The following is a 251,370-nucleotide window of genomic DNA, read 5'->3' as shown; positions in this document are numbered from 1 at the left end:
ATAAATTGAATTTATGTATCATACAAAATAAACTGGATGATGAATTGTAAACAGGTTCACTGATGGATCATTCGTTAGATCCGAAAATATTCATTATTAAATTAAAACATTAGATCGATGGTTGAAGCTTCACCTATCACTTCCCCAGCTGTTTCTAATCAGTGACAAAAGATATATTTTTACCCGAATGTGAATCTCATGTATAAGTCGGTATATCTACGGCTCTGTAAATCTGAAGTGGCTGCCACAACGCTTAATTATCATTAAAAAGGTAGTAAACAATTTATCTTAATTGCATATTGCGTACATAGTAGTCTGAAAAATAAAAATTGAAAAAAATGGTCTCGACCAAATATCATTAAAAAAATTAAATAAATTTGAAAATGATTCTCATCGCTGTCATTGTCATCTAAAAAAGATTGGGTTCGTATGACTTGTTCTGGTATTCAACGGTTTTTTGGTCTCCAATTGGCTTACACAATCTTCCAATTGGCTTGTATACAATCCACAAAATAGGGTCTATGAGCTCAAGTGCGCAGCTACAAACTCATACTCCTTTCAAGTATTGCTACTAAGAGCTCTTCTTCACAAAGTTTCCTGCCATTATTTATTCTTTGTTTTCTTTTTTTGACGCATCGTATGAACAAATCTGGAATAAATATATGTACTGGTCAATCACTGATTCTTGCAGATATTCCACTACTTGATTCAGAAGCCTCCAGATTACAATGACGTCAGTTTCTCGATCAAATAAAGTTTAAAATACCAATTTTAAAAAAACGTTCCATATGATTCTTCTACGTAATTACTAGCTTCTGTCCTATTTTTATCTTTGCACGAACTGATGCTGCACTATCAAAATTTCAGTGAGGCATAGAAAAATTTTATACCATGTTTTGCTTATCTTTTTAATCGTTTAAGCTTCTCGTTCGTAGAGGAACGAGACAGACAATATAGTCTTATTATGTTACTATGTGTCATATAGAACGAAATAAATTGAAAAATGAATTTTATCTAAAGTAAAAGGAGTGGTTGAGATGACAGACAAGTAACAGATTTTAATTTTTCTCTAAATAAGCCGATATTAGTGTAGTTAAATCTGACACAATTAATAACAAATAACATTTAACAAAATAATGTTAATCTGTAACCTGCAATAAATAATTACTTTCTGATTTATAACAAACAAAATGCATTACATTCATTTAAAACAAGAATTCATGATTTCATTTTATAAACAAAAATATCTAACGGGTTTTCATTCGGCACGACGTACTAAAAAAATGATGGGAGGTTTTTTAATTCTTTTGGGGAAAAGGTTAACGTCGTATTTCAATCGGTAATATTTCATATTTTCTAATCGGTGAGATCTCCTTACGAATGATAAAAACTTCCATTTGATGGTTGGTTAAGTTAGGTGTGCTTTGATTTTGCTGAACTATTCAGTAAAGCGATTCATAAAATTAGTCCTATGACGTGACCGACAAAAATTTCCTATTTATAAAAATAGGAAATTTTTGTCGTTTTTTTTGTCATTTATTATAAGTATATTCTGACCGTCAGATTTATACTTATAATTTTCTCTATTGTAATAGAGAAAATTTGAAAACTAGAGAACGTGTACACAAATTAAGATTTAATTATATCAACCAAAAAGCGATTAAATAACTGGCTACAAAAAACAAATAAACGAAATAATGATCATCTCCGACTTAGGGAGAATAATGTCAGAGGAGTAATGAACTAAACGATAATAATGTTTGGCAATTTATTAGACTGGGCATGTATGCCTCAGAGTATATGCTGTTCTTGTGAGGGTCTATTTTTCAGTCACTCTGTAGTTAACTTTAATGTGGATAAAATTAAACAGAAATTGTTTAATTCCAGAATAGTTAAATAAAAGTAAACTAGAAAATTCAAAAATAATAAGATTCTAAATTACAATTTTCAATTAATATTAAATAATCAAATGTTTCACCAAATCTGTTACATATGCACATTTGTAATAGTGCCTATTGAGTTACAAATACACAGTTTTAAAAGTACATAACATTTTATTTCACTACTAACTTCTGATCCTTTTTCATATATATATTTTTTTATTGAATAATTATTTATTGTAAAGATTTGTTTATTATCACGGGTTAATAATTATTATTAATAAATCAATATATTTAAATTAAAAAAAATTTAAAAAAAGGAAAAAAAGGATATGCCTTCCCTTATAAGATTCAAATATATCATTAAAATTTCATTTAGTTATAACTCTGGAACCGATGAAAATAAGTATCACTTAGGATATATCGTTGAAAATCTCTCAACGGGGGCTTATTACTCTGCAGTAGTTGAGAAAAATTCCAAAATCCAAATTTTTTGGATTGGACGTTTTTGGACACTTTTGGTTCAGTCAATTGCAACAAAAGGATAGGTGCACAAACAAGAGCCCTTATTCCAAAATTTCAAAATACTACGGTTAATCGTTTTTGAGTTATGTGAGATAAATACGTACGCGAGATAAACGTACAGACGTCACGCCGAAACTAGTCAAAATGGATTCAGGGTAATGAATATTTCTGTTGAAATCTGAATTTTTTTGCGATGACAATAATTCCTTTACTTTGTACAAGGAAGTAAAAATTAAAAATTACACCTATTGAAATATGACGTCAATTGATGAAATATTAAAATGAAAAATTAATTAAATAATGAAAAAATAAGTTATACTTTATTTGTGGTTTTTATTTAGGTTTATAATATATATTTATATATGTGTGTGTGTGTGTGTGTGTGTGTGTGTGTGTGTGTGTGTGTGTGTGTGTGTGTGTGTGTATGTGTGTGTGTGTGTGTGTGTGTGTGTGTGTGTGTGTGTGTGTGTGTGTGTGTGTGTGTGTGTGTGTGTGTGTGTGTGTGTGTGTGTGTGTGTGTGTGTGTGTGTGTGTGTGTAAAATAATTCATATTTTTATATTCTCGTATATAATTTTTAACTTTTATGTTTTGATTTTAAATGTAAAAAAATATTTAATTTTAATTTCAATTTTTAAATTTAAATTATTGATTTTTATAATTTGTATTTAACAAAAATATATTTTTAACATATATATATATATTAACAAAGTTTTTATTGTGTTTGCAAAACAGAGAGAAAAATTTATTATGCCTGATAATGTTTATGTGTAATACGTAATTTAACATGAACAATTAAAAAAAATGCATTACAACTGACGATGGGAGAAATTCGCAAAAACGTTTTTGTACGTATGATAAAATAAGGTAAGTGTCATCCTACTTTATTTATTGTTCAGTACTTAGGTTGATCAAGTTCTTCAAATCTACATACTAGTACAGAGGGATATGTACTTAAATATGTGCTTAAAATAAATGACTTTTGAAAAATCATTATAAAAGAAAATTATTTTTTTTTTATATATATTTGATGTAAAGTACTTCATAAATTATTATGAAGTACTTATTTCATTAATAAATATTTCATTAATATTAAATTTTTTTTATTTGTTCTAAAATAATTCTTCTTACTTAAAGTTCTTAAAATTACTTATAAAGTGGTTCATATTTCATAGAATTTATAATTGATAATTGAATAAACAAATCATTATTTAATATATTAGATTTCTATAACCTGTGACTACTTTTGCTGTAGCGTTTTGCTGGCAAGTTGAAATTGTAAGCAGCTTTTATTGTTTCATCAATCTTTTAATATTAATATAGTCAAAATAAATTTACTGTTACAATTCATGTAATTTTAATAACTTCCAAAATACCTTCCTAGAGTTCGACATAAATCAGAACATTCAAATTAGGCTTTATGTATATACTGACAGAAGAGAACACAATCGACATTTGACGTACCAGATAACTCTGATTTGTGGTAGTGTTGTTATAGTATTTTTTGCTTTAACCCAATAAATGATAAAACTCTACTGATTAGTTTGAAAGTATATTTACTTGTTTACCTACAATTGTATATGTTCATTTACCAATAATTCAAATTTACCAATAATATTAACAATTCTTTGAAAAATAATTTTTTCTAATGTTTGTTATTACTATTAATTGGAAAATAAGAATACTGAATATAAATATTTTTCTATGAATTCTTTAAAATTTTGACTCGGTGTTGTGGTTTTCAACTTCAATAGCGCTACGAGAAAATTTTAATTGTTACTTAGTTGAGTTTAGTATTATTTTATTTTATATAAATAAATTTTTACTTCCTTGTACGAAGTAAACCTCGTACAAGGAAGTAAAAATGGCCCCGCTAGATGGCGCTAGGGTTGAGATATTTGGAAAAATTGCATTTATGGCCCGATTTGGCTCATTTCAGAATATACATTAGTTACGTGAAAATAAATATTTATGCCAAAAATGGACCAGCTAGGTGGCACCGGTGTCCAGATATTTACGAAACAAACAAACAGACTTTCTTCTTCTATATATTTAAAACGCCATGTTCGTATTTGTTTCCACTATAGAACAAAAAACAACTGGAGCGATTTACCCGCGGGTTTTTGCAACATTTTCCGTGTTGTCCGGAGAAGATTTAGAGCTGTTGAAATCCTGTTGAAAGTTTTTTTTTGGGGTGGGCGAAAACGCCTGTGCGTTATCATAGCCCGGAATTTTCTTTAACAAAAAGGTTAAATAATCCTAAAATAATAAAACTTATAAGGTTTAAATTAATATAAATCATACAATAAAAATTTATTAAAACAAAAGTCAAAAAAGTGAAATAAAACTCAATACTAATATCGCAGACAGAGTCTTTAAAATATAAAATTTAAAATAATAGAAAAAATAAACTATATAAAACTTACCTAGGTCCGATAGGTTGTGCAAAATGCTCCCTTCTCGGATAATAAAATTAAAGACATAGAACCAAAAAAATCAAAATTGAAAGTAAAGGAAAAAATGGTCAAAAACTCATCTAGCATAAAAATATATATGATAATATTACATTTTTTGCAGTAACCTGGTACTACGCAAAAACACGGATGTTTCTGGGTAGATTAAATTTACGACGTTGTTGAAAGTTAGAGGTATTTTGAAGAGGTTAGAGGTTTTTTGAGTCGAGTGTGGATATTCAAGCCGAGTGGTTGTGCTATTCTAGCTCTGCGATAATTACCGTTTTGATCGGTTTTTTGACTTTCTTTACTGGACACGTAGTGAAGTTTTATAGGCAAAAGGATAGATACTGGACACGTACGTAATATTTCAGGAGTTTTGGTTCACGGATTATATTGTTTTTTAGTTATAGTGATATTCGCCTATAAGAGACTGTGTATAAAGTAGAAGTTAGTGAAAGAAATATTCTAAGTCGAATAGACACGGATAAACAAGTCTTCTACGTCACAGGATGAAGTTGTAAACAAGTGTAAGTAGCCAAGTGACTTACTAACCAAATTTTATTTTTTTTTTAGTTTTTAGTAGGGGTGCTTCCTTTCCATTACCTCCTTCCGAATCAGTTTAATCTCAAAATCCCACCGAATCTACCCTATCCGGGTCCTTTTCCTCCTGTTGACCCCCAACCCCCATAAAATTTTAGATTGATACATTTTACCTGCCCCCATCCCACCTCAATTTTTTGGGATTATACATTTTCCCGACTCTTTAAAAAAACCCGGACCACCCCGGTACCTTCGAACCCCCCTTGTGAGGTGTCAAATAACTCGGGATTTAGCGTAGAGTACGTTTTGATTATTAATAAAAACCAGGTTAATTGTAAACCAGAAAGATAACCATGGAGGAACGAGTTATGTTCCCGGGAGAGTGCAGGATCTCCGGCGACTCCACCAGCTGGCGTTTTCAGGCTTCCCTCGACTGGATTAAAACAAAGGCTTGTCGCAGATGTGATTGGTAAGAATAGGGTATTGCAAGTGTCGTCGTCAGATGAGGAAGGAGCCCTGCAGGTTAGTAAGGAAGGAGTTGACCAACAGACTTGGTATTACGCTGTTGGCCCTAAGGTAACATACCGGATCGGAGTTGACCAAGCATATATCCCAACATGAGCGGGAGCTCGATGAAATACACAAAGATTTGAAGCACCTCATAGAAAGTTCTGCTCCCCTGAGAGTGAAATATAAGCCACGCAGACGGAACCGGCGAAAGATCAAGATATTAGTGGACTACCTGCAAGCGAGTTGAGTTATGAGGCATTGATGGAAAATTCCCTCGCGACGATGGCCGATTGACTATTTAAATAGAGTAACCCGGTTCGAGGATCACTCGGAGATTGGTTGTGACATCTGCCACTTTGTAAACCTTTCTCGAGATGGGCAAGGTTCGGCCAGATATAAGCCGGGCGAGATAGTTCGTGACGCTTCGACGTTGATGGGAGAGGACTCGGATTCTCCGCGACAGTGCAGATATAAAACCTATTATAACCTGCCCGATGGTGATAGGGAGTCTCTGAGTAAGATTTTAAAGTCACTCAGCCGTGTATTGGGGAAGTCTAAGAATTCGGTTTTCGTTTTGATTGGCGAACTATTTGGAGTATTCGCAGAAAGTTATTGATGTATTTGTATAGGAATTGTGAGGAACCTTTTTCAGTGGTCATCCCTGTACAGACACGAGAAAGATCAAATCCAAGGTCTGCCTCTGCTAGGCGGTGCACACCACCATTAGTGTAAAGTCGGGTGGTTGTGTTGTGAGCTTATGGTAGGTCCTACGCGGACCTACTCAAGACCATGAAGTCCGCCGTCACGCAGGATGAAGCGGCTTAAGTACTGTCGTAACGTAACGGCAGGAATGAGGAGTTACAAGTACGTATTAAAGACGCAGAGAATGCGAAACAATTTACAGCTGTTCTACGTGTCAAGGCAGCCGACCTACAAGTAGACCTGTGGACACGCGGAGATAGGAAGGCTGTCGTCCACATCAAAGATATATGTAAACACAAGTGAAGAAGTTAGAGAGGCTGTAGCATAAATGATCGGTGTTAATGACGAGATTTGCATCACTTCGTTAAGGAAGGCACTTGGTGAACCAGAATGTCACAATTGTAACGATGTACAGGGCTGCCAATATCTTCATTAAGAATCGAATACGTATAGAATGAGTCCATTGTCGGGTCTACACACGAGAAAAGAGTAACAGGTGTTATCGTTGCTAGACTGATTGCATTGAGGTGCAGTCCTGTCGGGGGCCCGACAGGACTGAGCTTTGTTACAATTGTGGCCGAAAAGGACACCAGTTAAGAGAGTTTCGAGAGCCGAAATTATGTCTAGACTGTGGGAGTAGAGATCACCGCACAGGAGCCGTGACGTGCGGCCCTTCTCGCATTGCTTAGGATAATATTATCCTACGCAAAATGCAATGGTTACTATAATGGTAGTGAAAATGGAGGATAAAATCAGTGACAGAGAAGCAGGAACTACAACAACTAAGACGTCCTGAACAACGATGGAGAGGCCGATGAAGAGGCAGCTCTCAATTATGTTAATTATAGCTCTTCACTCAATTATGTCATTAAACAGGATGCGACTGAAAAATGGCGTGATATTTGCGGAGACTTAGATGAAGACCCATGGGATGGGATCAAACAGCCATGAACCGTTTTAGTAGACGATTGCCCATCCTCATAGAGGAGCACTCGATCGAACAAATTACCAAACTTTTTTCCTGTGCTATTAATGGTGATACTCATGTAATAGCACAGGTACATGTGTTTACTGATTGCGAGGTAAAACGCTTTTCATAAGAAGAGGTGTCCAAGGCTATGGCCAAATAGAACAACAAGAAGGGTCCCGGTCCACATGGCATCCCGGCGGCAGTTTAAAAAAATTTAATGATGAAAGTACCATGGGAAATGACAGATGCACTGAACTACGGTCTTGAGAATAAATGCTTCCCGGGTTGTTGGAAGGAATCGCGCATAGTCTTCCTCCCCAAGCAAGCTACAGAAGGTCAAAATGTCAGTATCACCCATTATGACTTATTAACAATGTCAGCAAATCAGTTGAAAGGATGCTGGCGTCATGCATAGTACTAGACCGGATATTATTCTAAAAAGAATTAATATACTTAATAAGACTAACCCCGTCAAAATTTTGATATTATTTTATTATTCACGTTTCATGCATTACGATGAGATGTAAAAAGTTAGAGGATGAAAGACGACTCCTGCTAAAGCCAATCAGGGCTAGGAACAGGGGGTGGTTGTGTGGCGATGAAAGCGTTACAAGGCGTTACAAGGGTGTCTTCCCCTGTGGGGTTGGTGAAAATAGCTGTTTTTATATTATTTTTTTAATGTTAGCTGCAAGTGTTTTAAAATAAAATAAAAAATACAACAGTACTCTCTTATATAAGTATTTATCATTTAATCACTCTTTTATATATTTTTTGTACAGAGTAATGATCTTGTCACCATTTTCAATGCATCATATATGATACATCATGCAGTGAAAGTTCTTACAGTAAATTCTTGAAAAATATTAACCAACTGAAATATGTTATTCATTTCAGGCAGTTGATTATATAAATCTATTAGATGATGAACAAGATTGTTGTGTCTAGTGATGATTTGGTATAATTTTTGTAAATGCCTTAAAATAGCTAAGATGAGTTAGGGACATTATTAGGTCATGATAACGATGATGAAGTATTTGAAGATATGCCTGATGAAGTTTGGTTTCAAAAAATCGATCATCTAAATTTAGCTATGCAACAAAAGCAAGAAATAAATGATATTATTACTGTTGATACAGCGCCTCATTCAACCAAAAAACTTAACTCTGGTTTGGTACTTAAATATTCCAAAATGTTCAAAAAATGAAAAAACAAAAGCCAAAAGAAAAAATTGATTTCTTCAGTTTTGTTTTTTGATACCGATCTATTGAATTTTATCTGTGAACAAATTTTTCTTGTATTTTTTTCAGAAAGATACAAATAAACCTACCTGAAAACTCTTATCAAAAATTTCATAGAATCATTTTGATGTCACCTGAAAGGAATATTAGGAATAGTGGCATCCGTTATTAGAAATGAGTTAGTGAAATAGACTACAGGCGAAAATTCATGTGAATGTATCTGTTTGCTTTTGCTTTTTAATGACAATAACAAAAACTTACCTCATGATGATCCTGCCGGAGATTAGCTGTTCAAGTTACATCCAGTCACTGAACACTTAAATGAAAACTTTTCATTTGTTCCAATGAAAGTTCATCTGAAGACAAACAAGTTTGCGCCATTAAAGTGAACCATTCATTGCGACAATATAATCCTTGCAAACCTAAAAAAGGGGTTATAAATGGTATGTGCTTCTGACTGTTAAGGATACGGTTATAAGTTTGAAATTTACTTAGGGTAAGAAGAAAACTTGTGATGAAGAGGAAGATATTGAATATCTATAATAATCTTATAATCCATAAGAAAAAGAAAGAAATCTGCTAGTAACTGTCCATACCGATGGGATTTAATGACCATTGGCTTGTATTTCAGGAGGCAAGATATAGGTGTAGAAATATGGAATGCCCATTAACAAATTTTGTGTGAAGAATGCTGCATAATGAAAAAAAGAAACTGTTTGTAGAATATTATAAAAAATGAAAAAATATATATAATCAATCATTAATTTACTGCCAGTATTTAATAATAATTTTTTTTATAAAAGTTGTGTATACTTATTATAAAGAAATCTTTTTTCCTTAATAAATTATAATTTTCTTTACAAAAAAAGTTACAGTTTTGAAGATATGAGTATGACTAGTATTTTATTATTTATAAAAATGAAAATATTATCTATAAAAAATCTATTTGGGATTATCTTTTGTAACTTTTCCGTTACACAATTTCCTTTTTTTACTTAAATGTTTGTCATGTTTAAAATTAGAGTTAGAATATTATTTTTGTGTTTTACACATGGCACCTTATGGCATGAATGTATCAAATATGAGTTAAATTTTATTTCCTAGTTTTTAAAGAGTAAACAACAAACAGAATATTTTAGTTATTTTCCCTTCATTACCACCACCAAGAACATGATATATATTTTAACTATTTAGATAAATTCATGCAATTAAGGGTTAAGTTTTTGATTCCCTTTTATGCTTCAGGTTAACAATTGCAGTGGATTTATCCTCTTCAGAACTACTTATTTAAATGTTGTCCTCTACTAGGGAGAGCCTTCATTGTGAACAATAATGAAAAACAATATAAGGATTTTAACTCTCCTTCTGAAAGACTTTCTTTTTTAACATATGTAAATATTACACATTATTCAGTCATCATGCACCAGTAAAGCAAGATAAAAGAAAACTGATACGATCAAAAAATTTTGGAAAACTTAGAAAATTATTTTTTTTAAATTCTAGAAAAGAATATTAATTTTAGGAGACTTTAACCGTGATTAGGTTAGGATTAGACCTAAATTGAGACAAGGAGATTTTAAAACTATTTTGGTTTAGTAAAATAATTGAAAAATATCCCACCCGTAAAAGAACAGAGAGAGATTAATAGAAATTTCTAAGAACTTTAAAACTAATTCCACCTTCTAACGAAAACTTTAAAAAAATGTAATTATTTGGAAAAGCCCAAATCTAAATTAAAGAGAATTTCAAATTGACTGTGTTGCAATAAAGAAAAAAATTATAAATCAGAAATGTTAAAATCCAGAGGAAAAAATTTTGACTGATCATCTTTCAAAAATTTAATTAACCTGAACCCTGAAAAACATGAAAAAAAAACTTTTAAAAATAAAATAATTAAATTCAACAAAGAAATAATTCAAAAATATCAACATGAAATTAAAACTTGTAAAAAAGCAAATGAATTGTCTGAATTAGAATAACTAATTAAACTTTGAAAACTTGGAAAAAATGAAAGTCAGCTAAAATAGAAATATAGTAGGAAATATTTTATATCTTAAAGAAAAGTAACGGTGTAAACCTTAAATAATGGTTAAAGAAGTTAAAAATAACACCAGGGACTTTTACAAGCCCTCTAATATCAAAGTAAAAGGATAACAACCTCAAAACTTATTCTTTAAAAAATAAAACAGAAAATTATGCTTAATTAACAAAGAAAATTGTCGAAATCTAGAAATTATTTTGAAGAACCCAGAAAAAAATTAAAATTTATCTGCCAAAGGAAAAATTCCAAACTCTAATCACTCTTTAAAAAGAAATTAAAATATAAAAGAACAAAGGAATAATAAAGAATTTGAATCACTTTTTAAAATTTATAAAAACAGAAAAAACCAAACAATATTCTACAAATAATCTGCAGACATTGTTATTTACAACAGAAAATCAGAATCACCTATAAAAAAATTTTACATATCTGTAATTCTGTATCTATAGTAGTTACTTCTATCTATGAACATTATCCAGTAGAATGTCCGAAGTCTTCATTCCCAGATTAAGGATGTTAGGGTAATTATAAGTGCACAAAAACCTTTAGTGATATGCTTCCAGGAAACGCATCTTCTACTACAAGATGCAGTAACTGTCAGAGGCTATTTCTGTGAGAGGTACGACTGTCTCGTTGATAGTCAAGAGAGTGGCGAGGATGCTATCTTCATGTAGGACAGGGTATCGGCTACAAGGATACCACAGCTACTCACATCCCCTGAATTGCCGTAGAGATCTCTGTCCCATTTAAATTACACATTTGCAATTTATACCCCTCACCAATCTTCGAGTTTTATGAACATAACATACAAAATCTCCTCGACCAAATACCACCTCCATAGTTAATATTAGGAGACACTTTAATGCCCATTATATTTCACGGGGCTCAACAGTCTGTTCCCCTCAAGGAAGTATCATAAACAGAATGAGATAGGACTTGGATCTCTGTTTACTGAATGATGGTTATCCATGTTTATGTTGTCATTGACTGGTACTTTTTCCAACATTGATCTCTCCTTATGCTCGAAAAGTTTACTGCCTCATATTAACAGCTCTACATGTAACAACTTATATGCCAGTGACCAAAAACCAATCACCATTGCTTTTGGGTTGGCTACGCAGTGAACAAAAGATACCATGGAGATGTATTGTTGAAATAGCAAATTGGAACAGTTACCATGAAACCTTCCCAATACAATATGACAATAGTTCTGATGCCCTGCATCAACTTTTCTCTTTTACCTCCCTGGTACTTGAGAATGCTAGTAGATTCATCCACAAACATACATCAGGAAATCCAAGGCGTCTCTCCATTTACTGCTGGAATGATGTTTGCCAAAATGCGATTAAGAAACAGTGGCAGGTTCTGTGTAAATTTAACCATAGACCTACAAATTTATATTAACAAACCAATTTATATTGTAGCGCTAGAATGGAATGTCATTGTGTATTCATACAAACCAAGAGAAAGTCATAGAGTTATTACATAAACACCATCTCACGCCCTACTCCTATGTCTGCTGTGTGGAGAAAACATTGTGCAGATTGTGGATCCCACAAACAGTCTATCCTCGGCCTTATTTATGAAGAAGAACTCCTTATGTCATTTACTGCAGTTGCAACTAACCTAGCTGCTTGTTTTTGTTCGGTGTCCATAACATCATCAAACACTAATGAATTTCAGAAATATAAGATACAAATGGAAAAAATACTGTTAAAAATTAGTGATTCATTAGGAGAATTAAATACTCCTTTTACATTCAACGAGTATTTACATTTAAACACTCATGTGATACCTCCCCTAGACCTGTTAACAACTGTCTCAATATGCTTACAAACCATCCCAATTCGGCCCTTCATCACCTACTTTGTATATATAATGATTTGTTCTCCACGCAATTCTTCCCACCCATCTGGTCTAGAAGCAGTTGTCGTACCAGTCCTTAAACGTGGCAGATACAAAGCATGCTCCTCAAGAGTACCTACCTATTTCTTTGATGAGAATTTTGTGCAAACTGATGGAGAGAATTGTGAACCGAAAGCTCAGCTGGTATTAGAGAAGCACACTCTGATATCTCCACAACAATATGGTTTCTGCCAAGGATGATCTTCAACTGATCATCTGATATCACTACAACAGCTACTCAAAATGTCTTTCTGTTCTACAAGCAACTTGTCATTGTTTTCTTTGACATCGAAATGGCATATGACACAGTCCGATGACGTATTCTAAATAACCTTAAAGAATGGGAAGTCATGGGTGATATGCTTGCCTTTATTAAGGGTTTGCTAAATGACCATTCATTCTGAGTTCATGTTGGAGATTTTGTGTCTAGTAGCGTCACCTTGCAGAATGGAGTACCTCAAAGAAGTGTATTTGCCACTCTGTTTACTATTGCCATCAACAGTATTACTAAATGTCTGCAACCACCTGTTTCATGTTCTCTTATTTGATGGTAAGTTTGTAGTTAATACCAAGACTCGTTCAACAATTACATCTGACAGACTACTACAGATTACTAAATTTCACCTTGAAACAAAATCACAAAAAAAGGCTTCACGTTCTCACTGGAGAAAACAAAATGTGTAGTCTTTTCACGTCAACAAAACCATTTCACTTCACATGTCCTGCTTAATGGAGAGTCAATTGCTATCTCTCCTAACGTTAAATTTCTATGTTTACTTTCAACAGTCATTTTACGTGGGACAAACACATTAACAGTTAAAAGCAAGATGGTTAAAAATTCTAGATATGCTATGATTTCTTAGCAACACCAACTACGAAGCTGATCATGTATGTTACATTTTTATTACACTTTAGTCCGATCCCGATTAGATTATGGTTGTATCGTTTACTCTTCAGCGCATCGTACAATGCTTAAAATGCTGGATTAAAGCCTTTTGCAAGCTTACTTGTTGATTGTGGTGAGCCATCACTTTGGGATAGGCGGGACCAGCTACTAGCATCTTAGTCTATCTTAAAGGGCAACCAAATCATCCAGTTCTTAAAGGAGTTAACCCTCATTTCCTTTCATTTATTTAGATGAAAATGTCGTCACATCCTTATCTGTAGCGATTCGGCAGTACTCTCTAAGCTTTAGAGGATTTATATTCCAAACATCCTATTGTCACCGAAATAGATAATACAATCACTGACTTAAATTGTCACAACACACAGATGAATTTCTACTGGATCCCTAGGCATGTGGGAATCCTAGATAACAAACTTGCGGCTAAATGCTACTAAAGATGCATGTAGCCAACCGTCTTCCTCCACTCGAGTTGCAACTACAGATTTCATCAATTCCATAAAAAATATACTTCGAAGAAGGTAGCAATATAACTGGACCGCTACAGCATGTAATAAACTCCAGTACATAAAAAACACAGCGTTACCATGGAACTCTTCATGCAGGAAAACTTGCCGAGAGGAAGTGATCCTGTGTAGATTGCGATTAGAACATACCAAAGCTACTCACACACACCTGATGTCAGCGGAAAGTACACCACTGTGCTACCGATGCAACTGCCGCTTGACTGTTCACCTCATCCTTGTGGACTGCATATGCTATGCAGCCTTACGTCACAAATTTAAGTTGCTGAGGGACATATGGCGCGTCCTAGGAAATGACAAGAATGTACTAGACTGGGAATTATTCTAAAAATAATTAATATACTTGATAAGATTTAACCCATCAAAATTTTGATTTTACTTTTAATTCACGTTTCATGCATTATCCTAGTTCTTGCGTTCCTTTTACTGTTTCAATTGTATTCCTATTATTATTTTAGTTTTCATCATAGTTTTGACTCTATTTTGCTAATATTTTAACATTCGAAAAGAAGCCTCTTATTATTTTAACCCGGATGATGATAACATGAAAACATTTTTCGCTGAAAAAAAAGAAAAATACTATATTTAATATTAAATAAATTGTATTTTTCATTCTTGTTTTCAGATAGTAAACAATAACATTTTTTTCTTATTTTAAAAGGGTTAAAATTTGAGCTTATTGCATCAGAGTATAAAAACAGAATTACAGACAAGGAAGATTGGTATTATTAAATATGTTAATTACTTTTATTTAAGGTGAAAATAAGTAATAAACATAAATGAACAATTATTTAATTCAATAAATTTAACAATAAGCATGTTATAATATTCAAATTGACACATTATAATCAAAACTAACTAGTTTATAACTCAGTTTTAACTAATACATTCTTTGATGTTATTTTATCCCGCCATCCCAAATTCTTCCAGAAGTTGTTTCTTTCTTTATAAAGCCCATTTTCCATTCTTGTTTTGCCGTATTCAATATGATAATAGTTCATGTGCTTTATTGACAATTCATCCCATCTATTGTCCTTTGAGTTTGGAGTTGGATTTCTGGAAAAAAGTACATCATACATTATAGTCTGTTGTAGAGGAGTGTTATGGCACCTGCAATACCGCTATCAGCTGCAGTACTGACCGTTATAACCTTAATTACCATGGTTTTTATTCCTTAATTTGTTTATTGGTTACTGTTACAAAATATTGTTTTAAAAATAAATATGTAAATTAGTTTTCTAGTTTAAAATATCTCTTGTCGGTTTACTTTTTGCTGAATATATATATATATTTTTTTTTAATTAGTTACATCGACATTATTTGCTGAAAAATTGCGATTGGTTGTAAAAATTTACTTAATACACAAACACACACATACACGTGCGTGCACGTACACTTACATACATTATTATAATACATATATATATATTATTAATTCCAGCATTTCCAAATTTGAACTGGTATTATGAAAGTCGTTTATTCAATTTCACTCTTATGCATATTTTATTTTGAAGTACTTTTTCATAGAAAATAAAGTACTTGTTCATAAGGATGAAATTCATAAGTTTATTAAAAATCAGTATTTTTTATTTTATTTTATGAGACATTAATAATCATTCATTTATCCTACAGAATAAACAGTGAAAAAGCGATATAGCAGAGCCATAACACTTATTGTGAAATTATGATAAAAAATATTAACAGTAACTGTTAAATTAAGAAGTCTTGCCAACAGTTTTTTGATGATAATAAATGCTTGATTTAAATAGTAAACTCTAGTAGAAAGTATTTTAACCAGCAAGCTAGTTCTTCATGAATGTTAAATTACCTCAAATAATAATTTAAGTAACTAAATCTTACAAATAATTATATTACAAGTGTTATAGAAAAAGAACATACTGATTAAAATCTGTTGTAATATTTACCCATATTTAGCAAAATTTGTCCACATTCTAACCATTTCTTCTGACATTCTTTTATCATTCCCTTCCAGCATTTTCTTTTCTATTATGGGAGGAAACTCGAATGAGAATAAAAAGGTATGATCTTCTCCATGAGACACACCTACAGAATCATTAATTATAATTATAATAAACAAAACATCGTTTAAATAAGAATTTTTATTTTTACATAATAGTTTGTGCTTGATTCTCTCATACACATAACCGAACTTAATTTGTTTCATATTTACCTTTACAGTGAAATTTAAAAATGTTATCATACTGTGGGTCATATAACAATCATTATCAACCAACCTTAAGGATTATGTTTAAATTAACTGTTGTCGACTTACTTTCTACCAACTATATATATATATATTTAATTAGAGATATCTTTAATCTTTGCCGGAAAATTGCGATTCGGTACATAAACCTCGCTTGATATCACCCCTCCCGGTACAAAGGATTTTTAGAAGCAATGGTAAAATATTTAAAAAAATTTCAGTATCCCTCATGTTCAACTACTATTTACTATGGTTCAAATAACATTCTGTTAATATTTTAAACTATGCGCCAAATTAAAAACTATCAAATAATATTAATAACTAATGAGCCTATATGATTAATAAACTTACATTCTCCAAATTTTTCCTCTCTTGTACCCGAACTTGTATATTAAAACCCATTTCAATAAATAAGTAAAAACTATTTCCAGTCCGCTAGGCATTTAATGAACGGTTTGGGTAATTTTTTCGTTCTGCTCGGAATGACCGTAAGATATGGCATTACGCGTCATCAGACACCAAACTTGAATCTTCTCTGAGAAATCCTTATTTATTACTTAATTGAGGAACTTTCCGAGGTTACAACTCGGAGGAAAATCACTTTGAAGGTCTGTCAATTCTTTAAGACATACTGCGAACCAATCCGAACAGAATAAAGAAATGTAGTCTGATCCGTCCAGTAGAATGTTTGGAAGTATTGGAAATAGGTTTTAAGTACGCATTTAACCTATAAGAAAGAGAAAAAGAAACCGATTTGGGGTGAAATCTGATGTAAATAGAGTAGATTTTTAGCGAATTTTTTTTTTTTAATGTATAGCATTACTTTGTAATAAAAACGCTGTAGAGCAGCAAGGGGCCACTTATTTAATATTAATAAAGTAAATGATTCTCACAGCTGGAATACACAATACCTTCTTGCTAATTATTGCATCTATTGAGCTCCTATCTGGTGTAAAACATGACCCTTTATTCCTAATCAATTAAATTTCTCTTCCTGGCCATAATAAACTGATTGATATTTTTCAAGAATTTATACCCTCAAAACAATTCTTTTTTTTGGTCAACCAATATTGCATGTCTTTCAAGATTGCATTATTGCCTTTTTTTTAAATCCCTTCAAATATTTCAAGATATCTGCAATTTGGTTTGATATTCTTGCAAAAAAGTCGCACAATGAAAAAAAACCAAAACAAAAAAAGATTTTACAATCTTTATGAGAGGTAAAGATTATACTAGCCACGTTGTACGATTAGATTTTTAGTATAGAATTAACATGTCTGCTCCATCAGGTCACCGCCGATGTACACTCTGCAACTATATTCTTCCTTCTCGGACCAATATACATTGTAATTCGTTGACACCGTCTCCGATAAATAATTTCCTAAAAACTAGACTTCCTTAATCCCACACTACACAAGTCCTGTTTCTTCATCCCGAGTAAAGGTTTTTCGATTAACTACCAGCCGATCATACAATATTTTTTTAGAAATAAATAACCTATTGTTTCTTCGTATAATATGAGAGAATTGTTTCTCATTTCTGTCTTTTATGGGAAAGTCACTAAAATCCTTTCAGTCTATTCGCGTTTTTAATGATAAATTTCACATCACGATGCTCATGAATACGAGCAACGTTATTGCGTGTAATACCTATCTAAGGTATGAGCCCAGTTAATTGACATATGTGTATGAAAACCCAAATAGTGTATGCAAAAGTTGTTAACCTTAAGCAAGCTAAATCTGAAAACATCTCATTGCTTCTCCTGTGTCTTATCATTTTGATATACGCTTCATAATTAATTTATTTGTCTGTTTCAAATGTTTGATTTCCTCCTTATTTTTTTTTTGTTTACCTCTATTACACCATTTACAACACTCATTGAACGCTTTACATCATCTTTATATTGTCAACATAGCCAGTTTATTTTAACTTATAAGTCATCAAACTGTTTTTTTCTTTTTTTAAATCAAAAAAATCCTTACTAATATCACCATTTAAATTAATTGTTTCAGATGATTTTTCAATGTATATTTAAACTTCTATAAATTACAAACTATACTTCCTACAGCCTAAATATCAAAATTTGTAATAAACAAGATACAGAGCAGCTTCTTGTTCAAAATCAGGCTTATGTTATTTTTAAGTATTTTTTACTAACTATTAAGAGTTATAATGTAGCAGTCAAAAGAATTTGCGAAACAACTAGTTTTCCTTATAATCTCTTTCTAAAATTCAACTACATATATTCTACTCCAAAAATAATTTTTAGTAAAATACTTATCAGTTTATTAGAAATACAGCTTACTTGGTTCATAATAGACTGAATGTTGGTAATTTGTTTTTCATTTTATTGAAGTTTGGCATTAGTTAAAAATTCCTGTGGATACAGTGTACATAATGCATACATTTTTCTTCATAGAAAAGGAAACATTTATTTGTTGCTTTATACTACCTCTCTCATTCTACTTCATGGCTCTAATGAAATCTGCAGTGAAAGTAAGTGTAGACAGTGTTACTTTTTTAAGAATAACAATGTTGATTACAAAGCCAGTTCCACTGGGAACAGAATGTGAAGGTTATTGTTGGTTTAGGGTTCAGTATCACCTGTATTTTAGCGGACTTGACAAGTTAGTATGCAGTTCTGCACTCAGCTCAGTGAAGAATGCAATAGTAAATCTTTATTCTTCACTTTCATTAGTTTTGCCTAGTATGATGTACATGTTATTATTTACAATGGTAAAATTTCCATGATTATCTTCTGTCACATGATAGCCATATACAATCATTATGATGCGACTCCCTATAAACATAACATAAATACTAAATATAACAGTTTTAATTTCAACAATATTATTAATACAAATATGCAATAGTTAGATATGATTCTTTTGGGACCCAGAATGTGCGGACATATCAGTGACTATATCTGCAAACAGAGCAGCACAAAAAACAAATGTAAAGTTGTTAGTTTTCAAAATTATTATTAGAGATTGTAAAAACCCATTTCAGATAAATAAATTAATCTTGTTCTTCCACTTACTTTCAAAACCAATTATTACATATAACCACCCCACAGCAAAATATGAGCTTTCTAATAAATTTTACTTCACTTGAAATACATCATGTGCCTATAAATCTTCATTACTATAGCATTTCTTAGTTTATTTTAATTATATACTCGTAAGTTTTAATAATAAATTAGTGAATTTATAGAACTAAAAGTTGTAAAAAATACTGTAGTGAAGTTTGGGCACATGGTGTATATCAGTTGATGTAAAATTTATGAGAAAGCTCATATTTTGCTGTGGGGTGGTTAGATGTAATATAAAAATTTCAGTATGTTATCATTTCACCAGGGGCCAGTGTAAAATGGCACATTTTACACTGGCCTTTTTTCTTTATTTCAAGCTCTAGAATCATTTTTTAAATTATTTCTCTATCCTTCTAAATCACTCTATATTTTACTAAAAACAATGAAATGGATGAAATGATAGGTAAAAATCAACCTGTTATTCACGAACAACATGTTGAATAAAATATAGAAGAAAACCAAAAATTAATCAAATGACAGAAAAACATCTCATATACATAAACCAGCAGTCATAAAGAATTGGCAACAATATCAGGAAAAATTCTTTCAACACAAAAAATAAATAATAAACAAGATCGCACAGCAAACTAAATGAAACATATTAAAAAAAAAAATGAACTTGAAATTCACAGATTAAGTTGTCATGATCACTCTAAATATTCCATCAGGCAGACAGGATGTATACTCATCCAAAGCTAAATGTATATATTATAAGATAACAACAATAAATAATAAGACAATAATAAGAAACAACATTTGTAAATCACCTTGTAAAATCAGGATTCACAACCAAGATTCACATGCAAATTTTTACACATACCACATAAAAACCAAAACCTTATTACACATGAACAATTTTATATTTATAAAATCTGCATAATTTAATAATCTCTTGTAATATATTTATTTTCTGGGGTTCATTTAAAAATAATCATATCCAAAATTGAATGAAAAAAACCAAATATATTTTTCTATATACTTAATGAAATTCCTAATTTTTTTATGATGTGTACTGTTTGTAACTAGTATTCCATAGAATAAGGTGTTGATAATTAACTTTAAAAGGCCTTTGTTTTTTTTTATTCAAAAACAAATTATTTATAGTTTTTAATTATTTTGAAGTCTAATTAGATTTTGTCAAACACTATAAAAACATAAAATACTATTTTTGGCAAACTAGCATGTTACGATTGCTATAATTCAAAATATTATATTAGATATGTATTAGAAAAGTAAAAAAATATCAAAAAAAAACAAAAAAAAATTACCTAATCTAGAAAATTCACCAGCTAATATATCAGCTATTGTCCCATTCCCTTTGTGTGCAAACATGTAAAAATAAGCTGTTCCTTCATGGTTTTCAACTGCAGATGAAGCACATTGAACAAATAAAGAGTCCCCATACATCTGAAAGAAAATATTTTTGTAATATAAAAAGTATAAGAACTAGTCAATTATATTCATTAACTAAATCTTTCTCCATTTCTTGTTATTATATATTTCTAAGTGCATCCATCAATTACATTTAATTTTAATTAAATTATCATTTTGTGAATGTTACTCAATCACGCAACTGGTAGTTATAATGGCTGCTAATGTTTTCACATATTATTATAGTTATCCATTAGAACATATTAATGCTTCACATTTTGGGACTGAAGTTTCACCACATAGATGATCACGATATAAGAAACAGTTGATCTGATTTAATCAAATACGTGGGCAGTCATGGAATGTAATGAAGTAAAACAAGAACAGAAACAAAAATATACTATTAACAAGGCTGTGGCAGTACCAGTTTTGATATTTGAAGGAAACCATGGATAAAAAAACATAAAAATTCCATCCAAATTTCAAAAAGAGATTTTTAAGATCAAACGATGTATTTGTTTTGGTCAACTTTTTTTTACTTGATGAGATAATTCATCACATAAGCTCGCTTGTGCATGAAAATATAAAAATAGAAATTTTGCAGCATGTGAAAAATGCCATACCTGATGTGGATTCGAACCTGGTACCTCTTGATTAAAGGCCAAGAAGATACTATCACAGACAGAGGTTTGCAGAAACTTATTAATGAAGATATAAGGAGAGATTTGGTTATACTTTCAATAGTCACAGGACAGATATTCACATTATTAAATGTACCGTCTAACCAGAAACTTTAACTTTCAACAAATGAAGTTAAAACAAAAGGTAAAATACTGAGCTGGTAAAAACTTCTAATCTACAGTTAGAACAAGAAAGTTTTTTTATAGTTTCCTATATAATGGAAATATTTAATATTAACAATTCATAACATTTTGATTTACGAGAATATTATATTCTTTTATATTTCAGTTTCTGTAATAACAAATTACCTAAAAAATATTTAAATAATCTGAAATATTTCTCAATTAATCTGTTTAAAATACGTTAAAATATTTCTTTTTTCAGGAAAAATATTAACTGTTTATGAGTTTTTAAACAGTATTAAATAAACCAAAATATTTTGATATTTTAACATACATTACCTTAAACCTTGCTAGCAAATGCTGGAACGGTTAATCTTAGTAATTTATGGAATGCCATCCCCACTACTCCTCATATGATCTGTAAAATTTATAATTATAATTTTTTTCTTGTCTAAATAAAATGTTTATTTATTCAGAATCCAAAAGATGTTCTGGATAATAAGTTCCAGAAGTTCTTTTCCAAAAAAACTTGGAAAGATATTTCAATGTATTTACTCACTTTAGAAATTGAATTGTTTTTTAATCAGTTTCTAATAAATAAATAATTTTAAAGAATATTTTCTCATTTTAATTGAAAGTAATTTTAACATGAAAATTAAAAATAATACAATCACAAGCATTTCTATTCTATAATTTTTTTATTATTTTAAGTTTTTTACTTACATCCATAAATGGTTTGATATTTTCTATTGTGATTAATTTATTAATATCTCCAAAATAAAACTTTCTGATTTTGTTTGTAATTTCATCAGGATTATTTGTTGATTTATCATAAAACAGTGCTACTGGTAATAATTCGTTTAAACGTGCATTCAGTTCTACTATATTTTCTTTTATCCCTAGTACTGAAATAAAACAAAAAAAAATTCAGTTAAGTATATTTGCTCTTATATTCATAATAAATAAATTCATTAAAAAAGTTTGATTGCAATATTTTAGAATGGTTGTTCTTGGGATTAGGGTTTACCAATCCAAAGTTGCCTTTTATGATACTCTAATTATATTTTTCTTTTATTAGCAGAATTCACCATAAACAGTTTATTTCAGTTTTTCAGTATAGTTTAAAATTTGTTTCCAAACTATTTGTTTTTTTCTGTTTATCTATTTACTCTTAATTTATTTTTATTTATTCTTCCACATCATGTCATTCTGAAACTATCCTCAGATAGTTTTAGACCTACTCTTTTGATTTAAAATATCACTTGTTTTCTAAAAATTGTGAAACAATCATTGTCAAGATCAATGATTGTGAAACAGAGCACATTGATGTGGCTGAAATCATTTCAGCTTGGTTTTTTTCTTAAACACCTTGGGATAAAGATGTTGCTTATGCAAAAAGTTAAGTGTATCATCTGTTTGATCTTTTTAATAGTAAGAAAATTAAGATTTGCTAATTGCAATTTCACACTTAATTACCAGGAAGTCTAACGTCATAAAAATGTATTTATTTCAATGAATTTTCTGAAAAGTATTAACAAATTCTCTGAAAATATTACCCTCTGTTGCAATTACCTTAAAATTTTATGATTACTGCCTATTTTTGTTTAAAATGATTATTATTATTATTTTGTATTATTCAATAAAATAATAATAATAATCATAAATTGAGTGGGATGACCTTGAACCATGTATGAACTTGAAGGTTTTAGAGGCAGTCGACATAAGCAGTGTTCACTTTTACTCTTTTAATTAGAAAGTATTTATAAAAGAACATATGTAGAAATAGTGTCTAGTATCAAATTCAGTCAATGTATTAATCCCAAATCCTTTGAAATTGAAAAAATTGCCAAGTCAATAATTGAAACTCTTGCAAGAGACATATATTGTTGTGTTACATGTGCTAGTTTTTGAATGGCATAAATGATAAATGCTTTAAGAGTTCTAAATTGGAGGTTGATGATAAGATTAAAAAAGAGTTGGGCTCAAAAAAAGAAAGGAACCAGAAATGCCATTGGGCTGCTAAAAATGGTTGGAGAGAGACATTTAGATAGAGGAAGAGAAATGAATCTATTTTATAGATAGCAACAGCAACACAAATAAATAAGAATATGACTGACTGGATTGGTCTAGGTCAAGGTGTTAAACAAGGATGCTGCCTCTTACCGACACTGTTCAACATTTACATTTTACCTATGAGAAATAAATTGTAGAAGAAAGAGAAGATGAAATAAGTGTAGAACAAAAAATAAGGTGCATAACTTTGCTGATGATATGGTAATTCTATCTGATCACACACACACACACGTGTTTCAAAGATTGTTAACAACCTTCAAGCATAGAATGAAAGAGTATGGAATGAAAATAAATAACGGAAAAACTAAAGAAATGAAAGTAAACAATAAAAAGGCTTTGTTGCTAAGTAAGAATAATGGAAGAACAATAAAGAGGATTTATAGATAAAGCAAAAATATTCGGAAGGAAGAATAGAAAAAAAAAATGAGCAAAGGAAAGTTTCAGTAAGAAGAGGGAATTACTACATAGTAAAATTCTGGAATTAAGAGTTAAGGAAGAGGTTGTCAAATGTTATGAACGGAGTATGTTTTTGTAGGGAATTGAAGCATGAACAATTAGGAAGAGGGAAGGGGTGGATTGAGGTTTATGAGATGTGGATATGGAAAAGGATAGAGAAAGAAGATGGATGAATAAATCCTGAGGAAATAATAATCACAATTACAGAAGAAAGAGTACTGACAAGGGAATTACTCAAAATAAAAGAAAACTGGTTAGATCACATAGTTAGAAGAAGTGGAGTCTGCTTTGGGAGTATCAGTAAAAAGAGAAATAAGAAGGATGTAGTTAGTGTATGAGGTGAAGATTAGAAATAACAAGGGAATGAAAGAAAAGGCTTGAGATAGAAATAGAGGGACAGAGGTGGTTTAAGGGACCTGCCCCCAGACAGAACACCAGACAACGATGATGGTGACAAATGCTTTCCTGAAAGTTGAGAAAAGGCTGAAAATGAGAAAAAAACAACCACATCAAAAAGGTGGTTGCACAACAAATGTTACTTGATCAGTTGGACATGAACAAATTCTGCACCAAGTACATCCGAAAAAACTTGAATAAGGAAAAAACTTTCAGAAAAAAATGTTTGTAAAATTATGAAATGACTAACAATGAAACCAGACTTGCAGGAGAAGATACTCATATTTGATAAAATTTGGACTTTCTATTACAATCCAGAAACAAAGAAACACTACCTCACATGAAAGAAGAAACAATGTTCAAAACTACACTGAATGCAAAGATGAACATTTTTTTTATGCAAATAGCATGGTAATGGTTGAATAGTAAAAGATTGCATCTTAAATGCTCTTGCCAAGGTGGAAAGCACCGACTGTAAATAAGTTTTGGCAGTATTTATTAAGACAGAAGCAGCATTTTTTCCTTGTGTTGAAGTTCTGTGCTCTATGAGTTGGAATACCGCAATGTGTTCCAACTCATGTACTCATGTACCACAACCCTGCAGACCTTGGTACATGAATTTGTCTAACCATACGGCTATTAAGCCGTATGTGCATATGGCATACGGCCTTAAGCATGCGAAACTAGTTGTGAAAAAATCCGTCACCAAGGGAAACCCGCAGGGTCCCATTCTCAGTCCCTTGCTGTTGAACCTGATATTCGACAGATTTCTGGGATTGACATTCCCGGAAAAGGTTACAGCTCAGGCTTTTGCCAGTGACTGTCTCCTGTTAGTTCGTGGTAATTCATGACCACAGCTAGAAGACCGAGCATAAGTGGCTTTGTCAACTACAGAGGGCTTAATGGACATGAAAAATTTAAAGATTTCTATGCCCAAGATGAAGTGTATGCTTCTCAAAGGTGCAGACAAATTATCGTACAGTCTTAACCCCCATATTAAGTATGAAGGTTGTGTAATCAGCTGACTTAGAGTTCATAAGTTCCTAGGTGTTTTGTTTGATGTGAATTTGCTGCTTAGCAACCACATAAATAGCAGGGGATGCTGTGTATGTGATGTACAAGCTTAGGAGAATTGCTCAGAAGGATTACGGGTTGTCGAGCCGTCATTTATACAAGTGTACCGAGGTGTCTTCAGAAGTATGACCTCTTATACTGCGTCCGTTTGAGCACATAGGTTCAAAAGAAATCAAGCACTTATTCAAAATTTAAGGAGTGCCCAGAGCAGAGCATTAATTGTATGCACTGGTGTGTTGAAAACAACCTCCTACGAGGCTACCACCACCTAGGTAAAGGCTCTCCCAATCAATTTAGTAGTGAAAGTTCGAGTGGCCATGTGAAAATTGTGAAAAAGTATGGAGGCTGAGGTATTTGGGATGTGGTTTCAAGCTGGGCCGCAGTATCAGAGCAGAACAAGGATCACAATGCTCCACTACTAAATTTCAACAGTTGCCCATCTCCTGCCTGCAGAGGAAGCTTTACACCCTTGCAATAGAAGCATGGCAGCTGGAATGACACACCACAATTAAGGGAAGATTCTTGTATAAGTTTATACAGATTCTAGGGAGATGGTATGCCTCGAGCTTGTTTTTAAGGGCAGTGGGAGCCCAAGTGCTCTCCAACCACGTGAATTTGAACCAGTATTTATTTTGGTTCCACCTGGCAGTTGATGACCTGTGCATCTGCAATTGATGCACAGGTCATCGTTTCAGTTGAACGAAGACATGATGTTTGACTGCCCAGCTCTTGGGGGGTGCCAGAACTCAGGCCACCCTGGAACTTAGAGATCAAAGAGAAAATTGGCCACTCATAAACAGCTAGTAAATGAGATGTGAGCGGCATTGTCGGACCGTGTGGGAGTTCCTTGATGACGTTGCTTTGTTCAACCAGCATCAGAAGTTTAAGGGACATAAGATTCCTATGGCTTGTTGTAGGAAGCTACCCTCGAGAAATGACTTGCCATCGGTCAAATATAGCTCCAAGCGCTATAATATGGTGGGCAGATACTTGCTGGCATTCAATGACTTAGGCGTGGCAGTTAATTGCTGTCCTTGATGGAATAAATTTTAATTTATTGACAAGTCATATATTTTATGTATAGTATGTAGACAGGGTGCACCCCGACCCATTTTAGAAATATATGAGCAGTGGGACATGCAGGTGATTGGTGTAGGGCACCATGCTTATTCCGTTCACACAGTTAGGTAAGCTCTAGGATTTTGGTAGCTTACCAAGATTCTAGAGCCAAGACAATCTTGGTAGCTTACCAAGACAATTAGAGCTTGGTAAGCTCTAATTAGGATATTGGTAGCTAAACTGTTTTGAGACTCAGTAGGCACTTGTGGGACGAACATTGGCTCTTATACTTTATGGCGACCAAATAGGGTGGGGTGGGAGAAATGTCAGAGAAATCAATCTGCCTTTGACCTCTCTAGCACAAATCCTGTGAAGAAGCAACCTGCAAATAAACTATACATTTCATTTGAGGTTATACTGCTTCTTTGCAGAATGAGCTCAATCACAGTTTATCAGTCTTTCTCAACCTCAGACATTATTTTTAATGCCATAGTGTTAATTATACATCTGAAACAATAAATTGATAATGTAAGAAAGCATTCAAACCCATTTAAAAGTAATTATACACAGTTTGATAAAAGTAAAATAAAAACAACAGACAAAAAATTGTCATAAATTTCATTGAAATCGTATACTACAAAATATTTTTTATTTCTATAATGTTTAATTTTTTTTTCTTTCCAAAGTGTAAATTTATATTTTCATTATATATGAAGTGTTAAATTACAGAAAATTGATCATTTTTATGTATTTAGAAAAAGTTTTAAAATTACGATAATATGTTTCAAATACCTGCTACCATCCCAACACCTTCATCTTTTGTGACTCCTATCATCATTGGAATGCTTGATTTTGCAGTTAAAGGACTTTCAGTCATAAAGGCATCTTTAACTTCTTTTGGCTCCACAACAGGTACATGTGATACCATTGGTATCATTCTCCATATCTAGAAAATATAAGCAATGACTTCTGAGAAAATGATATAATTTCATTGGAAAGATATAAGAAATTAAGCCAGAGTAATAACAATAACTCATAGTGTCGCTTGAAGTAACAGATAATTTATGAGTACTATCTACTTGCACTCACAGCATTATTGATGTTACGAGTAATGTTATAATCAGATTATTAGATGTAACTTCAGAGACACTGTGTCAGTTTCATACCTCAACTTTTTAAATTCATAAATATCACTAACATATTTTAAATAAATTATATTTATAAATTTAATTAAAACATTAATTAATTTGCAACAACTATTTTGAGTAATGTAAAAAATTATGATTAAATTTTTTAATAACATATGTGCTCTGTTTGGTTATACAACCTCCTCTCATTCCATAGAAATACTTAAAAACAGAAAACCCTCTTTAAAATGAACCATGTAAAGAGTACAAATGAAAAATGTTAAAATGTTAAAATTATTCTCTTTTAAATTAACAGAAGATTAATTAAATTTAAAAGAATCAACAGAATATTTAAAGATCAACAGAAGATTAGTTTTATAATTATGTTTAACTTTATATTATGAAATATTATTATTTAGATTGATTCTTATGGTATAATGAAGTCTATTGAAATCTGGTTCAGATTTCCTGAGTGAAGCCCCATATGCTGCTGCATCCTTGTTCATGTAAAAAGTGTACCTGCAGCTTGTTACATCCATGGATCACCAGGCCAGGATGTGTAGTTGATTAGATCGTAGCATTAGCCACTTTGTTTCTTGCTTAATTTACAATCTCTCAAAAATCTTACTGTAACAAATAAGTTAAAAAAAGAATAACACTGCCCAACAATGAAATGTTTCAGGCTCAAAAATAGCTTATACTGTCGTATTTCCATCTGCTGAATTCAAAAATCACCATATAATGACTAATTAGCTCTTGCTTTGGAGGCACAATACATGTCACTTTTTAGCCGATCTACATTTTTATTTTGGGTGAAATTTTGTATTTGGAGTTGTCACACCTGTTAAATGACAAAACAAAATGTTCTCCAGCTTTTTGTAGTCTATAAAAATGATTGCTGTTGCTGTTACTGTCAGTTTCATATTGTTTGTGTTGTAATTAGTGCAGAATTTCTGGTTTTCAAGTGCTTCTGAAGTGAAAAATTTATTATATCAAAATGCCATGAAAATGTGAAAATTCAGTGAATAATCTTTGTTACATTTGTGGTGAAATAGCATTTTCATCACTGAAATGCAATCTGACACCTCTTGTGAATACTGCCAGTCAGCATTATTTTGGTATGAAGGTAGGCCCAGTATAAGTCATGGGCTCCACATATATGTTGCAACTCATGTTCAGTTGTACTACGAGAATGACTGAAAAATTAAAAAAAAAACCATCTGTGGCTTTTTCTGTGGATACGGTTTGGCAGGAGCCTTTAAACCATAAAAATAATGCTATTTCTGCTTACAAATTTCAACTTACAAATGCAGAATTGTCAATGAATAAAATAGGAACTGTTAAGTACACCAATCTTCCATCTGCTATTCAATCTATTCCACATTCAAATAGTTTACCAGTTCCTACTCCACCTGAAAATTATGTACTTGAAATAGAAAATGATGACAGTGTGGAAGAACAAAAACCCAACAAGCCTTTCGCATCCCATGACTGCTTTTTACGAAAAAGATGGTAAACCGTACAAACTGAGTCAAGCAGAATTGAATAATCTCATTCGAGACATTTATTTGTTGAAGGAAAAGACAGAACTTCTAGGGTCAAGATTTCAGCACTGGAATCTTCTCCAACATGATGTCAGGGTCTCACAGTACAGACGTCATCATAGGGATTTGCTTTCTTTTTTTGAGAAGAAAAACAATATTGTTGTTTGCTGCGACGCTAATGGCTTGATGAGATGTTTGAGTCTGAATCATGATCTAACTAATTGAAGGCTATTCATAGACTCCTACAAGTTTAGTTTAAAAGCTGTATTACTTCACAACAGTAACCATCTTCCTTCTATTCCGGTTGGTCATGGAATTCAGACTTATATTCCTGAATTTTTAATTTTAATGTCATGACATGTTCATCAAAAACTAGTTTTTTAATGATACATAAGTTTGCATTTAGCCATTTTGATTTTCCCTATAGGAAGTTACGAAACAAGTTCCTACAACAAATCATTATTTTAAAGTAATATTTTATTATTTTTCTTCACTTCTCTGACTAATACAGTGGATTATTTATTATTATAATGGTAAGATTAGATGGATGAAATGAACAAATGTTAAATACTTAAAAGTTATAGCTATGAACAGAAAAGAAAGAAACATTACCTCAAATTTATCTATTGCTTGTGTTAATTTGTCTGCAGACACTTTTCTTAAGCATTCAACCAAAAGATTAGATGGTTCAGTTGGGCAATTTACAAAAGATGCTAATTTTTTTGTGTTATTTGCTACTGCTCCAGGTATAAATGTTGACCATGGACAATGTGCTGTTCCACTCATCGGTATTGCACGGTGAAATAAACCTATTTATGAAACAAAAGTTTAAATTCCATATTCTTTCAATTAAAATATCTAAAAAACACTTAACATTCAAGTCATAAGAATGTCAGTTTGAAGCAAAAAATGCATAAAATTGAATAATATTTTTATTCTTTTTACATAGTCATATGAAAAATAATCATGACTTAATTCCTTAGTCGTTTTTTTTATTTATCATAATTGTATTTGCATATAGATGTGGTTAGATTAGATGTGAAACTAAGACATGTAATGCTGAAATTACTTGATCAATTAGGATCATTTGATAATAATCAGGCCCTTTCCGTCTCAAAATCTTCATAGCTATTTTTTGAAATTTAAATAAAGTTATTTACATAACAAACAATAAATCTACTGTTAAAGCAAACAGTGGTTATCTTTCTACACTTGAATCACTTTATTGCAATTCATCAACTGATTGTGAACTTTTGTATAATTTGCAATGTATACTTTGATTATGAATTGGTCTACATTGAACTTTCAGAATTTTTTTCTGTCTGTACACCAATACAATACTTAAAAAAATCTTAACCTTAGTAATTTAAAATATGATATAGTTCATATTTATTATTAAAAAAGTAATAGGACTAAAATAACCATTTATTTTTCTTCATCTAGAACAAAATAATAAATATTTTTGATAAAAGAGAATAATGAATTCATCAAACTAAATCATCTTTTTCCTTCTTCAGTTGGAACAATCATTGCTCATGTACTTAACTCGTACATATACTTAAAAAGTCCTATTCCAGGATAAACATAATAATCATTAGATGAACTTCTGAAAATATGCACACATTGATTGGTATTTGGAATAAAAATTTTTTACAACACCAATGTAAACATGTACATCAGTATTTCATTAACAGGTTTTAGTTAGTCATCGATTTCTTACAAATAAAGAAAAATAAATTTTTCACAACTAAAAATTCTGTATTGTTTACCTTTTGCAAGAGGTGATAATGTTAAATAATGTACACATGCTCCACCTGCACTTCCACCAAATATTGTTACACTTTCAGGATTGCCACCATAAGAAGCAATGTTTTGTTGAACCCACTTCAAAGCTAATACTAGATCTTTCATACCATAATTTCCAGACATTACTACATCTTCAGTACTTGCAAATCCTACATTACAAAACATAATTTTTAAAAAATTATCTAAAGTACTTACATCTTTTCAATAAATTACAGGAAATAACAACGGTATTAATAATAACAAATAATAAAACAAGCAATAGTAATACAATGAATGAAACAAAAATATATGTACAATATGAAATAAACCATAGCTACCCAAATGTTGTGTAAATATTTATCATTTTCATACGTAATTGTCACTACATGCTCCAAATATTTATTCATAACACAGGTCAACAAAAAAAAAATAATAATTTGAAACTGAGATAAAAGTAGGTGATGTAGAATGTATTTTTTATGCTGAATCTTAAAATGAAATCAGTTTTTCTTCATCATCTTCAGATTTTTAGTTATGACTAATTAAAAATATTGAGAAACTTCTTAAATAATAGAATACAAAAATAGTAATAATTACAATTAAAATTCCTACCTTTAATTTGTAGACATTTATATTTATCTTAATTTCTTTTTTCTTATTCTCCTTTTGTGCTCAGTGAAGTCTTCTCTTTTTATCATCCAGTAGTACGCAATCTTCATACTTTCATCTTCATCTGCCTTGATAATGTTGTTCCATTTGCAATATAACTTGGTTGGAATCTTTATCCTTTTTCATCACTGATGTCACACAAGTTTAAGGGGAAAAAGTTCAAATGAGAATATAAAAAAGGAATTTTTAATGACATTCTGCCACCTAAATTTTTGTAGTTCACTAAGAGTTCATTTATTAGCTGATCATGGTTTTCAGTTTTTTTGTTTCCAAGAAAGCCAGTAATGACATCTTTGAATGACTTCCATGCTGCTAGTTCTTTAGTATTCAGTTTGCAGTCCAATATATTTTCATGAATTAATTTTTTTATTTGTGCCACAATGAATATTCCCTCTTTTAATTTGACTTAAGCTTAGCTAAATATTTAAAGCCGCTCTTTCTTTATTTAATGTTTTTATAAAATTCTTCATCAGGCCTAGTTTTATGTGTAGAAGTGGTAAAATAATACGATAATACAAGGGCTATTGTCAACATTTTCTTTTCCCGGAGTAAACTGATTTCTTTTTGGCCAGTTTTGAATGGCATAGTGTTTATCTGTATCCCAACAATAACTCAAACACATATTTTGTAAAACCACTCCGGAAACCTTCGCTTGGACTAGTGGTGAACTCATCATTGCAAATCAGCTGATTTCAAAGTCGAGAGTTCTAAGGTTCAAATCCTAGTAAAGGTTTATCCTAGTAAACTTAGTAAAGGTTTATCCTAGTAAACTTTTATGTGGATTTGAATACTAGATCATGGGTACCAATGTTCTTTGGAGGTTGGTTTCAATTAACCACCCATCTAAGGAATGGTCAACCTGAGACTGTACAAGACTTACACTTCATTTACATTTAAACATATCACCCTCATTCATCCTCTGAAGTAACATCTTATGGTTATTCTGGAGGCTAAACAGAAAAAAATAAAAGAGAGAATCAAAAGAAGCCGTATCACTTTCAGGAGGTTAGCAATGATTCACCATGAGTGTTCATCATACTTAATGTCTTTTATAATATTTAACATAGTTTCATATGTTTCTTTCATTTCTACAGGATGTGCTACCAGTATAGAAGAAAAATTATTAGAGTTTGCAACAACACTGCCTTTGAGCTTCTTTTTGATGAGTCTATAAATAAACGCCAATCATGAATAACATATCAATTCCAGTTCAGACATTAGCCCTCTAACACCATGACAGGAACTAATTAAACCATCTCTTCTAAAGTAATCTCCTCTAAAGTATTTCAATAAATTTTCGTTTTGACTTCATATACTGAAATTTTAGTATCCTTGTTTAATAAATTCCATTCTTTAAGACATGAAACTAGGAGTTCTGCATGTTGTTTCAACAAATACAAGTTACAAATTAGATTGCTCAGTTCTGCTTGTGTGATGAGGTGATGTTCAATATTTGATTCTTCTGAAACGTAATTAATATCTATTGAAGTTAAAGATTCATCAGTTGAGCCTTCTGGAAATCAGACATTTTTTTCCAAGAAGTTGGAGCAATCGGAATCAAAAAATCAAAATTATGAAGTGCTGGTCTCATAGCTGAATGAATATTTGGGTATGCAAATATGGTTTGAATTGAAACCAGTAACATTTATTAAGCAAAAATAGCAGTCATCATAATGGTTAGTAGACTCTTGCAAAATCATAGGTACGCTAAGAGGCAAATGCACTTTTATTCCTTTTTACCACTGGATTAGTTTAACGTAGCACTTGATGCATGCACCATGAGGAATTATTTTGTTCTCCCAAGGAACAATCAAAATAAAATTTGTAACCAGTTTTCAGCAGATTTTATAGTTTTCATTGAATTTCTGTGGTGAATTCTCCGCAAACATAACAAAGAATATTTGGAGAATTTTTACAAGCCCAATTTTTTATTCATTGTAAAATTCAAAATATTTTAATGAATGAAGAAAGTAAATTGAAATATTATAGAAATAATGCGAGTAAATATTATTTATAAGTATAAAGTGTTTTATGTTTGTATTTCACTTTATAAATACAAAGTGAAATACAAACAATAGTCAGTATAAATATATTAATGGACTTCAATACATATATATATATTTACAGAATCTTTCACAAAGAAACAGTAATCATTTTAGGATTTGTTCTACAAGTGAAAATAGAGAAAAAACTCATATAAATACACATACAGAAACCCTTCATTTTCAAGTTATACCTTGCAAAACTTTTTATCCTGGTTTCTGCATTAAAGAGTAAAATGAATTTTTGGAATTAAAATTAAGGTCTAAAATTGATGGTTTCATTTGGTTTGTGAACTGTAAAATTCAATAAATCATGTTCCAGAACTGACTGTATGTTTAAAATTGTTTGTGTGTGAAAAAATTATTGTAAAACATAAAAATTGTCATCAAAAAATAATTTTTTTTTTTAGGTTTGACACACATTGTTAAACTGTTGTAAGTAAAATTGAGTAGCCGCTTTTAATGTATCAGTCATATTTCACACCATAATATTGTTTGTTTCACTCCATATTTTACTTCATAAAATTGTTTCATCATGGAATGCAATAAAACACAACAAAACACACACACACACACACACAACTTAACAAATCTTGATGTTCAATAAAATAATACCAAAAGTTGTTCTGTCATAAAAATTTTTTACAAAGTTTATGGTATCACTTATGAATGAATCTTTATAATATGTGTATGGTAAATCCACTACCACAACTTAAGAACATGGCAAGTCATAGAGTCAGCTAGATTAAATCAGCAAGAGTTGATTTCATACTTAAGAAAATTTCATCACACTGTATTATTCAATACTTGAATCAATTACATGTCTATACATGTATAGCTTGACATGAAATGACATCATTCGAATTTTATGTATTAAATAAAGGTTTACAGCATCAATCAAAATATAAATCAGATATGAGTAAGCAAACATATAAACTTACTAACTTATTTGTATTGTTTGTTCCACAAATGATGGAACAAATAAATTTAAGTGGTTGTAACTTAAGAACGTTACTGGCATCCTACTAGTGCCAACAGAGAAACAAATGCCAAACATGGCATTTGTACTCTTATGAAAAGTATGGTAGTTAATTTAAACATTTATCTGCATAAAGGTTATATATATAAGCTTAATATTATATCTTTCTTATATTCATTTCAAACTTTTATCAAAATTATAAGCATGAAATTAACAGTCTGACGTTAAACAATTTTTACTAAATTGTGTGTCATTATTGGAGGATAATAACATAAGTTTTTAGTTTGTAAAAATCAGGTTATTTGGATTCTTTGGTGGGAATAAACAATGGGTTACTTAAAATATGAAAATTGGTAGTAGGTATTAGTATGGGTATAAGCATCTAGCTGTACTGCAATAGATGTGTGTTGTAAATGGATGAAAACAAAGGGGTGGGAGACTATTCTAAGTACTGCATGACAAGCTAAAAACTGTTGAAGCACTTGTAATCAAGCTACCTATGCCTCTGTACAAAGTTAAGAGAAAAATGATAAATAAACGATTTCTGTGTGCGATTTTACTTTTTATTTCATAATAATATTTGTTATAATTACCATCTGCATGCATTTACCTTTCTGAGGAAAATCCAAAACTGAATTGTTTAAATCTAATATGATTGATTTTAATAGATACAGCCAGAGTTAAATTGTAATCATTGTTTAGTATCTCTTTATGAGTTGTCAATCCTTCAGAAGAACAAACAATAATAATAAACAGATGCAAGTTACTATGTTGTCCAGGTCTCACTGTTGGTATTAGTTTTATGGAATAATTGATTTAAAATAAATAATTTATAAAAATTTTTAATAAGGTATTATTTTAACTGTTTGTATAATTACATATTATTAAAAAATTTGTACCAAGAGGTCCAACTCTGTAGTTGCTAGCGACAAGAACTATATCTTTATTGTCAAGTAATAAATCAGGACCATACATGTTTGAATTAGATGAACCCAAAACAAACGCTCCACCATGTACATAAAACATAACAGGATACTTCTTTGGAACTGATGTCTAAAACAAAAATTAATGCAGAACCATATTTATAAATATACCAGTAATAAATATGATGTTTCTAAATTATGTTATATGATTACAACTACAATCATGAAATTAAATTTCTCGTTCATTACTGGATAAAATTGAAATAGATTGATTACATGTGAAATTGTATGAATTATTTGCATGTGATTCTTTAGGGCCGCCCGTTTATATTCAAATACTATGTTTCAACTGTTTATGCCATTTGCCATAAAGCAGATGGTAATTTTATTATCTTAATCAGATATATAGAATGATATATCATTATGTTTTTATTTTAAGCTTAGGATACGTTAAAGGTTTTTTCATTTTAAGATGTTTTTTAATTGTTTTTAAACATGTTTTTATTTTTAATTATGAATTTCCTCACTGAATCCTCACCTGAATCCTCACAGAAAAAATCAACAACCATTTAGCCAGAAATAATATATTAACGGAGAAATCGTCAGCAGAGGAATGGCGTTTGGATTACAAACATGCAACACCCAAAGAATTGAGAAAGGCCACTATGAAAGCTTGAAAAGAATTACGTTGCCTATGGAACTATTATAAGGTATTACTTCAGGGGATGAATGAGGATGATATGTTTAAATGTAATGAAATCTAAGTTTTGTACAGTCTCAGGTCGACTGTTCCTGAGATGTGTGGTTAATTGAAATCCAACCACCAAAGAACAGCGTTATCCACGATCTAGTATTCAAATCCATATAAAAGTAACTGCCTTTACTAGGATTTGAACCTTAGAACTTTGAAAGCAGCTGATTTGCAATGACGAGTTAACCACTAGACTAAGTTAGTGGGCTATTTACTATTGGTTCTAGGAGTTAACATACATAGTATAAATATAGTAAGAGTTATAAATAAATATAGTAAGGAATAGTTTTTCAGTAGGTTCCATGAAACCAATGAGTGTTTCCAAGAGGATTTTCAGGTAGCTGATAATTTTGCATGAACTCTTATCAATCCTATGGTGGAATACAATCATCACTATAATCACACATAATTTTGTAAAGCCTGAAATCAACGTCACTTGCAAACCGTGGAACATCTTTAGGGATCAGTTAAGTTGCGTAATAAGAAGACCCACCAGGTTGGTCTAATGTTGAGAGTTCCAACGTTCAAATCCTAGTAAAGCCAGTTACTTTTATACAGATTTGAATACTGGATCGTGGATTCCAGTGTTCTTTGGTGGTTTGGTTTCAATTAACCACACAACTCAAGAATGGTTGACCTGAGACTGTACAAGACTACACTTCACTTAGACTGTTACACTTCACTTAGTCACTTAGACTCATACATATCATCCTCTGCAGTAATACCTGATGGTAATTCCCAGAGGCTAAACAGAAAAAAAAAAGTTGTGTAATAAGCTCTGAGGAACAGCTTGCTATCACTTATAGTTATTTAGCAGAATTCATGTTTTGTCAGATAACTTCACCAGGCACAATTTTCAATAAAATTCGGAAAAGAACTGTGGAAACTTTTGTTGCTAATGATTAACATTTTAAGAAGATCTTTCAGAAATATATTAATACTTATTGTTGGTTTTTTGAGGGAGGGGATCGGAATAACTAGCTTGAGGTATTAACATCTTATTTATCCTAATACATTTGGTTTCTGGTTAAATGAAAATGATTTTCTTCGTAAAAACACATAAATGAATATGATATATATCTATATATATATATATATATTAATAGAGCAACCCAAGTACAGAACAATTGAAATAGGATGACTTAACTTATTTCATTACATAACAGAAGTGCCTTTGCAAATTTGATTCGCATCATCAGCTGCATACATTATACATGTATGTAATATATAAATAATTTTAAAAAAATTTTTAAATTATAATCCCAGGAAGAGATAAAAACATAAAATATAAAAAATTGTTTAAAATTACAAAGAGCTGCATACATTATACATATACGTAATATATATATATATATAATTTAAAAAAATTTTTAAATTACCATATAAAAAAGATCAGTTAATTAAAATTAACCAAGTCAAAATTAAAATGTAAAAATGTAATTGAAACAATGATAAAATAAATAATTAAAAATTAAAACTTTTAAAATAAAAACAAAACTTAAGCAAAGCAGTCATGTGCTAGCCATTTCACTGATTTTAATTTACTCAGTAAAGTAAATTCATATTACTACACAATATTTTTTAACCCTAAATATTTTTACAGCTAGATATTTTTAGATCCCAGGTAGTTTCATAATGATAAAAACTAGTGAAAATACAAACACTAGAACCTTGCAGAGATATTTCACTACTAAGAAATTGGTTCCAGAATAACTACTCCTTGAAGACTCCTACTAAATTACTGGACAGAAAGGGAAAGTCATTTGATTTATCTAGTTATTCATTTACATTCAAAATAAATGATATTAATAACATATATTACTTACATCTGGTGTAAATACGTTCAAATATAAGCAGTCTTCTGATCCAATAATAGAGGTCGGTGTTTGATCTGAAGGATAACTCTCATCTACTTTAAATGGTGTTTCTTTCAGTAAATCTAGCAAATTCTCTAACGATTTCTGAACACATTCATTGCCATCTTTTGAAGCATTCCAAACTCCATTCCACTTCCCAAATGGTACAGGACTCTGTTCAAAAGTAAATTATGGCAAGGTTATTGAATATTGCTTATGTATTTAATACTAACTGTAGGAATGGACACAGAGGGTTAATAAATGTCCAAAAGTCTTACAATTCAAAAGAAAATAATAATTCGTGACTAAATATCTAATTTTTAGCTTAATTATTTTGAATTTGTATCATATTAATGTTATTATAGTATTCAAAATCCAAAACATTATAGATTTAGACGTTTTTAGAAGTAGTTTTTAACAAATTAGAAGTTGGTCATAAAAAACATTCTTTAATAATATAACAGGTGTTCCAAAATTAAGGCGCGATAAATTGTACGCATTTCATTCAGAAGAGCGAATGACGGTCATTAAAATTCAATGCAAGAGAAAATGTTTTTCTGAGGCGGAATACAAATTAAGTAGAATTTTCAGTAGGAGAAACGCTTCAGATGAAACAACTGTGAAAAGCCAAGCTGAACAATCTGAAGAAATAGTTTCAGTTGGAGACTACAAAAAAGAGAACAGGCTGATCTCATACCGGCCGTTCAGCCGAAAAAATTGCTACTGTGAGCGACAGTGTGGCGGAGTGTTCCAAAATCTCACTGCACCTAAATATTTGCAGTCACTGCAACTAAATATTTCAAAAAGTACAATACAGTGGAAAAGATCTCAGCAAAATAACTGTATTCATATACATTAAAGATTCAGCTGACCAAGTAACTGAAGCCAGCCGTCCATTTGAAACCAGACATTTTACGATTGGGTGTTGAAGAATCAACAAGTGGACAAAGATTTTGCAAATAAATTATCTTTAGCGACGAGATCATTTCCTCCTGAATGTATATGTCAACAAGCAAAATTGTCATATTAGGATAAAAAAAAAATCCTCTCTGACATCCCAAACCAGAGGTTACACAAAAAAATTATATTGCTGCATATAAAGTTAAAATACGATAAATAGTTCATTCATTCCACTCCAACTGCCACGGGCGTCCTAATATCGTTAATTTCCAGCAAACCACTACGCTCTGGAATACACTACAGCTGCAGTTTTTTTTTTTTTTGACAAATAATAATTATTTTTGTCTATGTACGGTACTCATTCGACACATATCATATGATTTTATATACCATTAGCATGTACGCATAATGATATAAAACCATTATTAACGGTAAAATGAATGTTAATTGTAAAAATATAAAGTTGGTTTTGTAAAAACAAAACTTGTCCAGTTCCAAATTTAAATGCCGCAGTCGGTAGGACCCTTCAAATTGTATCAGCACGTTTGATATCAATTTTGATTTTCAAGTATTTAATGAAGGGAACTGAATAATTAGGATTCCTTTGAAATAATTAATGAATATAATTAACTTCTTTGTATTCAAACCATTTACAAGATGAACTACATAAACAACACTGCAAGGAATCAACGGATAACTTTGTCAATTTCAATAGTTTATGAAGTGCAACAAATCTGAAAAGTTAATGAATATAATTCTTAAATGAAGAGAAGTTATCGGACACTTCAGAAAATTATTGAACATAATTTTTGGGTTCGAGACTACGAAGAAGAATGCATCCAAACACCGTTCGTGAGCGCATATCATCTATCGCTGTATCTAGTCTAGTTTTTCAGTTTGATTGTTTTCAGAATGATTGTTTAATTTTTATCGTTTTAACAAAGATTAAAGCACCAGTTTTAAAATCAAGAAGAGGTAGTAATGTTCATGAATGGAATGACGTAAAATAAATTTTATTAAACAATCATTTAAACGAAGCGTTGAGAGCGTCGCTAAGGATTTCCAATTTCAAAAAGATAAATTTAATTTTGCAAATAATAATAGTAGTTATAGTAACGTGAAGAACATCGCTACTGCCAAAAATCAAAATAATTTTAAATTCAACCAAAAATAAACGCTGCAGTATCCTAACCTTAACCCTAATCACTACAAGAACTATATTCCCGAAAATTTAAATTTCCCAGCTAGACAACAATTCAATTATCCGCAACCAAATTATTAACAATCACCTCCTTTCCGTAACCCCAATAAAAACCGAAAATCCCAATCCAAAATGCTACAAGAAATCCGTATGAGAATCACAACCCAAATTACCGCAATACCTCCAAATAAACGATCAAAAATATATCAGGTGACAGGAAACAAAATTAAAGACGTATATGATAACCAATCAGACCCGTTTATTTAACAGATTAGATTATTTTGAATTCCAAAATGAAATTAGTATTGAAGATACAGACTATGAAGTAGACGAGTTTTATTTACAAACTGAAGTTAGCTTTGGAGAATTTGAAACCGATAATTTTTATTATAATTTACAAGACGTAGATAATCTTAGTTTAAAAAATAAAGAAATTAGATGATTTTAGTTTAAAAAATAAATATAATATAGAAAATGCATGGAATGTAAAAATAGTAAGTGATGATGACTTAAACGAAGAATATGATACTATGTTAGGTGAATTAAGTTTAGATGACTATGATGATAATTTTGTTACCGATAATTTTTTAGAGGATACAAGCCTCGGAATAAATCAATAAATAAAGATTTAATTGAAATAGATGAACCTAATCTAAGATTATTAAAATTAATGCACGGTCCCGAAACAATATATAATTACATTCAAAATTCTGTTAATTATAATAATAATTTGTCAGTGTATAATAATAATTATAAAAATAAAATAATCGTAAAAGAAAAAATAGCGCTGGTGGAAAAACTAAACTTAATTTTTGTGATGATAATATTAAAAATAATATAAAGCAGGATAACGTAATAAATAAATAAACGTAATAAATAAAGCAGGATAATAATTTAATAAATGAAAATGTAGAATTAAAATTAAAAGATTCTAAAGCAAATAATGAAATTACATATAATATAATAGCAAATGCAATATGCAGTATTAAAATTCCTGTTGAAAATATTGAAGACCGCGTAAACGTATTACGATACAGAAATCTGAATGGACTTTTAATACATACATCTACATATGAAGGTAGTATTTGAATAAATGAAGATATTAATGAAAAAATTACAGAAGATATTAGTTTTAAGTTGCCAAATACTAATGATATTAATATTAAAAATAATAATGATACTGATAATGAAAATAATGATATTATTGATGAAATGATTAAATGTAATAAGAGTATTAGTGAAAATAAGTTGTCGAATATAAATAATAGTAAACATGCTAAAAGTAGCAAGTCGTCGAAAAACAAGAAAACCGATAAAAATAGAAGTAAGAAATACAGTAAGGTTATTAATAAAAATAAGTTGCCGACAAACAGGAAAAATACCAATAATAATAAAGGAAAAATTAAAATTAATAATAATAAAACAGGTGAAGACAACATTATTTTTAAGAATGATAGTTATAAATATAGTAGTTGTAATATAATTTGTAAAATGAAAAAGGATATATTAGATATTAGGACCAAGTAAAAGGATTGGAAGAAGCGGAAGAAATAATCGTAAATATATTCTCGGATATAGGACACCGCTATGAAGAAAAAAATAATTTTGACTATGTATTAGAGAAAATTAAAATTTATAGGATGACTACTGATTGCATTGGTTTGAAGTTAGGTATTAAGAATATCATTGATAATTATTTTACTGTAATAAATGCGTAGAATAACTAAGATAATATTATTTAAATAAATATTGAGAAATTATGGCCAATTATTGAAACTTAACTGGCACATTATTTATAATAATCATTGAATTTAATGTTAGAATTATGAAATATATGCATATTATGAAGAATTAATACTAATTATTTGATTTAGTTAATGTTTAAATATTATTAAGATATTATTGTATACATGCTACGAAGAATTTTTGCCGAGTATTAATTGATGTTTAAATATTAGTTAAGAAGAATGTTTTAAAAATTTAGAATTTTAAGGAAGATTAAATATTATTAAAACACATTAGAGGTCCTTTAACTAGCAAAAAGGTTGAACTTAGAATGGAGTTCCATGGTGATTAGACATGTTTCTTTCAACTCCGTGCTAGTGTTCGTTTTTACGTTCTTTCAGTTTACTGTGCTAGTTTTTGTTTGTTATTATTTTTTGTTGGATTGGTTTGAGTTCACTTTTTTGCTTTTGTTCCCCGTTATTATTGTTTATTAATTTAATTAAACTTTATTTACATCTGAGTTGTTTACCATAGCAACGTAGGTTAACAGTGACTATCTCTGTTTCTGTTCTTTATATTTTGTTATGGTGGGTGTTGTTTATTATTTATTTATATTTATATTAATTATAGATTATATTATACGTGTGTGTCTGTATATATATATATATATATATATATACACACGCACACAGTATAATATAAATGATATATATATAATACATTTTCTGGCGTTTTACGTCTACTTTAGTCGATAAAACTCTATATTTACATAGTTTGTTTACAACAACTGTTTGTTACTTCTTTACTGTTGGCGTTGGAAGATTATCCTGTTCGTTTCTTCTGATGTCCTATTTCGAAGATCCGAAAAGTGAAGAGGACTGCCGTCCGGTTTCGAGGGGAACGGGGAGGCCGGTGTGAGATTGTAGACCTCGCAAATGTTCGTCTGATGACTCTGAATCTGGTCTCTCAGTGCGAGGCACTGATTCACCTTCTAGGAAGGGTCACCGCTCGAGCTCGTTGAAGGTAGTATCGGAGGATACCAGTCGGAAGACGCATTTTAAGAGGAAGGAAGATAGGGTTGCTCAGTTGAAAACCCGCCGGATTGCCGCAGCGGAGTACGTTGGTTCAGACTCTTCTTCGGGGGATGACAGTCCCGATCTCACGGACCGTTGTATGGTTCAAACGGAAGAGTGTTTTGTGGTGGAAGGCAAATCTAGCCTTAAGCGACAGAAATCGCTGTCTCCGCCGACAACGTCCTCGCCTGCCGTCTAACGGAGATCGTGTTCAGATGATGGTAGTTCTATGACTTTGACTGCTGAGTCGTGGTGATTATGGTCTTGATCTCCAGAACTGTGGGGCTTAGGAGACGTGCCCGGAGCTGCTGACCACGGGATTTGCAACTGTCCTGGAAGATCTATGTTCCCGAGCTGAGCTGTTGGATTCTCTCGTCAAACCGTGTTCTGAGGTTAAGCAGGATGTTAAGTCGACGTCTGCGGCCCTGGTTGGCTTAGTACAGCGGGTTAGGCTGATTATTTCAACCGGTTGGCTGAATGAACTACCTCGAAAGACCCGAGCGATCGCACAGACAGAGGGGTCTGAGAATCAGAGGTTATGTAGCGGTTGTAGAGTGGGAATAAGGCCAGGGTCTGATAAGGCCACCCAGACACTCAAAAGAATCGGATCTGACGATATAATCAGGAAACTGGAGGAGGGCATTGATGACGACGACGTTCCGATACTTGTTGCCAAACACTGGAGTGAGGAAGTTTTCAAGATTGTAAAAATGGCTAATACTTCATTCACAGACAAGGAAGGACGAGACCTTGTGTTAATACATGATTTGCGACCAATTTCAGCTAAACAGACGAGTAGAGCATACCGGATGGCACCAAGTGTCAGGAGATTGGAGGACAAGTCTGAGATTAAGAGTGGACTATTACTGGTTGACAGTCGTGGGGCCAAGGATGTATTCGGTGGTGAGGAGATAGATGTGGAGGTACTATCTATACGATAGTAGTGAACTGAGAGGATGTAGACGGGAAGATAGCCGACTGCTTCAGGAGCATCAAGAAACTATGAGTTATGGGAGTGAAAGCTCCTTTTGTGTCCTCGGTTGGTAGAGAGACTATTGATTTTGAGCTTAGCTGTAGCAAAGGCACGGATTAGGATGAGCTGAGTATTCAGAGTGGGAGTGGGAACTGGTATAATTAAGGAAGTAAATGCAGGGGGTGCAGAAGTATATTGGTGGACTCCCGAACTCGCCGAATTGAGAAGAAGATGTGTGATGAGTAGGCGCTGAATCAAGAGAACGCAGAGGCGGGGTGAGAACATCGAAGAGGAGCTCGGAATGTTAAGATTTGCTAGACGGAACTTTCGTGGAGCAATTCCTGCGTTCAAAAAACCCAAGGGGCAGCAATTGTGTGATGCTGTGGAAGTTGATCACTGGGATGACGCCTATCGTATCGTCACAAAAAAGTTTGGAAGACGGCTGCCACTCCTCACCGAAGATGAGCTGAGGAAAAGCATTGATGAACTGTTTTCGAAAGGAATAGAGTTTCAAAGGGAGGAGATTGTGGTGGAATCAATGGTCTCTTACTCGCTGCAGGACCTAAGTGAGGCGGCTAAGTTGATTAAAGGCGGCAAGACTCCTGGGCCGGATGGAATCCCCCGGAGGTAGTAAAAATTGTGGCCCAGACGGTGCCTGATGTGGTATTGCGTGCAATGAATATGATGTTGGAGATGGAATGGATACCTGAACGGTGAAGGGGTGCAAGGTTAGTGATGTTAAGGAAGAATGGTGGTCCTACGGGGCTCAGATATCATTTCGACCATTTTGTTTATTGAATTGCTTCGCGAAGTTATTTGAAAGACACGTTCTTCGAAGACTAAACGATGACGTAGAGATGGCAGAGGGACTTCATGAGGACCAATTTGGTTTTTGGCCCGGACGCTCGGCGATTGATGCGATAGGGCCAGTGATGAATATTATTCAATCAGCTACACAAGGAACACGGAAGACGATAGAGATAGCAACGGTCATGATGTTAGATATACGTAATGCGTTTAATGAACTGCCATGGGAAGTTATATTTCGTGAACTCGAAGCCAGACGAATCCCGGCATACCTGCGAAGTGTGTTGCAAGAATATTTTAAGGACAGATTCGTGGTGGGCAGGTCGGAAGGTGGTGAAACGAAATTTTCGGTGGAGAGGGGTGTCCCTCAGGGTTCGGTGTTGGATCCGGTCTTGTGGAGCATTGCTTTCGATAATGTTCTAAGGCATCACTACCAGGCGGGCGTCACCCCGGTGGCGTTTTCCGATGATTTGGCACTTGTGATTGTGCGCAAAACAGAAGAGGAACTAATGGCGGCCGGTGAAGAAGCGGCTAACATGGTTAAGAGGTGGCTAATAGTTCATGGTCTACGGCTCGCTGAAGATAAAGTGAAAGTGGTTGATATGGCTGGAAAACGCAGACCGCATCCATTGCATTTTAGAGTGCGACACACGATCGTCCACCCTAGTCCAGCCGCGAAGTATTTAGGCGTGTGGCTGGACAAGAACCGATCCTTTAATATACATGTTGAGGAGGCGGCGAGAAAGGACGAAAATGTGGTGAAGGCGCTCAGCAACATGATGAGGAATAAGGGCGGTCCTCAGATTGGTAAGACGAAACTGTTGGCCAGTGTGCACTCTTCGGTGGTGTTATATGGAGTTGCTGTGTGGCTGGAAGTGTTGTCGTGGGCCAGGAATGTGAGGCGTTTTGTTATGCAACACCGTAGGCTAAATATACGTATTATCGCAGGGTATCGTACGATCAGCGCCGAGGCGGCATCGGTTGTAGCTGGAATACCGCCCATAGACTTACAAGCGCAAATGAGAGCTTCAATAGTGAATGGACGGGACAGAAAGGAAGCAACTGACGGTCTTTAAATGGCTTGGCGGGACAGATGGCGAGATTCAGACAAAGGAAGGTGGACCTATAGGCTCAAAAGCGATGTCAGGAACTGGGTGGAGCGAAAGCATGCATGGTAACAAGGCTACGAATTCCTCAGTTCCTGTCTGGACATGGATGTTTTCGGGACTATCTCTACAGGATGGGCAGAAACCATACAAGTCGCTGTAACGATTGCTGCGGACTGGATTCAGTAGAGCACGTGGTGTGTTTTTGCCGCAACTTAAAATTAGTGCTCGGGGATCAGGGTGTGGAGGGGGCCAACAATATAATCGAGATGATGCTCAGCAACAGCAACAAATGGGGATGTATCTTGACTACGATCACATCAATAATAGAAGGGAAAGCGAATGAAGGGAGGCGACGACAGGCTGAACAGATGCGGATCTATGACGGGTGAACATGGGAGGCCAGCTTCTGGGGGTGGGCGGCGGGGGCTCCTCGGAGTCGTCGCTTGTCGATTAACCCCAGGGGACGCCTTCCGGTCATACGGATTCGGATAGTAGAGTGCCTGGGAAATCATGTAGGGACTGTACATACCATATGGCTTAGATCCGGCCCCTGCATGATAGGGGAGGAAGTTTTTTAGCGGGTGAGAGCCCCGCATTGCCATCAGTTCGAGCCTGACTGCAGCTGGCAGAGCTTTTTCCTCCCCCTACGGAAAGAGAACTAATTATAAATAATAAAAAGAGAACTAATAATAAACTAGCACAAATAATATTAAAATATATTAAACACAACATATGATAAACATTAAACACAAATTTATTATTAAATATTTTACTAATTATATCTTCTAAATGTAATTTTAATCATCAGTTATGTTATCCTTTCCTAAATTCAAAGCGCTAGTTAATTATTTTTGTAACTTGGTTCCTTTTTTTAATTTTGGATGCCCCTGTCAGATTGTTCCAATAAATTTCTATATCGGAAAATTGGTTCTTCAGATAAAAAAATATCTTTAGATAGTTCAAAACATTTAGATAATCAAAAATATTTAATATATCTTCCTAATTAGCCTTGAACATTTAATATTACACAATTCACAACATTTAAAACATTTAAGCATTTGTATATCCTGCTAGTCTATTTATCCTTGACCCTGACCAGTTCAATATAATCTACAATCATTACATCTGTTTTTCTTCATTTAAAAATAAATTAATTGATATGTAAAGCTTCCTTTTAAATAAACAAAATATTTTTTTCACAAAAAATAATGTATAATATTTTAAGCAATCCTCATAGCAATACATCTTCATAATAATATTTTAATATCAAAACATATTTAAATAATTCGTATAATTCATATTGTAAATCATTTTTAAAATAATTCATTCAGAAACATATCTTCAAATAAAATGATGTTGAATATGTAACTGATAGTAGTATCTTTTTATTACACGTTAGTCATTCTGTATTAAAATATTTTCTAACATATTTATTTTATTAAAAAGTGTAACAAATTATTCCATAATTTTATAAATATTCATCAGTTACTACTCTGTAAACTTATTACTTTTAATTTAATAATTATATATATATCATTCATGATTTTATTATTATTTTATAATTATAACATTCGTTCGCCAATTAACTCAAAAGTATATTTCAAAAGTATTTTCTCCCTTATAACATAATTAATTCTTCTAGAATAAAAATATTTATTACATTTTAGTAATATCTTTAAATTACACCTTTCGTGTCCCAGTTAAATCCTTTTAATTATAATATGATTTTTTCCATATTAAAACACAATATATATTTTAATATAATTTCTTCAGCCCATGTACGGTACGCTTTCGATTCACCTGGTACTATTTTATAAATCATTAGCATGTACGGATAATGATGTAAAACTATTTAAGTCCATATTAAATAGTTAACAATTAATTATTAACAGGTAAATGAATATTACTTGTATAAAAATAATATTCTTTTTTTTTAAAACAGAACTTGCTGAGTTCGAAACTTAATATATTCGAATATATGTTCGAAGCTTTCATATCCGTAATGCACTCGTAATATACGTAATGTACACTTGATTTACTCTTATTCAGCATACGTTATGAGCATATCTTAAATAAAACAGACCGAAGAAAAAATGCAATAAATTGTTAATTCTTCTCCATTCATAAACATAAGTAAACGGAACAAAAATATTTTGACCTTTCAATTGCAAAATAAAAAAAAATAGCAGCATATAAAAATAAATAAAACATATTTATATTAAAATCGAATACATAACATTTTAAAGGCTGCATTTAGACCTACGTATACATGAATAGATTTGTTTAATCATAATTTACGGACTAAATTCACTGAAAAAATATATTTCTGATTAAATGCAATTTTTTTTTGTAGCTATCTTGCTTTTACTAATTAATAATTACTTATGCGCAGCAGTTAAGAACAATAAATAAAAATGGATTTTATTTTATCACGTGTTGCATGTTGAAATAAAGTTTCCATCTAACAATTACTTTACAGAATTTTATTAGAGTAGATACGAAGAATGATTACTACAATGTCGGAACGATTATTCAGTTTGTTGAGTCGTCGACAGCAATTTATATATCACGATTAGTGATATCCTTACAGATTGTATCACTTACATCACTAAAACTCTTGTGACGTTTTCCTCCGGTCTCCGGAAGGAATACCGAATATACACGCCGACTATTCTATCGAGACATTACTCCTGGTAATCTAAACTGAACGATAATTTATCCGATTTTTGTCCAATATTTCATTTTTAATTTACGAATGATTGATGATTACCTGATTTATTATTACAATTAAATCTTAAATGATGATTATCATGTTAATAATTAATTCCTCGTGACAAAATTTTAACCAAAATTACAGAAGATAATTATTGAACAAGAACAATAAAAATAATTATAATAAAAATAAAAAGCACAATTTAACACTATAGCCCACTCAATTGAACAAGATTTTATATCAATTCACAACAACGATAACTATAACGTACTAACGAAAACATACGCACGCTCATCCTGTATCATGTTTTGTGAACCCAACCGGATTAAAAACCTGTAGCATCTTTACTAAACAAACTACTTAAAATCACTCGTTATATTACGTTTGGAATATAGAACGTTAAAAATGTTTTTACCTAGTGAATGAGGTAGAATTTTAATTTTTACAGTAATTAAGCATTATGTCTATATTTACTTAAGAAGAAAAGAAGTCTCACCTTGAATCTCAGGTCTCCGATCGGTGGCCTTGCAAAAGGTATTCCGAGGAACGCTTGAATTTCGTTGCCATTTACTGTTTTCTTAATTATACCTTGAATATCACCTTGAGGTGTTGAAATTATCTCTGCAATCACAATTTTTAATGATAATAAACTTAATATTATGACTTTTAGACTACTTGAGTTACTGCTACATTTTGACGAGTACATTGTTAAGCTGCAAGCTCGTAACTACACACTAATTTCACATCGTTGAGTCTCTTATATTTATACTGATATAACATGAGTGGTGGAGAGATAGTATAACAAAAAATGTTAATAATTGTTTTCTTTCTTCTTCTTCTTTTTATTATTTTGTTGATAATAGAATTTCCAAGAATACTTCTAATTACAAGGTTTGTCACCTATGAATAATATTACTTTATTTCATTGTTAGAATTGATCTTCAAAATTCATGGAATCGGAATCTATTAATTCGATTATTATTTTTTAATCATTAAATCCATAATATGAAATCGGCAAAAACTATTTATATGTAACAATATACTACATTTTTTAACTGTTGTTATACTTTAAGTTGGATAAATAAGTGTATAGTAGATAATTCTTATATTACACCCGACTTCCAGCTTGAATCTTCTCTAATGGGATGCGTTTTTACGAAATTCTGATAAAGCTTTGCTGAAGTTTAAACCAATCCCATAGTAATCGCCTTTCTTTCAATAAATTGAATTTATGTATCATACAAAATAAACTGGATGACGAATTGTAAACAGGTTCACTGATGGATCATTCGTTAGATCCGAAAATATTCATTATTAAATTAAAACATTAGATCGTTGGTTGAAGCTTCACCTATCACTTCCCCAGCTGTTTCTAATCAGTTACAAAAGATATATTTTTACCCGAATGTGAATCTCATGTATAAGTCGGTATATCTACGGCTCTGTAAATCTGAAGTGGCTGCCACAACGCTTAATTATCATTAAAAAGGTAGTAAACAATTTATCTTAATTGCATATTGCGTACATAGTAGTTTGAAAAATAAAAATTGAAAAAAATTGTCTCGACCAAATATCATTAAAAAAATTAAATAAATTTGAAAATGATTCTCATCGCTGTCATTATCATCTAAAAAAGATTGGGTTCGTATGACTTGTTCTGGTATTCAACGGTTTTTTGGTCTCCAATTGGCTTACACAATCTTCCAATTGGCTTGTATACAATCCACAAAAAAGGGTCTATGAGCTCAAGTGCGCAGCTACCAACTCATACTCCTTTCAAGTATTGCTACTAAGAGCTCTTCTTCACAAAGTTTCCTGCCATTATTTAATCTTTGTTTTCTTTTTTTGACGCATCGTATGAACAAATCTGGAATAAATATATGTACTGGTCAATCACTGATTCTTGCAGATATTCCACTACTTGATTCAGAAGCCTCCAGATTACAATGACGTCAGTTTCTCGATCAAATAAAGTTTAAAATACCAATTTTAAAAAAACGTTCCATATGATTTACTAGCTTTTGTCCTATTTTTATCTTTGCACGAACTGATGCTGCACTTTCAAAATTTCAATGAGGCATAGAAATATTTTATACCATTTTTTTGCTTATCTTTTTAATCGTTTAAGCTTCTCGTTCGTAGAGGAACGAGACTAAGACAATATAGTCTTATTATGTTACTATGTGCCTTATGGAACGAAATAAATTGAAAAATGAATTTTATCTAAAGTAAAAGGAGGAGTGGTTGAGATTACAGACAAGTAACAGATTTTAATTTTTCTCTAAATAAGCCGATATTAGTGTAGTTAAATCTGACACGATTAATAACAAATAACATTTAACAAAATAATGTTAATCTGTAACCTGCAATAAATAATTACTTTCTGATTTATAACAAACAAAATGCATTACATTCATTTAAAACAAGAATTCATGATTTCATTTTATAAACAAAAATATCTAACGGGTTTTCATTCGGCACGACGTACTAAAAAAATGATGGGAGGTTTTTTAATTCTTTGGGGAAAATGTTAACGTCGTATTTCCATCGGTAAAATTTCATATTTTCTAATCGGTGAGATCTCCTTACGAATGATAAAAACTTCCATTTGATGGTTGGTTAAGTTAGGTGTGCTTTGATTTTGCTGAACTATTCAGTATAGCGATTCATCAAATTAGTCCTATGACGTGACCGACAAAAATTTCCTATTTATAAAAATAGGAAATTTTTGTCGTTTTTTTTGTCATTTATTATAAGTATATTCTGACCGTCAGATTTATACTTCTAATTTTCTCTATTGTAAGAGAGAACATTTGAAAACTAGAGAACGTGTACACAAATTAAGATTTAATTATATCAACCAAAAAGCGATTAAATAACTGGCTACAAAAAACAAATAAACGAAATAATGATCATCTCCGACTTAGGGAGAATAATGTCAGAGGAGTAATGAACTAAACGATAATAATGTTTTGCAATTTATTAGACTGGGCATGTATGCCTCAGAGTATATGCTGTTCTTGTGAGGGTCTATTTTTCAGTCACTCAGGCTCTATTTTTCAGTTAACTTTAATGTGGATAAAATTAAACAGAAATTCCAGAATAGTTAAATAAAAGTAAGCTAGAAAATTCAAAAATAATAAGATTTAAATTACAATTTTCAATTAATATTAAATAATCAAATGTTTCACCAAATCTGTTACATTTGCACATTTGTAATAGTGCCTATTGAATTACAAATACACAGTTTTAAAAGTACATAAAATTTTATTTCACTACTAACTTCTGATTCTTTTTCATATATATATTTTTTTATTGAATAATTATTTATTGTAAAGATATTTTTATTATCACGGGTTAATTATTATTATTAATAAATCAATATATTTAAATTGAAAAAAAATTTAAAAAAAGGAAGAAAAAGATATGCCTTCCCTTATAAGATTCAAATATATCATTAATTAAAATTTCATTTAGTTATAACTCTGGAACCGATGAAAATAAGTATCACTTAGGATATATCGTTGAAAATCTCTCAACGAGGGCTTATTACTCTGCAGTAGTTGAGAAAAATTCCAAAATCCAAATTTTTTGGATTGGACTTTTTTGGACACTTTAGGTTCAGTCAATTGCAACAAAAGGATAGGTGCACAAACAAGAGTCCTAATTCCAAAATTTCAAAATACTACGGTTAATCGTTTTTGAGTTATGTGAGATAAATACGTACGCGAGATAAACGTACAGTCGTCACGCCGAAACTAGTCAAAATGGATTCAGGGATGGACAGAATGGATATTTCTGTTGAAATCTGAAATTTTTTGCGGTGACAATATTTCCTTTACTTCGTACAAGGAAGTAAAAATTAAAAATTACACCTATTGAAATATGACGTCAATTGATGAAATATTAAAATGAAAAATTAATTAAATAATGAATAAATAAGTTATACTTTATTTGTGGTTTTTATTTAGGTTTAATGTGTGTGTGTGTGTGTGTGTAAAATAATCCATATTTTTATATTCTGGTATATAATTTTTAACTTTAAATTTTTGATTTTAAATGTAAAAAAATAAATATTGGCATATAAAATAAAATATTACTCTCAAAAAGAGCTACCGGTAGGCCGACCTGCCATGCCAGTATATAGCTGGTAGGCGGGAAGGCCTATTTGAGTATAAGACACTCCCCTGGATGGGGTATTACCAACAAGTCGGTCCGGCCCAGGGGAGCTGAGAGAAAAAAAATGGGAAAAAAAGTACGTATTAAAGAGGCGGAGAATGCGAAACAATTTACAGCTGTTCTACGAGTCAAGGCAGCCGACCTACAAGTAGACCTGAAGACACGCGAAGATAGGAAGGCTGTCGTCTACATCAAAGACAGCGCTGTAAACACAAGTGAACAAGAAGTCAGAGAGGCTGTAGCAAATATCATCGGTGTTAATGACGAGATTTGCATCACTTCGGTAAGGAAGGCATTTGGTAAAACAGAATGTCACAATTTTAACGGCGTACAGGGCTACCAATATCTTGATTAAGAATCGAATACGTATAAAGTGGGTCCATTGTCGGGCCTACACACGAGAAGGGAGTAAAAGGTGTTATCGTTGCTGCAGTGATGGCACAGGAGTGGCGAATGTCGGGTGCCCGACAGGACTGAGGGTTGTTACAATTGTGGCGGAAAAGGATACCAGATAAAAGAAAGTCGAGAGCCGAAATTATGTATAGGCTGTGGGAGTAGAGATCAGCGCACCGGAGGCGCGACTGCGGCACTACTCGCAATGCTTAGGATTGCGTTGGATAAATTATCCAACGCAAGTCTCAGTATAGTCTCTCACAATCTGGTGGGAGAGTTGGCTGGAGGTCTCTGTGTAGATTTTTTAATTACTAATGAGCCGAATAGACAGCAAGCCGAATAGACTTGCTGCCGAATACTGCAGCAAGGAGCGATTGGTGTACCGATGTGTGGGGCGACGTAGCGGTACAGAACGTCAGTGGCATGTTTGGATTCCTGCTTTTTCTTAGAGGTCCAGGACTGATTGTCCTCGAGTTGTTGAATGCAGTACTCATTGGTGTTTACATCAGCCCAAATTGTAACTTAGTCGAGTTCGAAGAACATATGACGAAGTTACACAAAGTCACAGTAAGGTAGCCTAAAAAGTCATCCTGATGGGTGATGTGAATTGCAAGTCAGTCGTTACAGGCAGCCGATATACCAATCGACGAGGCAAGTTACTAGCAGACCTAATTCAAATGGCAGAGATGTTTTATATCAATGACCACACGCCCGCTTACGAGGCAAGAGGCCATGTTTCTGTGCTGGATCTGAAACAATGCTTGATGGGGGCTGGTACCATAATAGTTGTCACTGGAGAGTCTTAACTGAGGAGACCGCAAGCGACCACTTGGCTACGCTTTTGGAGAAAGACGTATTGTTTCATACGGCCAATACCCAGAGACTCACTAGATTGACACAAACGCAGGTGGCTATAATGGTCGCGAAAATGGAGGACAAAATCAGTGATGGCAGATCACTCACGCCAGATGTTCTCCAAGAACTGATAATCCAGGAGATATCTCAAATACCGAGCAGACATAAGAATCTAAACATGCATACAGGTGGTCTGACAGCATCGCGACGAAGAGACAGGAACTGCAACGACTAAGACGTCCTAAACAACGTCTTAAGATAACCGGGAGAGAGGCCTATGAAGAGGCAGTGCTCAGTTATGTGAATTATAGGCGTTCAGTCAATTATGTCCTTAAGCAGGCCAACACTGAAAAATGGCGTGAGCTTTGCGGAGACTTAGATGTAGGCCCGTGGGGTGGACTTATCAAATATCTATGAAGCGTTTCGATAGACGATTGCCCATCCTCACGGAGGAGCAAGCGAGCGAACAGATTACCAAACTTTTTTTCTGTGCTATTAACGATATTACTGATGTTATTGATTGCAAAGTAAAACGCTTCTCATAAGAAGAGGTGTCTAAGGCTTTAGCCAGATTTAACAAGAAGAAGGGCCCCGTTCCGGATGGCACACCGGCGGCGGTTTTAAAGGGTTTAATGTTAAAAGTATCATGGGAAATGACAGATGTACTGAACTACGGTCTTGAGATGCTTCCCGGGAAACATTTGGAAGGAATTGCGCCTTGTCTTCCTCCCCAAACATGATAGAGAAGGCGAAGATGTCGAGTATCGCCCATTATGTTTTATTTACAATGTCGGCAAATCAGTCGAAAGGATGCTGGTGTCCCGCATAGTACTAGACCGGATATTATTCTAAAAAGAATTAATATACTGAATAAGATTAACGGCTTCAAATTTTGATATTATTTTATTATTCACGTTTCATGCATTATCCTAATTGTTGCGTTCCTTTTACTGTTTCAAGTTTATTCCTATTAATATCTTAGTTTTCATCAAAGTTTTAACTCTAGTTGCTATATTTAAACATCCAAGAAGAAGCCTCTTATTATTTTATCGGGTGATGATAACGCGAAAACGTGTTTCGCTGAAAAAAAAAGAAAAATACTATATTTAATATTAAATAAATTGTATTTTTCATTCTTGTTTTCAAATAGTAAACAATAACTTTTTTCCTTATTTTAAAAGGGTTTAAATTTGAGCTTATGGCATCATAGTATAAAAATAGCATTAGAGACATGGAAGACTGGTATTATTAAATATGTTAATTGCTTTTATTTAAATTTAAAATTACTAATAAACATAAATTAACAATTATTGAATTTTTATTAATCAAAATAATAAGCATGTTACATAATATTCAAATTGATACTCAATAATCAACAAGATAACAAGATTATCACTCAGTTTTAACTAATACATTCTTTGATGTTATTTTATCTCTCCATCCCAGATTCTTCCAGAAGTTGTTTCTTTCTTTAAAAACCCCATTTTCCATTCTTGTTTTGCCGTATTCAATATGATATTGAATATCATATTGGGAATATCATAAATGGGAATTCATCCCATTTATTGTCCGTTAAGTTTGAAATTGGATTTCTGGAAAAAAGTACATCATACATAATACTCTATTGTAGAGGAATGTACCTGCAGTACCACTATAAGCTGCCGATACTAACCCTTCTAACCTTAAAGACCATGGTTTTTAGTCCTTAATTAGTTTACTGGTTAATGTTACTAAATATTATTTTAGAAATAAATATCAAAATTAGCTTTCTAGTTTAAAATAGCTCTTGTCCTTTTACTTTTTGCTGAATATACATATATATTTTTTTAATTAGTTACATCGACATTATTTGCCGAAAAATTGCGATTCGCTGTAAAAACTTACTTAATACACAAACACACACATACACGTGCGTGCACGTACGCATACATACATTGTTATTATATATATATTATTAATTTCAGCATTTCCAAATATGAACTGGTATTATGAGATTCATTTATCCACTTTCACTGTTATGTATATTTTATTAAATAGTAATCTTGAAGAGTGTTTTTCATAGAAAATATAGTACTTGTTCATAACGATGAAATTCTTTAAGTTTATTATTAACATTTTTTTTTTTTTTTTTTAATTTTAAGAGATATCAATACTCATTCATATGTCCCACAGAATAAGCAGTGAATAACGGATATAGCAGAGCCATCACACTTATTTCGAAATTATGATAAAAAAATAGTAACAGTAACGGTTAAATTAAGAAGTCTTGCCAACAGTTTTTTGATGATAATGAATGCTTAATTTTAATAGTAAACTCTAGTAGAAAGTATTTTAACCAGCAAGCCAGTTCTTCATGAATGTTAAATTACCTTAAATAATAATTTAAGTAACTAAATCTTACAAATAATTATATTACAAGTGTCATAGAAAAAGAACATACTGATTAAAATCTGTTGTAATATTTACCCATATTTAGCAAAATTTGTCCACATTCTAACCATTTCTTCTGACATTCTTTAATCATTCCCTTCCAGCATTTTCTTTTCTGTTATGGAAGTTAACTTAAATGGGAATAAAAAGGTATTATCTTCTGCATAAGACACACCTACATTTTATTACTAAATTCTATGTCAGAGATAACCCTGACAGTTTTCAGAATGATTGTTTAATTTTTATCGTTTTAACAAAGATTAAAGCACCAGTTTTAAAATCAATAAGAGGTAGTAATGTTCATGAATGGAACGACATAAAACAAATTTTATTAAACAATCATTGAAACGAAGCGTTAAGTGCGTCGCTAAGGATTTCTAATTTAAAGTAAATTAATTTAATTTTGCAAATAATAATAGTAGTAATAGTAACGTTAAAAACATCGCTACTGCTAAAAATCCAAATAATTTTAAATTCAACCAAAAACAAATGCCGCAATATGCTAACCAATATCCAAATTACTACCAGAACTATATTCCCGAAATTAATTTTCCAGTTAGACAACAATTCAATTACACGCAACCTAATTATTAACAATGACCCACTTTCCGCAACCCCCAAAAAACCGAAAATCCCAATCCAAAATACAATAAGAAACTCGTATGAAAATCACAACCCAAATTTCCGCAATACCTCCGAATAAACGATTAATAATATATTAGATGACAGGAAACCAAATTAAAGATGTATATGATAACCAATTAAATTTATTTATTAGCAGATTTATTATTAACCATATTTATTTATTAACCAAATTAATTTATTTATTTAACAGATTAGATTATTTTGAATTCTAAAACGAAATTAGTATTGAAGATACAGGTTATGAATTAGACAATTTCTATTTACAAAATGAAGTTAGCTTTGAAGAATTTGAAACCGATAATTTTTATTATAATTTGGAAAATGAAAATAATGTATCGTATGAAGAATCGAAAGCAATGAATTATGTATAGATGAAGAGTCAGATGTGGAATTTGAAACCGATAATTTTTATTGTAATTTAGAAGACGTAGATGATCTTAGTTTAAAAAATAAATATAGTATAGAAAATACATGGACTGTAAGAATAATAAGTGATGATGAATTAGACGAAGAATATGATCCTATGTTCGGTGAATTTAGTTTAGATGACTATGATAATTTTGACACCGATAATTATTTAGAGGATACAAGCCTCAGAAGAAATCAATAAATACAGTTTTAATTGAAATAGATGAACGTAATCTAAGATTATTAAAATTAATTAATGCACTGTCCCAAAACAAAAGATAATTACATTCAAAATTTTGTTAATTATAGTTATAATTTGCCAATGTATAATAATTATAAAAATAAAAATAATCGTCGAATCATAATTTTTGTAACAATAATATTAAAAATTATAAAAAAAAGGATAATGTAAATAATAATGTAATAAATGAGAATGTAGAATTAAAATTAAATGATACTAAAGCAAATGCAACGTGTAATATTAAAATTCCTACTGAAAACATTAAAAACGGCGTAGGCGTATTAGGATACCGGAATCTGAATGGACTTGTAATACAGAGATGTTCGGTAGAGGTCAAGGACGGCGAGGTCTACTGTTTATTAACAAATCCCACGTCAGAAGACAAGAAATTAAAAAAAAAAAAAAAAAATTATGTTAAGCCAATAACTAATATTAATAGTGCTCAATTACAGAGTATTAAAATGAAATACAAACTAATTTTAGTAAGCTGACAAAAATTAGTGATGGAATGAAGAAATAAATAAGGAAAAAATGATTAAAAATTTTATTGAAATTAATAATCAAGGAAATATTGGAGATAGTGATATAATTTGCCAAATAAAAAGGATTGTGTTATAGGAAATAGCAATACTAATGCTGATAATGTTAATAGTAAGATATGTGTAAATAGCGAAAATATGTTGCCATTGTAAGATAATGAAATCGATAATAATAAGAAATATGAAGATAACAATTATATGTTGCCAAATATTGATGGTAGTGTAAATAATGAATGCGTATTACCAAATATTAATGTTGTTGATGAGAATAATTGTAGCAAGAAGAAATGTTAGAATGATAATAATATGTTGCCGAAAGTAAGTGAAGTCAGTAAGGATATTATCGATGAGAATAATGATAATAATAATTATTATAAATAATAATAATTTGTTATTTGAGTTGTTTGTTAATAAAACAACTCGGATTAATAGAACTGTTTATTGTTATGAGTAGCAGAGACTAGCTTACCACTGAGTAATTACTGTTCCTTTCTTTTTGTATGATTATACTGATAAGACAAAAAAAAATATTTTAATGTTTCTCTAAGTGTGATACCATTTCTTGAATTGTTTTTTTGCGTACATTATAGAACTGTAAATACAATTTCTCTACCACCCTTAATTTTAAATAAATTACACTTCAAAAAAAATTAAGGGAAAATATAGTTAAAATCTGTAAAATTTATAATTTAGCATGGCTATACCTGTTTGAATGATTTCGCTGATGTTTTTCTTTTATAAATAGCTTCAGGCACATCTGAATTAATGTCCAACAGTAATCGCCTAGTATGTTAGTATTCCAATTCCCTTTACAGCAGCTTTCCATCACCAAAATGTCTTTGTGGAAACATTCAGTGTTCATCACTTACGCCTCCAAGGTTGTCCAGGAAAAAATCCAGATGCGAGTGGAGGATATGTATTTTCAAAGACATATTACATCCATAGCTCTGTATGAAGTAAGCTGATTAACAATATCATGGTAATTGTTGGATTTTTATTTGCCGAGAAAATTTTTGCAAACATCTTTAAATGAAGTCCAAGCTGCACTTTCTACATTATTTAACATCGAGTTAAATACGAGGGTTATTTTTTTTTCAAGGTCCGATCGGTCACGAAATTAAAACCACAGTGAAAATAAAAAATTTTTTATTTGTAACAAGTACTTACATAGTTACGCTATTTCTCTACATAGTCGCCACTCCGATTTAGACATTTGTCGTAGCGTGGTACCAACTTTCCAATACCCTCGTCATAGAACGGAGCCGCCTGTGTTTTCAGCCATGTTTCTACACTGGTCTGCAGCTCGATGTCAGTGCCAAAATGTTGTCATCCTAGCCAGCGTTTCATGTGAGCAAACAGGTGAAAATCAAATAAAGCCAAGTCTGGGCTGTATGGTGGGTGATCAAACACTTCCCAACGAAAATACTGCAGGAGCTTCTTTGTTACAGCTGCAGTGTGTAGCCGAGCTTTATCATGGAGAAAGAAAATGCCTAATGACAACATTCCTCTCTGCTTATTCTGAATTGCCCTTCGTAGACGTTGAAGAGTCACGCAGTATGAGGCTGTAGTGATGGTCATGCCATGTTCCATGATTTCCACCAAGAGAACTGCATACCGGTCCCAGAACACAGTAGCCAAACGCTTTCTGTTGGAGAAGGTTCGCTTGAACCTCTTTGGTTTACTGGGAGAATGAGAATGCATCCACTCTTTGGGTTGTTCTTTTCTTTCTTCAGTTTCAATATGGACCCATGTCTCGTCCCCTGTGACAATTTTGTTCAAAAAATCTTCTCCTTCATTGTGGTAGCGCTGGAGAAACGTTAGGGAGGCGTCCATTCTCATTGTTTTGTGATGGTCGGACAGCATCTTGGAAACCCATCTCGCACACAGTTTGCGGTACTGAACCTCTCTCACAATGGTTTAGAGAGCTGATCTTGAAATTTCAGGAAACGAATCACTCAATACGGAAATTGTGAACCGACGATTTTCTCGAATTGCCTCATTCACTCGCTCAACGAGATCATCGGTTGACACTCGCTTCCTTCCCTGACCGCTGCATCATAAACATCTGTACACCCTGCTCTAGAGTTCCTGCACCATTGTCGCATTTTGCTGTTACTCATTGAACTTTCACCGTACACATTACTTATTGGTCGATGAATTTCAGCTGCATTACAACCCTCAGCCTGAAGAAATCGAATTACTGCACGCACTTCACACTTAGCGGGAGATGCTATTGTTGTAGACATGTTTACGTACTAGCTGTATGTTCAGAACTAAACAAAGTGACGCGGCATGATTGAAGGCTATACTAGAGACGCTGCGCAACACATATGCGCAAAGGTTCAACCGATTTTATTTTGCGACCGATCGGACCTTGAAAAAAAAATAACCCTCGTACATCTTTGACCAACTCTGTTATTTGAGACAAAAAAAACAAATATTCCTACTTTAATTTTTCCTTCACTTACATTCAGAAATTTCTGCCTGATGTACAAAAATTCATAACTATCCTTCTTCATTGCTTTTACAAAATTTTTCATTAGTCCTAGCTTGATATGGAAAGGGGGTAAAAATATCTTTTTGGGTTCAACTAAGGGTTCATGAATAATATTTTTCCCATTTGGAGTTACGTTGTTTCGTTTCTTCCACTCTTTGGTAACATAATGTTTATCCCTGGTGCAGCTGTCCCATTCACAAAGAAAACACATGGACTTTATATACCCTAACTGCATGCCTAACAAAATAGCTAACTTTCAAATCACCACATATGTTGCAGCTATGTTTTTTATAATTTATTTTTTCAAGAATGTCTTTCAAATTAATGCCATAAGCGATTGGTAATGAAGGATATTTGTTACATTGGGTAGTAGAATCACTTTTAAACTACACTTAGACAAATCTATGAAAAGGTGCCCCAGTCCTCAGGTTTATTTAGTTGTCATGTGTAACATAAGCTTACCAATATTTGTGCAATAAATCAAATTATTTTCATCAATAAAGTACTGAGAGATTCTTTTTGTCGGCTTCAAAAGCCCAAAATTTTTGTATTTTTTTAAAGTAAATTCCAAGCTTACAGTCTTGATCCAAACAGTTCAGCTTGATTTTTTGATAATATTAAATCCCTAATCAAGTCATTTAATTCACCTTGTGATATAAGATGTGGCTTATTGAAAGATAATTCAAAATCAAAATCATTCTTGTCTTCTTCAGTACTGCCCGATTCTTCATTGCTGCTTTCAAAACATACATTCACAGGTGGCTCAGGAACTGGATTAAGTTCACTGTGAGGTATAGGCCTGATTGCATATTGCAATGAAGTATATTTTACTATATGTTTAGATTTTTTTGAAATTCCAGACACACTTGTTAAATGAAAGTAACAATCAGCTACATAATCCTTTGGTTCACGTCAAACCATAGGTACACCAAATGGCAAAGTCTTTTGTGTAACTTTCAGCCATCCTCTTAAATATACAGAACAATTAGTGCATAGTAAATGGGGACCTCACGTCTTATCCTGATCACCAATTTTACACTGAAAATACAGATATACTTTTTTAATTAAAGGTGTAATGTTTTTTCTATTTGATTTTACGGTAAACACACCACATACATAACAAAAGGCATCCACATCATTTACGCAATTGTGAGGCATTATAATACTGCAGTGTTAACAAACAAGACTGCGCAAAGTTATACTTAAATCCAGGGCTTAATACAAACAACAAAGCTCTATTATCAGCTACATGTTTTGACCTGCACAAACATGATTAATCTGGTCAATGAAGGCTTACTTTTCGGTATTAGATATGATGTTATAATATGTGACTATGATATGATTTAATTCTTTGTCAAGTATTATGTATTTATAGTTTACAAATTATGTTAAAAAAGTCAAACAATAAAAAATTAGCTAACAAAATACAATATATAAGGGCTTAAAATGCTAACTATACATTGAAAAAAGAAAAAAAAAATCCTTTAATTAAAATTTAAAAAATTTTCAAATATGGTGGGCGATAGAAAGAATCTGAGTTCATATTCATTTTCAGAATAAAGAAACAAATTAAAATCATGTACCGCATGTTAGGAAATAAAAATTATATTTATCAGTGTTCAAATAATTTGCGAATTATTAAACAATGTTTTCTCACCAGGTTACCCCATCATATTTGACAAAGATAAATATTTTTAATTATTTTATCTTTACAACCTTACCTGTTAAAACCAATATCAACACTCTTAGGATTTACAGCAAATTTATTCTAAGGACTCTAGAAAAACAAACAAAATAAATGAATTTCTGGCAGTGATATATTTTATTACAAAAAGATATAAAATAGTAATACAAAATAGTTTAAACAATATAAAATATTTTTGCTCTTATATATTAATTTACAAATATATTTGCACTCTCACAAAATTAGAGAAAACAGCCAAAAAGATAACAGAAACACAACTTTGCAAGCCATTCATTTCAATGTATCACGAGCACATTTAAATTTGCATCACAATTTGTAATTATTATTATATGAATATTATGAAATATTTATGCCATTTACAGAAATTCATGTATACATTTATTTAAATTCATGTATACATTTATTTGTTTATGTGCCATAAACTTTGTGGCCGTAAGTGACAAGGACAAGAAATGTCACGTGTGAAAACATCTAACCATTCTTGGAATGGCAAGTTAGGTTTTAACTGAGCCTGTGTACATTGAATACAGTGTACCAATATCAGCAATCCAATCTCACCAAAAACAGTTGATATTTAGCCCTGTAATTGATACTGTCACTAAAGCAACAACTATAAATACCACTGTTTCAAAGTAAAACAGAGTTAAAATAAAGTTTTATTTTACTCCAACTATTGTGCCTTATATTTCACGTGCTTTATCTGATACAGCCATAAAAATAACTGCAACTGGAAGTACAAAACAAGAATTAATATATCCCTTAATGTCAGAAACTACACATTGTACATGTTGGATCTACGAAGAGGGGAAATGTTTGTAACACAAAATTTATATAGACAAGATTTATATTTACTAAACATTACAAAATCTTCTCAAAACAAAATACTGTAATTAGTTTTCATTCTGTCGACTACATAACATGAATCTTGGCTGTTTGGCTGTTTCTCTAAAACCACTTGGGCATGTCAATTAGTCAATAAAAATTGATATTTTTTTATATATTATCAACACCCAATTCAAAACATAATAAAGAAATGTAAGCATTAACAAAACAGTAGTGACAATAGTCATCATTTTACAGAACAAACATGATGAAGTTTAAAAGAATTAAAGACTAAATTTAACAAAGTTCAACTGGATATCTTTTTAATAAATACAGCACTAAAGAATTACATAAAACTAATTACATTTGCAAAATTGTAATATGTTTGATCTGTCTAACGAATGTCATGTCATATGATTTTGTAATAACTTTTAACCCTTTATAGGTCCGTGGCACCTATTTGTACCACCAGATATTACAGGTCACAGTGCATACAGAATGATATATAAATTGACTCTTATTGTTCACATATGCTCTTTGGAACAATCACATTTTAATTTTCCAACTACTATGGTTTCTAGATCGCTTGTTGACTTAAAAGCGATACGCCACTGTATCAGTGGTCTGCCGATGGATGAATACATGCATTTTGTGGGAGTGTTTTATTTTTGATTGTACGTTTGCAATATCTTCTATTTTAACAATATAAGTTAATAGATGATAGGAAAATATTTTCATTATTATGTATTACTTTTTAAGGATTTCAAGAAACTATTTTAATTATGGATGAATGTATTATCAGATAACCTATAAATGAAGTATTGTTTACACGTTTTTTTAAATGCAATTTACAGAACCTACTAACAATTTGAGTATAGTGAATTAGGTCCAAAGCATCCTTGAATATTCTAGTTTGAAATGATATAAAGAAATATTTGGAGTTTTTTGTCAACAAGATGTTATAAAACTGAAATCATGAAACTGCACAAAACTTAGGTTATGTTACTTCCTTTTTGACAATAAAATCAGTGCTTCTCCTTTTTGAGATTACTGAAAGAATTTATCGAAACTTAATAAACCTAACATATAATGTAATATTCTTTTTTAATTTGAGGTTTAAAATTTATCATACTAAATTATATGCATAAATTAAATCATTGCATGATGCATGTAGGCATTCAAAAAATTATACCTCTGTTCTGTTCTTATTGTAAGCAGAATGTTACTAGCATCTGTATATGCTAAAAAAATCTATTTTACTTTAATATACAAAAATTCAAAATGTAATTTTGTGAAATATGAAATCATAAATCTATTACAAATAATCTATCTACTTTTTAATGAATTTTTGAAGCTGACCTCTTTTCTAAGTAGCCTGTTTATTATTTTGAAAGTGAATATATTTATTTCTTATTTTAAGATTTTGGACATAAATTGTTTTTATTTGTATTGTCATTATTTTCAACTAAATGGGGTTTCTTTGTCTGAATTTAAGATAAGGCGACAAGCTTCCCTAAAAGTATTAACGATGACGACATACTGTTATACATAACAGAAAAAATGAATGAAAATTCTAATGCAGACGATAACTTTCCTATCAATATATCTGTGGATGGTTTTTCTAATGAGTTGGACGAAGTGTAACAGTCATTTGTTGAAGAGTCTATTGCTGAAGGTGATGTGATTGATCAGTTGGTTAAAATGTGATCATAATCAACATTATCATTGAAGATGATGCTGGTAATGAAGACCTTCATTGGATTAAAGTTGGGTAAGTACCTCAATAGTTTTTTAACTTTAAGTGTAACAAACCATTTGGAATCAAGGAAAATGTTGAAGTCGACCTTCATAGTCCACTAAAAGTTTTTTCATTAATTATGACATTGCCATTTTTGGCTTACATTGTCAATCAGTCTAATCTACATGCAAATAAAAATAACAACTCAGATTGTCAGTTGAAGAACTAAAGGCTTTCATTTCAGTATATGCCTTTACTAGAGTGCAGACATGAACTTTTACAACTGTAGAACAGCAAATTTATGCCAGTAAAAAGATTTTTTTAAATTTTACGTTTCATTCATCTAAATGATTATTGCAAACTGCCTAATAAAAATCATCCAGATTACAGAACATATAAATTTAAGCTGTTTCAGAACCATCTCAATGCCATCTTCAAAATATTTTTTATCCCTCTAGAAACCTATCAGTTGATGAATCAATGATGAAGTTTAAGGGAAGAAGCTTCTTGAAACAATACATGCCAATGAACCCAATAAAAAGGGCATTCAAGATGTGGGTTATAGCCTGCGTCACAACTGGTTATTGCTTGGAAATGTACATGTACGAGGGTAAAGACACCAATTCTGTTGAAACTTCACTCAGTGAGCGAGTGATTATGAAGTTGATGGCAAACACATTTGAGAGGATAAGTTACTACCTCTTCTTTGGCAATTTCTTTTCAAATACTGAACTGATTAAACGATTATTACAAAAAAGTTAAAATGGGCAAAATGGACTTTGCTAGAAGTGGGGACATTGCCCAATTCAATGTGCCTACATTGGCACATTCTAGCAATGGGGACAACTGCTAGAATGGTCTCCATTGCTAAAATTGGGAACCATTTCTAGCATTGATCCCCATTTACAAATGAGGACTGTTTCAAAATGGTAAGACAGAGGAAGAAAATGTGTGTTTGTTATTAGCACAATGCTGAAGAGCAAACTCAAGTGTTTCATACAAACAAATAGGGAGTACGAGAAACAGTCAACTGCCCTGCAAACAAGATTATAATAGATATACGGGTGGAGTTGATCACTTTGACCAGCTTCACCATGCTTATAATGTAAATTGGAAATCTCGGCGATGGTGGATGAAGTTATTTCATTACTTTATTCATACATCAAATGTAAATTCATTTTTTTTGTTAAGTATGTGGCAAAAGCGGCTCAGCCAAAGAGCAAACACTTCACACATTTAAAATTTTGGTCCCGTTTGGCAGATGAATTGATTGGAGATTTCTGTATTCAGATGAAACCTGGACAAACAACTCAAAGTGGAAGAGGGAGTAAGAGAGATCATCCTGATGGGCGGGCCACACTTCCAAATGTTATAAAGTTGACTAATGTTGGTGAACACTTGCCAGCAACTGGAACAAGATGCGCATATTGCAGCACAGTAAAGGAAATAATGTGTTTAAGAATAATGTGTCAGCTTCAAAGTAGGGTTATGTATAGAATGTTTCATTCCACTTCAGGCATCATAAATTAGTGGTTTTCATATTTTATTTATGTATGTTTTTGATATTTTATTTTATATGTTTTATTTATATTTATTATTTTATATTTTTTAATAATATTTTTATGGATAAGAGAGATTTGGATTAGCAATTCTCTTGTTCTTATTTTATTTTTAAAATAAAAAAAGAATGTTACAAAAACTGACTAAAAATTTATATGGTATACATTTGTACCACTGCCCACATGGTAAGTGCACTGACCGTGAATGGTCCTTGGTACACATATGTACCAAGGCCTAACTGCCACAGATTAGGTAATTTTTGTCCAATTATGATATTTTGATGGAAGTACATTATTTAATGCCTAAGTCCACCAGCCAACTAAAAAAAAAAAAATTTTTTTAGGCCCCAGAGTTGTGCCCTATAAAGGGTTAACAGAAACAAAACATTATACAATATCAGTAGTTGATAAGTCAAAAAACACTAACCTCTAATCAGATATGTAAATATTAAAATAATATCATTAACAAATAACAATAAAAAGTTATTATTAGGTAATGTAAAGGAAGCTCCAGTGTAGTCCAATATTATTAACAAAATTAATTTAAAGACAAAAGTTGTTGAGTTATTTTACAATATAACATTATCCAATTATTATAAAATATATTATCTAATATTAGCTACCATTCAAATACATAAAAATAAATATAATAAAAAAATTATAATTAATCAAATAACTGTATTTACAATAACATCACAGAGAAACTGTTTGCAAAAGTATATATAAAAATGGGATTGTGTCCCATTTTGTAATGAAGTAAAGTGGAAAAGGGTCTCATAATTTGGTCAGATATATTATTGTTTAATTAAAAACAAAAAAAAGTAACATAAAATCTAAAAACGAGATCCTTATCATATTAATCTGTAAAAAAAAAAAATATAAGTATATAGTCAGATGATAATGGTCATGGGGATGACTCCATCACAACACCAGAAAAAGTACAAATTTCAAATTTTCCTCCACTGAGAAAAATTATTAAAATTTTTGTCACTTATACTACATTTAAAGTATATATAAAATCAGAGAATATTTAGAAAATATAGTGGGAAAAATATTGTAAACTGTCAATCAAAATGATGAAGTTTAAATTGTTAAAAGCCTTATTATTTAGTAACCTATTGTGTAAATGTGATATATATTTTTTTTTAAATTACAATATGTTAGCCTTAATAAAAGCTTTAGTATGAAATAATATTACATATACTCTAATAAAATTTGTTTTTAACAATTAAGTTTTAAATACTGGATGGACCATATAAAACCGATCTCAGCTATCTGACACATACTGTGTCAGAAGATGGTCTGTTTGTTGTGCATGCGTATTAATTGAAGGTCATTGACTTACTCATAAACCTTCAGCCATTCTCTCCCATTCAGTGAGTGTACTGTTTGGCTTTATAGTGTATTTTTCTGAGCATCATGTTTTCATTGTGAAAGAATATGTTCGCACAACTTCAATAAATTTGGTTTATGAAAGGTTTCAAGGGACATTTCCTATCACTAATGTTTCTGCAAAATCAACGATTTCAATTTTTAGTAAAAAAGTGGCAAATAACTGGCTGGCTCTGTTACCAATGCAAACAGAAAGAAACAATCAACTATTCGAACTCCACTAGTTGTTGCTGATATAGCAAATCATACTGGAAGGAGTCCTCACAAGTTAACAAGACGATTAACCCAACAAACAGGAGTTTCTTGAATATAGCGTCACTGTATAATTCATGGTTTACCATGAAATAATAAGCCTATTGTGTGAACGTTGTGCATGAATTAAAACAACTTGATAGGGATAAATGAGTAAATTACACCAGTGGCACTTACAGAATACTAGCTTAGGATTCCTTGATCCTTTTCTCTTCATTTCAACAGATGAAGCATGGTTCTATTTACCAGCCTACATTAATTCACAGAATATGCAACACTGGGGAACACAAAACCTAAATGAAACCACTCCATGATTTAAAAATTTGTGTTAGGTGTGCAATTTCTGGAAGCCAGATCATCGAACCAATATTCTTTGAGGAGACTGTTAATACCAACATCTATTTATGACTGTATGAAGAATTTACGCGTAATTTTAGAATGATTTTAGAACAACTTTCTTATGGATACTTCCAACAAGACAGAGAAACTTGCCACACTTCTGATCAGCCTCTCACTCAAATCCACTAAAATTTCACAAAGGACAGAACAATTAGTAAGAACTTGTGGTTACCCTCATCTCCATGCGATTTTTAACTGTGGGCCTATCTGAAAGAAACGGATGTTGGAAGAATTGAAAGACAACATGACAAGAAATTGATAGGATTTCAGTTAGATTGCAGAAAGTTTTTCTGAACGTGATTTGCCGTGCTGAATTTTAGATAGCGGCTGGTGGTGAGCATTTTGAACAGACTTTAATAAAATTACATTGCAACATTGTAAAAATCTCTTTTTTCAAAAGCACTGTAATCAAGAATCAATAAATGTGTAATTTAATATTGCTTTTCATTTTAAAATTTTTATTTGCTGGGGTCGGTTTTATTTGTCCCATCCATACATTTAATAATTTACAGATATTAAAAATTACATAAACCTAGAAGTAAACCTGTAACTACAATATTTTTAGATTTATCTAAGCTTTTTGACCCTGTACATCATGATAAGCAATACAAAACAAAACATATTTATTTGTAAGAAAAAAAGTTGATTAAATAGATTATGTTAATGTGACAATAGTATGTAATACACACTATTATAAGAACACTTTGTTTTGTATGAATCTAACTGAAGCTACAGTAGGATAATTTTAGGTTAATTGAAATTGATGCAATCATTCTTGAAAACAGCATAGCTATTGATTCAAGAGTGAAAACTAGCATCATCTCTTCTAAGCTATGTGTGGAAATTTTTGGTTTCTTCACAGAATCAAATCCCACTGCACACTCATCAGCAATGCAAATCTAGTGAAATTCAACTCTAGGGAAACATCTACCTCTGTTAAAATATATTAAGGGACTAGTACCTTTTGTAACTAAGGTGATTTAAATGCAACACAGCCATACAAGAGTGAAAAGCAACAAATTAATAGATATTCGCTTTGTGAAAAAATAAACTCTCTCGCTTATTTGTTTTATTATTAATTAATTGATAATTTCAACAATTACCTAAAACTGTTGTCTATACTGATGAAGTAGTCATTTTTTCTTCATGAAAAGCTATTCTGAATAAATATTTAAGAACCATTTCTCTACTGCATATTGTTAGCCACACTTTTGATTATTTTAAGTGATGTATCTATTAGGGTCAATCAAGGTGTGCTGCAGGGCTCCTTTCTAGAATCTCTATTGTAGAATATAGTCTATGATGGGGTCCTCAGACTCGCATTCCCTGAAGATGTTTCTATAGCCTTTGCTAACAAATTGGTCCTGGCCAAGACTAAGCTGTTGATGATAGGCAGGGGCAACAAAGCTATCGAGCTAGTCACTGAGTGCCTGCTCAATAAAGGGATGGAACTGGCCCCGGAGAAAACCACAGTACTGGAAATGGCCAGAAAACAGAAACTAAGGCTTATTGTCTTTTGGGTGCAGGTGACTGTGCTTCCCGTTACTTCAGTGAAGTACCTTGGCAAGTAGCAGTCAAACCCCAAGGTGAATAGGCTTCTCAGCAATGAACACAATCCTAGGTCATCTAAACAGTGTATTTACTCAAGCATCAACTGTATAATGTTATATGGGGCTCCTGCATGGATAAGGACCCTCAACACTGAATATGCTAGGCTGACCCTGGAGCGGGTTCAGAGAAAGATGTCTCTGAGAATCTGTTCTGGGTATAGGACTGTACCATCAGAGGCAGTTCTTGTTATTGCCGGTATGCTGCCGATGGACCTGTTGGCCAGATTCAGGGATGGTTGCTGTCATGGGAAGGACCTTATCCTACGATATTCTTTTGAACCAGTGGCAAACAACAGTGGAGAGTAGATGAACATTTAAATTAATTAATCATGTCACGCCGTGGTCAGAAGGGGTTACGGGTATGTTGATTATTTAACCCAATTCCACTCAAGGCATTTCAAGTTGTATCTGTTTTAGTATGGGTGCAATGAAGACAACTTGTGCCTATACTGTAGTACCCTTGTTGATGTTAAGTATAGGCTTTTTTGGTTAACTTCGTGTGCGATAGGTGGACAGATTCAAGAGTGCAGTGTGTGGCAGTGACAGGCCCTCTTGACAAAACAATATTGTTGGTGTCATGCTCGATTCCACCAAAAAGTGGAACACTCTCTCTACAATGGTGAGGAGCATCATTGCAGGGAAAGTTGCAGAGGGGTAGGAGGCGCCTGCTCACGTACCGATGTAGGTGTGTTCGTCGATACCTGTAGGATTCCATTGAGTTCCTGCTGCCCCTTTCAGTCCAATTATCATCCTGTTCACGTCATGGCAATAAGCATTATTGTGGGATGGAGGGACAGTTTATGGTGGGGAAGGTGCATTCTTCCACGACCGGTCACAGATGGGCGTAGCTCCATTGATTCTTGACAAGTATCTCACAGTCTCCTTCTGGCTGTACAATTTGCACTGGAGATTGAGTTATGCTTTTTTGCAGGTTCAGTCTTCGCATGTTGCAGTGGGGGTGGGTTTTAATTGAGGAGAGTCTGACACTGTCATTCTGTGCAGGCAAACAGTGGCTGGTTGAGCTTTCCCCTCCTCAAATGAAAAAAATTGAAAAAGCTGTATCTAAATTTAAGTAACTTTTTCTTCATTTCTTAATTCACCACAAAAGGTAAATTATGGACATATAAAGGAAATATGCATACAAAAAAAAAAAGTAGCATGCCTGACCAAGTTTCGAACTATAAATCTACTGATAAAAGGTGAAGATGCTACCACTCTGGCATAGAGATTTGCAACTATTCAGATAGTTTGTTTTTGCATTTGTTCTAATATAATTATGAAAAAACAGAACAAGAAGGAATTTAGCAGATATTTAGGAATTTACATACTGTAATCTATGAAGAGATGGATGTTCCATATCTTAATTGTATGAAACTGAAACAATTAATCTTAATTTTTATCTAACTGAAAATACTATATAATTTATTAAAATAATACTGAAGATTTGTTCAAAGTTTACAAACTGTAGTATAGTAACATGGAAAAGACTATCAAATAATCTGATAAATTAAATAATTAGACTTCAAACAGGAATTCTTAAAATTACGTTCAATAGCAATTAAGAATGATCATTGAAGGCACTATTAATTTATCAAACGTGGTAATAATCCTGTTTATGATAGGTGTAACAGAGACAATTACAAATTAATCTGAAAAACAAATTCAGTATGATCCTCCTATAATGCAATTCAAAATAATGTGAATAAGGATAGAAGGATGTCCCCCAAAAAATGCTCAGACATAAAAAAATATTTATATTATTAGTTGAACATAAACCTGTTTAGTAACAAATTGGACAGAATATATAAATATGCTAATACATTTAGTTCTGTGAAATTAAACGTAGCTGTACTGTATAAACAGGAAGACAAAAATATAAAATAACAATATTAAAAATTTACGTTCACTTATCTTTTCCAGTGTCTTCAGATGTGTTGTGTTAATGTAATAATGTGTTCTAGTAAGGGAGGAATACATATATTACTTTATGGTATTTTGAATTCAAATCAGTAACTGCAGTACTGCATTTTCAGTTAAGGTATGTAAGAAAGTGCTTAAGAACTACAATTACCATAGTTTACTGTTCTGATAAAAAAATAATGAAAATTAAATCCAGCTATAAAAATGTAATAACTGTATAATACATACTCAGAATTGTATTTTTATTTTTCTGCATTTTATTTTATCCCATAATACTCTATTTTTAATTATAACATTCAGAAGTATATTTTAACATGTTATAATATTAATCATTGTTTTTGGGCATTGTTTTTTTTATAATTTCAAAAACTGCAATTCACCTGCAATGCAGATATAACAGTTGTTTCTAGATGGCCACATTAAAGCGGAGTTGTACAGTATTTATTAAATTCGCCTATTAAGTATATTACAGGTGGAAAAGAAAAATCACTAACCATTGAGAAGTTAAATTCATTTCATTCTGGGGTCCAGTATTTCGGTATCATGAATGTTGAATATCAGGAAATATGCAAATACTGATCTGGGGCAGCCATTTACTTCTGAGTTAATAAATAAATATACAATACTTATATTATCAGTGTAGTACTACAGAAAAAAGTATTCAATAAAATGTGTGCACTAAAAACTGCCTACAATTATAACCAGATAAGAACCTTTCTTTAAATACATTATTTTTTATCAAAATAGTTAGTTTAGCTATTTATAAGTTCATCACTATTTTAAAGCTTATTCTAGAATACCATATGGAATATTAGTTGTGAGCAAAATAACAATCATAACCAAGATTCAAGCTACAGCTTTCAAGATAAAAGGTTACAAAAATTATTAAAAAAAAAAGAAGAAAATAGTAAAGACCTCAAGTAACATTTGCTCTTTTTGTAGAAGCTAAATTTAATTAAACTGAATTAAATGGTTGAACATTACAATTTTCCTTTGTAAAAAATAACCACATTAAATATAAAAAAATACACTAACCCTTTATCTTTCATTCTTTTCTAAAAACATTATATTTTAATCTATGTTATAGTGTCTGCTGAGTGTTAAAATCAGCAGAAGTTACATATCAGCTATATATCTTTTCCTATATTTTACGTTACAGTAATTCTGTTTTAACCAAACTTATTTTTATTAAAACTTACTGAAGAAGTGACCAGCCAAACTTTGAATTAAAAAAAAAATAAATCTATTCTTTCTTTAATTAACAATTCTGTTATTGTATAACTTTTCCATTTCCTTTTCAAAAAGCATTACTAACTGAATTTAGAGTTAAAATAGTAAAACTGTCAAAAAACAAGTTAAACATTTGTGCACATTAACGGTTAATTTGTGCCCCTTAACAGTTAAGGGGTAATCAGAAAATTAGTTCCAATATCTAATCTGGTCAATATGTGCATACATATGGAATGTAATACATATAGAATACACATGTAAATAAAATGTAATGTATGTATGTTCGTACTGAAAGGAATGGAGTCCTTGGCAGAAGAAGAGCATAAGAAAATTATATGCATGCATCCCTCACTCATTTTATCCATTATAAAAAAAGTAATGAATTTTAGGAGTGAGGATGAAACATGGATGCTCCATTACTGATCTGATAGTCATTTACATGGAAAGTGATAAGAGTGAGATAATGATGTGAAGCATGAAGAGTGAAAATGGTTACATCAACAATTTCCTATTTTCACTTTGATTCATAAAATTTGAATTAAATAAGTGAATCAAATCAAAAGTGAGAGTAAATTGATAACAGGAAAATGTGTAAATACAGATTTTTCAAAAAGTGTAAATATTTCAATTAAATTATTAAAAACACAGGAGTTGAAAAACTTATTTTCTGATTTCCCTTTGTATTTCTAAGAATATTCACGTCTTAACTACGAAGAAAAATGTAAGTTACAATATAATATTATGATTGATTATAAAATGATATACCTTACTGTAATGATAGATATGAATATATATTAATATTATTTTCTATGTATCACATATAAATGGATGGAATAAATTTAAAGCTTAATGCAATATATTTATAAAAATGTATTCGAATAAGTTTCTTGAAAAAATACTTCAAATTAAAATTTTTTTTATTTGAAGAAATACATTCAGTATCTTCAAACAAAAAATCATTTTATAAATCATGCATACACATTTACAAGCACTCATTCTTAGAAATAAAAACAAAAACATACAAGCGCATGCATACACAATCACATACATACACACGTTTAATATTATAAAACTATGTAGAATAAATAACACAAAAAAATTAACAAACAAGAAATCTTGAGAGAGAAAGGTCAGTGTAGGCTACTGTTACACTCATATAGAGTATGTTATTTAGAGACTATATGCAGTAATAATTTACAAGACGATTATCAGCAGCTAACTCTTAAATAAATGAAGAACCTTTTATACTTTTTTTTTCAACACATGCATTTTCACACATTTCTACTTTATATATATATATATATATATAACATATGTACAAACATAAACAAATATAAACTTTCTTTTTTTATAAAAAATGATTGTCTAAAATTCTTATAATTAAAAATAAAAATGTATATATTGTGAAAAAAGAATAGCATATACACATCAAACCTGTTCTAACTTAAATTTAATTATAAGAATTATATGGGTTACTTATTTCAATTTTTAAAAAAACATTTTTTAATCTTTGTTAATTTTTTTTTATAAATAATGGCCAACAATATGATTATCCTACAATAAAAAATATAATTAATACAATTATAAAAATTTTAATTAACCACTACAAATTTACAATGATAAATAATAATAAATATTTAAGAATAAATTTTTTGTTCATAATAACAGCAATAATAAATAAGTAATGCTGTAATATTAAACAATTTTGATACTGCAAATACTTTGTTCAAGCAAATGGTATTACTCAATCAACTGATACATAAATTAATTAAAATCCCATTATTAATTTCACCAGAATTCCTGCAGGATTACAAAATTTTCTAATATTATTACTTATCTTGCAGCTCCTGTTAATAAAATTACAGTCGGTCAGTTTATGTATATCTAATTTAAAAACACTCTACCTAGGAAAAACCTTATGAATGGGTGAAAGGCAAGGGTAATGATAAAAAATGTTTATAAGACATACATAAACAGTACAGGAAAAAATCTTCCTCGCCAAGTCTCAATAAATACTCATTATATATTAAACTCTACTGTGTAAAAATTTATCTGCAAGAGAATAGAATTCAACAATTCCATCAAACTAAACCTGAGGATTGCTAGAAAAATTTAACCTTAGTTTTTTTCTAACCTTAATGCGATCATAGAAGATTAACATTTTATAAACTATGCTTAATTTTTTTGGTAAAACCTTTTTTTTAAGATGATAAATTCACAAAACAAGTTTAACTTATCAGTAGAAATACGGTATATTAATTTTTATAGCACAAGAAATAATACCAGACCTGACAGAATTTAAATCTAGAACAATCTTAATGAAATTCTGAGATGCAAACTCTCTGCAATAGAGGTTAGTAAATTCACATAAATGGTTCTATACACATAACCGGCAAATATACATATCTGAACTGTGCAATAAGGTAAATTAAAAAACTCCACATAAGAAGTGGACTAAATATAATTGTTACTGACAAATCTTTTCAACACAAAGTTAAACATTAAAATGATTTCAATATAATATTCCTACATGATGTAGTATCTTCACATTTTAGTTTAAATGTTATAATGCAATATAATACATTTATTATTAGTATATTACTGGTAGATGTTGTTCGATGTCCATAAGTCACTCTTTATTATTGTCAACCAAATAGCTTATATCTGGAAACCCTTTTCAAGAAGTATACATTAAGCTTACTATTTAAAAAGTTGCAGTTTATTACGGCACTTATTTAACACCTATAATATAATTAGCTTAGTATTTAAACAGCTATATGTACTGTCTATTAGTACAAAAGATGTTCCATACTCGTATCAAATAAAAAACCATAAAACAGTTAATTCACCACCAAATCAAACATAATGTAAGTTTCCTTGATAAAATGTCTACATTTCATTGTAATTTTTCTTCAATACATTACCTGAACAATTTATTACTTATTAACTTCTCTTCTGATAATTATCTGATGATTAATTTGTGTGAGCTAATATAATATGTATGAGTTAAATATGTCAAAATAATTTCTGAATTATTATAAATTTAATTACCATTGTAAAACAATTTTTTCAACATTATATTTTAGAATATTTTGTGATAACATTCAATTTTGTTTCAAAGTATAAATTTGATTAGAAAAAGTACAAAAGGTTCCTGGCTGATAGAAAAATAAGATGTATAAAAGAATGATCAAAAGAAAATTAATATTAAAATATTGAATCAGCAAGTATTTATCTGATACTAAAATACAACATGATATTTCAGTTAAACAAAATTCATATACAGTATCTGTAGATCGGACCTCATCAGAATTAATAATGGACCAAGAAAAACAAACCTATATGAATAAATGAAAACAGCTGAGTCAATGATTATTTTCTTCTACTAACTGAATATATAATACATCAAGAGTGCACTTGCACAGGCACTGTCAGCAAAGTACGAATGTGTTGAATACTAGATGTAATAAAATCAATAGTTATCTGTCAGCCTCATTACATTGGCGTAACACTTAAGATAGTAAATGAACATAATCCTTTAAAATGTAATACTGCATGCAAGATATTTCAGCCACAACACTGATTTAAAATAAATATTTATTCATTGATGACCCTCCTCTCTGAAGATTTCTTGTGCTGTATCCTAGAAACGATCCTTTGATACAGCTAAACCATCTGGATCAGCTAAATACTGGAGTTCTTGCAATTCCTGAAACTTCTCATGATCTCTAATATGAGCATAATTTGCTGACAGACACATCAAATAATGCACCTGTAAAACCAATCATGGTGATTTACTTTATAATACACAAACAATCTATATTTATAATACATATAAACACAATCTAAAATATAAATTTATCATTAATTTTCCCTATAACTATAAAGGGAGAAGAATAGTGACTAAATATATTAGTAGAGAGAATAAGACCTAAATTGAATTCTAAAAAACTGTTATGGTAATTTTAAGACTGCACCAAACAAGATCATGTCATACTGATTCTCTGGTTACTCTTTCTTTAAAAATGTAATACGTTATACATACAACAATGATAAAGTGAAACTACAAGAAGAGTAATTTAACAGAATTTCGAAATCAAACCATGTTTTTGGATCCTTAGATGGCCTTCACTTGTGAATTTTAATTAAAACTTGCCTAGTTTTAAATCTGTTATTAATAAAACTACACATTAATCATAACTAATTAAGCATAAGTAATTTGCCGTTTACTTTCAGTCTTTGGTTAGGGTAATCATTAAAATTCAATCTTGAATTTTAATTAAAACCTTTATAAATATAAAAATATTTTTAATACACTATTAAATATTTAGTTAAAAAAGTATATGTATATCTAATAACAGACTAGGAATAGCAAATTATTTAGAATGAGGCTTGGGAATGTAAAAGTTAACATAATTTGAAATGAAGACATTTTGAAATTTATCCAATAGCTAACCAGAATAAATTATCCTACTCATAAACTACCTGAAGGTTATTTATCTACATCTTTAGTTAAATTTGTAAATTCAATTTGGTATAATTTTTCAAGTATTATTATTATTATTATTATTACTATTTTTATAATTGTTACACTGTTTGCAATTTCAAGCATTTCTAAATTATTTTCAGTTTGTTATTTTGTGTGTGTTAAAAATCAAGTAACTGATTCATTCCAACATATGCAGGTGTCCAAAGAGAAATCTGGCACAATTAAGGAATATGTTCAACAAATCGAAATGAATGAAAAGTTTCAGATAGATATGTCTGAAAATGTTTTATTTTCCAGCTACACCTTTCAAAAGACTTTCCCCAAATTTTCTAAATAAAATATATTTATGAATTATTTCTGTGAATGCCAATTATGGGCCAAATTTATTTTATCAACAAAAACTAATTATTTTCCGAAGAAGTTTACAATTTAAACATAATATAATAAAAATATTATCAGACAAATAAAACTAATATAACAAAATAAACTAACAGAAGATACAGCTTGGATTGCTTCAACCCCCCAAAAAATTTATTAACATAATAAAATATTTCTTAATGAAAATAATTTTTTTTTTAAATTTGAAGAATTTTACAGAAAGTTTTAGATAGGAATAGTAAGCATCCTTTATTTGAAATCCTCCCTAATAGGGATTTTTCTTTCTATACCTGATCTACTGTGAATTTTTTCATAATGTTTTTAAAAATAAGAAACCAATTACAGAATATATGAAGATGTTAAAGTTTGTTTCATTTAATTTTTTTTTAATGTAACAACATAACTAGAGTAGGTAATAATTGTAACTGTTTTTACTACAAAATTTCATTTGCATTCAATGAATTTACCAAACAATTATAAGTACTAAATGAGCTACACAAACCACAATAAAGCATAAACAGTATTTGTTCACAATGTATTTCTAAGTACTAATTATAATGCAACCTGAAGACAGTAACTAAATTCTATTTCATTTATATAACATTTCCAATTCACATTTTCATTAATACTTTTAGAAATTTAATAGAATTTTATTACTTAATTAATTAATGTTTTTAATTAGTTTTAAAGTGTTTACATAATTATGTAATTATTGCTAAATTAAGTAATACTGGGGGTTATTATGGGCAAAGAAGCAACCAAAGAAAAGAACGTCATTTATAAAAATCACACAGGACCCAAAACTTTTCCTTGCAAAGTAGCTGTTTTTGTATACTTTCAAGCTGAATAATGCTTTAACCAAATTTGATTTGTATTTTTACCCTCTGCCTTTTGTACTGATAAGTAAGAGTTAAACCATGTTTTAGTAATTAACCTAATTCCACAATATTCCAATTTCTGAAGATACAGTTAATAGCACTACCAATGACTTACAAATACCAAGAAAAACTGATGGTTTATCTCTACCCTAGAGAATTACAAATCTCAAGTTGTAAAATTAAAAATAGCTGTTGAAAAGCAGTCATGTGTTTATGAAATCCATATTAATGTTCATAAAATATTTTTTTTTTAAATTAATTGTACTGTACCTTTACAAGATATGCTCCTTTAAAATATTTTACTTTTATTTCCTGAAACTTCTATTAGATTTCATCAATGTATAATGTCATTATAAAAGAAGTAATGTGATTTTTTTTTTTGAATGATTGATATATTCCTAATCTTTAAGTGTAGCAAATGTACAATACTGTCACGTGTTCGCGGCTCGATCAGGATATTGAGATGAAACATTTTAAATGTTTATATAATTAAAATTTATTGGTTTAAAAACATAAGTAAAACAAGACAAATCAATAATAATGACAATAGTAATAATAATAGTAAATGATAACAATAAAACAAATAATAAAAATAGCAATCACAACTACAACAATAATGGTAGTAATAGTAATAATATTAATAATAAACTGTAATTACATACAAAACAAAATTTAAAGTAATTGCCAGGATTTATTCACAGGTAGATAAATATGAAAACCAGAATTCAGTCCCATTGACAAATGACATTAGCATGACCTCTCATCTTAACACTTTTAACAATGCTAGTCTTGAATTAACAAGGTAAGACAAGTATAAAGTTCTTTCACTCAAATACCTTTGCTGTTCACAAATAAAACTACACTAATTTACGAATGAAATTTAGTACATTATCTCTTTCACTTATCTACCAGTAACTCACCGAACCATTTCTTGTTTTCATGTACTGTCCACACTGGACTTACTTGTGACGTCACCTTAATTGCGTTGAATGTGTATGCACTGACCTCTTCAAAGAATACTCACGCTTCAAACTCATATAATTACTCCTTGTTCAAAATTCTATCGTAGCACTCTCTCGCATACCGACACAGTAGATTCACATCATAATGTCTAGCTTAGACTGATTTCAACTGGTCTTCCCCAGAGTATTTATGCTCCTACCTTCTTTACCTGCCGGAAAGGACCCAACTTGAAGCATGAGAATGATCGACCAAGTCTTTTCATTCCCATGCATTCCTACCCCAGTCCGGTAACAATTCTCACAGAACAACATCTATTTAGGTAAGTCAGTGAGTAGTGTTAAAAAAGACGACTGTTAAATGGACCTGTTACCTTTATTAAAAGGGTTTCTTTTAGCCCCTTTCTGGATTCCTCCCATTATTATATTTTCTACTAATTTTTCTTAATTGGTAGGAATCCGTTACTCAGATCCATTACACTGGTCTTGTTGCAATACACATAAGACATAATACAAAAACATTTTCCTTAGCTACATGTAACCATATGTTGACTACAGAACACTTTTATGAAGACAACATGCAACATAGTATTTATGACAGGCTTAGCTCTACTCTCAGCTAAGCTCTGGTATATGCGTTGACTTTTAATTACGTTTTCTATGATGTTTTATTGTACAATATGAAAGCATTAAAGAAAATTTAACACATTAAAAACACCCATTTTGTAGGTAAGGAACTAGGAGTTTCTTGACTTTCTAGAAACTACAAGGAATTAGGAGTTTCCTGACTTTTCAAAGTCCATAAAAATATTTTGTTTGAAGTTATACAATTTATATAATACTAAAATTAAAATGTTTTTCTTTAAAACCAGTTACTTAAACTGAATATTAAATAGCTTCAACCTAAATTAATCTAACTTAAAAAGGTATTATCAGAGGTAAAAAAATGTCACACCTTATCTAAGCAATGAAAAATGTAATTTGAAATTATAAATAACCTGTAGCCTAAATTTACAACACAAATGTCTTCAATAAACTTATATAATGAAAACAAAAGAAAAATATTTATAAAAATATATATAAAATTTGTAGTTAAAACATCTAACATTTATTATATTGAAAACTTACAATTACTAGAAATCATATTTTCACAACAGGAGCTGATGAAGACTGACACATGTTTGAAAAATCATAGAATGCATATACATTACTAAACATGTTTGATGTGAATTGAAAAGATTCAATCAGTTATATGAGTATATACTGATATCAAATTATATCAGGAACAGGAAAAATTTATAACATATGGCAAATAGGTAGGTATCGTTCAAAACAACAAGATACAGTGTCCTATGTATTAAAGGATTAGTGCTAAAAGGATTAAAGGTTGTTGAAAGAGAATTATTTACATTAAAAACATTTTACAAAAATCAGAAAGATAATGGTATACATTTACTTAGATTTGATGGAAATTCCTTCTTCAACTAAGACTTTGATAATAAGCCTTTACATAAGTTTTTCTCTTAAATATGGCTTAATGAAGCCAAAGCCTTTTAAATTATTTCAACACTCCTTAACGAAGCACAGCTGAATATTTTTTTATTGTCCAAGTTACTTCTACTCTACTGCAGTCACTGGATTAAAAATCAATAACTCTTCATTAATCTTAATTTTTCTAATTATTTCATTTGCAAGGACATAATGTTTAATGTATATTTATCATAACCAATATAAAAATACAATTAAATTCAAACAAGAAAATGCATCTACATCAAGCCACATTAGTTGCTTCTTTTAGTTCTCCCAGTAGCCTCATTCACAAGGTTTTATGCCACTTTCTTCTTGTAACAAGTAATGATTCAATATAAGCTAAAATCAATATTAGTAACTAATCAGGGTAAATAACCAATGAGTATAAATCAGAGGAGTAAAGGAAACTAAGAAGCAAGTGAATTCAAGATGCTCTAACATCACATGGGATATGATGACTGTTGTTTGCAGTCTTCTCATCCTGCAGTAGGCACCAAGCAATGGGAAATGGGATTAATTCCAACTCTGGTCAGAGGAGTAAGAAGATAACCTCCCCAAATGTTTAGAGACTATAAAGTATTGTCTACTAGCTGATTTTATACAGGACTAATCTGAAAGTTCTAATTGAAAGGTGAATGAAGAAATTATAAATGGAATCAAATATTCTGAAAGCAGATTGTCTAATGGAAGAGAAAGCCCTTTAATTCAGACAAGAATACACTTTTCCATATATCATTACTGACATATCATATTTATTTTATTTAAATCACCATTTTAATATTTATTTAACTGGTCAATTTTGACCAGTTGTTCAATACCTACTTCATTAAAATCACTTCATTGTAGAGCCATTCCTGATTACAGGAACATCTAATGAACATTCATTAGATGTTGCTACTCTTTTTAAAGCAGTTTGAATACAACCTGAACAATCTATACCAAAAATCCATATTATTTAAGACTTGAAAGAGTAACCTAGTTGAAACAATCAAATGCAACACAGGTCACAAACTTCATTTATCTTCTACAACCCATTCACAACTTATTATTGTGTCTTAGAATTTATTTGACAAACCTTTCTTAAATCAATAAATTAAGATATATAACATAAAAAAAGTATAATTACCAGACTAAGTATTATAAGAAATGCAGCAGTAGTTGCCAGTATAAACATTATTTCTGCTTTTTCAACATAATCTTTGCAAAATAATTTTCTCTCATGAGGTTCACATACCATCATGTCCTCGACTCTTGTTCCAGCGGGAAAAATAAAATCTGAAAATACCATATAAAAATGTATATACAAAAAGGACCTCCAAAAAATTGGAATTGTGAGGAATAATGAGTTATATTTACAGTCACAAGTGCTTCTGTATAAAGTATGAAAATCCCCTTGAATTTAAATACATCTTTATGAGCAAATGGTCTCATTACACTAAACCACATTGTGGTTGTATTTCCTTTAGTGGAACCATTAACTCACTCACAATGGTACCATACTCAAATTTTCAAATCATTCAAATGAAATCATAACTCAGAGAAATGTGAAATCCATGAAGAATGTTTCCAATAAGATGGTGCAACTGCTTATACTGCTAGTGTACCATTACACTTTTTAACAACTACTTTGCAAAACGAGTCAACCTCCAGAGGGTGCAGTTAACCAGTTACCAGATTTAACTCTGCCTTTTTCTTGTGGAGAGCATTAAGGGAATGGTGTACAAGGTAATCCATATGTACTTGAGGATCTACAGTGTATTGATTAAACAAATCACACCAACTACTGTGAAAATTACTTCGCCTACATCCCAAAGTACACCTAGAGATGTCTGATCATACAAGGGATCCATTTTCAACATATGTAAAACCCATTACGACAAGGTATTTTACAACTTTTTTCATAATTTTCTGTTGCTGTATATTTATTTACTTAAGTAACTTTTTAAATTTTAACATGATGCAAATTTCAATAAAATTATTACTGCATTATTGAATTAAAAATTTACAGTGCATGGTTACTTTTCAGATACCAAATCTAAATCATTACTTTTACTAAAATATTTGCCATATGCCCAGAACTTGTTGACGACATGTAAATAAATTGCAATTAAAAGAATAATGCAATATTTTATGTCAAATTTTAACAATGTATGCCTTAAGTAATAATGTATTATGGACTATTATTTAATTTGAAAAAAAAAAACTTTATATAAAATATTAATAACAATAAACTTACCAAATTGTGTGAAGTCAATACATCGCTGATCATTCTGAACTCGTGGTGCAGAACATAACTGCCAGAATATTGTATAACACAGTGTAACAATAACGAGAAATACAAACATCATTAACCATGCTATCTGAAGTATATATGTTATACACATAAACTAAAAAAAAAAAAAAAGTAATGATTATAATATTTTTAAAAAAATTATATTATTTACCAGAATGTAAAAGCCCTTCTCCTACATTTATTTTGCAACCAAGATTTAATTGCCATTGAATAATAAAGTAACATCTTAACACTCTGGTGACAAGACTGCTAACAGTCTTAATATCACAGAAAAGTACCTGTAGACAGGCAATTGAACTTACATATTGCTGGCAGTATTTCCAACATCATTGTTTATTAATATTACTAACCATAAGTATGTTCTACAGTAGGCCTGTATGTTTGACCTGTATTGCCAAGAAAGATTTTCAGCCAAAAGTTTCCATAAAATTATATCTTTTCATGTAATAAGATTCTTGTCAACATGTGATGTACTGAAGAAATGGAAACAGAGAATGATGGAAGATAGTGAATGTACTTAAGTTACCTCCAGCACTCATTCCAACCTGCTGCATAACCACATAAAAAACCAACAATAAATTGGATGTAATCTTATTTAAGAAAACATAATATAGCAAATGGCAAATTGTTTAAAAGAGTTTTTGAATTATATGTAACTGATTCAAGAATTAAAAACAAGATAATAATTGGAACTTGGTATAGATTTATGCTAATTAGTAAAAAATTGAAAACAAATATTTATTTTTTGGTATTTACTGTCAAAATTATAAATAAGCACTCAACATGGTTTGAAAGAATTTTTCTTAGATATGACAAATGCAATATTAGTAATTGTATTGCAAACTATTTCATTAACAAAAGTCGCTCTCAAACTGAATTTATTTTTTAGGAGTTTATTTTTATTTTTAAATTTATAAATATAATATTTCCATACTTGAATGAATTATATGGGATCTTCATTTATTTCCAAAATATGCATATTACTTTGAATATTTCTAGTAATATAATGTTTATTATTTGTAATACTTAACTGATCAGTTACTAACAAAATTATTTTAATTAAATGAAATTTATTCAATAAAATTGAAGTAGGGTAATGGTTTACTGTACCTACCTACTTTTAATCTATTTTATCTTACTGTATAATTCTTTAAGAGAATAATGCACAAGAGGAAAGAGTTTTCAACAAACAGAAATGGATGATCAAAATAATAGACTAGTTCAAGTAGGCTCATTTTTAACAAATAAAAAAAAAACTCAATTATTAACATTTCAGTCAATTTTTCTCTTTGAAATGCTATATTACATCCACTCAAATAAAAGTTTTATTTCAAGGAAAATAGATCACCATTATGACATAAGAATTAGAACCAAACATAAAACTCTACATCACTGGCTGCAATTATTTGAAGAAAAAACCAAACTGTGAATAAAAGCCTACAATAAGGTTTTGAAAATCTTTTAAGGAAATCCCTGAAAATGATAATTTTTTTAAACTTTAAAAATCATTCTAGGTTAACACATACTATTCTACTGAAGAGTATAGGATAATTAATAATTGACTGACCAACCGAAAAAAAGATTTTTTATGAATGTATTTTTCAGTCATTCACGAGAGTGGTAATTGACTGTTTATCCACATTTTGGTTTTATTAAAATAAATAAAAAAATGTAAATTTATGAGCATATATATTATATATAATTCCTTACTGCAGGACTCAGTTTGTAAAATTCCACTAGTAACTTGTCCCAATTTTATGCAATATATATAACTTAAATGCACTGTTCTCTTTCACCTCTGGCAAATTCTCCCTTAATTTCTTTTTCTGTAAGTGTTACTGTTAAGTAAAAGAATATGCTTTCCATATGATGTAATTTTTCTTAAGGCCTATTCAGTAAGGATTTTTGTAATCCCAAAAGGAAAACTGTTATATTTTTATAAATGATAGTGAACATGTGCTTCAAAAAACATTTGAAATTATTCTTTCTGATTTTTTTTAATGTATATCAGTTTTAATTAACAGTTAAAATAAATTCATTTGCTCTATAACAACAGAGCAAAATATGGGGTTTTGCATACATATATATATATATATATATATATATATATATATATATATATATATATATATATATATATATATCTTTCCCATATATTATGAATATTTGGCTAGTTATAAATGAAAGGAACAGAATACTATGAAATACTTTTTATTAATATATTAAATGTTTATATATGCAGAAATGTAACATTAAATTCTCCCGGGGCTTTCTTGTGAAAATAATGGAAAAACCTCATATAAACATATGTCCTAAAATACTTTGTTTATATATATGTTATATTCGTTTATATATATCCTAAAATGCTTCCACCTACCCCAGTGAAATGAAGTCGTACTGAAACTTTTAGGATGTTAATAAGGGACAGAGTGAGATCTCTTTTGGGTTTTAACCCGAAAAATCGAATAAAATAGATCCCAGAACCATACATGCAGTAGTTTTTGAAAAATCTAGGGGTGAAATACAATAAAGTGGGGTAAAAAACTTTGTTTTTTATGTTTGACATACAATAAATTTGTTAAATGGTAAGAAACACAAAAACTTTTAAACAAAACGAAGAAAATTTAATTCTGAACAAAATTGTGTAAAATAAGTTGAGTAAAACAAAGAAAGGTCAGAAATATTTGAATTTTACTTAGAAACAGTACATTACTACATTTGTCAGAAAATTACAAGGCATATTCATAAAGTAAGGGCCATCGGCTTATATGAGGCATGTTTTCAAAGTACAGTTTTGAAATTAAATTAAACAAGTATAGTCTTCTTAACAACTTTATTTTTACATGAAAGCCTGTACTTTAATCTACTTTTCCACATAATTGCCACCAACATTAAGTCATTTGTATCATGCAACCAGCTATTGAACATCATCATCATAGAAGTCTGCCACCTGACTTAATAATCACTCAATAACATGGTCACAATTTTCGATAATTTAAGCGTTGTCACAATTTCATAGACAACACTTCTTGAAACTTCAGGAAACTCTTCAATAGCGAAGAAATCATAAACCATCTTTTCTCTCTCACTTTTTCATCAACTTTCTGCACCAAATCTTTAGTAATAACAGAAGGTCGTCCATTCCATTCCTCATCATGAGCACTCTGGCAGCCATCTTTAAAACCTCTAACCCATTTTTAAACCATTCCATCACTCATAATGTTTTCTCCATACACTTCACTGACCTGATGATGAATTTCAACTGCTTTCACGCCTTCAGCACTAAGAAAAAGAATCACACCACGTATTTCACAGTCAGCAGGATTCTTAATCAGTGGAGGCATTTTAAATACTCTCAAACATAAACACAGTTGAATATTTCTGTAATGGCGTCTCTGGCTCGCTGACATATGTGGGTACACAGTGCAAATGTGTGGAATGCTGACCACAGCGTAGCAGTGGTGGAATTTCAAAACGGTACTTACTTTAAAAACATGCCTCATATTCAAATATTAGTGGGTCTAAACACAGTTTCATGCATGCAGGGCCATCTATCAGCTACTTACAAAGCCACTGCAGTTGTTTTGATTCAGTAGTCATTTGCCTGCAGGTGAATGCTGATCGCAATGTCCACAACAATCATTTCTCCTGCCAATTGTGAAGTGGGTGCTGTGATTTGATTTTTGTGGGCAAAAGGATTTTCAGCTGCTGAAATTCATTGGGAGTTATGCCTAGCGTATGGACCTACAGTAATGAGTTAAGGAAAGGTTAGACAATGCTGTCGAGACTTTAAAAATGGCTGCGAAATGTGAATTGATGAAGAGCGGAGAGGCAGATCCAGTATTCAGACTGACGAAATCATTGAACAAGTGAACCGAAAACTGTGATGTAATCAGTGATTGGCGATTAGTGCTCTGATTGATGAATTTCTGCATGTTGGATGCTCCTCTATCAACACAATTGTCCCGTAAAAGCTCCGATGAATCACAAATTGTGTGCAAAGTGGGTACCAAGGTACCAAAAATGCTTACTAAACAACACAAAGAGCAAAGAATGTGCAGTGGACAAGCATTTTTGGACTGCTATTGGCAAGATGGAGATGATTTGTTTTCCCCAGATTGTTAAAGGTGATAAGACGATATCCTACATCAATGCAGAATCGAAACAACAGTCAATGCAGTGGCGCAATTCAAGTTTCCCAAAGCCAAAAAAGTTTAAGCTATCTCCGTACTCAAGGCAAACAATGTTGGCTACCGTTTTTTTGTGACAAAAAAGGCGACATTTTGGTTGATTTCATAGAACGTGGATCAACAATTACCTCTGATGTGTACTGAAAAACGCTCACCAAACTGGGACATGTGATCCAAAATCGATAAAATGGAAAATTGTTGTCTGGCATAATCTTCCTTCACAACAATATGCATCCTCACACCACTGCTTTAACCAAGAAGATTCAAGATTTTTGTTGAAAACCTTTTCACCATCCTCCACATAGTCCCAACCTTGCACCTAGCAACTACTTTCTCTTCATGCATTTGAAAAAATGGCTTGGTAGACAACGGTTTGTAAACTACAAGGAACTCAAGACTGCCATTGTCAACTGGTTCAATTCCCAGGTGGCAAACTTCTATGCAGAGGGGTTGAAGAAACTGGTGGCAGCATTACGAAAAGTGCTTAGAACTGAATGGTGATTATGTGGAAAAGTTAAACAGACATGTAGTAAACTAAAACTGTAAGTAAAAACCTTTTCTCACAAGTTAATTGTTTTTAATGACCAAATGACCCTTACTTTATGAATATGCCTTATACTTATTTAACCCTTTTTTTGTGATGTGAAAAATTTGAAAAAAAACAGAATTTACTGTTAAAATGTTAAAAAACTGGAAATTACACAATTGCAAAATAAAAGTAAATAAATAAAAATTATTTAGATAATAATTTTTTTTATTAATGACAGAAATACAATAAATTATTTGAAAGATTATTATTATAGTTGGCAATAAAATAACAGCAGCCCATTAACAATGCGCAATACTGCATTAGTGTGTAAATCATTCTGTAAGATAAATTAAGTATATAGGGTGAACTATGCTGTCATTAGCAAAGGTCTTCTGTGACTTTTAGTTTGAAGTTTTTTTATAAATGTGTAATATTTAAACATTTTTAAACACATACAAAACGTACATCAAACATGAAAAAGTTTTTTACCCTAAATTAGTGATTTTCATCCCAGATTTCTCAAAAACTACTGCAGAATCAGTTTTGGGACCTATTTTATTAGATTTTTCAGGTAAAAAATCACAAGAAATTACTAATTCTGTTCCTTTAGGAAAAAACTTTCTGTTGTATCGGATACTACTGAACCAAATTATTGGAAATTGGATAATAGAAAACAAAATTGAGCATCCCATTGTATCTATTACTACTGACAGCACTACGGATTTCTCACAATCAGATGATGAAAACTGAATTAAATTTATTATTACAGAAATTTAATCTAAGATTTAGTGAACTTTTACTGTTTGTGGACAATGGACAATTTCATAACTCTTAAAAAACTCAAATAAAATGACTCTTTATTTATTTAAATTTAAAATATATATATATATATATATATATATATATATATATATATATATATATTATTTTTTTTAAGTAATTTTAATTTTAAAAATAAAAAAAAAAATAAAATAATGATAAAGTAAGTTTTGATAATTGCTTTATATAAAATTATTTGTACTCAATTTTAATTTTAATTTTATTTTATGCCTTGACGTCATATTTTTATGTTTCTTGTGTTTCTTTTACATATATATTATTTACAGGAGATGCTTGTGAATCAGCTACCTGAACACTCATACACGTAGTCTGTCTATTTATTTGAACTCTATAAGCTAACAGAATAAGATATAGGTTATTATTACATTAGTGAATTTACTAAATTAAATAATTTTATTAATTGTAACTAAATTTCCCAGAATGCCCTTATTTCATAAAATGAGTATTCTCTCACTATCCTCACTACTTTCCTCAATCCTTTTCATTTCTAACATGTATTAAAAAAAACTGATCATCTAAAACATGTAAAGAAACTGTTAGTGAAATTCTTTTTTTTTTTAAAGTTTTATAATGTAAAGGTAATGAATATCCAAACTTGGAATTTGTAATACCAATTTAAAAAAGTAAGGTTGAAGAAAAATCTGCACTTTTAAAATAAATGAATGTACTCACCACAGCACAGGATATACGACCACTGACCCTTGCACGCCATGCACGATACACTTTATGTCGGGTAGCGCCTGTGGCTAAGCACCCAACAAATAATATCATTAGACCTAATGCTGCCATACTAGCAGCAATAATTACAAACACCATCTGAACTGGCTCCAACCTGCAAATAAGAATTCCAAACTAAATTAAATTTATATAGATTTTTAACACTAATCTGATTCATGTTTATGTATTAATATTCTAGATCATTTATAAAAACGTATATTTTATACTAATCAATAAAAAATAAACTAAAATAATTTAAAATCACAGAAAATATTTAACATAAGAAAGGGAGATCGCAAGACAAATAAAGTAGAGTAATAAGAATGCTTAATTTTAATGAATATTTCAATATATAAGAAGGTAATAACAGAAGATGAGATATGAAAGCACATAGGGTAATTAGAAGGGTGATTAGAGTATGATCCACAGTCCACACTGTTTGAAGAGAAAGTGGTATAGGAATTGCATTATTCTTAACATCTCATTGTAATAAATCAAAATTCATCATTTCATTTGAATAGTAGTTAAGTACTCTGAATTCTAAGAAAGCAAAGGCCTATTTCAGGAAATGAATTGACCTTCCCTTCATCTTACATTGATTTTTATCACATCTAACAGTGGGAAAAATTCAGTTAAATATCCTTTCCTTTATATCTATTGGGAGGCAACTGAAAACTCTGACTGTAGCTTTTCTCATAAAGCAAGGAAGAAGAAATATTTTATTAAGTATAATGAAGTCTCAATGCAAACTGTCCAATGATAAAAATGTCTCTCAATCGAAAAATTGCACTGGTCAAAATTGGGCATATCCAGTTTTCAAAAAATCTTGACAAACTGACCCCTAACAACCCCAGAAAACTTAAAAATGGCATCAAAACTTCTGCGACAAAATGTGCGTACATATGTATGTATGTTGGCGTGTAAATCGCCTTATATCTCCAGAACTACTCAACCAATTTTGACCAAAGTTGGTCAGATTATATCTATATATGGGCATTGAAGCTATTAAATTCTCAATTCAAAAGGTCAATGTGATGGGGAAGGTACAGGGGGGAAATGAAATTGGCCCCAGATTTTGCATAATTAACGTAATTTTTTTTTTTTTAATAATTTTATGAATATTAAAGTAAACATTTTTATAAAAAAACTTTTTGCTAAATTTTACCCCCACCCCTAAAAATGGTAGAAGGCAGTACAAGGGATGATTTTTGTTGCATTTTTTAAAAACATTTTTTGAACGAGTTTAAAAAAACATCTTTTACGTAAAAGTTTTTTTTGCTAAACTGTGTCCATACTCCAAAAAATAGTAATAATAGAAGGCAGTACAGTGGGTCTTTTTCATTGCAGTTTTTTCTATCTGCATCTGGTTGAATCTACAAATTTGTTCCACATCAAAGTGGGGTCTTAACCCAGCCACTCTCCCCTTACACACACCACATCCCACTAAGTGACCAGACTACTGTTGTAGTTATCTGCTGTGTTGTGATGTCACAGGTGAGCAGTAGAATTAAATAAATGAATAATATTTAAAACGTACAAATTTATTTAAAGTGGCCGCTAGTTCTTCCCCACCTGCACAAATGAAAAACGGTATGCATGCGCACTCTAGTTTGAATCACTGAATTAAATAAACAAAAATATTGTATTTAAATAAAATGATAAAATATTTTTAATTAAATTGGGTGTATAAGCCCAGCACATCAGAAGAAAGTTGTGTGATCGGAAGGTCCTACAACTGTATTGTCAGCTTCTTTTAAATCCTTATTTAAAGTTTAGATGCGAGATACTGAAACTAGTCAGGTGAAGTTAATTTTTCTTGTTTGCAGTTCAACAGTATTGAGGTGAAACTGATATAATAAAAAGGCATTTTCTAGCGCATTGTGAGTTGTAATATACTATTGATACAAGTATACCTAGCCACAATAAATACCCTAATCAATCATACACTGAAATTAATGACTTGAGCCAGAAAACAACACACTAGTTTTTATAAAATGTTACAAATTTGTTAACTCTCAATGCAGAGTAATCTACCCAATTAAGTTCGAGTGAATCCACACTATTTGCCCTCCAGGTTTTGAGAATTCAGGATCTCTATCAAAAATTAGGGGGAGGTCTTTCAGGAAATTTTGATTGAAACACCAGTGGTCCAACAGAGGGAGTTAAAGTTTGAAAAACACACCCATCTGAATTGGAAGTTTACTCCATTGCCCATTCACTTGATGATGTAATATTTCGTTCATAACTAAACACAATTTTTTTTCTTGACTGTTAACACAACAACTAACAAAAGTAGAATGATTATGATTAGTTAGTAATTAGTTATTTTTAGTATCCTCTGTATAAAGTCAAACAAAAGTTTGAGTTTATACAGAGGGAAGCTCGGTTTTTCAAACTAAGGAATTTTAACTTTGGCAGTCATCATACCACGTATCAGTATTTCCGTTTTAATAATAAAAATATGTTTAAACATTAAAATGTCTACCATACTGCCAAAAAATCAATAATAACAAAAAAAGCCACCAGCTGAGGGTTAAAACCATTAAGCAATTAGTAAGAGTGTTTACAACATTTTGCAACTTAGGAGTTTACTGCTTTGAAACATGTAGTTACCTAATAATCCCAAGCTATAGATGGTTTTAAAGAAAATGTTAAACTTTTTTTTTAGAGAAGGATTATTAGTTACTCCTTGAGAGTTAATAATAATCCTTCAATCTTCATTGGGCAACAATACTGAGGAATTGTGTTCATTTTAGTAGGAAACTGATGTATGTGTGTGTGTGTGTGTGCACACAACATGTTTTTTGTTTTTTTTTTTTTTTAATGAAAAGACCATTTCAACTTTGCTATCAATTTATTTTTTGGGAAACTGATTGTTCAGATTCATTTGTTTTCTTTGTCCTCCAGCTTAACGTAAACATTTCCTGTCATTTTCTTATTTCTTTTTATTTGTAAATAAAGCAGCTGTTCTTAATTATTGTTAGAATTAATTATATGAATTTACTTTCTTTTAAGATGTATTAGACATATTTAATATATATTTAAAATGTGAACTTAATTAAAATATTATAACTCATTGCAATGTTTAGTTAATGAAGTGTAAATTCTGAAAGTAAATAAAAGAAGTGATTTTAATAATTGGTTATCCAGCATTACTTAACGTATAAGTTTACACAACCAACGAATTGCTTCGTGGCTGAAATTTTTGTATAAGATAGCACAAGTTCAGCACATTTAATTGTATATGTAATCATCTGTTGGCAACAATAGTCTAGTTACACTCAAGTTAGCTGCTGTGCGTACCTAATTAAAGTGAGAGCTAAATTAAATAGTCTCATTAAGTGACACAGTTCAAGCAATAAATCTGTCTCACGAGGGAACACGAATTTATTACCAAAAGAATTTGCAATGTTTGTGGACCAAATGATACACATGAAGGTAAAAAATAGTACCATTTGTCTTGAAAAAGCAGGATGAATGTTCATGACAAAGAATGTAACAATCTATGATCAAAAAGTACAATTAAAAAATTCATGAAAATAGACTACAATTTCTTATTACCAATTTATCAAACATTTCCAGTTTTGTCTTTAGTGATTTATAAAATTTTAGCAAGAAAACTGCATAAAATGCTACACTAGTCGTATCCAAAAAAATTTCTCAGATGTGCACATAATGAAAAACATCTTGTGACAGTCTAACAAGTTTCTGAATCACTACTAAATAAAGGTAAACTAGTTAACTACATATGACTGGAGATGAAACTTGAATATTGTACACTTATTTTGAAGCAAAGCAGGAATTAGTGCAGTGGCAAGCATTCATCATTTCCAAGGCCCAAAAACTTTGAGCAAAAACATTCAGATAGGAAGCTTTTAGCCACTGTTTTTAGGACAACAAAAAGATATTGGTTATTAAGTTTCTTGATCAGACATATGTGCTATAAACAAAATGTAAATGCAAAGTACATACTATAAAACTTTTAAAAAATTTTGATGTGCAATTTAAAACATAACATGTGAGAGTTGCCCAATTGGTTTTTGTTTCTGCACAACAATGCTTGACTGTACAAATGCAATGTTTAGCACACTTAACAAATACCTAAAAAAAAAAGTTTCAAGAATTAAAGTGACTAGAGAGGGAAATCTGCAAACATCCATACAGTCCTCACCTAGTATCTAGTAATTATTAACCCTTTACTTCATTCAAAACAATGACTTGCATAATGCAGGTGTGAAAATGATGAGAAAATGACAAATGAAGTGATTACCTGGTTTAAAACAAGGGTAGGAAAATTTTTCAAAGATGGAATAGTAAAACTAGTATAACGATATGAAAAATGAGTTGCAATGAATGCTGGCCATGTGGAAAAATAATATTACATTTTAAAGTTTTTTCTACTTAGTTATTTTTGTTTTTATATCATAACAGATCTATCTTACTTTAAAATAAAAAAAATACATTTGTAGAATATATTTTACATTTTATTTAATCTGTCTTGCATAATATCATTTTAATATTAACTTTACTTAATATTTAAAATCTGATTTACATGAAGGCATAATGACAAGCACAAAGAGTACACTTCAATGTAGAGAACTGTATAAAATAGAAGTAAAAATAAGCAAATAAATAAAACTCAATAATTAAAAAAACACTGATATGAACTGTTGTTAAATACTTACCATGTTAACCTGAGATGAAATACTTCATCCAACATGAGGGTACTCAGTGTAGCACCACGATACATTGTGCCACAAAATATACCAACACCTGTAATGCACATAATTGTGGCCATCAAAGTGGCATAAGGCACGCGTGTCATGCAGTCATCACATGTGCTACCTGAACATAATATAAATATTTACATGTATGGTTTTAGGTTGCAAGGCTCATGTACTGTTCAACTAAAATAATTTTTCATTTAACACACAATTTTCTATATTTTTTAATGTTTGTCATCAGTGCAACAAAACTTTTACTATTTATTACTGAAACTGTACTATTATCTAATGACACATCTCAAAACACAATCTACAAAGCTCCGGAACGCAATCCCCAAATCAATCATCTCAAAACAAAAACAAATAAATAACTGTCATTAAATCTTAAATATCCGCCTGCTAATATGAAAGAACCAGCAGGAAGGGGCCGATGTCCAGGCTCTGTGATTAATAAGGGGATAAAATATCCCCTGATACTCTTGTGTTCTGTTCCATTCCATAATTTAATAAGAGTTTAAATCAACTCAATCCTATTATCAATAACTATATCTGTTAGGATCCCAACTATCTTATAGTGGTTACCAAATGATCTGTCACCAGTGTGCAGTAAATGGCAGTGACTTATTGTCAAGGTATATATTTCACACAGTCTTTTTAGTGTGTTTTGTTCTAGCATGGGTCTAATTGAAGAAGCTTTTATTTGGTTTATTAAAAACATATTTGTTCATATATTTTAATACAATTAATGCTTCTTAATACAAGTTAGATGGTAGTAAATATATGTCTACCAAACATGTATATATCTTACATAAACTTCATAATAATAAAAATTATGGTGTTAGTAATAATTATTAATAAAACTAATTAGAATTTTAACAGTAAATATAGATGTTTTTGAATATTTAAATGTTTTTTTTAGCACTACTAGTATAAATTGTATCATCTATAATGTGTTAGTACTACTTAAGTCAAATAGGGTATTTTTTTCACAATCAAAGAAAATTTAATTATCATCTACCATATAACATGCTTAAAATAAAATTAAAGCTACAAATATAAATTTGAACGCAGCATATTTAATAATAATATAACATAGATTTTCTTTATATTTTCAAAAAAAGGCATTCTATGCAGTTGACACCTACTTAGAAAAAACTTTGTAAAAAATACCCCAATTGATTACAAACTTTTTAAGTGTTTTAAGTAAAGTTTTTACGTGAATTTAAGAAAGTTTTTTAAGTAGAGCAAAATGAAAACAAAACACTGTTAATTTTCTTAAATAAAAAATAGTTGAAAGTTTTATTGTAGTTTTATTATTAAATAAAAACTGGATGCAGAACAATCTATTTTTCTATTTATCATAAACTAAATCATTGCATACTAATTTTCACACAAATACTGTTATAATTCATTACAAAACAATAAATTACACACATAAATAACACAAGTATACCTCAAAATGTAAATAAAATTTAATGTGCAGTATCATATAGAAATAAGTGCTGACAGAAAATGAATATTAAGAATAAAACAGGCAGTAGACACAAGTTCTGCAATTACAATGTTACTGTCATGGCTATACTGCTATCTGATTAACATTGCAAATGTGACATTTACATTAACATTATTAGGGTTAAAATAGTATTATTAGGGTTAATAGTAAATAGGGAACTGTCTTCTTATAGCACAATAATTATTTTACTTTAAAAACGTAATTTTTTTTCTACATTGCTTTTTATATTTTTTCAAAATTAATCACTAAAAAAATTAAATTATTATTAATCAAAACTAGATTTTGATGTGAATAGATCAAAAATGTTCTTTTATGTACGGGTTGGATAGTTCTTTGTTAGCATGTCTTGTATGTTTTGAATACTAGATCATGGATACTGGTGTTCTTTGGTGGTTGGGTTTCAATAACCACACATCTCAGGAACAGTCGAACTGAGACTGCACAAGACTACACTTCATTTACACTCATACATATCATCCTCATTCATCCTTTGAAGTATTACCTGAAAGGTAATTACCAGAGGCTAAACAGGAAAATGAAAGAAAGCATGTCTTCTATGATTAATGGAGTAAAACAATTAAACTGCAGTGATTACACTAAATATTAATAATTATGTTGGCAATTCAAAAGGAAAAAACACATATCAATCTTTTCGGCTGTTTCTCAATTAAAAATAATGGAGAGGAATCATTTAATATTTTGTCATACAGTTGGCAAACTAAGACGTCACACTGAACAAATTCAGATTAATGATTACTTTTAGTTTACACAACCAATGTTTCAACTACTACTTTTACAGTAATATTATCACTTCTACCTCACTCTTCAATCCTCTACTTAATCAGTAGTAGATAATACGTACTGGGGAAAACTTTGCTCCAGGTAATAACAACTATAGTAGAACTAAATAAATATCATTGAAATTAGTTTAACTATTTCTAAAAGAAGTGAAAAAAATAATATTCTTCATTAACATGAAGCATACCCAGAAATAAATGCCATCTGGTTATTAAAAAAGGAACACAACTGGAAAAACAATTATTTTATTACCTTTAAATTCTAAATACGAGAGGTGGCTATTAAATAACGAGATTAATGGTGTGAAATATTTTATTTTAAATTTATACATATTTAGTTATAATCCCCTTTAATATACAGCCTTCCTCTATCTCTACAACACTCCATGCGAATTTTCATTGTAATTGTAGTTTGAATTAGTTATAACATTTTCTTTATTATTTTAATGTGCATTTTAATTTCGTTTTCAGATGAAAAATGTACAATTAATGATCAATTTTAAAAAAAGACGATTAGTTATTAAACATATTTCTTCAATTAATAATGGAGTAAGTCACTGATACAAATGACAAGTGGAAATTACGTGCCTGGTTGGATCCTTTTTGTCATGTCACAGAGGACCCGACTAGGTGTACAGGCCTTTTTATATATATATACATATATGGTGCCACGTCAGGTGAATAAGGCGGATGATCTAACACTGGGATGTTATACTTGGCTAGAAACGTCTTGACAGAGAATGCAGTGTGAGCTGGTGTGTTGTCCTGATGAAGAACTCATGACTTGTTCTCCACAGTTTGGGTCTTTTTTCTTATTTTTTCTATGAGTTGAGCAAGGACCTCAAGGTATTAATGTTGATTAATAGTCTGACCTTCAGGAACCCAGTGAAAGTACACAAACCCATGAATATTGAAAAAACAATCATCACTTTGAATTTTGATTTGTTCATACCTTCCAATGCATGGTTTGATGCTTAGTTTCTGGATCATAAGTGAAAAACCAAGATTCATCATATGTTATCACTCTTTCCAAAAAGTCTGGGTCATTTTCAATGGTATTCAAAGTGTCAGAACAAAGATTTTCCTCAAGCTTATTTTTGTTCAACTGCTTATTTTAGGCACCACTTTCACACACACTTTTTTCATGTTAAAATTGTTATGTAAAATTTTCCTTACGCATTCTTTGTCAATTCTTACAGTCTCAGTAATCACACGAATAGTTAACCGACGGTCAGATCAGATCAGATTATCAATTTTTTTCAATATTTTCATCCATTTTTGACATGGAAGGGCGATTCGGGTGATCATCTTAAACATCTTCTCAGCCATCTTGAAACACTTAAACCACCCAAAAACCCATGCACATGATAAACATTCATTGCCATATACTCTTTTTTAATAAAGAATAGTTTCAGTAGCGATTTTTCCAAGTTTCATATAAAATTCTTTGCTCTAATAAAACAATTATCACATTTTTTCAGCAAAACAAAAAACATGTTATCCAAACGAAGGCCACGGCCAGACTAATATGTCTACAGAAACTGGAGTGGCAACAATCAAAAGAGAAAGCTTCACACACAGCTGTCAGTCGTGCAAATTTGGCTCATGCGCAGTTCTTCTGTAGCAGCATTAGTCTCGTTATTTAGTAGCCACACCTTGTAGGCTGACCTTAATTTATGATTCAATACAGTTGTAGTGTTAATTGAATTAGTGATCATATCTGGTAATAGTTTAAAGATATTATTCTGTTCACAAAATTCCACCACCTGCATATGAACCATATCTAAATATGAGGGTCATTCAAATATAATCCAAAATTTGTTTACATAGCTTTATTGATATTAAATAAAATTACAAATAAATTACCTTATTTTTCTATATTTAGTACTCCTTACCTTCATTCTGTTATCTCTAGTCTTGATAAATATATATAAAATAAAGAAACTACAGTGATCTTAGCAGAAATTATAATAGTAAATACTATCTTAACAACAATTTTTACCTAATTTTTCTGCATATTTTCCTTCAACAGAAATACATTTTCTCCACTGGATAGGTACATTCCTGTTCCCCTCATCAAAAGAAAAAAGATATGATGGATGTTCAAAAGGTGTCCAATGAATTTTAACAAGTTTATTGTGAGTCTGAGCTGCTATATGTGGTCGTGCTTTGTTGTGGAGAAGTAGTTTGTTGTGAATCGTTTGTTTCAGATCACAACAGTCCTGATGTCATCCCACAACTGGTAATAGTATGCTGCACTTACCACCCTTCATTCATGCTGGAAATTTATCAGCAGCATACCTTTTGAGTTTCAAAACACAGTTACCAGAACTTTTCCTGGTGACAAAAAAAACATTTCTTGACCTGGATTAGTGCCCCCTCCCCATTTTTCCTCCACTCCATACTTGTTCTCTTGCTTTCTAGGATGTACAGTTGGACCCAAGTTTCATCACACAATACAGTCCAAAAACACCTTTCCTTCTTTCTCAAAGTGAATCAGAAGTCGCCGACAGATGTTTCTGGGTATTTTTTTTCTGTGCTTCAGCGAGACGTGGAACCCACCTCGCTGACACTTGCTGCACCCAAGAATATCTAATAACACTGTATGCGCCCTCCCAACATTTATGCCCACCTCTGATACAATTGTGATGATTATGTAGCAGTCACCTTTACAAGGTCACAAATGTCACAAATGGCCTGAATGTTGTCATCATTGATGTTGGTCTGCAGATGACATTCATGACTATCATTCTGCACTGTATCACAGCCACTTTGAAATTTTTTGGCCCAATCAAACATTTGAGTTTTTGACAGGATAGCAACTCCAAACCATGTCTGAAGTCGGGTCAAAATTTCAGAGGATTTCACACCTTTATTGGCGAGAAATCAGATTATAATTCGTTGCACAACAGATGATGGTACCTCTTGCTCAGACATTCTGCTACTGATGTGGAAGTATAACCTGCAGGCTTGGATGGCCAGTTGGTCCGCTCCTCACATATCCAACTGCTCTTCCTCAGTCTATATGGCAAAAAATTGTAGTTTATATTTGAATGACCCTCATAATCTCCTTTCTCATTAGTGCTAAGAAATTTCTTGTATTGCATGATGGAAACTGCTCAATGGACTGTCAAAAACAAATTGTTCCAAGAAAAATGGGTCAAGCAGGTTATGCACTGCCATGCAGCAACATAATGCTGAAACTCAACTTTAAATCTGCTGGAACTTTAAGTCTTCTGCACCATAGATTTAAAAAAAAATTCATTTCCTTTCCTTGCATATTACTGCAAAACATTTATGACTGCTCCCATGAATTTTGCTTTATGAATATCTGTTAGCATTTTTGGTAACAATCAATAAAATAATTATATAGACTTCAAGTGTACTGTATTGTCACGCAATACGGACCTTGAAATGCCCAATAAGTGCAGACAATTTAAAAATTATTTATTTCCTCTTCAAAAATGTGCAGTAAATTTTCATTGATTACAGGTAAGTTAGAGAAGAAAATATTTGGTAAAAAGAAAAAAAATCACTCTGGATAAACAAAGATACAGCAAAATAAAAATAAAGAATATGAAAAAAGAATTAGAGGATAAAAATTTCAAGCATCACCAAACCTTAACTTGGCAGTGTATAAAATAATAATAAATGAGAAAAGAGGAACTGTAAATGGATTCGTAATGAAATTTTAACATCAGATATTAGGGAAATTAGCAATTCATATAATAAATATTTTCAAAGCAGCAAAATTAAGAAAGACAAGAGAAAATGAAGTACAACAAATATTCAAATTAAGATAAGAGCCAAATAAAATGTCACTCAAATTTTATTGAATAACTTAATGGAACTTAATAAAAAAAATTATTTAAAAGTATAAGTGACTCAGTTTCGAACTAATGTAATTATTCTTTCAAAGGTCTTTTGAAGACAGCTTATCAATAAATTCCTCAGTGGAGTTTCTGGCTACAGTGTTGTTAATTTTCTACACATCCAAAAAGGTTAGAAAAACTCATTTACTTATTTAACATATAGTTTTGGGCTACTTTATTGTGTTTTTAATGTTCACATTAGTGTACTGAGATCTTGGTCCTTGCATAATATATTTACCACTTTAATATTCTAGTTAATATCTTTGTATATAAATCATGCTTCTTCTACTGATTTACAAAGATTGATTCTATTGGCTGTAATGCTATTTAAATGTGCTCTTCATATCTATGGACAAATGTGCATCCAGTCTGTCTCACAGTCATCTAATGCAGTCACTATTCAATGTGTTCTGTTAAGAATATATATAATCTTGTATATTTAGTTTATCATTCTGAAAGTAACACAGTAACTTTTTTTATTAAACTTTGGATGTTTATTGCTTGATGTATGTTAGTTATGTATTTTCTAACAATAGTGTATTCTTGATTTTGTTCTGCATTTATGCAGCAAGTTCTTCAGTCTAATTATTGAGCAATAAATGTGTTGTTTACATATGTGGCAATGTAAAATATATAAGAACAATGTATGTTTATCCTGTATGGGTAGTTATTAGATATGTTGTAGATAAGCAACTATGTAACTAGATATGTAGTAGAAAAGTAACTATAACTGACATGCTTAGTTCCAGTTGACTTTCTATATATTATACAAAGGTACATATTCTGCACTGAAATGTAAATAAGGATGTCATTTATATGTATATGAGGAACATGCACCTCATGATTCCTTTATACAAGAATATAATGTCATTAACATAATGATGCCAACAAAATATGTATTTTCCCCCTAATGTGTATGTTGCAATCTGTTCAACTAGTAAACAATATCAACCCCCACCATTGCCCAATGAAATGAAGATTATATATATCATCCTCATCTCAATTTTGTTCTGTTATGATTTGTGTTCAGTTACATATTCAAAAGATATTTTTAATGCCTGAAACAGTATAATGGTTTCTTGAATAAGTATGTTGTAGAGATTGGCATATTAAAGGATACATAAATACACCCTCATCATGAGTCAACATACATTAAGTTGACTGGAATAATTACATTCTTAATAATTTGCCTTATGTTAAAGAACATAAATATAAAGGTGTACAAGCTATTTTTGACAGTTCAAAACCCAACATACTCTTGTTAGGTGCGACCTGATGGTTCACTTTGCGAATCAACCCCCCCCCCCCCTACCACCAACACACACTTGATATTAAGTCTAATTAGAGTATTTTGGTTATGCTTTTTATGTTGGTAATGAGAAAAAGGTGTATTTGTAATAGGGAAAATTTGTTAAGAATGTTTTATTGGAGATTTTCTTTTTGTAAAAGTTGTACAATTATATTTTAAGTTGATTATCCTGGGTTTGTTAATTTAATCTGTAATTTTATTGTGTAGTATCCTTATTTTGTTAACTTTAATAAGACAAGGTTAATATTTAATACCTTTGTCAAACAGTCTTAGGTTTTTCTGTAGTAAATGCAATGTTCATCCATTAATTGTACATATGTAAAAAAAATGTGCGAGTAATATATTTGTGTAAAACACTGAAAATATTCACTTGTACTTAATATAGGCAAGTTATTTCATTTATACATTGTATGGTTTTGTTTATTACGTATGTGTTTATTATATTTTTAAAATAATTTTCATCTTGTATAAATTAATAAGTTTTTAGTTATTCACACATGAAAGTATAATAAACTGAACAAATGCTTTTTAGGGTATCTTTCTTAAATAGTGTTTGATTATATGTTTTAGACAAAAATTCTTAAGTTCTTTGTGAAGCTGTTTTTTTAATAATCGTCTAGTAAGTGTGGATTTGAGGTTTTGTTTTATACTTGTGTAAAACTTTATGAGTAAATAGATTACTTAATTTTTTTACTGTTATACTTTAAAAGAACTGTTAATTGCTCTCTAGAGAGCTAGTTTAATTCAATAACCACCATGACATTTTAAAATTATTAAATATAAATTTTTTCCAAATTAATGGAAATTACTTTCTTCTAAGAAAAAACCTGCAACATACTAAAGAAAATTTATTACAGAAGAACGTTTTCAAGTAATATTTACATTATTTTGAAAGAGAGTCATATTAAATTTATATTTAAATATATAAGACTTACTTGGTTTATATCCATCTAAAGTGTATAAAGAATGCAATGAGCGTTCAGAATATCTTCCTACACTTAAACGAGAATTAAAATTTTGCCTATTCTTTAACAGTGAAGTAGATGCAGTTGTCATCTCCAAAGGTTTATCGTTATTACGACGTTCTTTTACACCTATCATCTTTTCTGTGACTGAGGTACGCTAATTAATGAGAAATATAGTCAAAATCCTTTAAAACAAATCTGTAACCTATCAATAAATAAAAAGGATATACATAAAATTGTACTTAGGTATATGTACGTAAAAATTTTCCCCACACTATACCCTTAACTATGAAAAGTACAACACTAGAATTTATTAATCTTTTTTTTTGATAAATCAGTTTACCTGGATTACGGTTACTCATAATATTACGTCATCGATAACAAGAAATAACTTACCCATTTTTAATTGGTGGAATCTATCAGTATGTCACAATTTTCCTTTATACACAAAACCTAACAAACGATTTCACTACACAGAATTAAATGAGATGAGAGGTAGCTACAAGTTCTAATTATTTTTAATCGTATATCAACGTGAAACAGAGTCAAATCTTTGGTATAAAATCATTTAAAATCGTAAAAAATGAAATAATTAAATTAAAATCGTAATCCGCCCATAACTCTCACTGACAGAACATCGTAATGCGAATGAACAACGCTAACAGGTAGTAAAACTTGACAGAAAAAAGTTACGTTGTAATAATTACATTATTTACGTAAATGTGTTCCTGACGTTTGTACTAACTAATTATTTTGTGTAAAGGACCAATATGAGACTATTTTAGACTGTATATTCTACAGTTTAATGGTATAATTTAATAATGTTAAAGTGGCCAATATTGTTATTTTATTTCACCAGTTGGTACATTCTCAGTAGTGAAAAACTGTTACCGTTGTTTTGATTCGCTTCATTGCTGTAGCTTAGTACGGAAATGTAATTTGCGATTCGTTTTGTGCTTATTTATGTTTAAATGTTGCAGCTTTTGTGACCAATTTGAGGGGTTTAATCTTCCAGGTGGTACATTGGTGTTTGATGTAAGTAAAATTTTAGTTTAATTGGCGACGCATGTATTTTAATTTAATCCAATGAAAATTTGATCGTTGATGCTAGGTCACTTTGTTTTCTGTTGCAAAGCTTTATTTTGATTGATTGTGAATGTATGGATGTTAATGATTTTTTTTGTGTTTTCTAAATTACTATTAACGATATTTAGCGTATGGAATTTGAATGAGGTAAAAGATAAGATAACTTAATTGACACTTGAATTGGCATATGAAACAGACGTCTCTCATAAGCAATTAAGTAGAACTGTCTCATACTTATTGTTCATAACAGCTAGCAACTAGCAGTGAACTGAATAACATTTTGTTACTAACCTGGATTATATTGAAATTTTTCTTAGTGTAAGAATGTGTTTGTTATGGGCTAGATATCAGTCCTTAGTGATTATGCTTTTATTGAATTTACTTTAAAAGTAGTAGTATAGGTATTATTAGCCTTTTTTTTCTTTTTTTGAAAATACGAACAAATAAATTTTTCTTTTAATGTACTTTAGATAGGTGAGTGAAGTTAACATTATGATAAACATAACTATAAAGTTATGTAATTCACTAGTAACCTACTTCCATAGATAAGAAAGGGTCATGGACATGATGGTAAACTACCTCCCTCTTCCTTATGTTTTATACCTTCATTACTGGTCCTGTGGGAGCAAGCCAGATGTTATTAAGTTCTCCATGGTAAAGATGACAGGATCTACAGATGTAGTGTGCTGTCTTTGTATGTTGTGGAGGTTATCTGGACTGTCTTGGGAATTCTTGTTTTCTGCCTGATGGCTGAAGCTAACAACAGATAAAACCAGGCCATGTATCCCCCTCTCAATAACCAATGGACAAGAAGTAAAACTTTTTCTTTTATCTGACCTACCTGTAAACCTCATTTGTAAATATACCTTTAATGTATAGAAACCTGCAATGGTTTTTTTAGATATATTTTTGTGAGACTCAGTACTTTTCATTGTTTGTTTATTGATTACTAAGGATAGTTATTGCTATTTGTAACAGTTTAAGATAATTATTAATAAATCATGAGTAGACTAGATCAATAACAAATAAAAATTTACCAATATTATATACTGTGTTAAATGATGGTAAATAATAAAACAGTGTTTATAACCGTTAAAACTAAAAGAAGTACCTTAAACAGGTTACTTTAGTTAATGTATTTTTAATTTTAAAAAATTAATATTACTCGATACTAATAACATTTGAATTGCCTGTCTTTTTTATTTAATTAAATTTATAAAAGCAAAGTGTTTATCATCACAAATAACATATACATAGGTTTTGGTATAGTTTTATTGTGTTTCTAATGTATCATTTTATGCAAAATTGAAAAATGAAATTAGAATTTTTCCATCACCTATGATAAGATTTTTGAAGTATTGCCTTTGCAGAATTGTATGGTTTTTTTAGGGTTAACTTATGTACACAAAAGAATATTTTATATGATTTCTAACAGGGTACAAATATAATGTTGTTATAAAGGGAATAGATGTATATGCATGATGATTCATCTACTTTAGGTTCTTACATGTCTCTGGCCTCTGTGGCACGACTGGTAGTATCAAGCCCTTTCATCTGGAGGTCCCAGGTTCAAATCCCAGTCTGTCAGACATGGCATATTCACATACCACAAAGATTTTCATTATATCTCATCCTCTGAAGCAATACATAACGATCCCTGAGGCCAAAAAAAAGGTTCACAGAACAATCTTCTAAGTAACTCAGTTAATACACTAACATTCTTTAAATGTTTGCTATGTATGTAGGTTCTGTTGTTTCATTATTTTGTGATTTGCAGTTACTGTGCCAAGAACGTGGTAAATGATGAGTGCTAATAACTTCTGTTACATGTGAATTTGACGTTTAAAGAATAACAACCAAGTTAATTTCCTCTTAAATAAATGTTATGTACTGTATTTAGCTTTAAAGTTGGGGATCAAGATATGAACTGAGCCCCTCATTTCTGTTGTTTGACCTGGTTTAAAAATCTGATGGACTGGGCTAGGGATAATTGGCTCTTGAGTTTTGTTGCACTGATGGAGTATGGCATGACCTTCAAATTACAAAGATTTGTTAGTAAATTACAAAGATAAAAGTAACAAATGGTAAATCCCACACAATGCAATACCTGAATTTACTGCCTACTAAAAGGTCAGTGCCTCATGGTGAGGACTTATCTATACTGCATCCTCCAACACAGAGCAAGATTATCCTATATTTGAAGCAGAATTTGCTTCCTGCGAACCTTATCTGATAACTCAAGGTGAGTTACACAACCTTGTTTGAAATTTAACCTTTTAAGCCTATCTTTTGGGGTATAGGCCGAAAGACTGGAATTTTCTATAATGACACTAGTGTGTTTCTTTTTTAATTGTCAGGAAGAGTTTTGAGATTTATATTCTGAAGAAAATAGAGTTATTACACTGCATCAATTTTTTTGCTGCCATAGTTTCGGTTAATAATTTTACAAAATAGAGACTGTTCATTGATTCCTGAAAAACTACTTTAAACGGCTATCCTTTTACACAATGACAATGAATTTCCTTCTGTGCAATTAGCTTATGCAACTAACATGAAAGAAATATATGACAATATGAAAATCCTCTTAGAAAAAATTCACTTTAAGAATTACTATTTTCTGTATGTTGTGATTTAATAGTTATTAATGATTTGCAGCTTGGCTACACTAAATGTTGTTGTTTTTTGTGTGAAAAGAACAGCAAGGATAAGCTAAACCATTATATCAGTGTTGTGCAAAATCTTTTAGGAAATCATAAATCCCCAACTACCATGACATAATAGGTGAATTATTACAGTCATACAAATATAGATGGGATGTAATATGTCCCTAAAAATTTATTTCTTGGATTCACACCTGAATTTCTTCCCCAAAATCTTGGTGCCATCAGTGATGAGCATGGGGAAACACTGCCACCAGCAAATCTCAGTCATGGAAAACAGGTGACAGTAGACTTGAGCACATTTGCAGATCATCCCTCTCAGAAACTGCCCCAGAAAAATCCTGTTTGTTTCAGATGGCAAACAAAAGGAAACCAATTCCTACCACATTTTAGGTAACGAAGTATATTGCATGCATGTAAAAAAATTTACATTTCTTTCAAAGTTTACTTACATAGCACAAAAAAACTGTGGATGATGGAAAAAAATTATTTACATATTGAATTGCATAGCTCAAACAATATCTACATATTTGAATTACATAATTATATTTACATACAGTGAAATGTAGGATGTTAAACGATACTCTGTCAGGATGACATATTTTGTTACTTTTGCCAAAAAAAATATTTAATTTTTGTATCTCATTGTAGTAGCTAATTATTCCCTTAAGAATATTTTTTGTCTTAATAAATAATAAATTTTATTTTTGTGTTAGTAGTAGTAGGCTGCAGTTTTATGCAGTACAAGGTGAATTTGATTCCCTCTCGCAAATGAATAATTTTGGAAATTATTCTAAAATTTAATCAGCATTAAGGATAAAAGGCCTTTTCTCAATGTATGTTAACTTTTTTTTTTTTTTTTTAATTGGCCTCAGAAAATGTAAAAATGTATACGAAAAAAAAAATTATATAAAACCTATGTATTTATTCCTGAACTTATCTTTAAATGTAAATGTAATTTTGAGGTGTTTAAACACATTCGTAATAAAATAATTTAAAATAACAATTTATGTATATTATTTTTTTGTGGTTTTTCTTTTTTTAACACTCAGTTTTGTTAATCAGAGTCATATTTGGGCAAATCATTTTTTCTAATTCACATTAGTTCTGTTACCTGAATTTGCTTGAATACTAATAACCATAATTACATAATGTATTTGGTGAACTTATTTTTTTATCCAAGATGGGCCCTCCATAATAACTCATACGTTAGATCATCTGTTACCTAAATTTCACTACCTAATTGTAATCAGTATAATAGAACAACAGTGTAACTATCTCAATATAGGCTTATTTCTTTGACAGTCTGACTGTCCCTTTTATAAGAAGGGTTTTGGATTCATATTCCAGTTCAGTACAGTTCTTTCTTTTAATTGAATGTTAACCTGTTGTAATTATTTAAGTTTATAAGTATGAGTGTATGACGTGGAGCTATAAAGTTTTTTGTTCTAACTTTTCCTGAAAACCTTGATAAGCTGTTGGTCAGACAGCAGAAGTGATTGCAACCGTAAAAGTAGAGATGATTTGTAGATTAAAACAGCTCACGCCTGAAACATATGTTGTTACACAACTCCACTTTGAAAATAAGTAAATATTTTTGCAAAAACTTAAGTGTACAAAGTTCAGTAGTGTAATTTCAAAAGCCAACAAGTAGTACACTTTAGACATTACTAAATGTTAAGATTTGTTTCACAAATAAAAATACTGCTTATTAAAAATTGGTATTATTTTGCAATACAATTCCTTATTATGTTTTATGATTTATTTTGACTTGTTCTTCCAAAATAAGAATAAATCAGTAAAAAATTAAGAGTTACTGTTTATATTTTTCATTGTTTTTAGTGTTAACAGTTTTGTATCTTATTTTTTCTATTGTAGCTTGATTAAGTTGTAAAATGTGATGGCCTCACCATTGGTTCTTCCTCCATTAGTAAAAGGAAAATTATACGGCTACTTGAAAGTAGTAATTGATGAAGTTGTATGGTGGAGAGAGCCTTCACTTACATTTAGCAGTAAGAGATGTAGCGATGTAGTATTGGTGAAAATGCAGTGGTGGGGAAGTAACAAGCCCCATTTGTTCAGGTAATAAAATTTTGAAAATGAATTTAATTATTTAAGTTATTATATCTTTTAGAGTTTATTCACAAATTAAATGATGTGCTTATTGTGAAGGGGTTTAAAGAATCATATTGAATGGGTGACCATTCAGATGGGATTTTATGAAACACCATTTGTAAACATCCGTTTTTAACATATTCATTGTAAGAATGTACTTTCATACCTTACCACCAACTGATATAAATGAAAAAATATTGGATTTTTCAAAGATAATAAATTCATACCTTATATAATCTTATGAGAAGACAGAAGCAAAAAAAACATGCTTCATATTTTCATTAAGAACATGAGTCTATCTATATTTTCTAGTAACCCGCTGCTTGTTTCTATTTACAGTTTCTTAGTTTCATTTAAAAAAAAAAAAACTGGGAGTGAACACTATCATGATAAATGGGAGGTAAGAATCAGCAAAATATTCATGTACTTTTGAATGTTTACTTATCATGTTGTAAATCTTCCTGAGATGTAAGAAGTTTCTTTTTCAACGATTTCTGGTGATTCTACTGATAGTTCTATGTAGTAGCACTGTCACTCTGGTTCTCTTTTTTTTTTTAAATACAGAAATTTTTTTTTTGTAAATTTTTAATTGGTAACTTATTGAAATAATAAATATCTTTATTGTGTACTCTTCCTGAAAATTGAGATTTATTGCATCCTATGTGCATAACGTGAAATGTATGGACATAAGATTTTTGTAAACTGTATTTTCTGTGAAATTGTTACATCTTTGGATCTTGTTTATATGTGTTAGCAAGTAGCAGAAAACTTTTAACCTCTACAATAAACCGAAGGCATTGATTATCTTATCAGTGAATTTATCTCGCTTGTTGAAATCAAAATTTTCATAGTTGTATATTTTCATTTATTTGAAGTTATTCTATTAATAAATAGTGCGTTTGGGTTTGCTTTTTATTTTATAATTTTTAAACTGCATTCACTATTGTTGATTTTTATGTAGTGAAAATTGTAAAAGGCAAAATATTAATATTTTAAATTAATGGATTGAAATTAAGATTTTATTTAATTAGTGTAACACTAATGATGAAGTGGTTATGTTAAATCCTGAATCTAATACAGCGACTAATACAAGCATTATAATTGAATCTGTGACAAGTAAAAATAGCAGCATTGAGTATAATTTGAGTAATGGCAATATTGGTAACTCTGTTCCGTGTTTAGCTGTTCACAGTAAATGTATGCTGGTAAATAATAAAATAGTTCAAATTGGTACTAAATCTAAAAATAGTTTAAAATAATTTACATAATTTTGAAATAAATTGTTTAATAGTTTAAAATAGTTTTAATTCTATAAATTGTTTTACAATCTAAATAGATTTCATTTATAATAAAATCAAGCTATATTGTGTTTTGCTCTGAAGCACCTTAATAAAATAAGTATGTCATTATTATTAAATATTTACTATGTAACAAATATTCTTGCACGAAGAATAATGTCATCTGTTAGAGCTGTCAGATGATTATCTGGTGCTCACAAGTATGAATCGCATAGACCTACCTATTTAGAAAATTAAATGTTAACTTAACCTGTGATTATGTTTGTGATGTGCAGTCTTTGCTGAAAATAATGGTCACTTATTCAGAAAAAAATAATATCCACATTTACCAAACAAGACAATGGAACTGATTTTGTATAACTGAACGCAATACTTCGGATTATAAGAAAGGGCCTTATTATGTTTCCATTGCCATTTTTAATAAACTCCTGAACCATTTGAAAGATCTTCCCGTAGATTTATTTGAAATACAATTAAAAGATTTTCTATTATGGAGACATGAATTGCATGATGAATTTTGAAATACTAATCAAAAACAAAAGAAAAAAAACATGATTTATGATTTATCTGTTCCCAGTTCAATGTGCACACACAAATTTGTCCTCAAAATAATTTTCACCATCGGCATCTGAATTGTGAATTATTTTGTAGTAATTTTTATATTTAATGTATTCATCTTAATAATGTTTATGTGTTTGTATTAATATAAATTACTATTGATATAAATTTTCATTAAGAAAATTAAATTAAAAATCTGATATTAAATCACATTTATTTTCTAATCTTATAATTTTTTTTAATATTTATAATTTATCTTATATTGACATGATCTGTATAATGTATTTTCATGTACCAGTCAGAATAAAGATTAATTTATTTATAAATTTAAATCTGTTGTACTAAAAATTATTTATAACTTAAGCTTAGGTTTCCCAATAATGATCACACTGAATTAGACTGTTTTATACATTTTTTGTATACTATTTTCTAGCTGTTTCAGATTAAACTAATATTTATGACAGTTAGTATTTTGAGGAAACCTTTTAATTTCCACCCTGATCCAGAAAATGTGTATGAAAAAATATACTTCTGATATTATGGCTACTTAAGAAATAGATATGGACACTATCATAAGACTTGAGCAGAACAGTATTTTTCTTCTGAATCATTTATTAATGGTATACCTAATTATAAATACATAATCTCTAAAAGAAAAATATCTTCTAAGAACCAAATAATTCCAATATATTAAAAATATTATAATTGATGCTGTTCAAATTAGAGAATCGTGAATTTAGTGCAAAACTTCTATTTACTTTAGTTTACCCTGATAGACATTTAGTTTTTGAAACCTTGGTTAGATTTAAGGGGTGGCTTTAGTGCAAGCAGTATATTCCAATAAAGCTATCCAAGTGAGAAATCAAATTATGCTTTTAACATGACAGTTCAACACATTACCTTTTACAAAATGAATTTTGCCAATCCAAAAAAAATTCTAAACAAAGCAATTGTAAGAACATATTTCCTTTCGTAGAAAGATGTACATAACTTGCAGAAAGGATTTTAGAATGAACAATTCATATTTTTCTGTGATAATTTTCTTAGTAACATTAATGTTTTTAAATTTCTAAGAGAGGTCTTGGGTTTGAATCCCGATCAGGCATGGTATTTTCACACACACTACAAATCATTCATCTCATCCTCTGAAGCAATGCCTAATGGTGGACCTGAAGGTTAAAAAAAAATTTCTAAGAGAGGAACAGTACAGTGAAGTAACAGTGTTTTCAAGTGAACTTAGAATTGTATTTTTAAAAGTGGGAAAAAGGAGAGTAACCAAAATTCTGATTGAAAAAGAACTCTGTTTTAAGTTAATGGCAGGGTACTGGAAGAATGAATGTTATCTGTTTATTTATTTATTTATTTTTTTTCAATGATGTATCAAAATAAAATAATATCTAAAAGAGAATTGGTTTTATGGTAGATTTAAAGTCAGATTAAAAAAAAAAAGTTTTGTGAATAAGTTTATAAATTCAATTGATCAATTTTATGTGATATCGTTATCACCACAGAAATTATTGAAACTGGCATGCACTACGGCACTTAATGATTGAAGCTGCTCTCATAAGTGATAGAATTTTTTTTAAAATAAATGGAAAAAGAAAAGTACATGCTATGTATAAAATATAAATTTACCCAGCTAGCTTACTTGAAGATTATATAATAGAACTACTGAAGCATTGAGGAAGGCTATCTGGTGTCTTAGAAATAAGATTGATATAGAGACACTTTGTTCAGTAATTTGAATATAAAGAGCATCAACCTTTCTGTATTGTTTTGCTTATTTTTACCTAATCAATGTAAATTGAGAGATAAATGTAAGAAATTTCACACATCTTACCTTTATTCAATCAGTCTACCCTACCATCTATCTTTCTTGTTTTGAAATCTTTCTAAACATATCTGTTAAAAAAATTGTTTACTACAATTGTTAGAAAATAAAATAATTTCTACTAAATAATATTTTTTTAAGCTCAAAAAACCAAACACTACAAAACCAATATATATATATATATATATATATTACATACACAGGTGATTCATGTTATCACTAGATGCTAAAGATTCATCCTGATTCCTGAGGCAGAGTGAAATAAAACCATACTGAATTTCTTTCAGGTCAAATCTTTGACCTGAAAAATTGAATAAAATAGGTTCCAGAACCATAATTTCAGTAGTTTTCATAATATCTGATGTAAAACAAAAAAATGTATTATCCAAAAATACATTAATAGCGAACTTAATACTAAGCCATCAACAAGGCCCTAGTTCCCTTTAAGGTTAAGATGTTAAAAAGATTAATTATTTCTTCACCCCCAAGGAGGGTGAAGTTATGAATTAAAGATATTCATTAAGAAAAAAATAGATTAATCCTTTTACTTCATTATTATATTTCTACCACCATGACAAAGACATAAATTATGAACTTTTTGTCATCAAAGGTGTGTGTACTCTAGTACTGTAGTTACTATTATTCTATCTTTTGTAATTTAGTTTATTTTTCAGTTCCTATAAAGCTGAATACTATAGTTATTATGTATTAACATTATTCCCACAACCATTAGGATAATGTACAGTGCAGGGGTCCAGGAGGTGGACCCCTCTGCGCAGATGGGAATGACAACTGAAGCAAGCTATGCGGTTGTCTAGGACACCAGTCCTCCAGGAAAATTGGAAATTGTGAGCAAAGTGAGCTCTACGGCCATGGGGGTACACCCGTTGGCCCAAGGAGTCCCTGAGTTGGCTCTGGGATTCAGCTGGCCTGACATGAGCCCCAAGGATATATTTAGAGCATGGCAGAAGGGTCATGTGATTTTTATATTTAACTAAGTTTTAGGATCTAAATTTGAATATTTATCTAATAGAAAATCCCCCCATTTTTTGTTTCAAAAACATGAAATTTTTATTCCTTTTTGTAGCATATTAACAGGAGAATTCTATTTTAAATAAAACTTAGTAAAGTGTAAAATTATACCTTTTAAAGATTTTTTAATTTTTTTTATCTCTAATCTCAAAGAATTCTTGAAATTTCATTAAAATTAATTACTCTTTCAATTAGATTCTTTTCACAGAAAATATTTTAGAATATTCTCTAAGTTCAACTGCAGCTTATACACTGTGTTTTTTTTATGACATTAAAGAGATGCAGATGTTAAACTACTTTTGTTACTTGAAAAAAACTGTCAGCATATATAAGAAATCATGACATGTCATAAGAAAATGGTAAAAATTAATTTTATTTTTTCAAATTGTCTGTTATCTGTAGATTTTTTCGATGAGAATTGATTTAATATATAACACCTGGTAGTTACAATTTGTTTTACATGTAACCATAACGTGGTTAAATTTTATTATGTATATTGTTTTGTTTTCAGGCCATCTGATGTAACACACCATGATTGCTCATTAGACTGTTCTGATTATTCTCAAAAAGGTTGTGGTTCTTGTAAGACATTTGAGATAAGAACAAATATAAAGTTATTTGAAAATTATTTAAAACATTGTGAAAATTTGTATTTATATGTAGGGGATGAAAAATCCAAAAGAGTTATTGGAACAGTGGTTATTCAAGAGATTTTTAAAATACTGTATGATGATATGCCTTACCACAGTCGGTATTATCCTATTTTAAATGAATTCAACAACAGAATTGGTGATCTACATGTTTGTTTTAATGTTAAATTAATTGATCAAAAAGAAAATCCGATAAAGATTGAAAAATTAGCATCTGATGAAATTAAGAATAGTAATTTAAAACTGTGTAAAAAACATCATAGTATGGTGTTTAAAAATAACTGTAAAACCACAAAAGATGTTAAAGAAGGTTACAGTTCTACAAATATTGCTAACGGAAATAATATTTCTGGTAAAAAATCTAAACATGGCACAGCTCACACAACAACTGGTAAATTACAGAACAGTATAGTAAATCAGACAGCCCTTAAAAATGTGAATTCAGTGATATTAGGTAGTGAGAGTCATACTGGAATTAAATGCCCACCAAACACTATGAGATCTGTTGATGGTGATGGTAAAATAGATCGCGATCATTTTTTGAACAGAGTGTTAACTGATGGTATAAAATTGAGGAATGCTATGCTACTATCCATTATTAAAGATGGTAAGCAAAATGATGCTATTAGTAACGATGGATTTAGTTACGCAGTTGATAAATTTACCAGAATACAATCCATTTCTGCCAGTAATCAGTCTATTGATGAATCAACAAAAGATTGCCCAATGGAGACTTTTCAGTCACCTCTGATGTCTACTTTAGAAGAATTGACGTTAACAGATTATTTATCTGGTATGTATTAAAGAGAATTTATTTGTTTTTTTCCTTGCATATTAACTAACTGTTTCAGTCAATATCATTGGCTTGCATGAGTTTTAAATCTTTGATGTGTGTGGTTTAGTGATATTCCACCAGTTTTCCAAATATTGTCAAAAACTAATAATGTGAGACTGAGAGTTCTATATGCCTTAAGAGTCATAATAGATTTTACAGTGATTGTAAATGTCAGATGTTAGTTTCTGTAGTTAAAAGTTATACTGATTCTAAAGATATGAATGAATTATAAGACCAAAGTTAAAGGGAAAAGTAATGTAAAAGATTTCACTTTTACCTAGAAAATTTATTTCATTACTACTTGTAGGTTATTTGTGACCAGGAAGTCAAGAAATTATTCACTTAATACAGTTGACACTACTTAACCCGCACAGTTTGTGATGGGCAGTGGAATTGCAGTGCTTCACTTAGTTCTTCTCATTCATGAAAGTAAACAATCCCAGTTCTTCCTGCTGTCTGTTGGGGAGAAATTCCTTTTAAGTCAAATTACAGGTAGGAAGAACTCAGTGTATCTTTTGTCTACTGTTTCCCTCTGGGGTCAGTAGTTGTGGTGATATTTTTTCCACAAAACTATATCAAAGGAAATTGTTGTGACCTTCATTATTACAAGTTCTGATATTATTACAATAGGTGTTATAGCCTCCTCTATGAATCATGAGACCATGCTGTTGGTGAGTGGGCTTGAGTGTCAGTGATACAGAGTAGCTGGACCGAAGGTGCAACCATATCGGAGAGGTATCTGTTGAGAGCCAGACTAAGGAATGATTCTGAAAGAGGGCAGCAGCTCTTTCAGTAGTTGTTAGGGGCGTGAGTCAGGACCACTTAAACAGCCATATCAACATCATTCAGTCCTCTAAGTACTGCGCAGCTGAAAGCAATGGAAAACTACAGCTGCTTTTTTTCCAAGTAAATGTGGCTCTCTGCATTTTCATATAGGAATGATGGAGGTGCCTTCCTTGGTAAAATATTCCGGAGGTAAACAAGTCCCCCGTTCGGATCTCCGGGTGGGGACTACTAAGGAGGGGGTCACCAGAAAATTAAAAAATAACATTCTACGAGTCGGAGCGTGGAATGTTAGAAGTTTAAAAAAGGTTGGTTTCTCTTTTTAAATTTTCCAATTGAAAAAGAGAAATGGATAAGATAAATGTGGATGTAGTAGGAATTAGTGAGGTTCGGTGGGAAGAGGAAGGCAAGTTTTGTTCAGGTGATTTTAGAATAATAAACTTGGCTTCAAATAATGGGCATGCAGGAGTAGGTTTCATAATGAACAAGAAGATAGGGAAGAAAGAGTAGAATATTTCAACATGCATAGCGATAGAATCATTGTAATAAGGATAAAATCAGAACCTAAACCGACAATGATTGTTAATATTTATATGCCTACAAGCGCCCATGATGATAATGAGGTAGAGTGTGTATACGAAGAGATTAATGAAGCAATTAAACACGTAAAAGGAGATAAAAATTTAATAATAGTTGGAGATTGGAATGCAAGCATTGGAAAAGGCAAGGAAGGAAATATAGTAGGTGAATATGGGCTGGGCAGAAGGAATGAAAGAGGGAACAGACTTATAGAGTTTTGCACAAAGTATAATTTAGTAATTGCCAACACCCAATTTAAAAATCATAATAGAAGAATATACACTTAAAAAGCCAGGCGATACTGCAAGGTATCAGATAGATTATATCATGTTTAAGCAAAAATTTAGGACTGCAAAACTTACCCTGGAGCAGACATTGATAGCGACCATAATGTGGTGATAATGAAATGTAGATTGGGGTTTAAAAACCTGAAGAAAAGGTGTCAGATGAATCGGTGGAATTTAGAGAAGCTTGTGGAAGAGGGGGTAAAGAAGATTTTTGAGGAGGACATCGCAAGAGATCTGAGTAAAAAAGATAAGGTAGAAAATGTAGAAGAAGAATGGGAGAATGTTAAAAAGGAGATTATTAAATCAGCAGAAGCGAACTTGGGCGGAACAAAGAGAACTGGTAGAAAACCTTGGGTTTCAGACAATATATTGCACCTGATGGATGAACGTAGAAAATATAAGAATGCTAGTGATGAAGAAAGTAAAAGGAACTATCGACAATCAAGACAGGAAGTGCAAACTAGCGAAAGAAGAGTGGATTAAAGGAAAGTGTTCAGAAGTGGAAAGAGAAATGAACATTGGTAAAATAGATGGAGCATACAGGAAAGTTAAGGAAAATTTTGGGGTACATAAATTAAAATCTAATAATGTGTTAAACAAAGATGGTACACCAATATATAATACGAAAGGTAAAGTCAATAGATGGGTGGAGTATATTGAAGAGTTATACGGAGGAAATGAATTAGAAAATGGTGTTATTGAGGAAGAAGAGGAAGTTGAGGAGGATGAAATGGGAGAAACAATACTGATATCTGAATTTAAGAGAGCATTTAAAGATTTAAATGGCAGAAAGGCTCCTGGAATAGACGGAATACCTGTAGAATTACTGTGCAGTACAAGTGAGGAAGCGATTGACAGATTATACAAGCTGGTGTGTAATATTTATGAAAAAGGGGAAGTTCCGTCAGACTTCAAAAAAAGTGTTATAGTCATGATACCAAAGAAAGCAGGGGCAGATAAATGTGAAGAATACAGAACAATTAGTTTAACTAGTCATCCATCAAAAATCTTAACTAGAATTTTATACAGAAGAATTGAGAGGAGAGTGGAAGAAGTGTTAGGAGAAGATCAATTTGGTTTCAGGATAAGTATAGGGACAAGGGAAGCAATTTTAGGCCTCAGATTAATAGTAGAAGGAAGATTAAAGAAAAACAAACCAACATACTTGGCGTTTATAGACCTAGAAAAGGCATTCGATAACGTAGACTGGAATAAAATGTTCAGCATTTAAAAAAAATTAGGGTTCAAATATAGAGATAGAAGAACAATTGCTAACATGTACAGGAACCAAACAGCAACAGTAATAATTGAAGAACATAAGAAAGAAGCCGTAATAAGAAAGGGAGTCCGACAAGGATGTTCCCTATCCCAGTTACTTTTTAATCTTTACGTGGAACTAGCAGTTAATGACGTTAAAGAACAATTTAGATTCGGAGTAACAGTACAAGGTGAAAAGATAAAGATGCTACAATTTGCTGATGATATAGTAATTCTAGCTTGGAGTAAAAAGGATTTAGAAGAAACAATGAATGGCATAGATCAAGTCCTACGCAAGAACTATCGCATAAAAATAAACAAGTACAAAACAAAGGTAATGAAATATTAGAAATAACAAAGATTGACCAATGAATGTGAAAATAGAAGGAGAAAAGATTATGGAGGTAGAAGAATTTTGTTATTTGGGAAGTAGAATTACTAAAGATGGACGAAGCAGGAGCGATATAAAATGCCGAATAGCACAAGCGAAATGAACCTTCAGTCAAAAATATAATTTGTTTACATCAAAAATTAATTTAAATGTCAGGAAAAAATTTTTGAAAGTATATGTTTGGAGTGTCGCTTTATATGGAAGTGAAGCTTGGACAATCGGAGTATCTGAGAAGAAAAGATTAGAAGCTTTCGAAATGTGGTGCTATAGGAGAATGTTAAAAATCAGATGGGTGGATAAAGTTACAAATGAAGAGGTATTGCGGCAAATAGATGAAGAAAAGAAGCATTTGGAAAAATATAGTTAAAAGAAGAGACAGACTTATAGGCCACATACTAAGGCATCCTGGAATAGTCACTTTAATATTGGAAGGACAGGTAGAAGGAAAAAATTGTGTAGGCAGGCCACGTTTGGAATATGTAAAAAAAATTGTTAGGGATGTAGGATGTAGGGGGTGTACTGAAATGAAACGACTAGCACTAGATAGGAAATCTTGGAGAGCTGCATCAAACCAGTCAAATGACTGAAGACAAAAAAAAAAATATGTTATAGATTAGTTTACTAATTGAATAACTACTACTTGCGATGTGTTAATTTCTAATACAGGGCAAAGTATCAAGATAATAATGTCACCTGAGTATCCTTCTGTGCATTAAGGAATACTGTACTATGTACTCCTTAATACATGGGTGATTTAATTTGATGAAGGTTGATTTTGAAGAACTGCAGCCTCTTCACCATGACATGAAATTTTACTTTTTAGGCTCAGATATTCTCTGAACTCTAAGGTAGCTAGACCTGATAAGATTCTAAACTATTTGTTGCTCTCTTCGTTCGGAAGAGAGCTTCCTTCGAATAAGGTATTTGAAGGAAGCTAAGGAAGAATAAGGTATTTTTTCTATAAGTTTTAAGAGTTTGTTGGGAGGTTTGATTATTCATCAACTCTAAATGGCCAGCAGTTTTATAATAAGGTCTCGAAAAAGAGGTGTTTTGATATGCCTCATATATAGAGACCCTGCCCAGTAAAGTTTTGGCAGAGAACTCTCATAGGAACCTTACCCTCTCTAATCAGAACAATAATCGCAGTCCCTATTCTGCTTCCCTTCAGCAAGGATGAAATGGAAAAAAATATAAGAAGAGATATTAAGTATACTTGTACAACCAGTCAACAAGTAAAATCAATATAGAACTTAAATAACTATAAACAGTTAAAAAAACATAATAAATAACACATCATATTCTACATTTTTTATTAAATATATACACAGAAAAAATATCTGTTTGACAGTTAGTTAATAATATAAAACAATGTATTTTAAAATATAAAAATTTTTATTTAGTTTTTAAAAAAAAAGAAAATACCTTAAAAGTTTGGACTATACCAAATCCTAAGTTATAGTTTAAAATCTCAATTAAGAATACTTGTTTTATGATATTTTCTGAGGAATGTTTATTTGCCCATTAACATTGTTTATTATTTCTTTGATTTTCTTTTTTTTTTCTTTCTTGTATGAAGTAAAGGAAGTATTGTGATCGTGAAAAATTTCAGATTTCAACAGAAATATCCATTTTGACTAGTTTTGGGGTGACGTTTGTGTATACATACATTTGTATGTATACATTATTATTTGTATATATGTATCTCGCATAACTCAAAAACGATCAGCTGTAGGATGTTGAAATTTTGGATTTAGGACTGTTGTAACATCTAGTTGTGCACCTCCCCTTTTGATTGCAAGCAACTTCACCAAAAAGGACCAAAATCCAAAAAAAATTGGATTTTGGGCTTTATCTTAACTGCACCAATAAGCCCTAATTGAGGGCTTTTCAAAAATATACCATACATGGTACTTATTTTCATTGGTTCCGGAGTTATAGTCAAATAAAATTTTTATTAATGATATATTTTGATATTAAAAGGGGAAGGCACATCAGTTCAAATTCAACTTAATTACCTTTTTTCAATAAAATTTTATGTACTTTTAAAAATGTATATATGTTATTTAATAGGCGTGCAAGGCAGTCGTGTGGTGTCCATATCATATTTTTTTATGTAATCTATGCATACATTTTCCATATTATGTATTTATGATATTGATTGTTTAACAGTTGAAATGGTCATATAGATTTCGATTTAAAGTAACATTATTTGTTAATAGTGGAATGTAATTGTGTTTTTTCCAATTTAATAAATGATCGAATAAACTTTAATAGAAAGTTAGCTCATAGAAATTTTTATACTTAATTTAATATTCCGTTCATTTTATATCATTAAATCTATAATTATTTACTATTATATGATGATTTATAAATTGTTTATTTATTTACGTAGGCTAATATTAACCTTCAGTTGGATGTCCAAACAAATCGGTTTCCATAGCACTATAGCACATGTATATTAGACATCAGCTAAGCTTAAATATACATAGATTATTAAATAAACATACATAGATTCAGTTGCCATTTTGTAACACTTGAGTAGTACCTGGTGAAATTTAGGGGTGATTGTTGTGGCTTCCACAACCTGCCATCATTTCTTTTTTGAAAGAAGGAACATCTCGAGCCAAGATCCACCATCCGTTTGTTTACAGAAACTCTAGTGTAGTTAAACTACACTAGAGTAGTTTATAAAAATAATATAATGTGTGATTGTTCTGTGCGATAATGGTGCTGTAAATTCAGGGAAAGGGAAACTAAAAAAAAATGATATCTTTTTATCTATGTAATATGATTGTCAAAATAAATACCCTACTCTAATTAACTTACATGTTACCTGTGATTTTAATCAGTTTTTTCTTTTCATTGATGTTAGGTAAGCCTATGTCTGCCAGAGAGGAAAAGTGTGCCTTGGAAACACTAAGGAGTATTTCTCCAACAGACAGTTTGATTGAAGCAGCTGTTACTGCTACCACTAATCATTGTGAGGGTGATAGTCATTTCCGTAAACAACATTTCAAAGAAAGTATTTTTGCTTTGGTTTTTTGTTTTTTTTTTTTTTGTTAGCATGTTCATTTAATTTAAGATAAACGTTATTTTATAATTTACTTCCATTTTTATAAAGTTAGAAATAAAAAAATACTCTTAAAACTAAGCACAGTACAATTATGCCGAAATTATTGACTGATTAGGTTATTTATCAGGATTAACGAGTTAATTTAATCATAAAGTTTCAGGTGATTATTTAAATGTAAACATGATGATCAACAGTATAAAAATGTTTGAAAGCAAAAATTATGTAATTAAATTGGTAGTCCAATCCCCCAAATAAAATTTCAGTCAAAATCTTAAAGAATTAAAAACTGGCTTACTTTCTGTATGTGTATTTTTTTTTTTTTTACTAGATAAATGTAAAAAAAATAATTGTAAAGCCTGGAAATTAAGCAATTTTAAAAATGGCTGGTTTTTCAGGACTAGTGCTATATCTGAAAAAAGGAAAATAAACATGTAAATAGTGGCTTTTCTAAATGAAAATGAAGGCCGTCCTACAGTAAAAAGGTATATTTTATCATTCCATAATTTTTTTTTTTTTTTTGAAATTGGAACTAAGTGGAATAAACATTGGCAGAAAAACAAAGCAGTTGTTTTTTATTGAAGAAATAATTTATTTTATAGATGCATTACATAAAACTTTAGGAGAAAGATAATATTACTGTACTCTCCTAATGAGATTTTTAGAGTACTTCTTAAATGATAAATTATAGCAAAGGGAACAAATTTATACTTGTATTTGCCATCTGCAGGAAATTTTATGAGAATAAAAATCAAGGTAATATTAAAGAAAAGCTTGGCTGTGATAAAGTACAAGGATATAAAATGGCATTATACTTAATTACTTGTGCTCTTACCCATCAACGGTTTTTATTTTGTTCAACAAATTAAGTAAATTTCATGGTTTTTCATTGTGTTTATTATGATGTAAATATGATAATGTTTCTTATGATCACAAATATGAACTTCACTTTGTCGGCTTGTAAATTTTTCATAGAATTACTATTCAGTTATTCAGAAATCATGGAAAAGATACTAATAGGTTACTGTATATTTTGGAACCTGTAATTTCTTTCTGATTACGAAATTAAATATAATACTTTATGAGTATATTACTTATTTGAAAATGAAATAAATTTAACCAGCAATTAATTAGAATAATTTAATTAAGTAAACATTTTAAAATGGTATCATAGTTCATAGCATTACATTCAAAACTGATTGTAATAATTTGGACATATAGGCTTAAGGAATCACAAGTTGGACATAGCTGGGGAATAAAAAATAAAATAATATTTTTATATTAATTTACTAAATAATTAAACGATCAATACTATCTTATTACTGTCCTTAACCAGTTTCGTGTGCAGTTTTCATAGAACTATCTTCAATGATAGGCCAACAAACCTCAATTTCTGAGCTTGACTCAGTTTTACTACCTGATGTCTCATCATCGTCCATCCCTATATTTATAATTATGCCTTCAATGGCATCTTCCATTAATGTGTCTGTTTTCCAGTAATAATCCAGACACTAGAGTACTTGATGAAATTGAATGTAATGTAATGTGAGACATATTGCAGTCTCAAATATATATTTTTTTTTAATTAGATTCCAAATAAATTTTATTGGGTTAAAATTTGGGTGGTAAGGTGGCAATGTAATCACTAATTGCTTTTTTTTAGTATTTCATCTAATTAATATTGTGGTTTTGGGCGGTGTAGTTTTACAGTTTCTAAAAGTTTTTTTTTTTTTGTTAGATCTGGGCTGTAATAATGTTATGTTTTTGGAACCGTTTTTGAATATTTTTTTTTCAATGAATTGGATGATAGATGTTTATATTTTTGTTTATTATGGTAAGGTGTGTTATGTATGATTAAAATACAATTTGTCGGTAATCCTGGGATAACTTGATTTTCAGTATACTTCAAAAAATGTTCGTTGTTCATTTCTTTATGATAACATTCTGTTTTACTTTTGGAATCTTACATTAAAATTCACGTCTTTTAAGTAACAACTGTTGCAATTTCCAATGAAAGAACAGATAATATTTGTTTTCTTTAGTAATAACATGTTTGCAAATTATATAATGCATATAACTATACACCTATTTTAAACTTTTAACCCATAATTCTATGACTCGTGCATCCCTGTTCATCATAATATCATTACTTAAACCAAAACAGTTGATGTAAGAAATTTATACTTTTTTTAGTATACATTTTCATCATGCTTGTTCTTTTAAAGTACATTGACTAAGAAAACAATTTATTACAAAACAACAGCAAAAGTTAAAATTCATTATTTATACAAAACTAGCCGTAATTAAGCAGAAGAAAACTGGTTTTTATAATTAAAAATTGAAATTAAAATGACATCAATTAATTCAATTCATTGGTGTAAATAAAGCCTGGTGTAAATAATATAATATTATGTAACACGATCATGATGTGTGTCTGCGTCCATACACACAGACAATAGTGTTTAAAACAGCAATCTAATCTCATGGGAGAAGTCACAATTACTTTACTAGAACCATTGGAATATGACTACACAGAAGTAGTTCATAAACTCTCCAAATATGCACTTCGCTTTATCAACTAGCAAGTCTTAAATCATCTGACATAGTGATTGAACTATTTTACAGAAGTATGGATTTTATTAATAATTTTTCTTATATTAATCTTATTCTACTGATACATGAATCATAAAGTGTTAATTATCAGAATACATTTTCATTTATTGTAACCATCACCAAAACTACAGTGTTTTCTTACTATAAAATATACATAACAGTAAGTAATGTTACATGAGAGTTGGCCCATCCAATGATGATACCTCCACAATAACAAACAGTAAAAGATTAGGATAACATAAACATCCATGTTGATAAACATACAGTAAAAGGTTGATAAATTTGATAACATACAAGGTGTAAGAATACCTTCTCCAATCTATTAACCAATGTGACCAACACATTCAGTTACACACAATGACTTTTATCACATAGGGAATAAACATAGGTAGATAAATGAACTAATGAAAACAGCATTAAACAGAAATAACGTAAACAATAATAAACAAAAATTGTTAAAAAATAATAATAAGAAATAGTACCAAAAAAAAAGCATGAAAATGGAGTATCTTCAACAACCATCACTTAGGTCCAGCACTTAAACCCTTTTCAATCGTTTAATGTTATCACTGTTGTCTAGAAAATTCAAAGCAAGGGAATTTACATGTCTGTTTAGTCTAACCACGTATTTAGAACTGAAAAAGTCAATCAAATCCCAAATATATAGGATCCCAGGTATTCATGTATTTCAAAATTTCTGACTTGCCAAGGTGGTTGGTCACTTTCCTCCATATCTTGTCCTGTGATTCTTGGATAATTTTAATATTGTTGTAATTACTTGTTAGTTGTAAATACCTTTCATTATTGAACAAATGCATCAAATAATGTGGATTGTCATTAAGTCGTTAGTATTATTAAAATAAATTTTTTAATTTTCTGCTTTACTCTATTAAGTGGAATTTTGTTGTACATAAATTCATTTTTAATTTACCTTAGTCTCCAAAGAATTGTTATATATTTTGTTTGAAAACATGAAAGAATTTCAATTTTAAGTTCTCGATATACCCGACTTTGAACTTTGTTCAAAAAAAAATTTCAACATTGACTTTCACAATCTTCCCAGGGACCATTTTTCAATCAACATACTTCTCACTGACAAATCGAGTTATTATGTTAATTTTATGCTATCCTATGTGAGGTGACAATCCAGATACGTTACTAAATTCCTTACATCCTGTGACTGGAGCAAACCTACGTTATTCAACAACAGAATAAACCCTCCTTTACAAAGAGTGAAAATAATATATACAGATTTATTCTCATTAGACTTATTGCAGCATATTATTGCAAATAAATATTTTAAATTGTTATTTTATTAAAAACATTTAAAAAGTCAGAAAATAACATAGTTTGTAAGTCCAATGTGTGAATGACTGTTTATATGGACTGCCCCAATATTTAACTAGATATCAGTTACTGTTACTGTACACTGACATTTTCCTAATTTTTTCTATATAAAAAATAACTGCTCAAAATTCTGAATTAATATTATATACTTTATACTTCTGGATAAAATAAAATTAATTATTAATGACAAAACATATTTTTGTGAAATATTCTAATCTCACAACAATCTTATCTGATGATATCTCTTTCGGTTATTTAGATTATTAACTTTAAAGATGACAGCATGTGGTGGAGCCACTGCCACTGTTTTGCTGCACCTGTCTCCAATTACTCAATAAAATTAATAAAACAAAAAAAAATTAAAACAAATTACAGACACCTCCTCGTGGTTTTGTTGGATAACGCTAAGAAATCATGTAAAATACATTTTTACCTAAAGGACAGATAACCAAATGGGTGTTCTTTTTATCTATATGCCAGTAACATTTTTGTATGCCCACATATCTGTAATTTTATTAAATGTGTTGAAGGTTAATATGTAATAAATTAATTTTCTTCTTAAACCTTTTTTGGTGAGATTTTTTAAAATTATAAATAAATATATGTTAAAATACCATCAAAATTTAACTACAACTAACATCTTTTAAATTTAATTTTCTAATACAAATGCGTTGTAATACATTATAACTAATTTTTCCTGATCACCTGTTTTAGTTTTTTCAGGCATTAATGATACTATATATTTGTGAATTAAAATTGGTAATCTACATTAAAATAGCTCTAAAAGCAGTATACTAGAATGTATAATAATAATAACAACAACAACCATTAGAGTCTGTCGGCTGGGTCAGATCCTTGTCATGTTGGGTCGATATACTGGGTTGGGTCCTCTCTTATGTCCTGGAGTCCATTTATCCAGTCCAGTCCAGGTCTAGTGAGTCATATCAGACAGGTAATATCAGGTAGATATAGATATATCTACCTATGTATTCCTAGTCAGGTTCTCTCCATCGTGTTGTGTGGGTTTCCACTGACATAGCCTTCAGAAAATAAACCACATTAAAACATAAAATGTAAATATTCTGTTATCAGTTTGTACAAAAAGTTTACCTTAATTTTTATTTCATATTACATATGTAAAAAAAGAAACGTATCAGATATAAGTAATGTTATTTTAACATTTTATACTGCTTATGTATTAGATTTAATAACATGCATATACATAAAAAATATTTTTATGGAAAATACATTTAATTATTAATTTATAATGTATAACCATCAGCTTATTCAATAAAATTATATATGTGCTTGGTTTAATAAAATAAAAGTTGTAATTGGTTGGATATGTGAAAACTAGAGAAGGGAACAAACAAAGTTATTACATTACCAGTTCTCAGATGGATATAGTTAGTTGAAAATAGGAATTACCTTTATATATACGAGGTGTGGCTAATGCTGCTACAGAAGAATTGCGCATGTGCCAAATTCATACGACCGACAGCTGTGTACCTATGGAAGCCCAGAGGTTTCTAAAAGAGATGGCAAGCTGTTTAGCCACCCCAAACATTTTAGTGGGGAGTGCATTAAACCTAGACACTGATACAATTACTCTCTGCATCATCTGGGTTAGTATCATCTAAAGCAGTTAACCCAGCATGCAAAGCAGTTAAGATGCTTTGTTGCTGGCAACAAAACATCTTTTTCTTCTGTTATCTATTGCAGAGAGTTGAAAGATTCCATTTCAGAGGCCTCAGACAGCCTAGAAAACTCTAATCAGAGGTGGAAGTCATCAGGAGGATGGAGAAAAGAAGTAAAAAAGTATGGCCTAAGGGTAAACCTAGGCAATAAATCATGTGAACGTAGTTAGTTTTATAAGTTTTTCTGACTAATTTCATGTAAGGATGAGTTTTTAATAATCATAGGACTTTAAAATCATTTTGATAGATTTGAAATTAAATGGAATATAAGTTTTTAAGTGACAAGAGGGCTTATACACCCTTTTCATCTTGTCTTCTGCAGTATTAATGCCCTATGACTTGTCTATTTCTGGATGATCTGTCTGACTAGTCACTAGTTATTTTACCAGGGAGAGAAAGAATTTATTTTTATTTTTTCCTTTTTTGTTTGGGAAAAATAGTAAATTATCACAGCAGTCGATGCCCTTAACCTTAGGAAAAAAGCTATGAGTATTTACTTACTATTTTGTAATATTTTACCATTCCTCTTATTAATAATTTTGTGGTCATCCCTTTTAATCCTTTTTAAATTTGGCAAATTATTCCCTATTATTTATATACAGTATATATCATAATTAAAATTTTTCTATGTAAAACAATCAGTGTTCTATATATAGAAGACTTCAGGCAAAGAACAGTCTAAGTCACATTTGACTCTTTTCTAGAAAACAGTGATTTTAGTAGAACAATATAATTGAACTTCCCTGAATGCATAATATTCAAACGTAAATTAACTTGTAAAATCATTAAAATTTAATAGATGGCAGCACTAACCCAATTTTTTTAAAAAATGGACTTAGATTCTTCTTTGCCTGAGGTTTTCGTATATTTTCTAACAATAAAATTGTAAATTAATGAAATTAAAAACCGAATTTTCAATGTACCTTATCTTAAAATATAAAATGTTGTAAAATACAGTATATAAAATATAATGTCACTATTTACTGCACTGTTATTTAGTATTTTTATGCCTGAGTTTATTTTCATTATATGTCTCCAAATTGTGTACTTACATCTTCTACTTTGAAACTTTTATAATGAATGTGAATGTTTATTTTTTATGCATAATATTTAAATGATTGCTGTGAAACAGAATATATAATAATTTTATTGTTTCTTTAATTTTTAACTTTGTATACTTTAAATTTTTTAATTATTTTTACTTACAGTGTACGGTTTTTTATTTGTGTTCACATTAAGTATTCACTTAAGAACTTGCTGTGGATAGTTACAGCTTTAGTTAATAATGTAGTCTAAATACTGAAAACTTTGAATTAGGTCAGTTACCAAAGAAGTTTTTTAAAATAAACATTTTAAAATGGTTATTTTTTTAAAAGAAAGATTGAAATTTGGATAAAGTTTTGTGGTTACTGTAAACATTTGTCTAGATAAAGTAGCATGAGTTCATAAAGATAGTAAAATGTGTTGAATGATCAGTGTAGTGGTTAGCATGCTGGCTTCTAAATCAGCTAGTCTTAGGTTTAATTCCTGGTAATATTTTTTCATCTATCATTTTATCCACCTTTTCTTTGTTTTAAAAGTATATACATTGCTTGTCTTAAATCATAGTACTAAAATAAATTAAAAATTAAAATGCAATAATAGCCTTTGGGGATTATTATTTAAATACTCAAGCGTGTTAATGTCTGTGTGGCTACTTTACTTTTTATAGTTTTAAAAAAAATATTAATAAGTATCTATAAAATATATGCTTGTCGGATAATCTGTTAGCTAGTTTTAGCCTTTTGTTTCTTTTGAACGTCATTAAGTGTGTATGTAATAATGCCGTTTTTGGATTTAATAACCATCATACCTGATAATTTTTCCAGCACTTCCTCAATACAAACTTTGAAACTTATTTTTTGAAATTGATATCAAATTCATACAGATTTTGTAATTGTATCCTGCATTCATAATTGCATAATCTGCATCTCGTGCACTTGTTACTCATTTAAAATTTGGTGCCAGTTTCAAAGATTATATTCAGGGTGCAATGGAAAAACCTTTTACTTTACAGTGCATTTGTTTTTAAAATTTATTTTAAGTTTTTTTTAAGTGTTAATTTACTCTTTATAGTTTTGTAACGTTATCAAAGCTGAAATATGTGCAGGTTTACAAAACAGGGTAGCTTGTAAGAGAAAAGTACACTCTTGTGAAACAAAACAAGATTTTTTTTTTCCATTGGTCTAATAGCAATGGAATGGAACCACTGCGAGCAGCTCACTTATTGTTTAAAAAAATAATCTTAAAAATGATCCAAAAAAATTATGAAAAAAAATCATCAAAATTGGCTTCAATTTTATACTTGAAAAGTTATGCAAACAGACAGAATAAAAAATATATATACACAAGTCAAATTGATAACCTCCTCCTACTTGAAGTCTGTAAAAATTACAGAAATTTTATTTCTACACGTCGATTATAATATTGCTAATTTAGAAAAAAAATAATAACTAGTAGAGGAGGTTTTGCCCATTAGCAATAATATAATTTTGGAATGGTACATAATAATGCATTGTATAGATCGCATCAGCAATGGGTATGTATGCTTCACCACATACAAAAGAAGAAATTGCTCTAGTTTTTGTCTGAACGGTGCAAGAGAATTGATAGTAAAATCTTCATAAGATTTTTGTTATCAGTAAATTATCATTAAAAATAGATATAATTTATTAAATACATGAAATAATATTAAAGTAAGTACATAGAGATGTTACATATAAAAATAAATCACAATTCAAAAGTGTTAATGAAAACAATTTGAGCACATTTATCTTCACGTTGATCGGAGATACAGAAAATTCAGGTCTTTTTTAAAAATGTTTAATTAATTGTTATCTAGTATTCATCAACAAGAATAATATTGTTTCTTTAAAAGAAAAACTTTTAAGTGTATTTTAAATAAATTGGTGGGAAGATCTTTTAAGTAGCAACAGAAGAATAATATAAGGATCTTTCTTGCAGCTGAACTATTGTGTTGGGTTACATGAAACCAATTCTGCTGTTTGGTTTGATAGAGGTGGATATTATTATTTTAAAAATAAGTGGTTATTGTTTTTAACAAAGGTTTCACATTCATACACACATGGATAAGTTTACTTTTTTAATTTAATAAATATCAGTTTAGGTGACTCATATTTATGTGTCAAATAATGATCAGACACATTTCTATTTTTGTATCTTGAAAACTCATTCGTTTTTTGAGAGAGCTCTATTAGATAATATTGTACTTCAGATGGGAAGAAATTATAACAAGCTTAGACTTTATTAAGATCCATCGTTGCATATGAAATTCATTTGATTAATGAAAGATAGAATTTTTGGTCTGTGGGCAACAGAAATATTGTCATTAATAGAAATTCTGTCCACATTGTTAGCACCACTACATCTGTCTAAGAAACAGTGCAGTAGTTTTACCCATATTTAAAGTTGAATAGTATAATTCATCCAATGAGTAATTTGTTGAATGATTAACATCAAATTTTCTAGCCCTTTTAAATAAATAATATCTTCTGATATAGATGCAACTTGATATCTTTGAAAAAGCTAACTATGAATAGTTAAGTATTTTTACGCAAATCATTAATAAATAATGAGTGGAAGAAACTGAGAATATTTCCCTATGGTACTGTATATATGTTGCATTTATATATATATATATTTAAAGATGAAATTTCAACTGCTTGTTTATGATTAGTTTGGCCTACATAAGGAAAGGGTAAAATAAAAAGTTAATGAGACTAAAAGATTGATGTGCAATAAGATTTTTTTCTGTTTATTTCAGGAACAGGAGAAAAATCCTGAACAAATTAAAATGGATGATAAAAGTAATCATGATCTTGATATTACTAAAAATCAACAACAGCAGATAAGGTGTGACGATTTAAATGATGGTATGTTTCATTAGAATGGTATATATCTCTGTCATTTAAACTTCTTAAATTATAAACTAAACCAAATTGAATCAATTCAGAGTTTAACTTTTTTTAGCATTTGTAGTTATTCTTGGGGTCAGGTTCAGCAACTGGTGCTGTTATTCTCATCCCTGTAATCAGCTAATTCTATTAATGGTTTTTTTTTTTTTATTAACGTTAACTGATGCATATTTAGAATTTAGATTATGGTCAAAAAGTGTCTTGGCTAGGAATTATTTCTGTTTATTTGTTTGATCATTATTGTTCATATTTTTAGTATCATTTCATATTAGTGTTGGTCATGTATGTGTTTAAAATCTGGTCCTTCTTTGAGTAGAATAAGGTTGTTGACAATGTTGGTGGATTTCTTTACATGCATCTATTAGGTGATTGCTAAATGTTGAATCTTGTAAAAGCTTTCAGGTGTTTATTATATCTTTATTTGAAGTAGCATCCTGTTTGATAAATATAGAACATTGTGCATTCAGAACAGTTCAATTTACATATATTATATAGGAACACTGTATTTGTGAGGTGATATTTGTATATCGTTTGTGTTTTGTTCTAAAGCCCACATTTTATCTATTTTTTTTTTTTATTAGTGGGGTATTTTTTTTAATGCTTCTTCTGCAGAATATTATAAGGCAGTGCTTTTCTTTTGTCTTTCTTGAATTCACTACATCTCAATTTTTTATTTCCCTTACTAATCTCATATAATACGTGAGCTAAGCTCGTCATGAAAATTTCCACAAGTTCTGTTTTATAGTTTCTCATACTATATCAAGTTATATTCTATAACTTGTTCTGTTATACTTCATACAGATATTCTTTATACTGTTTCTAAACACTTGATGCAACATGTATTAACTTTATATTTCAACAGGAAAACAAATAGTTTGTAAATGAATAAAGTAACAGTCTTAAATATGAGTATACTTTACTGCTTGGACACAACTTTCCTCTACAAATAAACGATCATATTTTTTTAAATATTAAAATATCATATTTGTGTGTATGCATGTATGTATATTTAAGTTGCAACGATAAATTTTTATCTTTTAAAAGACATTCTTAATTAGAAAAATAAGAGCAATTATTGACAAACTTTACAAGAATGATTGTATGTTCTAAGAAGACAAAAAAAGGCAAGCTGTTTAACAGACAATACTAAGTTTAAATGTGGTCTGTATCTTTTGATTTTCAATTTATTTATAGAAAAAATAATAAAAAAATTGAAAGAAGGAAATGAATGAACAGCAATTACCCCAGTAGAGAAAATTTAAATGTAAAAGTAACTTAAAAATTTTATTAAAGCTACTTTTATTGCATAAGGAATTATCAGTAAATACATTTTTAATACATTAAAGATTTTCCAAAGAAATATCAGTGCATGTAAAAGTGCTATCAGTGAAAAAAAAAAAACTAAAATATAATTGAAATACAATAAAACTTGTTTTTAGCATTACCATTCTTTTAGTAATGTTTTACTACAACAGTTTTTACCTGTACCATCAAAAATCTGAAATTACAATAATAAAATTTCATCAGAAGCAATTGAAGCATCTTATCATTATTTCTTATTCATGTGTCAGTTGATAATTTTCAGGATATTGTTCCATAAATCGGTAAGGCTGCTGCAAAAAAGTTTTCAAACAATCTCTGGTACTTGGTTCCTGAAACTATAGCTCTCTCTTTATTTGAAGGTAATATACCAACAGCAGTGTATATGGTGGCAAATATGGTTCAAATTATGCTGGAAGCCAATAAAGTTTTGAAGAGGAAGAAGAAAAATTCTAAAGAGATACATTTTGCACCAAAGTTATTTTTCTTCCTTTACAAACATTGAGTTTTTGTACAACTCCTTGTACAAAAACGTTCTGCACAACATTTTCCATTTGTACTGATTTCCTTAACAAAGATCCTTCTACGTGGAAGGATATCCTGATTATGAAAGTGGAATTAGGCTGCTGATTTAGGAAATAGCTTTTAGCAAAGTTACAGCGTATATTTAAAATTCCTCAGTAGCAGCTTCTCCTAACTTGTTATAAATGCACATCATAAACATCTCCCAACCAATTGTAGATAGACATCATAAATTTACCAACAATGATAACAACCTTGATATTCTATATGCACGCAAAAGCCCATACTAACACACTCGAATGTGAAGTAAATGAATACATAGTAACAATGTATTAATCCAATAGGCACAATTCACCAGCCTCTGTGGCATGAGTGGTAGTGTCTCGGCCTTTCATCCAGAGGTCCCGGGTTCGAATCCCAGTCAGGGCATGGCATTTTCACATGCTACTTGTCATTCATCTCATCCTCTGAAGCAATACCTAACAGTAGTCGCGGAGGTTAAAAAAAAAAAAGAAGTAGACAGTTCAAATCCAACATACTTTTTGGTGGAATTCTAATTATATATATATACCAAATATATTTATATATTTGATATTTATTTTTCTTAATTATTTCCTATAAAAAAACGATTATAAATAGCATCATCTGAAATACTATTTATGATTAAGTGTAAATATCATAGTTGTTCCTGTTATAATTACAAAATTATGTATAACTATTACTGATGATAATATTTTGGTATCTAATATCCAGGGATGTAAACTATTTATTGTTCCTTACGAGAATGACTTTTAACATTTGAAGTTATTGCTAAGTTAGAGTTACAATTGATTATGATGATAAGTAGTTAAGTGTTCTATACAATCTTAGGCTTCAAATTGTTACAAGAATAAAAAGTTACTATTGTCTTTTATTTATAATTATCTTTTTTAAGTTTCTAATTAAATTCTGTACTTTCATTATGGTTATACAGGTGTGTCTGGAGCTTCAAGTGAAAGTAAAGACTCTTTTGATAGTAAACATTTAATCAGTGGCCCAGTGATGTGTGATACAGGCAGTAACATTAACCCTATACAGTTGGTCAATTATACAGTGCCTGTTACCACCTCAACCATGCCAAATGATAATACTTCAGCATCATTTTCAAAAACATTACCTCACTGTAATGGTAAGTTAACTTACACTCTTATTTATTTATGACCTTTTTTTAGCCTACTGCATGCTAAAAATTACCAGTTGTTAGCCACAGATAAGAAATGAATTTTTGAGGCGTGTGAAAAATACCAAGTCTGACTGGAATTTGAACCCAGGTGTGTCAAATGAAAGGCAAAGTCATTACTATTCCACATTGGAGCCATTCATTTTTATCTTACACTATGATGTGACACCAAAAGTGGGAATAAAGGTATTGCTCCATTTAGATAAATCTTTCCAGAAAATAATGATGGGCCTAGTGATAGTATTTTAATTTATATCACATGTTTGAGTAATTAATACTTTACTCATTAAAACCTTCTCTTGAAGTAAATCTACATGAAAAATAGATTTTAATATATTTTAATTGAGTGAATGTGAAACTAGAATAATTTATTTATAAATACAGTAAAATTATGTTTTTAGTACTATCAGTTCTAATGAATTTTTCTTTCTTGTAATAAAAATTTTTGTTTGTCTTGCCAAAACCCGATAAGAATAATTTAAAAATTTAATTTCTTAATAACATCATTTCTCACATAATTACTTTTAACCCAATGATGAAAAGCCTTAATAGGTTTTTTGAAATTTCTCGATGACCTTATTGAATTTTTTGTTTCCAGAAAAGAAAAGTGAGAACTGATGTTGATACCTACTCACAAATTAAACTTCTGTATGGGTATGAATCATTTAATAACAATCAGCAATTAGCAGCAACAGTAATGCTTGTTACACAACATGTAGTCTGATTTAAGGTATATACTGCACATACAGTAACCACTTAGTTTTGCTGAATATATTTCATATTTATTGTTAATTGGACATTTACTCAAATAAATATTTGTAATTGTCATTGGCTGAAGGATGTTCGACCTACAAGTACATCTACAGTATATGTACCATCCATTCATAGACAGCTCAGAGATACAGAAAGCTTATTAAAACCTGAAAAACATGGTAAATCAAGACGACCAAGTTCAATATGTACACATGAATTTGAGGAGGGTGTGTTTGATGAAATATCTAACTATTTTGAAAAAAGTACTAGAAACGGCCTTGGAATTCAATGTTAGTAATGCTACAATTTGGAAGGTTTTGCATGAGTAACAACTCCATACCTGTTACTATCAGTGAGTACAAGCTATTTTACCTTGAGATTATACTCACCGTGTTCAGCTATGCCAATGGCTTATCCAAAAATTTACTAATCCAAATTTTTTGAATGGTATTTTCTTTACAATCGAAGCCAAATTTACAAGATCGTTCATTCTTAACACCCACAACACACACATGTGGTCAGTTGAAAACCCTCTTGCCATTTCAGAGAATGATTCTCTGAGTATCAGTTTTCTGTAAACGTATGGACTGGTATATTCTGGTTGACCATTTATTTGTCTGATTTTTTTTTACTTTTGAAACCATTTATTTGTCTGAATTTTTTACTTGAAACGATAAGTGTTGAAAGATAATTAATTTCTTGACAGTTGAACTTCCACTTTTACTCAAACATTTGCTACTAAACACATGCAAAAGAAATGTTGTTCAAACTGGATGGGGCTCCAGCTCATTACAGGTTGTAAGTTTGTGATCATCTAAATGAATCATATCCAAAAAGATAAATCGGTCAACCTTCAAGGTCACCCTATCTCAATCCTCTTTTTCTTATGGGACCACTTGAAGACAATTTATATGACCCCCACCCCCACAAGATACCATCTAAGAATTGCACACAGAAATTCTAAATGAGATTGAGGATTTGTCAGACACCTGGCATCTTTTAAAGAGTCCAGCAATCAATAAAAATAATACCTGGATACATGTATTTTGAATGAGGGCCATCATTTAGAACAACTGCTGTAGTTTCTTTTATTAATGTTCTATAATCTGAAACAATAATTTATTATTGTTAAACAAATTTTAATTGAAAAAAAAGTTTGTTTAATAGCCCGTGTCTGTTTGTTAAACGAAAAATGTGTAATGCAAATTATTTATCGGAATTAATATTTACAATATTATCAAACTGTTATAATTTATTACTTTATAACATTAATAAAGTTATTCCAGTTGAGATTGTGTTGAGTTGTGTAATTTTTTCGAGAAAAAATGAAAACTGGTTTTTTTAATTTAATGACTCAAAGAATTTTTTGCATAATATTGTTAATTATAAACTGATTTTAATAAATAAAGTGTTATTTTCTTTGTTATAAAATGCCCAACTTTTTTTTTATAAGTAATACCACATTTAAGTAAACCAGTGGTTGTAAAGATATTACAATTAAAAAGCTTATGTGGCTGCCATTTTAAAATATTTTGAGAGATCAGTTTCATTATTTTTAAGCAAGTAAACCTCTAGTTACCCTAGCAGTATATGAAATTTCAGCTCTATACAATTAACTATTTCTGAGAAGTAAATTTTTATGTTAAAAATAGCTTTGGTTAGCTGGTAAACTAAACTTTCCAGACATATGTTGATATAAAGGTTTTTTCTTTATTTTGATGCTGGGGACCATCTGAATTTAGGGAATGGTTTATATAAATACTTTGTATATGTATACATATTGATTCAGGAAGAAAGGGAAATAATTTTGAACTGATTCTATAGATTTAAATAAGGAAAAAAGTTCATACAAAGAGGTCAGAAAACACCTTATTATCAAGTTACAGCTAGTGAAAATTTTCACCCAGATTTCAATTACCCTGGTAAAATGAGGTCATACTGAAATTTTTAAGGCACTATATAAGGGTTAACTTGATGGTTCTTACCACTTGAAAACTCGACCTGAAAAACCTGGAAAAATCGATCAAAACAGGTTCCAGAACTTTATCTCTTGTAGTTTTTATATATCCAATAGAAAATGGAAAATTCATTGGCGAAATTTTTTTTTTATATTTGATGTGCAGTAACTTTGTTAAATGACTAATAAATGTTATTATCAAAACTTATAGAGAATTTAGTTCTGAGAAAATTTATGTAATAATGTTAATGAAAAAAAAAAAATCAACTTTAATTATTACAAATAAAACTTAACAAAAAATATTATGAGTTTGTAAAAATTAAAAACATTTGTTTTTAGTCCAATAAATTTATACTATTTTCCATTTCATCATCATGTACCAGTTGATGTTCAGATGAGACAGAAGCGCTGGTAAGTGTACCATTCTCATGATGATTATTAAAAATTCTACAAAATATTTTACAATTTGGAACTACTCATCCTGGATACCTACATTGGTACTCTTCCACCACAAAGCTGTACACAAAGATCATGTCTGCATGAGTGAAGAAAAGCGGCAGTTTTTAAAACAAAAAATTCAAAACGTAATTTCACTTTTTTAAATTCAGATTCAATTGAAAAAATGTAGGCACAGTTTAAAGTATAACAAATAGAAATATACTATGTAACTTGATTCTGAAAACTACTCAAACACAATCAAAATTATATCAAAACAATTAAACTATCTAATGTTTATTATAAAACGTAACCACAATTTTATGACAACAATGAGAAGTATTCAGATTAAATTCAATGCATACTATTAGGTTTAGCTAACCTAATTTTTTATACTAGAAACAGCTGTTATTATTTTTTTACAAATTCATAACCTTTTTTTTGTTTAGTTTTGTTCTGTTATATTTTTAATTAATTAAAAGATGATGGTTTTCTTTTTAATTTTTCATTGACTTTATTACTTTAATTTTCTCAGAATTAAATTCTCTACAAATTTTGATAATAACATTTAATGCATTTTTAGTCATTTAACAATGTTATTGTACTTGAAACCTAAAAAAAATGTTTTTCATTTAAAGTTTTCTGTTTTACATTGGATATCATGAATACTATGGGGATAAAGTTCTGGGACCTGTTTTATTTGATTTTTCAGGTCAAAGAACATTAGAAATCATCGATTAAATTTACCCCTCATATAAAGGCTTAACAATTTCACTGTAATCACATTTCACCAAGGAACTGAAATCTAGACAAAGTTTTTCATTGGCTGTACCTCGATAACAAAGTGTTTTTGAACATATGTTTGTATGAACCTTTTTCCTTATTTCATGCTGTAGAATCAGTTCTCAAATTATGTTCCTTTCCTAATGAATCACTCTATATACATGAATGATGAATTGTATTAATATGAAGCATTATTAATTCTTCCCTCTACAAAAATTACTATAGCAGTCATCATGCAAGAAAAAACTTGTTTAGAAAATAATAAAAATATTAAAAAAATGAGTTTCATATTGTATCTTCTTTTTTGTGTTATTCCTTAATCTATTTCAATAAAACCTACTGGAATTGCAATTCCTATAAAAATTATTTAAGCATGTTGTACGTAAAAAATACCCTGCTTTTATCTTAGAGCAGTTTCTACATTCCATCGCTTCAGTTATATATTATCAATAAATTTACTAAGTATATTTCAGAACACTGTTCTATCTGTTAAAAAAAAATTCAAAGTTTGTATTGGTTAGTTTTTATGTGGCTTATATGAATAGAAACCTCCTCCATAGGTTTTTAGGAAAGAGGTTAATTAGTTCACATAAGCATGAAGTGCAGTGCAGGCATTATAGGTATGTTGCTGGAGAGCAACTTTATTCTTATCACTTGTCTGACGCAACTTTATTCATCTCAAACAGCCAACAGTTTTTTCCACCATGTTGTTCATTTATGAAAGTTTGTTATTTTATATATGTGTGTTTTTCTTTAATGATGAATAACTCTGTTATCTATACTATTATAAAAAGAGGAATAGGGTTTTTGTTTATTAGGGATAAACAAACAACTACTCGTTCAATTGAAACCAAATTTTTATCCATGTTACTTGGCAAAACTGAGAAGGTTTTTAGATATATTTCATCTAAAAAAAAAATATAATAGTAATGATTTGCTGGTTGAAGCACAAACTGATGAATTGAATTAATGAACTGCGAACTGGGATTGAATTGAATGAATAATATTAAAAAAATAATAGAGTATAATTTACGTTAAGTAAAATAATCTTTATCTATACTATTATATAAAGAGGAAGAGGGTTTTTGTTTGTTCAGGATAAACAAAAAAATTATTTGATCAGTCGCAACCAAATTTTTACTTACGTTTCTTGGCTTAACTGAAAAGGTTTTTAGATATGAGAAAAATTTCTAAAAATTATGTATATACATATGTAGTAGTGGAGATTTGTTGGTTGAAGAACAAATTTTAATGATTTTGAACTGTGAGTTAGCTGGATTTCAAAAAAATGATTATGAATATCTAAAAACCAATTTCTATATTTTTTTGAAAATTCAAGTTTCAAGGGTTAAAATGGATTTTTGAATTTTTTGAAACCCTGTATTTTTTTTAATTTCTCGGCAACAAATTAAGAAATCATCCTGGTTCTTGGTGAGTGTAATCTTCATTTCAATAAACCAATTTCTAGATTTTTTAAATTCGACCTTGAAAGGGGATGAAGAAAGGTAAACAAATTTTGAACAGTGTTTGTAAATTTTCCCAATTCCAACTATAGTAAATGAGATGTTCAATAGGCTATGCTCTTCAGACAAATATTTAAATATTCTGGGTATTTTACTTTTGGTTATTTTAAGGAGTGCAAAGGTATATGGTGCTGTGGCTCAACCAACGTAGCCACTGTCACTGTTACTGTCTATGTGACTGACTGTCAGTCAGTCACCTGCATCCAGTTACTTACTAAAAAACATAAAATAAAAAGATTGACCACTCCCGGAAACGCAAGTAACCATATTGCGTGAGCAAAGCTGTGACGGGGAGTTAGTTATATATATAATATGAGAATATTATAAAATTTATTAATGTAGTTATGGAACATTGAAATTTAAATGTAAAAAAAAAAACAAGGTATACTGTATATGTACATTATGCTGCAGTTCCAATTGGCTTTCTTTAAATAAATTGAAATTGAAGAATAATCCAAATAATTCTTGTGCAGTTCTGCACAAGAAGACTGAATTCTCATCATTTTATTTTGTACGACTTTGTCACTGCACAGACAGTTCATCTGACTTCTTCATATCATAATGTAAGACATTCTGATGCAAGGATGTCAGTTAGTTTAACACCCAAGATAACTAGAACTGCCTCACATGAAATAGCCCTTTAGTCCTCCCCCCCCCCCCAACCTAAGTAAGTAAGAGAAGGTACTGTGCCCTCAGCAGAATATCATGATAGATTTTATATCTCATTCTGTTTGCCCAAACATGTGCTGCATAAAGTATAATTGTTTCATATACACCTTTATACAAACTTTTCATTGTTTTAAAATTTAAAACCCAGTCAGGGTGGGCCATGAATGCTGAAGAAGGCATCACATGCCTTCTTCAGCATTCATGCATCAAGGCATCACATGCCTTCTTAGTGACACTCTGAAAGTGCTTCTTGAATCTGAAATTCTCATCAAGGAGTACACCCAGATACTGTTGCAACAATACATAACGAATAGGATGACCAGTTATCAAAATACAGACATGCTGTGTAATGACCAAACGACCCTTCAACAGCATCATAGTGGTCTCTCAGGGCTAAATACCATTTTGTATTGATTACTCCACACCTCTAGTTCTCTACAAATGTAAGTTGCTCAGAATTCGACCTCATTCTGCGAGTCTCCTTTGACTTGCAGAAGCCCGTCATTGGCATAAGTGATGACACAACATTCATTGGCAACCTCAACCACATGAGAGAGTCAAACTCCACAACCCAAAGCAGAGGCAGAGGGCCCAGCACACTGCCTTGGGGATATCCCTTGGACAGCATCTTACTCATCTCAGTGTCACCATTGTGAAGCACTACATGTTGGTTTCAAAGGTAACTTTGTAACTCACAGTAGGATCCTTGTCACCACCTTTAAACAGAAGTTTAATCAGACCTCTTTTCCAACAAAGTAGAAAATAGCAAAAAGCATTCTATTTAGAACCTTCATTGTAGCACCTATACTTCACCCAATGAGCAAACCAGGAGTTAGACAATGAGTCCATCATTTCCAAGAACTGTAAAAGAGTAGTGCAAGAGCCTTACAAAACTGCAAACAACCTACTGCACCTCAGTGTCAACCATACCCAAATGAAAAGAAGTGATCTAATGCCTAACACACAGATTATACTGACACACCTTACTGGACCAAGAGAGCAGACAGAAGAATGTCTTTCTTTCATCAGATCAAGAGAGCAGACAGAAACGTGTCTTTCTTTTGTTTGAATCCTATGAAAATATAGGGTCCTGAAATCCCTATACTGGGAAGCGAGTTCCGCTCATCGCTCGGGGCCGTCACCCTCATGTTGAGAAGCTAGTCTAGGACGACTCATCAGACCGCTTCAGATGAGAAAAATAAAATCTTGTCCACCACAGAGCAATTCTCTCCTGACCAAAACTAAGTGAGATTATTCTGCAGCATCCACATAAACAAGAGAAAGCCTGTCTGCCAACTCATCCAAAACCATACCTCCTAACTCCAGCCCAAGACATTGAGTCTGGCCGATAATGTATCAACAAATTTTTGCCAGTCTGCCCTCCTGTGCAAGAAATGCCCCTGCTGAAGAGGAATATTACACTGGTACACCTCACCTAAGACATTCGCTATCTGAAATACAATCAAATGGTGATCACTGGAACAGTTATCATCTACTGTCCATCAACAAACAGTCCCAGGAATATTCCTTTCAACCATCACACCTTATATTTATGCCAGCAAACAACTTTCTACCATCCACCATTCCTGCGAAGGTTGACAACTCTCAAAACATTATAAACCTTGATATTGTGTTCTACAATGAACCTCTCCACCAACTCCCCTCTCTTATCCATCAAAGTATTGTGCCACTATAAAGACTTTAAATTAATCTCTGCACTGATTAGAGTAGGACAGCCACCAACAAGCCAGACAATCCTATTTCATTTCTCTTAATAATGCTCAACAGTGTCCCTAAATTGAAAATACGAACTTGCAACATACAGTTGCAGGTCCCGATTACCAGCTTCACAACAGCATGGTAAAAATCACAGAGCTGCTAAACAAAGACACAATCCAGATGTCTTCTGCTCAGAATAGTGGACATACTAGCAGGACCACACAGAAACTTCTTCCAGCCACTGAAACCTCGCAGATCACTCACCACAGCATAAGGATGCTGCAAAAAAACCACATTTAGATTCCTTTAAACCACAATCTCATCTAATTCAACTAGCGCAATGCAAGCACCCTGTGCATTCAACTGCCCAAAATTAACCATTCATTGAATTGAAGTGAATCTCAACAGCCCTCAAGTAAGACCCATAATCCTTATTATCCACAAAATGCTTCTGCTCTTTGCACAGCCTCTTCCAGTTGACACAAATCGATCCCTCATTCTTGGGGCAATCCTCACACTTGTGCCCTTTCTCTCCACTGTGACAGAAACTGGCAGAACTTCACCCTGTGCCCATAACAACAAAATTTCAAACAATGCTGATCATCTAATATTCCTTCACCCTACAAGATGAGAAGTCCATAAACAATCTGCTTTCAGAAACAGACATCTACAGAAAGCCAGATCCCACCTCCAACATTGCATGATAACACTCTGCCTCACGTTTACCTGTCTTAAACAGGAACCATCATTCACCCCAAAATGTCACCTTGTCCAAATCAGTATTTTGCTACCTGACCAGAGTCGTGAACTCATTGTCATAGAGATAATGATCCATGTCATAGACAATAATTCTTGGTCACCATTTATGTTTAGTATCAACCCTTACCTTAAACTCGGAGATAACCCTCACAGTCTCTTTGTTATCAGCATTGACAACCAATTCCCTCTTGGTTTCCTGTATATTTCTTATCTTCAGGCTGAACCCTTCTTTTAGAGCACAACCTGAAAATCATCTCTTATTTCCTTGGCCATTTTTGCCGAACCCCCAGGATTATTTAGTAAGATAACCTCTGGCTGGTTATCCTTCAAAACTTCACATAGCACTTCTGTTGAGGCTCCACAGGCCTCGAAACTACAGTAGGAAGTGTAACTGTTTCCTTCACAATCACCTCCTTTACTTCAATTGGCTTAGAAGTCAATGCCTAAAAACCCTGAGCCAGGGCAGAGAATGGTGCCTTAAATTCCTTTATCTTGGGACTATCCTACTTCTCATTGTAAGGGTCTGTTTTGTTTGCTTTTTTTGTGTAGTAGGTGGATGAGAGGTGTCGTCCAGTGTTCTGTTAATTCTTCTTTTATCCAGATGTTGAAAAGCTGTTTATGAAGGCTGATTTTTCCTAGCCTTCCTGCATGTTTCCAGATCTCTACAAAGGTCTGATCTTCCGCTGCTGTGTAATTTTCATCTTAACCAGTGCTCAGTAGACTTCTTTTATTGTGGGAGAGTTGATGTTTTCCGGTGGTGTTGTTATTGGGATGCTGGTGTCGAAGTTTAGAAGTTCTGTCCGTTCTTCACAATTTGGAAGTTTGTTGAAATATTTAGCTAGTAATTCCACGTTGTCTTTATTGTTTTCCACCAGTTTACCATTTCCATTCTTTATTAGTAGGGTTTGGGCATTCGTCTTTTTGGAGCTGATTTTTTTAAGATTTTGTAGTAGTTTCTTGACTGTGTTTTATTGAATTTGTTCATGAAGACATGGTCTCTTTGACATTCTTCTTTAGTGCAGTTAGGGTATTTCCAGATTTTGAGGTTTTCTCCTGAAATATGTAGATTTCAAGATTAAGTTGTATTTTTTGCAGAGATCAATGAGTCTCTGCCCAATTTCATTTGTCACTCACTTGTTTAGTTTCAGGTATAAAATCATTTTTGCTATTTGTCACTGTAACAAAACAGCTTATATCCATTATAAATATGAAAAAAATACAATTTATACAGCAGATAAAAACCAGTTATATAACTGGTTAATATAAATTGTTGCAGTTGTTGTATAACTATTTTACGGAGTTAGCACCTTAAAACTGAATTGTTAGACAAAACAAAGTTGTAACTCATATCATCTTATGAATGAAATGTAAAATACAAACATAGATTAAATTAAATTCTGTATTTATTGTAGCAAAAGTTTTTATATCTACCATATTTTTACAAAATATGTTTGTAGTTAGTACCTTACATCTCAGTTCACTTTTGTGCTCAAATGATAATATTGAGAGCCACCTGACATAAAACTAAGGTGAATTTTCACCTTCAGTTCAACAATTAGTGAGAGAATTTAATTCGTAAATTACATAATCTTCAAATAGCCAAAAAAAAAATTCAACTAGATGAATCTGGAGAACACTGAGGACACCAACTTCTGCTGACAACATATTCTTCTGTAAAAGCTTAATGAACACTAATTTCACACAAGTGAATTATTTGATGTGTTACATGTTGCTCATCTTATTTAAAAGACGCCATATTCTTTTTCACAATCTGCTAACTGAGGATAGAATTCCTTGAAAATTACACAATATTTTTTGTATTGACAGTCCATCAAAAAATTATTGGCCCCATTGTACAATTATCAGAAACAGCACACCATACACCAATTATTTCATCATGAAGTAGATGCCCAACCATCTAGTGAGGATTTTCAGTCATCCAGTACCTCTGCAGTGTGATTTAACATGCCCAATAAATGAAATCATCCCTCATCTGACATGAAATACAGTATCAGGTCTATCTGCCCATCAAAAATGTTTTCAAGAAACCAATCAAAATAATTAAGATGTTTTAGTTTGTCTATTCTCTAAAGCTATTACACAATATGGTTTCTGATTTAATTCACGAAGAATCGTATGGTAAGATGTGTATGTTACACCAATTGGTTGTGATAACTTGCATATACACTTTTTCAGACAGGCATAATTTTTTTCAATATGGTTGTGGCTCTGGATTTTTAACAAAAAGTTGCCTATTTCATTTTCTGTTTCAAATCTATCTTATATGGCATTTTTAACCAAATTGTGTGTGCTATTCTTTGCAAGGATAGTGGCATTCAGAAATTTTTTGTGAATATTTGACACATTTTTTTGGAAAGATCCAAAATGCTCTTAAGCTTCCACAGCAACACTTTCCTTCATCAAATAAGGAATTTTTTTAGACAAATTCAGCTGCAAAGACCAAAACTACACTTCACTGCAGCATAAACAACTTTAAACCAACAACAATAGGCAAAATTAGTAATCGTCCAACCTTTTTGATATGGTATTCTTGAACCAGCATGCTAATTAATAAACAGGAACAGAACAGCTGAGATCTACTGCTTCGCTAGACATCAGAGCTCAGTGCCTTTTCTCAACTCTAAATATACAATTACCTCCATTGCTTACTGGTGCTCCATGTTATTACCCTCCTTGGCATCCTTCTCTTGTTAATTACTGCTTTGATCTTTGTCAGTACAATAAAAAGAACACAAATCCAGTTATCTTGCAAAATTAATTTTATGGTATTATAAATAGCATGCATCCTGATATTACAGATTATACAGACGTCTCTAGGAAAATTAATTCTGTTTTTGTGGTTGGCAACAGAACATACATGTTTGGCCTTTCCAGCATCACCGGATGCTGGTGATGATGAACATCATCGAATGGACATTCAAAATTTAAAGATTTCTGTGCCCAAGACGAAGTTTATGCTTCTCAAGGGCAGACAAGTTATCGTACAGTCGAAACCCCCACATTAAGTATAAAAGCTGTGTAATCAGCCAAGTGAGAGTTCATAAGTACCTAGGTGTTTTGTTTGATGAGAAGTTGCTGTTTAGCAACTACATTAGGCAAGTAGCGGCTGTCTCAGTGATGCACAAAGTTAGGAGGATTGCTCGAGAGAACTATGGGTTGTCTGGCCGTCAAATGTTCCACCGTATTGGGAAAGGCTCTCCCAATAGATTTAGTGGTGAAAGTTCAAACAGCCATGTGGAGATTGCGAAGAGACCGAGGTATTTGGGATGCAGTTTTTGCTGGGCCAATATCGGAACAGAATGGTGATCATAATGCACCGGATCTAAATTTCGTTCAGTTGCCCATTTCCCGCCTGAGGAAGAGGCTGCAGACCTTCACGATAGAAGCATGGCAGCTGGAATGGAATACTACGACTAAGAGAAGATCCCTGTACAAGTTTATACAGGATCTGGGAGGATGGTATGCCTCAAGTTCGTTATTAAGGGCAAAGGCATTGCTTCTAACAATTTTGTCTGCTTCTTGAAGAGAGTAGTTCATGATGAGTGGCAAAGTGAGTGGGATGCTACCATGAACAATAAACTTCACCCAATTAAGATCAGTGTTTCACTGTGGAACTTCTCATGCAGAAATAACGTTTGGGAGGAGCTTATTATCTCCATTTTGCAAATAGGGTACACCAGGCTCACTCATGGATTTTTTTTTATTCAAACTGGTGCACCAGTCTGTGCTCACTGTGATTGCCAACTAAAAGTGCACCACATCCTTCTGGATTGTATCTGTTATGTGACATTGCATCACAAATTTAAACTAGAGGCTAACATGCAAACTGTTCTCGGAGTTAATGAAATGAAGTTATCTTATGTTTTAGGATCTATTAGGGCTGTCTGTTTATCTTCAAATATTTGAATGACTTTGTTCCATTATTTATGCCTCTTTCCGTAAAGCAGATGGAAAATTTTATTATTTTAATCTGATATATCTTTGGTTTTTATTTTAATCTTAGCGTACATTACCGTTTTTTTCATTTTAAGATGTATTTTAATTGTTTTTAAAGATTTTTTTGTTTTTAATTGTGAATTTTTAACATTTAGTTTTTTAAAACACATACCTCATGTTTGGGCGATGATAATGCTGAAGCGTTTTTTGCCCGGAGAAAACAAAAGAAAAAAGAATAGTAATATACTCAGTCAATAGTGGCACTAGTAGTAGTAGTAGTAGCAGCAGTAGTGTTAAAAATTACACTCAAATAACTGAGTTTGAGCTAAGTTTGATCGAGGATAATTATGCATCATGTGTACTAGTTTTTGATTGTTGTTAAAGGTTTAGTGAAAAACAGAAAGAGGTGAAATCACCAAAACTGAATGATTCAGTTGTAAAGGTGAAAGAAATCTCACAACTGTGAAATTGATGAAAAAAATCAACAAAGTTTTATTATCTTGTTTATCATAACATCAAAATGATCCCTTATAATGATAAAAATTGATTAAGAAACATTACTTAAATTTTGCATGAAATTCATGCAAAAATCCACAATTTCATCTGCATGAGATCATTTTTTTCTTGTAAATATATTTTGGGAACTTTATAATTAATTTTTTTGATTCTGAAAAATCATTAATATATTGAAAGAGATTGTTTTCAGTTCATAGAAGAGACGAGTAGAAAAATTCTAATTCTTCTAATGAGCAACTGCAACAGTGCTTCTAGAGTTGATAACCCAAAAGAAATATTGTATGGGAATGGGAAAAGAATATATTAAAAGGGATTAAATGTCAGAATGCAATAATTTAAAAAAATAAATTATACTATAAATTCTGATTAATTTAAAGTATGGCAAAGTTTATTTCAGACATTAAGAAAAACGACCATTAAAAATGAAAAATGAAAAGAAAAAACACCATTATGAATTATTTGTTAAAAAAGAGTAAACCTTTTCTAGAAAGACAGTGAAGAAAGCATTAAACAAAGAGATGGTTCAGGCTTTTCTGCTGGTTTGTTCAAAAGCAATCCCTTGATAAGAGAATTTCTGGAACAGTTCACATATTGAATCCAATTGTTTTTAATGGGAAACTAAATGAAGATGAAAATTTTAAAGCAAGTATGAAGTTACTTCAAAATTTTTCATGGAATTCAGCAACTTGAAATTGTAATGTATTAGTATTTGTATCAGATATACAGTAAAACAATATTTCAATTTTTATAAAATATTTTTATTTATTCATCTTTTTAATAGTTTTGATACCCATTAAACATTAGGATAATATATCCACTCCGCATGATAAACCTTTTTAATTTTCCAATTATAAGGATTCAGCCTTGCAAACGTCAGTTGAAATAATCACCATTTCATTTTAATAAAAAGCTCTAAATTGACAACAGTGCTCTATGTATGACAAGAATATGTCCAATGTGCATTTGGATATATGTGCTATTTTGTTGAAGAGTGAGAACTACATTTTGATGAAAATCAACAAGTGTGCCAAGAATTATTGCAACTGTTGTTTTTTAATTACTATATTTTTCCCTTAGAAGAAGAAGATATTACTAATGTGCCTAGAATGTGAAGAACATGAATTGCGATGGGTATATTTAGGGAGTGGTTTCTTAGAATATCAGAGTTCAGGTAATGGTCACACATCAAAGGGTATTCTATGAGAGGTTATCTCTAAAGTAAAGACCATTTCATTGTAAAAATTTATTCTGAACACTTTATAAATATTTTTTATTTCACTTAAGCTACACACCTTATAATACTTCTCTATATAATCACCACATGAATTAAGACATTTAGCGTAGCGATACAGTAGCTTCAGTATACCCTGTTCATATTCTTCTGCTGCCGGTCCATTTAGCCACCAATTAACATTTTTAAGTTTATGATCACCCACAAATTGCTTACCACTCAAAATTTTTTTTAATTTCTTAAACAAATGGTAATCAGAAGGAGCTAAGTCCAGGCAATATGGTGGGTGATAGTAAATTTCTCATCTAAATGTTCTTAGTAAATCACGTGTCAGACCCGCAACATGTGGATTTGCATTATCATGCATGCAGCAGGACGACACCATCAGTCAGCCACTCATGTCACTAATTTGGAATGGCATGCTGTAACTTACGTAGAGTTTCACAGTAGGCTTCTGGATTTTGTAATCATTAACGCGTGGCATGAAATCAATCAGCAATATGCCGGACCGATCCCAAAAGACTGTGGCCATCAGTTTGTGTACAAATGGCTGTGGCTTGACTTTGTTGGTCTGGTTGGTGATTGAGGATGGCGCCATTCACTTGACTGCTGTTTTCTCTGTGGCATGTAATATGAAATCCATGTTTCATCACCGGTAAAAATTGAATTGAGGAACTCAACATCTTTTTCTGTGTAATACATCAAAAATTCCAAAGCAGATCCCATTCGGATGTTTTTAAGATGTCTGGCACCCACCCAACATGCAAAAACCTTTCTGAAGCCTAAACGGTCATGAACAATGCGACCATGAACAGCTCTTGAAAGATCAGAAAAAAGAAGGGCCAGGTCGGCAATCATTGAACAACGATCTTTTCTGATTTCATCAACGCGTTTCAACAAGTTCTCAGTGATTATCGGGGGCCTCCCCAAGTGTTCTTCATCATGCACATTAATTCTGTTATTTCTAACCTTTTACACTATTTTCAGACTTTTCTTTCATTTATTACATTATCACCGTACACAGCGTATGAATTTCAGCCGGCTTAACGTTTTGATGGTTTAAAAAACATATGTATCCACATATTTCACAGTTGGCGGCAACATCGAATTTCCTATTTATTTTATAACATAATAACTCGCACATAATCAAAGATACTACAATGCGACAACTTACAAACAACAATGCAGTGTGTACATTACTAGCATGGACATGAACAACAGTTTCGCCAACCTTAATGAGAGAAATTTTCCAGCAGTCTTTACTGTAGAGATATCCCTCATATTTTGCTACTGACCAATATTTGATCTACATTTGTCATATTATACATTCTAAGATTGATTTTGAATGTCTGCTATGTTAAAATATTATTACTGTGATAAACATATATTTTATAACAAAAAAAAGTATCATTTCAATTATTCAAACGTATTAGAAATTGAATAAAGGATAATATTTTAACATTAATTAGAATAGAAGTTTCAAGGAGACTTAAGAGTAGGAGATGAATTATCTACTAATTAGAAAACAACCAAATTGGAATTATTCATAGTGTGCAGTCCTTATTGCATAACCCAGATTTTAGTATTAGTTGCACCTCATGTTTGTATATAAGTTTTTACTAATTGAAACTGATCTTTAACGTGTATTTGCAGATGTGTTGAATAAAATAATAAAGGATATTGACTGCTATAGATTGACAATAGAGAAACTTGTGTTGAATAATCATGGTATTAATAAAGTTAATTATATTGACTACCGATTTACAACAAAAAATAAGAAACACAAGCAAGTCAGTAATATTGGTACGTATCATTTGAGTATAGTTAGTATGAGTAAAAATTTAGTTATATTAAATAAAGAGGATGACTCATCATGTAACTTCCTAGGTTTTCATAAATACTCTTTTTTTTTTTTTTAATTTCTCTGTAATTTTTGTAAATTACAGATTTTGTTTTAGGTATTATCTAAGTTATTCAGGTTCAACTTGTAACAGTTGTGAACACACAATTGGGACTCATTTGAAAGGTCAATTTTTTATATAAATAAAGAAATGGTTTTAGATTATTTGGAACTCTTAATAAAGTGTTTCAAAACAACATAACCAAGCCCTGGGAAATAATTGTTCATGCAAAAATAAAAGTTCCCGTAAATAAACATTTGTAAACTCTGGTTTTAGTTTGTGTTTTTTTGAAATTCATATTTCATTCAATTCATTAAAAAAAAAAATGAATTGAGTTATTTTAATGAAATTTGTTATTCAAAATTGTCATTCTTTCAAAATAAATAAAGATTTTGGTTATGAATTCAAATTTTAGAATGATGGCAAATCAAGTTTTAATTCATTAAGTATATAAATATTACACATAACGAAGGAACTATAATGGTTACAGAAAGAAAGAATTTAAACTTAAGCTGGTGAGGTGTGACGTTCCACTTACACATACAATGAGGACACCATTTTGAACCCCTTAGTTTTTTGTTACTTTTTACGTCATTTTTAAGTGAATCTTTTGTTGTAATTATATTTTATTATAATTTTGAATATTGCATAGATATAGATGAATATAAACAATACAAACTACTTCAATGTATCACTTAAGTCTAGTTGTAAACATTAACATACTCTTTTACTATGGTTTAACAAATCAAGGGATGTTTCTTAAATGTGCAAAAAGAAAAGAATATGATTTTTCATTACAAAATAAGCAATAAGTAGTACAGTAATAATAAGTAATAAAAAAAAGTACATAATAATAACTGAAATAAAAAGAAAATTGTTGTTTTAGTCTTCGTATCAGTTCATGCAAATTTTGTTGAGACACTAAATATGCAGGGTTTTTACATTAAAAAACAACGTCAAAAATACAACGTTCACTTATTCTTTTTTGCAGGATAGATAATTTATCTTTCATTTTGCACCCTTGAGGAAGTTGTCAGCAGTACCTTAGGTTCTTCTTGCAGTTCGAAAATTCTCTTTATTGAAATTTGCATACCTCAAGAAATTCTTTTATTATAACATTTTTTTGTTATATGTGCAGAAACTGATTTCATTGCTACTTCTTTCAGTTAGCCAAACCTTCTGTATAAGACTGTATGTCTTGCAATTGGTAAGCAATATACAGATGTATGATGCAGATATTAATCAATGTATAGAAAAAAAGGCATCAGCCTTTTTGTATGCCTGATACAAGAGTAATTGCTACACATCTTGTTTAAACCATCAACCCCACTTTTTGTGATACTATTATAATAGGATGTAATGTCATGTCAGCCTTACGCTTATTATTTTGCTGGTCATCACCTTTATCATGACACATAGAACTAATTAGTATTACTGCTCTGTTACGTTTTGATATACAAGAAATGTAAATGGTCATTTCTTTAGTAAAACAGTTTAAACTTTCCCCAAATTTTTCAGTTTTTGCCAGGAAACAATTCAGCTAGAATTTCTCTCTGAGAAATTTAGGGTGGCCAACATACTTTTTTTTTGCCAGTTGTACTGTGCCTGTTGATTTAGAAAATTTATTTTCTTCTGACAACCCATTTCCATCAGAACCTTACCTCTGTTTTTGCCATGAACATTTTGAATGTGCATCTGCCATGGAACAGGACTAACATTTCATCTATGGAAGAATTTGAACAGCTGGAGTAAATTCTCTGACAGTTAGCAATAAAAATATCATATATTTTTGTAAACAAAGCCACTTTGCTATTTGCCAGTGGCTTTTCTCTGAGCTTTTGTTTCAGTATTGTCACATCTTAGAACAGTAAGTAAAAGTAAAAATTTTTTTTTGTCTTTACCAGATGAAAGATTTCTCGCCCTGTTTCATCAGTAGAAAAAATTGAATCGATACTTTCACGGTTACATTCAAATATTGCTATAAGAAGCAGTATTCCTATAAATGCTTTTAATTCAACAATATCAACATCATTTAGTTCTAAGAACAATTTTTTGTTTATCCATTCCAGAATAATATGTAAAATATCATAAGAAAATAGTTTATTTCATACTCCAATTTCACTTTCATTTGGAATATTATGCCTGTTATTATCAATCTGTTACATATTATTGTATATGTTGCAACTCATACATTTCTACTCAGTTTTATTTTAGACACCTAAAATTGTTTTTACTTAGAAAAACATTTTCATCTAAATTGAACCAACTAGATAAAAAAAAATTATTTACAAGAAAAAATATGCATTATTTGATAATTTTACCAAAGGAAGTTGTACTTACATAAGTGTAAATCAATTAGTAAATGCACATGTCAGTTTGATATTGGACAAAATTGAGAAAATAACAGATGCAACAACGATCCTCACTGCAATGCAGCCTATTTACAACTGAAAATATAGCAGCTACTGCAAAGCTTGTTCCATTTGGTAGGGGTAATAATGTATAAATGAGATGCGTGCCATCATTTTGACATCACCTCACCGGTTGAAGGTTAATGGTTATTGAAATAAATTGCAAATCGAAAAGGCATTCAAAGATTATTTAAAAACCAAAGAAGTTTAGCATATAAAAATAAAAATAATAAAACAAAGTAGTGGTAATAATAATTAATTAACAATGAGCAAATAAATTTGTAACTGTACAAAAAAATGTTTAGTACAGTATTAATGGAATAAAAGTTTTGTAGTGTTTTGAAAATATGGTTTATTTGTTAATCTATTTATTATTAATTTTTTTTTCTGACCTCTTAAGTGTTTATGTAGTTCAGACTTCTTTCTTTTCCAAAAATTCTCCATTGTTTTACTCATATTTCTTTAATTTCATAATCACATTTAAGATTTTTCTTTTCTTTTGCTCTTCTGAAAATTCGGATTCATTTATCCTTTTTCCGAGTGTTTGTTTTTTCAGAATTTGGTTTTTGAAATATTTAGTATTTTATGATTATTTTCTGCTTCTCTAAACCAGCTTATTCTTGTTCCTTATTTCAAAAAAAAAAAATGATAGATTTGTTTATTTAATCTGTTTTCATTCATTCTGTACAGATATCTTTAACATTTTAATCTTCTATTCCTCATCATTTGTGATATTTTTTCAAAATCTTTTTTAGTTTCCTTTGTTTTTCTTAATCTATAAACCATGTATTTTTGTTAAATTTCTTTGTTCTGTTGCAGCTTTTTTTTCCAAATGTTTTATAACTTTCTGCCCTATACAGAGCTTCTGGAAATATTACTGTCTTGTAATGTCTCAGTTTTGTATTTTTGGATAGAGATTTTTTGTTTTATATATATTCTTTGTTAAATGACATACTATTTTCATCATCTGTACTCTTTCACCCTTGTTTTTTCTAAAACATTTGGTGTTATAATTTCCCCAGATATTTAAATTTTTAGACTGAATTATTTTTTTATTTTAGATTTTGATTGTTTGAGTTTTATTTTTGCTATTTAGAACCATTCTGATTTTTGTAAGAAATTTGGACCCAATTTTATTAGTGCATCTTCAAAATTTTGATTTTTGCTTCATCTGCATCTTTAGCTGGTATAACTAAGCGTCTGCAAAACCTGATATAAGCTGAAATGTCCACATTCAGAAATTTTTTTCGCCATTTTGATATTTTCATCAGTTCTTATATTTTAAATTTGTTTATTTCACTCCTAATAACCTTTTCTAGGACACAGTTAAAACATATTGGTGATAGATAATCTTGTCTTTATAACTGTTTTAATTTTACCTCTAAAAATTTTACTTTTGAAACTGTTTCTGTTAGAGGTTTCTAAAGGTAATTAATATTTTATTGTCTGTTATAAATTTTTATAATGTTTAGAATAGGAATTCTATGTGTATTGTATCACAATTTTTTTTTAAATTTACAAATTTGTCCTTGTTTGTGTTTAATGACCTCTCTGGGCTTTTTCTGTACAAATTTATTCACACTGGTGCAGTATTTATCTTGTAAAGATACATCTTGAAATGTAAAACAATAAGCACAACCTAAGCCATAAATAAGGAACACAGAAGTTAAATTAGGTAGCTTAGTATACAGAGTTAATGAAAAATTGTTATAGTAATGACATTTCTAACATACATTGGTAGTACATAAAAACAAATTTCTTAATATGTTGGTTGGTAAGCCTAATGAATGCAACATTATTTAACTTTTTATTTCAAAGATATAAAAGAAATCTGTTTTGTATAATAATTTTTTTTTATTATTAATATGATGAGATAATGTTTGTTGAGTCCTCAAACAGAAATTTCATCTCAGTTCACCAGACAATGAAATATATTAATTATTTTAAAGCTGAAAAGATTTGTGCAATTCCTAATAATAAATTCCAATAGGTTATTTTAATGTATAATCATTACAATGATATAGTCAAACTAACATTCTGATTTGTTGTACTGATATGGTACTTGACTTAAAAGATTGATTTCATCTTTCTTTTAAGTTCTATAGTAAACAAAGTCCACCTTGAAAACATATTTAAAAAATAATAATATTAAAAAGATAAGAATATCTTTCTTACATCTATCTATTAAAGCGAATTCATTAATTTAACTAACCTATATGTAATTTGGGTAGCTTATAGAGTTCAAGTAAACAGACTGCACTTACGACTGTTCAGGCGGCTGATTCACAAGCATCTTCTGTAAATCCTGATGTAGATAAAAGAGACTTTGCAAATTAATATTCAGAAACCACACAATATTATATTTTACAAAAATTATATATATATATTTTAAATTTAAATAAATTAAGACATGGTAAATGATCAATAAATATTTCTTACCTTGTTTGGCACATCTGTTAACTCATGAGTATTTTATTCATTAAAAGTGTTTATTGTTAGATACAAGGTTTGTGAGAAAAGACTGACTTTTTACTTACCAATGTTTTTATTTTTTTCAAACAACACTATTATCCCCTTCAAAGTAGTTCCCTTGGGCAGCTATACACTGGCGGAGTATACACTGGGCATTGTCATGATGAAGCATCCACTTGTCTGCTACGTCTGGTCTCACGTGAATCACTCTTTTCCTGAGCCTTTCAAGAACACCTTTGTAAAGCACTTGGTTGACAGTTTGTCTTGGAGGAACAAATTCTCTATGCACAATACCCCTACTGTCAAAAAAGCAAATCAGCATGGTTTTTATCTCTAATTTGCTCATTCAACATTTTTTCGGGCTAGGAGATGACGGAGTGTGCCACTCTTCACTTTGCCGCTTTGTTTCAGGATCGTACTCAAATATCCAGGCTTCATCACCTGTGATCACACGATTGAAGGATTCTTGATCATTGTCAATCCTCTCAAGAAGATCAATGCACACGTCTCTTTGATTGTCCTTCTGTTCCGTTGTGAGGTTTTTCGGCACTAATTTCGCAAAACGACATGTCCAAATCGTCTGTCAAAATTTTATGTACAGTGAAAATGTTTAAATTTAACTGTTCATTCATCATCCTTATTGTTAAACGACGGTCTGATTTCACAAGAACTCTCACATGCTCAATGTTTTCGTCAGATTTTGAAGTTGAAGGTCTCCCTGAGCGAGGTTGATCTTCAATGTGTTCTTGGCCTTCCAAAAATAATTTGTGTCAGCAGAAAAACTTGTGCTTTTGATAAGCAATGTTCCCCATAGGCCTGTTTCAACTTTTCAAAAGTCACATTTACGGATTCCCCAAGTATAACATAAAACTTGATTGCACAACATTGCTCTAAATTCCGATGCTCTATTTTCGTAACACACAACTTCACTAATGGTGCGGTCAAAAGTAATGTGTTGGTTGAACGAAGTTGAAACTCATACTGAGCATGTGGAAGGGATGAACAAACCAGTCTAGCACATACCAGTAAGCACAGCGTTGCCAGATCGCTCGCAGTGTTACCATTCTCATTACCTTTCTCACACACCTCATAGTTTCCTTGAGTTTTTTAAGAGTTAAAAAATTGTCAATTGTCCTCTAACAGTAAAAGTTCACTAATATTTTAGATTAAATTTCTATGATAATAAACAAAAATAATAAATTCAATTCAGTTTTCATCAGCTGATTGCGAGAAATCCATAGTGCTGTCAGTATTAAGAGCAGAATGAGAGGGTTAATTTTTTTTTTTTATTACATTATCCAATTTTCAATAATTTGGTTCAATTGTATCTGTTATATGTTTTGTACATTTTTTTCATTCCTGCTGGCTCGTTTTATCAATGGTTTTTAAGCATAAATTTTTAACATCAGATATTTTAAAAACAGTATTTTCTGATGCTACATAATTTTTTATTTGCCCCCAAATTAACAACTGGATTATTCACAATTATAGGGAGATAATTGAAGCACAGTTTTACCAATGGATCTTGCTAACTCATCAATTTTATACACATTAAAATTATTTTTAATAAGCAAAATCCTTTGCAATAATTGGATCTTATGTTCATCCGCTTCAAAGATCACTCTTTTTAAACTGTGCCACATTTTGATATCATTTTTTTCCAAAATACAGCTGAAGTTTTTTCCTTTTTACATGAGTAAGGGCCATTGTCTAAGACAATAACCAAATTATCTTCCACAAGAGGTAACAGATCGCTAAACCGTTTCTTAAAAGTGCCTTTGATCTCTTTATGATAGATTTAAATTAAAAAATCTAGACATCACCATTGACAAATCTGGTACCAGTGTTGATGCCTAATTATGCCTACCTTTACCTGATGGAACCTTAACAGTTGATAAGCCACACAGAAAGGCATCTTTTGACAAATTCACACCTTTTTTTTTCCAAACAAATCTTTTATGTGGCCTTCATGGACCCAATTTTCTTCATTCTATGGCCTTCTTGCCTAATTTTTTTTACTTCAGTGAGGTACTGTCTTCACCACATAATGAAATCATCCCTTTCAATTAAAGCACTTTCCCGGTCTTGTTTTTATATTTAAAATTCATACTTTAACAATTTATGAAAAGTCGTTCTTCAGAAATCTGGTAGCTCATTATCGTTGTTTACAACTTGTAACACTTTGTATTTTTTATATTGATTGTTATCTGTATAATTTAAAGCTGTGTTAAAAAACTTTTAGGTTGGTATTTTTTTGAGGAAGTTGTATTAATTTGTTGTAATTGGAACTGTTGGTTTTCTGAAATTTCTAATTTATGTAATGTATTAATAACATTTGTTTTAGTCACCGTAGAACTTATTTGGATGAAATTTTGTTTCTTTAGACTTTAAGAAAAAAAATAATCATTTTTTTCTCAGTATTGTTTGAAAACTGGTTTCTGCACTATTTTGATATTTGAGTAAGAAATTAAGCAAGGAATCACTTTGTTATTATTATTAATCCATAATAAATATTTTCAGTAGTACATATTTATGTCATTTGAATTATTTTTACTTTTTATCATTAGGAAATTTACATCTTGCTGATACTCATAAAAAAACATCCAAATATGTATCATTACCACCAGGTCAAGTGTATTTTCTTGAATTGGATTTGGAAAATAATAAAAAGAAGTTTAATAATCGACTATACTCTCCTTTAAGATTCTGTTCCAGAAAATTTGCTGGAAATGGTATGTATTATTATTTTTATAACATTGGTACTTTTATATTTAAATCATTAATTTACTAATGCATGAATTCAATAGATGATGTAAAGCTTAAAAAAGTCAAATTTTGCAGTAATTTGATTATTTCTATTGAGTTCATTAACCTTGTGCTTTAACCAAATGTACATGAATAACAGGCTTGGTTTCATTGTACGCAGAGTAAGTGAATGATTCAATGATTTTTTTTCTATCAAAAATTTTGTAGTATTTTTTTTTAAATATAACAATTTTTTAATTAATAGATATTTTTGTACACATTTTTTTGTAGGTTAAATATTCAAACATAATTCTCTTGTGATTTTATAGTAGACACTTTGGTGAACAATTTCTGTAATCTATTTAACATCTATTTTTGGTATCTTTATTGAGTTGCATTATGGAAGTTTATAGAAATAAAATAGATGTGAAGCCTGTACAAAGCAGTATATAGATAAATATTTTATTTACATCAGTATGTAATTAAATATTACATAAATCATGTCAGTAATAATAATAATATATGTTTGCTTCTTCCCACATGAAAGAAAAGCTATCACATGTTTTGTTTTTTTTTAACGATGAAGGAAAAGATTTTACCAAATTAAAATATTTTCAAAGTAAAAAAGATTTTATTTTGGTAAAATCTTGATCTAGTTATAAAAAAAACAAAGATGATATTCATTGATTATGTCCCCATTCTAATGTACAATTTAGCTGTCATGGGTGACTATTACTGTATGTGTTTATAAAATCTAAGCAACTGAAATAAAGTTTTTAAAAAATCAATTTAGCAAATCGAATAAGAAGTAAAAAATGTAAGACATTATTTAGGATCAGGGTACTGTAAGAGAGAATAGAACCTGATAAATGTTAGTTTGTTCTTCTACAAGCAGTGTAATATAATAAAATACCAAAGACACATTTTAACATAAATATAATTTAAATAAAGGTTTTTCTATGTAGAGATTTAAAGTAAGCTGAAATTTGCTGCTTATGTTTTTTTCTGTTTTTTTGGTTATTTTTCCATCTACATCCGCCTTATGTAGTGCTTGTATCTGATGTAGGTAATACTAGTCTCATGAAGTATTTGCTGAGTTTGAAGGTTTTAATTATACTCACTTCATACTAATGATGCTAACTTCATAATAATTTGAGGACAGTCTTATTTTACTCCCCCACTCCATTGTTAACTTAAGTAATTTCATTATTCAAAATTTTCTCCCAGAAACTTTAAGAAAAATTAAATAAAAGTATATGAACTTTTTTTATGTAATTTTATCCATGTGTGAATTGTATTTTTTATATGTATGTGTGTGCGTCCTGTCAACTATTTAATGATTAATTTTTCCTCATTGACCTGGCACAATTTTTGAATTTTTTTTTATCAGCAATATTTTAGAACTGGTCATTTTTTTCAGACATAAGCTGTTTCAGTCAGAAATTTTTGTTTGTAATAATTAAAATATATAGTATATTCATGTTGATAAACTGAAAAAAATGACTTTAGACATTTATGCCTTTTTATGAATTTAATCAATCTTTGATTATTTATTTGAGTTTAGAATTTTAGTTTACTGAGAGATTTATCCTTATTAAAAAAAGAAAAATATTGGTATTAATGCTACAGAATGAAATTACTGATGATCAAATTGTACTGAAAAAATTATTAAAAAAAATGATATTAATCAAATTATTACTGTGCACCCGTCAGATCAGAAACTTTCTCCATCATAGATAAAACTGGCCACCCTGTACGGGATCATAGAGGTACAAAGGATATAGCAGTTTTATATAAATTATATTTTACATAATCATCTAAAGTTAAATCGAAAAATACTTACAATTATTTATTTAAAACTTAAGTTTCTAAATTAACATCTGTTTTATATTTCGCATATCTAAGTACTGCTCTATAGTCGGTATGTGTTCAAATTTTTGAATAAATTGTGGTGTAATTTTGGACTTTTGAAATGATTATCAAAATATCTTTAATTGCACATTTTATTCATTGAAAAGAATGACAGAACATGATAAACTTAAAATTATTAACTATTAATTGATCGCTTTTAAAATAACAAAACTTCTTACAAAAGGCCTTTTGTAGCTAATTAGTAGCACCTTCTTCAGTAGACATTGGTTGCCCTGAATCATTAAAATTATTTTTAATCCTCACTGTTTTTCATTTTCTGACTATAAGCTGGAGAATTATAAAAGTTATCTTAAATTATAATTTTTTTCCTCTGAAAAAGTACAACTTTAGTAGGCAAAAAATTAAATTCATAGAATTTAATGAATTTTTTGGACCTCAGTATTGTAAAGATGAGAAATTTGTTATTTTTCTTAGAATCCACTTTTTATCTAAGTGCTTACTTTATAAGAACTGATTTCTTTTCCCACTTCCAATGAATGGTAATGGATAAAAAATTAGGGTTTTTATTACAAATGAGGAGCGAAGTATTGGTTTTATTATAAAAAAAACTTACCTGTTTTTAAAGCCAAACTTTGATCTAGTTTTTTCATTTCTATATGATAAAACCAATACAATAATTTTAACCAAACTCAAATGAAAAGGTTTTGTAGATACAGTATGTATGAAACGACATACATATAAACAAAACAGACATTTATGAAAGAGTTGATTAATGCCTATGAATGTAAACGCTTAGAACAATAAATCAAAAAATTATGAATGTAGGAAATGATGAACATTGTACAACATCATTTGGCTGGACATAGATAAAAAAAACTAAAATTATGAAATGCAGTAAACTGTATGTGTTTAATAATTGTAATAATCATTATTACAATTAATTATAATTATTTATTTTCATAATTTTTATGTAGTTAATTATTTGTTGTTATTATAATTATTATTATTATTAATGACATGTTATTTGTTGCAGTAATTTTATTTGGACATACATTGATGAAGAAAATTACAAAATTTATGAAAGAAAAGCATCTATATGACAATTGTGATACTAGTCACATCATTGAACAATTATTAAATCATGCATTGAATGTCAAACAATGGCGTGTATTTTTACGACACCTTAACCAGCGAATTCCCTCACTTCTTGGAAATTTCACTTTGCCTTCTCAAGCATCCAGTGAATGTCATCAGTCAGATCAAAATACGTTCCTTTCTATTAATCTGCTGGAGAAACATTTATTTTTGCCCTTGACAACCAATGCTGGTCTTATAATAGGACATCTGTATGTAACATTGGAACTTGGAAGAGATAAAAAGACATTTGGTTATTCTCTTTTGGGTCAGTAAATATAATTTAGAATTCTTTTGTTTTTAAAGTTTTCAGATATTTTACAGACATCTAGTTTAGTTTCTTATTTTTCTACTGTTTTTTTCTTTTGGTGGACAAATATTACTCTTTGCTTTTTATTATATCACCTCTACTATTTTCTCTTTAGGTAATAGTAGAAATATACAGAGTTTGTTTGTCTAGGGCAATCTCAAGAACTACTCAACTGATCAAAAAATCAATTCCTCAGTTCTGTACTGTTATTCCTTCTGAATGACATAGGTTATTGCAGCTAATTATGTGACCTGAATATTTTCCTCTACCACTTCACTTAATAAAATTAGTAATATACTTTTTAAAGTAATTGAGTCTGATTATGAGTTAACCGTTAATCATTCATCTACCAAAGTTTGGAATCCAGTTCTGTGACAGCAACCACCATTTCCACCTCAATTTCCTCATAAAAGTTAAAATACTTATATTTTTATTTTTCAAACAGTGTTTGAACTTTAGCAGATTAACAAAAACTGTCAATACCAAGAACAAGAGATTCAACTCCCCCCTTCTTCCTGTGAGCCTCTATCCCTCCTAGCTTCTAAATTAATAAAAATCTGATGTGGACACCACATGACTTTCTTGTATGCCTGCGTATTAAATTACATATATATATATTTTTACTGCACTTCATTTAAACTTACCGTAATTATTTGAGTACCTCCCGCACTTTTTTTCTTGGAATTGGAGAGAAAAAATAACGGTGCAGGGCTTATTTGAAACATAGCCTTTAGCCAGGATAATTTATGTATACATTTTCTTAGAAGTACCTAAATTCAGTCACATAAATATAGTTATTAGGTTTTCATTTATGAATACCGGATGTCGCTACAGAATACATCCTTAATTATTAATATTAACATCCTGTTCATATTATCGATAGGAACGAAGTTACGGTGTTTTTATGAAACTAATTCAATCTGTATAGGCTGCATCCAGTTCTAATGATACTACAGTTACCAATCGTCGTCTTGTCTATTCGCCATAGTCATTGTACTGTATGTATATGTGGACAGTTATGTGCATTTTATCTGTTTAGTTTATCTTGTAAAGTTTAATATGGTGATTTATTTTAATTACGACATTAAAATGAGTACAAAAGGACAGTGTCTACGATCTTTTACAGTAAATGAAAAACTGCGCGTTATAGAAGAGGCTGAAAAAATTGGAAATCAGGCGGCAGGAAGAAAATTTGACAAAAAGATGAAAGCTGCATTCGAGACTGGCGTAAGAAGAAACAACTGCTGGTGAAAGGCACTGATAATAAAAGGGCTTTTCGTGGCTTAAAACCAAAATACACAGACATAGAAAATAATTGTATGACTTATGGAAAAAAGGTAATGCGGTTATGCTGTCACGACAGAAATGTGTCAATCTTATGCTCGTGAAATCGCTAAATCATTGAATAAAGTTGATTTTAAAGTAAGCCATGGATGGATAACATGATTTTTTTGCACGAAATGATTTGTCAATAAGACGTAAGACGACCATTTCTCAACAACTTCCAGACACTTATGAACAAAAGATATTACATTTTCACAAATACATAATAAATCTTAGAAAAGATAAAGGCTTATTTGCCTTCTCAAATAGGAAACGCTGATCAAAGCCCCCGTTTTGCCATTTGACAAAACTGTAAACAAAAAAGGTGAAAAATGTGTTACAATTCGCACTGGTGGTAGTGAAAAACAAAGGTGTAGTGTTATGCTTTGCATTACTTCTGTTGGATCAAAATTACCTCTGTACATTATTTTTAAAAGAAAAAATCTTCCTACCGTACAGCTAAATGGAGTTATTATCAGAGCACAGGAATCAGGTTGGATGGATTTTTTTTTAATCCAATCTAAAACTTTAATTTTAGATTGGATTAGGTGTGTATGGTAAAAGTGATCATTACATTTACTTAATAAAACAAATACCGGTATGCTAGTAATGGATAGTTATCGGGGGCATACGACTGATAAAGTGAAAGACATTTTAAAAAAGGGTATGACAGACCAAGTAATAATTTCAAGCAGATTGACATCTCTATTGCAACTACTAGATGTCTGTATTAATAAACTGTTCAAATCTGCATTAAAACAATTGTACAGTAAATTAATGGCTGATGAAAATTTCTTTCTCACGCCTACAGGAAGAATGTAACGCCCAGATTTTAACCAGATTTGTGTTTGGATAAAAGATGCTTGGGAAGGTATTTCCACGGAATTAGTAAGGAAAAGTTTTAAAAATTGCGAAATATCTAATGAACTTGATGGTAGTGAAGACAATCACCTTTGACAGAGCGACGTGGAGACTACCGGTAACTCTTCTATAGACATTGACAGTGACAGTGATTAATTAAAAATAAAATCCCATATTAAAAAGTATATTGAAATGATCCTTTTCAACATTATACTTTCTTTTCGTTTTACTGGCCTACTGATTCTGAACTAAACTAGTACTTACAGTAATTAATTATTAATGTAATATTGTAATTTAAATGAACAAATTAAATGCTTTACTTTCTGAATATTTTCATATTTACGTATTTTTTTATTATATTTGTTGCACTTTAAAATACTGGTATATACTCAATTTTTTTTTTAGATTTTTGGTCCAGAAAATCAAGGTGCGGGGCTTATTCGTGGGTGGGGAGTACTCGAATAAATACTGTATTTCATTTGAACTTGAGTTACAGTCCTCCAATTCTTTAATAAAGTGGACTGTTACACAATTGCATTGTAGTGAACACCACATTGCATCACATTTTTGTTTGGTGTCCGTATCAGCATTGTATATATATATTTTTTTTTTTTTTTTTTTTTATTAATAATATTAACTTCTGTAAAGATTTTTGAATTAAAATGAAAAATACATAAAATGTTTTTCACTAATAACATCTGATTTTCTCAATTATTTTTTTTATTATTTACTGTAAAATTCTTTTTACAATCAGAGGTTAATAATTGTTAATAAATCAATATATTTAAATTAAAAAAAATATATGAATATAAAATCTGATTCAAACCGATGTGCCTTCCCCTTGTAAAATCCAAATGTTTTTTTAATTAAAATTTCACTTGGCTGTAACTCTGGAACCGATTAAAATAAGTACCAATTATTTATTATATATCATTTAAAAGCTTTCAATTAGAGCTTATTACTGCAGTTAAGAAAAAGTAAAAAATCCAAATGTTTTGGATTTTGGGCTTTTTTGGACACTTTTGGTCCAGTCGATTACACTCAAAAGGGGAGGTCCACAACTAGATGTTACAGCAGTCCTAAATTCAAAATTTAAACATTCTATGGCTAATTGTTTTTGAGTTATGCAAAATATATTCACACGTGCAGACATCACACCAAAATTAGTCAAAATGGATATTTCTGTTGAAATCTGAAAACTGAAATTTTTCATAATCACAATTCTTCCTATACTTCATACTAGGAAGTAAAAATGGAAGTATTTAATCATTAAAACATTTCTTTTCTACCTTAAAAAAAAAAAACAAATTTTAAATCATATAGGTGCCTGTTTGCCCCCTCAAATTACACATTTTCAATGAGTACCCCCTCCATATTGACAATAATTTTAATACTACAATATTTGAACTGTTCTGTTCTTTTTAAAAGTGTTTTCTGAAAAATTGACACTGTTATCCAAGATTTTCAGCAGTTCTTCTAAAATCTCTAGCACTTCTTAATTCAAAATTGAAAGCTTGGGATCGTAAAAAGAAAAGTTTTCTGTTATATGTAACTGTTTCACAGAAAAATATCAGAGCTATAAAGAGATGTAGTTAAGTCTCTTGACATTTGCATTGATTGCATGAATACAATTGGTCTATTTGTACATTTGTTTTTGTATCGTGGTTTAACCAGTTCAATTTTTTTGTTTTATTTTTTCACCTCCTTTTTCTTTTTCTGTTTAGTCTCTGGAACCACCATAATAAGGTATTACTTCAGAGAATGATATGTATGATTGTAGATGTTATAAGTGCTCATTCTACGAAGATGTTAAAACATGTTTTATTTATAATTTTACAACAACAAAATATAGTTGATGTAAAGCAATTGCAAATCAGCAACACAAAAAAATTGTGTTGTCAATCACATATATGGAAACTTACTGATAAAAGATCATTTGATTCTGCTAAATATTAAATGATTATACTTGTTATTTTTTTATTACTTTTCCTCTTTCTTTTTTATATTTAATTGGCTTCTACTGCTATTGTCATTAACCCGTATTTTGCCGCACTAGTCGTAAATTGATTTCTTAGGTTTATAGATGCTTCTGAATCATACATATGATTTTTAACCCTCAGGTATGTGTATTTATCGATTTATGAAATGTTACAAAAACGCAACTTTTAGAAAGGGAAATGGTGTCTTAATTAACACACTGATTTAGCTTACTATTTTTTATACATTTGTACAAATCTAAATAAAAACTAAACACAGTTGAAATTAGGATTAAATATAAATGAAATGTTACAAAAACGCAACTTTTAGAAAGGGAAATGGTGTCTTAATTAACACACTGATTTAGCTTACTATTTTTTATATATTTGTACAAATCTAAATAAAAACTAAACACAGTTGAAATTAGGATTCAATATAAATGAAATGTTTTATTTCAGTATACAGTGAAAATATTAAGTTAATTATTTATGGTAATCAGTAAAATATTTTTGGTGAAGTCCATCTTTATACTTTTTATACAAAAACACATACTGTTTTACGTTTACATTGTCGGCAGCGAATTCATCTATTATATGCATTTTATTCAGGAAGTTGCTTTCAACTTTGTTACTGTTTTTGCATTTGAAAACATTGTTGGTCATCCAAGGTTTTGCATTTGTAGAATAGCAATTTTTTTCCATTTTATTTGCCTTTGATGATAATAATGCAATAACTACAAATTGTCAGAATTTGAGCTTCCATGAATTTACTAAGGCTTCATCAAGAAATTTTGAAAACAAGACCTCCATTATTTATTTCCTTTCATTTTTATTCAATATTTGATGTCACCATTGTCCAGTGAATCAAACCCACCCATATAGCGATTTTATTGCTTGACAAGATCAGGCTGTTGGATTGAAATTTTCATTTTTTTACATTAGAATACCTTTTGCAATAATTCATAGCTTCATTGGACTGAAAATTTGTTATTAAAGTAAAAGGAGAGTTGTCATTCCATTTTGTAATTAAAATTGAATTGATGGTTTCAAATTGATAATCATATGCCTCACAAGATTCCTCGCGCAAAGAACGAGTATCTTCCAAAGGACAGTTTTGAATTCTATTTTCAATAACTGTAACAGTTATGAAAAAACCTTCCTTCTTCAGTAAACTTAACAATTTATACATACTAAAAAATTTCTCAAAATAAACTCTGTGCTTTCCGGGATTGTTTCAATGCACAATAAATTTTGAACAACTGAAGCACCTATTCCAAGATTAGAATCTACTTCTGCTTCTTTCCTTGATAAAGAGAAAATTTGAAAAGGTATCATTGGAAAGATCATATACACCACACCTTGAAGTCAAAGCACACAGGTTTTCCTTTCATAAACATTTTACAAGAATGGAAACCAAAGTATGGTATCATTTGTTCATCTATAGAAAATTAGTGAATAAAAACACTATATTTGCCAAAGTGTTTATTCAGAAGATTAATGTAAGGCTGCACTTTAGAGAACTTGTTCGTAGTATTTAATGTATAATTGTCAGCCGTGTAAATTTCTTTTTATATTATCACGGTACTGCTGGTGGCTCATGGCTTTCCTTATGAATATTCATTGCTGCTGAAGTTGTGAAAACACGACATTAATTTTTCTCTTTCTAGATTTAGACATAATAAATAATTGACAATAAGATAAAATTACACAGAAAAACTATCACTATTTTTGAGTATGTAATGAATTAAAATAATATTGTACATCAGAGTTTATTATTATATAAATTATTTATAGGTCATCTCAGAAGAAGCAAAAAATGATTAAATTTTGTGAACAATAACAAAAAATATTTATTACCAACAAAAAGGTTTTTACTATTATTTAATAATATGCAAGATTTTTATTAAAACAGGCAACTTAAAACATTAAATAAATATTATTTCATGTAATAATAATGCAAAAAGAAATTACGTTGCTTTATCACAATTTCAGCTGTATTAGGGTTAATCACTAACAGCAGCATGCAATGAAACTCATTTGATTGTTACAAGAACAGGTTAATTAAATACTCCTTCAGCCAATGGCAATTTCCTTAGTTCTCATACCCTTCAATTTATAACCAGATCTCATACTATGTTCTGGCTATTACAAAACCATCATTTTGTAATGGATGCAGTTTATTGGCTTACCAGAACTTACTATTTTATTATTAATTTGTGTTAGTTTTTATTTATTGTAAAAAAAACTTGCATATTAATTTGCATAATTTTTTATTGTAGGAGACAATTTGTTAACAAATTTAAAAAACCGCAATTTGACTGAAGCTGAAGTTCAGACCGATGTATATGATACAAGTAAAATACAACCCCTAATGAATGCCTGTGAAAATGAAAATAATTTTCTTCTCGAGAAAAAAGAAAATTATGAAGAAGAAGAAAAAGCTAAAGAAATTGAATATAGTAAAACTGACAACTTTAGTGCAGTTTGTCAGTGCTGTCATAACAATAAATGCACAGATTTCAATGAACAAAAGAAAAATGAGGTGCCAGGTACTAATTGTCAGTCAAATAGAAAACCTGCTGATATGATGACCACAAAAACACTACCTTCTTTTTCTGATCTTAAAGCATTCAATGGCAGTGATTATAATGTTGAAGAGATTTGTCATATTATTATTTTTAATATAAACAGTATTTCAGAATGTTCTTTGTTTAATGATATGCATGAAGATATTTCGTGTTATGTGGAGTACAGCTTTCCTGTCAGTGATCAAAATACTTCATCTAATAACGGTAAAAATAACTTGACTAATAATTATTTTTTAAATTTATTTATCTTATATTCTTAGTCAAAATTAAAGCATAAAGATAAGTGTTTTATTTTGTATATCGTTTCTTTTACTTCTTAAATATTTTATAATGGTGTTTCTTAAATAGCCAGACCAGAAGCTGAAGTTATCTTCAGATAAAGCTGGGTCCCTAGTCTTCCTGAATTCTAGAATCTTGCTAGGACTGTTTAAAACAATAGTTATTTAAGTTTTACCAAGTTATATGTTATCAGTTATATAATTACTGAGGAAAATTAATGAAAATATAAAATAATTATCTTACAGGTGTTCGTGATCACATTCAAATGTATAGTACAGGAGTAGTTAGTAGTAAGATTAGGCCGACATTTGATTATAAACATCGTCATGAATTAAAATTTGCAAGTAAACCATTGTGTGATGCTCTGAAAATGTATACAAATGTTTCTAGTGTCAGTTTCTCTGTATGGGTACGATTCTATCATCCTCGTCCTCGTGATCATATGATAGCCACGGTAAACATTTTTTAATTTTATCTTATGAATATTTTTTTATGTTACATATATTATTATCTCATGCTTTGAGTTTGAATTATTATCTCATGAATTATTATCTATTATTATTATCTCATGCTTTGAGTTTATTATCTCATAGCTTGAATCAAAGTTTGATTTTAAATAAAATTATTGTAATATGACAGAAAGGAGGATTAGAAATTACTTATTTAATCACCTCCTATTCTACCTGATTGTGTCAAGGTTATAAGAGATTTCCATTGGTTTTTATCTCATGCGATTTCTTTCACTTTATTCCAGATCGCCTCTTCCCCTCAATCATCTAACAGATTTGCAGACATAGCCATTATCAGTAAAGGTCATTTCAACTGCAAATCTGTGTGTAACAATGAACTTATTAAGTAATTAATAACTGCCAATTCAACGGTTAATGTTTTATATTTTATAAAGTACACATTGTTAGTAATTACTGGTAATTATTATTAAAAACTTACCTTTTCATGTTAAAATTTTATTGTCAGTGTGAGCTTTGGTTTTAGTAAATGATTCTATTCATCATTAATCAGTTGTTTTGATTATATCTTGAAATACTTGTATAAACATTACTCCAAAAATGTTATGTTTGCATAAACGTGATTCTAATACACTCTTTTTCAGCCTTAAGGAATATTTTTTTTATCCTATAATTGATATTTGCTTGTCAGTGGTAATATATAAAAATGTATTACTGTTTTCACAAAGTAAGATGATAATAATTCTACCTGCAATACTGGTTTGTATATCAAAGAATCCTTCACTGTGCTGCAGGTTTTCATAAACATTTTGATTAATTTAAATAAGTGAGTTATAATTTTATCTCCAGGATTTTTTATCCAAAACAAAATCTTATAAATTTTAGTTCTTTTGTTATAGCAAGTGCAAAAATTTGTTATGAATGGTTGACTTTTTCAGCTATAATTTTTAATACAATTATAAGGTCATCTTAATTAAGATGAATTCTTATTAAGATGAATTTTACCATCATTATTATATTCTGCTGTAATTATAAATTAGACTGTTCATATATGACATATGGTTATATAATATAAACATTGCATTATGATTTATTTTTTAAGTTTCAAATTTGCGTATTAAGAGAGCATTTCAGTAAATAAGTTGATACATCTGGAAAAAAAATTTTATCAACTGACTTATAAGATATTGAATTCGATAACAAGTACATATAAGCCAGCGCACGAAATGATCCAATATTTTTTTGGCAATAATTGTTTAGGTTCATAATTATTAATTTTTTATGTTGCCAGAAGTGACAGCAGTTGCTGAATATTAGTTTTTTCTCTTTCCAAGTGTGCTGTTTATATATTGCCCCTAGATGGCTGACAAAGGAAGACTGTGTTGTTTTTTAATGAAACAAAATGTGTGGTGCTTACACAAAGACTGTTTCATGCACATTTCCAAACTTGGTGCTCATTGCCCTCATTTTAAACAATACGTAGACGTTATGAAAAATTTAATAGTGATGGTTCAGTATTTGACAGTAAGCATGAACGAGCTGCCAATGTTCATTTTCCACAGTATGTCAAACCTGTCAGAGCAGAGTTTCTGAGGAGCCTGGGCAAATCAAAAAGAAAAGCAGCAGCACAACTTGGGATTTCTAAGCGATCTGTACAGCAAATTTAAAAAACTGATTTCCATCTGAATCCATACAAAATAACAGTGTTGCCTAAATTAATGGTTGACAACAAATATCAAAGAATGGCATTCGCTGAATGGACTGTGAACCAAGAAGTATTGTTGAACAATGTTTGGTTTTCAGATGAGGCCATTTTCACCTAGAGGGTTGTTGATAAACAAAATGTGTATTTTTGGACTTCTGAAAATCTATACATGCTTCATGAAAAGGTGCATCACGCTCCAAGAATTACGGTATTAATCACTATCTCAAGTCATGGGGTAATAGGAACATTCTTTTTTGAACAGACAGTGAATAGTGAACGTTACCTAACATGCTGTGAAATAATTTTGTTCCTCAGCTTCTAGCAAAAGGATTTCAAGTGGTTCATGCAGGATGGAGACAGACCACACACAACTAATGTTGTTTTAGACTTTCTGCATTAAACTTTTAATGCAAATGCCATTTCAAATCGATTTTCTGATCGTTTTGTATGTGAACAGAACTTCCCCCTGAACAGTTCTGATTTGAATCCGTGTGATTATTTTCTTTGGCGATATCTAAAGGAAAAGATGATCCCTAAACGCCTCATACAGTAATGGAACTGCTAGTGCTGATCATTAAGGCATGCAACAAGTTAACCGAGGATGTGTTATCAAGTTATTAACAACTTAGGATTCGTGTTGAAAAAGTTGCTAGATGTGATGGTGGACATATTGAACATGTGTTATGCAAAACATTATCTCCAGGTATATAGTAAACACGTTGTATTTTACTTTTCTATACTGCGATTCAAATAAATATTTTTTAACAAAACCAAATGTTGGATCATTTCGTGTGTAGTTGAATTTTTGCTTCAGCAGCATGTTTATTTTGAGTTTTTCTAAAGAAATTAAATTAAATAAATTTAAATTAAACTTAATTAATTATAATTAAGTTTATTTAACTTTATTTTGACAAATTTTATTTTACAAACTTTGTTTTAACAAAGTTAAATTAAACTTAATTAATTATAATTTAGTTTATTTTGAATTATTTTATTTAATTTCTTTCGAAACAACCGGCGCCCAATTATCATATCATAATGATAGATATATTTTGTAACATTAAAAATGCCAAGCCTGCCATAATTTGAACCCAGAACCTTCTGAAGGCAGAATTGTCTACTCTTATCACAGAGGTCAAAGGAGTGGTAAATTATATTAGTAGTATCATTAATTTTATAAAAGTGATTACTGAATTGTTTTCAATATAAGCATATAAAAAAGAAGTTATTTTATTTTTATCTATTTTTGTTTTGGGTTATAAATCATATAAAAAAAGATTATTTGAAACAGTAGATAATTCACATTGACACATAAATCTTTTTTTTTCTTGAAAAGAAATTCATGGTAAACTATTTTATTCTCAATATATTTGATACTAAAATTATACATTTATCTACATTCACTGGAAAAATCCAATTGTTTAACTTTAGTAATAAATAATCAAACCTATCGCACTGGAAAATGAAATAAATATGTTTAGGAAAAAATATATGTTTAAGTACTGTAAAATATGTTAAAAGACAGCACTTTAAAAAAGTACAGTAACCTTTATAAAATAGAAATCACTGAGTTATCAAAAACAATGCAAGAATCTTTGGCAGGTTTCTACTTTTAAAACAGGCTGTTTTTTTTTTTTAGATGGAATTATTAAAAAAACATTAAACATCTTTATAGTTAATCAGCCTGACATAAGTTAAGAGAAAAAATAATTTTTTAACTTTCTGCCGTTTTTCAATTTAGTAAAATCTCTGTTACATGACAAGAATGAGAATCCACTTTTTGCAAACTTTTGTATGACTTATTTAAAGTTTGAAGTATGGAAAAGATTCATTTTTTGATAAAATTCACCACTTAATTTCTTTTTTCAAATTTCTTTTGCTCCCTTCCACTGTATTCCATACTTAGTTTCACCTTTCATTATATGAAATATCAATCTAATATTTCACATTATTAAACAGAACACTACCATAAATAGAAAAACAACATTATGCACGAAACAATGGTACATGATGTAGCTGCAGGCAAAAACAGTGGTACATAAAGTCAGTGCAGTTTGTTTTATCTGAATTATATCTTCAATCTTATTATCAATGAGAACTTATGTAAACTGTGGCTTATTGTCTTAAAATAAATTTGACAAAAAATGGCACTTAGAACATTTGAATTACATCCTTTATGTATACAGAGTTCACATTTTTGAACTGCTAAAAACTCCTGCTACCTCATGAATCATGAGCAAATAAAATATTTAAATAAGTTATTAAAATAAAATACAGAACAATATGTTATATGCAGAATTCATTCAACAACAGTATAAAATACTGAAGCTAAAGTGTGGAGTACTATTTGTTGAAGCAAGATTAACATTAACCATTAGACATAATAGGTTCCTATCTGTTTAATATAAATGATAATTTATTTTTATAAATTTATATAATAATATACACAATTCATACCTTCATCGTTTCTCTATATAGTCTCCTGCACGATCTACACATTTTACAAACTATGTGGAAGCTTGAATATTCCTTGATCATAAAACATTTGAGGATGAGTTGTCAACCAAATGCACACATGCTCCTCAACATCTGCATCATTTTTGAATCGTTCGCCTTCAAGCTATTTTTTCAAGGGCACAAACAAAAAATAGTCACAGTGACAAATCTGGACTGTATGAAGATTGGTCGAGGGTTTCCCAGTACATTTTATCCAATTTATCCCATGTCAAAATCATGGTGTGCAGCCTGGTGATGTCATGAAGGATGACATCTCTGATGGACATACCCTGTCTTTTGTTTTGGTAGGCAGCTTTTTTTTTACTGTAGCAGCTGCATTCACCATTTGTTGATTGTGGAGAAGACCAATGAGTAAAGCCCTTAAGTCAAAAAAAATCATTGCAAGTACTTTTCTGGCTGACAGACGGGTTTTAGCCTTCACTGGGTAGCCCTCATCCTTTCTTCACCACTACTTACTTACCATTTTTGACTCCAGAGTGTAATGATGGACCCATGCCTCATCACATATGACGATGCGCCTCAAAAAATCATTCCCTTTTTGCGGAAGTCGATTCAGAAATCTCTCACAGACCTCCAACCTGGCTTGTTTTTGATTTTTGGTTAACAACCCCCCCCCCCATCAAGTACTAATTTTTTGAAAGCCAAGATGATCAGTGATAATGGCTTGAGAACTCTCATAGCTGATACCCATTTCTAATGCGATTTCTTCAATAGTGAACTGGCGATCACCTTCGATAAGCTCTCGAATGACACAGATGTTGTCAACTGGTGAGACATGACCTTAATCATGACTTTTATTTTCTACACTTTCTCACTCGCTCTTAAATTGTCTGGCCCACGTATACACTTGGTTCTGGGATGGTGTAGAATCCCCAAACTGTACATTTAAATGATCTAAAATTTCTGCAGGTTCAGCACCTTCATTATTTAAAAACTTTATGATTATATGTTTGTGCAACAGATGGCAGAACCTCTTACTTCATTGTCTTAAAATAAATTAAGACTGTACTGATGACAGAACAGAGCAGAAGAGCTAACCATGATGGTTCCCCCTCTCTAACACACTGACATTAACCCCCCCACTTCACCATTCAGCTTGGAACTACTTGCTGCATAGAATAACAAAATTACTGTTTAAATTTGATTCATCCTCGTATTATTGAAAGTTCATTTTAGAAACGTTTTTATACTTTAGGTATTTAGTTAAGGAAACTAGTTTATTGTGTGAATGTGACAGGAGGAGACATATCCATACATCAGATGTTTTAAAGGAATTAATATATATATATATATATTTTACTATTTTTTAATTTACAATTAAACTGTCATTATTAATCTATTTTATTTTACTTCCAGGCATTACTTCCATTTTCTAAGTTATACAATTTAGAATTACAATATTGTGAGTGTCAACAGAATAAAAATGAAGTAATTGAAATTATGAAACTTCCATTAAAATTAATACAGTCTTCTGTAACAAACAGTTACCTCAAAATGGTTAGATGTGAACAGAATTTTGGATTTTTAAATTTAACAGTAAAATACCAGAGACAAATTAAGAATAAAATTAATCTATATTTTCTTTCTGAAGTATGTTCACAGATTAAACCATCATCTGGTAACATAGATTTGGTCAAAACTCTTAAGCAAGGGAATAATGTTGAGACTTTACCTTGTAGTAATAGTTGTGAACAACTCAAATTTATAAAATATTATCTGCAGGGAATGAAAAATAAAGAATTACCAGTTTGTTCATCAGATATTGTCAATAATTTGTGTTGCATTAATAGTATTTCTGGATGTGAATGTTTTTGTTCAATAGTTCGTCAACATGAACTCTCATGTTTTAAGTCTGCATTTCATTCGTCGCTCTGTTGTTTAGCATTGTACAAAATTAATAATAATAATGATAATGGAATTAATTCTAAATCTCCTAGTAGTTATTGTCATTCTAATTTTAAAAAACAAGAAAACACTCCACATCAGCCACAACCATTGACAAATATAGTCAGTAATGAAAATAATAATTACCGTAATGATGATGATGATGATGATAAAGTACATAGTAGAAGTAAAAGAAGTAACAGAGATTTAATACAACTGTTAAATCCTGAAATAAATGATGAACATTGTGAATGTAGCAGAAACAAAAATGATTTACTTCACTATAAGCACATTAATTCTGATAATGAAAGTTTCTCCTCTTTTGAGTGTAATAAAACAGATAAAAACAGAATTAAAAATAGTAAAGTTGTGGGAAAAATAAGTACATTAAAATTTATTGATTTTATAGATGATAATGATGATGATGGTGAAAGTAAAACAGAATTGCATACAGTTTTTCCATGTAATATGAAATCTAATAGGCAACATTCTGAAAATTGTGCAGGAGGTGATGATAATTCAGTCATTGACTTGATACAGTTCAACAATTGCCAGTTAACAAGTGCCAATAATTATTTTGAAAATGAAGGATTAAGTGAAAATAATGTGCCTCTTGCAAGAAATAAACATTGTATAGAAACAGATTATGATGATAACATAATTCTTTGTGATAAATCAGAAAATAAAGGGTTAAATGAGATTTCTACTACTGTAATAAGAGAAGACTCTAAATTATCTGAGAATATTCTTAAACAAGATAGAGTATTGCCTGTCAGACAGTCTGGCAATAATTTTAATGTTTACGAAAATATTCCTTATAACAAGCAAACTGATGATCATGCTGATTCTGATAGTTTTTTTAAAGTAAGAATTGAAATAGAACGTGCATTACATTTGCCTTTAATTAAGGGAAGTTGTGATGATGTAACTGAGATGATTCCACCTAGCACATGTGCTATAATCCATATGAAATCTGATGATGGTAATGAAGAAAATTTAGCGACACCTGTAATCAAAAACACATGTAATCCTTGCTACAATACAGTTTTTCATACATCTTTACCAATTAAACCTTTATATCAAGTAAGTACTTTCTTTTATTTCTGTAAATGGTGCACTTCAAATAATAAGAAATATTGAGAGACATTATGTTATTAATGTTAAACATTATGTTATGTTTACAACAGCAACATTATACTTTAATTTGTTTTGTGTGTCTCCTCATAACAACGTATTGAGGTAGATTTTAGATATTACATTAAAAGGTTTATCTTGCAGACATTTATCTCTTGAAGTACTTGTTTTAAAAAAGTTGTATTTGAACTAGTCACCATAAAATATTAGTCAAAATTAAAAATTATTTACTTGTTTGAGTAAAACGCAAATCCACAAAAAATATTACAAATACCATTCATATTTCAGAGCAAATATAATTAGCATTAAGCAGCTTGGCGAGAATGCATAACAAGGATTGGTGATAGGGCAGAAATGAAAGGTGATAAGGGACATAACTCAACCACTGCTTGATTTTAAAAAGAAACTACAGCAGAGGATTCAGTAATTAAATGATTTTCAAGCACAATCTTGTTTTAGAGCACCTTAATTAAATACTGAAGCTTGTTAATAAATTATTATGCTTATGTACAGTTTTTCCATGAGGAAAGTATAATATTTCACCTGATTCTAGAGCTAAAAATAAATAAACATAGAGTTTGGAAATTCTTTGTTTGAGTTACAGCTGCCGAAAGATTTTTACCTTTATATTTTTCTGTAGGTAATATAATGTGATGCAACATTTTTTTTATTGTAAAAAACTAATGTATTTGTAATTTTAGAGCATTTGTTAAAATCTAACAAAGTTTAGTTTGTTTTATTTTAAACAGCATCTTTAAGGCAAATCGGAAATCATTTAGAATTTTACTTGCTTGAATACAATATCCATTTCTTTAGTGCGGCAAAAGAGGCATGTTTTGAGCCTGCTTCTACCGATTGTGTTCCTTCTAATGATCTTGTTTGTTACCTGAAGAGGGTAGTTCATGATGAGTGGCAAAGTGAACGGGATGCTACCATGAACAATAAACTTTGCCCAATTAAGAACACTGTATCACCATGTCGAAATCATTCCTCATGCATCACTGTATCACCACCACTCATGTAGAAATAACCATCCAGAGGAGGTTATGTGACATTTACGTATAGGGCACCCTAGGCTCACTCATGGATATTGATGATGCAAATGGTTGCCCCCCTTTGTGCTCACTGCAACTGCCAACTAACAGTGTACCACAGTCTTCTGGATTGTATCTGTTATGTGGCATTGCATCGTTTAACCTAGAGGCTAACGTGCTTTTCTAGGGGATAATGAAATGTTATCTTATATTTTACGGTTTCTTAGGACCGTTCATTTACATTCAAGTATTTGAACTACTATAGTGAGTTTCAGCTATTCATGCCAACTGCCATAAAGCAAATGGTTATTTTATTACTTTAATTGAGATATATAATGTAATATCTTTGTTAATTACAACAAATATATTGTGTCTAGGCAATAACGTGGAAGTGTTTTTCACCCAGAAAAACAAAACAAAAAACCTTTAATTATTATTTAGAATTATAAGAATTCCACCAATTCAACATTTAATTAAAATTTTTCAAAGAAGTATATTGGCTTTTTTGTATAATTTTTCCTGAATTAAATTCTCTACAACATTTGTTACAGTTTTATTTATTAATTTTCATTTTTACCAAAATTATTTTACACCAAACCTAAAAAAAAAGGTGTTTTGATTCTTTCAATTTTGAGAACCATTTTATTTATAATTTTCCTGTCAAATAATACGACACAAACACATTAGTCTTTTACCATAATTAGTGTGAAAAATTTTAGAAATGTATTGGAATTTACCCATATAATGTACTTGAAGTTGAATTCTTTATCGAGCAACAGTTTGAAAGCAAAACATTTTGGACTGTATTATATGACTTTTTACTTTTAGCTGTAGAATTATCCATCTTCCAAAATAATATGTGCTTTCCTGGTAAAAAATCTTGTATATTTCCATATTAAATATATATTTCTATTCCCATTTTAATAACTTATTGACCATTTAAAAGATCTTCCACAAACTTATGTAAAATAAAATTAAGATTTTTTTTTTTCTAGAACTATTGTCTTATATATATTTATTAATACTAATAAAAAACTGAATTTTCTACATTTCTTTTATTGCAAACAAAAAATATCGACTAAACATATTTTCATTATTGCCTTCTAAATTGTTATTTTTACTTTATTTCATTTGTTCATTTTAACTGCTTCTACATTTTTGAAACTACAAATTGTTCATTTGTGATGTTGCTCTTATTATCTAGGAAATGAAATGCTGTAGTAGCTGCTTTTATATCCCTAAAGTAGATTTTTTTTTTTTTTTTTTTTTTACCCATCTGCTTATTCCTAATATGATCTACATAATTATTAAGTATACTTTTAATAATAAAATGTTTAGTTAGTTACTAACTTTTGAGAATATGTCTGTACTTTTCAATACAACTTCAGTAAAATTTTAAATATTAACATATAAAATTTAATCATGGCAAGTTTTATATTTTTATCAAAACATTAAAAAGTACTGCCTACCATGATTTAAAAGAGAGGACTGTAATTTTCTTATTACATTAAATTTTTAACAGTTTTTTTTTTTACTTCATAAAAATTATTAATGATGGTGATAAAATCTTTGATTTAATCATTACAAAAGTAAGTCTAAAGTATTGCTATTAAATTGGAATTAGTGAATACTAATTCATAAATAAACAACATTGCAACATTGCTCTTTTTATTTATTAATTTTTTTTCTTATGTAAGATAATATAGATTGATAAAGAATCAGTCAAATAAATAATATTAATATTAAAACTAGTTGATAAATTCATATTAATCTATTATTTGTACATTTTTGTGTTATTAAATTACAACCAAGTTGAACAATTTCATACAATTTTGTTGTAAATTTAGAATTACATAATATTGAAGTTATAGTTTCAAATTTGGGTACCCATATATAGAAGCAATAGTCATTGTAGAAATGTTAGGTTTTTCTTCTAATGAATGTTCATCACTAAATAATGATGCAATATCTGGATCCAGTTCACTTCTCGTTAAGTGTTCTTCATCTTCTTTTAATCCTCTGGGCATTTGAGGTATATTAGGATCTTGAATTAAATCCAGATCTCTCCATTCTGTTTCTATTTCTTTTTTTTCTTCTTCTTCTTTGTCTATATATTTTTCTGGGATCTGCATTACCTTTTTTACATCTGTATCTAATGAATATCTTGTCATTGGCCTTTCTAGTTGACTAATTGCATAAATTACAGATTCTGGAATAAAAAATAAAATTTAATCAATAGTAAAATATTATTAAGTTTTTGGCTCATTCTTTAACTTTCTTATAATTAAATTAGTTAGTTAGTACTATAAGGAAGTGAAGAGGGGGGTAAAAACTATATCATTCTGGGTTATCTCTTATGAGTTGGATCTTGTGTAATTTCCTTTTTCATTTTTGTTATTGGGCTAACAAATAAGCCATTTTAATTACTAATTCTAAAAACTCTACAAATATATAAAAAAATTTTACAACGAGCAGCTTATAAAGGTAGACGAACTTTGTTTAGTGATATTAACATAGTGCATCTCTGTTCATTGCACAAGCAACGTCCAAGGAAAGTGTAGTCTAAGTGGAGGTGATGTGTTTAACATTAATTTAAAAAGCTTATCAGCTTTTTGAAGATTCATTACATAGATTATGTTAGTAATCTCAATAAGACTGGCTGGCATTTAAACTTGATATATGAGATGTTCAAAAATAAAGAAAGAAGAAAGATAATTTTCTTTTTTCTCCCAGATAAAGATTCTAATTTGATGAGCCAGATTCTACATCTTGCAAAACTTGTAAAAACTGACTAAGATGTGAGAGTCAGAAGTTTAAGCATAAAAAAGTCTTTATAGACTGAGACTGAGCTATGTAAGGCTACACAGTTCATTCTTAAATTTAAACCTAAAATATTATATTAAATTAATAAATACAGTTACAAGATCAAATAGAAAAAATTATTCAAATGGAGTTTATATTAATAATGTAATGATCAAACATTTTAGAAGGTAAAAGATTCTTTTAGTTGGTAAAAGCTTCTAAAACTTGTTCAAATTAATTTTAAGTAATATTGATCATTAGCCACTAAATTGCAGTGAAACTTAAACCAGCTTTAATGTATAAAAATGTGTTCACATGGAAAAATGTATCAAAAGGAAAAATTTATAAGTAGTTTGACTCCAGGTTGGATTTTACACAGTTACATTCAATGTTCATGAAGAAAAACATCATGGGATCATGATGATAAACTTTTGTCATAATGATGATTTTTGCCAAAAGAATAAATGCTTCAACAGAGGCAAAAATGTATAATTAGGTATGAAGGACAGAAAATGTATAATTAGGTATAAAGGACATAGGCTTTCAAGGTATTAACCCTTATATTTATATTGTTATGTCTATCTGGGTTTGGGAAAATCTGTTCGAAGCTAAAAAAACTTCAGAGGCAAATTATAATAAAGTTTCTTTAGACAGACAGTGCAATATGAGTGAAGATTGATTAAACAAATGAGAACAGTTGGGTTTTTACTTTGGATTTATAATGTGATCACCTTTAGACAAGTTTAAAAAGAATTTTGTGTATAAATACAGGTAATTAAATCTCTTATTTAAAAATAAGCATAGGTATATTTTAATTCTATCTTAGGTACGTAAGTATAGTATAAAGTATATTATAGTTTTATCTTTAGAATAATGGTAATGGAAAATTACCCAATATTTAGTTAGTACTTTAGCAGCACATTTATCATGTGCTGCTTAAAATACTGAATCATATATTGTGTGGAAAGTTCTCTTGGTGAAGAGGGATTCAGATTTAGGAAAGTAAGAGTTCTAGTAATTCTATAACAAATACAATTCAGTCTTATACCTGTTATTAAAAATGAAGGTATGTTATTAAGTATAAAGTGGAATATGTTATATTCATAGATTTTGAAAAGATTTTCAACAATTAAATGTTGTAATAAGCTTATGAATATCCTCAAATAGAAAGGTGTAAATTGTAAGGAAGAAGATTAAAATAAATCTGGCTGAATTAAAAAGTATGAATTAGAATCAGGAATGAAATAACTGAGGAACATGGATTGTGTAGAGAACAAGTATGCTGTTTTTCACTTGCCCTGTAAAGTTTTATCTTCAAAAAATTGTTATTGAATGTTTGGATATAATACGAGGAGTGGTTCTTATTGGAAGGATTGAAATATCTGTTTCTAGGGGATTTAGACAAGAAGTGTGAGGACTACATATGAGTAAATTTAAAGAAAACTAAAAGCATGATCATTTTAACAGTGAGATTTATGAAGAATTGTACTGCAGGTAGGAAATTAAAATAAGGATTGTAATGGCAAAACAATCCTTTTAATATGAAAAGGAACTGCTATGTGGGTATCTGGAAAAAGGTTAGCAAAATGTTTTGTGTGCATTGTTGGTACTATAAGAAACAGAAATATGAACTCTGAAGAGAGAAGTTGAAAAAGACTAGAAACCCTAAAAATCTGTGAATGTAAAAGAAAATAAAGATGATATGATAGATGTATAACATGATATATAAAAATAGGTACTGAACAGAGTTGGAACAGAAAAAATAATAAAAAGCCAAAAAAAAGAATGGTTAAGTAGAAAATTTTATACTAATGATTACTTTGGAAGGAAGGATATTTATTTAATATTACCTGATATAAAATTTTATAATTGATGATATATCCAAGGTACTGAAAATTGTATTGCATAAATTAGTAAGTTTTATAATTAAGCTTACTATTTTAATGTGATCATAGGTGATTTTTAATACTGTTTATAGTTATTATTTTCTTCTCTAATTATTGTATATTCTGTAATTGATGATGTTATTTTTATTAATAATTTGCATGTGTTTCTTTTTTTGCTTAACCTTCAGGACCACCATAGGTATTGCTTCAGAGGATGAGATGAGTGATTTGTAGCATATGTAAAAATGCCATGCCTGACAGGATGTATTTGCATGCGTTTGTTTCTCCATATGAACACATTTGTAAATTCAGTGGATACCTCTTAATCATGCTGTTTTTTTTTTTAATTTATTTTTTCCCGATTCTTTGTGAATCTTATCATTGGACAAAATTAATTGCATTATGTTGCATTCAAAATTGCAGTAGTAGTATCTTTTAAGTTAATATAAATATTTTTTTAATAATTTATTAGCAACAGATTAAGTTTTTAAAAAAATGTTTATAATCTTAAGAATATATCATTTGTACAGTATAGATAGATAAAAATGTTACTAATATTACATGTAGTTCAGTAAATAAGTGTGTAAACTAGAATACAGGATATTTAAATTTTAATTTAGATAATGATACTTTCATTGCTGATAAATACACCAGATTCTCTATTTTCACACAGTCTTTTTTAACATGATTTTGAAATAACATGGTGCAAAAAATTAAAAGACCAAAAAATTTATTGGGCTCTGACAACATTAATATCATTATGTATTGTAGAAATTCATTCTTGGAATTTTCTACACCCCCTTACAAATACATACTTACATACATACTGCGTACTATTCATTGTACGCAGAAGTATGTTTGGATAAGATCCTTGTGCAGATATTTTGTATAACATTAAAGAAGTTAAGCATGATCTATATAACTAAGACGATAACACAATTACAAAATTAAAAGATTTCGTTGAAGAACAAGATACAGATTTTGGACCATTTTAAGAATGGACAAGGTTCAAAATCTGTGGCTAAGAGGTTTGGTTTGAATGAAGCAACAGTAAGAATCATTAAAAAAAGTAAAGTTGCTGTAAGACAATCTTCTTCTGGAATAAAAGCTTGTGCTAAATGATCCTCATACACTATATTAAAGAAAAATTGGAAAAGACTAGTAAGGTAGAAGATAAAAAGGGATTTTCATAGATGGCAACATTATCAAGCAAATGGCCTTACAATTTTATAAGCAGATTAAAGAACAGGAGTCAAATTATATTGTGCTTACTTAATTTGTTCACAAATAGAAGGTTGATTTTTCTAGGAGTACAGGAAGGCTATCCAGATTTTTCAAAAGCCATACAATGCATAACATTAAAATAAAAGACGAAGTTAATCTAGCAGGTAACAGCTGCTAGATTACATTACTTTTTTAATGTGCAGTAATGCTTTGGGAGATTGTAATGAGGCCTTTACTTATTAATAGAGTACATTATCTGCATGCAATGAAAGACATAGACAATGATAATCTGCCACTGCATTGGAGGGCTAACAGAAAAGCATAGATAACAGCAGGAATACTTACAGGCTAATTTTTTTATTCCTGAAGCACGTAAGGACAAAGGTCTTTCGTTTAAAATTCTTTTACTTGTAGATAATGCACCTGGATATTCTGTGCTGGAACACCCAAATGTCAAAGTTTTATCCTGCCACATTATACAACATCCTTTATTCAACTCCTAGATCAAGGCATTATAGTGACATTTAAGACTTATTACATCAAAAGAATGTTCCAATTTATCCTGGATAACACCCAATAAAGATGAAACATTTACAATTATGAAACTGTCAATTATGGACTGCGTGAAATTTGTTGATGTGGCAATTTCAGAATTAAAGCCATCAGCTATGAATGCTTGTTGGAGACCAATTTGGCCAGAATAACTAACCACGTTACCCCAAGTACAATCTAACTGCATTCCTATATTATTACCGCAATTAGTCAAGAAGGTTTTGAAGAGTTTATGATTGAAAATGTCATTGAATTGACTGCTGACAAAGCTCTTAATGAAGAAGAAGTTCTTGATGTTAGCTGAGAGGACCACATTGGAGAATTAGTTCCAATATTAGCAAATACAATCTTGGAAGGCCTGCCAACTGTCTATAGATTTGGAAATCATTTTCTAACAAATGAACGTAACGTAGAACAAGCTTGCATGGCTTGTTACAAAGAGTCATAGAAGAAACTTACAAAAAAAAAAGTCACAGCGATCAATAACTTAATTTTTTTAAAAGAATGAACTTGTAAATTTGATCTGAAACAGAGCACTACTACTGGATACCCCAAGTAATGAACCATAACCTTTTAATAAACATCCAACTTGTCCACACAACTTGTTATTAAACAAGTTTTAAAGTACTATATATCTAGGCAATTACCTTTGAAATTGTTTAAATTATATATATAATTGTAGTGAAGTAGTTAGATTAGTGATACTAAATACCAGTATTCCTGTTATAGAATGCATTTTTCCAAAGCTGTCCTTGTTCCAATTTTATTCTTGGCCATGATTTTTATTTTAATGATATCTCTGGGCATATTACTATTTTTGCAGATGATATAGCAATGTTACTGGGTATCAGTTTTACAGGAAGAAATGTAGTATGACCTTAAAATTTCCATATCGTTTCATTGTAAGAAACGAGACTGATGATTTTGAAAGTATTTATATAATTTTCATAGTTTACATAATTTTTCCTTTCTTTTAAGAAACCATGTAGTTAATTGCAATTACAAATATTATACTTGTGAGAGCTAGGATAGAAAAAAGTGTGCTGAGTATCTTGGTTGATGAGAATCTATTTTGGAAAAATCTGATAAATATTATTGGTGGTCTTTGTGGGAATTGTTAGGATTTATTTTTATTTCAGGTTTGTTTGTCAACTTTTATTTAGAAAAGTTTATTTTGTCAATTCATATTTAGATATTGTACCGCATTATGTTGCTGGATAGCATTTATCAAGTTTTATTGGACATTCTTTCATTCTGTTTATATGCAAATAATATAATAATACTCTCAGATTTTTGTGTATTAAAGTTCTATATATTTTTATCAGAGAAGTAATGAGGCTAAATTGGTGTCTGAAAAAATTTCAATAAAACTCTTGATAAGTGTTAAATATCGTATTGTGTGTTCCTAAGCCATCTTATTCCCTTTACATAGAATTTTATTTATCTATCTTACATTTTTCAATTTATTTACAGCTGTGATTGAAAATAACAAGCTTTTATTAACTCTAAAAAAAATTTATTTCAGTTATTAATCTTAATTATGAAGAGGTTGGCTAATATTATGGAGTAGTAGTAACATAATTTATTAATATGTTAGATGTGATGCGATTTCTAATTTTGTTTATGCAATTGTCCAGATGTGTGTGTATCACATCTGCTGTGTGTATATGCGCATATCCACTTTCCTTACACAGGATTTAGCTTATTTTGTTATATGACCATATATATATATTTCTTCTAGTTAGGGATTTTTTTTCTCAAAGGAAATTTATTTATTTCTTCTGAGTTTATTATATATAAGTTTAATATTTTTGTATAAAAAATATATTAATCCTAATAAATTGTATAAAAATCACTTCATAATTTACTAGGAAAAATAAATTCCATTATTACTACAATGCGTTCGGAAAGTTGCTGTGCTCTAGAATTATGAAGTGTAATGACAAAACTTTCTTAATTATTATTTTCTATTTTCATTTTATTATTTTATAGAAACGGATATTGCAGTAATTGGAATAGTTTATAAAAGCTGTTAAAATTGACCTCCTACAACATCAATACAATACTGCATGTTTTTCAATTTTTTTTCAAATATTTTAACCAGCTGATGTATGTACTGGAATATCTCATACGTACACCATTATTGTGGTTTTTAGTTCATCAAACATGCATGATCTGTTGTGACACAGTACTTGTTTTATTGCCTCCTGTAGAAAGTAATCTGGGAGGTCAGATTGGGTGATCATGTAGGTAAACCCCGTCAATATGATGGTATACTGTGGCACCATATTATTGGAACAAACTGATTGATTTGTGCTTCTGTTAACTGACTAATGAATTTTGTTAAAACAGCACAGTAATTATCACTATTAACTGTATTTTCAAAAAAGATTGGACCCACAAAATTCACATTTTACTCACACCGATCCAGACTCCAATTTTCATTTCATGTAAAGATTGTTCATGTAATTCATGGGAGTTAGTTGTCAACCACAGCCATGTATTTTGTGAACTAATCTAGCCTTAGATGAAACCATGCTTCATTTATAAAACTCATGTTAAGGATACCTACAGAATTTTTGTCAATAAAATATTTAAACTATTGACAATAATTTAATCTTTTGGCATGATCAGGTTTCAGTTCTTGAACACACATTACTTTGTAGGGAAAAAGTTTCAGTTCTTTTCTTACAGCTTTATCTGCTGTAAGAGTAGCAAGTCTGGTATTTTGGTGCTTTGCTAACATATGCATTGACTTTGATGGCCTTTCAGTCATAGCATCCGAAATAACAAGCAGCTTCTGTTCGTTTAGTTTTGGCAGTCTTCCACTTCAATCAGTGTCTTCACAGAGTGTGTTACCCAAAATCGTTCACTAAGAGTTCTAACTGCATTGCAGTGAGGAACAGGAGTATTCTGAAACTTTTCAGAAAACTTGTACTTCACTAAAGCAGTGTACTTATAACCTTCACAAAAGACGTGTTCAACAAGAAAAATGCATTCTTCTATCAAAAGAACCATTATGTTTCTCACAACTATTGATTCCAATAAACAAAATGAAGCATGTTCAATCACAACTAAATAATTGACGTCTTGGTTTATTACTGAGCAACACCCAGCGAACCCCAGGGCAACCAACCTAACACCGGAAGAACAGAATGCACCACATAATTGTAAAGCATACTGCACAATGACTTTCCAAACTCATTGTATAAAATATTAGCATAAGTAACTTACATAAAATGCTTGTTTGTTTAAAGCAAATTATATTGCTGTAATTAATTGATGGCTGAATTATTACTTTTATCCTATCACTTCACACTCGGCAAAGATTTTTTGAGATTTAATGGAAGATCAAGTAAAAAGATAGAGTAAATCATTGCAGAGAAAAAAAGGAGAATTTAGGAAGAGAAGAAAAACAAATAATGCAAGTGGATGTTTAAGAATATTGATGACATGTGCATAAAGAAGTAAAGGAATAATTGTATGTTTTTGAAAAAAGCACATGATCATTTAAATGTGTTTGAATTAATAAATCAGAGTAGATTGTAAAGATAATTTAATTAAACAACTTGTTTAATTAAATAATATTAATTAAGGTTACTGTACTTCAATCAGAAAACAATTATGAAAATAGTGAACACATAAACTGAGTGGTTTGACTCGGAATGGGAGAGGTAAAAAAGAAATCAGCATAGGAGGAAGGAAAATAAATATATAAGGTTCACAGATGATATAGTGTTTGTAGAAGATGAAGCACTAAATATTCAACGAATAATTCCAAAATCAAAAACATTAAGACATAATATGGAATGAAAATGAATGTTAAGAAAACAAAAGTCATGACAATAAGCCAATGAATGTCCACATGAAAAATAAAAAATTAAGCAAGTAAATCAGTACAGTTACTTAAGTATAATATTAAAATAGATGCCAAAAGTAAAAATAAAATAAAAACTAGAATATCAATGAATAAGGAAGCATTTAATAAAAAGAGACAGTTATTGGTAAGAAGACCAAGACTTCAGGAACATTTACAGTGTACGTATGTATGAATGTAAAATGTGGACACTTAAGAAAAAGGGAAAAGAAAGATCGAGTACATTTTAAAAATTTGTACATGTAGAAGATTGTTAAAAGTAAAATTTACAGTCAAAATGAAAAATGAAATAATGAGGGTAGTGAATGAGAACAGAAATTAGTCAAAGTAATTCAGAATAGAAAAGCTCAGACATCATGAGAGAAGAAAATTTGATAAAAATATCTGTAAAAGATTACAAATTATGGGCAGTTTAAAAGGAAACAGGAAGTATCAAGAACTCAAATGTAGATAGACATGGCACCTCAATTTTATGGTAATAAATATAAACATAGTAAATGAAAGCTAAAGATACCATTGCTTTCCTGAAGTATTAAACTTTCTGTTTCCTCTTCATCCTCTTCTAATTCTTCTTCTTCTTCTTCTGTATCTTTTTTTTGTTCTGCTTTTATATCACGTTTTATTACTCGCTGTTCTATTTTTACTTGAGGTACTAACTCTTTTAAGTTATAAATTATTGGTTTATACTTATATGAGTATTTTTTTTCTATTTCCTTGATTTTTTTTTTTTGTACAACTGGATATTCTTTTAAATGATATGGCTCCTGCTCCTTGATTAGATATTTCATTAGAGTTTCATTATCAGGAACCATACTCAATGGCGTCATTATCTCTTTAGAACGTTCCTCACTAATATCTCTTTTTTGCAGGTATTCAGCCTCAGTGTCAGTGTACAAGCTTTTGATGAATTTGGACATCTTGTTAAAGAGTTCATTGGAAGTGCCACTATTAATCTTAATGTCTTTTCTAATGGATTTAGTTCTCTTCGAGGGTGGTTTAATTTGTTGGATTTGATGGGAAGCTGTAAAGGACAAATAAAAGTAATTAAATCAAATTTTACCTTATTATATATTTTAATGCATTATTTTGTGATTTGTCCCTGACAAATTGGTTATTAGTATTACAGTTCACTTGACAAACATTTGCTGTGAAATAACAATTAATATGATCATACTCATATTAATACTATAATACTCTTCATAAATATGCTCTACTGCTTTTATTGGACAATAATTAAAATGTTTTAATTATGAATAAGAGTTTGATAAACATATTTCATTCTGTTATATTCTGTCATGATAAACCCTGTTTAACTTAGTAGTGTGTCCCTTGGTTATTTGTCTTATTTTCTGGTTATGAGAAGGAAGGGTTGTGGAGAGATAATGTTTTTGATATATTACCATGTGTTATAAGTTGACACTACATATCCTTTTGCTTGTTCATAGGTGTACTGCCAAAAAATTACGAGGGTAAATAAAATGTAAACGGGAGTTTTGTTCCTGAGCGTCTGTGGTTGGTAGGACTGGGCCTGCACTAGTATGCTTGAGTGGGGTCGTTAGAAGTGCGAAGAGCTGGTCATTCCACACTCCCAACCAATTCATCAGTAACACTCATGATGTGGAGCAACAGGTGCACTCCTCCACTGCGCAACACATAATTATTAAATTTCTTGCTTGTTTAGGAATTCAAGCGACGGAAATATTTGCAGAGATTGCACAGTACGGGGACCAAACATTGTCAAGGATTCATGTGTTTTCCTGGCATAAAGAGATCAAAAACGAATGGAAAATCAGGAAGATTATCACCATCCTCGGACCAGCATTACAGACAAAAACGTTTGCATGGTTTGTTACATTTTTGAAGACAATCGACAGTGAGAGTTTCCAAAATTGTAGAATAGGTCGGAATAAGTTGTGGGAGCTTTTGAACGAGGTGAGGGCTACACATCACCGCAAAAGATGAGACCAACCGATTCAAGAGACCATCCTTCTCCATGACAACACCAAGCCCCATACTGCAGCTCTAACAATCTCAAAACTAGAAAAATACTCTGGACTCAACTTGATCATCCTCCCTACAGCCCAGACCTATTACCCTGCAATTTTCATTTGTTTGGGCTGCTTAAAGAAACTCTAGGAGGGCAACAATTTGAAGGTGACAAGAGCGTGGAGGGATTCATGTGCAATTGGCTCCTGACACAACCAGCTTCATTATACAATGCTACAATAAAAAAAACCTTCCTTCTCACTGGGAAAAATGTATTTCTAAAGCAGGAAACTGTGTAGAAAAATAAATGATATTTGCTTTTCATTTTTCAATAAATAACTATTTTTAAAAATAAAATCCCATTTATATTTTATTTACCCTCGTATAATGATGCACCATACAAAGCATCTTGTAACATCTTCTTACTCAATGTGTGCTTATCATAACGTAAAGTGGATATAAAAATCCTTTTACTTATTTTATGACTTAAGACATTAGATAAATATTGCACTTTGGAATGGTAAGCATTATCCATAGAAATCTTTTGTAGACTACTAACATTTCAGTCAGAGCATGTGTGTTATTCAGAATAAAATAATAATACATAACATCAAATAATTTGTTAAAATTTTTTATTTAACAATTATCTATATTTTTGTAATAATCTTCAAAAGATTTTAAAAACAAAAAGAGAAGAAAATCATTAATGATTTTATTTTAATAGAAACGATAGTTTATTTTATCAATTAATTCATATTACTTTAAAATAATCTTCAAAACATGTAAAATAAACACAGGATTTCTAGGGTACAATTTGCATTCAGTTTGTATGTTTTGTTTTGTTTGCTCTGTTACACCTTCTTTTTAATTTTGGTGATGCTGTGGGTAATATATAACAGGTAGAACTGTTGGGGAAACATATGAATTCAAGATATCTTGATATTTTTTATAGGAAATTTTACTATCCAAGGTTTGTGTACTTATTGAAATAATAATATTAAAGGCTTCAATGATTAACTTTATTTGTAATACATTTCCATATTGTGATCAATTAATAGAAAGAGTTCTTATGAAGTCAAATAAACATTCACATATAATGAAGTAATGCTATCTGTTGGTTAATATGTTACTTAAACTGAATTAGCATGTTCTTTCATATTTTAACAGTGATTACATAAGAAGTAAACATTCATCTAACTCATGAACTTCATTAGTAGTTTTTTAAGTTTAGTGGTTTATTTTTATTTTTTCATCTATAGTATTTTCATCTTTATTTTTTTTTACGAATAAATAGTTTTCTACTATGTGGGCAATATAGTGACATTTGGTGTTGTTGATTAGTTATAGACTAGACATATTATAACCCACAATTGCTGCAGGTTTTTAATTTTTCAGGCCTCTTTTGTTTCTAATGACACTCATTTCCTGATTATTATATACTTGTTACAAACTTTTCCAACACTATATTGAAAAAGGTTTCCCTCTGTATCATACTCTTTTTCAGCCATTATTTTTTTGGGCTGTGCATTCCACTCGTAGTATAATGATAAATTTTTTTATTTTTCTGTTAGTTACGATAGGCTAATCTCCAATTATAGTCACTTAATGATAGATAAATTTAGTAGTATATGAAAATGTTTAAGCCCAACTGTAGTCAAAGCCAGGACCTTCCAGATGAAAGGTGTAAACACTCCTCCACGGAGATTAACAGTATGCCTCTTGTTCCAGTCGTTTACTACCAAATAAGCATTGTTATAAAAATTATCTAAGTTTATTGCATTGTTGTTACCTAACAATTCTATGAGCAAATGTAAAACTATTTGTAGTGTTTGGTCAGCTCTCCTACGTACATGTGTGAGGTATCTTCAAAGAAACAAAATTTAATTGTCAACTGATTTTGTCAGGAATTAATGCTTGAGATACCATATTTTTAAGATTTGATATTATTTAGATTTTTTATGTTTGCTTATACTACTTAATTGCAAACACCCATACCACAGCACTTTAGCCTCATCCAATCACAATTCTACGTATGGATAGTAAATATCTTTCATTTTATTATTTAAGTAGTCTATTACAAATCTTATCTTTCCTAGAATGTTTGTAGTACAATTTTCTGTAGATATGGTACATCTCTGTACCATTTTTAAACTGGTAAAGATCAAGAAGGAAACATAAAATTTTAAATAACCACAAATGAAGAGAATTACTCTGTTTATGAAATATTTTCTGTGCGGCTACAGGAAATTGTATGAAACTAACCTACTGCTAAAGAGTCTTTTGCAACATAAGATACTGTTACTAGAAGACATTTTTTTTGTAAAAATGAAAATCAGTTTCATCTAAGAGATTTTTTTTTAATTTGATATTGAATTTTTTCTATTTGTAGATAAATATCATACCATTAGAAGAAATTGTAAAGTTGTCAGCTCCATTTATTGGTACAATGACTATAACAGACAGCAACAACAGCAATAGAAATACAGTAGATGTAGATAATAATGAGAGAAGCATCACCAAAGAAATAAGAGGAAAATTATCTTCATCATTATCTATGTCCAATACTGAAACTAGTGAATTTAATGCTTATGATGAAAATTTTATTACTAGTTCAGCGTTAAGGTAATTTAAAATTTTAATACATTAAATTTAATGTAAAATTGTTGTAATAAGGAACAAATTGCACAATGAGACTTTGGAAAGATCTTTTGTTTGGGCATATAATTTAAATTGAACAGATCCAAGTGCCAGATAAGGATTGCTTTTTGTTAAAGGTTGAAGGATCAAAAAATGGATCTTTATGAATAACTAACTCAAAATCTATAAATCCTAGGTAACCCACTTTTTTTTCTGAAAACTAGATAAAATTCCTGGCAAAACCTGTTTTTTTGAGTGACTGTACAACAAAAATTGTTATAAACTTACCCCCATTTGAAATAATTACCCCCTTTTTAACCCTTAAAAAAAAGGCCACATGTTTCAAAATAGTTTTTTAACATTGCTTTGAATCAAAAAATATTCCAAATAAAAGTTGTAGGACTTTCAGTTATTAAGAATTTAGTTTATTTGTTCCTCCATTTCTCGATAATAGCGTCCATCAAAACAATGGTATTGAAGTTTTCCTACATTTGCTTAGACCTAGAATTTAACACTTCCCAGTGATAAAGTAGAATATTAGTTTTTATATGTATGATATTATTTATTTGTTAATTATTATTATTTATTTTAAAATAAAATAGTTTGAAAAATTTATAGTTATATCCTTATTTTTAAGTGTGCTAGTGTGGCCCCACTACTTCTATGATAAGGAGGTATTGAATACTATTCCCTCCCTAAAAATACCCCAATTAGATAAAAAAAAAAATTTAATGTTTCAGTCAATAAGTCGAAACAGTGATACAAAAGAAAGGTTATTGTATAAATTTTACATGTGACATATTATTAGAAGATGAAATACTGGATTAGATGAGAAATTAAAAACTGTTATTTAATGTTTGAGTCAATAAGTCGAAACAGTGATACAAAAGAAAGGTTATTGTATAAATTTTACATGTGACATATTATTAGAAGATGAAATACTGGATTAGATGAGAAATTAAAAACTGTTATAATTTCAGAATTAGAAGATATTATTACAGCAAATTATATGGAAATGAATGTTAAAAACATAAGGGGAATAGCAGATAATAAACCAATATATTCTTCTATTAAAAAAATATAGAATTGAATAATTAAAACACAGTTCAGGTGCTTAGTTACAATGTTAACAAAAGATTGCAAACATTAAATGAAATAAAAATTAGAGCCAGAAAAGATATAAGATTATAGACAATGGGAGCTATCAGGAGAACTCAAAGTTTAGATTGGAATGAGAGGAGACAGACTGGAGACTTGATACGAAGGATCTATCTCAGAGCAGATAACCACAAAATGATGATGAAACTAAAAAAATAAATGTGTAAAATTTTCAGTTCGAGCCTTCTTTGAGATAAAGCAATCAAAATCTTCTTCTTCCCCGTAATTAAAAGATATCGTATCAAATGCCATTATTATAGTTTATAAACTATTCGTGTTATAGGAAATCAAATAGACATCTGCAAACATGTAAACTACTTCATGTATATATAACATTTTTAATCAAGACTTTTTTATTTACATACATAAAAACATTGAGAACTTAACCTATTCTAAGATAATAGCTTTTATTTACAATAAAAGTTTTGCCTGTTATCTACTGTGAAGCCTCCCAGATTCATTAAACAATTATTTCTCCTGGACAGAAAATTTAACCATCACAATTTTTTTTTTTGTGAATTGTTTGTTTGAAAACTAATTTATTTTTTTTTATTTTGTTTCAGAGAAAAGCTTAGTGAACTTGATTTTTTGATGGAAAATTTAAAAAAGGATTTAAAGACTGATTCATTTCACAACAATGGTTAGAAAAAAGTAATCCATCTAAGAAAGCATTGTTTACTTTTAGTCAGACAACTTGTAAGTAATTATTTGAATATTATAAATAGTAATTATATAAATTATGACAGGGTAGCTATAAAGACTGATGAACGCTATTTAAAAAAGATAAATTTGTGATACTTGTTCGATTAGCAAAATTAGATTCTGCATATATTTATTGTTATATAAAATATTAATATTAATATTGATATCAATATTAATATTGATATATCAATATATATATATCAATATATAATATTGATTTAGCTTAAATGTTTAGTTACTGGAATTTGTGAAAATGAAAGATAATGTGACAGAGACAGCTGGTGAATAGTGTATTTAGGTTTAGTCCAGTGCTTTCTATTAGGCAGTGTAGTTAGATGTGAAATGGCTATTTTCCCACCTACCACATAGCACATAAAGATTTTTAAATTCTCTTTTAAAGAGTAATGGTTAACAGGTTTATACATTCATGTAGATTATACAGATCTATGCTATACTGTGTACTGCAGGAGTATCATAGACAAAAAAAAGGTCATTGAAAAGTGATAGAAAGACAGTTGTAATTGAAATTGTATAAAAAAGAAAAAAAAACAGAAAATGCCAATTGAAACCTTTGTCACATATTCAAAACATGTTTTGACATTAACACCGTACATTTTATAACAATTAATTTGTTGCTGAAAACAACTTCTGTGTAAAATCTTGTACATAAGCAAGAATACTAATACACCACACCAAATGAGTTCATTATGATAAACCAAAATTGTTTATAAAGTTGTGAAACATAGTGTTTACTATTCAAATTATGTTAAATATCAACATTTAATAAAAACTACAATCACCAATATAACACTAACATTAGTTTGTGTAGTATTTATGTGTATAATATTTAAAAAGAATGTTCCTAATATTAATTGTAACACATCAAATAGACATTATTAATAAAGCTTATGATCAAGTGGAGTCTGATTAAAAGATGACTTACAGTTCATTAATAAAATGTGCATTACTTTACTGACTGGCAGATGCACAAAAGTTTGTGCATCTGCTTCTTATTTAAAATCTTCATCCTATATTAGTACTATATTTCTTATATAATGTACTTTCTCAGTAAATTATTCTGAACAAAAACATGGTATACTTTTAATAGGGTTTTAGATTGATTGAATTCCATGAAAATAGATTTTACCATGTTATGATCCACTTACTGTAATTCAGTTATTCATTGTCATATGATTTGCTTAAAAGTAAGACGTTATGAACTAATCTGATATTGTTATAATGAAATTTAGTTTACAACTTAAAAAAACTTTGTATTATTTTAACTCTTTACTTATTACAATTATACTTTTAAAATAAAATGCATTTTATTTATAAAATCATAAATTTTAAAAGTTTATAAATTTATAGAAAAGGTAAAAGATGTTTAACATTATTTTTAGAATATCATTAGTATACAACATACAAATCAAAAAGTGTCTACAAACAAATAACAAAAAACTAGCTAATTTCTTTAAAATACGGTGTCGGAATTTGATATGACCCACCCCCACGCGCTACCCCTACGCTAAATTCATGCATTTAGTTGAACATTTTCATTTCTTATGAACTATCATATGAAAATGATTGAAATTTTGTACACGTATGTAACTTCTATGTGTAAAAATAAATATTTTTACTTTTTTTTTTAGTCTTAAAAAAATTTTTTTTTTAAATACAAAAATATATTTGATTACACATAAAAAATTATTTTTTAAAAAACTTTTATTTAACTAATATTAATATTAAAATTAATAAAAAAAGGAAACAAATTAGAAAAACCCTCTAAAAAGTAAAAAAATATAATATATTAACAAATATAAAAAATGCACTGAAAAGTAAAAAATAAATTATATAAATATCTAATAAATAACCAATAAATAAATGTAATAATTATTAAATTTTAAAATTAAAAGTAATGAAAATATTTAGTAAAATAAAAGCATGGCGCAGGTTTTATAATTTATTTAAAACACAACATTTATTTTTACAACAATAATACTTATTCGAAAACATTGTTATAAAAACTGCCCCGCGCTTTTATTTAACTAAATATTTTCATTACTTTTAATTTTAAAATTTATTAATTATAACATTTATTTATTGATTATTTATTAGATATTTATATAATTTATTTTTTACTTTTCAGTGCATTTTTATATTTGTTAATATATTATATTTTTTTGTTTAAAATTCTCAATTTGATTTAATTATTATTTTTTACTTTTTAGAGGGTTTTTGTAATTTGTTTCTTTATAACTAATATTAATATTAACATTAATAAAAAAAAGCATTTTTAAAAAATAATTTTTTATATGTAATCAAATATATTTTTGTAATTTTTTTTGTATTTTTTTTTTTGGATACTTTATTCATTTTCAATGTTTCAACATTTACTTCCATTAATAAAAACTGATAATTATTTTTTAAATTATAAATATTTTTAAATTCTTTTGTCTGAAAAAAATTTATTTCTCTCCTTTTCTCTAGATCTTCTGATTTATTTTATTGGCTATCATTATAATTATGTCTGGGTTTAGTTAATATATCACAGAAATTAGTAGTTATTATATAGTTGTCATATAATAACTACTAATTTTTTATCATATAGGTATCATTGATTTGTTTTTATTGGCTTTTTTTTACTATAAATCTTTATTGTTCAAGATTCAAAAAAATATAGATGGCATATTACATAAATGGAAAAATTAAATATGTTAATTGCCACGAATATCTAAGATATTCAACTAACTTTCTCTTGGAAATATAAGTACAATTTCTGGTACTCATATACTTGTGTATTTGGGTAGACTATTTAGTAACACATGCCTTTAAAAAAAATCCAACAGGTAGGTCTATCTGAAAATTAAAAAAAATATTATTAAACTCTTTAACCCCAGGTTCCAGTAATTCAAGACCATAAGTAACAAAACATATAACTTAAAAAAAAATCAAGCTTTTGCTAGGTTTGTTTATACATTTACTAAATATGAATTACGGTTTCATCAATCATTTAAACTTATTTTACTTATATTATTTTTATTAAATAAAAATAAGATTTTTTTTTTATTAAAATTTTGCATTGTGTTAATCTTATCAGGAATGATAGGTTTGCCATTATGATACAAAAAGATACCGCTTCAGTATTTCCTGGATCAAGGGAAACTATTGAAAGAACTTGATCAGAATAGCAGTACAAAATACAAAATTATAAATAAAAAGAAGATTATTGTTGATATTAGTATATGAAGATAACTTGATCTAATAACTGTGATACAATAATCCAAAGATGTATAAATAAAATTAAAACTAAGTAAAATAAAAATTAAAAAGGTAAATATTGCTAAATATTTAAATATGTATTAAAATACATGTTAAACAAATATATAAAAATGTCATGTTTATCTAATTAGTATTGTTTAAAAAATTGTTCAACAAAGACAGGTTTTGGAAAAAGGAAATTTTTTAATTTAATCAGCTTTTTTTATTAAATAACACACAAAAATAATCTGGTGTAATTTAACGAGACACTAAAAATTTACAATTAAGGTTACAGAAACTGTTACAGTTTAAGGTTACAGTTCACATAAATGGGAATACTATTCATAGAATTTTATCTTAATCCACATTAATAAGTTGAAAAAATTTGATGCTCATAGAACTGCACTTTTAAATCAAATGGTAGTTAACCTATTAGAGATATTTAATATTTCCTAGGAACATTCAGACATTCTTGAGTTTAATCAGATGACAATTCACTGCCATTTAAATATTTTACATTAAAAATTCAGTATTAAATAATAATTTAAAGGATTGTAATAAAAAAAAAGATAATTATTGACTTATATGAAAGGATATAGATGTTCAAAAATGTAGGTACAAGGAGGTTAGGTCTATACTCTTAGCCCAACATTTATAGGAAAGAGCACTTATGCCAGTTCGGTATGTCGATTTATCAAACTCCTTAAAATAACCATCTAAGGTGGCAACAACTTCATTACTGGTCAAAAACCTCTTCCCTCCAAGTCATTTTTTAGGTTAAGAAACATGTGATACTCAGTGGGAGCCAGATCAGGTGAATATGGAGGATGTCAGAGAAATTCATACTGTAATTCATAGTGTTTTACCCTTAATCAATGAAAATTATTCTGTGTGCATCCCAATAACTTTTTCACATGAAAAATCATTTTCACTTTTTTTGGAGCAGGTTGATTTACCTTTTTTTACCCATTGTTTTGACTGCTTTTTTTTTCTAGTGATGAACCCAAGTCTCATCAATTGTCACAAATCAATATAAAAATTCCTCTCAATGAAATCGCTTGAAATGTTTTTTCGACTTTGTTTTTTGTCAGGCTTGAGTAAACGTCGCACCCATCTAGAGCACAACTTGTTTATACCCAAATGTTGGAAAAGTATTGCACTAGACATGTCAACAGCTGTCACTCGTCAATCTGCCAAAACAATTTTATGCACATTTTCTATCATTTCTGGCATAGTAACTCTAGAAGGCCACCATTCCAAGGTTCATTGTTTGTGTATGTTTGGCTCATTTTAAACTCTGCGACCCAGCATTTAACTGTTGTATTTGATGGAGAAGAGTCTTTGAATGTCATCAAGCTCTTCTTTATTTTTCTTTGCACTTAAGCCTTTCAAAAAAAAAAAAAGTACTGTCACTTCACGGATTTCCAGTGAAGTTTTACTTTTACGCAGAGAAATGTGTTCTCACTACTTCTGTTCATTTCAGTAACACATGAGGTAATAAAAGATAAAGGAAGTCAAGACAGGTTAAGAGAGGTCTTGAATATAAATGTTTGTTTACAATTAGAGAAAAAAATGGGAGGCGTGCTTTGGAAATATAATTCTTTTCTTGAGATTTGAGGACAACCTCCCAATTTTACCTACTCTCTAATCTTTTCTTTTGCAATCTATTTCTTACAATCATCTTTTCTTTAGATCAATTAGATTTTCTTTTACAATCTATTTCAGTCCTAATTTGTCTAAACACCACAGCAATTGATGATTTATTGCCTATTCTGCTTTAGTTTAGAATTTTCATAAATACTTGCTTTAAAAACGATAAAAGAAGACTACACACACATCAAATCATTGGAAATTGCTGGGAGATAAAAAGATTAGAATCAGAAGACATCAGCTGTATGTATAAATTTGATACAGTTGTGGAAGAAAGGTTCAGAAACACAATGAAGAAGGACATGGATTACCCGAAGTTGACATTAATAGCAATCCAATCATATCATATTAGAAATAATATCTGTATTATATAATGAAAAAATAAGCAAAGGCAATCTAGGAAAAGTAACTATTAAAAAGGAAGTAGTAGGGAAAAGTTCAAACATTGCCGTTATAATACAGAAGACAATAATGCAAATGAATTTTGGGCGAATATTTAGAATAAAAAGCAGCAGAATAAATAATTTGCTCCAGGGAAAAAATAAAGTAGTGATGGGTTATCAGAGATATTTAAAAAATAGGAGGCAGAAGAAAATTTAAACAGTAAGGATAAAGAGAAATAAAAGCTCTGGAAAAAATTTAAGTAATGAATAAATAAGAATAACAAGAAAGTAAAAGAAAAATGTTAAATACTTAGTGACAGAAGGTTTAGAAAGAAAAGGATGTTTGTAATAAAAAGTAAAAACAGCAACATGGAAATAGAAAAGGCACTAAAGCAATTGGCAATAAACGTGTAAATTGTTAAACTTAAAAGGAGAAAGGAAATTATGGAGGAATTATACTTAGTCCAGCATAAAAACATAATGATCTTCCCACAGAAGATCTGCATAAAATTGAAGAGGATGAAGTAGAAGGAGCAATCCTAATATCAGAAAGTCTATAAACATATAAGAATGGAAATCCTGTGGGAATAGTTGAGCTGCCTGTTGACGTCATTAAATGTCTTAATGAAGAATTGTAATAATTGGGGACCTTGCCTTTTTGTGTTTTAATAATTACAATAATTTCCTTTTTACTTCTGACGTTACTTTTTTTCTTTTATCATTATGGCTAAAGCCACTTAATACTTTGAATTTGTTTTTTATGTATATTCTAGCCACTGACAAAAATTTAACTTTTATAATTTACTCTAAAATAGATATCAGTTTTGCTCATACAATTATGAATCACTCCCAAATTGCTCAATTAATTTCATCATTGTATATACATTGTATATACATCAGAAATTCATTGTATATACTATTTAATCAGTTTATTTAGAGATTATTACATCTTTATAACTTTTTTTTTTAATTTTGGTACCATACTGTTTTAAAACTGGTTAAGAGATTTATTTCTATTATTAACCTCAAGCTAGTACCTCTGTATGTCTTTTTATGAAAACCTAAATAAAAATTGACTAATAAAATTAGATTGAAAGTTTTATTTTAAAAAATAAAAAAACTTTTGCATTTGTAAATCGCTAAAAGATTCATCAACTTAAACAAACAATGAACAAATTTAAATAATTGTTCTAAATTATTTTTTCTAAATTTATTGTTTAATTAATTGATGTTAAGTTTGTTTTAAGTTGTATACATAAAATATAGTTTTTTATTGTTAATTCTAATTATATTAAAGTAACCCAAAAGAGTAATACTCATAACTATGTAGAACACCATTAACAGAATATAGCATTTTTGGTAGATTAACAGTTCAGTACAATGAGTTTTCTCTATTTCCAGAGATTCTATCAAAGTATTTTCCTTTAAAGCAGTATTCCAGTATCAGATTAAAGCCAGAAAATTTCTACAAAAATACTTATTGCACTTTCTTCAAAATATACACATGGCTGCCAAAAAAATTTCTTCCATTGATATAACATTCAAATTAGTTCTACACTAATGTATTTTCTTTAATTTCTAGTTTAAAAAAAATGATAAGGCTACTCATTGTTTCATTTATTAATCACTTTTTGTGTTAGGTAATTAATTTATGAGTGTAATATAACATGTTAATTTCATTTTAATAACATTAGAATTAATTTATTTATTTTTGTGACTTTAAGGGTTGTAATTTAAAAATCGCTGCAGCATACAGTTGAAGTATTTCTTTTCTTAATTTCACAGCACGTTTATACTACACAGATATACTACACTATATCTAATTTCACACAGATAAATTCAATTGTTTTTTGTTTGTTGTTATTTTCAAGAAGTGTAGTAAATATAAAAATACATAATTATTAATTATCATTAGTAATCATACGTATAGTTTTCTAAGGTAGTATTTGTTTTAAATAATGTAATTTGTACATTGATAATCTGTGCATATTTCAAATTTTTGTTACCTGATTTTATTGAATTGTATTTTTATGAGAATATATTCTGTCAGTTTTATGTAAAATAAACATCGTTTTATAAGCTTTTATTTAACTTGCTTTAGTTAATTCTGCTATATCTATCGTATGAAAATCAATGAAATTCGGTAGACATATGTAACTTCGTTGGCAATACAGCACTACAGTGTCAGAATTTGATATGACCCACCCCCATGCGCTACCCCTACGCTAAATTCATGCATTTAGTTGAAAATTTTCATTTCTCATGAACTATAGTATGAAAATGATTTAAATTTGGTACACGTATGTAACATCGATGTGTAAAAATAATTATTTTTACATTTTAGTCTTAATAAACAAACAAACAATAATATTCAGATATAAATGTTATTAAGAATATTTTTTTTGGATATAAAATGTTTATTGTTCATTAAGACTAAAAAGTAAAAAATAAAAAAAAATTACAAAAATATATTTGATTGCATATAAAAAATGATTTTTTAAAAAAGCTTTTATTAACTAATATTAATATTAACATTAATAAAAAAAGGAAACAAATTAGAAAAACCCTCTAAAAAGTAAAAAATAATAATTAAATCAAATTGAGAATTTTAAACAAAAAAATATAATATATTTACAATACAAAAATGCACTGAAAAGTAAAAAGTAAATTATATAAATATCTAATAAATAACCAATAAATAAAAAATAAATAAATTTAATAATTATTAAATTTTAAAATTAGAAGTAATGAAAATATTTAGTTAAATAAAGGCGATGATGATTTATTTCTTATAAAGTCAACGCAAGTTGGCTGCAGAAAAGAATAAAGTAGCAGATTCATTCTGCATGATGATAATTGTATTAAAAACATATCAATTAATGAATATTTAATAGTGGAAATATGTTTATATAAAGAAAAATGCCTAACAAAACGGTATTACCAGTTATCTTATTAGTGGATGTTTATTTAGTGAATGTAAAGTCATGACCTTTCATACGAAGCTATACCGTTACTGTCAATAACACCATTTGTCATATTCTTGTGTTTCTTTGGCAGAGATTCACTTTACTCCAAAATGGGGTTCTTTATATATACAATTTCATTACCAGTTATCTTATTAGTGGATGTTTATTTAGTGAATGTAAAGTCATGACCTTTCATACGAAGCTATACCGTTACTGTCAATAACACCATTTGTCATATTCTTGTGTTTCTTTGGCAGAGATTCACTTTACTCCAAAATGGGGTTCTTTATATATACAATTTCATTGAAGAAATTCATTTCATTTAATATGCATGTATTATATAAATCAACTGATTTAAAGTAATTTTTAGAATAGCCTTTTCTTATTTTAGTTTAAAGAAGATGCTCTGGAATTAATTATTGTAGTAAATGAAGGTAATAAATATCATTCATTCATTATACATATATTTTATTATATATTAATTCCTAAACACTAATTGTTTATTTGTTGCAGGACAATTGAAGTTTGACTTCTTTTTTATATTAAAACTGTCATTGTTGAATAACTCTAGTATTTTTGAATGAAGATTTTGTATTATAGAAGATTGTAAATTTTATATCTAGACTAAATAAATAAATAAATAAGCAGCTTTGTTATTATATCTGAATTGTTTATTTCAACATCCAAATTATTATATTGATTTTCTTAAAGCTTTTATACTCTTTAATGCAAGATTGGATTATTTTTATTTGGCATATGGCGTTTTAGTATTTAACCCATCCGTGTCATCTGCATCTTTATGTCAAATGATTAAGACTCAACAATACCACAGTCACTGTTACAATTTTAAACCTTTTGGGTTTGTATGTCAGCAACTCTGATTTATTTTTAAGGCATATTGATAGCCTGTTTCCAATATTCAGCTGGTAGTTCAACCAATTTTTTTTTCTGACTTTTGTTTTATTATATTCTATATAGGTGACACATTTTCTTCCACAACCTGACTATTTTCATTCCAATCAGGATGGTAAGGTGGAAATCTTGTACATTGTAACCATAATCCTGCAATGTTTTGTTGAACTGCTACTCTTCACAGAAGAGCTTATTTAATTGCTCTAATATGTACAGTTCAGTTTTTAATACATCTGTTGAGCACAGATTAACCTTGTAGACATTCTAACACAACTTGTTTTCTGCAATTTGAATTCAGCACCTTGTGAAATTCTACATTATGATAGTGAGATTTACAATTACCAAAACCGAGGAAGATTTGGTATTAACTTTGCTTTGGCCCTATTTTAAAATAAAAACTGCCTTCTGAATTTCTCCTACAGTTTTACTGACATTATTTAATTCTGCATGTAAACTGAATATCTGTATAATTAGACATCTGTATAATGGTATTTTGATACATCTGGTATTTTGATGAGCCGTTTTTAAACGATACATGGGTAATGTTAGTAAATGTGTGCAAGTGTGCTAACACAAGTATGCACGTGCTTCTATATGTTTTTGTTGAAAAAATAAGTGTAAATTAATTGGAACCAAATTTAATAAAACACCTTTGACCGTGGCTTTATCAATCAAGGTTCTTTCTTTTTTTTTAATGAAATACAAGTAACTATCTTGCTTACTCACCTGTATAATTGGAAAAGTAACATTCCTTCACAGTTTGTTCCCAGTATTGTCTTTTTGTAATCAGTGGCAATGTGGCAGTTGTGCCTTCATGACAGTGTACAGTTGAACAGTCCCTTATTTTCTTTAAAAATAGCAAAAAACAATAATGTCATTAGTTTCTTTAATTGATTAATAATGGAAGGTCTTAAAATTAAGTAAAGTTTTACCTAAATCATTGATTTTTTGCAACTTTAACAGTCCTGCAATTAATTATGAATTCTTTAAGGTAGCAACTGAACCTACAAAAACATATTTTTTTATCTTGAGAACAATTACTTTTAATTCAAAGGCATCTTGTTAAATAACATTACATTGAAGGATAATAAAACTCAGACTTTTTATGCCATCTATGCTTTTACCAATTTATACAACCAGGCCACTTGAAGAAAAATGAATCAAGTATCACAACATGCATCACTGAAATAAATTTTCCACATGTCCTTGAAAGCAGGCATCATTTAAAGAAATGACTTGAATATCGTAAATTTCAAAATTTATTAATTGGATTAGGGGATTAGGTAGACTAAGGGAGAAAAGGTGTTCTGCATATCTACAGATCATTAATTGTTTTATTAAGTAGTATATGTTGAGGAAAAGAACAGTTTGATATAACAATATTTCAGTTTTTGTTAATTTTTTGAAGGACAAAGGATATTTGATGCTTCGGAATATAAGAACCCAAACTTTATAAGACCAGACATTATCCCAATATTTAAATCTTAACTAACTAATTTAAGATGGTAGAGTAAGAATGGGTTAGACAAGAGACTTGAATATTTTTTACAACTCAATGGCTTTTATTTGTACTTTCAAATAAAACACAATCATGCTAGTGGTAGAACTCTTTAAAAAATTTATTAACAGCAAAATATTTTAATACTGTTAAATTGAAGGTCTATGGGGTTAAAAGCAAGGGGTCTGAATGTTTCAAAGTTCAAGTAAACATCTACCAAACCACTGTCATATGAGTGCTGTTCTATAAATTGAGATTATGATAGAAAATAGTTTGAAGATTGAGACTGTTCAAAGAAAATTTCTTTGGGAGTTGCATCATCAAGGCCGAGTCTTATTATTTTTCTTATGAAACTGAATGTAATACTGTGGACATTGCTTCTTTAGAAGTGAAGTATGTAGAAAGTTATTTTCAATTATAAAGGGATGGATTAAAAATTTATCAACAATGATATTCTAGTAAATGTATCAGGATTCTATTATGTATGAATAATAGAAGGCATAAGCTATTTAAATATCGTCAACCAAGTATGCTTTTAAACAAAAACTAGAAAATATAAATAGCCCTAATCTAAATAATGAAAGTAGAGGTGTTCTCTACTTGTTCGATGAGAATCTTTATTCTATTAAGATCACCTACTTTTGTTCTGATTTACAAACATTATAGTTATTTATATTATTGTTAATCAAATTATAATTGGCATTAAATTTAAGATAGACACAGTGCAGCTACTATTTATATCAGACTTAATATGCACACAGTCATAATGTATTGTAAGACCAACTACATCATAAATTTCTGTGTAGTTTTAAATGTTATGATTTAGTAGTTTTTAGTGTTGTTAGGACACATTATATTACATATGTTCTGAAAGGTGGTGCAGCATACTAAGGTTTTCATATACTGTTCTGCTCCACTTCTCTGATTAGATCAGGTAACTTCATACAGGATGGGGATGGGTGAGGTCATCCGTAAAAAAAATTATTGTTTTGTTGTCATACAAATTTTATTCAATGACTGTTAAGATAGTTTATTTTTATAAGATTAAACTGTACTAGTTTATTCTATAAGTTTTGCAAAATAAAACTTATACTATTTTGAATATAAGCAGTAAAGCTGAATTAAATTGTAATTTTGTTATTTTATATCTAATTCAGTTTGTCATTAAAGAACAGGTGGTCACTTGTGATAATTTTAAAACTATGATTAGGTAACAACTACATATCTGTTTTTTTAAAGATTTTAATCAAGTTTTTAGGAACTTTAAAAACTTCCTTTTTGAAAAGAAAATTGATTCATGTTTTTCATTAAAGAATTATAATAATTTACATCATTAGCAGTGAATACTTATTGGACACATTAGCTGATACATTATTACATAAAAAACTTATTTTTCAACATACTTTTTCAAATGTTTAAATTTACACGTTCATCCTACCTTTTTTCTGAACTTATTTTATTTGTAAAAAAATTATTTTCGCCATTAAAGCTATTTGGCCCCTGAATTTTTCATTGTTCATTGTTCTGGAAGTACAAAGCTTATTTTAGTGAACCAGATGAAAATTACAGTGGTAAATACAATATTTAGGCTGGTTGTGGAAACATATCCCAACCAATTTTCATTTGAGATGTATAGGTATGCATTGTTGTGGAGCACAATTATATTTTTACTCAACCCATTGACACTTTATAAACAATGCAGACTTAACTTTGGTTAACAATACAGTAGAGAAATATTAGCCATTAACTCTTCAGTTGTTATTTGCCTGTTTTGCTTTATATTTCCATTAACATGCTGCTGTAAGCGAGGAGTAAACACTTCAACTGCTCTTTCAGGTAGAGTTCATATTTAATGAAATAACATTCTTTGAAAGATACTATTCACTAATAAGCATTCTTGAATTCACATTCAATTTTTCATTCTCTGTTAACACTTTAACTAATAGTAAACTTTTTGTCTGGTTATAGAAATTTAACAATACTATTTTGTTCAATGGTAGAATATTCAACAAGATGCATTTAATTATCAAGCAACAATAAAATAGGTTAATTTCTATACAGTCAACTAATAAAACATGTTCTCAACTTAAAAATTGAGATTTGGATCATTAATTATTGACGGGTTCTTATTTTTTTTTAAAAATATTATATATTTATATTCTTGTAATCGAACAAGTTTACATAGTTTAGCTTTTGGCCTTTCAAATAGTGATTATGAACTAACTAGAGTATATTAATTTTCATTTTATTATTGTGATTCTAAAATTACTGCAGAATGTATTCTAATACTGTACTTACTTGATATTTTGGTTTGTTCATTGGTGATATTTTTTTGTAAAGTCTATGGTCAAGGTAACAGTGGGCACACACTGTCTCGTAGTTGTTAGTCACATTAATATCTGTGGCTATCCAATAATCACCGTATGGTTTTTCCCCACAGATTATACAGATATCTTTATTCTCTGGTGTACATTTAATTACAACAAATGGTTTCAGGCTAGTACGCCCGCCAAATGAGTGCTCAAATGGAATGGAGTAATCCCGCTTCTTGATACTGGTGTTGTACAAAGACATCCTGTAAGTAAAAACCACAATACTTCATTAGTAATCATTGTTAAAATTCATGTTTCCTTTCCTCCTTCTTATTTGTAAAAATAAATAAAATTATAACTGTGTAGTTCTTCTTACTCACTGTAAACCCAATAAAGTTGTCTATATTCAGCTCGCCTTATTAACAGCTGATATTATATATTACTATTGTAATAATGTGTCTAGTTCTGTATTGTTCAGTCTAATTCTACTCTTCAGAGACTCAACATGTTTATATCATTAATGCATAACTAATTAATTTACAACAATGTCACATATATGAAGTATATGTTCAAAGATTAAAATAAAAATAATTTGGAATATAAACTAAATAAAGAATTATTTATTTCAATGAACCACCGAATAACTAAATATTTAGAATAATTAATCCAATCCAAGGTACTAAACCAAGGCAGACATTATTGGAACAATCATTTTGCAATTGTTTTTGGAGGGATTAGGAGACTCAGTTTTACCTATGTTTCACCTATTGGTTTGTTGTACTGTTAGTGAACAGGAAATAGAATCCGTATATCCTCCATAAATATCCTACCACCTGTATCTGGAATAAAGTCACCAGAATTTGGATGAAGGTCATACTAGACCTTCAAGTTCCAGAGCACCTGCTGTAAGGAGATCTTAGTAGGGTCAGACTTGCACCCACAGAACCAATAATGATGAAGAAATCAAGGAAAAGGAGACTGTTATGGACAATCTGCTTATCAGAGTAGTTAAATGTGTGCAAATTTTCTGAATGTACAATAATTATAATTATCTATTATGAAAATTAGTTAAATATACATACCCAGGTGTATCACTAATAGTAGCCATTTGTCTGATGGTAACACTATTGAACGGATAAATATTTTTCTTTTGTTGTTTGAAGGAGTCTTGCAATCGGTACTCATTTGGGGCAGGTGTGACTAATTTCTGTTTAGTTTCAAATCGTTTGGCTCTATTAGCCAAACCACCTACACCCTGTTTACTTATTACCTATAAAAATCAATCAAAACCAAAAAAGTTGTAAATATATCATTATTACATTTAACAGTAGTCTAAAGACAAAATTAGTAAGAAAAGCTTTAATTGTCTCATATGTTATGACATACTTTTAAATCTTATTACTTTTTCTACTGATGTGAACTGTTAATACAAAAGAGATTATGTACACACCACATAAAAATGCCAGCATCATCCCATGTTAGCTGTTATTTAAAAACTACTGTATGATGCTACACAGTTTTGCTTCATACAGAGTTTTTATTTGATCTGAGTGGAGTTTAATTAACAAAACTGTCTCAGAAATGGTCAGTCAGAATTCAAAATGCCTGCTGTAAATCATAACTTACATGTTATTATTTTTAAGCTTGTGTGGCAGTAAAACTTCAAAATTTTTGTTTTTGAGTTTTTTGTTTTTTTTTTAACTGACAGTAGCTGCATTATGTTTAAATGTTTGTTTAATAAATAACATTTAAATTTACAAGAGAAATTCTTTAGATTATTTATGAAGAAAGTAAAAAAAATATGGTTTCAGTTGGAGTATTAATTTTTAAACCTTATTTATTCTTAGGTCTATCCTGTTGTAGATTACTGTAAATAAACATTTTTAATTGGCTTGTTAATCAGAAGCAAATGACTAAGAGCATGTGCAATAAGAACATATTGTTTGTTGGTGGGAATGAATCATTTTCATCAGAGCTACCCTCATGAGTTCAGTTTGTTTACATGAGAGAGAACTAAGAAAAATTAATATATAAATTATTTTCATAATTGCCAAATGAGATAGTGGGGTTTCTGTGTAAACCCATTATTGTTTAACCATTTATTGATTAATTATTTATTCCTTATTTTCTGTTAAAACATCTTAGCTATGTTTATTTAGTCAGATTCTGAAAGTTCAATGAAAATAGGATTTATGTGTTCTGCATGTTAAGTAAATTATTATTGTTTGTTTTTAAGTCTGTAATATTAGTAAGTGGTGCATTCTTTTGTTTGTTTTTAAAAGGCAGTATTAATTCATTTTAATATTTGCTAGCATTTACTTTTAGTTTTAATTAACTTGGAAATTGGATATATTATAAGTGATACAGTTGACAAAACTAATCATAATATGAAAATTAGCTTCCCTGTAATTCAATAAAGATACTTTTTTCTCTTTTTCTTACTTTCTTTTCTTTATCACTAACAGATGTAGGGAAATTTTCAAAATATTAACTATCACTAATAATAACTATTTATTCAAACTATTTCAATGGCAAGTATTGAATAGTACCTATTCATCAAAAATGAATTCTAATCACAGATCTTACCAAAACCAAAAATGATTTTTTTTTTTAATTATCCATGTTTATTGAAAATAGAGCTTCTAATAATGATTACATAAGAGTTATAAATATTAAACTACTTAGAATTTCTTCTAATAGTATTGAAATTTATAAAAATTAAGATGTTTGTAAAGAGAGTTTAATATATCACACCTTTATGAGAAAATATTAAAAACCATTCAAAGATGTGTTAAAATTTAAAGTATTCCTCACCTGAAAATATTATGGAGAAATAGAAAAACGTGACCACAAGATTTACGGTCAATATTAGCACACATCATCATAAAAAGATGCTTTACCTTTTGATTTTTATCAATGTAAAGCCAAAAGGTAAAAACAAAGGAATACTCAAAATTAAATATGTACTGAATTAAATTCAACCAAGGAATTGATGAGCTCTAACAGTATTGCCATACAAAAAATATCTATATGCACCCTTATTGTGGTGAGAAATGTGCTCAAACTCATAGTCTGTGGAATATCCAAGGAAAGATCAGTCTATCCCTCCTTGTATTTTTACCTTGTAAAACTTGTGTACCATATTTTTACAAGATCATCTAGAAAATTATAAATTCATGTGCTTAGGGATAACATTAAAAAAAATTAACATTAACTACTCAATAAACAAATTTTAAATACCATTACTTGTAATTTTCATAAACTCATATCATTCCAGAAAAGATAATCCAATTCATTACTATTATTGTAAAATAATCCCCAGTGAAACAGGCTAGATAAATTATCCAAAAAATAGAAATCATGGTTTTACATATGAGTACTTCATTAATAAAGTCTGCCTATTTTTTAATTGGTCTGTGGACCATTAATGGCTTGGCCTTTACCATCAAGAAATAGTTATTTCTTAATTATAAATATTTATAATTAATAAATTAAATGTAATAGTTTAAGAAATAGTTAATTTATTAATTTCAAGAAACTTTGTAAAAACTGCTAAGAAAAATTAAACTGAATGGTTTTCTATTATTCAATGCAACAAGCTTATAGCAATACGCCAGTGGTTGTGCCATTATTAGAAATTACAAGATGTCAAATAATAAAATTTATTATAGTATACACAGCAACGTGCAGATTCAAGATTGGAATCATCTTGATATCTACCATATTTTGTCTTAAGACAACAGATGTTTTACAACAAAACCAGGGATCTGTAATTATTTTATCCATAATAATCACAGTAAAACTTTTTCGTCTGATGAAAAATACATTGTCCACTAGACATAGGCAAAATTTTCAATTTTTTTTTACCTTTTTAATTGCAAAGATGTCTCAAAATTTTGTATTGATTTATGCCTTAATATGAGACCATATACTCATTGTAGCAACCATTAGTAATGAAAAAAAAAACTACCTTTTTGACTTCATAACAGTGATGCTGACTAGAAATAATTTCAGGCAATAATTGTAGAACAGACTAACATAATTTTACACTAAGGAGATGTTATAGATGAAGTAATAGCATACGTTACTTTGTTGGTTCACAATAAAGCATGCTGACTGACACATGAAATAAGAGTTACATTTCTATAAGTGTACATTTACTTTTATAAGTTTTCAAGTCAGTTATAAAAGTTAAAGAAAGATTGCCTCAACTATTCTTCCAACTAGGTTATTACAAGTAAAGTAGCAAATTTAATTGTCTTTTGTAGCCTCTAAAGTATATTTGGCTAACTAGAAATTCTCCTGAAAGACTAGTGAAATACAGACATTTCACATTTCTCCTCTTTGTAGTAAAATTCTGTAATATTTTTGTCAAATAATATAATCTATAGATGTCATCTATATATATATATAATATTTATCCATAATTACAGCATTTATTTTCTCAGAACTTCCAGTATTTTAGTTGTTTATTATTCTTTTTATTAATAATTTTTAATCATCATTGGCTGTTATGGCTTGCTAGCCAGTAATAGCTAACAACATGCCATGAATCTGTATTCAGTATTATTCAAAAATTTCAGTTATTAGCATTTAATATTGATTCATCAAGGGGCAAAATAAGATATGAATTGTTCTACTTTCAAAACATAATACACTTACTCTCTTAATGACTACCAGATGTCATTATCATAACAAAAATGTACATCATATTAATATTAGTTTTAACAAACCAAAATTTTTGTAAAATTTAATTGATAGGCGAAAAAGTAGTATTGGTAGGATAAGTCGTAACCAGCAAAGAATTGTAAGACACCGTACTCGATTGAATGAAAATCCAGGTCCCTATTACAGAGTGAAAGAGCATCACTTGACAGCGGCGAAGGGTGACAATACGATCCAACTACAGTTTATTCAAATCTATTATAGTTGTCAGTAGGTGAAATGAATTGTATTTGTTCATTTTGTGGAGCTCATAATGTTTCATTCAGAAACAAAAGGAATGTGTTGCGGGGATGACAAAGTTTTACTGCCAGAGTTATCAGAATTATCTCCAGAGCTAGTATCTTTATTATATTCTGACAGTTCCTAATTGAAACAATTTTTGAACAACATCCGCCATTGCAATTCGTATCTCCATATGACGTCATTCGGAGCATCTGTATATGATTTAGGTGGGTTTAAGTCAACCTTTGAAGTCCGAGGACAAATTTACCACAGTATTGGATGACTGCTCCCCAACAGCAATACGAAGGGCTGTTTTTTACAGTAGAATAGAAAAACCTTCTGTTTCTACAGAAGAAGTTTTCTACAACTGTATTGCACGGGTAACCATTCTTTAGAACTCTCAAGATTACATATGTACTTCGATCGCTTAACCGTGAAATCATAAATACCTATCAAGTGCTTCTGCATTCCACGAATTAATATATCAATTTAATATACCCACTGGCTAGACGGTAGGGCGAGCGAAGAAAGCCCTGACCGGTTAGTAAAGAATTATTTTTTCTAGGCATGAAACGAAAATTTATTGATTTTAAAACACAATGTGATGTACTAGAAAAATTCGGCAGTTCAGAACCGCCATTTAATATTCTGTTGAAGTTAGGAAGCTTGTTATTGAAATAAAACGACTGAACTTTTTTTCTGATTGCAGTTTAATTAAAATCGTCCAACTTTTCAATTGTTTTCATTCGCCTTCGAGACTTTTTAGAGATAACATTTTTACAATCATTTTGTCTTTCTTTATTACGTATACAGTACATTATGAAACTGTTCTTTCGCAAACGCCTACTGCACTACTTACAATCCGAGCAATGTCTCGGACTGCAGTTTCAGGGTTATCTTGTTTTAAAATTATATATACGTTGCTGATTATTTTTTTTCGAAACTATAGAGTTTTCCAGTTTATATTTCACGGCAGAATCACTCATTGTTAAAATTCGATTGATATAAAAACAAAGAGTAAATTAAAATTAATGAAAATAATACTGAATAAAACTGTTATAAAAGTGAACTATAAAACTGTATCGTACCGTACAGAGTAACGTGATAACATAGATTGAAACAGTTTCTTTTACTGAACTGAATAATGGAGTGAATCATTACAAATGATCTTATCGTTATTAAACATTAATAGCGAAGACTTAATAAAAATTTTTAACTGCTTGTCATCGGCATACCACAGCGCCAGACAAATGATAGCTTTCAGTACATTATTTTAAGCATAAAGCAATAACTGGGCTTGCACGAGGACTGACAGAATGACTCAGCCTAAACTCTCACACATGCTGAATTCATATTTATATCTGCTGCACGGTTTCATAAAAGAAGGATTAGTTCCGCCTCAGAAAATGAAAATATCGGCCGCATTTGAAGATGTAAGAAATCAGTTAGGTTGAGAATAAATGATAACATTGATTCCATGTTTAAGTTCAATGAATTAATTCTAAAAAATTTCTTATTAATATCGGGACAAGCTATTTTAAACTAATCGTTCTCAGTCACTGACGACAAAATTGCAATTATTGACATAAATTGCATATTGGCTAAACAATGGAAGCCACTATCAATTAAGAGCAGGTGCACACAATGTGAGTAAAGCTGGTGTATGTAAATTTATAAGAATATTGAACAAGCAATAAATCATAAAACACTTTTTCAAGTTATCATCTGACAGAAGAATATTCTTAATGGACAGCTGCTTTCTTCTTTTTTGTAGCCCGATTCCTCCAAGTAATAAGGTGTGTTGATGGGACACAGTAAAATAACGTAATAAAGATTGATGCTTCAACTGTAAATAAATCTCTTTTTGTAAATCAAAACGGAAAACATTCCATAAATTGTATGTGTTTTTTGGTGGTTGGGTTTCAATTAACCACACATCTCAGGAATGATCGATCTGAGACTGTGAAAGACTGCAATTCATTTACATTCATTCAAATCATCCTCATTCATTCTATCAAGTAATACTTTACGTTGGTTCCGGAGGCTAACTAGAAAAAAGAAAGAATGCGGAACTGGCTAGGTAACACACGGAACTTGTTATACAGAACTTGGACTAGTTGAAGGATACGAGGCGATAGCGAAACTGCAACAACATAATCTACTGCATTTACTGATTACGCACAACTGAGTAGCGATGAATGGCAGCGGCGAAGTGGCATTCACTTGTTGCCAACGTCGTTCACTTGCCGTAATCAAAATAAATTTTCCGTAAAGCTCCTCTTCGTTTACAGTTCAAAACGTTTACTCTTCCTTCGGGGAAGGAAGAGTAAACGTTTTGAACTGTCTGAAATAATGTTTAAAACAGAGGTGTAAATTATAAGGTCTTAATATTATAAAAAGTCATTAACGATGCGGATAGTAATTAACCAGTAGTTTCTTGCAGCAAATAATTTGTAATTGCAAATAGTGTAATCTTAATTTGTAATTTTTTTTTAAATTAAAAAATGTTATGGTTTATTGTAGTTCACCAACGCTTATCTCGGAATTTTTTATAACAGATTTATCATTGTGTAACTATTTCAGAATATTAGATCCTTGTCTTCAAGGTAATATACTAAACGGTGACCGGTTTTAATTATTTTTTTCTATTGAAATATTTTACTAAAAAGCAAATGTAATTAATATTTTTAAAACAGATTATCATCTGCAAAATATTATATTTTTATTGTATTTATTTCCAAACAAATTTTATTAGTTTTATTCTGAATTCGTTGATTTATTTACAAATAAATTATTCTTATCGTGGTAAGCTGTATCGTAATGTTTATTGAACTAGGGATATGTTATAGTAATTTCTTTTTTAGAAAGATTGTCATCGGATCAGTTTAGAGTTAATGAATTAATCCTGCCCGTCATGTACAACATAGTAGTAGCGGCCCCGCGTAAATAGACAAATAGCATAATTATTTCTAAAAATGAGAAACAGTACCATTGTAGCTTTCTCCAATTTTTGCTAAAAGGTATTCAATACCAGTGTCCTTATTTTCTCATGTTTCTTTTAAAATGCAGTAGAATTCATTTGCTACTGTAACACTCTTCGACATTTTGCTCTCAAAAATCAACCAACAATGCTAAAAAAAAAATTATAAATTTAGTTATGAAACCTACAAAAAACAAAATCTTGACAATTTGTGATTACGTAGGCTGTATTTATAAAATTCTTACTAGCAATATCTTTGTAAAACAGGACTCTGGTAGATTCATTCTTACGTGCACGAAATTATTTTAACTTTATAAAACATACGAGTAATAATTAATTTCTTTATCGACAGTGAAAGAATTGACGTAAAAAATAATAAATAAATGATATAATTGATATTGACCTTGGAATTTATTTTATAAAACGCGGAACCGAATTTTTCACTATCTCTGTAATAACCGGGACCAAGCTTTTCGACAGAGGTAGGCAGTTTTGTGTTACATTCTGTTCTGTTGTATTGACGTTCACATGCTGATTTGCGACTCCGTCCTGACAGAAATGCCACCTTCGGTATTTCCTTTTCATTAACTATATAATGAAATCCTACAAAAAAAAAATAATTTATACAAAACAATTATATAATGTTCTTACATACCGCAAAATCTAATTAACTAACAAATTGGATTAATTTCATGAGATAATCGTCATAAATTACATTACCTGTAAAGCTCTTAAATGTAATGCTTCTTCATTCTGGTTATTTTTATGACTATAAGTTTTCCTAACTTCATGGCGGATGCGGTTCTTCAATTTTTACTTTCCTGGCTAAAGTTCTATTCCCAAATCAGCTGATTTGGAAGTCAAGAGTTCCAGCGTTCAAGTCCTAGTAGTGAATTACTTTTACACTAATTACCTTTGAATACTAGATCGTGGATACCGGTGTTCTTTGGTGATTGGGTTTCAATTAACCACACATCTTAGGAACGGTCGAACTGAGACTGTACAAGACTACGCTTCATTTACACTCATGCATATTATCCTCATTATGTTATGGTTTATTGTAGTTCACCATCGCTTATCTCGGTATTTCTTATAACAGATTTATTATTGTATAATTATTTCAGAATATTAGATCCTTGTCTTCAAGGTCATATACTAAACGGTGACCGGTTTTAATTATTTCTTCTGCTGAAATATTTTACTAAAAAGCAAATGTAATTAACATTTTTAAAACCATATTTCAGAAGTATTATCTGAAAGGTAATTATTGGAGGAAAAAAAAGAAAGGCTAAAGTTCTACTGCTGTTGCAGCAGCATAGCTATATAGTGATCGGTCTGTAAAATTATCGGAATTCAAAAACCCCTTTGATCCAAAAAACAAAAAAAAATTAAAGAAGTTTGCAGGAGATTATGTACGTATGTTGGCCAGTATTTTGAATAATATCTTCGGAATGGCTCAACATATATTCTTCGAAAAGATTCTATGTACGTAAAGTTTGTTAATTTAAAAAAAATTAAAAAAGTGCAAGAATAGTTTTCATCATTTTTAATTTTTTTACTTTTGTATGGTAATCGTACAAAATCGAGATTTAGTAAGATGAAAGTACTTATTCAATTTCTTTAAAATTCCAAAGTTTTAAGTCAATCGGATTTAGGGATGAAGAAATTTTTAAAATGATTTTTAAATATTTTTGCCGTACGTTTTGAAAACCCATGACCAAAAAGTTGAAATTTTGCATTATATATCCCAGCTTCGGTCTGATTTTTGATTGAGACAACGGAGTGGCATCACGGTATTCAACTTTTTTTTTTTTTTTTTTTTAGTAAACTAATTTTTTTAGCCTTGTTTTTTAATTGCACCGAATTGAGCCGACTTATTGAAGTAAATAATTATTCAAATAAACCTTAAATCCTAAAAAAAAACAAAAAAACAATTGGAATGAATGAAACCCGTACTTAAAATATTACTCTTTTAAGCTTTAATTTTCATTACTCAAACTCCAACAGTATTCTGTATTAATGTAGACAACAATTAAACGTTCTGAAAAAAAAGAGATCTCATGGGACCCGACTTAATTTAAATCTTTTTTTAATTTTTTACAATTTTTGACACTATCTGTTTTTTAAATTGTGACAGTAATTGAATAAGTTAAATGAGGGAACCGTCAAGTAAGGGAGTCAAGTTTTTCAAAAGAACCGAAGTTTTTTACTAAACATTTTGACTTTTTAACAATTATACAATATAATTAACAGGATAAAATATTTGGTCGAGGGATCAACTGGAAACCGAATAGTTTTACTGGGAATTTTGATTTTTTTCTCGGTTGTACTTTTACCCAATTAAACAATTCTTTAGTAAGTATAATAAAAAAATGGTTATACATACAAATAACACACTAATTAAATACACTAAAATGATATTAAAAAATATTTTTAAAAGTAACAGAAGAAAAAGTATATAACAACAATAATGATATATACAAAATAAAATGTAAATGCAACTCAATATACATTGAACAAACAGGAAGAAAATTAAAATTAAGATAACACATGAAATCTTTTAAAAATTAAAAATAAGATTCTAATTTTGCAACGCGTTTAATAAAAGAAGGACGTTCATAAATGTGTTAAAGGAAGAAGAATGAACATTTTATAAAATCTAGAAATCTATCATAAATGAACAGATCAGCAATCAAGCGGATGTCCTCCTCAAGAACCTCAGTTTAATAAACAGGAAAACATTAATAAAATTAAAAGATAAGTATAGCCATTAATTAAGGCATGACGTCAAATGTAGGGAAGGATATTGACTAAGTTTTTACAATGGAACGGTTCCGAAACGCGTCAACAACTACAGAAAAGAATGAACCCAAGAAAGTTAAGCAGTACTCAACATAAAAACTATAGATATTTTATATTTAACAATTTTCACATCTACGTATCTAGAAGATATGTAAATTATTTTTCAGCTTAACCAGTACCATAAACGAGTATAAACTCTCGACAAATTATGAATAAATTGAAAAATAACTACAGAAAATAATTTTAAAATTACTGTACGGCTTAATAAATCTGAAGACTTTAAAATACAAAAAAAAAATATTTCATCTGAATTACTTTTTATTATCATATTTTGTAGGATTAACATGTTTTTTATCATGCAAGAAATGCTAATTTTATTCTACGTATATTAGTACATTTCATAAAAATGTCAACTCTATTTCACTTTGAGTTTCTGATAAATGAATTGTGACAGATAGAACCCTAATTTTCACAAATCCCAAAGATAGACCTGAAAGAAACAGTTAAGATGACATTAAAAAATAGGTATCCAAAGAAAATGATTGAAAATATTTACAATATATAATTCAGAAAGCTTTTAAAAAAAAACGCTGAAAGTAAAAAATTTTCTAGGATCGTCTGAAAATATTAAGAGATTTGTTGCTAGAAATGTTGTTGGGGCTGTAATAGTTTTAACCTAATGGGTCTCGTGAAGTCCTGGATGCTTACCAGTTCGCGTGCTAAGATATGATGTAAGCTACAAAACAGTCGACAGGACAAGATGTATAAACCCACCGAGTTGGTCTAGTCGTGAACTCGTCATCTCAGATCAGCTGATTTCGAAGTCGAGAGTTCTAAGGTTCAAATCCTAGTAAAGGCAGTTACTTTTATACAGATTTGAATAATAAATCGTGGATACCGGTATTATTTGGTGGTTGGTTTCAATTAACCACACATCTTAGGAACGGTCGACCTGAGACTGTACAAGACTACACTTCATTTACATTCATACATATCATCCTCTGAAGTAATACTTTACGGTGGTTCCGGAGGGTAAACAGGAAAAGAAAGAAGGACAAGATGTATAACCAAACAACACAGGTGAGTGGGTAAATATCCTTCACTTCTCCGTCTAACAGTTCTTTTCTATAACTCGGGAGAAAACAAAATCAGATTAAAAAAAAATATCGTACTAAAGATTTATTAAATCTATTTGCTTTAATTCAAATATGAAATCGTTAAAACCACCTCCATTGAAGTCACAAAATACTATTTGTGAAAGAGTGGGGCAGCAAAATTTAAAAAACGTTTTGTTTTGAAGTTTAAAATTATGTTTGCTGTATAATTTTTACTTCTCCATATGTTTTTTTTTCTAAAAATGCATTCCCAAGGATTAGAAGTTAAAAGAAGTTTTTTTTCAATAAGAAGACGAACGCCCTTTTATCGTTCAAAATGTTAAAAAGATTCCTTGGAAAAATATTTCACCGAAAGAAGTGGAAACACGCATTTCAATTTGAAACTAAAAAAATTTTTTTTTTTTAAATTTCCTTCAAATTTTATTTTCTTTAATTCTTATTTTTTAAACTCTTTTGCTAATTATAGCCTTTGTAACAACACATTAATTAAACAGATGTTTTCTCTTGAGAATGGAGAAACCATTCGAATATTTATGAAATTAATTCTTACTAAAGTGACTGCACATTAGACACCAGTTAGTCTGAAAGTTTTATTGAAGTGTGATTGAAATATTTTTTTTAACTAAAATCAACTTTAAGTAAATTTGAGTGATATTTAAGTGATATCCGGATAACAAACAAACGAGTTAATATTGCTTCAGTTTTTCATGAAATTCTTGATCATAAAAAAATTAATTAAATAATTTGCACAACATTTCGCTTATCACCTAAATTTTTTCAAGCGCTAACATAAACAATCATAATACTTTTCATAAAGCAAATTCCTTAGATCTTTTAAAAGACAATTTAACGATTCTACATGTTTCTTACATTATGCTGTCGCGTGTTCACGGCTCGATTAGGATAGTGAGAGACTGGAAATTTAGAATGTTTATATTATTTCAGTTATTGGTTTAAAATATTCATAATTACAACCAGACAAATCAATAATAATAATAACTATAATAATAAAAGACAATAATAAAATAATTAATAAAAAATAGTAAACAAACAAATATTAATCATAGTAATATAACCACAATAATAATTAGGATAATAGTAATAATAATCAGTAGTAAACGATAATAAAATTTCAAGTCAATAACAAATAAATACATAACATAATCAAAACAGTAAACATGACACAAAAACAGAACATAATACAATTGAACAGAACATAACGCAATTAACAAAGAATAACAATCATAATATTACACATCAAATAGTCACTAATGTCAATAGTAACTAATAAATACATTAACAAAAGAAACCGCAGTCTTGACCCTTTTTAACCACAGTCTTGTATCAACAAACAATCGTATAAAGTTCACTTGCAAATACCTTTGTTGTCCACAAATAAAACTACCCTAACAATTTATGAATGAAATTTAGTACATTTCTTTTACTTATAGTTTTACAGTAACTTACTGATAGTTTTTCTTGTTTACTGGAATTACTCGTGGCTTCACCTTAATCGTATCGAACTTAATTCACACTGAAAATTCGCTCCCTTACTGTCATCCCCGCAGAATGCTCTCGCTGGACTGGTTCGCAGAACTCCGCTAAACTCACACAACTCGCAGCCTCTCTTCACTGAACTGACATCATAACGTCTCGCTCTCTTTTGCAGAACTGAACTCGCTGGAATGACGTAACGTCTAGCAGACTCGCATCTCGCACAACTGATTTCTAAATTGTTTCCCAGGGGATATTTATCCTTCTAGCCTCTTTACCTACCGGACCGGATCCAAATCTAAGCGGGAGAACAATGCTTTCGTTTCCATGAATTCCATAACCAGATCTGGTAGTTTTTCTTATGGTAGAACAAGTGTTCATTGTGTGTCAACGGGCAGTAAAACAAAAGACAACTGTTAAACGGACAACCCTTTTTTATAAAAAGGGTCTTTTTGTCCCTTTCTGGATTTTCCAATTATTATATTTTCTAGTACTTTCATATAATTGGTAGGAATCCGTTACTCAGGCCGGCTATACCGGTCTTGTTACACTATGTTTTCTAGCACCGTGATCTCAGTTTTCCTATAATTTCTAACTTAATTTTTTTAATTATTAATACTGGTATTTTTCCAACATATTTCTCGTTACAGATCCAATAACATATATTGTAAACAACATTTGACTAATCTTTGATTTATATTTATGTTTTTATCGAAAGGAAATTTATTGAGACCTATTATGTTAAAACTATTATAGCCTCTTGAACACTATTTCTAATTCTCTGTTCAAGCGTCAATAGATCTTAGCTGTTAATTACAATTTATTTAAAGAGTCACTACTTACTAAATAAATTTAAAAAAATATTTTTATAGATTATAATTAATATTTTAAATATTTAAAGTAAACAAAGAAAATATAGATTGGCAAATGAGCTCTTAACCATTTTAAGAAATTCAGAAATGAAAACGTATCACTAGAAAAAAGGAAGACAATTCCCCATTAAGGGTCGATCGGAGGTACTCTTTAGTGTAATCAGATGAAAATTCCAATTTTATTCAGGATAATGGAAATAATGAAACCTTACCCAACAAAAATAAGTCTCAATGGTTTGAAAATCACAAAGTGCAAAACAAAAAATCTGATGTGGACACCACATGACCTCCTTGTACGCCTATTAAATTACATATACACATTTTTTTAGAAATGAAAAGTACATAAAATTGTATTTCATTAATAATTTATGATATTTTTTTATTATTATTATTGAATTATTGTATTTTTTTTCAATTAGAGGTTAATAATTAATAAATCAATATATTTAAATTAAAAAAAAAGTTAAAAAAAAAGGAGATGAAGTCTGATTCGAACCGATGTGCCTTCCACTTGCAAAATCCAAATATTTCATTTATTGAAATTTTATTTGGCTATAACTTTGGAACCAATCAAAATAAGTACCATTTATGATACATCGTTGAAAATCTCTCAATGAGGGCTTATTACTGTAGTTAAGAAAAAGTCCAAAATCCAATTTGTTTGGATTTTGGGCTTTTTTGGACACTTTTGTTCCAGTCGATTGCAATCAAAAGGAGAGGTGCACAACTAGATATTACAACAGTCCTAAATCCAAATTTCAATGCTACGGCTAATCGTTTTTTAGTTATACGAGATACATACGTACGTACAGACGTCACGCCGAAACTAGTCAAAATGGATTCAGGGATGGTCAAAATGGATATTTCCGTTGAAATATGAAAGCCGAAATTTTTCGCGATCATAATACTTCCTTTACTTCGTACAAGAAAGTAAAAAGAAGATTCGGGCAACCATGGAAAAGAATCTGCAGAAAATGTCAAAGTTGTGAAAAAGGAGAATACATAAAGGTTAATGGTTCGCCAGCCCTTGTGTGTGTGTGTGTGTGTGTGTGCGTGTGTGTTCTGAAGGATAGTAAGCTATTTTGGTATTCGGGATTCTAATTACTGTACCTATTATATGGCAATTTTCATTTCTTCGCTACAAATCGAAGTAGCGTGAGCCGAATGAAGAATACTGCTGTTTATTTGCTTAGGCATCGCTGGAAAGAGAACGCACGAAATTCCAACTTTCAAGTTTATATGCTATAATTCGATGCGAATTTAGTATTATTGGCATAAAAACTATTATAAACAGTATAGCACGCGTACAACATAAACGAATAGTAACGGAACGGGTTCGTCACACCAGTCAGTACAGAACGAAGCGATACAAAAAATGGATGGAAAGACAGTGAATAATAATACAAAAATAATTTTGGCAGGAAGGGAAATCCACAGGAGAAATTTAATGTATACTGAAGCGGATTAGTTAGTGCTGTATTAAACACATTAAATTTAAAATGCGACTTACTCTTTTTCATAGAACTTTCATCAAACAATTTCGATGTCCTGCATTTGCGAGGTTTTTTTCTGTCTTTTTTAAACATCTTAGAGAAATTTCCGACGTTACAGATACTATGTTTTTTTTTTCAACCAACTATGAAATCATACTTCATAATGTTGTTTTCAGTGTTTAAAAAAGTAATTTGATATTTAGTTGGAAAATGAGTCGTTAGGCATCACGTCCGTAATCTATTTTTTCATTAACTAGAGTTTAACCTAAATTGAATAAAATAACACAAATGTAACAGTCCCGCTGTGGTGAAAAGAAAGTCCGAAGAAATAACCGTCGTATTTTTTTCTAAATTTCATAAATACGGAATAAGCAGCCAAAAACATAAATTTTAATTTAGAATGTAAGACTAATTACGTATCCTGTTTGCGTTAAGCTTCAGACCGGTTTCTTGACGATCGTTATATTTATGTTATGAGCAGAAAAGAGTAGAGAACTTCTTAGCTATCCGCCCCCACTACTTCAGAAAACTGTTCCGACAACGAATCAAAACCATTTAAATAACGGCCGCGTGCAGCGATCCATCGGTCGTCGTGTATAGTTGCAGATCCTATCAGTAGTATTGTTATTTTTATTTTCCGGAATAATACAGAGTCGCATTAATATTGATTTTAGGAAATTAACATCGGTGGTCTGCCTCTTCCTACCACAGGAACCCAGTTATATTATTAATATGTTTGGCACCGACTAGAGGCTGGTACATCATCCATATAGTCTGATTTCTTTTCATTTTACGATCGGCTATTTAAACTTTAGTTCGCGTGCACACTGCCTCCTACATCCAGTAAAATAGTATACAATCTAAATTGCTGTTATCGGCACAATTTATATTAATTTTTAAATCACGAATTAATTTAAAGTTACAAACATTCTCAGGAAAAGGTGTACTACGTCCGTTTTAATTGCAACAATTTCTCAACTTAGTTAAGTTTTATTTACTTTTCTAACATTTTACTACATAGATTTCTTTATTGTAATGTTTGAAACGTTTCCTCCAATACATTTTCGATGTAAAGAATATGTCCATTTATTCCCGATTCATTCGCACACTTACACAAAATTTCTTATTTATCAGAACAAACGAATTGATGATTGAAGATCTATCTGATCCTCCATCTTTTCTTTTTAGATACCATCTTGTTACGATGAAACTAATCTCCGTGTAATGAAAAGTTCTGATAGTCGTTTTAAATGTATTGTTTGTCAACTGCTGTTTGTAAGTACCGGTTTAAAGTCTCATGAACATAATTTTCTGATTTTTTTGATTTTTTATTTTTTTTTGTATAAATTAGAGTTTTCACTTACAAAAAATTTTCAATACTCGTATATATGTCATAGTACTTTCAGAGTCACTATTCGTCATCAGGGATATCGTAAAGATTCTAATTCAAAATTCGTATGTGTAACTTCTCTACATATAATTAACAATTGTTACGTTCATAATAGTCGATCGTCAAAAAAGAAAAAAATAGTTTATACGTCAATAAGAATGTAACGTCATGTCCGAATTCATAAAGGTTAAATAAATTCAGAAAGAGTTTTTTCAAAAAAGTGCAGAAAGTAAAAAATTATTTATAATTTTCTAGGATCGTCTTGTACCCTACACCATTCATCTAAACAATTGTGTTACACCCTGGTCTTATTCTTTGTCTAATAATCGTTATGAAAGATTCAATCCGCGTACCCTCCGTGATTATTAAAAACCATTTTCTTATTTTCCTGATTATTGCAAAATATGAGAGAATAGACCATCTATGGACCGCTTAAAATATTACTTATGGTATCCTATCTTTTTACTCCAGTAATTTTTAATTTTTTGTGAATGACTCTTTTTTATTTTCTTTCCTTGGACCAAGCCAAGTTGTTGTTGACTAGTTATGTTAGTTCTTCAAATCCACTGAAATTCTTGATTTTGTCTCGAAATGTATTTCGGTCTTGTGTTTCTTCAGTGGTTTATTTCTTGCATATCATTCGGATATGCAATCTTCGAATATTGTCCATCCATCTGTTGTTCTTGTTGAGTGAGGATACGTTTTATGAATTGTATATCAATCATGCGAAAAAATGCGGCCGTAGAATTGGATTTTGCGTTTTCATATTATATCGGTGAAATTTTCATAGTGTATGTAGAGTTCCTTGTCGATTCGTTTATTCGAATTCATTTTAAAACGTTCATTGAACTTAAACATGAAATTAAAGTTAACATTAATTCTCAACCTAGTTGTTCTCTTACACCTTTAAACATGGACAATATTTCAATTTTTATTTTCATCTTCTGAAGAGGAAGTAATCACATCATCTAGCTCAAGGATAAGTCCGTATTTTCTAAACTATTTGAAAAGATTATGAAACATCGGCTTTTAAGATTGAAAAGCATACCGTATTAACAAACTTTCAGCATGGTTTTAGGAAAAAACTGTCCATTGTAACAGTCATTTTCCATTTTTTTTTTTTGGAAGTATTTTAAATTGCGTAAATAACAAAAATATTTCATTTTCAATTTTTAGCGATCTCAGTTAAGCTTCGATTTAGTTCCACATCTTTTTTTACTGATGAAAAACCTACAGCAGCTACGGTATCAGAGAGGCTGTTTACAATAGGTTAGTCATACCTTAACCGTAAGACGCCCATACATATGAATTGCGTAGATCTATATTTAGAAAATTAAATGTGTTATCATATCCTTGTGTTTGTCTTCAACATAATTTTTCGGCTTTTGAGAAAGGGCTTATGCTATAGTTTCCATTTTTAATAAATTACTGAGCCGTTTGAAAAATCTTCTCAAAACTTTATTTAAAATACAATTAAAATATTTTCTTTTACGGAAACAATATTATTCTGTTTATGAATTTTTAAATAATACTAATTAAATGTAAAAACTACTTATCTGCATCACCGAGTTTATATATACTCAAAATAATTTTCAATAGCGGCATCTGAATTGTGAATTATTTTGTAGTAATTTTCTATATTTAAAGTATTTACCCTTAACATTATTTGTTGTGTTTGTATTTACATGGACCTTACGTCTCTCTTTTATCTTATAATTTGTTTTTATATTTATAATTTATCTTCATATTGGCGTAATCTACAAGAGGTCTGTTCAAAAAATAACCCAAATTTTTTAATTTCGCGCCAACGGAGATATTTAGTGATGTGCGGTTGGCAACATTGTGTTCCGCATAACCTCCGCTGTAACCGAATGTTCTTGAATTGTTGATACCTCGTTTAGTTTTTGTGTTATTGTTGTTTGAGTACTACATGTTTAAGTGTTGGCGAATTTTGTGATATGCGATTTTTTGATGATTTAACTTTGTCTCAATGTCGTAGCTGTAAACCCAGCTTTCGTCTCCCGTTACGATCCTTTGCACGAATGAATGTTTCATCGTCACCGGCTTGTTCAAGGAGTTGCCGGAAATTATCCGCTCGATGTACTTTCTGCTGTTCGGTCATCAAACGAGAATAAACTTTGCTGCAATTCGATGCACGTTCAATTTTTCAGTCAAAATATGTCACAGCATGATCCAATCGAGATGCTAACCCTTTCAGCAAGTTCTCTGACAGTCAATCGGCGATTTGCACGCACTAGATTGTTGATTTTCTGAACATGTGTGTCATCAGTTGAAGTCAAGACCTTCTTGGTCGAGGGTCATCTTCAATTGACCGAGGAACACTTTTAAATCGTGAAAACCATTCGCCGCATTTCGTTCGACCCAGACCATATCCGTAAGCTTGTTTCAATACTTGAAAAGTTTCTGTGAAAGTTTCCCCAGTTTCGCGCAAAATTTTATGTTGTATCGTTGCTCCCGAAAAACGCACATTACAAAAATCGCTACAAACACTTAAACACGTTGCACTCTAATAACAATAACAAAAATTAAACGAGATATCAACCCAAGAACATGTGGTTACAGAGGAGGTTATGCGGAACACAATGCTGCCAACCGTACGTCACTAAATATCTCCGTTGGCCCGTAATTAAAAAAGTTAGGTTATTTTTTGAACAGACTTCGTATAATCCATTTTTAATAAAATTAAAGATTTATTTATTTATACGGCCTATGACCTAACTTTTGATAATCATGGAAATCCAGATTCCTTCAAAACCTTTTTCTATGAAGAATTAAATCAAAAATCATTTTTAAAAATGGAAAAAAACAAAAGTAAAAAATTATAATAAATTAAAAACAAGGTAAAATCAGAAAAAAACTAGCCATTTTAAATGGTTCTTCCTCTTTCCAGGGAATATTATTGATTATTTTTTGCGACTCAGTCCTTCTAGACCGCATTATATGCAGTCTGAATTCTCACTTTGATACTTAAAATTAAATTGATTCTTTAGTGTCAACTTCCAAGTTAAAAAATTAAATATAATAAATAAATACAGTAAATAAACGTCATATCAAACGAGGACTTTTTGGAAAAAATTTTCGCTCGCAAAAAATTTCACGGTTCAAATATTAAAAATAAATTTTTAAACAAACTTCCATATAAATCTTTTTTGACATTTTAATCGTGTTCCACCTCCGTATGATAAATAAAAATGATTACTTGAAGAACGGTCAGTAAATCAATAATACTCCTAAAATATTGAAAAATTTTCATAATTTATTAATTAATTAGGGATAATAGTTGATTCTAAGGTTAAACAAACAAAAAAAGGGAACTTACCTTCCATTTCTATTTGATTTTCTTGCTTCTTAATAATACAGTTCAAGAGAAAAATACACCTAATTACTCCTACATTACACCTAATTATTAAGCAATATATGTGATAAATAAACAAATAAAATAAATCTATATAAATATAAAATATAAATCAGGTGTTAACTATTGTCGACGGCAAAAACGAAGACAGCCGACTTATGGTACATTAATTGTTAATTTCAGTAAGTAGTAAATTCTTTATTTTTTCTTACCATTTCTAAAAGATCTTCAATTAAATAAATATTTCTGATAAACTAAGCGATCCAAATTTATTTTATATTAAAAATTTTGATATTGAAAAATACAATACGTAAAATTTAAAAAACTGAAAAGTTGAAGAATCACGCTTTCCTAACCAAGAAGTAATTCGCAACTGGTTAACCGGGACAAAGTTTACACTGACCATGGCATAATCTGGTCATATCATTAAAACATATACCTTCTAAAACTGAAACATTAATTGCATACTCTCGATTATTGTTTAATGACCTTCAAAATTGATTTCGATCTTCGTAGCTTTCTGCTTGAACCCATCAGTGTACACTACTGCGCCTGGATTTGTTTTTGATAGAAAATGATAAAATATTTGCTGAAAAATGAGAGGAGTCGTTAATTTTTTATTATATATGGTGAGTTCATAATTTAAATTTATGGGGTCAAGTCTCAACATAGGATATGAACAGGAATAGTTTAAAAATTTTAATTTAAAATTTTGCAAAAATTTAAAAGGTACGGACACCCATTGGAACTGTATTACGTAGATGGTTCTCATATCGTTGGAAATGAGGGTATGTTATGACTGCTTTAAGAATCGGGTGATTTAGTTGTCCTTTAAGACAGGAAGAGTAAGATGCAGCAGCTGGTCCCGTCTGTCCAAAAGTGTTGGTTCACCGCAATCAACAAATGTGCTTGCGACCGAGCTTGACCTAAACATACCAAGTGGGAAGACGAAGAAAAGAGTGGTATACAGCATCTTAAGCAAGGTATGGCGCACTGAAGAGTAGATGATACAACCGTAAAAAAAAAATGGGACCTAACTAAAGAATAGTAAAAACGTAACATACATCATCGGTCAGTTCCCCGCTTAGTGTTGCTAAAAAATCGTAGCATATCTAGAATTTTTAAACATAAGTTACTTTCTGGTCGGCCTTCATATATGTTATAGGGAAAGACCTACAGTATTCTGGATGTAATAAATGTATTGACGTAATAAAGGAATGTGTGCCATTTCTTTATTGCTTTTTTTAGGACTTTTTATTTAGTAAGAAGGCAATCTTATAGATAAATAACAGAACAGAGACTTTGTCTTTCCTATCTGCTAATCAGGAATTCTTGTTTGCAACAGCAATGAAGAAAACTCATAAAAATGCATAAGAACTAAATGAACAGACACAATTCACAATCAACACTCTTTTTGACCATATTTTAAATACACATCTATCTATTTGAAAATAACTGCTAGCATTAAAATCAATTGATGCCAAGATGAACTACTTCTACAGTCACTAAAATCTGAAACAGGTTATGACTGAAAAGTAGGTTATGATAGGACTGAAAAAGGTTATGAAAATATCAGAACATTCATTAAATTTGTTAGTTTTACATAATTGATATGATCCGTAAAAAAAAAAAAAAATTTTTGTAATTTTTTTTTTTTACAATAATTTTTTTATAAATTATTGTAATATGGTATTAACCTCTATTTGTAATTTTTGTTTTGTTTTTTAGGGTATCTGTGAAGCAGGTTTATTTATGTTGCATATGTTTGAAATAGCAACTGTAAAAGTTAAAAAAGAGTTACGCCAAATTTATGTTGTTTAAATAATGATAATGATAATAATAAAAAAATAATTCTCTTCAAAGTCCTCGTTTCATTCTTTATTCAGTAGTAAATGATTGTAACAGCAGTCGACTCCTTCCAGGTTTAACTCTCCACTTTTACAATGCAACAAATTATTACTTTTCATATGATACATGCGATTGATTATAGGCAATTATTCGTATTTAAAATTCCATTATAGCAGAATGTAATATAAATGTGAATGAGAAGTTATTTACTACATTTTCAAGATAAGAATTACTTAAAAAATTCTTGTATTGGTGGATAAAGAAAGTTTGCATAAAGTAAGGAATGCAGATTGAATTGTGCATGACACACATGAGAACAATGTAATGAAGCAAAGTAGATTTCCTTTGTACAAAGGTGTTTTACCTTATTGTGAATAGAAAAATATGAATAAATTATAAAATAAAATATGGAATAAAAAAATATGATTATTTTTGTTGATGTTTATTCTAATTGTTCTGAGATATGATAAATTTGTTTCAATTCAACATTTATATTTAAAATAAGTCATATGGTGTGCATTTGTTTTAAATTTTTTTGAATTTATATATTTCTATTAATAACAATGTATTACTGAATATTTAGTATTCATTTGCATAATGAAATATAGTTTTAAAGGATAAGTTTTAGTTTTTATAAATGAAAATAGTGTTGCTTATTTATTTTTTACTTTATAACCTCATGTTTGTTTTATTATGAGGAAGGCTGGATGAAAGAATAGGTGAAATTGATCTCCGTATCCCAGATGATAAAAATACAGGATTGATTACAATTCAGGCTTCAATTTCTTAAATTTTAGCCTATTGGCTATTGTCATTTCTGTAATAAAATCAGACCATTTATATCCTTCCACCCTTACTGTACCATAATTCTGTAAAAATGAGAGAATCCTTAACTGCAGACTGATATGCTGTTATAAGAACAACTAAAATCACACCGAATCAATATATGCAATGGTTTTCATAGTCCATGGAACTCATGATTTCCCTTGAAGCAGCAGTTAGAGATGTCTTGTTCTATAAAAATAATTTCTTCAAATGAGAGAAGACACACAAGACATGTATTAACAATGAAATAAACTTTTTTGTCAGTTTTGCTGACCACCATTACTCAAAGAGGGCTGCACTCTCCTTAATAGCTCCAAGAACCCATTCTTTTCACTAAAATATTACATTACACATTCTTTTCACTAAAATATTACATTACACAAATCTACTGAAAAATCATAAAAACATCATTTATGTCTCTGACCATTAGAAAAATTAAAACTACACAGTTTATGTAATTATTTTGCTCTCCTAGGATGGAAACTTGCAGACCTCAATCAATAATCTTTTACATTAAAAGAAGATCTGGGATCATAAAAATACATTTTTTACAGGGCATAATAGGAAAAAAATAGAAAAATATTGAGATCTGACTTCTCCTGTTTTGTTCAGTTACAAAAATAAAACTTTTTAGAGGTGTGATAGATTTAATTCATTGTAAGAATATGGCTCTCACGGTAAAGTTTTATGACATCTGGCATGACTTAAGCTGTTAAATACTGAAACAAAAAAATATTGTTTTCTATCTTAAAAAGAATTTAATGCATTTATGTCTCACATACATGTCAACATAGGAAATTTCATGATTGCAAGTTTGTTTTTGAAGGTAAAAAAATAGATATTCAATGCACAATTACAGCCCTATGTTTTGTGCAGTATACAATAGGTATAGATGTCTATCACACAGATTTTTCATTATGCACTATTACTGAAAATTTATATAGCAACTAAAAAGTATATGACTGTAAAAACTTTTTTTTTTACAAAAGTTAATTTTTTACTTTGTCTATTCATAATAAAATTCTACAAAGGTACTGTTATTTTCTAAATGTTTGTTTATATTTTGTGTTGTATTTCTCTGAATTGTATATTTTTCATTTTTATCCCTGATGACAACCATTAGATAGGAGAGAAATGGTTGAAGGATTTGTTAGAAAAAGTTATTGAATCACATTTAGTATGATATTAAGATGGAAAGCGATAAAATCTTGATGAAACTACCACAGAATAAAATGAAGAAAAACATTAATACTTCACCTAAAAATTAAAGGTTCTGGTACCTCCTAAATCAGGGTAAAGGGCTAAGATGAAGTAAACAAAATTATTTTTCAAAATTTACATACATAGATACATCATTAATCGTATATTATACATATATTCTCCAAGTTCACGTTGACCAGAATCTAAAACAAAAAAGTTATCAAAGTTTTAAAAATAATTGCATCACAATATTAAATATAATTTAAAATAAATGGGTTTTGTGAATGGTTTTAACCAACTATGTGGTTTCTACAAAATATCAGTTGAAAAAACACAAAAAAAAACATTTAAAAAATATCTTATTTAAAAAAAAAAATTAATATTCAGCATATAAAAAAATATGTGCAAAAAATAAAAACACGCATTAAAAACAAAATTGAAAAAATAATCTGAATTATTTGAACATATCAGATTCTTCTATCAGAAGCAACCATTGCAAATTAAATTAACATATCTCAAATTGTATTTTTACATTTATTGCTTTCCAGTTTTGAATGCTGCTGTTTTGAAGCTTTTGCACTGCAAGTAATATATATAGTCATAATTTCTGAGATGGTCCTTCATCAGTTTCATCTAGATCTTATTTTGTGGCTGGGATGGACAATATCATTTCAATTTTACTTGTAATTCAAGAGTCATTGCTTTTAGGTTTAAGTTTATTCTGTTAGGTTGTTTCAAAACTAGTTCACAAGCATGTTATTTAAATATTTACCTTTGCACTGGCTTAAAGTTATTTCACTTTAACAACTTGGGAATTTGTCTCACTTATATTCAGTATGCCAAAAATATTACTATTGATTTATATTTCTCACAATATTTTATCTGTAGTGTCAACTATGTAGTTGCATCATAAAATGCAAAAGGGGATAGCTTCTTTTTATTCCCTGATGCAGAGCATCTATTTTGTTATTATGGAATGTTGACACTAGAATTAGAATATATATATATATATATGTACATAATATTGTATTTACCTTTGAATTTTCATTTGTTGCAATGTTATTTCCAAGAGAATAATTCTTCTGGCAAATACAAATCTGTCATATCAATCAAAATTTTTCTTTCCCTTCCAGTGTCATGATCAACAAATTTAAAATTTTGTATAACAAATTTAAATTTCTGGACATTCATTTAAAATTAATTTTTCTACTTTGTCATCATGCACTCCCAAATGTTGTTTAGACTCTTTCTTCTGTTTTTTTCTATAGAATCCTGCTAAAACCAGAAGATTGGTGAATACCTTCCACACTTTGATTACATGTGTTGGTTTCCCATCTTCTACATAGCCTTAATTGACTTTTATAAAATCAATGTATTAGTTTGTGTATCTGATTATCATTTCTAGCACAGAAATAATATACCCATAGCAATCATGCTGTTTAAATAAGCAAATTCGGAGACATGACAAACGAGAACATTATGATATTGGGTTTAGAGTTCCACAAAGTAATTTTGTAATTGTGACTATATTAAAGTTTGAAATATATTTAGCTGTATGTAATGGTGATAATGTAATAAGATAAAAAGTATAGAGTAATAACAATTTTTGAAACAGGAGCAATTTATTATCAAAAAAAAAAAAAAAAGTAATTTTGAGTAAAAACAAATACTCAAATTCTCTTGAGATAAATTACCAAAATATTATAGTGTTAGAACCAGATTTCAAGAAAGAGATGAATCGGTAACATAAAAAAAAAAATTTTCCTCTAAAAAATAATTTTGTGGTTAAAACATCCTGTGATCCTTAAATAATGTAGGAGAGATAAAAGGCTCAAAAGTGGGATTTAATTTTATTTTAACTGTTCTATTAGGTCAGCCTAAAATATATAAAAAATCAATCTTTTTGTAACTAAATGAAGCTGGCTGTGACTTTTCACCACTATATAATTGAAGAAAATAGGTGTGTAGACTTATAAAAGAAACAAAATTAGTAAAAAGATTATCCATTTTTTTTAAATACTAGCTGGTCATACCATCGAGTTTAGTATTAGGAGGCATGATTTACTTTTTAATACAGTCAATCATATATGATTGTGAAAAAGATGCCTGGTGATAATAATTTATCACATATTATCGCTATTTTTAGTAGCACTTGTGTTGGAAAAAAAATGTTCCAAATTCTTTGTGAGCTATTAAACCCTTTAATATCTTTATTTCACTGTAGATTTTATACTAGATTGACAATCTGAATTTTTAAAATTGTGTATGGATGACATTGCACACCTTAGATCATTGGTTTGGATTACCATTTATCTGGATACAGTTTATTCTAAGTATGTAAAATGAATAACAAAAGTAGTTGTGCGAGTTGACATGACAGACAGGTTGGCTGAAAATGTCAAGAGACTTGCTTTTTTTGAAGAATAACAAGCACTGAAGAATAATATGTGTTCACTAGAAGAATAAGGTGTTTCTTCATTCCTTTCTTCACTGAGCAATACATACTGTTCCACCTCAGGATACAGTTAATTTTTCCCCTACATCCCTGGGCCGGACATCCACTAAAGTATGGGCCGCATTCCTTGTGACTAAGAGGGCCTTCCCACCCAACGGCAGTACATCTGGCATGGTAGATCAGCCCCCACCTGGTTCCGGATCTTTTCATATTGCCCGCCTCTAATCCTCCGCGCGCAAGGTAGACCCGGCTATGCCATCTCCCCAAAGCCCGCGGAGGACGGGGTCTCGGTCTTTTCATTCCTCAGACTAATAGCACCAGCCCCAGCAAGCGCCGAAGCGCCCCCAGGAACCGGCGCCACCAGCCAGGACTCTGTCTTTACTTGACCCCTGTTAGATTCCCCAGGAGTTCCCACCCCTTCTCTGGTACCGACATACCTAAGCATGCCGGCCCACCAGGATGGGACTGTCCTCCCTGCCCTATCGTCACGCCTGTCCCCCACGATGCCTCTCTTCTTCCTCCTTGATTCTGAGGATCGAGCTCGCGAAATTAGAGAACCAGTCCCAGTTCCTGCTATCTTGTAATAACCATTTGACAAGGTTATCCAGTGTGAGATTATTACTCTGATTTCATATCTGAAACCCTCCCATTTTCAACAGTTGAAAATAGTGTGTTCCGCGTCGTCCTCCTTGTGGCAATCTGAACATTGTGATGACTGTCTTTTCCCTATTCTAAAGAGATACTTGCCAAACGACCCATGTCCTGTTAAGAGTTGGGTCATATGGAAATTTAATCCACCTTTTACTTTGTTTGTCCACTCCTTCAGATCAGGGATTAGCCTTCATGTCTACTGTCCCACTTGAGAAGCGGACCAAACAACGGTTTGCCAACTGTTAATAATCATGTTTTCCACCTCAGATTTTGTCATGCCTTCCGCCCTCATTCTTATGCCTTTTATTTGAAGCTCTATAGGAGGATTTTCAGCTAGTACACATAATGCGTCGTAAGATATAGTTCTGTAGCCTAGAACTACTCTGATTAAGTCCACTCTGTGTACGCTTCTCATTTTGCTTTTGTTACATTTTACGTTCATAGCACTTTCCCACACTGGGGCTGCGTATAGTATAGTTGACATCAGTGCTGATGTAATGAGCCACCTAACTGCCAATTTTGGTGCACCGCGATTATTAAATAATGCTCTTAGGGCTTTGGTTGTTGGGGCAACCTTTTGACAGACCATGTTTATATGTTGGCCGAATTTTAGGCTTTTGTCTAAGTACACTCCTAGGTATTTTGCATTGTTGACTTCTCGTATGTTTTCACCTCTTATCTCAATATTTATGCTCCTGACTCCTCTTCTGCCCAAGAGTAGGATGCATTTGGACTTGTTTGGAGACATCTGCAATTGGTTGTTGTTAAGCCAGTTATCTATTAATTGTAGGGCCTGATTTGCTTTAGTTTCGAGTTGGTCAATCTCCTTGTCTTTTACGAGGACGGCCACGTTGTCTGCATATCCGACAATGTCTAGGCAATTCCTTTGCTCCAGCTCCTCCTGAGTCTGCCGGCTAAGAGTCTTTCTACAGTTTTCGCCATGTTATTAATCAGACTGATTGGGCGACATTCCTCCAGGTCGGTATTCGCACCCTGCTTAGGCAGTAGGACGGTTCTGGCCTCTTTCCAGCAGCGCAGAAAAGTGCAGTGCTGCAATTCAAAACTGGCCACATCCACCACCTCCCAAGGGACAGTTTCTGCCAGTGCCTTCAGTATTGCCGCGGGGATTCCATCTGGCCGCGGGGATTCCATCTGGCCCCGGGCTTTTCTTATTACTGAGTTTATTACTTCCTGCTGATCAAATCTGCCCCTATCGCATGCAGGCATATCTCGATATCCGGTTTCTTCTCTTGGGAATAAATTTTTTAATTGTTGTAGAGCCTTTTCGCTGTTAAGCAATGAGGCTTTCGTGCCAAGCTGCTTTGTCGCAATCTGAAAAGCTTTCCCCCAGGGATCCTCCTCCAATTCCTTGCATAGGTCGTTCCATTTTTTACGCTTTGCTTGTTTTATAAGAAAGTTGAGGCGTTTTCTGGCCTTTCTGTATTCATTCATGGCTCTGTTGCTTTCGTCGCTTATGCCGGAATGAGCTTGAAGCCTTTGTGCTTTTCTCTTGCATCTGCTCATGTAATCTCGTGATTAGCTATGTCATTGTTCCACCAATATACTGTTTTGATACCATGCATGGAATTCTGGATATTTCTTCAGTAATGATGTTTTGGAAACTATCTGGATTTAAATTTGTGCATTCTATGATCCTTCTTGGGGCGTTCCTTACAATCTTTTGTGTATGGTGTTTTGGCCATCTTAGAACAGCGCTATGTTGCGTATCTCTTATGGTTTGTTCTCTGATCTCAATAGCTACTGCCTTGTGGTCGCTTGCTGTCTCTACCGACAGTTAATTTGGAAAGTAAATTAATCCAAAGATTCTGATTGCTTACTATGTCTATTTTCAGGTGAGACGTCATAGGTAATACAAAATAGTTTACTTTTTCATGATTCAAGCACCCTTCCTCCCCCACTGAATAAAAAATTTAAAATCATCCCACTTCCAAATAACTATCTGAAATAAACTTAAGCAAAAACCTTAGTCACAAATATGTATTTTTTGCTTAAGTTTATTTCAGATAGTTATTTGGAAATGGGATGATATTAAATTTGTTAATTTGTGACTAAGGTTGCAATATAAGAAGGTAGCTTGCAAGTATGTGTATTTGTAGGAAGTTGATTTACTAAATAACTTTTTTGTAATTAAATGGATGTTAAAAGTTTTACTAATTTGTAGTACTTAACTCACTTTTGTTTAAGTAATCATTTCCATGAATAAATAGGGAAAAATTTTCAATTTGCAAGTTTCAAAAAAAAAAAAATCAGTAAATGTAGTATTTTTAACATGATACAATTATAATGTAATGTAATTAGACAATTATAATGTAATCTAATTAGACAATTATAATAACTATATTCAATGTAGATGAATATTTTTAAACTCAAATTTTAAAAGAAAATAAGACTCCATTTTTAGTCATACAGTATAATTTTACATTATCTATGCTTAACAAAATGCAATTGATCAAAAATTCATCTAATAGATGAATTTTTGATCAACATCAACATCATAAATTAAAATGAAATACATATAATTAAGTTAAAAATAAATTACAAAGTTTGATGATTTCTCTGATTTATAAATGAAGGATGATTTCTCTCTTTTCTAGATTTTAATTTCCAATATCTTTCTTTGTGTAAGTATTTATGTATTGCATATAATTCAATTCTATTATTGTTTACGCCAATGCATAAAGTACCTTTAATTCAACTTATAAGAGAGCGTCTCATTATACTATTTTGTTTTCTTTTAATAAATTTTTAACAGTTTTCTCACTGATTTATTTAAAATAAAATTTTCTTTTATAGAAACAGTATTAAATTGTAGATGAAAATATTAATTATAATTAAGAAGTTTTTCAAACACTGAAATTTATGCTCAGCTTAATATATGCTCAGCTGATTTTCATTTATGCCTTCTATTGTGATTTTATTTTTTGATTGTTTTTTTAAGACTTCATGTAACTTTATATTATTTCATGTGTTTACATGCTCAGCTGATTTTTATTTATGCATTCTGTATTGTGATTTATTTTTTGATTATTTGTTAAGATTTAGTACCTTCATGTAACTTTATATTATTTCATGTGTTTACATCTTAAATAATTAATAAAAACTTCATAATTTTTACAAGTTGTTGTTAAGTAGCCATTGTGTAAACATCAGTTAGTGATGTGAACATTTTGTTTTGACTTGATCTCTTTGCTTGTCAAATAATTTATTACGTAATTTTTCAGTATTTTTCTAGCACTTCATTATTTCTGCATTGTTACGCGCCGCAACAACCAATCAAATATGATAATTTATCACCCGGATTATTTTTTGCTAACATTCTGCTTACACTAGGATTTTTAGTGGCACTTGTGTAGGAAAAGAAATTTTCCAATTCTTTGTGAGTTACCCTTTATTTCACTGTAGATTTTATACTAGATTAGAAAATACAATCTGAATTTTTAAAAATGTGTATGGATGTCATTGCACACATTAGATCATTGGTTTGGATTACCATTTATCTGGATACAGTAAGTATGTAAAATGCATAACAAAAGTAGTTGTGCGAGTTGACATGACAAGACAGGTTGGCTGAAAATGTCAGACATGCTTTTTTGAAGTATAAGATGTGTTCACTAGAAGAATTAGTAAATTAATCCAAAGATTCTTATTGCTTACTATGTCAAGTGAGATGTCATAGGCAATATAAAATAGTTTACTTTTTCATGATTCAAGCACCCTTCCTCCTCTACTGAATAAAAAATTTTAAATCATCCTACTTCCAAATAACTATCTGAAATAAACTTAAGTAAAAAATACATATTTGTGACTAAGGTTGCAATATAAAAAGGCAGCTTTTGTTTATGTATCTTCGTAGGAAGTTGATTTACTGAATAGCTTTTTTTGTAATTAAATGGATGTTAAAAGCATTTTTACTGTACTGATGTGTAGTACTTAAATGTTTCTGCTCATCCAGTAGTTCACAATATGAGGAGAAATCAGTTATGAAGTAATCTTAACTCACTTTGTTAGTAATGAATGATGATTGAATAGGCAAAAAAAAAAGTTTTTTTGAAAAGTTTAAAAAAAAAAATATCAGTAAATGTAGTATTTTTTAACATGATGCAATTATAATGTAATCTAATTACACAATTATTATAACTATATTCAATGTAGATCCATTTTTCAACTCAAATTTTAAAAGAAAATAAAATTCCATTTTTACAGTTTACATGTGTAGAATTCCATTTTACACATACAGTGTAATTTTACATTATCTATGCTTCACAAAATGCACAGAAATTGATGTAACTGAATAAATAATATTTTTATTTTAAATCGTTACATTAACAACACAGGAATCAAAAATTCATCTATTAGATGAATTTGTTTTTATTATCTTATGCAACATCATAGATTAAAATGAAATACATATAATAATAAGTTTAAATAAATTACAAAATGTGATTTATAAATGATGGATGATTTCTCTCTTCTCTAGATTTTAATTTCCAATATCTTTCTTAGTATAAGTATTTATGTATAGCATATAATTCAATTCTATTATTGTTTACGCCAATGCGTAAAGCAGCTTTAATTCAACTTATAAGAGAGTGTCTCATTATATTTTTTTTGTTTTCTTTTAATAAATTTTGAACCGTTTTCTCACTGATTTATTTAAAATACAATTTTCTTTTATAGAAACAGTATTAAATTGTAGATGAAAATATTAATTATAATTAAGAAGTTTTTCAAACACTGAAATTTATGCATTCCATTCAACATATATAATAAATATATGCTCAGCTGATTTTCATTTATGCCTTCTATTGTGATTCTATTTTTTGATTGTTTTTTAAGACTTCATGTAACTTTATATTATTTCATGTATTTACATGCTCAGCTGATTTTTATTTATGCCTTCTGTATTGTGATTTATTTTTTGATTATTTTTTAAGATTTAGTTCCTTCATGTAACTTTATATTATTTCATGTGTTTACATCTTAAATAATTAATAAAAACTTAATTGTTAAAAAAACATCTGATTCATAATTTTTACAAGTTGTTAAGTAGCCATTGTGTAAACATCAGTTAGTGATGTGAACATTTTGTTTTGCTTTGAGTATGTGAACATTTTGGTTTGTTTCGAGTGTTATATAAAATAATTATTCTGCGAGAACAGTAAGTAAAGAACTTAAGTGATGTATTTATTTAAATATGAACCTTTTCTTTTATGAAATGTACATTACAGTTGTCACCCCATTGTACATAATTCTATTCCTTACAGCATTATTTTTGGCTCTGTCATAGCTGTAAAAATATCTAAGATAATAGATTTATAATTTTCTTGTTAGAAAACTGAACATTTGAATGGATTTATGTGTATGTTTTTAAATTAACTCTGCGAATATTTTTTATGTTTAATACATATGAATCGTAGTTGTATGGCAAAAAATCTTTTAAATATTATGTTTGTGATTTTTCTTCTTTATAATTTAAAATGTTCCATTAAAATCAAAGGAATTTATGTAGACATATATAAAATTCACATTGTGAGATTACATTTTGTGTAAGTGAATAGAAAGATATTAATGTTTTTCATTGTACAGTAATAGTCTGTTACATAATAAGCTTAACAATGATACTTGTAAAGAAATACTAAAGGTGGTAACAAATACTTAAGAGTTGTATGTAAAATATCATACATGGAGATTTTGTGCAGTCTTTAATACTTTAAATAGCTTGTTTGGCAAAAACAAGCTGTGTCAAATTTTTCCCAACAATTATGGATCATGGATTTGGCTAGAATCACTGATTTAAGGAATAATTTTTTTTAACTTCTGGGACCACTGTTAGGTACAACTTCAGAGGATGAGAGATGAATGAAGTGAATATACTCTATTTTTTCCATCTAGTTCTTTTCACTCTCCGTGTTACAAAAGTTGTTGCAAATGGCTGCACAAGGCTATTCTGAATCAAAGCAGCTTAGTCTATGAAAATTATAACTGTCTTAAAAGTTAAAATTCAGGTTATTGTTTTTTTGGCAGAAACAAAAAATGAATTAGAAGAATGGCATAGATTTATTATCCATAGGAGAGATCCATAGGAGAGAACACAGTAGGAGAGAAATCCAATTTTAAAATATGCAAAAACAAAGGCATAGAACCGTGACAAATGAAGAATGAGGAAATAATTGAGAATGTACACAGAATGAATACTTTTTGTGGAATGTACACAATACAATCCAGCAAGGGCTCTAGCAAGGTAGGAGAGAAGGTTAAAGCGGATGAACTAGGTTAGTGGGTTAATATCCATGTTTAATAAAACAAATGATTTGTTAATATTGTAAATGCTTTGTTAAAAGAAACAAAAATAAAAGAAACAAGATTAGTAAAAAAATTATCATTGGTCATACCATAGTTTAGTATTAGGTATGATTTACTTTTAAAAGTTAAAAGTAAATCATGTTAAAATTTACTTTTTAACATGTGATTAACATGTTTGTGTATGGATGTCATTGCACACATTAGATCCATTGGTTTGGATTACCAATTTATCTGGATACAACAAAAGTAGTTGTGAGTTGACATCACAGACAGGTTGGCTGGCTGATTTGAAGAATAAGCACTGAAGAATAAGATGTGTTCACTAGAAGCTGGTTGATTTGAAGAATAAGCACTGAAGAATAAGATGTGTTCACTAAGGTGTTCCACCTCTATCTGAAATAAACTTAGTCACAGCTGTTTTGTAATTAAATGGATGTTAAAAGCATTTTAACACTGTACTGATGTTTAGTACTTAAATGTTGTTTCTGCAGTTCACAATATGAGTTATTAAGTAATTAAGTTATATCAGTTATTAAGTAATCTGTATTATGTTATGTTACTTGCTTTAATGAATATTTATTCTAATGAATATTTATATGAATATTTTTATCTATGCTTAATGCACAGAAATTGATGTAACTGAAGAAATAATATTTTTATTTTAAATCGTTACATTAACACAGGAATCAAATACATCATCATAGATTAAAATGAAATACATAATTAAATAAGTTTATTACAAAATTTGATTTATAAATGAAGTATGTATTGCATATAATTCAATTCTATTATGGATCATGACTGGTTTAAGGAATAATTTTTTCTGTAGTTCTGGCAATCTATGAATAATTTTTTAACTTTCAGGTCCACTGTTAGGTACAACTTCAGAGGATGAGATGAATGAACTGTAGTGTGTGAAAATTACTGTTAGGTACAACTTCAGAGGATGAGATGAATGATCTGTAGTGTGTGAAAATGCCATCTTGAAAAGCAGTTTTATCACGAATTTCACAAGATCTGAATATACTCTATTTTTTTTCATCTAGTTCTCTTTTCACTCTCAGTGATCATTACAAAAGTTGAAAGTTGGAAAATGAAATATTGTAAATTTGGAATGTACTGAAACAAGAGACCAAAGTGAAACAATATGTGTTAAAATTCATGTATTGGCAGAAACAAAAAATGAATTAAAAGAAATGGCATGAATTTATCAGTAGGAGAGAAATCCAAATTTAAATTAAATACGCAAAAACAAAGGCAATGAACCGTGACAAATAAGATGAATTATAATTGGCACAAGCAAAGAGAACTTTTTTTGCAGACAACTGTAATTTACAGAATTAGAAGGTTTTTAGCTGCTAATCAGCTAACACTTGGATATGAAACTGAAAAAAAAACAAACAAATATAAAACTGAGTAGAAGAAAAGTGGGTCGCCTGAGTAGAAGAAAAGTGGGTCGTATAATAAGATAGCCACTTTTAATTGATTTGAGGGATGAACTAGGTTAGTGGATCGTATAATAAAATATCCACGTTTAATTGATTTGTGGAAAGGGATTTGAAGGAAAGATGGGATTTGAAGGAAAGATGCATTTTGAAGATTTAAAAAAATATTTTCACTTTTTTCAGATATTTTTTTAATGGCTTACTTTTTCCTATGTATTTCATATTAATGGAAGAGATAATTTATAATAAAAAGAATGCCTTTTTATTTAGTAGGTTAGTAGGTCAGTGTTTGAAATGTGTAGTGTAAGAAATTCATAGATTCTTATAATAAAAAGAATTTGTTTTCTCTCCATCTTGCGGTATAATGAATAACAATTTTTATTGGAAAATATACCAGGCCTTTATAAACCAAAAAGCTTAAGAAAAATTTGATCCCAATAATTACTTTTTTTTTATGAAACATTATTAAATGGGGTTGCAATTCTGATGTAATTTGTAATTCATTGTAGCAATGTGCAGTCTCTTCTTAAGCTTGTTCCCTTTGTTACTAGATTTAATTTCTTTTTTTTTTCTTTTTTTTTTTGTCTTCAGCCATTTGACTGGTTTGATGCAGCTCTCCAAGATTCCCTATCTAGTGCTAGTCGTTTCATTTCATTATACCCTCTACATCCTACATCCCCAACAATTTGTTTTACATGTTTTTACTCTAAGCTAGAATTACTATATCATCAGCAAATCGTAGCATCTTTATCTTTTCACCTTGTACTGTTACTCCGAATCTAAATTGTTCTTTAACGTCATTAACTGCTAGTTCCACTTAAAGATTAAAAAGTAACGGGGATAGGGAACATCCTTGTCAGACTCCCTTTCTTATTACGGCTTCTTTCTTATGTTCTTCAATTATAACTGTTGCTGTTTGGTTCCTGTACATGTTAGCAATTATTGTTCTATTTCTATATTTGAACCCTAATTTTTTTTAAATGCTGAACATTTTATTCCAGTCTACGTTATCGAATGCCTTTTCTAGGTCTATAAACGCCAAGTATGTTGGTTTGTTTTTCTTTAATCTTCCTTCTACTATTAATCTGAGGCCTAAAATTGCTTCCCTTGTCCCTATACTTATCCTGAAACCAAATTGATCTTCTCCTAACACTTCTTCCACTCTCCTCTCAATTCTTCTGTATAAAATTCTAGTTAAGATATTGATGCATGACTAGTTAAACTAATTGTTCTGTATTCTTCACATTTTTCTGCCCCTGCTTTCTTTGGTATCATAACTATAACACTTTTTTTGAAGTCTGATGTAAATTCCCCATTTTCATAAATATTACACACCAGTTTGTATAATCTATCAATCGCTTCCTCACCTGCACTGCGCAGTAATTCTACAGGTATTCCGTCTATTCCAGGAGCCTTTCTGCCATTTAAATCTTTTAATGCTCTCTTAAATTCAGATCTCAGTATTGTTTCTCCCATTTCATCCTCCTCAACTTCCTCTTCTTCCTCTATAACACCATTTTCTAATTCATTTCCTCCGTATAACTCTTCAATATATTCCACCCATCTATCGACTTTACCTTTCGTATTATATATTGGTGTACCATCTTTGTTTAACACATTATTAGATTTTAATTTATGTACCCCAAAATTTTCCTTAACTTTCCTGTATGCTCCGTCTATTTTACCAATGTTCATTTCTCTTTCCACTTCTGAACACTTTTCTTTAATCCACTCTTCTTTCACCAGTTTGCACTTCCTGTTTATAGCATTTCTTAATTTCCGATAGTTCCTTTTACTTTCTTCATCACTAGCATTCTTATATTTTCTACGTTCATCCATCAGCTGCAATATATCGTCTGAAACCCAAGGTTTTCTACCGGTTCTCTTTATTCTGCCTAAGTTTGCTTGTGCTGATTTAAGAATTTCCTTTTTAACATTCTCCCATTCTTCTTCTACATTTTCTACCTTATCTTTTTTACTCAGACCTCTTGCGATGTCCTCCTCAAAAATCTTCTTTACTTCCTCTTCCTCAAGCTTCTCTAAATTCCACCGATTCATCTGACACCTTTTCTTCAGGTTTTTAAACCCCAATCTACATTTCATTATCACCAAATTATGGTCGCTATCAATGTCTGCTCCAGGGTAAGTTTTGCAGTCAACGAGTTGATTTCTAAATCTTTGCTTAACCATGATATAATCTATCTGATACCTTCCAGTATCGCCTGGCTTTTTCCAAGTGTATATTCTTCTATTATGATTTTTAAATTGGGTGTTGGCAATTACTAAATTATACTTCGTGCAAAATTCTATAAGTCGGTCCCCTCTTTCATTACTTTTGCCCAGCCCGTATTCACCCACTATATTTCCTTCCTTGCCTTTTCCAATGCTTGCATTCCAATCTCCAACTATTATTAAATTTTCATCTCCTTTTACGTGTTTTAATTGCTTCATCAATCTCTTCGTATACACACTCTACCTCATCATCATCATGGGCGCTTGTAGGCATATAGACGTTAACAATCGTTGTCGGTTTAGGTTTTGATTTTATACTTATTACAATGATTCTATCGCTATGCGTTTTGAAATACTCCACTCTCCTCCCTATCTTCTTGTTCATCACGAAACCTACTCCTGCCTGCCCATTATTTGACGCTGAGTTAATTACTCTAAAATCACCTGACCAAAAGTCGCCTTCCTCTTCCCTTTTTAAATTTTCTAGCCTACCAACCTTTTTCAAGCTTCTAACATTCCACGCTCCAACTCGTAGAATGTTATTTTTTAATTTTCTGGTGACCCCTTCCTTAGTAGTCCCCACCCGGAGATCCGAACGGGGGACTATTTTACCTCCGGAATATTTTACCAAGGAAGGCGCCTCCATTATTGTTATGTGAAAATGCAGAGAGCCACATTTTCTTGGAAAAAAAGCAGCTGTAGTTTTCCATTGCTTTCAGCTCGCAGTACTCAGAGGACTGAGTGATGTTGATACGGCCGTTTAAGTCGTCCTGACTCACGCCCCTAACAACTACTGAAAGAGCTGCTGCCCTCTTTCAGGAATCATTCCTTAGTCTGGCTCTCAACAGATACCTCTCCGATATGGTTGCACCTTCGGTCCAGCTACTCTGTATCCCTGAGCACTCAAGCCCCCTCACCAACGGCAAGGTCTCATGATTCATAGAGGAGGGATTTAATTTCATTATATCGAAAATTTGGTTTAAATTTGAATTGGTTTAAATTTGAAACTGAGCATTTTATCTGAAATGCATGCTATCAATTAAAATAATTTTGTAGAAAATCAACAAGGATGCCAGCCTTCTGGTTTGCCACACTTATATACTGCAAGGGCCTAAGATCAGTACCCAGCATTCAATGCTGTTGTAGGGAAGAACATACACAGAACTATGCCAAGCATTCTAAAATAAAAGTTTATTAAGGGGACAATTTTAAATTATTTTTCTACATAGTAGCCATTTAAATTGAGGCACTTTATCTTAACGATGCACACTAGCTTTTCAATCAATTTCTTCTCTGTAGCTGCCACTTTGTGGCAGCCACCGTGTATGGTTCTGCCATAATTGATTTTCATAGTCAGTTCACCAGTCACAAGGCTAGGCTGACCACTGACCATTGCTGCAGCCATTTTTAAACTAAATACACCACTGTCTCACACCAGCTTCACTCATATTATACCATTTCCATATACCTCACAAAGTTTCCATGGTTTGAAGTCAGTAAAAACCTAATCACTGGCCAGTAAAAACCTAATCACTAATCACACCTTACCTATTGAAGCTCACATTTCAATAATTCACAACGATCACAGTCTACATGCTGCGCTTGCTGTGTACTGAATGTAGAGAAATAATTTTGATGGCAAGATGATGGCACATAAGTTACCACCTGCATGCTTTTTTTAGGACATTTCCTATTTAGTAAGAAGAGAATAATTCCTATCTGCTAATCAGGAATTAGCAGATTTGATGAAAACTCATAAAAATGCATGAGTTTGCATACAATTATCTGCTAGCATACAGTCACTAAAATCTGAAACTACTGTTTGAATTTGAAACAGTAGTTGTTATAATTATTATAATATGGTATTAAATTTTAATATGGTAATTATTTTTTTTAGTGTATGTGAAGCAGCTTTGTTTAATGCTCCATGTGAACATTAAAATGGTCCAAAAAGCCAAATGTATATAGTGTATGTAAATAATAAAAAATAATTCTCTTCATTATAATTAATTATAATATGGTATTAAATTTTGATATGGTAATTTTTTTTTAGAGTATGTTTATTTTATATGTGAAATATTAAAAAAGTCCAAAAAGAATTAAGCCAAATGTATATATTGTAAATAATAAAAAAATAATTCTCTTCATAAGATTTATAAGCCAAATGTATATATTGTAAATAACAAAATAATTATAATATGGTATTAAATTTTAATATGGTAATTTTTTTTTTTAGTGTATGTGAAGCAGCTTTGTTTATTCTCCATATGTGAAATTGCTACATTAAAAAAGTCCAAAAAGAAATAGTGTAAATAAAAAATTTATTATAGTGTAAATAAAAAATTTATTATAATTATAATATGGTATTAAATTTTAATATGGTAATTTTTTTTAGTGTGTGAAGCAGCTTTATTCTCCATATGTGAATAGGAGAACATTTATTCTCCATATGTGAAAAAAAGAGAAATTTATATAAAAAAAAAAGAGAATTTATATAAAAATGTATATAGTGTAAATAATAAAAAATAATTTTATATGGTAATTTCTTTTATATATGGTATCATATGGTAATTTCTTTTAAGCAGCTTTATTCTCCATATGTGAAATTGCTACATTAAAAAAGTCCAAAAAGAATTCATATAAGCCAAATTTATATAGTGTAAATAATAAAAAATAATTCTCTTCTTCAGTAGTAATTTATTTAGGTTATAGGATTAGGATTACTGAAAAAGGTTATGAAAATACATTTATATAAATTGGTGGTTTAAATGAGGAATTATATAATTGGCGGCACAAGCAAAGAGAACGTTTTTAGCTGCTTGCAGACAACTGTAATTTTACAGAATTAGATCTGCTAATCCGCTAACACTTAACATAAATATAAAACTGGAGGAAATGCAGTTAGTAGTAGACATCGAATGAACTAGGAATAAGGGTCATATAATAATGGGTCATATAATAAAATATCTACGTTTAATTGATTTCTTAATAAAGGGATTTGAGGGAAAGATGAATATGTATAAGTTACCATTATCTTTATTTAAAATTATTTTTTTAATTTTATTTTTATAATAAAATAAGTTTGCAGTATAATGAACAATTTTTATTGAAGATAAGGCCAAATAAACATCTGCCAATTGCCTAACACTTTTTGACCATATTTTAATCCACGTCTATGAAATAAACTGCTAGCATTTTTGATGCCTCTACTACAGTCACTAAACTCTGAAACTACTATCTGTTTTGTGAAGCAGCTGTGAAGCAGCTTTGTTTATTCTCCATGTGAGAGAACATGGAGAACATCCATGTTAGAACATTGTGACATTTTTTTGTTACAATGTAAAATTGTAATATGGTAATTTTTTTATGAAACAGCTTTATTCTTAAATTGTAATATGGTAATTTTTTTTTATGAAGCAGCTTTATCTCCTTATGTGATGTGAAATTGCTACATTAAAAAAGTCCAAAAAATTAATAAATTATAAATTGTAAATTATAATTATAAGTCCTTATTTATTCAGTAGTAATTTATTCAAAGTAGGTTAGGTTACTGAAAAAGGTTATGAAAATATCAGAACATGTGGTTTAAAGTTTGAAATTTCACATCTGCAATATGCTAATGTCAGATTTGTGGATACCTTCACAAGGGTACTTTGTGAAGGTATCCACCCACCATCACATTGGTAAAGTTGAAAAACTGAGTAGAGTCTGATGCTTCATCCCCAAGGTGTTAAGAGGTGAAGAGTAAATGTCCGTGGAGAAAAATATGTAGGATAACCTGTCAGTATGACCGTTCATCCCTAACCCACGGGCAATGTGTCCAGTGTCAAAGGTATGGCCATACCACAACTTCTTGCTTGATATATATGTATGTATGAGGTCAGTTATATGTATGTATGAGGTCAGTTAAAAGCGTAAAAATTAAATATTTTGCTTCTAACGACCAACATAAGACTATCGAAAAGTAAAACTAAAAGTTTATCGTCAGGAGAGATAATTGGAGTGAAAACGTGAAGCCGGTGATCTTGGACCAAGTAGTCTCTCAGCTGTGGCTGTTGAAAGGGTCATGACCCATAGTCGACACAGAATCACGAACACGGAATGTATGGTCATTAAGAAACCCCTAATTAATCACCCATTCATTCATTCTTTTTAAATGGTGTTTAGGATACCCAGTCAGTAGTAGGGCCAGTCTGGCATCTTGGATTCCAATATGGCGCCGTCCGCCATCTTGGAATTTTCCTTGTGGGAATTTCCCTTATAATTAATTCAAAAGGTTGATACCACTGGTGAAAAAAGCTTTGTCGGCTAGGACCCAAACCTGGTCATGACGGGACGCGACTGACTTGACGCCTTAAACCAATTGGCTATAGTAATGATTACATCTGATGTAATGGGTGAAAAATGTTCTATCATAAGCGTGCCTAGTTCATCCTCTACAAATTCTGCTTCAACCTTCCTCCTCTCCTACTCGTATTTTTTTTGGGTGAAATGTTCTACCATAAGCGTGGATATTTTATTATATGACCCACTAACCTAGTTCATCCTCTATAAATTCTGCTTCAACATTCCTCCTCTCCTACTCTTATTTTTTTGCCCTTGCTGAATTGTATTAAGTGTACAAAATTGAATTGTATTAAAAATTAGTTTTTACAAAAGTTAAGAAAAACTTTCTAGTTCTGTAAATTAGTTGTCTGCAAAAAAATTTCTCCTGGCTTGTGCCAATTATATATAATTCCTCATTATCTTCATTTGTCACTTCAATCCCTTGTTTCTGCGTATTTTAAAATTGTATTTCTCTCCTACTGATAATAAATCCATGCCATTCATGGATTTATTATCACACTTATAATTGTCATAGGGACAGACTATGCTGCTTTGATTCAGAGATAGCCTTTTGCAGCCTGTTTATGTTTGGTCTCAAATAGAGTGAATCTCAAACAGTTTGTTATGAAAAGTGTAACAATTTTTGACAATCAGCCTTTCAGGCTTCAAATCCAGGTTCAAATCCTGATCAGGTATGGCATTTTCACACACTACAGATCATTCATCTCATCCTCTGAAGTTGTACCTAACAGTGGTCCCAGAAGTTAAAAAAGTTATTTATAGATTTCCAGAACTGCAGAAAAAATTATTCCTTAAACCAATGATTCTAGCTATGATCCATAATTGTTGGGAAAAAAATTACAAAATAAAATGACAGCTCGCTTTTGCCAAAAGAATTGGAATTATAAAATTTGACAGAATAAAATCAAAATTATATAACCATATTTTTAAAAACTGCATAAATACATTATCACATTTTAATACTTTGACTACTACTTTCCTTTCTTTTTCCTGTTTAGTCTCCGGTAACTACCGTTTAGATAATTCTTTAGAGGATTCCGTTTAGAGGATGAATGAGGATGATATATGTATGAGTGTAAATGAAGTGTAGTCTTGTACATTCTCAGTTCGACCATTCCTGAGATGTGTGGTTAATTGAAACCCAACCTCTAAAGAACACCAGTATCCACAATCTAGTATTCAAATCCGTGTAATACTAGACTTGAACGCTGGAACTCTTGACTTGCAAAATAGCTGATTTGGGAAGACGCGTTTACCACTAGACCAACCCGGTGGGTTAACAGACTATTACTGTACAATGAAAAACATTAATATCTTTCTATTCACTTAGTGTAATCTCACAATGTGAATTTTATATATGTCTACATAAATTCCTTTGATTTTAATTGAACATTCTAAATTATAAAGAAGAAAAATCACAAACATAATATTTAAAAGATTTTTTGCCATACAACTACAATTCATACGTACTAAACATAAAAAATATTCGCAGAGTTAATTTAAAAACATACACATAAATCCATTCAATTGTTCAGTTTTCTAACAAGAAAATTATAAATCTATTATCTTAGATATTTTTACAGCTATGACAGAGCCAAAAATAATGCTGTAAGGAATAGAATTATGTACAATGGGGTGACAACTGTAATGTACATTTCATAAAAGAAAAGGTTCATATTTAAATAAATACATCACTTAAGTTCTTTACTTACTGTTCTCGCAGAATAATTATTTTATATAACACTCGAAACAAAACAAAATGTTCACATCACTAACTGATGTTTACACAATGGCTACTTAACAACAACTTGTAAAAATTATGAATCAGATGTTTTTTTAACAATTAAAAGTTTTTATTAATTATTTAAGATGTAAACACATGAAATAATATAAAGTTACATGAAGGTACTAAATCTTAAAAAATAATCAAAAAATAAATCACAATACAGAAGGCATAAATAAAAATCAGCTGAGCATGTAAACACATGAAATAATATAAAGTTACATGAAGTCTTAAA

The 251,370-nt window shown here is 30.2% G+C and overlaps 3 protein-coding genes across 11 annotated transcripts; 1 reads left to right on the top strand and 2 right to left on the bottom strand.

The window, feature by feature from the left end:
- Nucleotides 1-14,969: 14,969 nt before the first annotated feature.
- LOC142319134 (esterase E4-like) lies at nucleotides 14,970-49,640 on the bottom strand. Its single transcript, XM_075356084.1, has 10 exons — nucleotides 49,414-49,640; nucleotides 38,387-38,590; nucleotides 35,786-35,939; nucleotides 31,181-31,366; nucleotides 30,024-30,220; nucleotides 27,533-27,686; nucleotides 22,406-22,587; nucleotides 20,777-20,915; nucleotides 16,119-16,257; nucleotides 14,970-15,249 (listed from the first exon to the last, which is right to left on the bottom strand). The coding sequence occupies exons 1-10, from the start codon at nucleotides 49,621-49,623 to the stop codon at nucleotides 15,057-15,059; spliced, it is 1,758 nt and encodes a 585-aa protein (XP_075212199.1). The 5' UTR covers nucleotides 49,624-49,640; the 3' UTR covers nucleotides 14,970-15,056.
- Nucleotides 49,641-62,903: 13,263 nt separating this feature from the next.
- M6 (neuronal membrane glycoprotein M6) lies at nucleotides 62,904-104,344 on the bottom strand. Of its 4 annotated transcripts, none has more exons than XM_075356082.1 (6): nucleotides 104,111-104,344; nucleotides 95,220-95,379; nucleotides 90,490-90,649; nucleotides 84,202-84,352; nucleotides 83,092-83,240; nucleotides 62,904-77,503 (listed from the first exon to the last, which is right to left on the bottom strand). In XM_075356082.1, the coding sequence occupies exons 1-6, from the start codon at nucleotides 104,112-104,114 to the stop codon at nucleotides 77,375-77,377; spliced, it is 753 nt and encodes a 250-aa protein (XP_075212197.1). In that variant the 5' UTR covers nucleotides 104,115-104,344; the 3' UTR covers nucleotides 62,904-77,374. The 4 variants fall into 4 exon arrangements, with proteins under 4 accessions (XP_075212197.1, XP_075212195.1, XP_075212194.1 ...); XM_075356080.1 differs by lacking the exon at nucleotides 104,111-104,344 and adding an exon at nucleotides 103,685-104,072 and having other exon boundaries at nucleotides 62,904-67,248; XM_075356079.1 differs by lacking the exon at nucleotides 104,111-104,344 and adding an exon at nucleotides 103,685-104,069.
- A 17-nt stretch (nucleotides 104,345-104,361) lies between these two features.
- LOC142319132 (uncharacterized) lies at nucleotides 104,362-207,882 on the top strand. 6 transcript variants are annotated; one of them, XM_075356075.1, is made up of 16 exons: nucleotides 104,362-104,749; nucleotides 109,339-109,542; nucleotides 114,806-115,737; nucleotides 121,949-122,097; nucleotides 131,630-131,735; nucleotides 134,593-134,787; nucleotides 150,794-150,943; nucleotides 158,492-158,656; nucleotides 161,575-161,943; nucleotides 168,425-168,937; nucleotides 169,258-169,466; nucleotides 175,058-176,668; nucleotides 188,964-189,134; nucleotides 192,470-192,702; nucleotides 194,439-194,571; nucleotides 207,741-207,882. In XM_075356075.1, exons 2-15 carry the CDS (start codon nucleotides 109,361-109,363, stop codon nucleotides 194,518-194,520), a joined length of 5,067 nt encoding a protein of 1,688 aa, XP_075212190.1. In that variant the 5' UTR covers nucleotides 104,362-104,749; nucleotides 109,339-109,360; the 3' UTR covers nucleotides 194,521-194,571; nucleotides 207,741-207,882. The 6 variants fall into 6 exon arrangements, with proteins under 6 accessions (XP_075212190.1, XP_075212187.1, XP_075212189.1 ...); XM_075356072.1 differs by lacking the exon at nucleotides 207,741-207,882 and adding an exon at nucleotides 203,348-203,493; XM_075356074.1 differs by lacking the exon at nucleotides 207,741-207,882 and adding an exon at nucleotides 197,675-197,813.
- Nucleotides 207,883-251,370: the final 43,488 nt, after the last annotated feature.

Source organism: Lycorma delicatula, chromosome 2, assembly GCF_047948215.1.
Source record: "Lycorma delicatula isolate Av1 chromosome 2, ASM4794821v1, whole genome shotgun sequence".
NCBI classification, from domain to species: domain Eukaryota; kingdom Metazoa; phylum Arthropoda; class Insecta; order Hemiptera; family Fulgoridae; genus Lycorma; species Lycorma delicatula.
Note: the sequence above shows the minus strand (reverse complement) of the source record. Positions and strands in the feature narration are given on the sequence as shown.

Bases quoted from the DNA above. Each gene is read 5' to 3' on its own strand.
- LOC142319134 (XM_075356084.1), bottom strand. From the start codon at position 49,623: ATGTACTCGTCAAAATGTAGCAGTAACTCAAGTAGTCTAAAAGTCATA. The intron at 31,367-35,785 runs GTACAAATTTTT...TTTGTAATGTAG, and splicing joins CTACAGAGTTGGACCTCTTG to GATTTGCAAGTACTGAAGAT. The intron at 16,258-20,776 runs GTAATTTTTTTT...ATGATTCTGTAG, and splicing joins TGGTGAATTTTCTAGATTAG to GTGTGTCTCATGGAGAAGAT.
- M6 (XM_075356079.1), bottom strand. From the start codon at position 103,850: ATGATAGGTGTAAAAGAACGTCGTAATAACGATAAACCTTTGGAGATG. The intron at 95,380-103,684 runs GTAAGTCTTATA...TATTATGTTCAG, and splicing joins TTTAGATGGATATAAACCAA to GTAGCACATGTGATGACTGC. The intron at 83,241-84,201 runs GTAAGTTTATTG...TGGTATTTTCAG, and splicing joins TATTGACTTCACACAATTTG to ATTTTATTTTTCCCGCTGGA.
- LOC142319132 (XM_075356075.1), top strand. From the start codon at position 109,361: ATGGCCTCACCATTGGTTCTTCCTCCATTAGTAAAAGGAAAATTATAC. The intron at 109,543-114,805 runs GTAATAAAATTT...TTTTGTTTTCAG, and splicing joins AACAAGCCCCATTTGTTCAG to GCCATCTGATGTAACACACC. The intron at 115,738-121,948 runs GTATGTATTAAA...CATTGATGTTAG, and splicing joins GTTAACAGATTATTTATCTG to GTAAGCCTATGTCTGCCAGA.